This window comes from Homo sapiens, chromosome 17 (assembly GCF_000001405.40).
Source record: "Homo sapiens chromosome 17, GRCh38.p14 Primary Assembly".
Classification (NCBI taxonomy): domain Eukaryota; kingdom Metazoa; phylum Chordata; class Mammalia; order Primates; family Hominidae; genus Homo; species Homo sapiens.
In genome coordinates this window covers 27,432,980-27,712,769 of record NC_000017.11, presented here as the reverse complement: position 1 = coordinate 27,712,769, position 279,790 = coordinate 27,432,980, and the positions used below count along the sequence as shown (strand labels likewise).

General features: G+C 48.9%; 2 protein-coding genes, 1 long non-coding RNA gene and 5 pseudogenes across 33 annotated transcripts, besides 41 other annotated features; 6 read left to right on the top strand and 2 right to left on the bottom strand.

Annotated features, from left to right (window-relative positions):
* Window positions 34,683-34,965, top strand: CPDP1 (carboxypeptidase D pseudogene 1; annotated as a pseudogene).
* Window positions 44,504-45,613, top strand: LOC100420408 (TBC1 domain family member 29, pseudogene pseudogene; annotated as a pseudogene).
* NOS2P1 (nitric oxide synthase 2 pseudogene 1) lies at window positions 48,115-61,327 on the top strand (annotated as a pseudogene).
* LGALS9 (galectin 9) lies at window positions 63,210-81,582 on the bottom strand. Of its 8 annotated transcripts, NM_009587.3 has the most exons (11): window positions 81,466-81,582; window positions 74,416-74,507; window positions 71,997-72,198; window positions 70,422-70,532; window positions 69,150-69,245; window positions 67,421-67,456; window positions 66,859-66,909; window positions 66,182-66,223; window positions 65,652-65,740; window positions 65,338-65,500; window positions 63,210-63,934 (listed from the first exon to the last, which is right to left on the bottom strand). In NM_009587.3, the coding sequence occupies exons 1-11, from the start codon at window positions 81,502-81,504 to the stop codon at window positions 63,788-63,790; spliced, it is 1,068 nt and encodes a 355-aa protein (NP_033665.1). In that variant the 5' UTR covers window positions 81,505-81,582; the 3' UTR covers window positions 63,210-63,787. The 8 variants fall into 8 exon arrangements, 7 of the variants coding, with proteins under 7 accessions (NP_033665.1, XP_006721956.1, NP_002299.2 ...); NR_024043.2 differs by lacking the exon at window positions 69,150-69,245 and having other exon boundaries at window positions 71,997-72,127; XM_006721893.4 differs by lacking the exon at window positions 65,338-65,500.
* Window positions 68,999-69,692: an enhancer, noted in NCBI's record as "H3K4me1 hESC enhancer chr17:25970104-25970797 (GRCh37/hg19 assembly coordinates)". NCBI's record gives its function as "activates a minimal SCP1, AML or CMV promoter by ChIP-STARR-seq in naive H9 embryonic stem cells {active_cell/tissue: H9 hESC(naive)}" and the evidence as "EXISTENCE:reporter gene assay evidence [ECO:0000049][PMID:30033119]".
* Window positions 74,273-74,827: an enhancer, noted in NCBI's record as "H3K27ac-H3K4me1 hESC enhancer chr17:25964969-25965523 (GRCh37/hg19 assembly coordinates)". NCBI's record gives its function as "activates a minimal SCP1, AML or CMV promoter by ChIP-STARR-seq in primed H9 embryonic stem cells {active_cell/tissue: H9 hESC(primed)}" and the evidence as "EXISTENCE:reporter gene assay evidence [ECO:0000049][PMID:30033119]".
* Window positions 81,140-81,957: an enhancer, noted in NCBI's record as "H3K4me1 hESC enhancer chr17:25957839-25958656 (GRCh37/hg19 assembly coordinates)". NCBI's record gives its function as "activates a minimal SCP1, AML or CMV promoter by ChIP-STARR-seq in naive H9 embryonic stem cells {active_cell/tissue: H9 hESC(naive)}" and the evidence as "EXISTENCE:reporter gene assay evidence [ECO:0000049][PMID:30033119]".
* Window positions 81,553-81,672: an enhancer, noted in NCBI's record as "active region_11909". NCBI's record gives its function as "activates an Ori minimal core promoter by ATAC-STARR-seq in GM12878 lymphoblastoid cells {active_cell/tissue: GM12878}" and the evidence as "EXISTENCE:reporter gene assay evidence [ECO:0000049][PMID:35858748]".
* KSR1 (kinase suppressor of ras 1) lies at window positions 86,335-256,322 on the bottom strand. Of its 24 annotated transcripts, XM_047436989.1 has the most exons (23): window positions 255,896-256,322; window positions 228,919-229,112; window positions 162,062-162,202; window positions 135,131-135,278; window positions 129,665-130,124; window positions 127,109-127,113; window positions 124,235-124,295; window positions 121,876-121,959; window positions 120,348-120,409; window positions 120,144-120,250; window positions 115,334-115,502; window positions 111,369-111,410; window positions 110,812-110,877; window positions 108,882-108,936; window positions 108,042-108,090; window positions 106,957-107,336; window positions 104,760-104,856; window positions 103,441-103,574; window positions 102,572-102,703; window positions 101,141-101,276; window positions 95,342-95,475; window positions 91,497-91,577; window positions 86,335-89,456 (listed from the first exon to the last, which is right to left on the bottom strand). In XM_047436989.1, exons 4-23 carry the CDS (start codon window positions 135,237-135,239, stop codon window positions 89,378-89,380), a joined length of 2,442 nt encoding a protein of 813 aa, XP_047292945.1. In that variant the 5' UTR covers window positions 135,240-135,278; window positions 162,062-162,202; window positions 228,919-229,112; window positions 255,896-256,322; the 3' UTR covers window positions 86,335-89,377. The 24 variants fall into 24 exon arrangements, 22 of the variants coding, with proteins under 22 accessions (XP_047292945.1, XP_047292941.1, NP_055053.1 ...); XR_934587.4 differs by lacking the exons at window positions 91,497-91,577; window positions 228,919-229,112 and adding an exon at window positions 90,627-90,841; XM_047436985.1 differs by lacking the exon at window positions 228,919-229,112.
* ITM2BP1 (integral membrane protein 2B pseudogene 1) lies at window positions 99,519-100,197 on the top strand (annotated as a pseudogene).
* Window positions 121,468-121,967: an enhancer, noted in NCBI's record as "H3K4me1 hESC enhancer chr17:25917829-25918328 (GRCh37/hg19 assembly coordinates)". NCBI's record gives its function as "activates a minimal SCP1, AML or CMV promoter by ChIP-STARR-seq in naive H9 embryonic stem cells {active_cell/tissue: H9 hESC(naive)}" and the evidence as "EXISTENCE:reporter gene assay evidence [ECO:0000049][PMID:30033119]".
* Window positions 121,968-122,469: an enhancer, noted in NCBI's record as "H3K4me1 hESC enhancer chr17:25917327-25917828 (GRCh37/hg19 assembly coordinates)". NCBI's record gives its function as "activates a minimal SCP1, AML or CMV promoter by ChIP-STARR-seq in naive H9 embryonic stem cells {active_cell/tissue: H9 hESC(naive)}" and the evidence as "EXISTENCE:reporter gene assay evidence [ECO:0000049][PMID:30033119]".
* Window positions 133,406-133,475: an enhancer, noted in NCBI's record as "active region_11908". NCBI's record gives its function as "activates an Ori minimal core promoter by ATAC-STARR-seq in GM12878 lymphoblastoid cells {active_cell/tissue: GM12878}" and the evidence as "EXISTENCE:reporter gene assay evidence [ECO:0000049][PMID:35858748]".
* Window positions 142,215-142,975: an enhancer, noted in NCBI's record as "H3K27ac-H3K4me1 hESC enhancer chr17:25896821-25897581 (GRCh37/hg19 assembly coordinates)". NCBI's record gives its function as "activates a minimal SCP1, AML or CMV promoter by ChIP-STARR-seq in naive H9 embryonic stem cells {active_cell/tissue: H9 hESC(naive)}" and the evidence as "EXISTENCE:reporter gene assay evidence [ECO:0000049][PMID:30033119]".
* Window positions 144,729-145,681: an enhancer, noted in NCBI's record as "H3K4me1 hESC enhancer chr17:25894115-25895067 (GRCh37/hg19 assembly coordinates)". NCBI's record gives its function as "activates a minimal SCP1, AML or CMV promoter by ChIP-STARR-seq in naive H9 embryonic stem cells {active_cell/tissue: H9 hESC(naive)}" and the evidence as "EXISTENCE:reporter gene assay evidence [ECO:0000049][PMID:30033119]".
* Window positions 160,683-172,971, top strand: LOC124903960 (uncharacterized). Its single transcript, XR_007065680.1, has 2 exons — window positions 160,683-160,883; window positions 168,797-172,971. It is a non-coding gene; the product is annotated as an uncharacterized LOC124903960 (long non-coding RNA).
* Window positions 168,230-168,289: a silencer, noted in NCBI's record as "silent region_8329". NCBI's record gives its function as "represses an Ori minimal core promoter by ATAC-STARR-seq in GM12878 lymphoblastoid cells {active_cell/tissue: GM12878}" and the evidence as "EXISTENCE:reporter gene assay evidence [ECO:0000049][PMID:35858748]".
* Window positions 168,963-169,463: an enhancer, noted in NCBI's record as "H3K4me1 hESC enhancer chr17:25870333-25870833 (GRCh37/hg19 assembly coordinates)". NCBI's record gives its function as "activates a minimal SCP1, AML or CMV promoter by ChIP-STARR-seq in primed H9 embryonic stem cells {active_cell/tissue: H9 hESC(primed)}" and the evidence as "EXISTENCE:reporter gene assay evidence [ECO:0000049][PMID:30033119]".
* Window positions 169,464-169,964: an enhancer, noted in NCBI's record as "H3K4me1 hESC enhancer chr17:25869832-25870332 (GRCh37/hg19 assembly coordinates)". NCBI's record gives its function as "activates a minimal SCP1, AML or CMV promoter by ChIP-STARR-seq in primed H9 embryonic stem cells {active_cell/tissue: H9 hESC(primed)}" and the evidence as "EXISTENCE:reporter gene assay evidence [ECO:0000049][PMID:30033119]".
* Window positions 171,774-172,573: an enhancer, noted in NCBI's record as "H3K4me1 hESC enhancer chr17:25867223-25868022 (GRCh37/hg19 assembly coordinates)". NCBI's record gives its function as "activates a minimal SCP1, AML or CMV promoter by ChIP-STARR-seq in primed H9 embryonic stem cells {active_cell/tissue: H9 hESC(primed)}" and the evidence as "EXISTENCE:reporter gene assay evidence [ECO:0000049][PMID:30033119]".
* Window positions 173,745-174,586: an enhancer, noted in NCBI's record as "H3K4me1 hESC enhancer chr17:25865210-25866051 (GRCh37/hg19 assembly coordinates)". NCBI's record gives its function as "activates a minimal SCP1, AML or CMV promoter by ChIP-STARR-seq in naive H9 embryonic stem cells {active_cell/tissue: H9 hESC(naive)}" and the evidence as "EXISTENCE:reporter gene assay evidence [ECO:0000049][PMID:30033119]".
* Window positions 179,694-179,879: a silencer, noted in NCBI's record as "fragment chr17:25859917-25860102 (GRCh37/hg19 assembly coordinates)". NCBI's record gives its function as "represses an EF-1alpha promoter that drives an FKBP-Casp9 reporter gene in an ReSE screen in phorbol 12-myristate 13-acetate-treated (for megakaryocytic differentiation) K562 erythroleukemia cells {active_cell/tissue: K562(+PMA)}" and the evidence as "EXISTENCE:reporter gene assay evidence [ECO:0000049][PMID:32094911]".
* MSANTD3P1 (MSANTD3 pseudogene 1) lies at window positions 185,503-186,658 on the top strand (annotated as a pseudogene).
* Window positions 192,622-193,258: an enhancer, noted in NCBI's record as "H3K27ac-H3K4me1 hESC enhancer chr17:25846538-25847174 (GRCh37/hg19 assembly coordinates)". NCBI's record gives its function as "activates a minimal SCP1, AML or CMV promoter by ChIP-STARR-seq in naive H9 embryonic stem cells {active_cell/tissue: H9 hESC(naive)}" and the evidence as "EXISTENCE:reporter gene assay evidence [ECO:0000049][PMID:30033119]".
* Window positions 192,622-193,387: a biological region, named in NCBI's record as "H3K27ac-H3K4me1 hESC enhancer GRCh37_chr17:25846538-25847174".
* Window positions 193,238-193,387: an enhancer, noted in NCBI's record as "active region_11907". NCBI's record gives its function as "activates an Ori minimal core promoter by ATAC-STARR-seq in GM12878 lymphoblastoid cells {active_cell/tissue: GM12878}" and the evidence as "EXISTENCE:reporter gene assay evidence [ECO:0000049][PMID:35858748]".
* Window positions 197,697-198,539: an enhancer, noted in NCBI's record as "OCT4-NANOG-H3K27ac-H3K4me1 hESC enhancer chr17:25841257-25842099 (GRCh37/hg19 assembly coordinates)". NCBI's record gives its function as "activates a minimal SCP1, AML or CMV promoter by ChIP-STARR-seq in naive H9 embryonic stem cells {active_cell/tissue: H9 hESC(naive)}" and the evidence as "EXISTENCE:reporter gene assay evidence [ECO:0000049][PMID:30033119]".
* Window positions 198,540-199,384: an enhancer, noted in NCBI's record as "OCT4-NANOG-H3K27ac-H3K4me1 hESC enhancer chr17:25840412-25841256 (GRCh37/hg19 assembly coordinates)". NCBI's record gives its function as "activates a minimal SCP1, AML or CMV promoter by ChIP-STARR-seq in naive H9 embryonic stem cells {active_cell/tissue: H9 hESC(naive)}" and the evidence as "EXISTENCE:reporter gene assay evidence [ECO:0000049][PMID:30033119]".
* Window positions 200,671-201,199: an enhancer, noted in NCBI's record as "H3K27ac-H3K4me1 hESC enhancer chr17:25838597-25839125 (GRCh37/hg19 assembly coordinates)". NCBI's record gives its function as "activates a minimal SCP1, AML or CMV promoter by ChIP-STARR-seq in naive H9 embryonic stem cells {active_cell/tissue: H9 hESC(naive)}" and the evidence as "EXISTENCE:reporter gene assay evidence [ECO:0000049][PMID:30033119]".
* Window positions 205,801-206,398: an enhancer, noted in NCBI's record as "H3K27ac-H3K4me1 hESC enhancer chr17:25833398-25833995 (GRCh37/hg19 assembly coordinates)". NCBI's record gives its function as "activates a minimal SCP1, AML or CMV promoter by ChIP-STARR-seq in naive H9 embryonic stem cells {active_cell/tissue: H9 hESC(naive)}" and the evidence as "EXISTENCE:reporter gene assay evidence [ECO:0000049][PMID:30033119]".
* Window positions 205,888-206,097: an enhancer, noted in NCBI's record as "active region_11906". NCBI's record gives its function as "activates an Ori minimal core promoter by ATAC-STARR-seq in GM12878 lymphoblastoid cells {active_cell/tissue: GM12878}" and the evidence as "EXISTENCE:reporter gene assay evidence [ECO:0000049][PMID:35858748]".
* Window positions 207,784-208,983: an enhancer, noted in NCBI's record as "CDK7 strongly-dependent group 2 enhancer chr17:25830813-25832012 (GRCh37/hg19 assembly coordinates)". NCBI's record gives its function as "activates an origin of replication core promoter dependent on BRD2, BRD4, P300/CBP, MED14 and CDK7 cofactors, with strong dependence on CDK7, by STARR-seq in HCT116 cells {active_cell/tissue: HCT116}" and the evidence as "EXISTENCE:reporter gene assay evidence [ECO:0000049][PMID:35650434]".
* Window positions 208,293-208,587: an enhancer, noted in NCBI's record as "tiled region #10172; HepG2 Activating DNase matched - State 5:Enh". NCBI's record gives its function as "activates a minimal TATA promoter and a strong SV40 promoter by Sharpr-MPRA in HepG2 cells {active_cell/tissue: HepG2}" and the evidence as "EXISTENCE:reporter gene assay evidence [ECO:0000049][PMID:27701403]".
* Window positions 215,957-216,006: an enhancer, noted in NCBI's record as "active region_11905". NCBI's record gives its function as "activates an Ori minimal core promoter by ATAC-STARR-seq in GM12878 lymphoblastoid cells {active_cell/tissue: GM12878}" and the evidence as "EXISTENCE:reporter gene assay evidence [ECO:0000049][PMID:35858748]".
* Window positions 216,747-216,816: an enhancer, noted in NCBI's record as "active region_11904". NCBI's record gives its function as "activates an Ori minimal core promoter by ATAC-STARR-seq in GM12878 lymphoblastoid cells {active_cell/tissue: GM12878}" and the evidence as "EXISTENCE:reporter gene assay evidence [ECO:0000049][PMID:35858748]".
* Window positions 233,128-233,629: an enhancer, noted in NCBI's record as "H3K4me1 hESC enhancer chr17:25806167-25806668 (GRCh37/hg19 assembly coordinates)". NCBI's record gives its function as "activates a minimal SCP1, AML or CMV promoter by ChIP-STARR-seq in naive H9 embryonic stem cells {active_cell/tissue: H9 hESC(naive)}" and the evidence as "EXISTENCE:reporter gene assay evidence [ECO:0000049][PMID:30033119]".
* Window positions 235,413-235,707: an enhancer, noted in NCBI's record as "tiled region #12304; HepG2 Activating non-DNase unmatched - State 23:Low, and K562 Activating DNase matched - State 5:Enh". NCBI's record gives its function as "activates a minimal TATA promoter and a strong SV40 promoter by Sharpr-MPRA in HepG2 and K562 cells {active_cell/tissue: HepG2 | K562}" and the evidence as "EXISTENCE:reporter gene assay evidence [ECO:0000049][PMID:27701403]".
* Window positions 236,856-237,369: an enhancer, noted in NCBI's record as "H3K27ac-H3K4me1 hESC enhancer chr17:25802427-25802940 (GRCh37/hg19 assembly coordinates)". NCBI's record gives its function as "activates a minimal SCP1, AML or CMV promoter by ChIP-STARR-seq in naive H9 embryonic stem cells {active_cell/tissue: H9 hESC(naive)}" and the evidence as "EXISTENCE:reporter gene assay evidence [ECO:0000049][PMID:30033119]".
* Window positions 238,783-239,112: an enhancer, noted in NCBI's record as "active region_11903". NCBI's record gives its function as "activates an Ori minimal core promoter by ATAC-STARR-seq in GM12878 lymphoblastoid cells {active_cell/tissue: GM12878}" and the evidence as "EXISTENCE:reporter gene assay evidence [ECO:0000049][PMID:35858748]".
* Window positions 239,133-239,182: an enhancer, noted in NCBI's record as "active region_11902". NCBI's record gives its function as "activates an Ori minimal core promoter by ATAC-STARR-seq in GM12878 lymphoblastoid cells {active_cell/tissue: GM12878}" and the evidence as "EXISTENCE:reporter gene assay evidence [ECO:0000049][PMID:35858748]".
* Window positions 239,404-240,168: an enhancer, noted in NCBI's record as "H3K27ac-H3K4me1 hESC enhancer chr17:25799628-25800392 (GRCh37/hg19 assembly coordinates)". NCBI's record gives its function as "activates a minimal SCP1, AML or CMV promoter by ChIP-STARR-seq in primed H9 embryonic stem cells {active_cell/tissue: H9 hESC(primed)}" and the evidence as "EXISTENCE:reporter gene assay evidence [ECO:0000049][PMID:30033119]".
* Window positions 240,169-240,933: an enhancer, noted in NCBI's record as "H3K27ac-H3K4me1 hESC enhancer chr17:25798863-25799627 (GRCh37/hg19 assembly coordinates)". NCBI's record gives its function as "activates a minimal SCP1, AML or CMV promoter by ChIP-STARR-seq in primed H9 embryonic stem cells {active_cell/tissue: H9 hESC(primed)}" and the evidence as "EXISTENCE:reporter gene assay evidence [ECO:0000049][PMID:30033119]".
* Window positions 245,758-246,197: an enhancer, noted in NCBI's record as "active region_11901". NCBI's record gives its function as "activates an Ori minimal core promoter by ATAC-STARR-seq in GM12878 lymphoblastoid cells {active_cell/tissue: GM12878}" and the evidence as "EXISTENCE:reporter gene assay evidence [ECO:0000049][PMID:35858748]".
* Window positions 249,033-249,327: a silencer, noted in NCBI's record as "tiled region #12448; HepG2 Repressive non-DNase unmatched - State 7:EnhWF, and K562 Repressive DNase matched - State 5:Enh". NCBI's record gives its function as "represses a minimal TATA promoter and a strong SV40 promoter by Sharpr-MPRA in HepG2 and K562 cells {active_cell/tissue: HepG2 | K562}" and the evidence as "EXISTENCE:reporter gene assay evidence [ECO:0000049][PMID:27701403]".
* Window positions 250,532-251,235: an enhancer, noted in NCBI's record as "H3K27ac-H3K4me1 hESC enhancer chr17:25788561-25789264 (GRCh37/hg19 assembly coordinates)". NCBI's record gives its function as "activates a minimal SCP1, AML or CMV promoter by ChIP-STARR-seq in naive H9 embryonic stem cells {active_cell/tissue: H9 hESC(naive)}" and the evidence as "EXISTENCE:reporter gene assay evidence [ECO:0000049][PMID:30033119]".
* Window positions 251,939-252,642: an enhancer, noted in NCBI's record as "H3K27ac-H3K4me1 hESC enhancer chr17:25787154-25787857 (GRCh37/hg19 assembly coordinates)". NCBI's record gives its function as "activates a minimal SCP1, AML or CMV promoter by ChIP-STARR-seq in primed H9 embryonic stem cells {active_cell/tissue: H9 hESC(primed)}" and the evidence as "EXISTENCE:reporter gene assay evidence [ECO:0000049][PMID:30033119]".
* Window positions 255,463-255,512: a silencer, noted in NCBI's record as "silent region_8328". NCBI's record gives its function as "represses an Ori minimal core promoter by ATAC-STARR-seq in GM12878 lymphoblastoid cells {active_cell/tissue: GM12878}" and the evidence as "EXISTENCE:reporter gene assay evidence [ECO:0000049][PMID:35858748]".
* Window positions 256,033-256,792: a silencer, noted in NCBI's record as "silent region_8327". NCBI's record gives its function as "represses an Ori minimal core promoter by ATAC-STARR-seq in GM12878 lymphoblastoid cells {active_cell/tissue: GM12878}" and the evidence as "EXISTENCE:reporter gene assay evidence [ECO:0000049][PMID:35858748]".
* Window positions 256,156-256,657: an enhancer, noted in NCBI's record as "H3K27ac hESC enhancer chr17:25783139-25783640 (GRCh37/hg19 assembly coordinates)". NCBI's record gives its function as "activates a minimal SCP1, AML or CMV promoter by ChIP-STARR-seq in primed H9 embryonic stem cells {active_cell/tissue: H9 hESC(primed)}" and the evidence as "EXISTENCE:reporter gene assay evidence [ECO:0000049][PMID:30033119]".

Genomic DNA, 279,790 nt, shown 5'->3' with positions numbered 1-279,790 from the left:
TCATGGCTGAAGGGTCAACCAACTTTTTGTCAGGACCTCAGAGCTGAATGGCTTTCCTCTCTGTTGACCCTTGGCTCAGCCTGGAAGTGCAGGAAAAGTGGAAGCTGGTTCCAGGCAAATCAATGCTCCCAACTCTGAAGAGTCAGGTTTGTTAGAGAGCCTTTTCCCAGAAAGCCTGACACCTGTGTCTTTAGCCTGGTGGCTGTGCTGGTTGCTTTTAACTGGCTGACAGGTGCCTGGTGTTTAGCCCCCAAATTCTAAGGAAAAATAGGACAGAATAGCAAGCAAAAGGGGTCTGATGGTACTCACCATGTGGTGATATCCTGGATGAGCCCCCAAGATGTGTCCAGAGTTGGTTCCTGCCAGTGGGTTCATGGTCTCGCTGACTTCAAGAATGGAGCCACAGACCTTCACGGTGAGTGTTACACCTCTTAAAGATGGCATGGACCCAAGGAGTGAGTGGTAGCAGGGTTTATTGTGAAGAGTGAAAGGAAAAGCTTCCACAGCATGGAAGGGGACCCAAGCAGGTTGCTGCTGCTGGCTTGGGCAGCCAGCTTTTATTCCCTTATTGGCCCCTCCCATGTTTCATTTCTGTCCTATCAAAGTGCCCTTTTCTCATCCTCTCCGTGATTGGCTACTTTTAGAATCCTGCTGATTAGTGGGTTTTACAGAGTGCTGATTGGTGCATTTTACAGAGTGCTGATTGGTGTGTTTTACAGAGCACTGATTGGTGCATTTTACAATCTTCTTGTAAGACAGGAAAGTTCCTGATTGGTGCATTTTACAATCCTCTTGTAAGACAGAAAAGTTCCCCAAGTCCCCACTTGACCCAGGAAGTCCAGTTGGCTTCACCTCTCACTCCTATAGGTCAATTTATAGAAAAAAGCAAAAACCTTAAAAATCTCAATGAGGGCCAGGCATGGTGGCTCACGCCTGTAATCCCTGCACTTTGGGAGGCTGAGGCAGGCAGATTACGAGGTCAGGAGATCAAGACAATCCTGGCTAACACGGTGAGACCATGTCTGTACTAAAAATACAAAAAATTAGCCAGGCATGGTGATGGCTGCCTGTAGTCCCAGCTGCTTGGGAGGCTGAGGCAGGAGAGTGGCATGAACCCAGGAGGCAGAGCTTGCAGTGAGCCAAGGTTGTGCCACTGCACTCCAGCCTGGGCAACAGAGCAAGACTCTGTCTAAAAAAAAAATCAATGAGGTAGGAGTTAAGAACCTCTGTATCAGGTGAAGCGACAGGAATGTCAAGAGGGAGAAGGAAAAGATTTGGTAAAATTCTTGAAGAAAATGAGAATTGCTTGCCAACAGTGTTGGGCAAGCAAAAGGCATCAGGCAAGACTAAGTACTCAGATGAGGTTGAAAATATTTAATAGTTACTTTATTTATTTATTTATTTATTTACTTATTTATTTTGAGATGGAATCTCACTCTGTCACCCAGGCTGGAGTGCAGTGGTGTGATCTTGGCTCACTGCAACCTCTGTCTCCCAGGTTCAAGTGGTTTTCCTGCCTCAGCCTCCTGAGTAGCTGGGATTACAGGCATCAGCCACCATACCCAGCTAACTTTTGTATTTTTCGTGGAGACGGGATTTCACCATGTTGGCCAGGCTGGTCTCAAACTCCTGACCTCATGATCTGCCTGCCTTGCCCTCCCAAAGTGCTGGGATTACAGGTCTGAGCCATCACACCCAGCATTAATAGTTACTTTAAAACAGAGTTAATCTGTATGACTGGTTGATTTTTCTTTAGCCCTCACATACAGAAGTAGAACAATAGACTGTGGATTAGGTTGGCATTTTACCAGGGTACAGCAGGAAAACAGGGGCACAGGAATGACCCAATGTTGGGAGTATTTCAGTTAATCTTCTATGAGATCCAGGCTGGCTAGGGTAGGAAGGTAAGTTATAAGAAGAAAAATAGAGACAAACTCATGAGACTGCAGAGCCTTGGAAGGAGAAAATGTGTTGAGTGACAGTGAAACGCAGAAGATTTTTAAGGTGATATACCTGTAGATGAGAAGGTGGAGGTCCCAGCTCTGGTGAAGGGTGGTTAACCTGTACCTGGTGATGACTACTGGCATTAAAGGAATCCAGAAGAGATGAGGCTTTTTCTGTTTGTGTAAGTTATCTCCTTATCCAAGTTTCTCTTCACCACTGAAAACCTCTGAAAGTTGTCAGCTTCATTAAGGTAAATACAGAAGACATAATTTTTTTCATAATGACAAAATGCTTCTACAGAAAAAGCACCATATGCCTGGTCAGATAATGAGTGTATGGCTTGGGACAAATCATAGCATTTCAGTGTTTGAGGTAATCTAGTCTGTCTGTCCTTTTTATTCCTTAATTCTCCATCTGTAAAGACAGCAACAATATAATCAACCATCTATCTTGTATAAAATAAATATGAAGAGAGAAATGATTATAAAGGCAGAAGTTCTTGGGATGAGGTTAAGAACTTTAAAATACAAAATTAACTAGATACTTTTCCAAGAAGAAAAATATAAGGGAGAGCTGAAAGAGAACAGTTGTAGAAAGGAAGAGAAAATAATCTAAACAGCAATGAAAAAATCTCTAAGAATGTATCAACAGTCCAGTGAAAAACAACTAGTTACAAGCTTGACACTAATTCAAAGTCAGTATTTTCTTCTGACTGACAGACTCAGGGAAAGCAAGACAAAAATGAAAGTTACCTTATCCACCCTATAGGAAAAGAAATTTCTGTCTTTTATAACACAAACTGCTAAAACCTAAAAACATTGATTTTTAGATAAAAAGAGTATTAAGGAGAGCTGGTAAAAACAATTCATTACAAAGTTAGTTGCGTGTGTGTGTGTGTGTGTGTGTGGCATTCATTTACAAAAATTGATTTACTCTTCTTCCAGGCAAAAATATGTTCTTTTGGAACAAGTAAAAATTTATATTATCGTGAAAAAACAATATTTGTGAAGAAGCACAAGCTTAGACATAGTTGTAGCCATAAAAAGTCTGACCCTACTGCAAAAAATCAAACTTGGAAATTTGGGAACATTATAGGAAAAACTTTGCAAATGAGTATGTTCTTTAATCCTGCAATTCTAATTTAGGAATTATAAGAAAATAATGATAGATACATGCAAAGAATTTACTATGTATAATAGTAAAAACAGAAAATAATCCAAAAGGTCAACATTAGGGAAATGGTTACATAATTTATGGTTTATCTGTATTATGCAATATATGCACCATATATTTTTAAAAAATCAAACTACATGGGAAAACTACGTGCAATCTACTAAAGAGTAAAAAAGTTACAAAATTTGTATTAATGTGCGATTTAAATTTTCTTTTTATGTTGTTGAACTATCATACTTTTTAAAATGAGCACTATGACAAAAGCACATTAATAGCTTTTGTTATTTCAAAAATATCTTGCTGCTTCTTCCTCAAAGCACTTAGCAAATGAAATACAATAACATTGAAAAACTAAAGTTTTTTACATTATTTTATAAACATATTTTATTAATAATTTTAATGTTATTTTATTATCTAGCCAGCAGTTTTAATTTACAAAACAAAATTGACTAAAAAAAGTATTTGGAAGCTTGTGTTCTCATTTTGAGAACAATGACTAAGCCCTGGTTTTCAGACTCAACAACTTCTCTAATTCCAGAAGCTCTTATTCCATTCAATTTCATCCTGTCTCAGTTTCTCTCTGCATAGAATTGGTACACACAAACTTCTTCACAAGAATGTTGAAATAAATGTACATAAACTATACAATATATATAAAGTATGGTATATGTAAAATTGAGACTTTATACTTTGATCAAACAAAAATGGAAAAATACCTTTTGATCTCCATCTTCTCACCATGATTGTAACCCTAAACAAATTATTAAAGATGTGTATACTTGAATTGCTTCATTTTCCTGTAAAATGAATGGTATTAAACTCCTCAAGGATTTACCTTGAATAATTAAAGCAAATGCAAAACTTTCTGCAAAATTCATAGAAAAGTTTTAATATGTGATGTGTTCTGAAGTCATGAAATAAAGAATATTCATGTATATAATAACTGATAGACTCTTCTCAGCATCAAATCATTCTTGTCAAAGTCAACTACTGCATTTCTGTTTCTTTTGAGGCAGTAAATATAGAGATACTTATGCAATCTAATCTGTATTTTATGCTACTAGAATATGCTATCCCTTAAATTACTGTGTTCCCCCAGAATAGATTAATATAATTTTGGATACAATGCAAAATTCTTTTTATGGTGGTCTTTGTCAAATACCAAAAGAACTACCAAAGCTATGAATACTACAAACTAAACATGCTCTAGAAGAGCCTGCCCCCTTGTGCAAATCAATAACATCCAACAGATTCAGAAAACTAGTTCCAACACTGGGAGCACCCAGGTTTCTAAAAAGGTCTGGATCTTTCTGTGTTTTGATTTCAACAGCTTATATTTAAAGTGGTGACTTTTAAAGAAAACTAAATTGAACAGCATGTTAAGCCCATAAGACGTGACTAATTTATGACATTCAGTAGCAAATGTCAACATAATTCCTAACACTTAACTCTCACCGATACAAGCTGCTCAAGTGCTTATAGGCTAAGTCCATAGAGATAAGTAATTTTCTGATCTGTAAGTTCTACAACAAAACATAAATCCAAGGACAAAGAAACCTGTACATTTCAGAGAAAAGTAGAAAAATAATGAAGCAGACTATGGCAGCTTGTTTTAAGATATATATACAGTTCATCCAAGTATTTAAGTATTTTCTTCTGAAATCCTGGAAAATAAAAACTTTTTAAAAATTTGGTATATGATCCAATGTCTCTTTATAAGGCTTCTTTATATATAAGTGGTAACAGGCCATTCAAACATAAGTCATTATTTGATTATTATTATTATTATTTGTATTTTTTGAGATGGAATCTCAGTCTGTCACCCAGGCTGGAGTACTGTGGTGCAGTCTCAGCTCACTGCCACCTCCACCTCCTGGGTTCAAGCAATTCTCCTGCCTCAGCCTCCTGAGTAGCTGGGATTACAGGTGCCTGCCACCATGCTTAGCTAATTTTTTTGTATTTTTTGTAGAGATGGGGTTTCACCATTTTGGCCAGGATGGTCTTGAACTCCTGACCTTATGATCCACCTGCCTCGGCCTCCCAAAGTGCTGGGTTTACAGGCATGAGCCACCACACCCAGACTTATTTTTACTAATAACCTGTAGTATTGGACAAAAGCTTTAAAGCAAGACTTGCTGAGGAAAAGAACACACTAAGGCAATAAAAAAAACATATTAAGGTAACAATTAAGTGATGTGAAATACTCAAGAGCACAAGGCCTTTCCTCATTATGGTCAGAATAGTTGCAATTTCTTTTCTATTAAAAAGAGTCAGAAGAATAAAATGAATTAGAATGGATAAAGCACTTACTATGATAAACATAATAAAATGTTTGTTACATAAGTAAATAAATTAATAAACATGGAAAACCACATAATGCACATACATTCAATAATACCTACTTTTGAAGGTGGTCGTGTTCTTTCAAAAATAGCTCAGTTCTTCTGTTGTTTACTCCAGACTGACTTTTATATGACCTGGGACAAAAGAGAAACTTTAAAAACATTTTTGGGCTGGGTGCGGTGTCTCATGCCTATAATCCTAGCACTTTGGGAGGCCCAGGTGGGCAGATCACGAGGTCAAGAGATCAAGACCATCCTGGCCAACATGGTGAAACCCCATCTCTACTAAAATTACAAAAATTAGCTGAGCATGGTGGCACGTGCCTGTACTCCCAGCTACTCGGGAGGCTGAGGCAGGAGAATCGCTTGAAACTGGGAGGTGGAGCTTGTAATGAGCCAAGATCATGAAACTGCACTCCAGCCTGGTGACAGAGTGAGACTCCATCAAAAAAAAAAAAAAAATTGGCAGAGAATACAAAATCAGATTAACTGACTGACCCTAGTGATCTTGAAAGTAGATAAATTGAGCCTCTTCATAGCTGTGAATGAAAAATAAAAGTGCATAATCCTTTTCCTTTTGCCCTAAAAAATGATATCTATTGGCTGGGCATGGTGGCTCATGCCTGTAATCCCAGCACTTTGGGAAGCTGAGATGGGCAGCTCACAAGTTCAGGAGATTGAGACCATCCTGGGCAATACGGTGAAACCACATCTCTACTAAAAATACAAAAATTAGCTGGGTGTGGTGGCATGTGCCTGTATTCCCAGCTACTCAGGAGGCTGAGGCAGGAAAATGGCTTGAACCCAGGAGGTGGAGGTTGCAGTGAGCCAAGATCATGCCACTGTACTCCAGCCTAGTGACAGAGTGAGACTCCATCTCAAAAAAAAGATATCTATTATAAACAGATAAATATTATGCCTCTATTTTAGTTCTAACAGTTTACTATGTTTTTCACCAAAATAACTCAACATTCTGAAACAAACAAACAAACAAAAAATCTTACTTTTCCTTTGTCTATTATCTCTGATATCTTCATTTTCTCCAGGTGGAAGTAAAATGTAGCACTGATTTAGTATCTAGCACATGGGGTGGGAAAGCAGTTGGAATGGAATGTTTTCCTTCACAATAGTGCATGCAGCCCACCAAATGAAGCCTAAGAAACACTGAAATCAAGCAAAGAATTTTTTTTGACGGTGTCTCAGTTTGTCACCTAGGCTGGAGTGCAGTGGCACAGTCTCGGCTCACTGCAGCCTTCTCAACCTCCCAGGTTCAAGTGATCCTCCTGTCTCAGGCCCGCAAGTAGCTGGGAGTACAGGAGCATGCCACCATGCCCACCTAATTTTTGTATTTTTGGTAGAGACAGGGTTTCACCACATTCCCCTGGCTGGTCTAGGACTCCTGAGATCAAGCAATCCACCTGCCTTGGCCTCCCAAAGTGCTAGGATTACAGATGTGAGCCACTGTGCCTGGCCTCAAATTTTTAAAATTCAAGTTAACCATGCAAATACTACAATAAGACAAAAGAGAGTCATGCTGCTAAAACAGAAATACTGGCTGAGACGCAGGGCTACTGTGCAAAGCACAGGAGAAAACACCACCGAAGAAAGCAGAATGATATAACCAAGAACACACTGGACTTGGGGGACTGATGACTTGGATTTAAATCTATACTCCAGCATTTCATAGCCGCTTCACTTAGACAAGTGTGCTCAATACTTAGTTTTGTAAAATGAGACTGATAATTTCTATGTTAACCAAAAGATTATTATGAAGCCAAAAAAGATAATACATAAAAAATACTGTGTAAATTTATACACACACACACACACACACACACACAATGTTAGGTACTATTATCATCTCATCTCACTAATCATATTCGGCCTTGGATTATACAAACTTGAGTACCTGCCTTACTTTCCTCTAGCACCTGGATTATAAACTCCTACAGGGCCACATTGGTCTTTTCATTTCTACATTCTACTGTGACTAACTCAGAGTTGGTACTCAGGAGCTAGTTTAAGGAATAGACAAACATATCTTTTATGGCCATTTTTCAAAAAGCAACTTATTACAATGGGTTGCATTCTAGTGATTCCCACACATTGTGTGTGGGGGGTGCTCAATGTCTATACATTAAAGGCCATCCCCTACACAGGTTCTCAATGCATTCCTCAAAATGTATATGTAAATGGACTGTATGGAAATTAAACAAAAGCCTTGAGGCCGGGTGCAGTGGCTCATGCCTGTAATCCCAGCATTTTGGGAGGCTGAGGAGGGCCAATCACTAGGTCAGGAGATCGAGACCATCCTGGCTAACATGGTGAAACCCCGTCTCTACTAAAAATACAAAAAATTAGCTGGACGTGGTGGTGGGCACCTGTAGTCCCCACTACTCAGGAGGCTGAGGCAGGAGAATGGTGTGAACCTGGGAGGTGGAGCTTGCAGTGAGCTAAGATCGTGCCACTGCACTCCAGCCTGGGTGACAGGGTGAGACTCTGTCTCAAAAAAGAAACAAACAAAAACAAAAGGGTTACATGTCCTGAAGGACTAAAAAGTCTTACAACTGTCTTACTGTTGAACCTGTTACAACAGTATAAAGGATCTCTAGGGAAGTGTTTCTGAGAGTATACATAATATATAGTTTATGATCAATGTATATCATAGTTTATGAAACTTATCACATAATATATCACAAGTGAGACGATGACAGGTATCATTAGATAGCTCCAAATTGGAAAGTGTTCAGCTTCAGTGAGATGCCCATGGGACTTAACATTGTCAGTAGTGTTCAGTTGTGAAAAAGTTTCCAAAAATGTGTGTGAAATGCTAGAATAGATTATTAAAGGAGAGAGGAAATGACCTCACCTAAAAAATATTTAAAATTATAGATTGAGATCAGCATAAAAATGTTGACAGTCCTTAAATAATTTAACATTAAGGCTATGAGTTTGTATATGTATTATAGTTTATAATATATAATTGTTGGGACAAGGGAGGGGGCAGAGATAGGTGATAATCAGGAAGAGAAACATGGAAAGCTTCAGTTACTGATAATGTTGTAATTTAAAAAAATGTATTTGACACATCTGCAGAGGATCATAAAGGTAACATTATAATTCTTAGGGTGTGTGGTAAGAGATCAGGGAACCATGATGATACCATCTAAGCTGGACTTGGAATTAAGACAGGAAAGTCAAGGTTGGCAGGAGCCAATGATAAAATAAGGGGAAGCATGAGATAAAAATGGAAAAGTAGATTAGGATGACATTGTAGCAGCAATGCTTAAAAGACAGTGAAATGGGAATTGGAAATCCTGAAATCTCAACCATGGTTCTGCCACTCAATTTGTAATTAACTGTGAACATATCCTAAAGCCAAATCTGAATAAATATTCTACAAAATAATATAAAAGGCAAATTACTCAATATCTTTTTGTACTGATCCCATGAGATTCTCCCTTTCCCATATTGCCATAAAGTTTGCTTTGGTTTTATGGAATTCATGTGTATAATCCTGTAATAAATCAACATCCAGTCCCAACATAAGCTGATTATTGGATTTTCATCTCACTGAACCAGTTATGTATTGTCATCACACTGTAAATTTCTGTCGGGAAAACTGCTGTTTAAGAAATCAAATGAACCAAGGGTAAAAATAACTTTACAATTACTTTTCTGAAGAGTGATCAACTTCTTTCAAATGAAAATAATTCAGTGTTAGGAAAACAGTGCCATTAAATCACTATCCTTTGTACCTCCCAGTACTTTGTCTTATGAGGCAGAATTAGGAAGAAAAAAGTTCCCAAACAAAATAACTTCAAAGAGCCTAGGAGAAAACTTGAGAGGCTCTTTCTACTTAATAGTGCACCTAATAGAGCTTATTTTCAAATTTCATCATTTTGGACCTCTCCCAATAAATTTAATCCCAAAACTAATCAAAAAAGAACAGAACCAAGAGAATTGTAAAGAACAAAATAATCTTTAAACGTTTTCCCTTATTTTCATATCACTGTATTTTTAAAAGATATTAAGAATATTCATTACTTTTTAAAAATTCAGACTGCCAAGGGTGGCAGCATTTTGGGAAGCCAAGGTGGGTGGATCACTTCAGGCCAGGAGTTTGAGACCAGCCTGGCCAATATGGGGAAACCCCACCTCTACTAAAAATACAAAAATTAGCTGGGCTTGTTGGCAGCTCTAATCCTGTGCCTCAGCCTCCCGAGTGGCTGGGATTACAGGCATGCACCACCATGCCCTACTAATTTATTTTGTATTTTTAGTAGAGATGGGGTTTTGCCATGTTGGCCAGGCTGGTCTCGAACTCCTGACCTTAAGTGATCACCCACCTTGGCCTGCCAAAGTGCTGGGATTACAGGCGTAAGCCACTGTACCCAGTTGCAAATATTTTTAGTATTGAGAAAATTTAGCAACTATTTCTTTCTTTTCTTTTCTCTTTCTTTCTTTCTTTCTTTCTTTCTTTCTTCTTTCTTTCTTTCTTTCTTTCTTCTTTCTTTTTTTTTTCAGAAGATGTTTTGCTCTTGTTGCCCAGGCAGGAATGCAATGGCAACACCTTGGCTCACTGCAACCTCTGTTTCCAGAGTTCAAGTGATTCTCCTGCCTCAGCCTCCTAAGTAGCCAGGATTACAGCTTCCACCACGTCTGGCTAATTTTTTGTAATTTTTAGCAGAGATGGGCACTGAAACCAGCTCAGTCATGGAGACCGCAACCCAGCAGCACTAGACGAATAAAAACACAGGCACAGAAATAGAGTGCAAAGTGGGAACAGGGGGCTAACAGCCTTCAGACCTGACAGTCTTGAACAGAATTTGACCCACCTATTTATTGACAGTAAGCCTGTGATAAACATCATTTCTGCAGTTTATAGATTAACTGAAAGTATTCTTCACAGAGAACAAAGGGACAGGCTCTGGCTTGTTATCTGCAGCAGGGACATGTCCTTAAGGCACAGATCACTCATGCAATTGTTTGTGGTTTAGGAATGCCTTGAGTAGTTTTCCACCCTGGGTGGGCCAGATGTTCCTTGCCCTCATTCTGGTAAACCAGCAACCTCCAGCGTGAGCATCATAGCCATCATGAGCATATCACAGTGCTGCAGAAATCTGTTTATGGCCAGTCTTGGGGCCTGTTCCCAGCATGTCCCCCTTTTTGTTTTTTCAGGGCAATAAATACAAAGACGGCTTTATCAAGGTGAGCTACTTCTTGCAGGAGTCGGGATCTGCAACTGCAGACTACACAAAGACAAACAACACAGGTTAATAACACAACCGTCATAGAAATCACAGAGCCTCCAAGTGTTTTTATCCATTTTGAAGGATTTATGGCTGCCAATCCATCTGTAACTCCTTCAAGCACTCCAGTTCCTGGCATTAAGGTCAGGTGTCCCTGGGATGCTTGAAATATTTGTTCTCTTAGTTTTGCAACATCCAAAGACAAGTTTGTAGAGTGTCCTTCTAGATGCTTTTTTATTCTTTCCCATTCATGCTCTGATTCATTATAAGGGTGAGGAGTGATACAAAAGTTAGAAGTATTCCAGTAGCATTTTAGCTGCATTCTATATCCCAAACTAGCTGCTCAATCTCCCAGCCACGTTACAGTTTGTTGGAGATCATTGATTTGATTAACTATCTTTTGGTCTATTTTAGTTTGAGAGTTACACAGCAGAGTAGAATTCTTTTGCCATTTATTTACAAAATCTGCTGTGCATTGATGAATGTAGCACAACTCTAGCTGCTGCAGCAGTAGCTGTGACAGCGATCATTCCCATAATAATCAAGATTAAAGTATCAATGAAATGTCAAGAGTGTCTCAGAATTTTCTGAAGAATTTCAGTAATAATATGTACAGAGGGAAAGGCTTTCCAAGGACAGGAAAGCTTCACCAGTAACCATACTCCTTCTTGAGCACTCTCTACTAGAATAGAATGATTAGTATTAAACAAGGAGAGTTCACACAAGAGAACAATCTACATTCCTGGAAAGTTACATGATAATTAGGGATGCCAAACTTTAGATTGCCCATTACCAACAGAAAAGCAGGATGAACACAACTTTGTATCCAAATAGTATTGTTTTCAACAAGTTCTAAAATGTAATTAGGATTACAATGTGAATGGCATAGTATATTTTTCTTCCCAAATCTTGATCTTATCAGGATCATTTGAAGTTGAGGTGCCACCATACCGCCACGTTTCCAGATAATAGGAAATCTTGCCATACTTCTTATCATTTCTACCAACTGATCATTTTGTTCAGACCAGCTGAACATAGTGTGGCCATCACACGCAGACTGAGAGATGCAATTCATGCTAAACATCCCCTTAGGGGACCAGTCAATAATGATTCCATAGGAATCATTGTGTAGCACCTCTGCCTGTTGTGCAGCACCTCTGCAATGCAACCTTCCCAAACAAGTATGTTCATTATTTCTAACCAGGTCCAATTCTGTTTACAAATAGGTTCTTGAGGGTGGTATGCCTCAATTACAGGAGCAGATTCATTATGGTAAATACTGAGACCAGAAAGCATGTAAAACTGCATCATAGAGTGATTATGTCCAGGCATTATTGCCAGCCAAGATTGATAGCAAGGGGATAGGCAACTAGTGGCCTTTCCTAAACAGATAGGCAGATATTCAAATCCTAAAGAAATATGCATAACAGTTCCTTCCTCATGTGGGTGAGATGGACCTCTATCATCTGTAGGACCAGGCATCCAAGAGCTATCATTAGTGTATACCTCCAATGGGGGGTCCAGCCAAGTTACAGGCCATAGAAGTGGTGGAAAAGGTAAATATGCCTAGTAAGTATAATTGTTCTCTGTGTCAGCCCTTGCTGAAGGAATACTTATGGCAATGGTAATCACAGCTATCAGAGCTATCAGTAAATTACTCATTGTGACTGGTTGTCCCACTTTCCTCAGGTTTTCTTCCACCATCTGCGACAGCTTCTTGATCTGTCCCCAGGTAGGTGGCTGTGTTAGACGGGGATTGCTCGTGACAGTTGGGGTCCTCCTCAGCATCAACTTGGACAACGCTGCCACCAGTTGGTCTTTTGGATCCTCCCAAAACTTTTTCCTTGATATCTGGCTCATAGTAGGGCTTTAGATGTCTTGATGGAACCCAAATTGGCTATTGATTTGGTCCTGGAGAAACACAAGCATAACCTCTGCCTCATGTTATTATTTTACCTGTTTCACAAACTTTTGTTATTGGGCCTTTCTAGCAAACCCATTTTTCCACTTCTGCTTTTGTAGCTGGCTTCTGTAAATGTTGTTCAGCTGCTAATAACAATCAGCCTTTAGGCAGGCTCAAAAAATTTAAAGTTAATAATGCTAGATTTAGTTGCATGTATGGAGTCCTATAGTTTCTGTCTCCTCCTTTCTGTTTTTGCAACTGCTGTTTCAGGGAGAGATTCATTCTTTCCACTATGGCTTGTCCTTGAGAATTATATGGGATATCAGTAATGTGTTTAATATTCCATATAGAGAAAAATGTAGCTAGAGCTTGGCTAGTAGGGCCTGGGGCATTATCTGTTTTAATGGAAGCTAGAATGCCCATCACCGCAAAGCACTGCAAAAGGTGACATTTAATACAGGCAGAAGACTCTCCTGATTGGCATGCAGCCCAGACAAAGTGAGAAAAGGTGTCCACACATACATGTACATAAACTAGTCTCCCAAATGCGGGAACATGCATGACATCCATTTGCCAAAGAGAATTAGGTTCCAATCCTTGATGATTAACTCCTCTTGTAAAAGATGAGGAATGCACCATTTGGCAAGTTGGGCATCGCTGGATAATAGCTTTAGCTTCTTTCCAGGTAATGCTTTATCAGTGTTTGAGACCAGAGACATTAGCATGGATTAAATTGTGAAAGTGTCTAGCATTAGATATTGCAGTAGCAACTAGGCGATTGGCCAATTGATTCCTTGCAGTCAAAGGTCCTGGAAGAGGTGTATGAGCTCTAATGTGAGTGATGTAAAAAAGGGTTCATTCTACTTCTAACTGCTCTTGCAATTGGGTAAATAAAGTCATCCGTTGATCATCTGTGTGGAATCATAGCTGAGCATTTTCAACTAACTCTGTAGAATGAACCACATATGAAGAATAATAAATCACATTAATAGGCATATTAAAAGCAGTCAATACCTCAATTACAGCTACAAGCTCTGCTTTTTGAGCTGAAGTATAGGGCGTCTGAAAAACTTTACCTTTTGATCCAGAATAAGAGGCTTTACCATTACTAGACCCATCTGTGAAGACATTCTCAGCACCTTCAATTGGTTTGAATTTAGTTATTTTAGGGAGAATCCAATTAGTTAATTTCAAAAATTGAAAGAGTTTCATTTTAGGAAAATGGTTATCGAGAATACTCACAAAGTCAGCTAAATGGATTTGCCAAGTAAGACTATTTATAAAAGCTTGCTATATTTGTGCCTTCATGAGGGGGACAATAACTTTTCCAGGATCATATCCATGTAATTAAACAATCTGAGTTCTCCCATTTCCTATCATAGTAGCGATTTGATCCAAATAAGGAGTCAAAGTCCATGAATTAGTATGTGGAAGAAAAAGCCACTCTACAAGATCTTGCTCTTGAACAATAACACCTTTAGCTGAATGCTGAGCTGAAAAAATTAGCAAATCTCGAGTCTTCTCTGGATCTATTCTATTTATTTGGGCCTTATGGACTTGCCTTTTATTAGCTACTGCTCTGCCTCAGCTTCTTTTGTTAATTTCTGAGGGCTTGTGAGACTAGGATCTCCTCTAAGGATAGAAAGCAGATTACTCATGGCATAAGTAGGAATGCCTAGAATGGGCCATATCCAATGAATGTCCCCTAGTAATTTTTGAAAGTCATTCAATGTTTTCAATTGATCCCTACATATGGTTACTTTCTGTGGCACTATTGTAGTGTCATTTACTAAGGTCCCTAAGTAGGAGTAAGGAGTAGTAGTCTGAATTTTGTCAGGAGCTATAATTAAACTGGCATGAGAAATTTTGCAAGTGATCATAACATTGGAGTAATATTTCTCAAGTGGGGGCAGCACAAAGAATATCATCCATATAATGAATAATGTAACACTGTGAAAATCTTTTATGAGTAGGTTCAATTTCTTGCCCTACGTAAGTCTGGAAAATGGATGGAGTGTTTAACATGCCATGTGGAAACACCTTCCAGTGAAAATGCTTAGCAAGCTGCAAGTTGTTTACCACAGGAATCATAAATGCAAACCATTCACAGTCCTGCTCAGCTAAGGTGATAGTAAAGAAACAGTCTTTTAAATCTGTGACTGTTAAAGGCCAATTTTTTGGAATCATAGCAGGAGAAGGCAGTCCTGGCTGTAATGCCCCCATAGGTTGTATAACTGAATTAATGGCCTTTAAGTCAGTTAACATTCTCCATTTACCTGATTTTTTTCTTAATTATGAAAACTGAGGAATTCCAAGGGGAGAGTGTTGGAAATATATGTCCCTTTTGAAGCTGTTCTTTAACTAGTTCATTTAAAGCCTCCAGTTTCTCTTTATTCAGTGGCCATTGTTCTATCCATATTGGCTTGTCTGTCAGCCATTTTAATGAGATAGGCTCTGGAGGCTTAACAATGACTGCCATCAAAAATGGTATCCAAGCCTTGGCAGGAACTTTGTCTTTCTGCTTGAAGTAGTTCCTTCAAACCTTGCAAATATTTTCCTACGCACAAACCAGAGACATACCCCATTTCATGCATCATATGTTGGCTTTGAGGGCTGTATAATTGCTCAGGAATTAAAACTTGTGCTCCCCATTGTTGTAATAAATCTCTCCCCCATAAATTTATAGGTACAGAAGTTATAATTTGTTAAATAGTCCCAGGTTGTCCATTGGGCCCTTCACAATACAAAATGTAACTACTTTGATATACCTCAGGGGCTTTACCAACTCCAAATATGTTAAATTGAGTGGGTTGAATTGGCCACATGGATGGCCAGTGCTATAGATAAATGATTGCAATGTTTGCTCCTGTATCTACCAAACCTTTAAATTTCTTTCCCTGAATAGTTATTTCAGAGGTAGAACACTTATCAGTAATTTGATTTACCCAGGAGGTGGCTTTCCTTTGATTATTTGTACTGCTAAATCCCCCTGTTCTTTTAGTTTCACTTTTTCCTAGTCCCACATATGGTAAAATCAGAAGCTGCACTATATGCTCTCCCAGTTCTGCCTTCCAAGGAATGGAGATAGATATAATGATTCAAATTTCCCCATTACAATCCAAGTCAATTACTCCTGTATGAACCTGCACTCCTTTTAAATTTAAACTAGATCTTCCCAGAAGTAGTCCTACCTTTCCTGCTGGCAGAGGTCTGCAGACTCCTGTTGGTACTTTCTACGGTGGCTCTCCAGGGAGGAGACTCACAGCCCTGGTGCAACACAGATCTACTGTGGCACCACCAGCTGTGGTGGGGAACAAGCATTGTACAGGGGTGAGGGAGTGGCCTGAGCCACGAATGCTCTGGTTTGGAATGGGGCCTGGGGCGGGGCCCTCATGGCATATACCAAAACTGGGTTTCCATCCTTCTCAAATATAGAATGACACTGATTGGCCAATGCTTTCCTTTTTTACACTTCGGGCATAGACCTGGTTCAGCAGTTTTCTTTTTTCCAACACTGGGCATTTGGACCCTCTGATTTTTTCTACATTCTCTTTGTATTCCCATGTTTCCCACAGCTGAAACAAGCTCCAGGAAACAGAGCATTTCCTTTACCCACTCTCAGTCCTGCCATGGCTTGTGCCAGCAGAGTAGCTTTATGCAGATTACCTTTGATACTGTCAAAGGCCTTGATATAATCAACTAAATGTTGTTGTGGGAAGTCAAGGACCCCAAACAGAGGGATTGGCTGAAGCCACCACAGAAGAACATAAATTGTGAAGATTTCATGGACATTTATTAGTTCCCCAAATTAATACTTTTATAATTTCTTACACCTGTCTTTACTGCAATCTCTGAACATAAATTGTGAAGATTTCATGGACATTTATCACTTCCCCAATCAATACTCTTATAATTTCCAATGCCTGTCTTTACTTTAATCTTCTTCTTCTTCTTTTTTTTAAAACAACTAGGAAATCCAATTTATTTGTTTTCCTCTAAGGGCTGCTTAGCTCTACAGAAATACACCAAAGGCCTTCAATCTATCCTGTTTAACCGGAAAGGGGAACAGGAGACAGGTAGAAGAAGTGGTCAGATGAAGATCATCTTCCCATCACTTGCCACCCAGAAGAAGAGGGGGAGGTAGAGACTGTAATGGGGACTGCTGGTAGTGCATCATCTGTCTTTCATGGTTGATCCTATTGGCCAAATCATGTGCACACAAGTATCTACATTGCTGCTTTTCTTCTAATCCTTGCAGAAGAGTCAGATGTCCATCTCAAACTGAGCATCATCCCCAACAGCGTATTTCCTCTCATGATTGTTTACATTGTTCAACACTTTAATCTCTTAATCCCATCATCTTCATAAGCTGAGGATATATGTCACCTCAGGACCCTGTGATGATTGCATTATCTGTACAAATTGTTTGTAAAACATGTGTGTTTGAACAATATGAAATCTGGGCATCCTAAAAGAACAGGATAACAGTGATTTTCAGTGAACAAGAGAGATAACCATAAGGTCTGACTCCCTGTGGGGCCAGGCAGAACAGAGTCATATTTCTCTTCTTGCAAAAGTGAATAGGAGAAATATCACTGAAATCTTTTTCTCAGCAAGGAACAGTCCTGGGAAAACAATGCGTTCCCAGGGGGAGGTCTCTAAAATGGCCACTCTAGGAGTGTCTGTCTTATGCAGTTGTAGATAAGGGATGAAATATGCCCTAGTCTCCTGCAATGCCTGCAGGCTTGCTAGGATTGGGAAATTCCAGCCTGGTGAAATTCTAATCAGACCAGTTGTCTGTTCTCGAACCCTGTTTCTGGTTAAGATGTTTATCAATGACAATGTGTGCACAGTGGGACATGAAACCTCATGAGCAATTCTAATTTCACCTTGGCCTTGTGATCTCGCTCTGCCCCCATTTGCCTTGTGATATTTTATTGCCCTATGAAGCATGTGATCTCTGTGACTCACTCCCTATTAGTACACTCCCTCCCCTTTTGAAATGCCTAATAAAAACTTGCTAGTTTTGTGGCTCAGGTGGGCATCACAGAACCTGCCAACATGTGATGTCACCCCCAGAGGCCCAGCTGTAAAATTTCTCTGTTTTGCACCCTTTTTATTTCTCAGACTGGCTGACACTTAGGGAAAATAGAAAAGAACCTACGTTGAAATACTGGGGGCTGGTTCCCCTGATATCTGGCACCCAGTGTGGTTTTTCTTTTTTCCTAAGTGCATGTGCAAACCCAATTCCCTTTGATAGGTGGGGAGAAATGCCATTGGTTCAGTCCAAGGAAACACTTGTTCGACTCCCTGACAACTGGTGAGTAGTCTGTGTATGGTCCAGGTTAACTATGGGCCACATGGAGTCTAAACTTCATGCTTACCTCTGCTATATTAAACTCCTGTAAAAACAGGGCAGAGTCTGAGTAACCATGGAAAATATGGTCACTCTATTCAGGGCGGTGGAAGAACACTGTCCTTAGTTTCCTGAAAAAGGAACCTTAGTTGTAGAACTATGGGATAGTGTTGGCACAACATTCCAGGAACTGGTCTCAACAGGAAATTATGTTCCCATCACTGTTTGGGGTGATTGGGCCTTGGCATGTGCCATCCTAATGACATACCAATCCCGTGACTCCCTACAGTTACCACAATTTTCTGAATCTGATGACCCTCCACCTCTTCCTCAACCTTCCTCTCCTACACAGCCTTTGTTAACTGATCAGCCTCTCCCTTCGCCTACTCTTCCCCCAATTAATGATGCTGACAATTCAATATCTAACTCCAGTGACTTTGGCTTAATGTCACCCCTTGATGACCTTATTTCTTTTCACAAAGAGCTGGTACTTGTAGCTCCCATGGCCCCAACTCAGACAGCCCGGGACCATATATATGCAAATTCTTCTCTCTTCAAACCTCTGGAGTCAGCTAATGGCTCTGGGACCAAACTACAATTTACCTATAATTATTCAGGCCCTCCCCCATCCACTGCAGCCCATCACCCTCTGGTCATTTCAGTTCCTCAACCAGTCACTTTGCCATCCACTCAGCCTGCTTCTCTGTACCCTTCTTCACACAGGGATGCCAGTAATCACCAGTATACTTCTGCTCCTTCTGCTCCCCCAATGCCCATTTCTCATGCTCTCATTCTGGTCTGACCCCCTCACCCTCAGTTTCCCTAATCTACACATGCTTTTCCTGTCACATCTATGCCAACTCTGTCTCAGATGCCTACTCTTAAAACTTCAGTGCAATGTTTATTATGCCAAAATAAACAAACAAATGGATTAGATGCGTGGGCTTATCCAGTCATGCTAGAACCTCCCAACTTCCAAGGGGTACAAATGTGTCATTATGTACCTCTCAATCTTACCTTTTTAAAAGAATTTAGGGATGCTTGTACTCAGTATGGCCCTACTTCTCCTTATGTTAAAATGGTATTACTAACTTTTTGTACTGAGGTCATTTTTCTTCCTTTAGACTGGGACCTTTTGGAAAAAGCTGTTTTAACCCCATCTCAGCATTTACAATTTCATACCTGGTGGTCAGAGGAGGCCCGTTTGCAGGCCCAGCTAAATTGGACTATTAGCTTTCTAATTACTCAGGCTCAGCTCACAGGCTCTGATAGTTTCTCTGATACTTATGCCCAATTAAACTTTGATGCTCTTACCACAGAACAAGCAACAAAGGTGTGTATGAGAGCTTGGGATAAATTATGTGCCCCAGGCCAAGCTCCTGTTTATTTTACTACGGTTAAACAAGGTCACACTGAATTATACCCTGATTTTTTAGCTAAATTATAAGATGCTGTTGAAAAACCTGTCTCTGATGAGCATGCTGTAGGTATTCTCCTTCCTATGTTAGCTTTTGAAAATGTGAGCCATGAGTGTAAAATGGCCATGTGTTCCATCCAATGACAAAATTTACCTGATCACGAGGTGTTGCCTGCATATATTAAAGCTTGTGAAGGCATTGGATCAGACACCCACAAAGGTATTCTGTGGCCACAGGCCATGAAGGACACCAATCAAACTGGCCCCACTAATTCTTTTCTTGGAGCCTGCTATAATTGCAGTCAACTTGGTCATATTCAGAAAAATTGCACTGTTAAAAACTTAAAAGTGACCAAGCTGGCTCAACAAACATGGCCAAATGCTGCTGCTACTGTTTGCCCACATTGTCGCAAAGGTAAACATTGGGCAAGTACTTGCCACTCTAAGAATGATATAGATGGAAACTCCCTGCCACAAAACCAGGGAAACAGGAAGCAGGGCAAGTCCCAGGCCCCAATATCAAATGGGATGCTTCAGACTCAGACCAATCTTGTGTTTCTGCTTCAGGTGGTCCCAATGCAGCCCCCAGAACAAACAAATTTACCTACAGCCAACCCATATGGGTCCCAGCCTCTCCTTCTGTCTCAGTACAATGCTTGTCCATCTCCACAGTAAGGCATGGGGCAGTCAATCTCTGTAGTACTATTCCTCTAAATTTACTACCTAACTCTTTGCCTTTAATTGTCCCCATGGGGTCACTGGCCATTTACCTCAACGTTCGGTGGGCCTGGTGTTAGGTAGAGCATCTACCTCTGCTAAAGGAATCACCATTCATACTGATCTCATTAACTTTGATTCCATTGATGATATTAAACTAATCATGTCTGCCAAGGTTCCTGTTTTCATTCCATCCGGTGAATCAATTGCTCAATTGCTTTTACTACCTAATATTGTTTTAAGCAAAGGAGATAAGACATGTGGCCATGGGACGGGCTCTGGCAGTGAAAAGACTGCTTATTGGATTAATGTAATTTCTAAACAATGGCCCACGTGCACATTCAAGGAAAAAAGTTTGAGGGCCTAGTAGATACTGGGGCTGATGTTTCTATTATTTCCTCTAATTTATGGCCTTCTTCCTGGCTTAAACATCCCAGTAACATGGGACTAGTAGGTGTTGGAAAAGCTGATGAAGTTTACAAGAGCACATTTATCTTGCCTTGCACTGGCCCTGATGGTGAAAAGGGTACAATTCAGCCTTATATCATGCCAATCCCCATTAATCTTTGGGGTAGAGATTTACTGGCACAATGGGAGACTGAAATTAATATTACACATAACTCTTATAGTGCTCCCAGTCAGCATATGATAGAAAACATGGGGTTTGTTCCTGGACTCAGTCCAAAACATGAAGGGATTACTAAATCCTTCCCAATTACTGTAAAAGAAGACAGGGTTGCTTTAAGTTATCCTTTTTAATGGCAGCCACTGCCATGCCTCCTGATTCTATCCCTTTACAATGGACAGTTTCTGAACAGTTACAACTTGGGAATGTGGAATTTTCTCTTTCCCCCTGGAATTCTCCTGTGTCTCTAGTAAAAAAGAAATCAGGCAAGTGGCAGATGGTGATGAATTTAAGGGCCATTAATGCTGTAATTAAACCTATGGGAGCCTTCCAACCCAGCATGCCTACCCCTGCTTTAATACCTAAAAATTGGTCTCTCATAGTTATTGATCTTAAAGATTTTTTTATATTGCTTTACATAAATTGGATTGTGAAAAATTTGCTTTTACTGTACCATCTATCAATAATCAAGAGCATATGGCTCATTATCAATGGAAAGTACTTCCTCAGGGAATGCTGAATAGCCCTACAATCTTCCAGCTTTATGTTGGACAAGTGCTTTCACCAGTTCAAGCCCAATTTCCCCAGGCCTATATTCTTCATTATATTGATGGTATTTTAATTGCTGCCCTCACTGATAAAGAATTAATTGACTGTTATCAAATTTTGAGCTGCTGTGTTACAGAGGCTGGATTACACATCACTCAGGATAAAATTCAACAGACCACTCCAGTTCAATATTTAGGAATGGTGGTCGATAATCAACACGTTCAACCTCAAAAAGTTCAGATTAGGAGAGATTCTTTGAAAACTTTAATGACTTCCAAAAACTCTTGGGTAACATTAATTATTTAAGACCTACTTTAGGCATTCCAACCTATGCACTGTCTAACTTGTTTTCTATGCTATTGGGAGATTCCAATCTCTGCAGTCCCAGGACTTTGATCCCTGAGGCTTCACTAGAACTGGAATTCATAGAAGAAGGAATCCAGACAGCCCAGTTATCTAGAGTACAGCCATCTCAGCCTTTTCAGCTTCTCTTTTTCACTTCATTGCACTCCCCTACTGGACTAATAGTTCAACATAATGATTTAGTAGAGTGGTGTTTTCCTCCTCATTCTGTGTTGAAAACTTTGTCTGTTTATTTGGACCAAACAGCCACTCTAATTGGACAGGCACAGTGCAGAATACTTAAAATTTCCGGGTTTGATCTGAATTTAATTGTAGTTCCTTTAAATCGGCTCAAAGTTCAAGCCGCCTTTCAACATTCTGTACTGTGGCAAATTCACTTGGCTGATTTTATTGGTGTTATTGACAATCATTATCCAAAAAACAAATTGTTTGATTTCATAAAAATGACGTCTTGGGTGGTCCCTCGATTAACCAAAGATCAGCCCATTCCTGAGGCCGTTACAGTGTTCACTGATGGCTCCAGTAATGGAAATGCTGGTTATGTACGTCCTACAGACAAGCTTATTTCTACCTCTTATACCTCTGCTCAAAAGGCAGAGTTAATTGCTGTCATTACTGCCTTACAGGATTTCCCCAAACCTTTAAATATTGTCTCTGATTCTGCTTAGGTTGTACATGCCACTAAAAATATAGAAACTGCTACCATCAAATATATTGATAATTCTGAACTGGCTTCTTTATTTTCAAGGCTACAACAGGAAGTTTGCCAACATAAACAGTAAACACCCTTTCTATATTACACATATTAGATTTCATACCACTTTACCATGACCCATGTCTGCTGGTAACCATAAAGTTGACTGTTTGGTCTTTTTTGCAACCCAAGAAGCTCAGGAGTTCCATAATCTCTCTTATGTCAATGCTGCTGTATTAAAAGATGAATTTGCTGTCACCTGGAAGGAGGCTAAGCTTATTGTTCACAGCTGCCCTCAGGGTCAGGTCTTTATACTTCCAAATCAGGAACCTGGTGTTAATTCCAGAGGCCTAACTCCTAATGATTTATGGCAAATAGATGTGGCTCATGTTAGCTCCTTTGGGAGACTTTCATGTGTGCATGCTTCTGTAGATACTTTCTCAGATTTTATCTGGGCTACTTGCCAAACAGGGGAAGGCATGGCCCATGTTAAAAAACATTTGTATTCTTGCTTTGCAGTTATGGGGCTTCCATATCAAATAAAGACAGACACCACCCCTGGATATGTTAGTAAGGCTTTTGATTTATTTATGCAACAATGGGGAATTTCCCATACTACCAGAATCCCTTACAATCCTCAGGGACAGGCTGTGGTGCAATGGGTCAATTGCACCTTAAAAACTCAATTGCCCAAACAGTCTGAACAACAAAAACATAATTTAACTACCCCCCATTCCCAATTATATTTGGCATTGTTTACTTTAACTTTTGTAAATGTCCCTAAAGATAATAATCTAACTGCAGCCAAACACCATTATACAGGCAAAAAATTCTCCCTAAACGAAGGCAAGCCAGTGTTATGGAAAAACTCCCAAACCAATACCTGGGAACCTGGCACAATTATAATGTGGGGGAGAGGATATGCTTGTGTTTCACCAGGAGATCATCAATCTCCTGTCTGGGTGCCCACTAGGAGACTCAAGCTTCGTGTGAATACTAACAATGAAAACCACAGGGAAAAGACGTCCATGTCACAGACCACCCTGAGATGTGGTGAGATCTGTGCCAACTCCTCAGAAGCTGGCACACCAAATCAAAATGGGCCTGGTTCAATACTCCCTGATGGCAACGGAGACCCATCTAACTAATCCCACTTCTCCTAAATACCTTTCTTTTTCTCCTTACAAACCTAAAAATCTCACCATTTCTATTACCTGGAAATAACATCCCTCTGTTCTTCTCTTCCTCCTTCAGCACTGAATCTCACTTACAACAGGTTTTATTTAATGATTGTCCTCCTTATACTTTCTGTCTCACCAGTTTCCTCTCACACTGATTTACCTGCTACACAAAATTATTCTTGCTGGGCTTATGTGCCTTTTCCTCCACTCATTTGACCTCTCACCTGGATGGATGCTTCTGCAGAAATCTACACTAATGATAGTTTGTGGATGCCTGGAGCCACAGATAAGCATTGCCCTGCTCAACCAGAAGAAGAAGGCACTGCATTTAATGTTACTATGGGTTATAGATACCCCCTCTTTGTGCCTCAGACATGCATCTGGTTGTATCCATCTAGAAACCCAAGTCTGGGCTGCTTATCTTCCAGAGAGATCAGCTACAGAGAAACCAGGACATTTTGTCTCCAGCCTCTCCCTTTCTCCTTTAAAACAAATGAAAGGGGGAGTAATGGGAGATACCCCATACTTTCAATATAAACCTGCAGGAAAACCATGCCCTAAAAATTTTGAGGGCCCATCTAAAACTTTAATTTGGGAAGATTGTGTTAACCCACATGCAGTAATATTAAAAAATGGCTCATATGGTTTAGTAATAGACTGGGCACCAAAGGTCTATTTAAAAAACAATTGCTCCTCTCCAGAAGGGAATGCCTGGAGGCTACTTATTTTATTTCTTATCGGGAGAATGAGAATCATCATTCTACTTTGCATAGGAGGTTCAGCTCATTCTTTCCCTTAAAATGGGAAGATAAAGGCATTACCCCCCCCCCCCCCGAGGCCTCATATGATATTCCCCATTCTAAGCCAAGAACACCCAGAACTTTGGAAATTGGCTCTTACCATGTCTGGACCGTGAGTATGGGAAGGGGAAACTTTTCTGTCTATTGTCCCCACTACCATCCCTCTCCCTCAGTATCAACATAGATCCAGACATTTTGCTTTGCTTACCTCCAACCTGACTGTTCCCATACAGAGTTGTGTTAAGCCTCCTTACATGCTGTTAGTGGGAAAATCAAAATTTGGACTAACAATCAAACTGTCCAATGCATTGATTGTCATTTATACACTTGTATTAACTCCCATTTTGACTCCAGGAAAAGTGTAATGTTGGTTTGAGCTCAAGAAGGAATCTGGATTCCGTTAACTTTGCCCAGACCTTGGGAATCCTCCCCCTCGATACATTTAATTAATGAAGTGTTACAGTGAATAACAAAAAGATCTAAGATATTTGTTTTCACTTTAATCACTGTGATCATGGGCCTAATTATGGTCACTGCAATGGCCACCACTGCTGGAATGGTGTTATATCAGTCTATTCAAATGGCTCATTTTGTTAATGATTGGCAAGCCAATTCCACCCAAATGTGGAATTCTCAGCAAAGTATTGATCAAAAATTGGCTAATCAAATTAATGATTTAAGACAGTCTGTTATTTGGCTTGGAGATTGGGTAGTGAGTCTCGAACATTGCATGCAAATGCAGTGTGATTGGAGCACTTCTGATTTCTGGATTACACCATATTCCTACAGTGAGACTGATCATTCATGGAAAATGGTCAAAGGACACCTTCTGGGTAGGGAAGACAATTTACCATTGGACATAACTAAATTAAAGAAACAAATTTTTGAAGCCTCTCAAGCTCATTTATCCATTGTGCCTGGAGCTGAGGCATTAGATCAGGTGGCAGAAAACCTTTCTGGACTAAACCCCATGACTTGGATTAAGTCAATTGGGGACTCCAGTGTAGTAAATTTTGGAATTATGATTCTCCATTTAATCAGCTTGTCTTTAGTGTGTCAGACCAGTAAAAGAATCCTGTGTCAAAATTGAGAGAATGAACAAGCCTTCATTGCCATGGCACATTTATATGAAAGGAAAGGGAGAGGTGTTGCAGGAAGTCAGGGACCCCAAATGGAGGGACCGGCTGAAGCCACCACAGAAGAACATAAATTGTGAAGATTTCATGGACATTTATTAGTTCCCCAAATTAATACTTTTATAATTTCTTATGCCTGTCTTTACTGCAATCTCTGAACATAAATTGTGAAGATTTCATGGACATTTATCACTTCCCCAATCAATACTCCTAAAATTTCCAATGCCTGTCTTTACTTTAGTCTCTTAATCCCATCATCTTCATAAGCTGAGGATGTATGTCACCTCAACACCCTGTGATGATTGCATTATCTGTACAAATTGTTTGTAAGACATATGTGTTTGAACAATATGAAATCTGGGCATCCTAAAAGAACGGGATAACAGTGATTTTCAGGGAACAAGAGCGATAACCATAAGGTCTGACTGCCTGTGGAGCTGGGCAGAACAGAGTCATATTTCTTTCTCTGGGCTTCTGTTTCCTTGCCTATAAAATAGGCAAATGAGACTTCTAATAATAAAATAGGACTAATAATTATAATAAAAATAGGACTAATAATTCTAATAATAAAATAGGACTTTCTAATAAAAAAAAAAAGGAAGATGAGAAAAAAAAGTGAATAGGAGAAATATCACCAAATTCTTTTTCTCAGCAAGGAACAGCCCTGGGAAAAGAATGCATTCCCAGGGGGAGGGCTCTAAAATGGCCACTCTGGGAGTGTCTGTCTTATGCAGTTGTAGATAAGGGACTAAATACGCCCTGGTCTCCTGCAGTGCCCTCAGGCTTGCTAGGATTGGGAAATTCTAGGCTGGTGAAATTCTAGTCAGACCAGTTGTCTGCTCTCGAACCCTGTTTCTCGTTAAGATGTTTATCAATGACCATGTATGCACAGTGGGACATGAAACCTCATCAGCAATTCTAATTTCACCCTGGCCTTGTGATCTCTCTCTGCCCCCATTTCCTTGTGACATTTTATTGCCCTATGAAGCATGTGATCTCTGTGACCCATTCCCTATTTATACACTCCCTCCCCTTTTGAAATCCCTAATAAAAACTAACTGGTTTTGTGGCTCAGGTGGGCATCATGGAACCTGCCAACGTTTGATGTCACCCCTGGAGGCCCAGCTGTAAAATTTCTCCTTTTGTATTCTTTCTCTTTATTTCTTAGGGAACTAGAAAAGAACCTACATTGAAATATTGGGGGCTGGTTCCCCTGATAAAATGTGCTTTCCCTCTAATAGGTCACAGAGCAGCCTGGCACTCGGGATTATCATTGTTGAAAGCTAATAACTGCAACACTATATCCTGAGCAGCTGAATCTGCAATCACCTTAAGAGACTCCTGAAACTGAGCTATAAAATCTGCATAAGGTTCTTTCAGCCCCTGCTTAACAGCACTAAAAAAAGGGTATTGTTCTCCACCTGAAGAGATTTTTTTCCCCAAGCTCTAATGCACACTCCTCTAAACTGATCTGTAGCATCGTCCTGCATGACCACTTGTGCATCTAACACAGCCCAGCCACTGACTCCCAAAAGTTGGTCTGCAGTTATATTAATCAGAGGTTGAACTTGTGCATTGCAGGCAGCTTGAGTAGAAGCTTCATCTGCCCACCAGGTCTTAAACTGTAAAAACTGAGCAGGAGTCAGACAGGCTCGAGTAAGAGCATCCCAATCAATGGAGATCATCTGACTGGAGGTAGCAACATTCTTTAACAGACCCATCATGAAAGGAGAACCTGGTCCATCCTGATTGATAGCTTGTTTAAACTCTTTGAGTAATTTAAAGATAAAAGGCTCAAATGTAGCCATAACATTCCCCCGTTGATCTGGGGGTGTATCCTGAGGGAACTGCCAAGCCTCTAAATCACCCTCTCTTCTAGCTTGTTGAATTCCTTCCTGAATAGAACTGAGGGTGGTCCCTTGCGGCACTGCTCAAACAGTCACTGGGGTGACTTCTTTTCACCCAGTGTCCTCCAGAAAAGAAAGATCAGGAGGGTCAGGCCATTCTCTATCTTCAAGATATTGAGGGAGTGCCAAGGGGCAGGGACAAGCTTCCCCTTCTTGGGTCTCTTTAAGCAGTGGACAGATCTGTTCTTTTATCTCTTCCACAACACTATCACATTCCTCCTCTTCTTTGTCTCCTTCCTCATCTTCAACGTGAAAAGGTTCCAAGGTGGAATGAATCAGAGCCCACACTGAGCAGACAGTTATGGGAATATCCTCAGCACCATCCTTATATGCCTTTTTCAGTGCGCTACCTACCATCTCCCAGACCTCTACCTCCATAGTTCCTCGTTTTGGAAACCAGGGGCAATATTTCTCTGCTGCACAAAAAATGGCATAAGTTGGCTAGTGCTAACCTTAACTCCTTTTTCAAGGAGCTGCTGAAGCCAACTCAAATAAGCCTCATGTCTGCTTGACCCTTGTCTCATTGTTACCCTGATGCTTCTGAGCTCCCCTTCTTTCTCACCATGGGGATTGCTTAAGAGCACTTGAGTGTCCTCCAGCATAGTTCCACGTTCTTCAACCATCACTCCAGCAGCCCTTCAACCCAGGTTCGAGCCCCACATTTGGATGCCAGTTGATGAGACTAGCTCAGTCGTGGGGACCCCAACCCAGCAGCACTAGAGGAATAAAAACACAGACACAGAAATAGATGCAAAGTGGGATTGGGGGCTAACAGCCTTCAGAGCTGAGAGCCTTGAACAGAGCTTGATCCACCTATTTATTGACAGTAAGCTATGATAAATGTCATTTCTGCCGTTTATAGATTAACTAAAAGTGTTCTTTACCGAGAACAAAGGGACAGGCTCTGGCTTATTATCTGCAGCAGGGACATGTCCTTAAGGCACAGATCTCTCATGCCATTGTTTGTGGTTTAGGAACACCTTGAGCAGTTTGCCAACCTGGGTGGGCCAGGTGTTCCTTGCCCTCATTCTGGTAAATCACCAACCTCCAGCGTGAGCATCATAGCTATCACGAGCATGTCACAGTGCTGCAGAGATCTTGTTTATGGCCAGTCTTGGGGCCTGCTCCCAGCAGACGGGTTTTCACCATGTTGGCCAGGCTGGTCTTAAACACCTGACCTCAGGTGATCTGCTCACATCAGCCTCCCAAAGTGCTGGGATTACAGGCATGAGCCACAGTGCCCGGCCCACCTGAGGCTTCTTTTTCCTTCCCCAGCCACCTCACCATCCCAGTGGAACTCTCCCATGAGGACAGCCAAGGCCTGAAATACCTGTGTGCAGGGGGAGCACCTCAGGGTTTGCCCAGGAAACCAGCCGGCTCTGGTCCAGAGCATCTTGGAGTGCATGGTGGATGGCACTGCACCCCACCAGACAGTACACCTGGAGGGCCTGGATGAGAGCGGTGAGCCCTGGGCTGGGGAGCCAGTGCTGAATGGCATCCTCCGGCCACCCTACTTGGCTGAGGGGCTGGGCCTGGGCCTGCCGGTGACAGCCATCCCTGTCTTTCCTGCTGAGAGGGCAGGCCACCAAAGCTTACGTGAAAGCAGCTGAGGAAACAGTCCCAGCCCATAAGGCATGGCTCCCTGGCCTTAGTTTCCCCAGTGATAATAATATTGCCAGTATATCCCCTTCAATGCAGTGGTCAAAGTCAGAAAATGGAATCAGCTGGGTATGGTGGCACAAGAGTTAGAGACCAGCCTGGGCAACATAGCAAAACCCTGTGAACACAGGAGTTAGAGACCAGCCTGGGCAACGGGGCAAAGCCCTGTGTCTGCAAAAAACTTTTAAAAAGTTAGCCACTTGTGGTGGCATGTTCTTGTGGTCCCAGCTGCTCAGGACTCTGAGGTAGGAGGATTGCTTGAGCTTGGGAGGTTGAAGCTGCAGTGAGCTGTGATTGCACTACTGCACTCCAGCCTGGGTGACAGAGTGAGACCCTATCACACATACACAAAAATTGCTTTCCTATTTGTACTACTATATGTAGGGACAGAGTCTCGCTTTGTCGGCCAGGCTGGAGTGCAATGGCACAATCTGAGCTCACTGCAAGCTCTGCCTCCCTGGGTAGATGCCATTCTCCTGCCTCAGCCTCCTGAGTAGCTGGGACTACAGGTGCCCACCACCATGCCCGGCTAGTTTTTTTGTATTTTTAGTAGAGACGGGGTTTCACCGTGTTAGCCAGGATGGTCTCGATCTCCTGACCTCGTGACCCGTGTGCCTCAGCCTCCCAAAGTGCTGGGATTTCAGGTGTGAGCCACCCCGCCCAGCCTGTACTACTATATTTTTAACACGCCCTCCATATAAATCTTTAAGAGTTTATTTAGTTTTATTGGTGCATACACATTTAATGTTTTCTCAAACAATATACTAAGTGTAGTAAATCATTCCCCCTCCATATTATCTTCAAAGCTGGATGAAAGTACGCTCTAACCCACCATGTTATTGTCTATACATGACCATTGGCTAGTTCACTGTTACAGCTAGTTAGCTAGGTCTCCCAGAGTGGAAGTATATATACCCAGTGATGAATATTACTCAACTTCACCAGGAAAAGGAATGAGCTATTAGATATTTTCAGAATTTTATAATGCTGACCAAAAATAAAAATAAAAAATAAAAAAGTAAAACAAGTCTCTACAGCATGGCATTTATTTTCTCAGATTTTTCTCTTTGACCTTTTAAATACATGTGCACATATCCTATGCAGGGATTAAAAAACAAAATGAAACAAAAACTCCTGTGATAACGAAAAAGTCTCGAGCCCAATATATTACCTGCAATATGTCTCTACATCTATAATGTATGCATCAGGGCCATATTCAAGGAGGGGACACCTGCACTGTTGATATATTCTGCCATTTTATTATTTACCTCATAAGCTAGAAAGGGAAAAAAACAATGAAAATATTTTACAAAGTGCTATATAAACAGCTAAAAGCAAATTTTCTGCCTATATGCCCTTTTGGTTGACAGCAAAACAAAACAAAACAGAAAACAAACAAGATAGCAAGTAATTGGGAGGCTGAGGTGAGCTGATCACCTGAGGTCAGGAGTGCAAGACCAGCCTGGCCAATATGGTGAAATCCCGTCTCTACTACAAATACAATAATAAGCTGGGCATGGTGGCAGGTGCCTGTAATCTCAGCTGCTTGGGAGGCTGAGGCAGGAAAATCATTTGAACCTGGGAGGCAGAGGTTGCAGTGAGCTGAGATCGTGCCACTGCACTCCAGCTAGGGTGACAGAGAGCAAGACTCCACCTCAAAAAAAAAGAGGGCAAGTAAGAATTCAGCATTTTATCCACATAATCCATAAAGACCAAAATAACACCACATGACCTGAGAATGGCTGTCATCAAAATTCAGGTGGCCTGGGGAGGTACATATCTTGAATGGAATGGCTAATTTAATTAAACATGTCTGTCTTAATATAATCCAGGATCCTATCTAAGAAGTACACAGTTATTTGCAAAATAGCCATTTAGCAGAAAGCACTTACGCTTGCCAAAAGCTGTTCAGTATCAATCACCATTGTCAAAAACATTCTGTCTTGGCAGATCCATTTAAAAGGGGTGTTAGATCAGAACTAAAAAGTTCAGTTAAAGGAAACCCATTACTCAAATAGAGTCCTTTAAAACACCTACCCTTGCCAAAAGTTGTTCAATCTCAAGCACCGTTGTCACAAACATTCTGTCTTGGCTTGATCCATTTAAAAGGGGTGTTAGATCAGAAATAAAAACAAGTTCAGTTAAAGGGAACCCATTAGTCAAATACAGTCCTTTAAAACATACTTAAAATAATGAGGTAATTAATAGGAGCCATAAAAGGAATTATGGATTATGTTATAGGGTCTGCGAGAAACAACCTTTTAAATTTTTACCCCTAAGGAATTACGGTTCCTTCATCTTCAAAATGAAGTTCTCTCTTCTTTCCTTGACTCTTACCAATAGGAAATAAAATTGAGTTTTAAATGATCCACAGATTGGCTGGGCACTCTGGCTCATGCCTGTAATCCCAGCACACTGGGAGGCTGAGGCGGGCGAATCACAAGGTCAGGAGTTCGAGACCAGCATGGCCAAGATGGTGAAACCCCATCTCTACTAAAAATACAAAAATTAGCCAGTCATGGTGGTCTGTGCCTGTAGTCCCAGCTACTCAGGAGGCTGAGGCAGAAGAATCGCTTGAACCCCGGGAGGTGGAGGTTGTAGTGAGCCGAGATCACACCACTGCACTCCAGCCTGGGCAACAGAGTGAGACTCCCTCAAAAAAAAAAATCTATAGATTGGATAACAAGCTATTGAATACTCAGGAACTGGCTTTAAATCCAACATATACAGCCATGTCCTACATGCTTTGGTATGGATCTTCTACATTTCCACTTATAATATGCAATCATCTTTTTGGTTTGTAAAATTGTGTTAAATTGCCTTTTCAAATCTGAATAGTCAGAAATCTCTTTTTACAAGTGAAATTTGTTTGACAGTTTCAAATTCTGAACCTGCCTGTCCAGACCGTTTCTTTTGCCTTTTCTGAAACACCACTAACCTTCATCAGGTAGTATGTATTAGCATATGAGCAGCTCAATACAGACCTGAGTTATACTAGACACAGATAAATGCCTGGGCAATGACTATGATCTCCAATCTTACTGAAGACTTTGTCCTGCCCTGTGACAGTGCCTGGGTGTGGCAAATGAAAAATATTAAACAGATGCTCCGTAGACTACTAATATAAATCTTCCCTTCCCAAATATATGAGAAAGAACAGTAGGCCAATAGAATTGAAGCTCCATGAGGGGAGAAAAAGCTGCCTCTGTCTTATTCACACATATATGCCTAACACCTAGTACAGCACCTGGCACTTAGTAGATGCTCATTAAATGTTTGTCGAATGAATGAATAAAGGCGAGAGAAATCTCTACTGCTGGTTATCCCATACTCATTATATTCATATGTTTATCAGGACAGTATAAGAGTAAACAGAAATGGTGAAAAACTAATTCTTCACAATACTAGCATTTAGTTAAATTTAATTCATTTTATAGGTGGATAATGATTCATAGACCTTGAGGTTCTGCAAATACACAGTTAAAATAAGAGAAAGCTTTCTGGAATAAATAATATTCTAGTTATTGCTTAGTTGACTCATAGTGACATGCTTCCAACCTAGGCGTCAAACAAGACGCTTTAGAATACACATCAAATCCTGATCCTCATGGTCTTAGATTTCTTATTTAAAAAGAGAGTTAGGCTGAAGTAATTCTACAAAGCCAGTTCCAGTTTGTGGTAGTATTTCTTAGGAAATGTTTTCAAGATGTTTTTCCTCTAAAGGAGTAACAGAAGTATTAGTTCATGAAGCACAAAGAGCATAGGAAATGCATAGAAAGAACATTTCTCATTCTCTTTACTTGCTAAAGAAAGGCAAGCCCAAAGCAATGCAATCTATGCAATTTATTTGACATGGTAGTAATTTTTGTTGTTGTTGAGACAGAACCTTTCTCTGTCGCCCAGGCTGGAGTGCATTGGCACAATCTCAGCTCACTGCAACCTCAACCTTCTAGGTTTAAGGGATTCTGGTGACTCAGCCTCTCAGGTAGCTGGGATTACAGGTGTGTGCCAGCATGTGCACCTAATTTTTATATTTTTAGTAGAGACAGAATTTTTCTTGTCATTTTCTTTTTTATCTTTGGTAAGTATAGATGTTACCACAGGATATTCCCCCTACTAGTTAAGTTCTTTCTTTCTTTCTTTTTTTTTTTTTTTTGGAGACAGGATCTTGCTCTGTCACCCAGACTGGAGTGCAGTGGCATGATCTCGATTCACTGAAACCTCTGACTCTCCTGCCTCAGGAGGTCCTGCCTCAGCCTCCTGAGTAGCTGGGACCACAGGCCTGCTCCACCAATACAAATTTTTTGTATTTTTAGTGGAGATGGGGTTTTTGCTATGTTGCCCAGGCTGGTCTCAAACCCCTGAGCTCAGGCAATTCACCAAACTCCGACTCCCAAAGTGCTAGGATTACAGGCATGAGCCTCTGCATCTGGCCATAGCTAACCTATTTCTGAATAGTTAGTCTGAATACCCATTGAAGTAAGGGTAAATAAATGAAAACATTTTATTGTTGCCTTTTTTTTTTTGGTTTTCAGATATCTAGTGGTGCATAAATGGATGGGGTTAGAACCTCACACTAATGAGTAATGAGGACTTTTCTGTGATTATTCCATTTTGGCAGAGTATTGGATAAACTACAGCAGCAGGGGATCTGAGAAACTGGTGAGAAAGATGTGTTTGGCAGAGAATATCCTAATTTAGCACCTCTCCAAATTGTCCACCCGTATACCCAGATGGAGGACAAGTGAATTCAATTTCCAGGAGACATGAGAGTGTGTCCACGATAAGCACTAACTTTCCTTTGAAGTCATATATTTAATCTTCTTTTTTTTTTTTTTTTTTTTGAGATGGAGTCTCGCTCTGTCACTAAGGCTGGAGTGCAGTGGCACGATCTCAGCTAACTGCAATCTCTGCCTCCCAGGTTCAAGCAATTCCCCTGCCTCAGCCTCCTGAGTAGTTTGGACTACAGGTGCGCACCAGCACGCCTGGCTAATTTTTTGGATTTTAGTAGAGACAGGGTTTCACCATGTTGGGCAGGATGGTCTTAATCTCCCAAAGTGTTGGGAGGCCCGCCTCGGCCTCCCAAAGTGTTGGGATTACAGGCGTGAGCCACCACGCCTGGCTGAAGTCATATATTTAATCTTAAAAACCCAAGCTGGGTGTAGTAGCTCATGCCTGTAATCCCAGCACTTTGGGAGGCCGAGGTGGACAGATCATTTGGGTCAGGAGTTTGACACCAGCCTGGCCAGATGGTGAAACCCTGTCTCCTCTAAAAATACAAAAATTATCTGGGCATGGTGGTGGGCACATTTAATCCCACATACTCAGGATGCTGAGGAAGAAGAATAGCTTGAATCTGCCAAGAGGCAGAGGTGGCAGGGAGCTGAGATCAGGTCACTACACTCCAGCCTGGGAAATAAAGACTCCATCTCAAAAAAAAACATTATTATAAAAAACCCATACATATTTTGTAGTATACCTGTGTCTGTTCTTCATTAATTAACATATTAAAAATAATAAATTACTCGAAATTAAAACTCTGTTTCTTTAGGAAGCTGCACCACATTTATCCCAAGGATTCTCACGTTCTCTGCACACCTGCCTTCCCAGGGTTTGGGTACTCCAGCTGCAGGAGTGTGGTTCTGATCTGTCTCCTTTATCATAGGTATAATCCAGTTACCAAGAATGTGACTGTCAAAAGTGAAGGCCTATTCAGGTCATCTTCACACTTGTTCAATCCTCAACAATTTCAAACAATGAATGAGAGAAAAGAAAGGCAGCTAGCACCAGCACCACTGATGCCAGCGATCCATCTACTAAAGAGTTTGAAACTTTCATTAAAGACCTTTCAGCTGAGAATAATTTGGAAAGCCTCATGTTATGTTCCTCCTCAAATCTGGCTCTTTTTCCATACCATTCCTACAAAGAGACATCATGGTTCATTAGAAGACATGACCAAAATCAACTAGGGAAGGGCAGCCATCAAAGACTTTATTCTCTTGAAGAAGGTGTTCTTGGGGGCTGTAAGGAGCAGGCAGAAGACTTTATTGCATGTGTGGTTAGGTGACAGTGACCAACAGTTTTCACTGGCAACTGGGATCAAGAGTGACCCAACCTCCTACTCATGCACCTCTCTCCCTGTCTCTTTACCTTTTACATCACTCTCTCTCTCTCCCTTCTCTTCTTCTCAGCCTCCTCTGTCTCTCTCCCCATCTCTCTTCCTCTCGCTCTCACTCCCTTCTCTCTCTCTCTGTCTTTCATCTCCACTTCTCTCTCCCTCCTCATCTCCCTCCCTGCCACTGTTCAGGCTCCTGGGGCCCCACCTGGACAGGCACACACAGGAGTCTTAGGCCACCTTTCAGGGCACATGCACAGGGCTACAGAAGCTGGTCCCCCACCTCCCAGCACCCTCAAAGACAGGCGTGTGGGACCTTGCACTCTAAGAAGCAGAAGCTGCAGGTCACCCCTGGCTCAAGTGGTGCACCTGCCAGGCTGCCAGCTTCCATCCTGTGATCTGCTGAGACCACAGCAGAGGACACCTGAAAAGGCCCTGGCCTACACCAGGGTGGGAGTAGGGGTGAATTTGGGGGTGGGGGTAGGGATGACAGCAGCCACTGCAAACCAGTCCCTGGGCTGCTTCCTGCCCTGCACCCGGCCAGGCAAATCTTCCTCTCCCACCCCTCTCCCACCACCTCCACCCCTAGGCTGCCCCAGACCCAGGCCCCAGAAGTCTCCCTGGATCCAGGAACTAAGGGCAACCACTGGGTTCTGCTGCCACAGGGATGAGTCAGCTGCCCCCTCTGGGTGCTGACCAACCTTGGCTCTTACTTATGCCCTACCCCAAACCAGCCACACACCACCCCCACCAGCATAACCACCTCCTCCTGAATTTAACCCTGACAGCACTGCTTCCTGGTAACCTTCCCCCTCCCACCATGGTCCAGGCAAGCCCAAAGGCCAGCATCCTCCACCCACCCTTCCTGGGGGCCACTCTACTGTCTGTTTGCTCAGCTGTCTTAACCTGGCTTTAACAAGATGAAACAGACAGCAGGGATGAGCCCCCAGCCTCTCCCAGGAAGATTTGGCAAAATGCTCTTCATTTAGAAGCAGGGGCAGTGATGGGGCCTAAGGATGACCCCAGGCTTGTCACCCAAGGAGTAAGAAGGGCAAGGAGCCAGGTTTCCTGCCCTTACCCTGGGAGGACATGGCCAGAGCTCCACAAGGCCCTGCAGGGGGCTGGCAAGAGAGCAGATCCACTCTCCTCTTGAGGAAGCAGCCACCACCCCCAGGAAGCAGCAGATGGGGGTGCACTGATAGAGCCCCCGAGTGCTATAAAGCAGGGTCAGCAGATCTGCACACATTCTCAGCCCCAGGGGAGCTGCAAGACCAGCTGAGACCCTGATAGGTTTGGCTCTGTGTCCCCACTCAAATCTCATCTTAAATTGTAATCCTCCAGTGTCAAGGGAGGAACCTGGTGGGAGGGGATTGGATTTGGGGACAGTTCTTCCCCCCACGCCGTGCTGTTCCCCTGATAGTGAGTGAGTTCTCAGGAGAGCTGATGGTTTTAAAGTGTGGCACTTCCTTGTTCTCCACTCACTCCCTCCTGTCGCCTTGTGAAGAAGGTGCCTGCTTCCCCTTCGCCTTCTGCCATGATTGTAAGTTTCCTGAACTGCAAATCAATTAAGCCTCTTTCCTTTATAAATTACCCAGTCTCAGGTATTTCTTTATAGGAATGTGAAAGCAAACTAATACAGACCCCTTCCCTGAGATGCCTTCTCCTTAGGCCACCAGCTGCCCCCATGCTCCTCCTCTGCCCCCTGGTCTTTATTTCCCCTCACTAGGCCCAAGTGATCCACAGGGCCAGCCCCAGCACCATCCTACTGCAGGCCTGTGTGGCTGCTGGAGAGGCTGGGCTCCTTTCCTCACCCCGAGGCTGCCTGATATGCTCTCTGGATCCTGGAGGAATCTGACCCCCATCCTCGTACTAGTGCAACTTCTTCCAAAACTCAAAGCTGGACAACGTGAGCTGGTCTTTTTTCTTGTCCCCACTTGCTAGGGTTGTCACTGGGACAGTCCTAGAGTTGCTGGGGGAAGAATGGATGAATGGATGGATGAATGGACAGTAGTCCAGGGAGGATGTCCCTGTGTGTCCTGAACTAGGCCCTTCCTCTGATGAGAAGCCTTCCTGAGTGAGTTTATACAGTCATCCCTTGGTATCCATGGAGGATTATTTCTAGGGTCCCCGGGGATGCCAAAACCCATGGATGCTCAAGTCTCTGATATAACATGGCTTAGTATTTACATATAACCTATGCACATCCTCTTGTATACATTAGACCATCTCTAGATTAGTTATGATACATAATACAATGCAGCTGCTATATAAATGGTTGTGATACTGTATTGTTTAGGGAATGATGACAGGAACAGTCTACACATGTTCAGTATAGACAGCCATCCAATTTCATTTCTGAATATTTTCCATCTGCTGTTGGCTGAATCCACAGATGCAGAACTCCCAGATATGAGGGCCAAGTGTGCTTTGAGAGTAGGGTGGGTGAGGTTGCTAATGAGTACAGGGGAGCAGGTGTCAATCAGGAGGGCACTGCATTGGGGCATCAGGACACCCTGTTTCAGGACTTGAGCCTCCAGGTTTGGATGGCACAAGAAGACTCAGCCCAGGCCAAAGCCCTCCCCTTGAATGTTCTTTTTTATCCCAAGCTCTTTCTGGCTCCTGGAATTTGGCATCACCTAGGCCTTGGGTGGAAGGACGGATAAGCCAGATTTTAGATAACATGTCTAGAAGAGTGAGCCTCTACTGTGTGCCGGGCACTTTCCCCACAGGATCCTCTAGCTGGAATAACCAAGGATCATGGAGAGAAATACCCAATTAAAATATCAGAAATAAAAAAATAGATACCATTAGAGATACTAAAAAGACCATTAGAGATACTAAAAGGATCATTAGGTAATAGTATTAGCATTTTTCTTCTGAGATTCAACAACAGCAGTCACTTCCCTCCATCCCTATGTGTATCCCAGGCCTACCCTGGGCAGGGAGGGCTGAGGTCAGGGAGCACCCATGGATGCTTTGATGCTGGCCTGGGGCTCCGGGGGTGACAGTGACAAGGAACTGGGTGCACACATGAGTGGGGCAGCCAGGCCTGGCCAGAGAAGCAACACATGCATGCACAGATGTGTTTACCCACATACACGTGTGCATGCACATGTGCAAACACATTGCAGGCAGGCATGTTGACGCCTCAGGCAGTGGAGGATGCTGACTCTGGGCCCTGCTGACCCAGGCAAGGCCCCATTGTGATGCCTGCCATGACCTCAGAATGTCACTGGTGCTTATTACCCGTCCGTTGTCCGGCCTGCCTCTGTGTTCTACAGCAGCTACACACACACAGTGGTATCTGTGAGCAGCTCTGTGGACTCAAAGGTTTTCTCCCTGAGAGGCAGAGCCCAGGCCAGCTGATTCATCAGTATCAGGTGAGTGTGACCTGCTCTCTTCCCTCCATGCTGACTTGGGGACTGTGGCTACAGTGTGGGCGGTGCTGGCTTCTAGGCAGCAGCCGAGGAAGGTGACCCCTGAGCACTCACCAGGTACCCACTCTACACTGCCCATGTAGACAATTGTCTCTTTTGTCCTCATGGTGGCTCCTGAATGTACCCATTTGGCAGTTGAGACATCTGGGGTCAGAGAGGCAGTAACCAGCCCAGGAATCCAGGCATGACCCTGGGTTTTGCTCTCAGCCCTGCCCTGTGCTGCACTGGACTTAAGGCTTGAACCCGGTGGCCTCCTTGCCCTAGATCCCAAATTTGTCCAGGGTTTCCGATCCCGATGGGGCAGAGCCTGGCCCTGGCAGAGCCACTGGGATGGATCCACTGTGGGTGGGGTGGAGGGGAGGGCCCTCCGAACACATCTGTGCCCTAAGCTGGGTCTTGATGGTCCCTGTGGGACCCACTGGACACACATGGCCCCTTGTCTGGGAGTAGCATGGGGAGCCTTCTGCCTTTGGGCAGCTGTGGAAAATGAAGGAGCCCTGGAGAGCTGGCTGGAGTGAGACTATCTTCCATCCTGTTCAAAGGGGTCCAGGAACTGGGGTTCTCCCCAAGTATTTCTTTCTCTGTCTGATCCTCTCAAGGCCTTGCCCTCCTTTTGCCCCAAGTGTTCCCAGAAGGGACAGTCCATCTAGGTGTTCTCCAGGACCAAAGACCCACTGTTCTTCCTCAGTGACCCAGGAAAATGAATCCCCTTCCTGTATGGACAGCTCAGAATGGTGGAGTCCACAGTCCCTCCCTGAGAGATGTGGTTTCCATGAGCACAGGGGCTGCTTTGGAGACAGTAGATTATTTTCATCCCCAAAACCAAACACCCTCCTGCTCAACTGGTGTTGTTCCTAAAGTGGCTTCACTGTTCAGACTGAAGGGCCATGATAGTCCAAGTGATGAGTGGAGTAGAACCAAGCGGTCAGGAGAGGTCTTGTTCCCCATAGGAAGCTGAACATCTCTGTGGTCCCTGAGCATCCCAGGAGGCCTATTGTACAGAGACCTCTGGTCCCTCTCCCCAGTCTGCCTCCACATCCCTGGAATAGCCCATCATGGGCCCTTCACCCTTGGCAGATGGACACCATTGAACCTGCTAGGCCAAATGTGTGCGCGTTTCATGGCATCTGGGGACAATGGGATTCTCTGTCCAGGTCCCACTGTTCTCAAGTCCTTGGGAAGATGCCTACCCCTGCTTGAGGCTTTAGACCCCAGAGACCTGTGCAGGTGTGGGCCACTGGGGCTGGCCCTTTTTCACCTGGGTGCAGTGGTGGAAGGGGGGTTATGCAGCCAGGCAGCATCTGGGAACCGGGCAGGAGCAGTTCAGGTGTTCTCCGAAGCTCTCGGGTACAGTGTAACCTTTAGACAATTTTGTCTCACAGGATGGACATGGTAGAGGATGCGGATACTTTGCAGGAGTGAGGGGACATCATTATGAAGCATGAGAAGGTAGAGGGCAGTCTGCTCCCTGGAGGGAGGCCTCCTCCAGTGCACCCTGGTGAAAGGGTCCTGGGCTCCCTAGGAGCACAGAGCGGGGACAGGTGGCCCTTTCACCCTTTACCTTGGACCCCTCACCAAGGCTCCCACTGGGTTGCAGGGACACCAAGCTGGGCTGCCAGCAGACATGGGGCCTGTGCCTGTTGGAATCTACAGCAGTGCTGATTGCTTTGGGATTCTGCAGTGAGTCCTCTGTGCTCCCCTCAGCCCCTAAAGCACCTATCTCAGCTCAGGGCTGGGTTTGCTTTTACAAAGGCCTTTCTGAGGCAGGACTTGTCTCCCTAGGTCGAGCCAACCTCCTTTCCAGGGTCAGAACTCCTTCCTGGCTCCCCTGCCGGTCCAGCCTGAGGTTGCTGTTAGGCCAGTGGTGTGGGGCCCATCTAGGGAGCGGGTGGGAATGGAGAGGGGGCTAGGTCAGGCCCCTGGGCTCTCAGCAGTTCTGTCTCCGAGTTAGCACAAGAGGAGGAAGGCAGCCTGAGGGTCTGGCCCTGTTCACTTGGAGACAACCCCAGTGAGATCCAAGCGTTGTGGCCACAGGGTGAGGGGAGGCCTGATCCAGCCTCGGGGCTGTTGTCCAGCAGGTCTCTGAGGGCCCACCTTCCCCTGTTCACCCCCATTTCCCTAGAGCTACAGCCCTCACTGTCCCCATGGGGAAGGGGGAAAGGCATGGGGACAGTAGGGGCTGTGGCCCTAGGAGAATGGGGGAGAAGACTGGCAGGGCCCTATTCTGGGCATCTCACAGAGAGCCAGGGAGGCAGCAGAGCTTGTGGCTAATGACTCTGGGTCTGGTGCTGGGAAGGGATCTGGGGCCAGGTAAGAGGAGCCCAGCCCGGAGCCCATCCCTCAGGGATCATAGGATGGAGAGATGGAGGATCACCGGGTAAGTAGTGTGGTAGGGAGCTTATGAGCCATGCCACTTCTGAAATGCAGTGTGTGGCTTGGGTGCAGGGAGAGGCAGGTGGACCCTGGGAGGTCAGATGCTGTAAGGGCCTTGGGACTCTCAAGTGGGATGGGCCCCTGGTGCACCCAGGGTGTACCAGGCAGGTCTCAGACCAGGCTCCCTAGACTGGTCACTCCTTGAGGGATTACTGTCAGGGCCTGGTCACCCACACTGGGTGGCCCGCATCCCATCCAAAGGCTGACCTTTCTCAGCTCCAGCAGAAAGCACCACCTCCAGTCCAGGAGGGGCAGACCCATTGTGCAGCCTGACCACCCCCCACACCAGGGGCCCCAGTAACCCCGGCCAGGCTGGCTCTGTACTCCCTCTTCTCCCAGGTCCTGGACCCTCCTGGGAGTCAGCCCCACAGGAAGGCCCTTGTCCTCCCTTCCCTGTGCCTTCTCCCGGGATGAGCCCTGAGCTGGATGGGACAGAGCCAGTCCTTTCTGGGGGTTGACTCCCTGAACCGGACGACTCCAGACCCTGTGCAAGTCCTCAGCTCTGCCTGGGTTCCCTTACAGTGAGACGGAGCTGCCCCCTGTCACTACCTGGAAGGTGAAGGTAAGAGCCTGATCCATCGGGGGCTGGTCCCGGGATGGGGGACTCAGTGGGTGGTTGATGAGGCAGAGGAGGCAGCAGGTCTGTGCAGTGGCAGGTGAGGGCAACACGCTGTCACTGGGAGGGGCAGCTATTCCTGCTGGACCTGACCCCAGGTTGTTGTATCTCTGGCAGTTTGATGAAATTCCAAAGTGAGAACCACAGTCATGGTATGGGGGTGGCTGCCCACTTGTGTTAGGACCCCATCTAGAGGCTGGGACCTGACCTACGACTGGTGTGTCTGTGGCCTGAGGATGGCACGTCCCGGGGTCCCAAGGCCAGCCCACTAGTGCTCATTTGCTCAAAGGCCCTCAGCCCTTAGGGTCTGCCCTTCCCTGGCTCCTTCCACCTGGGTCCCACCAAGGCTTCAGAGCCCAAGACCCAGCATCCACGGGCCACTCCGGGAAGCCTGGCAGCTCCGCTAACTCCAACATTTCTCATTTGACAGCAAATGTGGCAGGAGATGAGATGAAAGAGCAAGTGGATGGAAATGCTGGGAGAATGGGAGACATATCAGAACAGCAAAAAAGTAATGTGTGGAGGGAGAGGCCCCAGGAACCACTCTCTGCAGAGACAGGGGACAGGCACCCATGGCTGTGTCCTCTCAGAGGACGAATGGCACACTGTCCTCACCCAGAGGACCACAGGCCTGGTTGCCAGCTTTGCTGCCCATTCGTGCAAGCATCACCTTGCTTGGAGGGAATCTGAATCCAGAGATGGAGACCCCTGGAGCTCGGAGTAGGGATGCCTCCTGGTGACCCGAAAGGAGGAAAAGGTCCAGATCAGAGTTCAGGACTCTGAGTGCCCACACACTCTTTCAATCCTGGGAAGGGAGACCCTGTGCCAGCTTGACCTCACCTCTACTGAGGAATCATGGGGCCAAAACCAAAGATTTCCAGAATCCTCGGGCTCTGGTCCTCACTGGGGTTGTCCTGTGGCATGTGACACCAGATTGTTTTCTGCCCACAGCTGATTGAGTGAGTGTATAAAGGCATTCCCATTAATGTCCAGGGCCAACTGTGGTCAGGCCCCCTGAACATTCAGGAAAGCAAGGCAAAAAATCCCAGAAAATACCAGGCACGCTCAGCCAGACACAACAAACAGGCCAGGCCGTGTCAGGGAGCCAGGTCTCCAGCTGGAGGGAACATCAAGCCCAGGCTTTGGGGGTTGGGGGGTGGTCAGATGCACATCCTGGGCACAGATGGTGACATAGTCACCACAGACGAACTCGGCTCTCGTGACCCTCCCTGGCTTCAGAAACAAGCCAAAAAGCAGCTTTCTGCAGAAGGAAATCTTTCTTCTTTCCTTCCTTCCAGAAGGGCTGACTGTGGGCTGACTGCCATTTGGGGCAGAGAGTCTTCCATCTATTCTGAGCCTGCTTCCTCCTCTTGGCCCTGCCCTACAGGTCATGAAGGAGAAGGGCAAGAGGTCCTCTGGACACATCCACCAGATCGACCTGGACATGAGCCGGACATTAAGGAACCACCTGTTCTTCAGGGACCGATATGGAGTCAAGTAAGCCTATGGGAGCCACAGGGTCCCAGTGGAGATGGGGTGAACCAGAGGGATGGGGACTTCCCTGGAGCAGAAGCCAGGATCACCCAGGAGGGATGACAGAGCTGCCAAGAGCTCTCCTGTACCAGGGAGCAGCTGGTACCATGGACCGAGCACCTCCCAAGTTCCAAGCCCTGGGCCAGACTGGAACACGTGGGGCCAGAACCCAGGAGGATCCTGAGGAGACAGACGGCGGCAAAGAAAATCATGCACAATGGTGAAAAGTGCTCTCCCTGACCCACAGGGACCCATGGTAGGACCCACGGGAGGGCAGCAGGATGGAGGGCCCATGAGCTTCCCCAGGCAACACTGACAGGACCAAAAGCAGGGGGAGCTTGGGGTCCTGGAAACTCTCATCCAGGTCTGCTGGGAACATCACACGGCACAGCCACTTTGGCAGCCAGTTGTGCAGTGGCTCACAAAGTTCAATGGACTTGAACCACATGTCCCCAAAGTGTCACCGATATTGAACCCACTGATTTGAAAACTGATGTCCACATGAAACCTGCATGCCACATTCACTGCTTGATTCATTGACACTCACACATGGAGGCTACGGGAATGACCTTCAACACGGGAACGCAGAGAGGAAGGGTGGTCCTCCCTTCAAATGGCAGAAGATTCAGAGAGAAAAGGGAACGATCTAGTGATGCCCACATGAACATGGGTGGATCCTAGATGCGTTTTGCTAAGGGAAAGAAGCCAGGCCCAATAAGCTACCACAGTAGGATTCCCATTCCTAGACCATTCTGGAAAAGGCCAAACCATAGGGACCGAGAACTGGTCTGGGTGGCCAGATGCTGACGGATCAGGGAGAGGCTGGCTGCATAGGGGCCACCCTGGAGACTTGGAGGATGAAGGAGTCACTCCAGGAGGGGCTGGAGCAGTGGCCAGGAGATTCTGCACATCGGTTTAGAACCCTCCTTGCCCTGCAGTGCCCTGCATCCCCAGCCCAGGGGTTAGGCTCACCCCTAGCCTACAGGAGGCCCAGGAGGGTCCCTGCAGGCCACACAAGCAAGACCCTCTGCCCAAGAGGGGTCATCCCAGGGCAGAGGCTGGGGTTCAGGCCCAGCCTCATGGGCAGACTGGGCCAGGACCCAACTTGGGAGGGCTCAGGGATGCCTCAAGCCGCGGGCAAGCCCCTATCTCCAGAAGCCACGTCCCCACTGAAATGAGTGCCCCCCCATGAGGAGCGGCAAGACCTGGTCTGACCCAGTGTCCTGGAGGGGTCAGGTGACCCTCATGGGGAAGGTCACTGACTCTGGAGACTGAAGCCCCAATGGGTGCAGCTCGAGCCACCAACCCCAGCCTGGAAGGGCCAGGTCCTCCCATGCCTGCTGTCCCCACAGATCTCTCTTGGGCTCACCCTGCACCTGTGGGACATGTATTTGCTGGAAGGGGAACAGGCATTGATGCCGATAACAAGCATTGCCTTTAAGGTTCAGAGGAGTAAGTCCACGTGTGGCCAGTGGGGCCTGGGGAGCACTGGGGTCAGACCCTGACTGGCCCAAGGGCAGCTTCCTCACACTGTTCTCATGATCCTCTGTTCTGGCCCAGAAGGAGGTCTGTCCAGGTGGGCTGGGCAGGGCACAATGACACCAAGTCCATCCCCCACATGACCCAGATGAAAGTCAGGAGTGTAGTGAGCACTTTTTTTGCCCAGGCTACCCCCCAGCCACAGCCTTCTGTGCATATCTGGACCCCTGGAGTGGCCATGAAAGTATCCAGCACCACCCAGTGGGAGACTGAAGTGGCCATGGGGTGTGGGCTCTGACCTCTCCCAGGGAACTCTCCGGGCCTGATGCCCACCCTGTCCCTACAGCGCCTCATGAAGACGTCCAGGTCTGGCCTGTGGGCACCTTTTCGAGACCAGTTATTTCATACCTGAGCCATGGACAATGATCCTGTTCTGAAACACCTTCGGGCCTCTATGAAGAAACTAACAAGGAAGCATGGGGACCTGCCACCCCCAGGTGGGCTCCAGTACCAGGTCCCCTCCTGAATCACCTTCTGGGGCAGTCAATAGTGGGGGAGTGCTCAGGACCCCCAATCCTACTACCTGGGTCTTCCTCTTCACCTTTTCTTTCTCCTCTTCTTCCTGGACTCTAAGAAAGTACAGGAGGCCCATCGGTCCTCAGGGCAGGCGCTCAATGCGTGTGTACGGGACATGCTGTGCAGGAGGGGGATGTGGGCAAGAGCCTCCCACAAGCCCCCTCCCACTTTCCTTGGTGGCCCGCTCTCCCCCTCACAGGGCCCTCAAGCGCACTGGAGGAGCCAGACCCATTTGTGGGAGCCCCCACCCCTCCCTGAGAGCACCCACAGCCTCAGAGAGCAGCAGAGGCCCCTCACTCCTGCAGACCCCTCTAAGGGTGCCAGGACAACAAGCCTTGAGCCAGGGAGACAAGGGAATTGGGTGTTCCTGACCCCCAGAGCATTCAAGGAGAGGGCACAGGCAGGACCCCGGGCCCAGAGCCAGAGCCAAGAGTTCAGCCAGGTGTGGGAATGGTCAGTCCTGGCATGGACTGAGCAGCCCAGGAGGGCAGAGGGTGACTCATATCTGGGCCCAGTCGCCCACTGCGGAGACAGGTCCCCATGTGAGGTGGCAAGGGGGCTGGGTAACAGCCAAGGCCGCTCCTACCTGAGTTCTGACAGGGGGCCATATCCCAGGCCCAACAGCCCTGGATAAGGTTGTGTGGCAGGAAGCCTTCAGCCTCTCTGAACCCTGGGGGGCAGTCCCAGGAGCCACCTGCCATGCCCCGACATCTTCCCCACCCCAGGCAGCACACACCCCTCTTTCTGGGATCAGCAGACTACAGGTGTGTCCTCAGTGTCAGATCACGGGGACCACACGGAGACTCCGAGGACTCCAGAGACCCAGGCAGGTGAACTCAGGCCTCAATATACATCAGCTGCTCTAGCTGAATTTTGTTCAAACTCAGTGAACGTCTGCTCTACAGGGTGCATGTGAAAGGGGCAAGAATGAGTAAGCTGCAGATAAAGAAGACAGAACACAGGGGGTCTGTCTAAGCTCTATCCCCTGCCTTCAGCACTGATGAAGCAAATCCAATACTTAGGGAATGGTGGCCACGTGCTGGACCAGCCCCGGGCTATGAGGATCTGACAGTGAGTGACGCAGAGGCAGGCCTTGCCCTTGGGGAGCTTTCCAGCATACACCTCCCTCTCCCCTCCCAGCGCCCTGCAAAGCAGGCGTCAATGCCATTGTTAATGCACAGAGGAGGAACCTGACTGTTAGACAGGTTGATGGGTTTTCCAGGGTCAGGGTCACATGGCTTCTGGGAGACGGATGTGACCCTGAGGACAGGGCACAGGCCAGTGTAATGCCACAATGGGATGAGCTGTGATCTGTGCTGTGTAGAGGCCTAGGCTAAGGTGGGACTGACGGATGACCAGGTCAGCCAGGTTGCTGAAAACACTCTTGGGTCCTCACCTGCCAGCTCCCAGGACTCCGGAACTGCCAGGAGAGTGGTGGCAGGTCCCCCATCCTCAGCTGGGTGGGCCTGGATAGAACAGCAAGGCGAGGGCACATTTCCCCAGCCATTCCCTCCAGGCACAGCTGTGACCTGCTCATTCCAATTTCGTGGAAATATTTCCACACACACAAAACTGTAAATAGCAATGGATGTGCTGAGAGGAGCTTGGACATAGGATAGGCAGTATTTTACAGGCAGAGCATCCAGGGCTTCCTGACGGGTTAGCTTCAGGGCTTGAGCAAGGAAGGAGAACCGAGGACAATGTGTTCAAATCTGTTCACTCACCTCCTCCGTGCCACACCTGTGCCGGGCACTGGAAGAGACAGATGAGCACAGAAGCCCTGGCCTGGGGGAGGTGTGGGAGGGAGCCCAGAGCATCTACTGGGAGCTGAGGGCTGATGTCCACCTGGGTACCATCCAGGTTCTCTGCATGGACAAGTACAGGGAGGCACAGCTGTTGCTGGTGGAGACCACCACATTTGGGAATGGAGACTTCCCCAGCAATGGAGAGGTGGGTGGCCTGAGGTCTGGCTGGTCTAGGAGGTTGTAGGGTGTGGGAGGACCCAGGAAAGGGTCCGGGGAATGAAGCAGGTCCTACAGAGGGCATTTGGGAGTCAGTGCTCAGGCCATCTGGGTCACTCAGGTCATTTGCCGGCCTCCATTGTAATTATTGCCATATGGGAGTGCCCCCTTTCCTATGACATATTTAATATATTTCTGTGAATGGCCTACCTGTTTGTATTTACAAATTCATGTTTAAAGGAAACTTGTGTCACTCTCACAAATGGAAAGCAGCAAAACTTAAATTCAATGAAAACAAAATGAAGTTAATGAATTTTAGCTAGATACTATTCCCTGGCCAAGGCCTGCTCCTTCTTTGTTTTTTAAAAGAGTACTAGGCAATGAGAGAGGCATTAAAGGTCTATTAGCACCAACTCAAGACTGTCTCTCCAGGGCTCAAAAGAATGAAAATGTAATTGAAGGGGAATAACTAAAAAATAAATTATGGAAAAGGGAGTAAATACTCACCATGGGATTTGACGCTAGTTCTGCTGGGTCACATACCTCCTGGAATCATCTTGGCTTCCTGGAAAGCCAGCCTTATTTCAGAGACTGTAGGACCAACTGTTGTTGCTTTTACCAGGTTCCAAACAAGAAGACAGAATCACGGCCTATTAGGAGGCCCTCTGGAGATGCCCAGGGCTGGATGGGAGGGGGCCAGGCTATTCTGGGTCTCCCACCAGGGGACAGGGCCCACACAAGTTGCTACAGTTTAGCTGGAGTGAGAGACAAGCTAAAATTCTCACCTGACAACCAGGTCCTTGGCCAGGTGGCCCCATATGTAAACCAACTTCCATTGTGGGCCAGGAGCCATCTCCTGCCATCTGTGGCCAGTTTTCCAGAGGAATGGAAAAAGCGGTGTTTTTTTTCATCTTGGCCTGAGAACTCTGTCATTTCCTCTCTTTCTAGAAACTGAAGAAATCCCTCTTCATGCTGAAAGAGCTCACCAACAAATTCAGGTAAAGCTTTTTCCCTCCTCCTGCAACTTCTAACCTTGCCCTGAGGACCCAAAGTCTGGCTCAGGGGATGGAACTGGGTGCGCATACGGGGTCTTCTCAGAGCTGACCAGGCACAGAGGGACCCTGGGCCAGAGGTTTGCCCTCGGAGTGTGTCACGGGTCAAGCCACAGAAACCAAGTCCCTCTCACGGGTCTGCAGGCCAAGCATGGGGTGGTCATGGGAGTTGGTGACAAGGCTCAGGGGTTGGGAGGACTAGAAGGGGCTGCAGCTCCATGCTCCAGCTGGATGGGGAGAGTCTGTGGCTGGCCCTCCAGGCTGTTGGTGCTGGGTGCTGGGTGCCAGGTGTTGCTTGCATGGGACATGAGTCTCTGTGTGTTTCCTTGGGCAGGTATGCCATGTTTGGCCTCAGCTCCAGCAAGTACCCTCAGTTCTGTGCCTTTGCTCATGACCTCACCCAGTAGCTGTCCCACCTGGGGGCCTCTCAGCTCACCCCGATGGGGGAAGAGGATGAGGTCAGTGGGCAGAGGATGCCTTCCGCAGCTGGGCCATGCAAACCTTCAAGGTCGGTTCCCAGCCAGAGCTGCTCCACAGCAGGGACATGACAGGGTGCATTCAACCTAGGACATCTGTGCTGGGTGTCCCAGGTGCCATGACCTCTGCCCCTGGTCCTGTAGATGTGGTCCCAGGCATGAGCCAGGGCCACAGGCCTGAGGGCTTAGGTCACTGCTGCTCTCCCTCAGGCCCTTAGAAGAGCTCCACCTTGTGCACACAACTCTGGGGGAGAAGGTGGCACAGATACCCCCCTGCCCTTAGGGAGCTTCTAGTTTAAGGTCTCCCCCACTGACTACCTAGGTCACCTTTTAACTACTGTGTCTGTTTCAGTCTCACAGCCATAGAGAGCCTAGGGACAGGCACCACACAGTGGCAGATCCACTTTGGATCCACTCAGTATCTCCATAGCTCTTTACTGCTATGGTTGGCCCCAGTCATTTAGGGAACTCATCACTCATGCAGAGCGTCACTCAGCAGTGGTGCTTAGGAGCATCAGCTTGCATCGGGGCAGGCTTGGTTCCAAAGCCCAGGCCTCCTCCATGTGGTTCCACAACAGGAAAAGGGAACAATCAGACCTCTTCCAGTGTGGTCATGAGGATACAAGAAGATCATGTCAATATTGGCATTCATAATGGCCAGACACTGTGGCGCATGCCTGTAATCCCAGCAATTTGGGAGGCTGAGGTGGGCAGATGGCGTGAGCCCCAGAATTTGAAACCAGCCTGGGCAACATGGCAAAACCAGTCTCTTCTGAAAATACAAAAAATTGGCTAGGCTTAGTGGTGCACATCTGTAGTCTCAGCTACTTGGGAGGCTGAGGTGGGAGGATTGCTTAAACCCAGGGAGGCTGAGGCTTCAGTGAGCTATGATGACACCACTGTACTCCAGCCTGGGTGACAGAGCGATACCCTATCTCAAAACAAAAACAAAGGCAAAACAACATTCAAAATAGTAGCAATAGCTACTATGTGCCAAGCCCAGACACCTCTTTGAGTCCTTGCTGTCACCCTATCAGGTAAGTGTGCTTCGAAGTTACACGAAGCAGATGGCTTAGTATCTGGCCCATGGTAAGGGCCTAAAAAGTGGTAGCCCCAGTGGTGGGGATGCTGCTGCTGCTGCTGACCATTAACCCCCATCTGCTCCACCTTCTTCCAGGCAGCCTGTGAAACGTTTGATGTCCGAAGCCAACAGCACATTCAGATCCCCAAGCTCTACACCTCCAATGTGACCTGGGGCTTGCACCACTTCAGGCTCGTGCAGGACTCACAGCCTTTGGACCTCAGCTAAGGGACCTGCTTCTCTGTAGCACATGGGGCTTGTTTGTGTTGGGGTCTGAGCCCTGAGCTCATGGTCAAGGAGAACCCCAGGTCCTTCTGAACAGAGACAGCTGGCCTCGGGGCCTCCCTCTCACTGCATGCAAGAGCCTGTTAGGGCACAAGACTCAAGGCGCTGAGGGAGGCTGTTTCAGGAGGGAGCCGCAGAAGGATGGTGGAGAGAGAAGGGGACAGCATCCGCCGAGGGCCTACTGTGTGCCAGGCACTGTCCAGGGCTCCTGGCCCACATGGGCTAAGTGAATCTGGACACTCCTCCTGGGAGAAAGGCACAGATGGAGAAATTGCAGTTCAGGGAGGTGAAGCAAGCTGCTAGCCTGTGGCCACTTTGGGATCTGAGCGCCAGCCTTCTAGCCACAAAGGCAGCAAAGGGTCATGAAGAAGGCATCACAGAGGCGATTCCAGGCTGTAGTGGTGAACTCTCCACTCTGCACCCCCAGGTGCTGTGCCCTGTGCCCTGATTAGATAGTCCTGAAGGTTTCTACATGTTTAAGATATCCCCAATGTCAACGATGCTCTCCTGTGGATCCCAAGCTGTGGAGATGTCCTGGGACTTTCCATTTTAGGTTCCTAAATTGAATTTCCCAACACCTAGAAGCAACCCAGCTGCCCTGTATCAGACCAAGGACCTTTATTTGTGATTCAGAAACAGTGGAATAAAAGGAAAGGAAAGAAAACCCCAACAGCCACCTCAGGAGGATGCCCCAAGGGTAGTGCTCTGGTGTCACTGACTCAGACATGTGGGGGCTTCTGCCACCCACGCTCAAGAGCCACTTTGCCGTTTCACCGTCTCTGTGTCCTCCACAGCCCTCAGCAGCATGCACGCCAATAACATGTTCACCACGAGGCTCAAATCTCAGCAGAAGCTACAGAGTCCAACATCCAGGTAAGGGAAAGTGCAGGGCTTCTCGGGTGATGCTCTACTGATTTTATTTTAATGAATGAAAGACCAGAAGAAGTCAGTCTTTGAAGGGAGAGGAGAGGAGCATCTGCTGGCATTAGCAGCCATGCCATCGGTAGGACTGGCTCACCTGGTAACCTGTGGCCACCTGTGCTTTTACATCTACTCTTGGTTAACCACGGGCCACTTTTCCAGCTTGGACTCTAAGCGTCTGTTCCACTTCCTCTCCTTCCTCATTGAACTCTTTCACTAAAAGGAGAGTGCAAGAGAGACTTAAACTGTTTGACTCATTCTTAAGAACTTTCAGGAAAAGTGTTGGCAGGGAAGGAAATTTCCCAGCTCTGGGAAATAAGCCTTGTGGATTATCTGCAGGTTTCATTGATCTGTGCTGTCCTCCCCACATGCATTAAGAAAATTGGCCTTGGTTCTAATAAGAACAGCATTTGTCCTGGTGACAAGGAAAGGTTTCTTCTGATGTCCATTATCTCCAAGAGGGATGCTTTCTCCAGGCAGAGGCTGTGGCCAAGTGCTCGGGGGGCTCAGAGGGCTGCTGGGAAGGGGTGAGCCCCTCTCCTCCCCAGAGGGAAGCTCCCAGGGCCCTCTCAAGCACCCCTGGCTGTGGGGATGCTTCCCAAGCTCAGGGTGGCAGCCCAGGCTTGTGGAACCAGCCAGGTAAGTGAAAGGAGAGTGCATTTCCTGGGGAATCTCTCTTGCCCATCAGGGATCCTTGGAGGAAATCCTGCAACATCACCTGAGGCTTCTTTTTTTATTTTTATTTTTTGAGATGGAGTCTCACTCAGTTGCCTAGGCTGGAGTGCAGTGGCGTGATCTCGGCTTACTGCAACCTCTGCCTCCCGGGCTTAAGCCATTCTCCTGCCTCAGCCTCCCGAGTAGCTGGGATTAGAGGTGCCTGCCACCACGCCCAGCTAATTTTTGTATTTTTAGTAGAGAAGGGCTTTCACCATGTTGGCCAGTCTGGTTTTGAACTCCTGACCTCAGGTGATCCACCCACCTTGGCCTCCCAAAGTGCTAGGATTACAGGCATGAGCCATGGCGCCCGGCCCACCTGAGGCTTCTATTTCCTTACCCAGCCACACCACCATCCTGGTGGAATTCTCTTGTGAGGAGGGCCAAGGCCTGAACTACCTGCCAAGGGAGCACCTTGGGGTTTGCCCAGGCAACCAGCTGGCCCTGGTCCAAGGCATGCTGGAGCGAGTGGTGGATGGCCCCACACCCCACCAGACAGGGCACCTGGAGGCTCTGGATGAGAGCAGTGAGCCCTGGGCCAGGGAGCCAGTGCTGCCTGGCATCCTCTGGCCACCCCATCTGGCTGAGGGGCTGAGCCTGGGCCTGCCAGTGACAGTCATCCCTGTCCTTCCTGCTGAGAGGGTGGGCTGCCAAAATCTTATGTGAAAGCAGCTGTGGAAACAGTCCCAGCCACAGGCATGGCTCCCTGGCCTTAGTTTCCCCAGTGATAATGACACCACCAGTGTATCCCCCTCAATGCAGTGGCCAAAGTCAGAAAGTGGGATCAGCTGAGCGTGGTGGTTCACGCCTGTATTCCCAGTATTTTGGGAAGCCAAAACGGGTGGATCATTTGAGGTCAAGAATTCAAGACCAGCCTGGCCAACATGGTGAAACCCCATCTTTACTAAAAATACAAAATAAATTAGTTGGGCATGGTGGTGCACACCTGTAATCCCAGCCCCTCGGGAGGCTGAGGCACGAGAATCGCTTGAAGCCGGGGAGAGGAGGTTGCAATGAGCTGAGATTGCTCCACTGCACTCCAGCCTGGGTGACAAAGACTCCATCTCAAAAAAAAAAAAAAAAAAGTGGGATCAGAGAGGCAGAGCCTGGCAGTGTCCGCCACCATCTAGGAGAAAGTGAGGACGAGGAGACACATGTCCTTGTGACTGCAGGGTGATGGATGTGGTTCATCAGGACCCTGGTCAGAGGAAATAACGTCATACTCATATTTTTACCTAATATTTAGGGAACATGTTTACCAGGCACAGCACCAACTTTTTTTTTTTGACACAGTCTTACACTGTCGCCCAGGCTGCAGTGCAGTGACATGATCTCGGCTCACTGCAACCTCTGCCTCCCAGATTCAAGTGATTCTCCTGCCTCAGCCTCCCAAGTAGCTGGGATTACAGGTGCCCACTACCACGCCCAGCTAATTTTTGTATTATTAGTAGAGACAGGGTTTCCTATGTTAGCCAGGCTGGTCTTGAATGCCTGACCTCGTGATCCACCCGCCTCAGCCTCCCAAAGTGCTAGGATTACAGGTGTGAGCCACCACACCTGGCCACAGCACCAACTATATGTGCGCAATTTCATTCAGCGCTCATGCCAACCCAGCAAGATAGGTTGTGCTATCAGATCTGTTTCACAGGGAGGGAACCCAAGGCCCAGAGGCTTTAGTCACCTCGGAAGTGGAGAGCCAGGGTTTGAACCCATGTCTTCCAGCCCCAGGGTCTGTGCTGTGACTGCCCTGCATGCTGCCCCCTGGGAGTTCCCTTTGAGCTCATCTTCTGCTCACCCAGCACCTCTTGGTACAGCACCCAAGGGACTGCAGTCATGGGCTTTTCTCCAAGTGAACAACTGGCCTGTGAGGTATCCATTAGTCTTTGGTGGATTTAGTCATTGTGAGTCTGTAGATCACCGGTGAGTGTCTTGCTAAAGTTCAGGTCTGGGCCAGAAAAGGACGTGGTTAGTTTATCAGGACCACGCCAACTTACTGCCCCTTTGGGGGCTGGTGATCAGCCTTCCCTGGCAGTCCTTTCTCCATGCGCCACCTTCTTCCTGCCTTTTGCTCTTAGAGCCAGGTCTTTAGAGCCTCCTTTCCCCTGCAGCTGGAGAATAGAGGGTGTCTGCCTGGGGGCCTCGCTACCTACTGAGAATCCTGAATGGGGCCTCTTTTCCATCCTGACACCTTCCTTCCCCATCCAGGCAGCTACTGGGTCAGTGACAAGAGGCTGCCCCCCTGCTCACTCAGCCAGGCCCTCACCTACTTCCTGGACATCACCACACCCCCACCCAGCTGCTGCTCCAAAAGCTGGCCCAGGTGGCCACAGAAAAGCCTGAGAGACGAGGCTGGAGGCCCTGTGCCAGGTGAAGATCAGGGCTGGTGGGCAGTGGGGGTATGTGGGGGGTCCCAGCATGTGGGGAGCCAGAGTCCAGAGCTGGTTTTAACTTTCAAGAGGGATCCACACCAGGTTCCCAAAGTGAGACTTGTCAAAGGCTGGTGGGAAGCCAGGCATCGTCCGCTGGCCCATGTCTAGGACACAGTTGTGTTGAGTGAACTGAATTTTTCCAAGTGTCTGCAGGATGCAACCAGAGTGCACTGCCTTGAACATTAGCTAGAAAGGGGAGCCGCCCTTATCCGTCTTTGCTTTCCCCAAAACTGGAATAAACTTGTCACTTAAGATGTATTGGGGGATGGATGGTGTGGATGAATGGATAAATGGGCATAATGGGCAGAGTGACAGATGGAGAGCTGAATTAATAAGTTAATGAGAGAATGCATTAGCTCACCTGCAACTGTCTGGTTCCAAGTCTGCAAAAGGCACTGGTTGTCATTATTATTGTCATCATTATAGCTAATTATCTCGATTCCAACTACCTCCACCACCATTATTTTGTGGCTGCAATGTACTAACTTGGCACATGCTTTCTCATTTAATTCCCATAACATCCCCACAAGGCAGGCAATACTATCCTTGTTTCACAAAGGTTAAGTAATTGGGATGAGATTCCACAGCTAGTGAGGACACCCAGCCAAGATTTAAACCCAGGTCTGATTGGTTCCAAAGCCTTGCCCCAAATTAAATTGCAACAAAAATTTGACCCCTGCCCACGAGTTGCCGACAGTGGAGGAGGTCACATAAGTTAGATAAATGTACTGGACTGAGTTCCTCCAGGACAGGAACTATTTCTTCTCAAGCTCGGTAGTCTCAGCACCCTGGACAGTGCCTGGCACATGGACTTGTTTGTTGAGTGAGTGAGTGAATGAATGAATGACTACTAGGTTGTGAAAGCCTTTTCCCCCAAAGTGGGGCAGGTGCCCTGAGTCGCTCACATCACCCTCCACTTACTCTCAGAGTACAGCAAGTGGAAGTTCACCAACAGCCTCACGTTCCTGGAGGTGCTGGAGGAGTTTCTGTCCCTGTGGGTGTCTGCTAGCTTCCTGCTCTCCCAGCTCCCCATTCTGAATCCCAGGTTCTACTCCATCAGCTCCTCCTGGGATCACATGCCCATGGAGATCCACCTGACTGTGACCGTGCTCATGTACCACACCCGAGGTGAGCCCAGGGAGGAGGATCTGGAACAGCCGCAGTCTGCCCCTTATTGGGCATCTGTTCATCAACTCAGCCTCAGCTCCCTCATCAGTTCAAGGAGGGAGGGAACACCCACCACCCAGAGTTGTTAACCGTAATAGGAGGCGTGTGGGAGAGATCTGTAGGAACCAGGCACTAAACCAAGCCTTCTGTATGTATATGATCAGTTACATTGTGGGGTAGGCCCTGTGTGCATTTTACAGGTGGCACAGAAAGTCACACTGTTAGTAAGTGGAGAGCAGAGATTCAGACCTGATTAGTCTAACTGCTAAGTCCAAGTCCTCCACCACCCCACTGTTCCACTACTCTTGGGACAATTTAATGAGATCAGACGTGGAGAGCACCCAATGCTTGGTGGGAGGCCAGTGGTTCTTAGTCTTCCTGGTCGTGCAGCCTGAACACAAGGGAGATTCTGCATTGATTGTTCATTCACTTACTCAGCTCATTCAGTGATGGTTTATCTCACACCTCCTCATGCCTGGCACTGGGGTGGGTGTGGAAATACAGCAGACATCAGCCCTGCCCTCAGGGAGCATCTAGAGGCGGCAGTGGAGAGATAGGCATAGAAATAATTAGATTATTCTCATTGTGCTGAAGCCAAGAAGGAAAGGTCAGGGTCACTGAGGGAAGCAAAGTGGGCCGGGGTGGCAGGGGGCGGGGTGATGCTGCCATAGAGCGGGAGGCCAACATCTCGTCCAGGTGGTCTCGGCTCCACCACTGGCCGCTGCCCCCTGCCCTGCCCTCTGTAACTGAGCGTTGCCTGGGTGGGCAAAGCTGGGAGCTGCCCACACTTCTGAGTCCTCTGTCCTCTAGGAAGCACAAACACAGTTTCTAAAAACTGGCCAGAGACTCTGTTTGCCCTGCTAGAGAACAGCCACCCAGACCAGGAGAGGAGAGGCCTACATGTCTTGTGAGAGCAAAATTTAATCCCGAGGAAAACCAGGGGGACCTCTGCAGTTGGTTGGAGGCCTCCTTCAAGTGCTGGGCCATTGTAAGGGGAACAGAACCCAGAGAAACCTCCTGGGTTTCTACAAGCCCGGGAGGGCCCACTGAGGAGGAAAGCAAGGTGCCAGAGCAGGCTGAAATGCGCGGAACTCATCCACCACCCAGGGTTGCTACCAGCAAGGGCCACGCTCATGAGCACGCACAGCAGTAGCCACCCTGAGGGGCCACTTCATGCTGCTGTCAGTGGAGCTCAGTGGTGAGCTGGGAGTGTTCCCGGAGAAAGTCTTTGGAAGGAGCACTGGAGTAGGAGTCAGGGAAGCTGAGCTGTCCACCTGATTCCACCGCGACCTGAGTGACCTTCTCCAAGTCACTTTTCCACTCCGGAACTCAGTTTCTGCTTGGGCAGACGGGACAACCTGCAACCTCTCTAAGTCCCTTTCAACGTTCCTCAGCTCCGCGCTTACAGAGGGTGGATCTCAGAACCAGAACAAACAGCTGCTCATTGAGTCCTGAGAGTGCCTGAGTGGGGGCGTCCAAGGAGGCCGTGGTGTGGGCGGAGCAGCTGGTACAGTTTGCACATGGGCAGTAGGGGACATTGGTCACTTTGTGGTATCGTAGCAGATGGCCAGGGTCCCCTGCACCACGGCGTCTGCAGCACATGGCTCAACAACTGAAGCCTCAAAACCCAGTGCCCTGCTTTGTGCGGAAGTAAGCACCCCTTCCACTCTGTCCCCTGTGGGACCGCCGACCCCTGGGGGTTCCGGGAGGAAAGGGAGGGATCTGGGGTTTAGGTGCCACTCGGGGGCCCCGTGGCCCATAAAGAAGACACTGGGGTCACACTGGTGTGCCTGTCTCTAGCAGGGACAACGATGACAACAGTGCTGGAGGGGCCCAGAGTCCAGTGAGCATGGCCCTTTTTCAGAAGGACCTGGGGGAGGTGCTGGTGCCTGGACAGAAGTGAAGCAGCCTGCAGGACATGGGAAATCAAATAGGAGCTTCTTGTCCTCTCCATCTCCTCACGACCACCCCCCACAGGCCCAGCTCCCCAGCCATCCTGTGTGTGCGTGGGCCTGGGGTGTCTGAGGACTGGCCCCCTCTTCTCCTGTCCTCTTCCGTGTCAGCGGCTTCCACCTCCCCGAGGATCCCTCCCATCCTCGCATCCTTGTCAGGCCTGGCACAGGTATCGCTCCCTTCCACAGTTTCTGGCAGCAGCGGCTCCATGACTCCCAGCGGAAGGGTAAGGCTGGAGGCTTCCCAGGTGGCAGGGGCACCAGGGGCAGCGCCTGCCTAGAATCAGAACCGCAGCCCCACGAACGGTTCCTGGACCTCTCTGGAGGGAAGATCTCCCAAGTTTGCCTCCCTGTGCGGGCCTTTGTGGGTTAGAATGGCCGCCTTCACGTCTCCGGCACCGGAGCCGGGGCTCCCTCTCCTGGTAGTGGGGATAATGGGAAAGTCCTTGCTTTTGAGCTCCGATGGGCTGAGGGAATCCCGCATCTGCATTTTCAGTTGTGTGACTATGGATGAGTGATCTGAATGCCCTGGGCCTCAGTTTCCTCATCTGTAAAGTGGGGATAATGCTATTAACTAGCTAGGATACTTGTGGGAGTTAAGTGAGAATTCCAGTTGGGCTTGGAGCCGTTGCGCCCTCTGGTGGCCAACATGATAACAACAGCCCGGGACTCCCGGCAGTAGTGCTGGAAGGCCGCAGGACCCTGGTCTTCTGGTGCCGCCGCCCAGATGAGGACCGCCACCTACCGGGAGGAGATGCTAGAGATGACCCGGAAGCGGGTGCTGCATGCGGTGCACACGCCTATTCCCTCCTGCCTGGCAAGCTAAGGTAAATGCAGCCTAAAAGCTGGTGAAGCCATTACACACACAGGCTTCAGTATGAGCCCTGGGTCCCCACGGGCCCCTCGCCTCCCTGAGACTTCAGCTCTTGAGCTCTAAAATGCAGGTAGTTCACAACCATCAGAGTGATGCTATGAAGAGCGTTACACCCTCTCATACAGCATAAGCGACAGGCCCGGAGAGGTTCAGGACTAACCTAGGTCACACGCGGGTTAAGCCCAGAGCTTAGCCTGCTGAAGGTCCCCAGCAGGACCCCTGGGACATGCGACTGCCCAGGGAGAGGTGATCCAGGCTGGCTGTGTCAAGCCCAGCAAGACTGGAGGGCGGCCAACGCTTCCACCACGGCCCTCAGACAGGCTCTGCTGCCCCCAGGGCCGCGTTGTCTCCTGAGCCGGAGGTGTCAGAACAGACTCTCGGTCCTCACACATTTGTCCCATCAGGGCACCTCTCGGGTCCAGTGCTCTGTGCCCAGTGCTGGGGCCACTGGGCATCCTGTGTGGAGCAGGAGCAGAGAGTCCCCGACTGACTCCTGGACCTTCTAACTGCGAAGCCCGGGATCCGTACCCTGCAGGGACCTGATGGACAGTCTGCATTGAGAGGCTACCTTTTCCAGAGTATAGACAGAGCCCTGGGCAGGGGGACTGGCTTCACTGATGCTTCTTTGAGGCATGGCAAATTCAGAGACAGTCTGGGATCCCCACTGGATGGTCAGCCCCTCGAGGGCAGGACTGTGTCCAGCATTTATCTCTCTAATCCCAGCCCAGCCCCAGGGGCATCTGTGCGCCTCATCCTAAGCCTGGCCCCATGCAAGGTCCTGGCTGGGAGGGGACTCACTCCTCACCCCTTAGTGCCCTCTCCCCACTTCCCTGAGGACAGCAGGCCTGCCTGCAAGCCTTGTCCCCAGCAGCTGGGGACTGAACCCACCACTTCCTCTGGTTTCAGGTCGATGTTCAGGACATCCTGCAGCAGCAGCTGGCCAGCAAGGTGCTCCGTGTACTCCACGAGGAGCCAGGCCACCTCTATGTTTGCTGGGATATGCGCATGGCCTGGGATGTGGCCCACACCCTGAAGCAGCTGGTGGCTGCCAAGCTGAAATTGAATGAGGAGCAGGTCGAGGACTATTTCTTTCAGCTCAAGGTATAGTAGTGGGTGTGTGGGCTGAAGGTGCCGGCCAAGGGCACAGGCCGTTGGAGCCAGGACCAGGGGTGGCAGGTAGACCCAGGGGAGTCAGGCCCAGAAAAGTTCTGGGCCCCAAGAGAATCTTAGCAGTGGCTGAGATCTGAGCTGGGTGGGCTGTCAGAAGGCCCTACTGCACATCCTGGACCAGTTGGCAGCTTTGAGAAGTCGGGGGAATGTGTTCCATTTTTCCATCTGTAGAATGGGGGCAGGAGAGTCTCCCTGGCCTCTCCCCAAACCCCCCTTTCAGAAAGTATCTGTGTGGCCAAAGCAAGGCTGTGAACACAGGGGAGAGCAAGGCTGCCCCTTGTCAGCCTCGTGTGAACCTCACACTTCTTATTTACACCCAGGCTGGCGTCTGCTCACCCTCATCCCCCCAGCAGGAAGGGCTTGCATTTTATTGATGAAGATAATAGTGATATTTATCAAGGGCTTACACTGGGCATACTACTTGCCAAAGATTCTGCTGTGACATTTTGTTCAGTGCTGCCGAGGATTTTGTGAGGGAGGCACCCCATTTTGCAGAGGGAAGGGGGCCTACGGGGACCACAGCAGTGAATATGAAAGCCTAGAGCTCAGTCTGCCTCTCTGTGGTACCAAAGCCTGTGATTGTCACTTCCATACTCTCCCTAAGACACATTCGTACGTTCAACCAAACATTTTTTGAGCACCTACTATGTGCTAGGGATAGAGCAGTAAATGAATCAGGCAAAAATTCTTTACATTCTACTGGGGCTGACAAACCCAAACAAGGAAGAGCTGTAGTGCTTCAGAGAAAAACAGCAGGAAACAGCCCAGAGAACGCTGGGGAGTGTAATTTTAAATAGGGTGGCCAGGGAAGGCGGAGCTGGAAGGCGGCATCTGAGAATAAACCTGAGATGGTGAGGAGGAGCCCTGTGGATACTGAAGGAAACACTCTGGGCTGTTCTGGAGGGGCAGCAGGTACAAAGGCCCCGGGGGTGGGAGTTAAGCTGGTGTGTTTGAAGAACAGTGAGGAGATAACAGGCATTTCCCCAAATGCGTTGAATGGGTCGGTAGACAGTTGGCATCAAAAAGGTTCCAAGGTCGAATAGCCTGGGACATGCTTAGTTAAGGCAAGGCAAACACGTTGCTTTACTACAAGACTTCTGGAAGCCTTCAGCATGCTGCTGCTCATCAGGACCCTTCAAGGCTGGAAGGAAAGAAAGGATGTGGCATTTCCCAAACATATTTATCTCAGAGCTCACACCTCCTGGAGTATCTTGGGTGGGGGATGAGTGCTGGGCAGGAAATGGGTATGCTAAGTAAAGCTTTGGAGATGGTTAGAGGGCCCGCACCAGAGCAGGTGCTGAGGGCCGTTAGAGTCTAAACCAGATTCAAGCACAATCTTAGTATGACAGTTGGGAAGACAGATGGCTCATGGAGGTCCATGTGATAGGGAAGCTGGGCAACCCCGGGGGCTCATCCCAGCCTGGACTTGACACTTTGGTCTCTGTTTCCACCTAAAAGAGCCAGAAGTGCTATCACGAAGATATCTTTGGTGCTGTATTTCCCTACAAGCAGACAAGGCGGCAGTGCAGCCCAGGAGCCTGGAGATGTCAGCGCTCTGACGGCCCGTAGGAGGGGTTAAAGCTGCCGGCACAGAACTTAACCACGGAGCCAGCTCTGCATTATCCGAGGTCACAGGGCCTGGGGAGATGGAGGAAAGTGATATCCCCCAGCCTCACATCTTATTTTTTCACTTCATTCCCCATCAAGCCCTTTACTTGACCTCCTACCAAGTAGCACCCTGGATTGATCAGAGCCTCCTCTCTCAAGCTGGGGCCTTCCTGGTCCCTTGGAGACGAAATCTTCAACGCCAGGCCTGGCAAGTGGGTGAAAGATGGAACCCGCTGCTGAGTGCACCACTTCAAGTGACCACCAGGAGGTGCTGTCACACCACTGTGTATTTAACTGCCTTGTGTACAGTTATTTATGCCTCTGTATTTAAAAAACTAACACCCAGTCTGTTCCCAACGGCCACTTGGGTCTTCCCTGTATGATTCCTTGATGGAGATATTTACATGAATTGCATTTTACTTTAATCACACTGTATGTGTGTGTGGCGGGGGAGGGGGGTTGGGGGCTGTTTTGTAGGGAATGTGGCCCTCAGTTATACAGAGTGGGGAGCTGGTGGGTGTCGCAGCCTGGACAGATCCCCCACAGAGGGACAACCCAGGCAGGCCATGGCTCCTCTGAAATGGCTGCCAGGTGTGACAGCAGAAGATGGAGCTTCGTTGCTTGTCCAAAGACCTGTGGTAGGGCAGGGGGCACAGGCCTGCCTCCCTCACAAAGGATCTGAAACGGGGTCTGGCGTGGGTGGGATTCTCACATGAGGCCAGCGCTTCTGGGAAGGCCTTGAGCTTCTTCTTAGACACTGTCTTAGCGTTTTGCTCTGGGGCCACCTGTCCCATGTGAGTTTGTCTCATACGGATGTGGTCCCTGGGAAGGCAACATGTCGAGGCAAGTGTGGGCCACAGCATCCTCGTCTGAGGGATTGGGGACCCTCCCGGGTTTGGAGCTGGCCAAGGAAGGCTTCTTAAGAGACTGAGCCCCATTTCCTTCTCCTGGTCAGAACCAAGGAAGGAGCTCAGCAGGGGACGCTGGGGTCCTAGCAACACACGGCTCCCAGCTCGGGTTTGGTGTCTGCCTCCTGGCCGCCCTAGCCGACTTCGCCCCTCTCTCTCCCCTCCCTCTTCTAGCAGCAGAGTCTCAGGTGGCAGGAGAAGGTGTAGTGTCAACCTCAGGCTCCAGAAAAGCTCTGTGCCCTGCGCGACAGCCGTGCATCTCAGCAACACAGCCAGGAGTCCGCTCCCGGACCGGGGCTTCTCAGGTTTGTGTTTTTGTTGTTGTTGTTGTTTTGTTTTGTTTTTAATTTTGAGACGGAATTTCACTCTTGTCACCCAGGCTGGAGTGCAATGGCGCATTATTGGCTCAATGCAACATCTGCCTCCTGGGTTCAAGCGATTCTCCCCCCTCAGCCTCCCGAGTAGCTGGGATTACAGGTGCCCGCCACCACACCCGGCTACTTTTTTTAAATTATTATTATTTTTAGTAGAGACGGGGTTTTGTCATGTTAGCCAGACTGGTCACAAACTCCAGACCTCAGATGATCTGCCTGTCTCGGCCTCCCAAAGTGCTGGGATTACAGGCGTGAGCCACCATGCCCAGCCGGCTTCTCAGCTTTAATGTGTGTGTCTCACCTGGGGTGTTGTGAAAACGAAGGCTCTGATCTCTCAGGTAGGTATGTGTGTGTGTCACGGGGCAGGGGGGCGGTGCGCGGGATGCCGCGTTTCCAACAAGCTCCCAGTTGCTGCTGGTGCTGCCAGCTCCGAGGACTACACTGGGGCCTGAGGAACTGGATTCTTGCTGAGCCAAGCAGGATGTGTTGGCATCACGTGGACGCGGAGCTGGGCTGTTGGGCAGTGGCCCAGTGGCTGGCAGAACCCCACACATGAACACTGAGCCACTTTTCCCACGCAAGCCCTAACCCCTAATGCCGGGGAGACCCACAATGGAACACACACCCAGACGGTGCTTCGGATCAGCTTCTCCTGACCCCCCTCCCCAAGCCACCTCCTCCCACTGGGACGCCAGGTCTGAGGAGGCAGCTCTGACCCTGCTGTGGCCCTCACAGGCTCTGCCCCAGCCCCTCTCCCATCTCGGAGGCATGGGGCTGTTTCCTGGTGTCCCCCATTACCACCCTTCCTGTGTCCGAGACTCCTGCCCAAAAGGCTAGAGCCCCAGCCTGCTTTCTCCAACACCCTCGTGGGATTTGCAAGAGACCCTCTGGGAGGAGGTGTGAGGTCAGGACCCCCTGCCCAAAGGGAGTCCATGCTTTCCCATCCCACTCCTCTCAGCAGCACCCCCGCCCGATTCCACAGACTCCAAAATGTCTCCAAATGAATTAAAGAAGCCATGGTCAACCCACATGAATGTGCCAACAAGCATTTTCATTTCTTTATTTTAAGGACACTGGGAAAGGAGCCAGTCCTCTGAAGAGAACACTCTGGTCAGGTGGTGGAGGCCAGTGGGAAGCCATCAGGCCTGCTTTCCAGGAGGGGTGAAGGGTTGGTGCACGGTGCAAGGTGAGAGTGAGGTTAAAGGTCAGAGAGGAGGGGCTGAGGAGGCCACCTCCCACCAGGAGCAGACAGCTGGTGGCTTGGGACTGGGGTGGAGCTGCGTGGGGGATGGGAGGGGACTGAGCATGGGGCTTCATCTTCACTGCCCACTCCTCCCCTCTCCCTGGCTGTGCCTGCCTCCTGGGATGGTAGGATTCCAGCAGCTGGAGCCCCAGGTGCTGCTGCGGCTGAGGAAGGCAATCCCCGTCAGCTGCCTTCTCCGTTCCAGGGTGGCTGTAGCCAGAAGCAGGACCAGACAAGGACATGGCCTCTGCATTAAAGCCCAGATCCCAGGCAGGGTTGGAAAGGCTGGGCCTGGGAAGTGGGGATGATGAGAGGACCCAGACTGCCCCACACCCCAGCCCCCGGCCCCAGGGCCAGGAAGCCGCCTATGTCTGCACATGGGTCAGCTGGATGTCGCCCCCCACTTCCAGTCTGTTGATGGTGGGCAGGTTCCTCAGGCGATGGTAGTATTCAAACAGGTGCTGACCATCCACGGCCACCTTGAGGCAGTGAGCTTCACACAAGATCCACACCTGTGCAGAGATCATGCCGTTTGCACTACACTTGGGAAGTCCTCCACCCTCACTGCAGCCTCCTCTCTCCCTCCCTCCCACCCTCCCTCCCTCCTCAGTTGTTAATAAGCCCCTCACCTGCACTCTATCCCCACTGAACGACGGCTCTTCACTAAACAGGCTGTGCGTGCTCTTTCCCCTGTACTGTTCCCTGGTCTAGAATACTGTTCCCACCCCATCAGGGACAGGAGCACTGGCCTGTGCCGTCTGTATCCCTCAGGCCCAGCACACAGGAGTGCTCTGGGCCTGGGCTCCTGCAGCATCAGTCTCCTAACTTGTCTTTTCCACCCCAATGCCTTCTCCACGAAGCAGTCAGGGTACAAATGTTAAAACCTCCTTCCCTTTGCAATAGCTAACACTCCTATCACACATGCCACCTGCCAGGCACTGTCCTAAGCATACTACAGATACTGTCTCATTCCATTCTTACAACTCTAGGAAATTCATGATTATTAGCTCCATTTTGTAGATGAGGAAACTGAAGCACAGAATAATTAAGTCACTTGTCCGAGGTCACACAGCTGTCTACAAATCAAAGTATGTTGCTCCCTGGCTTGAAACACTCCTGAGGCTTTTCACTGTGTTAAAATCCAAGCTCCTTTCCATGGCTGCAAAGCCCTACATCAGTCATTTTCAACTCTGACTGCAGAGTATAATCACTTAAGGCATATTTTTAAAATACGAATGCCCAGCTGACTGCCTCATTGGCCTGGGCTGGGGTCCCAGCACTGATATTTCCTTTGTAAGCTCTCTGGGTGATTTGAATATGTAGTCAGGGTGGAGCACGCCTGCCTGCTGTTCCTGGACAGGCCACACCCGTGCCTCTGCACGTTGGCCCTAGCTGCCCCTCCCAGGCTCGCTCTATCTCATCGCTCTGTTTTGCTTTGTGCGTGGCACTGTCGTTATCTGTGACAATCTGTCCATGCTTTACTTTCCTTGTTCTTTCCCCACCTAAATTATAAACTCCCTGGAGGCAGGACCCTGTCTGTGTGCTTCATGACTGTGCCCCCAGCATGTGGGGTGCTTCCTGCGCAAAGCAGGCGACAAGAAAATGGTTGTTGAGTAAATGAAGAAATGAATAACACCTCCTTCTTGGGTCTGATTTGACACTTACTGACTGTGTGACCACAAGCAAGTAACCTGCACTTGTGAGTTTGTTTCCTCATCTGAAAAAGCAGATCCCAGCACTTCCTTCATGCGGGACAGTAATAATAATAATAATTTGTTGGCCACCTTCTCTTCTTTTGGGCCTTCATCCCAGAGGAATCAGCCCCCATACTGTTCAAGGTACCTCAAACCTCCTTTACCCCCTCCCCCTGTGCACCCATGGGAGCCTCTCCAAGCTCCAGACTGCGGTGCCTTACTGAGAAGCTCTGGCCACGGACGAAGGGCATTTTTCGGGGCAGACTTCGCTCCTCAGACCCCCAGGAGTTGTCGATCTGGGTGTTGCGGACCACAGCATTCTCATCAAAACGGGGGTTCAGGTGGAAGGCGATGTGGTTCCCAGAGCACAGGTTGATGTGGAACCTGGGGTGGGCAGCCCACCTGAACCTTTATCCACCGAATTCTGAGTCCCATTTCCTCCCCATCATCAGTAGCCTTCCTGAAGCCAGGGGAATGGCTGGACTGACCTTGAAGGGCTCTCTCTTCCCAGAGGTCACTGGAGCCCTTGGCTTACCTCTGAGCACTGGGCAGGACAGTGCCTGACAGGAGGATGGACTTGGATGGGTACAGCCCTCCCAGAATGGTGGTGATGAAAGGCATCGGCTGTCGGAAGAAGGGGGACAGGTCAGCCACCACGCGGAAGGGGAAGATTGTACCAGTTCCCATGAATTTGGGCTGTCAGCTGAGAAGAAGCCCATGATATCTTTACTTGGTTCCATAAAAGCCAAAGGAAAACTTTCCAGTGCTCCTCAAATTAATGGGCTTAGATTAGTGTCATGAAAGGAACTTTGGCCAAACACAAAAAGACTCGTTTCGTGGGGTGAAAAGGGAGGGACATGCAATGTGCTCATATTGACACGACAGTTTTAAGGTTGAAAGCTCCTCTCCACAGCCTTCTAATTCGCTGGGATGCTTTGAAGCCCTTCAGCTTAACAAATGACTGCTTTTAATTTTTCAAGGCCAGTGGATCCCCCCACAGCGGCCCTTCACCCCCAGCCTGCCCACCACAAACAGAACCTCTGCCCTCCCTGAGAAACCACTTACATAGGCGGGGTGGGGGTACATCATAGGTGGGATGGCGGGAGTCTGTTGAAAAGAAACCAGGAAATTCAATGGGAGAGCACATGGGTGCGCGAGCACTCACCCAGGCGCACCCACGCGTTCTAGAGAGGACTCCACTGTGAGGCTGACCTCGTGAGCCTTTGGCCCTTGGACTCGCCCGTCTACCTCCCTTTTCATGTTAGCCTTCCTGGAACTTCCTGCCGTGTTCCCAGACCACACCACGGTCACCTGCCCCTCAACCCCTCCGCAGGCAGCCCCACTAATTCTAAGCCCCCCTGCCTCATTTGCACCATCAGGAGAAGAGCTTAAGCCTGTGATCAATAGTGACATCCTGGGGACCCAGGATGCAGGGCCAGGAACCTCACATCCGGGTGCTGGGGCCACTGTACTCCCCACTTGGTGACAGATGGACCAGTTTCCCTCCCGGTCTCTAGGGGACTTGTCTCTTCCACCACTGGATAAACCCTGCTTCTTCCAGAATCTCTGCTGTCCCAAGGACAGCTTTAGCCACATGTCACCTGAGCCAAGCACTCAGCCCCTAGTGTCCCCATCCTCCTTGCTAAACCGCTTTCTTCCCGACTCTAGGGCTCTAGGGAGTTTAGTTTTTGGTGAAGGAGGACACTGTGCAGCTGTGAACTGACCAGAACTTGTAGACTTACAGAGAACATCTGTCCAGGGGCGCTCTGCACTGTGTGGATGACTGTCTGGGTCTGGAAGAAAGAAACCAGGTCTCACCCAGGCTCTCACGTGTGAAAACCACCAGCTCCCACCAGAGGGCGCCACACGGCAGGCACCCTCCAGGGGGCGTAACAAGCCCAATGGCCCCACAGACCCCACAGAGGGTGGGCCCAGGTGTCTCTTCTCTCAAGGGGATGAGCGAGGGGCAAAGGTTAGAACCCTGGAGAAGACAGATGGGGACGCTGGTGGCTCTGGCCCATCTTTCCTCTCGGGGAAACGTCTCTCAGCCTAGCCTCCCTTTGCAGGTGACAGAAGTGAATGTGGGGCATGGTCTTCCGTGGCTGCCCACGGGGTGGCAACTCAGGTTGTTTCATCCAACCCCCACATCCAACCCCCAACCTCACCAGGCCGGGCAGATGGTCAAGGGTCTGGTCTGTGCCCTCCCCACTCCCAATGGGAGAGGCCCAATGCCTGGCCCTGCCTCCTCCATGAGCCCAGAAAAGCCAAAATGAGGACGATCCAAAAAGAAAGCAAGAGACTTACAATGGGAGCCGGGTTGGCAGGCCACACGCCGGGAGGCTGGAGGGGTGAGGAGAGTCAGAATGGTGGTTATCGCGGGCACCACAGAATGGGAGGAGATGGTGGCAAAACTCCAGGGAGGCTCTTGTGCTCAGAAATGCCTCCCCGGACACACCCACCTCCCTCTTGCTCCCAAGCAAGCCTTCCTGAGCCCGTGGCACCCAGATTTTTACCCCCAGGTGTACAGGGCTTTGGGGTTGGGGGGTAGGGTATCCCCACTGGTTCCTCTCGAGAGAGAGGAGACTGGGTTTGATAGAGACCTCATTGCTTTCTGTAGCTCCCACAGCGAAGAGCATTACTTCCAGTGCCATATTTCACCCATAAGGTGAGAAGTGGTATTTGTTGAAGGCCTATTGTGGGTCGATTCCTGGGCTTCAGTGCTTTCCAACAAGGGAAGCAGCCTCAGCTCCTGTGTCCCTAGTGAGGCAACGAGGCTCAGAAAGATTAAGCAACTTGCCCAAGCTTGCCAAGGTGGAAGGGATCAAATCCAAAGTGGCAGCCAGTTCTGTCTGACTGTATCCAGCACACTTTCTATCCTCCCCAGAGCCAGGGCCAGCGCCAGGGCCAGGGCCAAAGTTGGGCTGCCCTGCAAATGTTCCCTGGGGCTCGACCAGTCCTGAAGTCAGCGTGGCAGGAGGCAGGTGCCCTGTCTGTACGGTGATGAGCCATAAGAAGACTGCGTAGACAAAGCGCCCCTCCTCCCAGTCCCCACTACTTGAGTGGCCGGAGGAAGGGCTGCTCACCTCCTTGTCCTGGATCCTGCCCCACCCAGTAGACTGTTCTTGCCCTGGCTGGTATCCCATTCTCCCTGGCTGTGTGAACCACATTCCACATTCATTCACTGAGTCCCTACTGAGTGCCAGGCACAGTGCAAATGAACAAGCCACAGTCCTGGCCCTCTGGGGCCTCATGGGCATAGGGACATGGGGGTGGAGTAACGGGGACAGACACGCAAATACAGTTACAATGGGGTGCTGTGAACTGGCATGGCACAGATACATACAGACTCTGTGGGGACACCAGGGGAGCGTCCAACAATATTCCAGGCGGGGAGGACTCCCAGAGGAGCGGCACTTAGGCAGAGCATGGAAGGGCAATTAGGCATGTGCTCGAGGCAGGCTGGCAGAGGGTGCTTCCGGGACCAGGGACAGCATATGCAAAAGCATGGTGGCCCAAGAGGGCCTTGAGTGAGCTGCAGAGGCTGCGTGAGCTTCGTGGGTTGGGGGTGAGGCAGGGACGTGGATTGGGGCAGACTGGGGAGGAATTCATATACCCTGCTGGAGAATTTGGGCTTTATTTGAAGGGCTGGGGGCTGTGAAGATTTTTAAGCAGGGAGAGGGTGTGATCACATTTGCTTATAAGAAGGTCACTGTGGCAGTGGTTGGGTGTAGGGGGTGGGGAACTGGACCCCTGTCGTCATGGTGAGGAATCCCAGAGGCCTGGACCACATCGGTGGCTTCAGGAGGGAGACACGTTCGTGCCTTGGAGAGACGTAAAGAAGAGGGAGTGAAGAATCCAGGGTGACCCCCAGGTCCCCAGCTCTGGGTGCCCAGCGGACAGAGACAGGGAACTCTTGGGTGGGCAAGATGCGGCCTGTAGGCCCTGAGTGGCCTGCTGGCTGGGGCCAGCCTCTCAGACCCTCGGTCCTTCCTACTGTCTGCTCGGCCACCCAGGGCCTCTGTGTTGAACTCACTTTTTGTCTGCGCCCCCTGGGCCTGGGTGGGAAACAGACAGGCTGGGAGAACGGCACCGTGGAGAAGGCAGGCTGAACAGGGACTGTGCGGGGGTTCTGTTAAAACAAAAGGCACCGGGCAGTGAGGAGAAGCATTAATAGAGCCAAGGAGAAGCCGAAAGGCAGAGGCAGGGGCAAGAGGGAGAGACCAGGCAGGCAGGGCGATGAGGCAAGGGGGTTAGGGCCCTGCCAAGATGGGATGGGAAAGAGCCAGGCTCTGGTGAGCAGTGCAGGGGTGCGGTCTCCCTCCAGCTCTTCCCTCCCCTACCACCCGCAGGGGAGAGAGTCAGGGAAGGAGGGAATGAGAGATGAGGACCAAAGGGCGAGAAGCCCAGATTTGCTGAGGGCCTACTGTGTGCTTCGCTGATCTCAGGGAGCAGCCTCGAATGCCAAAAGGGTAACAGCAGCTCCCACCCAGCTGCTGGTGCCCTGTGGGAATGTGGGCCCAGCATACCCTAATCTTCCCATTTTTCACATGGTATTGGTATCTCCTGACCTTATTTAGTTTTATTTATTTTATTTTATTATTTAAACAAAGTTTTTTGGAGACAGGGTCTTGCTGTTTTGCCCAGACAGAACTCTAATTCCTGGGCTCAAGCAATTCTCCCACCTCAGCCTCTTGAGTAGCCAGGACTGCAGACCTCCACCACCATACCTGACTCTCCTGACCTTTTAGATGTTGGCAACACATTCAAAGTTGTTAAAACACAGAGGTCAAACAGACCCTGGTGTGGGCCCAGGGGGGCCACTGTGTGACCTCTGATATCTGTCTCCTCACTGAACCACACAACCACCCATGGGGGGCAGGCAATGACCATTCTACAGATGAAGAAACCAAGGCTGAGAGAGGTGAAGTTGCTTGTCTAAGATCCCACAGATGATGAATGGCAGAGCTGGGAATTTGAACTGGATTCAGTTTGGTTCTTGAGCCTGGGCTCTTTCTAGAACAATATGCCCTCCTTACCAGGATGGAAACTGAGGGATGAAGAGAAAGGGGCAGCTGAGGAGTCTGGGAGACCAAGGCAGGTGTTCCGGACAGAGACAGTAACACAGAAGGAGGGGCAGAGTGACAGAGGAGAAGGGGCGGGCAGGTACTGGGACAGGGAAGCAGAGGTTGTCCCCAGAGTGACCTGGGTAGGAGATTGGCTTGGGCCCACCCAGCAGGGCTTAGACACAGCTACGCTGGGCCCTGCATCCCAGCCCCTGGGACCGGTGCCAGGTGGACAGTCTGACCTGGAAGCTGATGTAGGACAGCTGCACAGAGCCATTGACGGAGATGGTGTCCACACGGTGGAAGGGCACGCGGTGGAAGTACTGCACGAAGAGGATCCCGTTCACCATCACCTGCCAGAGGAGAGCACATGTTCTGGGGGAGGCATCCCAGGCTGGGATGGGGACCACCCCTGAGCTCCTGGACCCTCTTTCTAGAAAATGAAGACCTGAGTCTGGTCTTCAGTGTGGGGCCAGTTACAGGAACGTGTGTGTGACCCAAAGTGCATCAACCCGAGTCTCTACCAGGCTCCAGTTGGACTTTTCGTTCTTCTGGTTGTTTCCTGCAGTAGGTTTGTCTTTCTAGTCTTAGCTCACCTGGGGTTTCATTTATTAATTATTTATTTTTCCTTCAACTGTTTTTTTTTGTTTTTTGAGATGGAATGTCAGTCTGTCGCCCAGGCTGGAGTGCAGTGGGTCAAGTGATTCTCGTGCCTCAGCCTCCCGAGTAGCTGGGATTACAGGAGCCCACCACCATACCCAGCTAATTTTTGTATTTTTAGTAGAGATGGGGTTTCACCATGTTGGCCAGGCTGGTCTTGGACTCCTGACCTGAAGCGATCCGCCCTCCTCAGCCTCCCAAAGTGCTGAGATTATAGGCGTGATCTGCCATTTCCATCCCCTTCAACTTTGATTTTAAGTTCCAGGGTGCAAGTACAGGATGTGCAGATTTGTTAACTAGGTAAACGGGTGCCATGGTGGTTTGCTGCAGAGATCAACCCATCACCTTGGTATCAAGCCCAGCATCCATTAGCTAATCTTCCTGATGCTCTCCCTCTCCGACCAGGCCCAAGGGTGTGTTGTTTCCCCCCATTTTGTCCATGTGTTCTCATCGTTCAGCTCCTACTTATAAGTAAGAACATGTGGTGTTTGGTTTTCTGCTCCTGCGTTAGTTTAAGGATAAAGGCTTCCAGCTCCATCCATGTTCCTGCAAAGGACATGATCTCATTCCTTTTTATGGCTGCAGCGGTATTATTTATATATGCATAAAATGCTCATGGGGAGCAGAGGAGAGGTGACCTCAGGTTGCATACTGAACGAATGGGGACATCCTTATCTCAGATAAGCATACTTGGACTGACTTACCCACAGGCTTCTCAAGCCCAGAGACCTACTCTGCTTGCAAGGGTAATTTGCAATGTGCTTACAAAACTATACCCTTAATAGACCCTGGATAAAGGCTGGAACGATGTCGCTGAAAAATAAATGTTACCAGTGACCTGGAGAGGAGGAATGGCTATAGCAGAGGAATGGAATGAGCTTGGAATTCAAAGACACACAACACCAAATAGCAACGTGATGACTCCTCTAGTTCTTATTTTCAGAGTAAAAGAAGCAGCAGGTGCACCTGTAGATTCAGATGAAGGTGCATAAGGAGACTAGGCAGCCATGGGTAACACCTCACAAGGAAATGAGCGTGTTATCTGTATAGTGGTGTCACTCTGGCTGAATGTCAATTTAGGTGATTACTTAAAGGCCATTCACCTGATAGGGCTGGGGGTCCCAGGGGTGAGAGGTGGGGAGGGGATTCTTGCTCACCTTGAAATCTGAGCTCTGCACCAGGAAGCAGAGGTCAAAGGGCATCCCCTTCTGGAAAGGCATGTGTGTCTTCCTCTCCTCGGGCCCCCAGCTTCCGTTCTGCCTCGTGTTGCACACCACGTACCCTCCATCTTCAAACCGAGGGTTGAAGTGGAAGGCAATGTCATTTCCACTGAAGCCAGTCTGAAAGTTCACAGCAAACCTAGGCCCAGGGAAAGCAAATAGTCTTCTGTGGCATGGATTATTGCCAGTGACAGGCACAGGAGGGCCTCGGCGCCTGTGCTTTGCATTTGTCTGGATCTTGCACACAACCTGTATGGCAGAGACTGCTTTGTTGGCATCGTTTTTGTTTTTCTAATTGGGATCTAATGTGTTTTTGTTTTAATTATTGGATTTTGCCTTTACAGCATGATTTGCTAAAAGCAAATAGAAAACGGTTAAGGAAAAGTGCTGGTATTAGCAAACAAGAAACATAGGTCTTGGAAAGTGATTACCAATTGATACCGAAGATGGAAGTTGTTAAGCACACCTAGAAGAGAGAGCCTTCTGTGCCAGTGGACACTTGTTGGAGGCCAGCACATGCCTGATTAAATGGGAAAGAAGAGAACAAATGTAAAGAGCATGTGAAATTGGGGCTGGGCGCAGAGGCCAAGGCGGGTGGACCACTTGAGCCCAGGAGTTTGAGACCAGCCTGGGCAACATAGTGAGAGCTCATCTCTAGTTAAAAAAAAAAAAATTGGCTGGGCATGATGGCTCACGCCTGTAATCCCAGCACTTTGGGAGGCTGAGGCATGTGGATCACGAGGTCTGGAGTTCGAGACCATCCTGGCCAACATGGTAAAACCCCGTCTCGACTAAAAATACAAAAAATGAGCCAGGCATGGTGGCATGAGCCTGTAGTCCCAGCTACTCAGGAGGCTGAGGCAGGAGAATCACTTGAACCCAGGAGGCGGAGGTTGTAGTGAGCCCAGATAGCGCCACAGCACTCCAGCCTGGTGGCAGAGCGAGACTCCATCTCAAAATAATAATAATAATAATTAGCTGGGCATCATAGTGCACTCCTGTAGTCCCAGCTGCTCCGGAGGCTGAGATGGGAGGATCACTCAAGCCCAGGAATTTGAGGCTGCAGTGAGCTATGATCATACCACTGAACTCCAGGCTGGGTGAAAGAAAGTCCCTGTCTCAAAAGAAAAAAATTAATTAATTAAATGAATAAATGGAGAAGATTGCATTTGAAATATATCTGCATGTATTTTTTCCTTTGGAGTCCTTCAGCTTCATCCCTGTAGTCCTTTCGAAATTCCTGCCCCAAGGAAGGGAGAGACAGAAAGCTCCCAAGAGGAGAGGGCCCTCTGAGGTAGGATCTGTCTCTATATGACAGGATGGGAGTGGGAAGCCCTCCTGGTGCTGGGGGGTGGGGGAGGTGGAGGGAGAGGGAGAGAGGAAGGGGCGGAAGATCAGGGTCATGGTCCTGATTCCCCTGGTTGGAGGGTTCAGGGAGATCGGGGCCTCCCTGCCCTTGGCATCTCCTGAGGGCACCGCAGTCTCTCAGAGAAGTCCCACAGCAGGATGGCAATGGCGGAGGAGGTCACCAAGAATCTAGGTGTCCAAGCTGAGGTTTAGCTGGGATCTGTGAGGCCCAGAAGGTCTTAAGGAGAGGTCCCCTGGGACTGAGGCAGAGAGGCTTCCGAGAGAGAGTCATGAGTCCAGAGGCTCTTCTGTGGGCCCCGCAGAGTTCAGCAGGCAGCCACCCATGGTCCCCCACTAAACCAGGAGAGAGCTGCACACCTCTGTGCCACCCGGTCGGGGTGCCTCGGCAGGGGTCAGCCAGGCCTGAGTGAGGGTCTAGAGCCCTCCCAGCCACTGAGAAGCCATGTGAGCTCTTCTCTGTTCCCAGACAGCCCACCTTGGGAGGGAGGAGGGGGTGGGAAACAGCCCTGATACAATGTTAGTATGTTGAATTGACTTAGTAGTTTCTAGAAAAGGCCTTGAAACCAAAAGAGACCAAATTACTTTTGATGGCAATTTTCAATATTTTCACATCAGCAGAAGGAGAGCTTCAGAGTGGATGAGAGCAGTTACGGGAAATGGAGGAAGTTTGATTTTTGCAACTCTTAGTCACAGTGTGCAAGGTTCAACCCAGAACATAATCATCCAACTCTGACCATCCCACGCCCTCCTTAGACCGTCAGCTCCCAGGGCCCCATTCATCCTGGAGTCCAGGTTAATGGCACCCCTGGGTGCAGGTTGTGCCTGTGGAGTGCTGCCCTGTGGCATGGGTTAGGGACGCATTGGGCCTCCCCTGAGCCAGGCACGTGAGCTTGGATGTTGCTGTTTGAACTAACCCAGGCTCACAGGCACAGTGGTTTACTAAGGGACGAGGCTGGAGTGAAACGTTTCCATCCATATACACACACACCTGGTTCCACTGGAGCTGAGAACGGTCCCATTGACAGTGATCTGAAGTCCGTCCTGGAGACCTCCTTGAATAGTCCCAGAAAAGGGGACAGCCTGCAGGGAGAAGGTGTGGGAACATCAGTCAGGTGGCCGGCCTCCCGTTTGCTCCCCTCCAGCGCTAGTCAGTGGCCAGCCTGGGTTTGACAGCCCCATGCAAGGGGATAGGGTGCGGCTGTGACCAGTACAGAGGGAGTCGCAGCCCCACGGGTCTTAGGGTCCTGTGTGGAGGCAAACACAAATCCAATTAGTTACTCAGACAGTCTAAGCTTGTGATAAGGAGAAGCCTGGCCCTGAGAGGACGCGACAGGGAGCTGAGCTTGTGTGAGAGTCTAAGAGGCAGTGGAGGCTGCAGCAGGAATGCACCAGGCAGAAGGCCTTCCTTCCAGGCAGGGAAGTAGCAGGCAGACACCCTGGGCTGCTAAGGAATTAGGTAGCAATGGGGGCTGCTGGACCCCATGCTAAGCTCCCAGCAAAGGTCCCAGGCCCTGGCTGGAGACTCAGGAAGCCCAAGGGACCAAAGGGACCCATCAAGGGTCTGGAGGGTAAACCTTCGACTCACCCGAGGAGGTTAAGAAGAAGCCATCCCCCTCTCCCCACCACCACCATATAACAATGGCCACTGTGACCTTTGCCCTCCTGGCCACCTTCAGCAGAGCGTCTTCCCAGATGCCTTCTGTAGCCGTGGGGCAGCCCCCTCCTCTATTTCTGTGCCCGGGCTCCCCATTCCTTCCCTCAGGCCCTCAGCAGCCCCGAGGCCTAGCGTGGTTTCCCCACCCATCCCAGGCCCCACGGGCAACCACTTTGTCAAATTCTCTCTTCTGGTGCTCTTTAAAGGAGTGATGGGCCATGGTGAGGCATGCATCGTTTTAGAGTCAGGCCAACTCCAGGTCTGAATCCTAGCTCTGCTGCTCATGACCTGAGTGACCTTGGGAAGCCTATTTCACCTCTCTGTGCCTCAGTTTCCTCATCTGTAAAATAGGAAGGTGTTTCACCTGCTGCATATGATTGATGATTTTGTGAGAAACAGCCTGTGGTAAAAGAGACTGGCACATAGGAGATGCTTCACCACTGTCACCCACCCCCCACCTTCATCTCTCTCAGCAAAATTCACAAACTGGTACTTCCAATTTTCAAAGTTTATTCCCAAAATGCTTCATATCCAATGTCGTTCTATAACCCGCATTAAAGCACAGTTCTATCTCCTGGCTGATTTTCACATTCTTCAAGTTTTTAATGTCTTCTCTAATATCTCCTTTAGGTCAATTTCCTACACAAATTAAATGCCTAAAGGAGCCAGGCAGGTGATGTGTATGGGTGAGATGGCCAGGTGGGGGAGTGGTGGGGACTGTGGCAAAGTAGATGTCACACCCCTCATCTGAAAAGTCAACATCTACTCCGTGCTAAGCAGTGATTGCCATCTGGGCCCAGTATTGGCAGAGCTTCCAAATTTTTAAGAGAAGACAGAAGTCCGGATTTTTTTTTTCTATAAAACTTTCTAATTTCTTGGGGGAAAATTTGTCAAAAAGGATTATGTAAAAGCTCCTGGCTGGGCACAGTGGCTCACATCTATAATCCCAGCACTTTGGGAGGCTGAGGCAGAAGGATCACTTGAGCCCAGGAGTTTGAGGCCAGCCTGAACAACGTAATGGGACCCCCATCTCTACAAAAAATAAAAAAAAAATAGCTAGGTGTGGTGGTGCACACCTTTAACTCTAGTTACTTGGGAGGCTGAGGTGGGAGGATCCCTTGAGCCTGGGAGGTGGAGGCTGCAGTGAGCCATGATCACACCACTGTACTCCAGCCTGGGCAACAAAGTGAAATCCTGTCTTGAAACCCCCCAAATTCCCATATTATAGAGATACAAAATGAAATATTTGAAATGGAATGGTATCTTTGGATTTGCTTCCACATATCTGAGGGTGGGAAGGAAGCAAGCGAGGGAGGGTATAGGATGAAGCAAGATAGGCCTGAGTTGATCATTGTTGGAGCAGAGTGATGGGTGTGTGTTGTTGATGGTACAATTCCTTCTGCATGTTTGAATTTCCTATAATAAAACGTTAAAAGAAACACTGTGCAGGCCAAACAGAAAACACCCACCAGCCAAATTCAGCCTACTTGCCACTGCTTTCTGGTCTGTATTGTTGAGTTGTGTGACCACACAGAACCCTGGGAAACCCATCCTAGCTCAGTGTACACACCTGGCACCGTGAGAGCCCCAGGAAATCTGGGATCTGATTCAGTTAGACTCTGCTCCCCATGGATTTGAGGGGGGTGTCTTTTGTTGCCCCTCAGGTCAGGTCTGAACTCTGCCATTAAGTACTTTAGTGACCTCAAGCAAATCACAGCTTCTCTGTGTCTCTGACTTCTCATTCTTGTCCCTGTCTACACCAGCAGTGTAGGGGAAGGAGAGTCAGCCTGATCCAATTATGGACCAGCACGGCCTAGGATTGGGAAGCCTGTTTTCCCTGAAACATGTCTGTGGAACATTTTTCTCCTTGCCTGTTTGTGGAAGCCTGTGATTCTCTCCAGAGCCTTTCATACTATCATGAGACACAACACTGAAAATACACACCCTCCTGGGAAGCATGCGGCCTCCACTTAAGTGTATTCACAGCACAGCATCTAGAATTGAAGGCAGAGCGTGATGGACATGGGCTGGCAAGTACACACAAGGCTTAATTAAGGAAGCCAGGAGGGAGAAAGAGGAAGTACAGATCATGGGGGCGGGACAGGACAGGCTAATCTCCAAGGCAACAAGTTCCCCAAAAAAGCTCTGTGAGGTTTCAAAATATCTTAAATAGTGCCCCCAAAATTCGGAAAAACAAGATTATTTATTTATTTATTTATTTATTTATTTATTTATTTATTTATTTAGAGATGGGTTCTCACTCTGTTGCCCAGGCTGGAGTTCAGTGAGGGCTGTGATCATGGTTCACTGCAGCCTCCACCCCCTGGCTCAAGTAATCCTCCCGCCTCAACCTCCCGAATAGCTGGGACAAAATAGGTGCAGGCCACCATGTCCCACTAATCTTACAATATTTTTTGTAAAGATGGGGTCTCTATGTGTTGCCTGGGCTAGCTCAAGTGATCCTTCCGGCTCGGCCTCCCAAAGGGCCAAGATTTCAGGCATGAACCATCATGCCTGGCCTGAAAAATGAGTTTTTAAATTGAATATCATCCTACAAACAAGGTTATTCATTGCAGCATTATAACACAAAGGATTATAAAGCAAAGCATTGGAAAGAGCTTAAAAGTCCTCTGACAGGAAAAAGGTGAAATAAATTAGGGTATTTCCATTTAATAGGTTCTGTGTAGCCTTAAAAAGAAAAGAAAAAGAGGAAGACAGAACTCTGAGCACTGATATGGAATGATGCCATTTGTATAAAAAGTGGGTGGGGGAAGTCTATGGACTTGCATTTATTTATTTATAGATAAAATATATCTGGAAGGATTTATAAGAAACTTATAACACTGGTTACCAGTGGGCCACCCCCCAGAAACATCCACATTCGAATCCCCGGAAACTGTGAATATGTTGTAGAAGGGACTTTGTAGATGTGATTAAATTAGTAATTTTGGCATGGGGAGATTGTCCTGATTTTAAAGGTGGTCCCAATGTGATCACAAGGATCCTATAAAAGGAAGGCAGGAGGATCAGTGTCAGAGGTAGGAGATGTGACAACAGAAGCACAGAAGCAAGAAGAAGCTGGTTTGCGTTTTTGGGGGGTTTTTGTTTGTTTTCGTTTTTTGTTTTTTGTTTTTTTTGAGACAGGATCTCATTCTGTCAGCCAGGCTGGAGTGTGTTGACGCGATCTCAGCTCACTGTAGCCTCCACTTCCTCAGGCTCACGTGACCCTCCCACCTCCGCCTCCCAGGTAGCTAGGACTACAGGCATGCACCACCACACCTGGCTAATGTTTGTCTATTTTTTGTAGAGACGTGGTCTCACTTTGTGGCCCAGGCTGGTCTCAAACTCCTGGATTAAGGAGATCCTCCTGCCTCGGCTTCTCAAAGTGCTGGGATTATAGGCATGAGCCACTGGGCCCAGCCAAAGCTGCTGGTTTTAAAGATGGCAGGAGGGGTCATAAGCCAAGGCCTGCAGGCAGCCTCTAGAAGATGGAAAAGGAAAAGAAACAGATTTTCCCCTGGGGCCTCCAGAAGGAAACAACTTTGCTGACACATTGATTTTAACATCTGACCTTCAAAATCATTAAGAGAGCAAATTTGTTGTTTTAAGATTGGCCAGCCAAGGCTGCTGTGGAATTTGGATAAGTGTGTCCAGAAAACCCAGGAAAACAACCGGACCTGCTTTTGTTCCATGTGGTGCAGGAGGATGGATTTTCACACTGGATTTATGGTCCCACGGGACTGGGCTTGCCTCCCAGCTCTGTACACTAGCAATTCTGACACTGGCCAAGTCACTTGACCTGCCTGTGCCCCAGTTCCCTCCTCTGAATGGCAGGACAGTAACACCACCCGACAGTGTTCTGGAGAGGACTGGGTGCAACGCTGTGTGCTGAGCCCCTGGCTGGCAGCGTTCTGAGAGGACTGGGTGCGATTCCGTGTGCTGAGCCCCTGGCTCATGTCAGACATGACAGTGCAGCTCTTTGCATTGAACAAATCGATCCCTCTGCTGAGTCATGACTTGCTCTCTGTTCCTGATAGTGCCCAGAGACCGGGGACTTTTCCTCCTCTTCTTATCTGGAAGTCTAGAAAGCAGAGCTGAGCCCTGTGAACCAAAATGTGGGCAGCCTTGTTTTGGACTCAGCATCACCAGAGGACACCCAGGCCCGACCCCGAAGTGGGGAGCTCAGCCTGGCTGGCCAAGACTGCGTGCCAGCAGGAGGCCAGTACGTGGCTCTTAGCCAAGGTGCCCCGCTGCCTCAGAGGCTCCATGGTCCTGCTGGCCACCTTCCATGACACTTTGATTTTAGACTTCTGACCTCCAACACTGTAAGAACAAATGTGTTGTTTTGAGGTTGACCAGCTAAGGCTGCTGTGGCATTTGGATCCATGTGTGTCCATGAGGGCTCTGGGCATGACTAGGAACATTTATCCTCACAGCAACCCCGGCCACTTTTACAGATGAGGAAACTGAGGCACAGAAAAGTTCAGTCACTTGCTCAAAGTTACACAACTGGTCAGCAACAGAGCTGGGATTTGAACCCCAGCACCCACGCTTCTAACCACCACACAGGCTTCCTCTCATGAGTAAGCTGAGAACATCCTTATTCCTGGCTCTCCCAGTGCTTCCTGGACCACACAGCACGTGGTTCCAGCTTCCCCCAGGCCCTCCAAAGAGGCTGGGCTAGATGAGGCCAGACAAGAAGTGGGAGTGAGGTTTCCAAGCCAGGCCCTCATGGCACTCAGCCCTCCTCAGCAGGACAGCGAACCGCGTGACCTTCCCCCACTGTCGGCATGTGGAGGAAGCGTGGCTCCGACTGCCAGATGGGTCACCAAGTGAGGCTTAATTGTCCCAACCCAGGGGAGCCCCCGTGGGGTAGAGGGGTACTCTGGACACCCATAGGGGCTGCACTGATCATCTTTCTTGTCTGGACTCCAAGGCCCTGTTTTAACTCTCTGATGTCCGTAGGATAATTTTCCTTCTGAATCCAAGGATTAGAAAGTAAAAACCAGTCACCAGAATAATAATATGTCAGAACCTGGAAGAAGCTCTGGGATCCCCTCTTTGACAGAAAACCAGAGACAGGGTGACATGCCCAAGGCAGCACCTGCTGACCCTAAGGCCCCCACCAGCGGCCTGTTCCAGCTTCCCCCAGCCCCCTCTGTGCAGGTCCTACCTCAGGGGCCTCCACAGGGTGGCTGAGGTGTCATTGGTGACAGCCAGGAGGAAACAGGCCTCCTTTCCCCATTCTTTCTCTCTGGAGTTTAGAAAGCAGAGCCGAGCTCTGCAGACCAGAACGTAGGCAGCCTCATTCTGGACTCAGTGTCACCAGGGGGCACTCAAGCCCGACCCTGGCCTCTGCTGAGGTGGGCCATGGCAGCTTCCCTCCCTCAGTACCCTGCCTCTGCCCACCCTCCCCACCCTGCCTCCCCACCCAGGAAGGACCCATCAGCCCACCCTCTCCAGCCCCTCGGGAAGCTCTTTGCCAAGGCGGGGTGAGATCCTATGACAGGAGCCGGCCCAGGACACAGTGACCCCTGAAGTCTCCTGGGCTCCTGGGGCTGCCACTCCCATCTGGAGGCATTTGGCAACTGGCCTCTGCCTCCCTGAGCCTCAGATTTTCCGTGTATGAAGGGGACTCATAAACCTCACAGGGTTTCAGCAAGGCACCTGCCGCCCTCTGACCCCACGCTGCAGGGACAGTCCTCACCCCCCTCTCACCTCTGAGACTGCCCCTCCACAGATGCCCTGAACATGCCCATGCCCAACCTTCAGAGCACAGACACCTCCTCGGGAGGTCTTCCCTGCTGCCCTCAGACACCCAATAACATGAAACACTCCCAAAGCACCTACAGTGTGTCAGGCACTGTTCAAACACACTAGATACACTACTTCCTTAATCCATATCCCAACCCTGGGAGTGGGGGGCTCAAGTATTATTCCCACTTCACAGATATGGAAACTGAGGCCCAGAGACCACCAGCCAGTAAATAGCTGGACCCAGGGAGGCCACCTTCACAGTAAGCACCCTTAACTACCATGCCGGGTAGCGTCCTTACTGTCCCAGAAGCGTGCTTGCTTCCTCTTTACATGAACCACCCCGCTCTACATGTCTTCCCCTGAGCACACAGGACAGGACAGGACAGGACAGCTCAGTCAACACTGTCAAAGCCATGACTCGTGGGAAGGAGCATCCCTCCAGGCATGAGTGAGCTCAGCACGGCACAGGTGTGCCAGGATGACCTCCTCTGATATTTCTGCCCTGCTTGTGTTCTCTTTGGGATGCCCCCACCCCCATCCCCTGCCACCCAGGAGTTGCTTCCTCAGAGCCCCAGAGCTGTGTCCCTCTGGCTGAGGCAGCCCTGTGCCCATAGCCCTGGAACTCACTGGACTCAGGTAGGGAGCCTGGGAACCGCTGAAGGCCATCTCTCCGCCGCCTCTGTGGCCACCGCTGCCTTTCACACCCACTAGGAAGTCCTTTGTAGAGGGAACGACTTAACAAAGAAATAGAAACCAAAGCAACTTGGCTGTTATTCAATGGGGAGGAGCCGGCAGCAAAAGGAAGTGGGTCCAGAGAGAGAAAGGTATGGTACTGGGTGGACTGGGGTGACACTCACAGAGGGAAGTAGGCACTCCCAGCCCCAGTGACCTTTCCCTCCTCCCTCTCCTGTGCTCAACCCAAGCCTGAAGCATATTTGGTTCATAGAGGTCTACAATGCTTGACCACACTGACATGACAGCAAGTTGCCAGATGACACTGCCCAGAAGTATGTGGCTGTGTGTCCTAAGCATGCTTGGCCACGGAGTCCAGAAAATAATGGGGCTGGGCATTGCCTGTGCACAGGGTGCTTGTGGGGAAGGGCGGCTTCAACCCATTTTACATACAGAGAAGCTGAGGCTCAGAGTCTAAGGGGCATGCCCCAGGTCACACAGCTAATTCGTGGCCGCCTGAACTTTATGAAGATTCTCAGACTCTTCAAAAAGTATTTCTCCTGTTTAAATTTATATTATTCATGTAAAAACATAATTATGTAGAGGGGAATATTTTGCAAGAAAAACACCATAATGAATATTTTTATTCTACAGTATGGGGTGCCCAGGAGCTTCTGATCCTCCCTCTCAATGAATCTCTCTTGATTCTCTTCTCCTTCTCTTCTCCATCCTTATTTTCTGCACTTTAGGATGAGGAGAGAAGTCTTGGACATGATAGAACATTTCAAGTGACATGGGGCTGGGAAGGAACATATGGCATGTGCAGGTCGTGGGGGAGGGAGCCATGAAATAAACTTACCTGAAGTCGACCAGGTCCCAGCGATGTGCTGGTGAGAAGGCCCAGAACTCAAGCTGGGTAGGGTAAGTGCTGGCAGGTAAGGGCTGTACGGGTGCGAGAGGATGGCAGGTGCCCCAGGGCCATACGTGAGTCTGCACCTCTCTTCCTTCCTGTGCTCCACCTAGATGCACTAGAATTTGCAGACTAATTCCTTTGAGATGCTCCAATAGACTGAGGCCATGTGTGCCATCTGCACTGTCCATCCCCATTATGTTCCTGGATCAAGTACCAGTTTAAGGAGTAGACAGTACAAGGGGAGCAGAAAGGAGAGAAAGGAAGGGAAATTCTTTGCGATCCTCTCGGACACCAGGGACAATTTCATCACGGCACATCATTTGTAGGCAATCACAAATTGATTGCGATACGCAACAACTGGAACTCTCATTCACAGCAGACTGGAGTGTAAAATAATCCAACTTAGAAAAATGGGCAGGGCGTGGTGGCTTATGCCTATAATACCAGCACTTTGAGAGGCTGAGGCAGGAGGATCACTTCAGCCCAGGAGCTTGAGACCAGCTCGGGAAAGGTTGGAAGACCCTGTCCCTACATATAATTTAACAAACAAATTAGCCAGGTGTGGTGGTGCACACCTGTGGTCTCAGCTACATGGGAGGCTGAGGTGGGAGGCTCACTTGACCCCAGGAGGTCAAGGCTGTAGTGAACCCTCATCACGCCACTGCACTCCAGCCTGGGTAATAGAGCAAGACTCTGTCTCAAAAAATTGAAAAATAAAAAATAAAAAGAAAAACTGCTTGGTGAGTTGTAATACAGTCAAATATCTACTTCTATGTTCTGGCTTTTCTACTTCTAAAAAATTACCCAAGAGAAAGGAAAACATATGTGCCTGTTTTTAACAGCTTTACTCATCATTGCCCCAGGCTGGAAACAGTGCAAATGTTCACCAAAGGAGAAGGGAGAAATGAATTGTGGTTTTCATACAACAGAGTAGCCCTCGGCAATAAAAAGGAGCTAGGCCACAGGAAACATCAATGGGCCTCGCAACTGAGCAGAAGAAGCCAGATCCAAACTTGACTTGAAGTGTTGTTCAAGTCAAGTTGAACAACAGGCCAGAATGGCGTCACCCTTGGGGGTCTCTGACTGGGAGGGGCAGGAAGGAGTCTTTGAGAGGCTGGAAATGTTCTGGATCTGGTTCTGGGTGGCGATCACACAGGTATTTACATCCATTAACAACAGGCTGAGGCTGGGTGCAGTGGCTGACACCTGTAATTCAGCACATTGGGAGGCTGAGGCGGGAGGATTGCTTGAGCCCAGGAGTTCGAGACCAGCCTGGGCAGCATGGCGAGACCTTGTCTCTACTAAAAATCAAAAAAATTAGTGGGGCATTGTGGTGCACACCTGTAGTCCTGGCTACAGGAAGGCTGAGGCAGGAGGATTGCTTGAGCCTGGGTGGTTGAGGCCACAGTGAGCTATGACCATGCCGCTGCACTCCAGCTTGGGTGACAGAGCAGGACCCTGTCTCAAAACAAAACTCAAAACAGAAAACCAGGATCTGTACATTTTACTCTACCTAGACAATATTTCCATAAAATACTGCTAAAAGAAAAAATCTCCCAGAGCCCAAGGAGACACAGGCACAGCTCAGAGTTCTAGCAAATCAGCACCTTAGCATCACCTTGAGCCTTGGAGGTGAGTCACAGGTAAGCAGCCTCACTATTGAGTCCAGCCTATAAAGGAGGGTCCTCTGCTCCACACCCTGCCTGGAGGGGCCCCAGTAAGGTCATACCCAAAGGCTGATGTGTTTTTAGACCAATCAACACAGTAGGGAGACACTTTGAGGCACAGTGCCGGCACCCTTCAGTCACCACAATCCATTCGCAGTGGTTAACCCTGGTCTTCAGGAGATGAGAAGCAGCCCTCGTGAATGTTTCTTCTCAGAGCTCTAGTATTCAAAGTCGCAGACCTGTCTCGGAGGCTCTGTTCTCTGCCCTGTAGACTGAGGGATCTTTTCAAAATGTGAGTCTGCCACCTCACACTCATTAGGATGGCTGTGATTAAAAAAAAAAAAAAAATCCAGGAAATAACAACTGTTGGCTAGATTGTGGGTAAACTGGAACTCTGTGAAAACAGCATGGCTGTTACTCAAAAATCTCAACATAGAATTACTATATGATCCAGCAATTCCACTTCTGGGTATATCCCCCAAATAACCAAAAACAGGAACTCAAAGAGACATGTGAACACCCATGTTTGTAGGAGCATCATTCACAAAAGCCAAGAGGTGAAAGCAACGCATGTCCATCAATGGATGAGTGGTCAACAAAATGTGGGCCAGACATACAATTCTATAGATAGTACAAATAGCCCACGTTTGAATCTTGGCCCTGTCATTTAATTCTTGTGTGATCTTCAATAAGTTCCTTAATTTCTCCAAGCTTCCTTTCCTCACCCATAAAATGAGGCAAATGAATGTGAACCTTAGAGAGATGCTGTGGGGATTAAATGGGCTAATGCATGAAAAGGACTTGGGGCTGAGCTCCGCACGTAGTGCCCACACACCAGCACCTTTAGAGTCACTCCTGGACTGCACTGATCCTGCGCCCAGACCCATTCACCTTCGCCAGTAGTAGACTTCCTCAAGAAGGAATCCTTCCATCTGCAGTGACACCTCCAGCACAGAGGGCCTCGGCAGGGCAGTCAGTGATGCCCGCAGACACCTGAGTCCTGTCGTACAATGCAGGGGGCCCTGGGTCGTCTTGTCCAGTTCCCTTTGGAAACCTCATTGTATTGGTACAGCCGTACTGAACCACATTAATCACTAAAACATGCATGCACATCCCCCCCACTGAGAACATTCTCTTTGAGCGTATTCTACCTCCATAAAGTCAGATATATGGTTCTAACTGCTTCCTAATGGCAAATTAACAGTGCAACTCTCTCCTGTAAACAGACTATGACAAAACAGTACTTGGTTTGCCTCACTCAGTAAATCCAGTAGTAGTTTAAGGCAGCAGTCACCAAACTTTTTGGCACCAGGGACCAGTTTCATGGAGGGCAATTTTTCACGGATGGAAAGGGATATACAATGATTTCAGGATGAAACTTTTCCACCTTAGATCATCAGGCATTAGACTCAGATTCTCCTAAGGAGCGCACAACCTAGATCCTTCACATGTGTAGTTCACAATAGGGTTTGTGCCCCTATGAGAATCTAGTGCCGCTGCCTAACTTCATCCTATTGTGGTTGGAGAAGATGCTTTGTATGTTATGTTTAAATCTATTGAGACTTAATGTGTGGCCTACCACGCGGCCTATCCTGGAAAATGCTCCACAACCTAGCACTGTCTTATGAACATAGTAGGTGCTCAGTAAATGTCTGACCAGCAAATTCCTAGACTTCTGGAGAGATTCTGGAGTGAAAGCTGTGGCCTGAGTCCTGGATTGGCCACCCTGCAGCTGTGTGATCTTGGGTGAATACCTTAACCTCTCCGTTTCTCATTTTCCTCAGCTGAAACATCACAATTCTTACCTCATGGCCTTGTGAGGATTAAAGTGAGATGGTGTTTAGAAAGTACCTCTTCTCCACCTATCTGTATATATAACTGGCAATGAGGGGCTCCTAGATATTGGATTCAGATGAACACCACCTCATCCCTCCAAGGCTTCCATAAGGCTAAGGCATCTCCAGCTCAGGAGATGCTGGGCCTGCTCATGGCTTTGTTGCTGCTGGGGCCTGGATGATCTTCCTCTGCGCATTGTGGGCCATTGACGCTGTGCCTTCTCCATTCCTCCATCTGTTTAGAAACACCTGCCACTGAGGTCCTGGCATAACTTCTTCCTTTGGAAGGAGCTCCTTAATCTATAGACCAGGGGTTCAGTCACCCCAGACCTATCCATTCCCATGCCACCCATCCAAATGGTCCCCAGGACTCAGCTGGAACTGACCAAAGCAAAGACAAGCCCCAGAACACCTTGGTATAACTTTATTCACAAACTCCAGACACCCAGGCCTGGCTTAGCACAGAGGGCATGTTCTTGCCAGTGGCAAAAAAACCCGATACAGCATGTTTGTTAATACTAACCATTTTAATTTAAATTAATAGCATGTCTGGAAGACAAATGTAGTTGATAGAAAATATAAAAACTTTACTGTACAAATTTTACATCACATTCAAAAAAAGCAAGTGTGTGGCTTGTGGCCACAGAAGATGCTAGGTTTGCACGCTGATGAGATCCTGGCTAACACTGCTGCATAGCACAAACTCCAACTGGCTTCACATTTACGTCTCCACCCTCCCCCCACACCAAATCAACACAGAATAACACAGGTTTCCAGGGCTTGCCATTCCTCTCTGTGACCTCAAGAGGAAATGCCGTAGGATGACAGAGGGTGTTTTGATTTGGTGACATGGAGAGATCAACTTTGCTACACACTGCTCACAACCCCAAACTAGCTAGGATTCAAGACTTCGAGTTAGACAGAAACCCAGGGGGCTGCGGCTCTGGTGGTTAAAGGCAGCAGGGCTTCAGAGGTGAGGCTGGAAACTGGGGATGCCTGGAGGGCCAAAGCTTGGGCTCCACTCTCAGACCCCCGTGGGGACTTCCGCAGCCCCTAAGAGCTCTCCCCGAGCCCTCCCAGCCTTCTCCATCCCCTTCACAGTTGGCCGTGAGGGCTGAATTCACAGTATCTGTCATCCTTCGTGTGGAGAGAGCACACAGAAGGGCAGGTGTGCCTTCCTAACCTCAATTCACAGTCACTGAAATACAAGGGGAACAGAGGGGGCCATCATGGGGTGGGGTGGGGTTCTTTAAAGGCAGGCAGTGCAGAGGTGGCAGGCTGAGAGCCAGCTGCCCCCAGTCCTTCAGTTCCACCTTTGGGGCCCAGTGGCTTCTGGGTTCCTTGAAGACAACAGGGCCCCACCAGGTCATCAGTTCCTTAAGAGCAGGGACCATGACTGTTCCTATCTCTAGGTGCCCAGCACTTGCAGAAGACCAAGTGCACTGTAGTTGCTCAATGAGCGCTTCTTTAACTGTGATGCTCACGAGAAAAGCAAAACCCAGACTGACTTTCTGTGGGCCTGTGCATGCCCACTGCGGCCTGGTGTCAGGGGTCAGGGAGGAACTGAGCCTACTGTTCCTCCCAGTTGGACGGCTGAGCTGACATCCAACTGTGGGGCTCACCAGTACATCCATCAGGCCTGCTCTTGCCTGGACAAAGGCCACCATTGCAATAGAAAGGTGAAAGGCTGGAGACACACGTGATCCCTGGGAAGGGGCAGGTGTGTGGGAGGCCAAAGGGATGATGGGGCAAAATGAGCAGTCCCACCATAGCACAGAAACTCCACACGGAGCTGAATCCACGGGGTTTACAGCCTCCCCACACAGACTGGGAAGGGTGAAGATGCTGATGGCCAGGCACACTGGCACTGTAATACGGCTGTGCCCTCCCAGGAGGGGCTGACCAAGGGATGCCAGGCCTGGAGAGGAGGCAGCTCCACAGCTTGCTGGCAGAGCAGCTCATTTTCTGTGGCATTTTGACCAGACTCTGGTGCTAGGGAAGGGGCTGGAGACTGGGGCTCTGCTAGGCAGGTCTTAACTGGAAGGGGTGGGAGCCACACCCCTCCCTCCCCAAGTCTGAGCTCAGAGCATGGTCACAGGTTCTGGGCCTGAATCCAATCACGTCTCCACTCCCATCACCCTTTTTCCTTTCTGGTTTTGGAGTCTAATGCAACCTAATCTCCACTTAAGGGCTCCCTTGCCATCTGGAACTTTTTTCTGCAGTTAAGAGTTTCTAACGAAGACAAGCGTGGTGCTCTCACTTCAAAGACTTTTCCAAATCCAGCCCCTCCTGCTTCAAATGGACACAAGTAGAAGGCCTAATGGTGCTAAGGAAGGCTCTGCAGATGGGGGCCAGCTAGGTAGGTCTAAATGAAAGGGGTGATAGCCCACACACTGCCCAGCTGAACTCAGAGCATGGACAGAGGAGTCGGAAATAGGCTAAGGGGTTTCAGCAGGACTGAAATGGAAGAGGTGGGCAGTTCTAGAACCTTCTGGCATGACTGACAAAGGGTTTTTACAGTGCCAGGGTCACCCTGTGGCTGGGAAGTGGGCTCAGGTACTTTTGCCATCTACTCCTCCTTGTTCCCACCCATCCAGCCCTCATGGTCAGATGTCAGTCAGGGACTGGGATGTATCTAAAAGCCAAGGCCCTGAGTCCCATCACCTTGGTGCCTGCCTGGGGGCTTCATCAAAGACTCACATCTGTACAAGCCATGGATGTTTCCTCACCTTGCAGCAGAAACCCTGGCTGGGAACCACCGGGTGAGTCCAGACCTTTTTTGGATTCTGTTTCTACTTTTCCAGCAGGAGCAGCCTGGATTACAGGGGTGAGAAGGTGAACCCAAGCTCTCCAGGAATTCCAGACTCCATAAACTAGCTCAGTTCCTAGCCAGGGTTTCCTCTGCAAGACGAGGAAGGGGCAGTATCCCTTTGAAAGGACAAGGGGAGAGCCCTAGATAGATTTCCCTGATGGAGTCTTGGGCCAAAAAGCAGAGGCCAGATCAGACCTTCTGGGCTCCCCGCCCTACCCCAAGAACAGCTGCAATTACCATGTTTGTCTTCCTTCTGGCCCAGCATGGGTCCCTCACCGCCTACAAGGTCCTCAGAGGGGATGGCCATTTCCGCCATCCTGGCCGTCAGTGCCAGTGCATCTGCACAGACTGTTTTTATTATTACCTATTGTAAAACATCAGGTTCACTCAGGAGAAATATACGTGTAAACATTTGCTGTCTGTCATGACAGGTTTGGTTGTTGGTGGTGTCATTTTAAGAAATAGCAGGTGCAGCTCCATCTCCCGAGTGGGGTTTATGGCCAACAGTCTGAATCTAGGACGTGTGCTCCTGGTTTGCAGCGCTGGGCAGGCAGTGTTTTTTTGTCGTGGTGGTTGTTGGGATGTTTCAGAAACACATTTTAAAAAGAAAGAGATCAGCAGCGAAAAACCATATGGCTGGCTACATCTTTGGATTACTGGACTCCAGGACGCCCAAGCCAAACCTTTCAAACCGGGGTACAACTTTGCTGCTGTTAATGCTGCAAAGAGGAACAAAAACAAGAATTATAGCCCCATTGATCTTCATCAGAATTAGGGTAACACTAGCTAGGAAATGAGTTCAGCAGAGGACCTGGCCTCCAACAAGAAATGAAAATGACTGATTGGCCAACAGCCCTGGCAGAGCTGCCCCTGGTCATACTGCGTCCAAGGCCTCAGCTACACTCCAAGTAGTCCTACTTGGAGCAGCAACGGTGGCTCATTCATCTCCAAGTCCCAAGCTCCCAGCATGCTCAGTACTGCTGTGGGTTCCTAGGAATTGTTTTCTCATTTGCAGCCCAGGAAAGCTCTTGCTCCAAGTAGAACTGAGAGAGAAGAGAAACATGACTCCCAGGATACCAGGAGTGACAGGGCATGTTCCTTTTAGCAATAAACTCTAATACTGGGGTGCATCAGGGCCACCTGGGAAGCAGGTTGAAATGCAAATTCCTAGGGCCCCATTCCAGAGATCTGGGTTCAGCAGGTCTTGCTGGGGAGGGAGAACAGAAACCTGCATTTGGTAAACAGTGCATTGACTGCCACAGGGGACTCAGCAGCCATGCTCTTGACAAATGCTGACCTGGGGTCTGGTCTATGGTACACTGGGCAGCTGTAAAGGAAGTAACTTTGCCAGGGTGGCAGGGTGGGGACGGGGCAGAGACTTTGTTTTCATCAGAAAAATTGTCTGGAGCCAGGTACCTCTTTGCTTTAAGACAATTTTTCTGAGGGTGCCACTGAAGACACAACCCTTCCAAGCTGGTATCTTTCATGGCCACAGAACTTTCTGTGTCTTCTGATCTAACTCTACAGAGGGGACTGAGACAGGAGCCAGCGCAGAGGGTTCCTGTGACCAGGGTGCCAGCCTCAGGGCAGCTCTGAAATCATTCCACTCCTTGTTGGACAAAATCCCCACAGGTTAAAAGCCAAGCCAACACCCTCCCAACCTCCGCCCGCCCCGCACTAGGCACACACCCAGTGGGAGGCTGGTGTGCTCAGGAGGGTGGAAGGCATCTCACTAAGGTGTTAGCAGTGAGACAGAGCCACCCAAACAAAAACAAGACCAGCCCTCAGAAGAACACGGGAGCAATCAGTCATGTCCAGGAAGGTAGTTAGAAGCTGCCCAGACTGCCTTGGAGGGAGCTCAGTTAGTGGGATCCTCTGAGAGCAGTTACTTGGGCATATGCAGGCCACGTGGAGAGGGCAGAGGGCCAGTTTTTAAAACAAAGCAAAAGAAGTAGCCTCGAGAGAGACGACTGGAGCAGCAGAGGTGGCATCCCCTGGGTTAGTGCCCGCATCTCATTTTGCATTTTAGCAGAAGTCACGGTGCTGAGTTGTTGATTAGGAGGAAGAAAGCCCCTGGTGCATGCAAGGCAGCCAGGCCTACAACCTACAGAGGGAAAGAGAAGAAAGCAAAGAACAGCATCAGAATCATAGCCCCAATGCAGAGCCTGTCGGGAGCTAGAGGTCTGGCCAGAGCAGCTGGGCAGGGGACTCCCTTTCTCTTCCAGAGAGAAAGGGCCATCCTGGACTCCATCCCCCAGGCTTGGCTGCACTGCATGCTCAGAAGGGATCCTGGGCACAAAGAACCCTCTCTAAGCTCCCGCAGGGCACAGTTGCAGCACGTTTATAAAGAGGATGGAACATGCCCACAGCTCCTTAGCCCTTGACGAGTAAAATCTACTTCCAAGAGTATTTCTGCTTAACTGGATTCTCTTCTCTTGAGCTCTGGCCAGGGGGACTGGGATCCTGGGGGCTCAAATCAATGACCAGAATTTTCTCCGACCCAGGGACAAGCCACCCATTCACTCATGGTGTGGACAAAGGCCCCGCCACATGCTGTGGCTCTTCTCTCACCCAGCGAAAAATGCAAGCCTGTGTGACCCTTGCTGGAAGCCATTTCAGCTGCAGAAACCTCACTTTGGTTTGCGAGAATAAATGACACAAAGATGGGAGAAGCTGGGAAGCGGCGACAGAAAGGAAGCAGGGCTTGTGTCAGGAAAACCAGAGACAGGCAGCCAGCGAAGGAAGTAACAGGAACACACTATTCCTCCAGAATCGGACAGGAGCTCTTAAAGTCAGGGTGGCCGTAGCGTCCTTTTCCATAGTAGCGGCTCCTCCAGCGACTGGGAGTGCCCAGCGACCATTCCACCAGGCGTGGGAAGAGCGCAGTCCGGCCCCGGCATGTGATGGAGTCAGGCACGTGTGGACAGGTGGAGGAATCAGGTGATGGGAAAGTGGGAGATGACAGAACAGCACATCCGCCACCCCCCGAAAATAAAAAAGTGACAAGATCAATGGAAAGAAAAGAGAAAGTGAGAATTAGGGGGCAAGCGTGTAGAAAGTAAACACTGTGAACAGGAAGCTTTGACACAGACTCATTCAGGAAAGGAAAGCCCGCATGCTTTCCTCGAAGGGGCTGGGCAGGGAACAGCCCCATCTGTGACTCAGTTTCCTGCCTGTGAAATGAGAAGGTGGGACTATATGGTTTTTGGGGAATCTGGAATGATGTTCTGAATGCCAGTGTCCACCTAGTGGAGCCTTTTCTTTCGTCACGGAGAAAACCAGGGCCCAGCTTGTTAAGCAAGTTGCCCACGGTCTGATTAGAGCTTGGCCTCGCTGCCTCACATCACCCTCCTTGAACTGCTAAGAGCCCCATGCTCCTGGTCTCTGCTGGGATAGTTCTGGCTCAAAACCCAGCCCTGACGACCTTCTTCCAGAGACTCTTCCTCCTGTCCCCCAGGTGGATGCAGAGGCCCCCATCTGGGCTTTATCACAGCACTTGGCATGGTATCACCCTTTGCTCACATTCATTCATGCACATTAAATATTTAGTGCCCAACTATAATGTTCCTGGGACTGTACTAGGAGCCAGGAATACAAAGGTGACAAGAAAGAGTCCTGATGTGTGCAGGTTTCATTACAGTGTGTCTGTTTGTCTTTAGGACACTGCAATCTCCTTGCTGGTGGAACCCTGGCCTCGGCCATCTGTGTAGCAATGCGGCAGGTGTGCAGGCATGCGGCAGGTGTGCAGCAATGGCTGCCTAAAATGTATACCTCTATGGCTACGATCCATTACCCCACAGTTGTACTGGACTCCGACCCATCCTAAGAGCAAAATACTGAACCCAGTATTGCATGAGACATGGTATTCCCTAACCCCACACAGTCGTTCCTCCAGACCATCCCTCTACCTGGCCTGAATCAGTGAAGAACCAAGCATTTCTTTAGTGACTTCTGCAGGAGAGAAAACTCATGCTGAGTTTCTCCTCAACTGCAGCTTGGGGCCCACTTTGGTTCTTTATCAAGACAGGGCCCGAAGGCCGGGCGCGGTGGCTCATGCCTGTAATCCCAGCACTGTGGGAGGCCAAGGCGTTTGGAGTTTGAGACCACCCTGGCCAACATGATGAAACCCCATCTCTACCAAAAAACACAAAAATTAGCCAGGTGTGGTGGCAGGCACCTATAATCCCTGCAACTTGGGAGGCTGAGGCATGAGAATCGCTTGAACCCGGGAGGCGGAGGTTGCAGTGAGTCGAGATTGCACCACTGTACTCCAGCCTGGGTGACAGAGCAAGACTCTGTCTCAGAAAAAACAAAAAAATAAAAGACAAGGCCTGGAGGCTGGGTGCAGTGGCTCACGACTGTAATCCCAGCACTTTGGGAGGCTGAGGTGGGTGATCACCTGAGGTCAGGAGTTCGAGACCAGCCTGACCAATATGGTGAAACCCCATCTCTACTAAAAATACAAAAATTAGCCGGGTGTGGTAGCGTGCGCCTATAGTCCCAGCTACTCAGAAGGCTGAGGCAGGAGAATCGCTTGAACCCGGGAGGTGGAGGTTACAGTGAGCTGAGATCGTGCCACTGCACTCCAGCCTGAGTGACAGAACAAGACTCTGCCTTTAAAAAAAAAAAAAAAAAAAGATACAGCCCAGAAAACAATGTGCAAGCCAAATCTGGCCACACACTAAGAAAGGTTCTGACTACTTTAAAGGGTTAAAAAACAGTAACAAAGAACATGTAACAGAGACTGTGCCACCTGCAAGCCCAAAATATTTATTACCTGACCCTTCCTAGGATAAGGAATGCTGCCATCACCACACCTGGCGCCAGGTATGGGAGTTGGGGATGCAGCTTCTCCAGGCACTCAGTGACACACATACACAGGGACGGGGGCCTCAGGGGCTTTCTTGGCAGCGGGTGGCAGAAAGGCTCTTCCCCTCACTCTCATCAAGAGCAGCTCCACTTTATGGGTTTTATAGAGCGGGACTCTGTGGGAGATTTCACTTTTAGAAAGTGTCCTTTTCCTTAAAGTTTATAACTGGCCGGGCGCAGTGGCTCACGCCTGTAATCCTAGCACTTTGGGAGGCCGAGGCAAGAGCATCACTTGAGCTCAGGAGTTTGCAACCAGCCTGGGCAACATAGTGAGACCTCATCTCTATGTATACAAAAATTTTTTTTGGAAAGTTTTTCAGAAAGTTAAAACTATTCTTAGTTTGCAGATTGTACAGACACAGGTGGCAGGCCATACTTGACCTACAGGCTGGACTCCTGGGTGAGATGAAGCGATTCACTTTCTACATGGTTGGGGGGCAAAAATACCAAAAGAAGACTATTTCATGACATGTGAAATCCCAGTTTCCAGCATTAAGTCTTACTGGCACACAGCCAGCTCCCTGGTTTATGCTGTCCGTGGCTGCTCCCGTGTTGCGACGGCAGAGCTGAGATGCTGTGACAGAGATGGTGCTCGGCCCACTGCCGAAGTCAGCCCCAGAGTGAGGACTTGAGTTGCCCTCTTGGCCTGCAATGCCTCCAATATTCACCTGGCCCCTTACAGCCAGTTTACCTGCCCTAGACCTGGCCCAACCCCTAGCCCAGAGACTTTTTAATGCCGTGGAAACTGAGGCCCAGAACAAACTTCCCAGGTTCTCACAGAGCATTCGTGACAGAGCAGAGGTCTCTTCTGAGTGTTCTAGCAGAGGCAGCCAGAAGACAAAGGAAAAAGGGAATGAGATAGAATGCAGGAGAGACGACAGTGGCCTGTGACCTGGTGGACATCACCCCTGCACCAAGGGGTGCAAAGGGCTGTGTGTTAAACCAGGAGGGAGAGAGCTTCTAAACCCAAGTGACTGTGGTCCCCATAAGAGGTGGCTGGCTTCTTGTGTTTCGGTGGGTGCCATTGTAAGCAATATTGACTCTGCTTATTTCAGTGAAGCTTATAATACCACATCACTCTAATTTCTATCTAACTGGCCCCATCTTGCCCCTCCCTCAGCAGAGCCTTCTAGTCCTGGCCTGGCCTGGTATCAGTGCTGGTCTGCTAATAGTGATGATGTAGTATTTCATAGCGGCAAACTGGAGGTGCTCACCTGTCAAAGGGAGTCTCCAAAATAAATGTGGTAAACGAAATCCTCGTATCACTTGGGCAAGGGGACTAGTCACCTCTGGGTGACCTACTGTGTGTATTCCTCAGATCAAACTCCTGGGCAGAGGCCAGGCATGGTGACTCATGCCCGTAATCCCAGCACTTTGGGAGGCTGAGGCAGGAGGATCACTTGAGGTCAGGAGTTCAAGACCAGCCTGGCGAATATGATGAAACCCCGTCTCTACTAAAAATACAATAATTAGCCAAGTGTGGTGGCAGGTGCCTACAGTCCCAGCTACTCGGGAGGCTGAGGCAGGAGAATTGCTTGAACCCAGGAGGCGGAGGCTGCAGTGAGCTGAGATCGTGCCACTGCACTCCAGCCCTGATGACAAGAGCGAGACTCTGTCTCAAAAAAAACCCCAAAAAACAAAGTCTTGGGCAGAAAGATCAGAAGGTGCCCTCTAAGACCCCAGGTGAGGCTGCGAGGGCCTGGCTGGCAGTCTGGCTCATGGAAGAGGCACTTACTCAGCTGACTTCCAGAAGTGTCCAGGGTGGGAGAGCCGCCGGTTCAGCTTGGGAAGTTTCTCCAGCATGTCCATCAGCAGGCTGAAGCTGGGTCTCTCCTGCAGGTCGAAAGCCCAGCAGGCCGACAGGATCTCCTGCAAATGGAGCTGCCATTAGTGGTGTGTGAGCTGGCTGGGAGGGAGGGGGCACACAGTAGGGGTGCTCCACAAAGGGTCCCTTTGATGTTCTCAAGTGCCCTCTAACTGGCGGCCCCCTGAACACCCTGCCGACATGAAGGGGTGAGAAGTAACTGGGTTTCAGAGAACCACTCATGCTTCTGGTTCAACATGGAATGCATGAGATTACCTCACCTCCTTCCTTCTTAGATCCATGCTCACCCCAAAATAAGAGTAACCATGATGAACACACCAGCAATGGGAAAGAGATCAGAAATGGGGCTGTTGGTTTTTTGAAGATGCAAAGTGCAAGGTACAACGTTCACAGGTGAAATGCAAGATGCTCGGAATATGCGCAAGGCGGGGCTGCAGTGGACGAGGGAGCCTCAGCATTACTAGAATGGCGGCTGGAGTGACAAGAAGACTCGATATACGGGCAGCAGCTAAGAGTCAGCAGAACAGCTGTCCCGACTGCCCCCAGAGCAAAGCCCTTCTTGCTGTGGCATTTTGCTGCCTACTCTCAGGATCCACATGTGTACCAGCACGGCCCTGCAGCCTTCTGATTCAGAGCTGCCTGTGAGGAAAGGCCTATTTCTTGCACATACGACCAGGCAGGACACATACACCCACACAGACTCAGCAACTCAGGCTTTTGCTCTTAAATACAACTGGACCCCATGGGGTTGCCTGCCGTATCAGGAAAACCAGAGAGAGATCAAAGATAAGCAGATCAAGATACTGTCTCTGGAGGATATGGGGTGTACATGTGTGTGTGTGTACATTTGTGTGAAGCAGCTGCTCTATCCATAAAACAAGACCAGGCTGCAATAAAAAAGAAATCAACAAATAAGAAAGTGCTTGAAATGAAAATATAATTTCTGAACTGAAACATTAAAAGTGCTGGAAGATAAAAATCAAGGAAATCCCCCAGACTGTAGGCTCAATTCTAGAAAGGGATGGAAAATACAAAAGAAGGTAAGAGAAATGTAGGCTCACTAAGAAGAACCAAATTCTGTCTAATGGGGATTTCCACAAAAGTAAACAGACTATTGGGCAGGAAATTATCAAAGAAATAATAAAAGAAAATTTACCAGAAGCTTTCAAAGGTAGCAGCTGTCTTCAGCTGAAAAGGTCCAATAAAGGGACCTCACTAAAAACAGTTAAAAAACAAACAAACACACAAAAAAACTCTACCCTCAGATATATGTTTATGAAATTTCACTATAGCAGGCATAAACAGAAAATCCTAGATGCTTCCAGAAAGAGTAAGATAGGCATCCACAAATGGTTGAGAATCAGACCAACACCAGACTTCTCAACAAGGCACTGGACACTTAGTAGACAGCAGGGCAAAATCCCTGTGTTCTCAGGGAAAATTATTATGAATCTGGAATTCTACTCCTGATATGAGGATGAAATAATAACTATTTTAGGCATGCAAGGATTCAAAGATTATCTCCCATTCTTCCACTGGGAGGCAGTTTTTTCAGGTTTCACTCGCAGTTTATTTGCTGGAGTGCAAATAAAGAGAGGGCACGATATGAGACATAAAGAATAGTGCAACTGACCCAGGAGTGAATGAAAAGAAAACAGAAGGGTAACAGCTGTGCAGCAGGCCTAATATCCCATTGATTCCAACGACAAGAAACCAGTGGACTCTGAAAAGAATGTAACAGATTCCATTTAGGAAGCAGAATGCAGAAGCTGAAAGACCTCAGGAATATGAGAAAGGTGTTTGTTTCTTCTCTCAGCAATAAGAAAAGGCAAGAAGGAAAAAAGAAGGCAATTAGAAACTACAGGAAAAACCTAAACTGCACAAGAAAGCCATGGTCCAAATGTGAAGCCAACAAAATTGTGAGCCTTTGAGTAATTGATGAAGTGGAAGAGATGGACCCACAAAGAAAATGTAATCCCAGTGAATCATCTGACCAGTGGCTAATACCACTTACAGTCTACTATAGTAGTGTATACACTGTTCATCATCTTTTCACTTTCAGCCTCCATCAACAGGCACAGCATGGAAGATTTAATCATGGCAACCTTAACAATAAGTAATGGGAGAGCTGACCAAAGTGGTGCAGCAGAAATAACGGAGTGCCAGAGTGAAAAGCTGATAGACCCAGGTGATGCCTTTGGAGAATGATCTAGGGTGAGGGACTGCTGGTTTTCATTAAGAACCCTCTGGTCTTTTGATGTCTTCCCATATGCATGGACCCTTAAATACAATGATTAATAACTCACTGGCTGCCTCAGCACATAAAGCAGTGCCTGGTGGTGAACTATACAGCAGTGTGGCTGGAGAGACAGAGAAAGGCATCACTCAGAGGGCACTCCCAGCTTTTGTCTATGACAGAAAATAATTTTATTGCGTTGACCAATGTTCCCCTACCCCTAATAGCAATGTGTTAAAAAGGGAAGGCAAGACTGGACAAAAGAAAGGGAACTCCTGTGAGCCACAAGCTGCTGCCGGAGCATCTGCTCTCTCCCCACTCCCCACGCCCTGATCCCACACTGGTCTCAAAACAACCATCACCCCGCACTAAAAGAAATCCTTCCAATTAGTTCAGAACTCTGGCTGTGCTCTAGAATGATCTGAGGAGCTTTATTTAAAAATAAAAAATAAAAAAACTATGATCTTATTCCCATCCCAGGCCAATTTAATTGGTACCTCTGTGGGGGAGGCCTTAACCCTGGCATTTTTATAAAGCTCCCAGATGATTCCAACTTGCAGCCAGTGCCGAGCCTTGACTCCCTTGCAGCCCTTTGCTCAGCTCTGCTCCAGCCTTTGCCTCCCTGAAGATGGCACTTACCATTCTCTGCTCCAAGATGCTAAGTATGCAGAAAGGAAACAAACTGTTGCCAGGAGGGCAGAACGAAGAATATCTTTTCTCTCAGATGCAACAAATATACATAATACTCTGGTTTATACAAAGATGTCCTTGCTAACTCTTGTAAAGAGAGGTTAAAACTGGAAAGAATCCCCATGTCCAGTGACAGAAGTAGTTACATTATGGTGCGGCCACAGGACATAAGGGCAGACAGTCTTAACAATAAGGATTTGTTAATGATTTGAGGTAATGAGCATAATAAAATGTCATGTGGAAAAAGTCACAATAAAAAAATCAGCTAGGTTTTATGATATGTATGTCTTAAATATTTTTTTAAAAGACTATGCCAGGCATGGGGGCTCATGCCTGTAATCCCAGCACTTTGGGAGGCTGAGGCAGATGGATCCCTTGAGGCCAGGAGTTTGAGACCAGCTTGGCCAACATGGTGAAACCCCATCTCTACTAAAAATACAAAAATTAGCTGGATATTTTGGTGCATGCTTGTAATCCCAGCTACTTGGAGGCTGAGGCGGGAGATCACTTGAACCTGGGAAGCAGAGGTTGCAGTGAGCCAAGATCGTGCCACTGCACTTCAGCCTGGGCGACAGAGCAAAACTGCTTCAAAAAAAATTTAAAAAGACTGGAAAGCAGTGGTTACTTCAGCTGCCATCTGAGCTGCCCCAGAGCTCAGCCAAGGAGGCTGCAGCCACAGCCAGGAGCCCAAAACCTGTATCTTGAGCCCACTGACAGTTGCAGGAGGCAGATAAAGAAGGGTCCCTGGAGAACCTCCATCCTGCCCCACAAGTGTTTACAACAGATGTTTTTGTGCAGATGAGGGAACCTGCACAGGGTCTTGCCTGGGTACACCCACAATGGACTGGAGACCCACATGCACTGGGGGAATAGGGTGGAGCCACCAGGAATTCGCGCCTTATGCAGGGGAGGAGCCTGGCCTCTTCAGCTCGTGTGTGGTGGCCTGATATTCAATCTGTGAGATGGGAGCCTGTTGGGAGGACCCCCTCTTTTTTGCTGAGAGGTTTCTTTTAATGAATTCCACTCTCCTCACCTTTCAATGTGTCCGCATGCCTAATTTTTCCTGGTCATGAGACAAGAACCTGGATTTTAGCTGAGCTAAGGAGCAAAAAATTCTGCATCACCACCACACGCTCCTAAGGCACCCGAGGATGCACCAAGGTGAAGGTGGTGTTTAACTGGCCCTGGCCCAGAAGGAGGCCAAGAAGGACGGGCCTCAGAGTGTCAGAGAAGTGCTCATCACCCATGGCCCTTGCCCAGCACCCCAGATGAAATGGTATCAACTGGCCAAAGAGGAGCCTGCTGTTCGTGTTGTTAAATAGCATTTTGGTGTCATCTTTGGAGGGGCATCCCCGTACAAATATTTTGCACTTCAACAAGATGACATATACTACTGTGGAATAAAGTAGATCAGATATAATGTCATCTTGAGTGAGCCTTCTGAAGACGCCCTAGCTGCTTGCCACCAGTCAATTGAGAAAAATATTACCATCTATTAAGAACTTGGAGGACGATGAGGTTGAATTCATCACTGCAAATTTGCAGACAGAGTCTGCAGACAGACAGTGATCCTGCCAGCAATGTTCATGACCTTAACAAGAAGCTCACAGCCTGTTTGTATCTTAGCCTGGACAAGTGCTGGGTGGTCCCTCTGAAGACTTCAATTGTTATGCTGCCCAAATACTGACTGGAGTTGCTTATTAACATCAAGGCTGTTCTGTCCCAATCCTATCTGATTCATGGACACATGGCTATCACTGATGGCACTGAAAACACCAAGCCCTGGAGTTTCTTTATATATCACTGTGCTGTGATAAAGGAAACTGAAAGCTGTCAGAATCAAAAGAGAGTCACAAATGTGAAGAAAACTCTGACAAATCGGGCCTGGGAAAGCCATGAAGAGAGGCTTCTTGGGCTTGTATGTCTGATAACAAAAACTACCACTAAAGACTGCAAAAACTGCAACCTTGTACGAAGGCCATGGCAACCTTATACAAAAATACTCCTACAAGGACATCTGCCTCAAACAACCTGTCTAACCTTGGACTGACATCACTCTTGTTACTCATCTCTGTAGCCAGGGAAAACTACTAAATATGTCAAAATAATTGTGTAATCCTCTTCATTTTTTCCTTTACCTCCCTGAATAAGCAAGCCATTCACCATGGCATGCATATTCCCAGTGCAACGCTCTATTTCCAAATAAACATCTTTTGAGAGCCTCTCTCTCTTATTTAGCCTGACAAAACTTACAAACACAGAGAATCCATTAAGGAGAAACCATGTAGAAATGAGAAGTCGGCCACTATAATTAAGACTTGGTTTTTTGAAAACAAGTTTGCTGTGGAAACTTTGATTTGTTCTTAATAGTCAAGAAAAACATTATGAGGAAAGATTTAATACCACAGCATAGCACAACTATTTGTATTTTCAGCAGTGATTTTTTTAAAAAAAATTATCTTCTTTCATGTAAATAACATGGGGCTTTACTTTCTTTTCATCTCATAAATCAATGAAAACCATTATCTTTAAGAAAAAAAAAAGACTGAAAGGAATGAAAAGGGTGAGCAGTGGGGTGAGGATAGATATTTTCTTATTTATGCCTCCCTGTTCCTTCCCCATTCCCGGGCAATGCATATCATTTTCATCTCTAGCTAGACACGTGCAGGTGGCAGAGCTCCTCACCGACCCCATTTCTCAGGTGGGTGAGTGAAGGGCAGCCATGCCACATGCCCCACCCCACCTCCAGCCCTACTGCTCCACCCAGGGCAGGTACTACTTACACTGACTTCCTTCCCCAAGCTGACAGAAGTCAGGACACGCTTCATTCCTTCCCCGCTTCCAATCTGCCAGATGGATGCCTCTGCAGCCTGGTTCTTCAAGGGCCAGTCTCTTGCTTGCAGCTCATACCAAACAGTCCTGCAGAGACCCAGCCATGTCTGTGAGCTCCTGGGCCGCTGTGCCCAGCTCAAGCCCAGGGGCCCTTGAGCCATAGCCCAGCCAGAGGATCAGGACCCTTCTCCAGCCTTCCTCACCCACTTGGCTTCAGGGGATGCTACAGTGGGCTCCTGGAGGCTCCTCCCAGCCCTAGAGGACCTGGGCCCTGTGCTCTCGTTGGGTGGGAAGTCTGAGACAGCGCAGGTTTGACCGGAGCCTTGGTGGTCATTCTGACCTCAGCACAAATCCAGCTCTGCCACCTTCTAGCTGCAAGATCCCAGTAAAACTGCTTCACCTCAGTGGGGCTAATGTCTCTTGTCACAGGGTTGTTTGAGGAGTACTAAATTGCCAAGCCCAGCACCTGGCACACATGGGTGCTCAGGAAAGGATACAGTTAAAGGTCAGGGAGGAAGGATGGCGCCAAGGCCACCCCACTGGGAAGGATACCCAGATACAGCACAGGTGACCGGGGTGGTGAGCCTTCCTTGGCCTCTCTACGTCCCCTTGGCTTTCTTCACTTGGGATGGGACTTTCTCCATCAGACCCACACTGTCCAATGTGGGAGCCTCTTGCCACAGGGGGGCTACTGAGTGACTGAAATGTGCACAGTTGAATGGAGGGGTGCTCTAGGCAGAAAACACACCAGATTTTAAAGACTTAGTAGGAAAAAAGAATATAAAATATCTTATTAATTTGTATATTGATTACATGTTGAAATAATATTTTGGATATATTGAGTTAAATAAAATATATCGTTTTATAATATATAAAACATAAACAGGGGAAACTAATTTCATCCATTTCTTTTTTAATGTGGCTATTAGAAAACTTTAACTTCTATATCGGGCTCACATTATATTGCTACTGGTCAGCACCCAGGTCTTTGTGGGGTAGCAGAGCCGGCAGGATATCCAGCTCCCCCAGACTGGGAGGAGCAGTTCTTGGTCAGCTCTGGTGAGCATCCTCCCAGATCAGCTGGGTGGGGCTGACAGCCAGTGTTAAGCACTGCACACAATTACCTGATTTAGTCCTCATGAAATGACCTTGTTGGGAGGAGCTATTCCAGGTCAAGGATATAGTCATGCACTCAACAAGCGGCAGAGCCAGGACTCAAGACCATGCACTCAACAAGCGGCAGAGCCAGGACTCAAGGTTGATTTTTTACTCCAGAGCCTGGGTTTTCAACACCTAAAAGCATGCCTCCCTCTGCCCCCAATGGCCACCAGGGCCCTCTGTTTTGGCCACACTTGGCCTCAGGGCACCAGGGGCCTACTCACCCAAATGCATAGACATCAGCAGCTTTGGAGAATGGCAGCTGATCCTCGTCCTTCCCGGGGGTCATCTCGCGTACAATCTCAGGGGCCAGATAGCACAGCCAGTCGTGGGACAGCTTTAGCTGGTTCTCACGCCTGGAGACCAGGAAGCCGGGACAAGGACACAGGCCTTTCAGCAGGCAGCAAAGAGGCCTGCCTGGCACAGGTCTGCCCCAGGGCCGGCAGAACACCCACACACAGCTTAGAAAACACACCCAGACCCAGAACACTGACCCTGCACTTGGGAAAGGCACCGGTGCTTTTGAGGAATTCTACAAAGGAGTCATGACCGGTTGTTTCTAGAAAAGCAGGGCAAGAATGGATAAATATTGACAGGGAGCTGCTGGTGAAGGTGCCCAGCTCCCTCTGCTGGAGAATGAGGCGCCTCTCTAACCAGGAACCCTGATCTGCCTGTGGATCTCAAACTTGGCTGGGGCTGGCCTTGCAGCCTTGCTGCCATGCTCCCTTTTGGGTTCCCCTAGATGTGAGGGGAGGGGCCTTTCTCCCTATGCCAATCCCTTCAAGATTTGGGGAAATAAAATTTGACACTCTTCCTCATCGTGGGGAAATGACCTGGTTCCTTGGCCAAGCGGGTGAACAGCCAGGGCAAATGTGAGTGTGGGGACCTGGTTTCCGTGGAAGTCGGCCTGAGAATCCAAACGCGACCCAAATCTGATTCTGAACCAGAACTACGAGGGCAGGACCAAAGCGACCTGGGCTTCCCTGCAGGGAGGGCTGCAGCTCAGCAACAAACAGTGAAAGTGCCCAGACCTCAGCCCTGCTCTTCCCCATCCAGCACCCACAACCCACCCAGACACTCAAGACCAACTCACCGTCCCTCTCGGACCACGCCTGAGATCCCAAACAGCCCGAAGTCTGTGATGACCACCTTGCCGTTGTCATAGAAGACGTTCTTAGATTTGAGATCTTTGTGTACGATGCCCTTGGCATGAAGATATCCCATGCCCTGGAGGACACATCAGGAGGAGTGAAGATGTGCAACGATGACGGAGGTGCCACCCTGGGCTGGATGATTTACCTAAATCCCCATATTTGATCTTCACAATTCCATGCAGTATATTGTCCCCATTTTACAGAAGAAGAAATCGAGGTTCAGAGAGGGAAAGTCACTTGCTCCAAGCCACACAGCAGTGAAGAAGCAGAGCTGAGATCTGATCCCAGACCGGTCTATGCTCTTTTAATGTTACCATGCTTCTAAACAACCATGTTAACCTTGGCTAAGGTAGGAGGTGTGAACAGGGTGATGGGCAGGGAGCCGGGGGGTCAGGGACAGTGAGATTTATCAGTGTACAGTCATAAAGGGCCTAAATGAGCTGGGGTTTTCTGTCAGGATATGCACAGCTGGTCTGTGCTCTCAGGCAGGACAAGGGCTCAAGGTGGGGGAACAGAGAGGCATTCCCACAGCGGGGTCCCCAACTTTGAGTGCTCCTAATGTCTGAGCTGTAGTAGAAGGAGCCCTGGACTAAGAAATCTGGGGTTTGAACTCCATCTCAGCTCAGATTCTCACTCACTCTGTGGCCTTGGACACAGTGCTCAACTTCTCTGAAGACTGGTTTCCTCACCTATCAAGCGAAGAGGTGGCAGTGGGTGATTTCTAACCAATGCTCTATTTGAACTAACACTGATGAGTCAGGTGCATGGAGCGTGGGTGACCTGACATAGGCATGATCTCATCCAAGGTCAAGCTGTCTTCAAACACCAGACCCAGGGCTCCTGTGTACCCCACAGCATGGATTATCGCGTTTTTAACCTCACACCAATCCAGAGAGGGAGGATATATGAAGATCCCCATTTTACAGGGGAGAAAACTGAGGCTTAGAGAGGCTAAACCTACCCAAGGTCACACAAAGGGTGTGACCAGGATTGAAACTGGCCTCTAAAGCCTGCCAAGTTCCTTCCCAACCAAGTCAATTCCATCAAGCCTAATCATGTGGACAATCAGCTCCCAGCTCTGAATGAATGAGACAGAGACAGGGAGGAAGAGATGGGGTCCCACCCTTGAGGAGCCTGAGCTAGAAGGAGAGGCAAAGCTGCCCAAACCACCCTAACAGGGAGTAACAGGGCGAGAGGAACAGCCGAGAGCCCTGGAACCGGCCAGAAACCCACCCCCAGCAGCTGGGCACCCCCTCACCTTGATGATCTCCTGAGCGATTTGCCTCGTCTTGTTGATGTCCAGAGACGTCTTGGGGTCCCTCACAAACGAGTGCAACGTCCGCCCCTTGCAGAAGCTGTCGAGGGTGGTGGGGGTCAAGCACAAGTCTGGGGCTGGTGCGGCCTGACCCCAACCCTGGTGGAGCCCATGGGGAGAACTGTGCCCGTCTGCCTGCAAGGACTCTCTCCAGCCCCTCGACTGTGAGCCAAATCTTCTTTAACCCAGCCCAGTCCTGCTGGGGCCTGGCCTGAACGTGCAGAAACACATGACACCACACACGTACACGCACACAAACCCCCATTCCCTGAGAGCCAGTGCCTGCCCATCCTACAACAGGAAACAGTGCATCAAAGCTCTCAGGAACTCAGAGTAGCCATGCTTGGTGGGTTCAAGGCAGGACCACTCTGATGGGGAAGAACTTGGCTAATTTAAGGGCATCAACAGGCAACATCAAGGCTCTGGGGCTCACTGTCAAGAATCTCATTATAGTTTTCATTTTTTCTTGATCACAGGGTTTTTATTACAATAAAGGAGTGTGCAAGGAGGGAAAGGGGGTGGGGTAGATGTTAGGGGCGTCAAGGTGACTACTGGAAAAGGAGCTTCAGTTCTGGGGTCGCCACCTGCATCAACTCCTAAAACCCCGGGTGAGGAGGGACCCAGAGAGAATGTGGGTCCAAGGGAGCTATCTTAGGAAGGGACTATGTTTTTAGGAAAATATTCTTGGAGTCTCAGAGCCTTTGAAAACCAGGCAAGGGGTAGAGAATATTGGTTGGTGATTTCCTTATCTGTGTCCCACTTTTCTTCAGCGTATTCTAAACAAAGTAAGATTTTTTTGTTAATGAATATTTTCCTGTTTCAGGCAGGCCACAGTGGCTCACGCCTGTAATCTCAGCACTTTGGGAGGCTGAGGTGGGCGGATCACCTCAGGTCAAGAGTTTGAGACCAGCCTGGCCAACACGGTGAAACCTCATCTTTACTGAAAATATAAAAATTAGCGAGGCGTGGTGGCACACGGCTGTAATCCCAGCTACTTGGGAGGCTGAGGCACGAAAATTGCTTGAGCCTGGGAGGCAGAGGTTGCAGTGAGCCAAGAACACGCCACTGCACTCCAGCCTGGGTGACAGAGCGAGACCCTGTCTAGTTTATCATTAATTAATTACCTGTTTTGTTTTTCATTAACTACTTTTTTTTTTTTTTTGAGATGGAGTCTTGTTCTGTAAATAAATTACGGGACCACCAGTGATCAGCTCTTGATTATACAACTCTTCCCAACTCTACTCCACTCCAGGAGATAACATTGGTAGTCTGAAATTGACCATGGTGAGAGTATTTACACCACAGGAAGTGATGGATGTTATAAATTAGGGCTTCCCTCCATACTGCCCCAAAACTGGTTGTTACACATTTACCAGCACACCACTGGGTTCAGCCTACGTGATGGGGATACTGTGCAGGTGTTAGAAGAGAGTAGACCTCAGACCCACAATCGGGTGCAGGAGGCAAGGTGTGAGCCAGCATGATCTCTCCTTTGTATTTTTACAAAAAGGAATAAACAGTTTAAAAACGTGAGTATATGCAAATGTCTTCCTTTTAACAGAAGGAATGTTAACTGTTTATAGTGTCTCTGACTTTGGGGAGAAGCGCTCAGTTGCAGTGGGAGAAGACTGGCTTTCACTCTGTACCTTTTATGGACATTTGATCTTCTGTAAACTTAGAAAGGTCTCACTCTGTCACCCAGGCTGGAGTGCAGTGGCATGATCTTGGCTCGCTGCAGCCTTGACCTCCTGGGCTCAAGCGATCCTCCTGCCTCAGCCTCCCAAGTAGCTGAGACCACAGGCACAGGCACCTGCCACCAGGCCCAGCTAATTTTTTTGTAGAGACAGCGTCTCAGTATGTTGCCCAGGCTGGTCTCAAGCTCCTGGGCTCAAGCAATCCTTCCACCTTGGCCTCCCAAAGTGTTGGGATTACAGACATGGGCCACTGCACCAGCCCATATTTATTTATTTTTTAGTGTCAATGCGGTTATGTGATTAGGAAGTTATACCCCATTTTTGGTTTTCTTCTTTATGCCTCTATTAGAACTTCCACACCCTCTAGGGCATCCACACAAACAGGGCTCCCTGGGAAGGGGGAGGCTGAGCTGGCCATCCAGCATGAGGTCCTAGGGCTTGGTTACCTGGTGATAATGGCCAGGTGGGGCGGGTTCATGCAGGCCCCCATGAAGAGCACCACGTTCTCATGCCGCGTCTGCCGGTAGTTCATCACCTCTTTCTTGAAGAGCTTCAGGTGGTCCTGGTTGTGGCCGTCCATCTCCAGCAGGCGAATGGCCACCTCGCCATGCCAGCGGCCGCGGTGCACCCGGCCCCAGCGGCCCTGCCCGATGGGCTCGCCCAGCTCTACCTGCTCGAAGGGGATGTCCCACTCCTGCAGGTACACGCTGGTCTGGCTGGCCTTGCGAGAGATGGGGCCCCGCCAGGGCCGGCGAGAGCTCGGCAAGTCGTCCACCTCGTCCTCATCGTCTTCTGCCTCTGACTTGCCAGCCTCTGGCTCCTCAGCCTGAAAGGAGAGCAGGAAGAACAGGGATGGGCAGCAGATCTGGGCTCTGCGACGTCTCTTCCTTCTCCTGGAGCCCTAGCCAGGTAACAGGGGAGAGAGGCATCCTGCCAGGGGACCCAGGTTGTAGTTGCAGCTCTGCACTGGCCTGCTGTGCAGCTCACTTAGCATCAGTGGACCTCAATGTCCTCATCCACAATATGTGGCGGCTGGCCCCGGTGACCTGAGGCCCTTCATCATGCTAATACTCCAATACCTACCTGTGAGCAACATCTAATTGTCCAGGAAAGAGCAAGAGCATCCCTGGCATAGAAGAATTTCACTGCATCCATCCTTCTGGAACTCTTGTTTAAACACAGAGTTTCTGACTCTCCCCTGGGCAGGAGTAAATCAGTCTGTTAACATTCTCCAAGCCATAATGCAATGGAGGGATCCAGCCTTGGCTGACACTTTTGTTCAAGGGTCAAGGCAGTGGTTCTTGACCCTGGCTACAATCACCTGGGGAGTGTGGGGAAGACAGAGCTTGGACAAGCTTGCTCCATTGCATTCCTCATCGTTCTTCCCTGACATGCACCTCTGCAATGGGTGCCTGGGACAGCCCTTGCCAAAGTCCAGAACCCACTCACCCTCAAGCCCCCTGCGCATTCTGAGATGGGGAAGGGAAAAAAGAGGGGGGGCCATCTGTGGACACGTGTGTGTCACCCTCACCTCCGCTTCGTGAGCTTCCAACACATCTGCTTTCGGCTGGTCATCGAGCCTAAGAGTAAACAAGGTTTGTCAAGGAGACCTTGAGGAACACCGCTCTGCTCTCAGCTAGCGGGGACTCCCGGGAGAGATCTGAGACAAAGGTACTTACTCTGACTCACACCTGGCTAGGGGAAAGGCCGCGTGGATAGCATGGCAATAGGCAGGAGGCTGAGGGCCAGACCTGCCCCTTGTGCAGCCTCAGCCTTCCCTAGGCTAACTTGAGGGTGGTGGGGGCTGAGAGGTGGGCAGTGATCCCCAAAGCCCCTTTTCAGATGTGACACTGCTACACAGGGTCTCAGAGCACACCCACAGGACTCGGAATCTGACGGCCTCAACTTGGAAAACCAGCTCTATCGCTTCCTAGCTGTGTGACCTTATGTAATTTCTTAACCTCTCTGGGCTGGCTGTATGTTAAGAATGACACCTACTTTGATACCTACCACCGCGCTGAGGGTGAGATGCGGGAATGTGAGTCAAGTGCTCAGCATGGCCTGGTAGAGAAAGGGCTCTGCACAGGAGCTATTCTTAGGCTTCTCTAACTCCAAATGCCCTCTATCCAACCCGCCTGGGTCCCAAGACTGCTCCAGTTTCACATGCGGCCCCACCCAATGTTGACCGCACTGATAGGAGGCAAATAAAACCCTCTGTGGAGTTCACTTGCCCAGAGGGTGAATGAGCCCAGGGAGTTCTGCATCTGGCTGGCTGGAGATGGAAAGGTGGAGTGGGAGGTGGCCAGGGATATGGATCCAGCCTTAATAATTCCCCAAAGAAGCGAAGGGGACACCACCTAGGGATGCCTACCGGGTACCGTCGGCAGCTTCAGGGAGCGGGGCTGCGTGTGCAAAGGCTGAAATGTCTGGAGGAAACAAAAACCAAACACAAAGCATGAGATTGCTTTCCTCTCCCCAAAGAGACACCGTGCTTGAAACCCAGCACCCCCAGAGAGGCTGATTTTCCCCTGAGTGGACTGCCACATGTTCCCCAGACACTCCCACAAGGACCAGCCTGGGCCCTTCCATAAATTTTGCAAGGACGCAGCCTCCACAGCACCTGCTTCTGCATACACAGCTGTGTCTCAGGAAGGGGCTCTGGGCAGGGGCTCTGGGCAGGGGATCTGGGCAGGTGGGGAGGGTGAGACTTCTCATTACCACCACGCCCCTGTGGCCAAACTGCCCCCCACCAAGCAAGTGGTAAAAGCAAACTGGGCTCTCATTTACTGGACAGGCTGGCTAAAGCTGCTGTTTGGAAGCAGGGGCTGCTTGCAACAACCCTTGAAACTAATGAGATTCCCTCACTTTGGCCAGCAAGGCCGGTGGCAGGACATGCAGGTGGCTCATTAGCGACACCTGGTGGCTGATACAGTTGCTGGGAATTTCCAGCACAGAGGCCCCGAGCCCTCGGCTTCAGGTATGGGTCACTGGTGGAGCAGCTCTCAGGGGAGAGGAAGAAACGCCACATATCAGGGGCCCAAGAGTGGGCAGCTGGGGCTGATCCCTGAGCCTGGGGTGTTCCCAGTTTTGGCGCTAAAAGTCCCACGTCCAGGAAGACCAGAACCAAAGGTTACTCCAGCATGGAACCAAAGTGCTACAGGGAGATTGGTGGCCCCAGGGCCGCCATGGACGGCTCACTCCCCGCTCTTTTCTGCAAAAAGAGAGACAGGAAGTGGCAGTGGCTGAAGCTATCAAAGGCCTCTCTCCTGCCTGTGTGGACAAAGACTCTCCCCGCTCAGCCAAAAGACCTCCCTCGACCTTCTTCTAGGGCTTTCTTCTGCCTTTGAAGGTCATCTGAACCACAGGCTGTCAACATCTCTGGGACCTCACAGACTTGGAGAATCTGATAGAGGCCGTGGGCCTTCTTATCAGGGAAATGCACACATGTGCCCAACATCCTGTGCACAATTTCTGGGGGATCAGAACCTTAGAAGCCTCTACCGGTAAGGCCTCCCCCGGACACAGTGTGTCTGCAGACTACCAGCAGGGGCCTGGCATTTCCACCCATCCCACACTGCTCAAATGTTCCAAAGGAGGCAAACACACACCTAAAGCATGAGGGAAGTAGTAAGAGTTGGGGTGTGGTTTCTCCCCAAACCCCAGATGGGAAGGCAAAATGCCTCTCTGAATCCTCATGCTTTTGCTTAAAAGTTAAGAGTGTATCATGCATTCTGCTCCAAAATGTGTCCACGTTTGCTTTAATAAAAATGTATTTCCTTGCCCTCCCTGTGACATATCTTCGGGGGAAAATGGACCCTTCTGGGAGAAGAGCCATATCTTCCCAATGTTTTGGGGTAATTCCCTGCGTGCATCCTAGAGCTAGTAACCAGGGGAACCACAACAAAAAACCGGTGTGAAACTGCAGAGGCTGCTCAGCTGTTCAGAGGGAGCCTCCGGGAGGCGGGTTCTCAGGGCCCTGACTGCTGCCCTGCACACACCTGAGCAACGCCATATGGATGGTCCTCTAAGGACTCACAGATGCTCCAAGTCAACCCCCTAATGGAGCTGGCTTAGGGAATAGAAAAGCCTGGAGTAACCAAAATACTGTGACTTCAAGACAGTCCTGTTCAATCCAAAAAAAAAACAGCTACAGTCTTTGTTTTAAACACCATTATGCTCATCACCTTCAGTTACAGTAAAAAGCACTGATCTCAAGCACTTTAGGGGCAGGAATGAAAAGGTTGGTACATAGTAAGTGTAGAAAACAACTTTTGCAGAAGGGACTCAATGTATTGACTTACTGAAAGCGTTTTCCTTTAAACTTTCTGCAATAAGGAGGCATTTCCAGCAATGGCCAGCAGATGGCACTGTGTGGTAAGGCACAGAAGGGTGAAGCCCACTAAGAGAAGCCCGCAGACCTTCCCAAATGGGTTTCTACTTCTCTAAGACATTGTGCATAAGATATCCTCCCATCATTGTGCAAGGGAGGATACGGTGACATATGCTCATAAGGCATTAGCAAAAAGTCCTCTCCCCATTCTATAAACCCAGATTCTAGTCCTTCTGCCATCTCCTAGCAGTGTGACCTTGAAAAGGTTGCCTGCAGTCTCTGTGCCAAGAGGCTGGATGGGATGGATTCCAGGGTCCCTCCCAGCAAGAACTTCTCACGTAAGAGGCCTACCACCAGGGCACTTGCCCTGCCCTCTTCCCATCCTCTATGGGCAGTCAGCTCTCAGAACAGGTGGAGGGAGACTCAAGTATCTCCAAAGGTACCCAGAGAGAGGGCGCCCTGCCCAGGTGGGCAGGACAGAAGGGGTCACAGCAAAGGGCAGTTAATGGAACCATGCAAAGGACTCACCTGGAAAGATAAACTGCTGTCTATGATGAATGAAGTAGGCAGCTTTAAACAGAAGAGGAGGTGAGTCACACACACAGAACGGCCAACGCAGGAGGGAGGAGCGGAATTGCAGGTACCGGCTTGGGAGGCAGGGACTTGTTACTGGGCTGGGACAGCCCTACCCCAGATGGACCTGGCAAGGACAGGCCAAACCATGCAGGAAGGAGGAAAAGAGCTGGGAGAAAATGGGCCCTGGCAGGAGTCTGCAGGACTAAAGGGGCTTGCACTGGAGGATTGGGCATTCCAAGACCCCGTCTCCGGTCACCAGCACTCTGTGAAATGCATGTGAGCCCAGAAGGGCAAAATACAATGGGAGAGAAACAGTGATTCTGAAAAGTTTAACAGTGTTATGTACGGAAGAATGGCCTCCTCCCCCTGAGCCCCACCTGTACCTCCAGAGTGTCTCAACCTTACCACTCCCTACCCACATTTTTTTCTCTCTCTCTCATAGGTGACTGAAAAGGATACACTGGGGTTCTGGAAGCTGACAGCATGTTCCAACCTCAATTCTGCCACATAACTAGGCTCTGGGACCTTAGGGAGTTGGCTAACCTCTCCAGCTGTCTCACTGTCAAATGGGGGTGTAAATACAGTCATGTGCCACAGAATGTTGTTTTGGTCAACAAGGGACCACATACATGACGGTGGCCCTAATTATAATGGAGTGGGAAAATTCCTCTTGCCTAGTGATGTGGTAGCTGTGGTAACAGGGCAGCACCATGCATTCCTCACGTGTCTGTGGTGACGCTGGCGGGAAATAATCCACGGAACTACAAGCTGTATAAAAGGATGGCACGCACGATTATGCACGGTAGCATCTTACTTGATAATGAGAATAAACAACTGTATTACTGGTTTATGTATTTACTATATTGTACTTTTAATCATTTTTAAAATTTTTTTTATTTATATATTTATTTTTTGAGACAGAGTCCTGCTCTGTTGTCCAGGCTGGAATGCAATGGCACAATCTCAGCTCACTGCAACCTCTGCTTCCTGGGTTCAAGCGATTCTCCTGCCTCAGCCTCCCAAATAGCTGGGATTACAGGCACCCAGCCCACCACCATGCCTGGCTAATTTTTGTATTTTTAGTAGAGACGGGGTTTCACTATGTTGGCCAGGCTGGTCTTGAACTCCTGATCTCAGGTGATCCGCCCACCTTGGCCTCCCAAAGTGCTGGGATTACAGGCGTGAGCCACCACATCCAGTCTTTTAATCATGATTTTAGAGTATACTTGTTCTACTTACCAAAAAAAAAAAAAAAAAAAAAAAGTTATCTGTAAACTAGCCTCAGGCAGGTCCTTCAGGAGGTATCCAGAAGGTGGCACTGTTATCACAGGAGATGCCAGCTCCATGTATGTCACTGCCCCGAAGACCTTCCGGTGGGACAAGATGTGGAGGTGGAAGACAGTGATATTGATGATCCTGAGGCTGCACAGGCCTAGGCTAGCGTGTGTGTCTTAGTTAACAAAAAAGTTTAAAAAGTAAAAGAAAAAATAAGGATTTTAAAAATAGAAAAAAGCTTATAAAAATTCAAAAAAAAAGTTTTTGTACAGCTATACAATATGTTTGTTTTGGGCTAAGTGTTATTACAAAAGAGTCCAAGTTAAAAAAAATGTTTAAAGATTATAATGTAAAAAAGTTGTAAGCTAAGGTTAATTTATTATTGAGGAGAATATTTTAAAATAAATTTAGTATAGCCTAAGTGTTTAGTGTTTATAAAGTCTACAATAGTGTACAGGAATTCTTCCAGAGCAGCTTCCAGTCCCCTACAAATAAAGAACAATTGACTGATTGACTGATTTAGAGACAGAGTCTTGCTCTGTCACCCAGGCTGGAGTGCAGTGGTGCAATCTCAGCTCACTGCAACCTCCACATCCTGGGTTCAAGCGATTCTCATGCCTCAGCCTCCTGAGTAGCTGGGACTACAGGTATGTGCCACCACACTTGGCTAATTTTGTATTTTTAGTAGAGATGGGGTTTCACCATGTTGGCCAGGCTGGTCTTGAACTCTTGGCCTCAAGTGATCCGCCTACCTCGGCCTCCCAAAATGCTGGAATTACAGGCATAAGCCACTGTGCCCAGCCCTATTTTTAATATTTTATGCTGTATATTTACTGTAGCTTTTCTGTGTTCAGATGTTTAGATACACAAATATTTAGCATTGTGCTACAATTGCCTACAATATTCAGTACAGTCACATGCTGCATAGGTTTGCAGTCTAGAAACAACAGGCTACACCACACAGCCGAGGCGTGTGGAGGACTATACCATCTGGGTTTACGTAAGTGCGCTCTATGATGCTCACGTAACAATGAAATCACGGAATCTCTCTCTCAGAACATTTCCCCGTTGTGAAGCAGCACGTGACTATAATCTTTTCCCAGGTTTACCCCTGAAGTTCAAGTGCAATGCCCCTGCACAGCACAGAGCAGGGGACGATAGGAGGCGTGCCTTCTCCAGCTGAACCACCGGGCCAGCCGGGCGGGCAGTGGGGGTTGGGGGGAGGGTTGACCCATTGGTGCTGCCACGACCAAAGAGACAGGATCTTGGAGAGAGTGAGGCCTCTGTGCAGGGGACGATGAAGGCCCAATCTGGGGACATCAGGGAAAGCAGCAAGGGTCTGGCTGATTGTGCAAAAAGAACTTTTTCTGTGACTGCCGTGTTCCAAACACACCCTTTGCTTTTACAAAAACCCAAACTGGGAGGTTTAGCAAAAGGCACAGTTTCAGAGCATAATAAAGACAGAGCAGAATGGGAGAGGAGGTTAATCAAATGGGCCATCACTCAATGCAGGGAGGGGAGGGGTGTGCTCAGGACAACGCGTGAATGTCAGGAGATATCCAGCCACGTGCGTGCTGAGGTGAAGGCAAAGAGAGAGATTCCTACAAGATCTCCGTCTCCACCGTCCCCAAAAGAAGTCCCAGGAGAAGCTCCCTGGCCTCCTGCTGGCTGGGTATGGCTCCAGCTGGGGATCTCCTGGCACAGGGAGAGCTGTGCCTGTCCTCATGGACCTGGAGCTCCAGAGGCCAGAGACAGGGGCCTGACCTGGACTCTATGGGCTGGAGACGGCCTGTGGCTGGGTCCAGAGCAAACAGGAGTGTCACAGTCACCTTCCTTCCTCTGGGACTGCGAACTGTAATAAACTGAAGGCTGAGACTGACTCTGAGGAGCTGCCAGGGAGGCCGAGGCAGCAGCTCAGTCCCAAAATGGGCAGGTGGGCTTCACTCTGCTGCTTGGAGAGGCAGACACCCCCAGGCCAGCAGCTGAGGGCAGGAGAGGCTGGAATCCTGACCTCTCCCCACAGACACCAGGCAGTGGGCTGGGGTGGAGCTGGAGGTCAGCTCTGGCTCAGGTCTACTCTGCTTTAAACTCCTGTGGGACTCAGTGTCTTCATCCACACAATGGGAACAACCTAATTCCAACTTTACATGGTCACCTATCTTATAAAGGGAACGAGAGGTCTCCTTGAAGGAGCTTACCCAGATCACGAGTGGGAAGCAGCAGGACCCCAGATTCCCTCCCTGAGGCCTTCTAGCTCCCTGTGTTGCTGGCCATGCCTCCTGGGAGCTCAGAAGCCAGTCCCGAGAAAGTGAGCACTGCCCAGGAGAGGCCACCCCATGAAGAGGAGGGCAGTGCGAGGATTATGTTATGTCAGACAGACTTGGGTTTGATCTCCATTCTGCCACTTACAGGCTGTACAACTCATGGCAAGCCCCTCCCTCTCTCTGAACCTCAGTATTCCCATCTGTAAAACAACAGCATCAACCTCAGAGCTATTGTGCTTGGGGCGCCGGACAAGTACTTCATAAACATCAGCTCTTAGCTGTGGCCATGTCTGACCTTGAATCTGCCGAACTTGGGTCTGCTGAGAAGGGGATCTGACTGTATCCCTTAGAACCCAGAAAAGCCTGGAGATGTGGTACCTGGGAAGTTGAACCTGCTGTCCCGCTGGCCAGGTGAGGGGTTGGGGGGCGTGGTGGCGCTGGATGGGTTGGATGATGTCGGGAAGGGCGCCGGTGAGGAGGGTGTGGAGGAGGTGGTGGAGGAAGGGTTGCTGCTGGAGTCCAGGTGATTCATGGCCGGAGGGTGCTCCTGCAGGACCAGAGATGTTGGGAATGGCAGGGCTGTCCTGGCCCCACCTGCCTCCCACCAGCCACACCCTCCCTTCCCCATCTGGAAAGGAAGCAGTCAGCCCAGGGAATCCTCAGGGTCTGACATTTTACACATCTAACATTTGAGGAAGGGCAGCGCACAGAGGCCCTCGCCTCAGTGCTCACTCCCCGGGGGGCTCCTGCTCAGCTTTCTGATTTCAGCTCAAGCACACTCTTCCCAGAAGCCTTTCCTGCACCCTGGCTGGGACCACGCTCCTCCTCTCCATCCTGGCACAGTTCCCAGCAGTTTTTCATCAGGGCACCGTGTCTACTGCAGATGTCCACGGGCACTTTCCTGATGAAAGTCTCTCCCACTACCTTGTGTGTTCCATGAGGCCAGGGTGACCGTCACATACTCAGTGACTGGCTCTGAGCTGGGCACACATTAGCATTTTATAATGAATTAAGTTCAGGCTCTGATAAATGTTATATCATGTCTGCTAGGCACCAGGCACTCTGCCAGAAGTAGGGAGACCAATGATAAGCGAGAGGTGTACAGTCCTTTTCTTTGGAAACCTGGCTGAATCAAAGGCACTGTGAAGTCTTAGAGTCAAACTACAAAACCCTGAAAGAGGTGATGGCTTGGGCTAGTGCGGTCTGCCATTTTGGAGGGGTAAGAATTCTGGAGCTAGAAAGAACTTTCTAGAAGATGACCACAGGAGTTGGTTTGTCAGGACAGGCCTGGTTCACTCATGTTGTCCCAACTTAAATGTTAATGTCATCCCTTCCACACTCAAAGCAAGCATGCTCCCCCTGCTAATGGATCACATCAACCAGTGCTTGCCATGGGAAACACGTTTGGTGCCTAGTGAGACATCTTTAGGAAGCCCTTGGACACAACACAGAGGATGCTGCGCCAGGGAGGAGGGGCACTCTGTTTCCTATCTTGCTCTGCCTGAGAGAAGGCCTCGGCCTGAGCTGCTATGTCTTTAATGCCTCTCCAACACTGGCTCATTGCCCATTCAACAGAGTGAGGGCTTCAAGCTCCAAGCCTTAAGCAAGTGTGATAACCAGATGAAGCTTAGTAACTTTTTGGTTTTAACTGTGCTTGTTTTAATGATTACTTTCTATCTGTAGGGATCATGGTTTTTCCAATTACGATAGTGATGATTACATAAAAATGAAGTGTTATAAGTAAGTATTAGCCCAGGTGGTACCTGGTTCAGACAGAAACCATAAAGATGGTTTTCAGCTTTGATGAAGTTTGGGCGGCACTGATTATCAACTCAATCCACGCTACGTGCCACCATGGCCCCACTGCAGAGCTCAGGGGAGAAGGGCCCAGGGAAGCCAAGGGCTTTGCCCACGGTCATGGGAGATGGGCCTGGCATGATCCCGGCTTCAGGATGCCTGTGGCCATGGCTCCCCAGCCACAGCACAGAGGAGACCCCTGAGAACGGCACCAGCATCTCACAGCTCCGAGCAAGAGCCTGTGGGAGCAAAGCACCACCAGACAGGCCTGGGAAGGGAGGGCTGCTGCACTAGAAATGGAAAAGGGGGGCAAAGGGAGAATGTGGGGGGCAGGGAGCCCTGGGAAGGGAGGGCTGCTGCACTAGAAATGAGAAAAGGGGGGTGAAGGGAGAAAGTGGGGGGCAGGGAGAGAGGCCTAAGCTCCAGCTTCTCCCTGTGGCCAAAAAGAGCACTGGGTTTGGAGGCAGACAGACTGGAATTCTCAGCCAGCTTCCACCACCACTTAGCTGGGTGACTCTAGGCAACTTCCTCCACCTCTCTGAGCTTCCATTTCCTCAACCACAAAAATAAAACATCAACACCTATGTCAGAGCGTTACTGCGCTGATCAGTAGCATCACAAAGGTGGGAGTGTGTGGTACATAGCAGGTGACTAATACATGTTTGTTCCACATTCTTTTGCAGACCTGCTAGCTAGGAGCACCCAGAAGTTTGGGTCCCAGCAAGGCCAAAAGACCAACAGAGAGAGGGCTCCAGGGGGATTCTACATTAGGCAGGACCCTGGATCTGACCAGTGCTTCCTGAATGCAAACATCAATTCCCCTGGGGGTGGGAGAGGAATTATTGGTTAAAGAAGTTGAGGCCAAGTTGGGTTAAATGCTAAGTTCAACAGGTTTATTTGCTGCAGGCTGTGAAGGCTCTGGGGTACACAGTGACCTCTGGAATCTACTGGCCAGGGATAGTTGACATCATGTGGTGCCAAGCTAGAAGTGGGAGCTGGATCCACTGAGCCCTCCCTCTTCTCACTCATGCTCCAAGGCTCAGGACCCTCCATCAGTCCCTCTGTGATCCTGGACAAATGATCCAACCTTTCAGAGCCACTGTATAGTATGGGGGTAACAGCTGCCAGGTCATAGCGTTGTTCAATCATTCAACAATCAATATGCTGGTTTCCTGACTGCCTATTTTGTGCTTGGTGCCAACGAGAGCAAGACAGCATCACTGGGCCCTCAGGGAGCATCTGTGCTGAAGGGGAATGTGGGGTGGGCAGGGGTGGAGGGGCAGGTAGCGGGAAAAGAGGTCAAAGGGGAACAGGATAAACACCTCTCAGCACCATGTGTGGCCCCTAGTGAGAACTCAGTAATGGTTAGCTTATGTTATCATAGCAACCTTCAGTGGGATCCTGGAGGGCCACTGCTCTCAGAGATGAGAGGCCTCTGGCACCACCACTGTATGGACTTAGAGGTCGAGCAGGTGCACGCAGGAGGGGCTCATGGGGAAGTTGGGACAGAGAGAGAGTGCTGTGAGGAGGGCTGAGGGGTGGTGTCCAGGTGGGTGGAGATGCAGGACTGAACATGATGGGCAGGTGGTCGTGCAGGACCCACAGGCATGGGGGGTGTGCTTGGTGTAGCTGGAGAGGAGAGGCAGGGGCAATTATGACATTGTTGGCAATGGGGGCAGGGGGCACTGCATTCCTGCTGAGGAATTGATCCTATCTGTGACGGGCTGGGAAAATAATTACTAGTTGATGATATGGTACTGCTCCCTACAAGTTCATGAACATTCTCTCTTTACCCTTCAAATACCCTGTGAATGAAGCATTAGTAACCCCAATTTACAAAGCAGAAAGTGAGGCTCAGAGAGGTCAAGTGGCTCACTCAAGGTCATGGAAGCAAGAGAGGAGTTGGAACTCAAAGCCAGGGCTGGGCAGCTGCTGTGGTCTGAATGACTGTGAACTCCCACAACTCACATGCTGAAACCCTAGCACCCAAGGAGGTGGTACTGGGAGCTGGAGCCTCTGAGAGGTAACTGGGTCATCAGGGCAGAGCCCTCAGGAACAGGACTGGAGCCCTCATGGAAGGCCTCGAGGGAGCTTGCTGGGCCCCTCCACCATGGGAGGATGCGGCACGAGTGACATCTGTGAGAAGGTGGACCTTCCCAAGACATCGAGCCTACTGGCACCTTGATCTTCCCAGCCTCCAGAACCATGAGAAACTAATTTCTGTTGTTTTTAAGCTACCCAGTCTATGATATTTTGTTACGGTAGCCTGAACACACTAAGACAGGACCCTATCATCTTTCCCGCTGCCTCCCCATTCTGGGTGAGAAGCTACCACCAGAGGGAAACGAGAGGCAGGAGAGAGGACAGGTGCAGGCCCATGGCAGACTGTCAGGCCTGGGGCAGCCGGCCTTCTTGTCTGACAGTAAGAGGTGGCCCTGGCTCTCTCAGAGCAGCCACTGAAGCTGTATCTTCAGGGTCCCCAGTATGAATTGGCCACATTGCCTGTCTTTCTCTTCCGGCCTGAGCCACATGGCCAGCCACAGCCACGGGGCAACTGGGCACATGCTCATCGGGGGGGCACACGCTAAGCCCCTGGTCTGGGGCTGCAGGTAGAACACACTTAAAAATACACAGCCAAAACCACAGCAGCCAGAAGCCTGCACCCAGCAGCCAGCCAGGATGGGAGCTGCTGTCAGAAGCCATCAGCACTGGCACCTCCCAGATGCCAGGCATACCTGTGCAAAGAGGCCCATGACAGGTGTGCCAACCCTCCTGGGGGACACAGGCTTTGCAGACTCTGTCTAGCTGCAGAGGACACCCGTCTGCCTCAGCAGAGAAGCCTGACCTGGCTATGGATGGAAATGCACTCTTTGTATTACTTTTGGGTGCATTCTTGTGAGGGCAGCAAAGCCTTGCTCGGTGGCTGCCATGGCAATTGCTTTAATGAACAACTGAAGGTGTATCTGCTGCACTGTGACTAAGGGCCCAGGTTTTGGGGCTGGGCAGCTGCCGAGGCTACCACTCTGGGATTGTCTCTTGCTCTCGGGATGCTGTGCTGTTTTCTCACCTGTGAAATGGATCCATATGTACCCTTCAGAACTATTGTGGGGCTCAAATGAAACAGCAATGGAAGAAGTTTCCAGTACACACTAAGCACACAGGAAGTGTTAGCTCAAAGGAGAAGGGACTGGGAATCACGGCTGTACCACCACAACTTAAATGTAAAGCCTCCTAGTGGCTCAAGATATGATCCCCAAGGCCACCCTCTGGCCACAAATCTGAGACGGTGGTGTCATGCCAAACTTCCCCACTGAGCCTCTGAGGCAGGGGTGCTTTATAGGAAGGAAGGCCAGTGGCAGAAGGGCGTCCTCCCCAGCATTACCCAGCGTACCTTCTTTGTCAGTGCTTTGGGGAGGGTTCCAAAATGGGGTTCGGCTGCTCTGTCCACCGGGTTGTTGATGTCCGAGGGGACAGATTCTGTCCTCCGAAGCCGAGTTACTGTTTGAAAAGAGGGAAAACCCATCACCAGGGAACAGGTCAAGCTAAAGATTCACCCAAATCCAGAAGGCAGAGGAGAGGAAGGCAGAAAACTCACGTGGCAGGAAGGATATTCTACAGGCAGGGGCTTCTTTGGTACATTTGTTGTGACACTTCAACCTGGTAAAGAAGGGGAGGTTGGTGTGCAAAGCACCACATGGGGGGGCTCAGGCACACAGGGGTAGCTCTGTGTAGCATTCACTCAGGACTGTCTCCATTTTCACACACTTCTCAACAAATGTTAGCTCGAAAGTAGAGAACATCATGATATTAATAGTAATAGCAGCTGCTACACTGAGCCACTATGCTGAGCATTTACCACGTTCTGCTGTCATCTATCCATCCTCACAGCAAAGCAGGTCTCATGATGCCCACTTCGACTTGCCCCAGGTTGCCCACCTATTTTTCCTTTGTAAAGAAAAGGAGACCCTCTACCCATATTGAAAAAGCTCAAGACAAATCTGAACTTACAAAAAAAGAATTAGACAGATAATGTTTGCTTTACCAAAGAATCCCAGGGACCCAAAGGGCAGCCCCTCCGGCTACATTTGTGCAATGGACCGTGAGGTCTGAGGGTCAGCCCCGGGCCAGGATTGGAAAGAACTGGATTCTCACTGTGGTCCTGCCTTCTGCACTGAGTCTTAGATTTCTCACTAATGGGCTGAGGGTGTCCTATCAACCTCATACTGCACCGCAGGACAGCCCTGGGCTCAGAGGTCATCCTGTGCTCCCCACATGATGGGAGCTAGAGGTCCCTAATGTAAACCAAGTGGCCAGGAGCCACAGGAGACCCAGACTAGAGAGAAAACTCAGCAACTCCCTAGAGGTCAGGAGAGTCGCTGGGAAAGTAATGGGTCCAGCTGATATGCACAAGACCCACCATCTACGGTCTGACTGGAGCCCAGATGCAATCACACATACTAGCTCAGGTTCTCAGAGCCATCCCCATGGTTGATGTATACATTAAAAATCAGGCCCAGAAAGGCAAGTGCCTTGCCCCAGATCACACAGCAATGCAGGGGCAGAGTGGGCTGGGCACCGAGCCTCCGAGGCCTCCCTGCATTAGGTGAGGACAGCCGGACAGCAGGGGACACACTCTGCCTAGCCCACACTGTTCCCTATCCTTGACCTTCCTTCCCACCAGAAACCACAAGGCATGAGAAAATAAAGTTGGACTTGTACAGAATCTGTACCCTCTGCTCACTCTCCCCTTCCGCAAGCCAACTCCCTGTTTTTACCATCGCCTGTCTGCCACCTCTCGAGGGCTACAAAATGCAAGGCTAAACTTCAGAACTCCTTACAGGTCCCAGAACAGTCCTCATATTCCTCCAGGCCTTAGTACAAGATGCACCCATGGCCTGGAATTCTCTTTTCCCCTTGGTCTACCTTGTAAACTTCTATTCATCCTTCAAAGCCCACCTCAAGTATTCCCTTCTTCCAGGAGTAACTTGCTTAGTCTCCCTGAAGAGACCTGATCACTCCCTGGTGTGCTGAATAGGACTATGAATAGCAAGCATAGGGAAGCGCATTTGATTTACTGAACTAAAAGTGTCTGCTCCCCCCACCCCCACTCCTCTTCCCATCACCTGCAATGCTTGCACTTCACTCCAAATATCATGCTCTTCTGGCACACGTGGCAGACCTGCGACAGCCAGGACTTGGTGGAGAACCTGCAGAGGGCGGACACAGGCACATGTTTGCACCAGCTGGGAGGCCAAGGCCCAGCCACAGAAGGTTTCCCATGGAGCTCCAGGGCAACTGGGAGTCTTGGCTCCATCCCAGAGCCCCTTGGCCCCCTCCCAGAGAGGACAGAGATACCCACGGGCCACTGCTTCTCCCCTCACATTTAAATTTCCCAGATGCAAAGTCATCATTGTCAATATGCTGAAGTTGGTGTGGTCATCTGGCAGTACCAATTTGGCAGCAGCAATCAAGAGTACAAGTGCGCATACCCTTTGACCCCACAGTTCTTAGGAATTCTTAGGAATTTATCCAACACATAGGCCCACATGTGTTGCAAGATATATGGACAAGGTATGCCTGCAGCATGTTAGCAGCATAAAGACGGAAAATAACCTATGTGTCCATCAATAGGAGCTGACTAAAATATGGTCTTTCCATACGATGGAATACTATGCAGCAAGAAACTAAAACAAGGACGCTCTTTCTGTGCAAATACGGAATGATCTCCAAATCACATTGTCAAGTTAAAAAAGTAAGGTACAATAAGATATGATCCCATTCACACGAAGTTCAAGTACAGGAAAAAAACTAAGCTATGACAATAGAAGTGAATAGTAACCACTGGATGGTAGCACTGTCAACTAGGGAGAACTAAAGGTAACTTTCTGGGTGCTGGAATGTTCTTCATCTTCATCTGGATGGTATACACAGGTGTGTGTGTATGAATACATAAATTCACATACACACACACACTTGTGCATTTTGCTCTACATAAATTGTATCTCCATTTTTGAAAAAACAGAGTATAGGATTGTGTATAACATATGCAGTATTTGAGTAAAAAATAAAGGAGGAAACATATATACATATTTGTTTGTATAAAATATCTCTAGAAGACAACACACAGCTAAGACCTCTTTAAAGAGGGGGTTGAGGAGTTGGGGACAGGAACAAGAGGGCAATTTTCTGTTGACGTTTCAACGTATCAGTGTATTTTCAATCCAAAATGTAGAACATTAAAGAAAACACGAAAGATAGATTTGAAGGAAGGATGGGGGCTGAGTGGGTGGTGTCCTCCAGAAAAAAAGTGCAAGGCTGGTCCACAGGGTGGGGAGGCCTAAGAGCAGAAATAACTCATATTTTTGGAAACACAGATTTTTTTTAACGTATATCACAGTAACAACAGAATGAATGCCAACAGTATTTAGGAAGTAGTTTGTAATGCATCCACCAACACTAGCTCATTTGATTCTTATGCCCATGCCAGGGAGTGAGGCAGGTCCAGGATTCTTAGTGTGCAGCCAAGGAAACTAACTCAGAGAGGTCAGGTGATGTTCCCAAGGTGCCACAGTTGGGATGCTGTGTAACAGGGTCTGGATCCCAGCTCTCTGAACTTAAGAGTTACAGAGCTTCTCGGTAAGAGATTCCACTGGTCCAGCAGAGGCCAAAAAAGGCCCCGAGCACAAGGGAAAGAGAACAGACTCTGGGGGCAAACAGCTAGGTTTGAATTCTGCCTTCTGCCTACTACCAGCTGTAAGATGCCTCAGACACCTCTGCAAATAGGGTTAATGCTAAGCCTCACAGGATTTGGGAAGGATCACAGATACGCCGTGTAAATGGAAGGTAGCAGAGATCCATAAATGTTACTCTCTCCACCCAACAAAGATGGGAGCTTCCGGTGGCAGGGGACGCCAAACTGCATGGCGTGCCTTTTAAGGAGTTGCGATCCGGCCTCCCCAAGATGCAACCAGGTCTGTGGAGGCTCACACATGCACACGTGCTGTCTCCCTCACTGGGTTTTAATTACTTCTCACATCAACACTGGGGGTGAGGGGAGCAAGAACCTTAGGGGTGGAGCCCGGGAATCTGGATTTTCAACAAGCTCTACAGCGGACTCTGATATGCGGCCAGTTTCAGGACTCATGTGACATCGCACTGGATGTAGGGAAGCTCCTGTGACTCCTTCCCATGACCCTGACCTTATTTCTCCCGGGACCTGTGTCCTGGGAAAGAAGGAAAGTGTTTTCCCTAAGCAGAGTGAGGAAGAGACCCGAGGAGGTGCAGATGAGGGAGCTGCAAGTCCATGTGGCCACCCTGGCAAGGTGAGGGCTCCAGGTAAGTGCAGGGCCATGTCCCACAGGTGAAATGGACAGGCCCGTCAGAGGCAAAGAGCTCGCTGAGAAACAGTGACCAGAACTCCTGGCCCCATCTGGGTACCAGCCCGGCTGTGCCCTGCTCCCCCTCCAGGCCCGCTGTGCCTACCTGTGCGTCACCGACAGCCCGATATCCCTCCGTACCATCTGTGGGGATCCATGCGAGAGATCTGCAGGGAAAGAGGCCGGATGGGCAGGCTGAGGAACTCCGCAGGCGACAGCTCGTGCCCATGACTTCCTAATTCAGAGACCACAGGCTAGAGGGGGGCGCAATGGTTTATTATATAAGCATCTCCCTGATCTATGTCCATCAACACAGGAGCAGGCCAGGCTAGCCCAGTGGCATGGTGTGGTTCCCCTCGCCTCGCTTGGTCCTCTAGCTTGCTCCTGGCCTCTGAGGATGGCTCAGTCAGCTGCCCCTGTGATGTTTCCAGATGAGGAAGAAGGCAGGCTGGAGAGGCAGAAGGCAAAGCCAGAGTGAGGGCAGAAGCTTCTACACAGCCCAACCTCTTGCAACCTCTCACCGACACACCACAGGCCCCCAGTGTGCAGGGGCTCAATTCTGGGTATTTCCTGGTAAATGGCTGAAGCTGTTTACCTCAGGTGGAGGGCCGAGGCTAGCCAGCCCATCCAGTGCCTTTCCAGGCAGAAGCCCCTGGAGGATATTCCTCTGGGAGAGGCCACTGCCAGATATGGGCAGATAGAACGAGGACAAGGTGAAGCTTTACCACATTCTCGAGTGGGCCAGCCCCACCCAGGTACAAGCCTGAGCCTCTGGGGACTTCTTGGGCACCCTCCTTCTCTGCTGAGATAAGGGCCATACGCTTTGGGATGCCCCTGCTGCTGGCCTTCCGGAGGACGTTCCCTCTCCCAGCCTGGGATTCCCCGTAAGAACAGGCATCCCTAGTGCAGTAGACAAGCTGCTGGAAGCACTCTCTCCACCCACCGGCAGCCCGCACATTCAACTCACGCCCCCATACTCAGCGCCATTGCCTCCCAGAGCCAGCCCATGGGTGGGCTTCGGGGGTCCGGGAACCCTCTGGACTGGTTCAGTAGAATGTTGTAGACTTTTCTCTGGAAAGAAGATCTAAGACTTTCATCCAATCATCAAGGTGACCTGTGACCCAGAAAGGTCAGGAACACAGTGCTCGAGTGTGGCCATCTCATGTCCTCTGAGTCAGAAGGTCCCCCGAGGGTGGCCACTGCCCCCCTCAATCCCAAGTGCTGGTCTAGCACAAAGCTGGACTCATGAAGTGCTGGTTCACTTGAGGCCAAGTACCACATAACCAACCTCCATGAGAAGGGTGTGCTGGAGGTACTGAGTCCTCCCACATCAAGGAGAGGGGGATAGGAACAATCTATCTCACCCGCAGCTCTCCCTGGCACATCTGCCATGAGGTTGACTTGTCCCAACTTCCTCCTGGGGCTCACCCCACCCATCAGCAGCCAAGACCACCAAAACACATGGGCATGACTGGGCGCAGTGGCTCACACCTGTAATCCCAGCACTTTGGGAGGCTGAGGCAGGAAGATCACCTGAGGTCAGGAGTTTGAGACCAGCCTGGCTAACATGGTGAAACCCCGTCTCTATTAAAAATACAAAAATTAGCCATGTGTGGTGGCAGGCACCTTTAATCCTGGCTACTCGGGAGGCTGAGGCAGGAGAATTGCTTGAACCCGGGAGGCAGAGGCTGCAGTGAGCTGAGATTGCACTACTGCACTTCAGCCTGGGTGATAGAGCGAGATTTCGTCTCAAAAGAAAAAATAATTAAAAAACACATGGGGCCAAAGGTGCCAGCTACCAGCCTAGGAGAAACAGACTATGTTGGAACTTCAATCAATTAGCCCCAAAAGCCACCTTATGATCTGCACCAACTTCTGGGGGCATGGGCAGTGAGGTGGTGTATGTGCCAAGCACCGCCTCCATCTGATCTGCATGGAGACACTGGCCCTGAAGGCCTAATAATCTCACTGCTCCAGTCCCCGTGTTACCACAGCAATTGGAGGATGACAAGGCTGGGGCTGTCCTAGAGATGGGGGTGTTGAATGTTCCTCCAAGGTTCTGTGAAGGGCCCTGGGAGTTTCTGCCCGGGCACTAAGGGAGGGAAGTGTAGCTCCTCTTCATGCTCCCCCTGTGCCTCCCTGGGGTTCCTACAGCCAGCTCCACTTCAGCATAGTCCCTGCCTGCTGTACCCCTCCTCATCCCCAAGACCCCGCCCACAGCTACGTGACTCTCCTTAGCCAGCTCGGGATAGTACAAAAATAAACTCCTATTTTGCTCAGGCAAAAACCAGACATCTCTGCATTTCCAGACAATTAAAAGCAGACTCCAGAGGCACAGCTGTCTCCCTCCGCTCTGACTCATGAGAGAGGCCCCACAGCATAGCCACGTGCAGGAACGTGCTCCCAACCTGGAGGTGGGGGTGGGAAAGGGGGTCAAGGGTTGCCCAGGTGTCCTCTCCTCCCAAAGGGGCTTCTGCATCTCCCATCTTTTGGGGCCTCATTCAGAGCTGCGCTACATTTCTGCCTCCAGGAATGTCCCTTTCCTGAAGAGTGGGATCCCAGGACATCAGGTGGGGTTCTGGAGATGGCTAAAGTCTAGCGAAATCAGGCAGATGGCACCGCCTTCCCAGGGGTGCTGCTTTACCGTGGCAGCCCAGCAGGCCAGAGTCCCTGCTGGAGAGTCTCGGTGGGGAAGGGCAAGGTGGAGACAGGGCTCTTCATGGGGCTGCCTGTGGGCTGAGATGTGCTCAAGGTCTCTGATTCTCAGAGAGCAGCCACCAGCTGGGCTGAAGCCAGCCAGTCACTTTAAGGCCACCTGTCTTAGGGCTATTTCCTGAGGTGGTCACCAGCACCTCTGCTTCTGGACTATGGAGAGGCTGAACGGGCTAAGAGGTGGGTCAAAGAGGTCCACCCCCGATGGGGACAGCAACGCACACACGACTCCCAGGTGGTAGAGGGGATGGAAATGAATCTCTCTTACCAAACCTGGAGGAGACAAAAAGCAGAGAGGGGGATTACGTCACCACGCTGGCTCGGCGTGTTCCTAGAACACTACCCTTGGGCGGGAGCAGGCAAGGGGCTGGGACGTAGGACTCTGAGGCCTGGCTTGAGGCCAGACTGGCTGATTGACTCTGGGAACCCCTGCAATCTCTGTGGGGACATTTCCTCAATGGAAAGGACTAGAAGGGCATTCCCCAGGCCTCCCCAGGGGACATCTAAACTCAGTGCTGTGCACTTTAATACATTAGCTTACGTAAGCCTCGCCAGCAACCAAGCATGGTAATTAGAGTTCAGCCCATTTCACAGTCAAGAAAACTGAGCCTCAGGAGGCTCAGTAGGTCACATGGCTCACAGTGGGAGAGCCTGGCCCAGAGCCAGGCAAGAAAAGGGGTCAGTCAGCTGGAGAGACCAGGCCTGGTGGCTCATGCCTGTAATCCCAGAACTTTGAGAGGCTGACACGAGTGGATCACCTAGGTCAGGAATTCAAGACCAGCCTGGCCAAGGTGATGAAACCTTGTGTCTATTAAAAATACAAAAATTAGCCAGGTGTGGTGGCACATGCCTGTAATCCCAGCTACTCGGGAGGCTGAGGCAGGAGAATCGCTTGAATCCGGGAGGTGGAGGTTGCAGTGAGCCGAGATTGCGCCACTGCACTCCAGCCTGGGCAGCAGAGCAAGACTCCTTCTCAGAAAAAGAAAAAATAACTATCAGTTGGCAAGGGTGTGGCTGGACAGGAGGGCAGAGATAACAGCTGTGCAGAGCAGAGGTAGCCCCTGAAAGGAGAGTCAGGCAGGGACACACCCTGAGCCTCCCCAGGGGGCAGCCACTGCCCCTGAGAACACATGGAGCTGGAGGAAGCAGAGCACTCAGGGGTCACCAGAACAGCGAGGTGGCCTGAGCGTCACGTCAGTGCTGGTTCTGGTAGCTCTGCAGGGACTGGACTCAGAATCCCAGGGTCTGAGGCTCAGTCACTGGCTGGAGTTTGAGGCTAGTTGTGTCATCTGCCTGAAGCTGTGTCCCTGCCACCTTCTAGCATGGGAATGAGACCACAGCTTTCCTAATGCTCTTCTTGGGAGAAGACAGAAACACAGGGACTGGGTTGAGCCCACTGTGAGGCCTCCTCTGACTGACCCATGTTCGTGTGGCCATCATCACTGCATTCTACAGCCCCTTCTGGGTGGGACCCAGGCCCCAGCAGGACAGCCCGAGTGGGAGCAGCAGGGTCGGTGACACCTGGATCTCTCCTCCTTGGGCAGCATACTCAAACCCATCGGAGCTGTCCAGGCTCCATCCCATAAAGGACCCTAACAGCATGCACTGGGAGAGGGGATCAGGCCCGTTCCAAAGATGACTCCAAGGCCCAAGATACACCAGGGCCCAAGGAACCCCCTAGAAAAAGGGTGCCCTTATTGCTTCTCGGCCTTTTGGCTAAGATCAAGCGTAGGAAAGGGGTGCCCATGCCGAGGAGAGAAACCAGGTGCCCCAATCCTCAGGGGTACAAGAAGGTAAGAGGCACCCAAGGAAAACACTCCCTTTCTTTCTGTGCTGCCAAGGGTATACTGACAAGGGCAATCTTTGTAACAAAAAAGACAATGATCTAACGCCCATCAAGAAGGGACAAGATAAACTATACAACGAAATAATATGAACAAGTCAAACAAATGGGGTTTAATTAATTATAGACATACACAAAACTGCTAGCCTGGTTGGCTCCTGAAAGGGGAACCCTGTGACTGAATAAAAATGGTGGGGTAGAGTTTTCACCACGTACCCTGAGAAGCCACAGAGCTGCTGCGCTTTGGACCATGTGACTGTCTCACTTGTTCAAAATATATAGATAGAAAAATTTGTAAGTCAAAAACTAAACAAAAGAGTAAAACATTCCAAGATGTACTGACATGATGTTCTCAGAGATACCAAGGGAAGTTGAAAAAACAAGTCATGGGACAGAGTAGATGGTATGGTATCTGACAGTCACTAGTGGTTTCTGCCAAATATTCCAGTTCTCCCCTCCTGGGCGTGTGGGCAAAGAGCACTGTTTCATTCTCCTGTTCAGGTTGGGCCAGGAATGGTGGGTGGAACTTCCAAGAAGGAGTACGCAGCTGCCAGGGCATGACATCTGGAACTCACTTCTCCCTCTGCCACCGTGGCCAGCAATGTTCAGACAGTCTGGGCCCGGAAGGAGGCTGACCCATGATGGACAAGATGGACAAGGCGGCATGAGCAAGAAACAAATCTTTGTTCCTTTAAGACCTGGTGATTTGGGCATATCTGTTATTTCTGTGTAACCTGGCCTACCCTGACCCATACGTGGCATCACGTCATGTGCATGTACGTGTACATACAAAACCAAATCTAGAAGGATTCAGCCCACACCACTAAAGTAGTCTGAGGAATGGACTGAAAGATGGGGGCACCTTTTACTTTTGACTTTACACACGTCTATAGGGGTTGATTTTATTGGTCCTTCCATATATCTTTATGATTAGAAAACCACAGAGGGCACTTTTGGTAGCTGCCCAGAAGGAGCACTCACCTCATCGAGGAGACGTCATCAATGCGGTTCCCCAGCTGAGACTCATGGGACTTGCTCCGGGTGAGTGTGGGGAAGCTGGGCAGCAGCTGGAAGACCTTGCGGCTGGGTGGGGGGGGCGTCCGTGGTGGCTTCAGCTTGGTGTGCCGTCGCAGCTGGGGTGTGGTGGGCGGGGTGATGAAGCTGTGCAGGGCACGGGGGGTCAGCCGGCCGCTGGCGTGCAGGGGAATACAGGTGTCTGAGAGGCCCTCACTGAAGCTGGGGGTGGGGGAGTCTGAGGCGGGCAGAGCTGACACGGAGATGGAGCGTGGGCCCTGGGCGCTGTTGCCTGCTCTGCCCAGCTGGGAGCTCCCTGGGGGCCAGGGCAGGCTGGCTGCTGAGAGGGTGTCCGTGGAAGGCCCTGAGCCACTTTCCCGCCGCGCATCCAATGAACTCCAACTGGAGTCCTCCTTGTGCTCCCCTCCTGTGGACCAAGACGTGGAGTCACAGATGGTCAGGGCTGGAAGGAATTCACAGGGGAGATGGCTAGGGGCCAGAGATGTTCAACACCTGGTGTGAGGCTGCACTGTTTCTTAAGGGAAGGCTTCAACTACCAACCTTTACCTGGTTTATAAAGGCCGCTCACTCATGCGCACACATTATCTAGCCAACCATGAGGCCCTCGGCGCAGATACTACCACAGGTTGAGCATCCCTAATCTGAAAATCCAAAATCCAAAACGCTCCAAAACTTGGGAATTTCTGAGCACCGACATGACACTCACAGGAAATGCTCATGGGAGCACTCTGGATTTGGGGATGGGGAATGCTGAACAGGTAGGCATACTGCAAATGCTCCAAAATCTAAAAAAACCCAGACTCTAAAACACTTCTTGTTCTAAGCATTTCAAATAGGGGATACTCAACCTGGATCTCTGTTTTACAGAGGAGGAAGCACAGCCCAGAGAGGAACTGGCTCGTGCAGGGCTCTTATGGGCAGGTCTTGGGGGAGCAATCCAGGAAACCCACCCCAAAAGTGGGGTGACCTCAGAAACCGAAGGGGTGACCAATCTTTAAGAGTTAGGAAAGGGAAGCTGGGTGTGTGAAGGAAGGAAAAACTCCACTTTAAGAAAATTCAAACATTGGGACGAGGGGCTATTCTGAGCATCCAACAGCAAAGTGCTCTGGGGCTTGTGAAAAAAGATCCAGGAAGAAAGGGATCAACAGCCACTTCCTTCTACACCAGCCTTCGAGTGACTGTGGGCTGCCCCTACCATGATCCTGTGCCTGAGGCCCCCGAGGCTTGTGTGGCTCTGTAGTGTTTGAGCTACAGCCATTCAAGCACATGCTGGATGCTGGGTGGAAAGGCCTAAAAAGACCCATCCTTGTGCTTGTAGAGTCGAATGGGCATGACAGGCACATAACACACTATGTATGCTCTGTGCCAGGACAGGGGGCTCTGCAGAAGAGCAGACCTTAAATCAGCTGTGGGGGTGGAGAGAGGGAGTGTGCCAGGGAAGGTTTCCCAGAGGAGGTGGCACCTGGGAGCCACCTATGAAGCTAGCTCCACATGAGCCAGCTATGGAAGAAGGTGGAGAAGGAGCACCAGGCAGAGGGAACAGCATAATGGGAAGGTAAGGGCATACGGCACCTTCTGGTCACTACGAAGAGTTCTGTGTGCTGTCAGAGGTAAGGACAAGCTGGGGAGAGGCAAGGGATGAAGCTGGGGGGGTCAGCCTAGTGGGGCCAGATCAGGAAGGGCCTTGAATGTCTTGCTAAGAACTTTAAATCTCATATTGAATTGTAATCCCAATGTTGGAGGTGGGGGCTGGTGGGAGGTGACTGGATCATGGGCGTGGTTTCTCATGACTGTTTTGGCACCATCCTCTTGGTGCTGTTCTCGAGAGAGTGAGTTTAAAAGTGTGTGGCACCTCCCTGCCCCCTCTCGCTCTTGCTTTTGCTCCTGCTCCTACACTGTGGGACGCCTCACTCCCCCTTGCCTTCCGCTATGCCTGGAGCCTTCCCGATGCCTCTCCAGAACCAGAAGCTGCTATGCTTCCTGGAGAGCCTGCAGAACCATAAGCCAAGTAAACCTCTTTTTTATATAAATTATCCAGTCCTGCAGATCACCAGGTCAGGAGTTCGAGACCAACCTGGCCAACATGGCAAAACCCTGTGTCTACTAAAAATACAAAAATTAACCAGGTGTGGTGGTGCATACTGGTAGTCCCAGCTACTTGGGAGGCTGAGGCACAAGAATCGCTTGAACCCGGGAGGCAGAGGTTGCAGTGAGCCAAGATCGCGCCACTGCACTCCAGGCCGTCTCATAAATAAATAAATAACCAATCCAGTTTCAGGTATTTCTTTACAGCCTGTGAGAAGGGACTGACGCACCTGTATTGCACAAGCCCTGCCTCCCTCCTCCCTCCCGCAATATCTGTTCTTCTCCCCAGTGTACAGTGGAGGTCACTGTGACTCAGGGAGGCCACAGACACTGCCCAAGGCCAGAGAGCTAAGAAAGTGGTGGGATGGGAATTGAAAACATCGATCTCAGCACCGTGCTCCCCACCTTGCCCCCGACAATGCTACTGATTCTGAATAACCTAGAGCGGAACAGCTGTGGGAGGTAACAAGCTCCATCAGAGGTGGTCAAGCCACTTCTCAAGAATAGGGGGGATGAATTAGCCTTCCCAATTCATAAGTTTCTTTGCACATCCCATCCCCTCTTCAAACACCCTTCCTCCCACCTGACTGCAGTGACTTTCTATTCAGGAACCGACTAGACAGGAGTTGCTCAGTCCCTGTGCTCCCATACCGCTTGCTCCTTACGAGCTACAGCCATGACTGACACTGTAGCTCATAGACTGGCCTACTGGAGGCACCAAACAGGTTTCTTATTGAGCAGATGAAAGGATGAATTTCATGAATCTATGAGTAAGCCTGCTACCAAAGGGAGCAAGCTTGCCACCAAAGGAAACAAGCCCCAAAGTTGCAAGTTGCCTATTTAATCACCACTGCTCTAGGCCCACTTGAGGATGGCCAGTGGGTCTTGATGTGTGCACCGACACCAGCTGATTGGCAGTGGCTGCTTGAGAATGACACTACAGTCACACAGAAACATCTGTGGGTTAGTGATATCTGCCTCGGGTGAAGGATTGGGAGGATCAGCAGGAATGTTCATCTCCTATTCACCAGCACAGACAACCATCCTTCACTCACTTTTTTTTTTTTTTTTTTTTTTTTTTTTTTTTTGGTGAGACAGCATCTGGCTCTGTTACCAAGGCTGGAGTGCAGTGGTATGATCTTGGCTCACTGCAACCCCTATCTCCCAGGTTCAAGCCATGCTCCCACCTCAGCTTCCTGAGTAGCTGGGATTACAGGCACACACAACCACTCTTGGCTAATTTTTGTATTTTTTGTAGAAACAGGGTTTTGCCATGTTGCCCAGGGGGGGCTTGAACTCCTGAACTCAAGCAATCAGCCTGCCTCAGCCTCCCAAATGCTGGGATTACAGGCCTGGGCCACCATGCCCAGCTGTTCACTCACCTTTCTTTAGACCAGAGATTGCAAAGGAAATGACTTCAACACTTTCTATCACCTCATAGGCCTCACACTGAAAAGAACATCTAATACATGCCAGGCTCTGATCTAAGGACTTTACGTTAACTCATTTCCTTTTCACAACAACCCTGAGAGAGGTGTCGTTATCACTGCCATTTTACAGATGAGGAAACTGAGGCAGAGTGAGGTGAAGTAACTCACCAAGGTCCCACAGGTTCTAAGTGGCCGAGCAGAGTGCTGGGCCCAGGCAGGGCCCAGGTGGTTTCATTCCATAGCCCACCTGTACTCTGACTAGACTGCTCTCACCAAGCCCCATGGGGATGCAATGAAGATGCTGTGATGCACAATCTAATGGGATCACTGGTACCCAGCGGATCCCAGCAGGTGCCCGTGAAGTGCAGCCAGCACTGGGCAGACGAAAGGCCGGTGTCCTGGACTGTGATGGGGCTAGGACTCTGCTGGGGATGCAGAGGCACCACAAGCTGAGACTAAATGAGAGAGAAGAAACCCAGAAAATGCTTCTTCTTCAGGGGCCTCCTCTAAGGCCTGCTGGAAAAAGCACCCTCTGAACAAGAAACCTGAGTTCAAAGCCCAGCTCTGCTCCATGCCAGGTGTGGGGCCCCAGATGACTCATCCAACGCCTCCAGTGGTCAGAGAGGCCTCAGCTACAAAGCGAGCTCAACACTACCTCTTACAACGATGTGGCCACAATATGTGTGTCACACGCCTGGCACACAGTAGGTGCATAAATTAGTGATCTCCCTCTCTTGGCATCTAGGACAGGTAGACAGCAGCCTGCATGACACAAATAGGTCACTACCACTTAAAAGCTGACTCTTCCACAATTCTTTAAAATCCAGGCATAAGGAGGAAGCAAAGAAGGGCTGACAAATTACCCCAAAGATCTCAGCTTGGGTGGCAAGCATGGGGACAAACCAATCGCCATCAGGGCCCAAGGTTCAAATTCTGGCTCAGCCACCAACTGCTGTGTGCCCTTACCCAAGCCCTTTCCCTCTCTGAGCTCAGTCTCCTGTAATATGTGAGAACAAGAACACCAGCCACACTTCTGTTGTGTTTATTTTCAGCATCTGCCGGGAGACCTGGCAGGTCAAGATTTTCTGAATTGAGTGCAACTTTCTACACTGTGCCGTGTTCAGAGGACTTGATACAATGAGGGCAGAGAGGAAATTAAGCCCGATCCTCTCTGGGAAGAAAAAACCAGGCAGAATATAAACCTTGGTGCCTTCCTTAAGCCTCAGGCAGACGGAGATAAGACAGGGGCCTCAGATAATTAAAAACCAGGCCTGATTCCATTCATGAGGCTTATTTTAATGCCTTATCTATGTGGTAGTGGGACCATTAAGTCAGGCATTTGAAGCTGTTTCCGACGCAAGATTTAGAAAGCCTGTGAATAATTCCCAAGGACCTCGTGGCAAGGCCAGGATTACACACTTTGCCTGGGACAGCCACGTACACACTCCCAGCTAAAGAGCCATAGAGTTTCCCTAATCACCCTTGGCTCAGGCCCACATCAGCATGTGCCTTCTGAGCACAGAACCCAGCCAGCAATGGGGACAGGAGAAGACGGGGAGAGGGCTGGGGGCTGGAATGTGGGAAGCTGGCAGAGGGTACACAGAGCCCTCAACAGAGAGGAAACCATGCCAGGCCAGCCCAGCCCAGCAGACAGGCCTGGGATTTCTAACCATGGCTGAAACCCCTCAGATTCGGCCTGGCCAGACCCACCAGGATCCAGAGCCCTGAGGACCCTGGGAGAGCTTCTCAGGAGGCTGTGAACATCCAACCCTGGCCTTTCCAGGCTGCCCCAGAAACCCTGGGCCACGCTTGCCCCGCTCCATCACCCACCATAGTGAAGGCCACAGCCCCAAGGGCACCAGGCCAGGCAAGGGAGAGGGTGGCAGGCCCCACGTACCCAGGCCTGTCACCTTCCGCAGGCAGGTGAGGGCATACTGCAGACGGCCACACTCATCCCCGCTGGCCCCACAGCGCCGCAGCGTCTCCTTCACCTTGGCCTCATTCATCTCCAGCAGGGCATCCAGCGTGAGGTCTCGGGGGATCTCCTAAGGGGACAGAGGGACAGGCAGAGAGGCGGTGAGCAGTCGGCTGGGCCGGGAGCCCCTCAGCCTCAGGCTGGCCTCCTGCTGAGTGGCAGGGGCCAGCTGCTGGCTGGGCCGGCCTCTGACCAGAGCCACCACGTGCTTGGGGACACAAGCAGAGCTCCCTGGCCCCCACCCTCCAGGCTCCCAGAGACAGCAGCTGAAGCAGACTCGGTGGGGGGTGAGGGGAGGAAGTAAAGACCAGAAAGGTTTGGACGAGGGCATGTTGCCCAGCTTGTTTCTTCTTACTCCTCTGCACAGAAAAAAAACAGCGAGTCATAACAACTTTTTAGAATGACGAGTACTTCAGACAAAGATGGCCCTTCACAATTTTGTTGTATCTGAATCAGATAAGAGAGATTTCAAATCAAACTGGCTCAAGAAAGGAAGGATTTAAAAAAAAAAAACAAAAAAACCTCACCAAACACTGCAGAGGCACTTACTGCCTCACCTGATTTCTATCAAAACTTTTCACTGGCCCCACCTGACAGATGAAGAAAGAGGCTCAGAGAGATTATGTCACCTGCACGAGGTCACTAGGCCATACGGTGAAGAAAGTGGCAGGCAGAATTTTAAGGTGGTCTTGTGACCTTTGTCCCCTGGTGTTGCTCCTGATCTTGTTACATTACAGAAGTCTCCCTCTTATCTGCAGTTTCAGTTACCAGCAGCCAACCATAGCCTAAAACTATTAAATGGAAAATGCCAGAAACATTCCAGAAATAAACAATTTATAGTTTTAAACTATGCACCATTCTGAGTAATGTGATGAAATCTTGCGCCATCCAGCTCCATCCCACCGGAGACGTGAATTGTCCCTTTGTCCAGCGTCTCCACACTGTCTCCACTCCCGGCCTGTTTGTCACTTAGTAGCTATCTTGGTTATCAGATCAACTGCCACGACCTCTCCCCACATAGGCACTTTATCATCTCACAGCATCACAAGATGAGGGGTGAGAACAGTACAGTAAGATATTTTGAGAGAGAGAAGAGAGACCACATTCCTGTAACTTTCATTATAGTGTATTGTTATAATTGCTCTATTTTGTTATTGTTGATTATTAATCTCTTACTGTGCCCAACTTACTAACTTTATCAGAGGTATGTATGTATAGGAAAAAACACAGTATACATCATATATATATATATTCAGTACTATCCATGGTTTCAGGCATCCACTGAGGGTCCTGGAACATATCCCCTACAGAAAAGGGGGTATTACTATATACAGCAAAAGGGAAATTATCCAAGTAGGCTTCATCCAATCACAAGAGCCCTTTAAAAGCAAAGGGTTCTCTTGAGCTGGTAACAGAGAAGTCAAGAGACCTGAAGCGTGAAAAGCAGACTTTGAAGGAGGAGGGGAATGGGGGTGGCCTCTGGGAAAAAAAGTAGCCCCTGGCTGACAGCCATTGAGGGAATGAGGACCTCAGACCTCCAGCCACAAGGAAATGGATTCTGCCAATAACCTGAATGAACGTGAAGTGGATTCTTCTCCAGAACTTCCAGGTAAGAGGAAGGCCTGGCCTACACCTTGACCTCAGCCTTGTGAGATCCCAAGTAGGGATATAAGCAGAGCCTGAGTGGATTCCTCCACCTAGAGAACCATGAGATGATAAGCGGGTGGTGTGTTAAGCTGCTAAATTTGTTATGAAGCAATGGAAAATACAAAGAATGAATGGTAGAATCAAGGCTCAGTGGACTTCAAAACTTGTGCCCTTTCCTCTCATCAGGGAGGGAGGAAACCTCTCCAGCTCTGACTACTTTGAGCCACATGACACTGTCAGAGGCACTGGAACCAGAGCCATTCCATCTTGAATAGGGGCTGGGTAAAATGAGGGTGAGACCTGCTGTGCTGCATCCCCAGGAAGTCAGGCATTCTTAATCATAGGGTGAGAGAGAAGGTCACAAGATACAGGTCACAAAGACCCCATGATAAAACAGGATGAGCTAAAGAAGCCAGCCAAAACCCACCAAAACCAAGATGGTATCCCAAGTGACCTCTGGTCTTCCTCACTGCTCATTATATGCTCATTATAATGCATTAGCATGCTAAAAGACACTCCCACCGGCACCATGACAGTCTACAAATGCCATGGCAATGCCCAGAAGTTACCCTATATGGTCTAAAGAGGGGGAGGGGCCCTCAGTTCCAGGAATTGCCTGCCCCTTTCCCAGAAAATTCACAAATAATCTACCCCAGTTTAGCATATGGTCAAGAAATAACCATGAAAATAGCTAACTAGCAGCCCTCAGGGCTGCTCTGCCTACGGGGTTGCTATTCTTTTGTTTCTCCACTTCTCTAATAAACTTGCCTTCATTTTATTCTGTGGACTCACCCAGGATTCTTTTTTGTGCAAGACTCAAGAACCCTCTTTTGGGATCCAGAATGGGACCCCTATATCCAGCAACAATACCAAACCTGGGACAAATATAAAAAACCAATGGGACATGCCTCTGGTCTCAAGTGGCCTACAGCCCAGTGGGAGGAGTGACAGACATTTAAACAGGTAACTACAATGCAGTAAGATGCGCACTAGAGCAGAGAGAGTTCAAAGAGCTATGGGACCAGATCAGACCTTTTTTTGTCTTTAACCCTTTCTATATTTTCCAGATTTTCTGTAACAGAGAAGGCCAGACATTCCACATCAAATGACTGCTATAAAGCTCACAGTTCTTGAGAATCTAAGCCAATCCTGATTTTTAGCAAGTTGTGTCTAATTTTACTTTTAAGGACTAATTTCATTGTCATTCCATTTACATGCTGTAATTCCTTGTCTCAAGCGTCAAAACTAACCCTAATGAAGATACTGGCTGAGTCCTGAAGGTATGAGGCCCAACCCATACCCCTCTCTCCCATAGCAAGGCTGGAGCTAGATGCCTGCCTTTCTGTATTTGTTTGTTTTTTACTGTACCCGCTGACGGCAGATGCTTTTGTAGCTTTTCAGTATATTCTTCAATCTTCAGGGCTGTAGGCAAGAATCACATCACCACTTAGCATGATCACACCAAAATAAAGCCAGACACATAACTGTACCAAGAAGCTCATCACTGGTTGGCCAAAACCCTGGTTGCCTTCCAGAAGATAAAACTAAAGTGTCACAGGAACCACTGATGAGAACGGCACCAGCAGGGGAGGCAGATTAGACAAATGGTGCCATGCAGAAGCTTCTATACAATCAACATGTCTTGCTTTCTTTCCCTTAGCCTGTCTTCCACTGAAATGAGGTTTGGATATCTTTGCCCTCATTTGACTGTTAAGAGCACCTTGGCGATACCGTCAGGGTAAGCACAAGAGCAACCTTCACCTTATCTGAACAAAGCAATCCTCTACTTGTCCGGAAGGGTGTCCTCAGTTTGTCTCTCCACCACATACTCCAAGGCTGTGATGACTCAGCAGTTTGCCCAGATGATGATAGAGATGTTTAATGGGGCTGGGGAGGGAGCCAGGCTGAGGAAACCCAATCTTCAACCTAACTATAATGCAAATAGGGATTCTTTTTCTTTCTTTTTATTCATCTCCTCCTCACCCATACCAAGTTTCAAGTTCTCAAAGTAACTACATTTATTATTACAAACTATTTGCCAGAACAATATGCCTAGGGCTTTGTATACATTATTTTATCTTTAATCAACTCCGCAAGTAGATGGAGTTAAGTCCATCTTACTGAGGCTCAGAGACTTCACAGCTTAACAAGTGGCTGAGCAGAATTGAAACCCACGTGCGCACGATTCCAAACCTCCTCCAAATATTCCATGCTGTCCACTTGTTAACCTGGCAAAGCCTTGGGATACAGCAGCTACCTTTCAGGGGAAATTATTTTTTTCGAAGTAAATTAATTTCTACCTACTTTCAGAAAATAGAAGTGAGGTACAGAAACAGCTGGATTGGTTACAGCTCCTTTGCCTTATTTGAACAAGATTCGAACAGTTGGCTACATTTGATTGGCACAAGTGCAGTCTACAGTGTTTTTATACCTCCACTTGTTATAGTTCATGATATACAGAAAAACCTTTAGGCTGAACTTAAAATATCTAAGGAGGTAGCTCTAGGCTAAACTTGATTTAACACACTTCTCTGCCTTTTTACTGAACAAGAAACCCAACGGCAGCAATGGCAATGCTAAACAGAAAACCCCCGCTTTCCTCCCTTGGTGTTGGGGAAAGGGGCAGGCAATGGAGGGGCACCAGAACTTCTGGTTTTAAAGAAATCTGAATTTTTATTTTTAAATGGCTGGCTTTTACATGGTGATAACTAATTCAAATCTGTGCAAACAAAACAAATTATGTCCATGAGGAACATGGGGCTTCCAGGCCTAAGCGCGGAGACCCCATGGGAAGAATCTGATGCCTTCCAAGGTTAATCTGATCAGTGAGTGACATCTAAAACTTTATTTCTGTAGGCAAACGGGGGAGGATGCAGGCCCAGTAGCAAGTACTCCAGGGGACCAGGCTTTCTCAGTGAGGGGCCCACCCTGGAAACAAAGTGCCCCACCTCCCAACTCTACAACTGACTCTGAGACCCAATGTTAACTTAATCAAGAAAGGAAAGCTACCAGGACGGTCGCGTGGCTGTGAAGGCCCCTGCGAGGGGCCCTGATATCTCCCAGTATCATGACTCAACAGTGCCCCAAAGCAACTCAGCACCCCCGAAACCTCACACATGGATGTGACTCGCCCACCCACAGTGACAGGCACAGCCAAGTCTGATTTAGGAAGATGTTTTCAAAGCAGAGTAACTCACAACTTTCCTGGATCATCTCTAAACCAAAAACAAATTAGGGAATCAGTTTTGCCACCTGCTGAAGGTGAACTCGCAGGTGAAGCCACTCTGAAACCTTCTCAGGTCTGAGAGGCTCCAGTGCCCCAGGAGGGCATCCCATCTGCCAGGAGGTGCCCAGAAGATGCTAAGTTGTCTCAAAGCCAAGGGCAAAAGGCCCCTCTCTCTGCCCATACCCCAAAGTTCTGGAGAACCCGGCTGGGAGTCCGTACTGCCTCCAAGGAATTACTGCCCACCCCAGCTTCTGTCTAAAGAACAAAATATGGAACTACAAACCAAAAACGGAAGACATGGATGCCCAGACCATCATAGGAGATGCCCAATCCATCTTGAGAGATGCCCAGTCCCAGCTCCGACAAGTCTCAGGGTTAGCATGGGTGCACACAGGTGGGGATGCAGGAATGAGGAGCAGAGTGACAGCATCAGAGATCATTGGCTCCCTGCCTCTGCCTGTCTCTCTCAAACCAGGAGATATGTTCTCCAGTAGGTGGGATTAAGTTATTCTTTCTGATAATAATTGGAGAGCAGGGCCAGTTGAGTGCTGAGGTCACTCCCAGTCTGTGACAATCCAGTCATGTCATTAGCAGGAGACTGCTGGTCTCCATTCTCTCCAGTGGAGGGTGAGGATGGGTTTGGGCAACGTGCTACCCCCTCCCCCAGCAGCTGGCAGAGGCTGGCGTCACAGGCCATGCTGGGTAAGCCGGCAGCTCAGGGCCAGTTAGGTATCAAATGGTATCCAGGGATTTACTAGCAGCCACGGGGCTGCCTGGGGTCTATACTTAGAAACCTGGGCCTGCTGACACTGAGAGGCGCCACACTCCCTGTGGCCAGTCAGGTGGACCAGGAAAATGCCAGGGGCGGCACCGCTGCTGTACCGGCCACGTATACAAACACACTGCACTTCACGCAAGAACACGGGTGAAAGCTGGGTTGAAGGAAGATCAAGAAGCAAACCCAGGCTCTGTGTTTCTGTTCAGTTTTGCATCCCTAGAACATGCCTCAGGCAGTGCTGCTGGAACACAGGTCCATCTGTGGAACCTGGATCACTGGTGTGCATGGGTGATGAAAGGGATCCTTAACCCCAGACCTTTCCCCAGGAACTGGTCAGACCAGAGAGGCCAAAGGTGGGCTCCTAGAGCCCTGTGGGTGGTGACATAGGACCCTGCACATCCCTCTGAGGCCAGAGCCCAGCGGGGCTGGAAGGAGAGAGAGAGAGAGGAGCAAGTGGAGAAGGTTTCTATGGCAGCCCAGGCTGGGAGCCACATGTCTCAAATTGGCAAGGGAGCACCTGACAGATGTTTCTCCTACCTGCACCCACCATTGGGGCTCATGGAGAGGGAGGAGTGAGACTTGGATAGTAACAGTCAGATATTCTGGGAGGCACAGGAAGGGCTGAGGCAAGAGCCCAGGTCAGGCAGCCTCCAGGGGCTTCCACAGAAATCAGCAGAAAGCCTGGGGATGTTGGCTTTGCTTGTGGCCAGTTCCGGGCCCAGCCTCCTCACTACCCCACCCCTGGGAAGCAAGGCAAACAAAACCCCCTCCCAGGAGAGTCAGTTGGTTCCTTGAGGGCAAACTCCCCTCTTAACACCATTCCCTAGAGGCCAACACAGTGAAGCAAAGAGCCAGACTGGGTCCCCGCAATGCCCCTGACCTCGGACAAGTCCCCGCCCCTCTTTGGGCTTCGGATTTCCCATTTATAAAATGAGTGGTTCTGCCTAGAACAAATCAACGGCTCTCAATCCGGGTTGTGCCCTGGAATTTTCCAGGGACTTTAAAAATGAATCGCAATGCTTGGGCCCCACTTCAGACCGGCCAAATCAGAATTTCTGGAGGTGCGGACCATGAGGGCAGACAGGCGTTGGGGCCCAAAGTCTGGCTAAGGCAGCCCAGGACAGAACAGGTCTGGGGATGTCCAGACCAGAAGGCAGATGTGGCCACAGCACGGCTGTGTTCAGGAGGCCACATTCCTTCCACTGAACTCGAGCCCAGCCCAAACTCACAGCTGTCCCAGGAGACGTCCTCTCCTGTGCCCAGGTCCCTGCCTCCCTCTCCACAAAGCAAATAGGGGCTCACAGTAGGGAGCTGGGCTTGAACTGGAACCTTCAGGATTGGCTTCTTCTCACGTATGCATTGGTAAGCCTGGGATTGAAAGCTTGTTTAGAAAGAAGGTACAGTGGTGGGTGTGGAGGAATAGAGGTCAAAGGGGAGAAAGAGATGAGAGGGGTTCAAGAAAGGGCAATAAGCATTTATTACACATGTCCTGCGTGCCAGGCACTGTCAGATGAACCACAGAGGTCAGCACATGCAATCCTCCTAACAGCCTGAGATGGGAGATAAGGCTGAGAGAGGGCGGGTAACTTGCTCAAGGCCACACAGAACAAGGCCATCTCAACCCACCACCAGCCAGCCCTTGTGTCCACTGCCTTGCATTATGAAGTGAGCCCTTTTTCCCAGGGCAGCGTTTATTTGCCACCACTGGCATCACAGGTCACATATGACTTTCCAGACCCCACACCGCTCTATCCCTGGGCCCAGCTAGGGTGAGCTCTGGCAGTGGGGTTTAAAGCAGCTGCAGGAGGCTCCTCCAAGGAGGTCTCTCCATGTTCCCTTTTAATCCCACTTAGCCTCCACTCCAGTCCTTTGGAGGAGGCTGGCACTTTTCAACTCTGCCTGGGACCAGATATCTAGCTTCCAGCTGCACCCGCTGTCACCACAGCCACCACTTTCTCTCCAGGCCAGCCCACCCTCCTGGAAAGCTTGTCCTGTGGCTGCCTCCTTGCTCTCCCTATCAGCGTGGAAAGGCCCCATTCCTCCTTCTATAAATCCAGAGGTATAATACATAGTGTGAGAATAGGCAAACTTTTTCTGAAAGCCACACAGAGTCTCTTCAGCTTTGTGGGCCACATGGTCTCTGTCGAAACTGCTCCACTCTGCTGCTGTGGCACCACCAGAGCCACAGACAACACGTACACAAATGGGTGTGGCTGTGCTCCCATAAAATTTAACTATGGATACTGAAACAAATTTCATGTAACTTTTACGGGTCACGAAATATTCTGTTGTTTTTAATTCCTCCCGCCAGTTCAAAATGTAAAAACCATTCTTAGTTCACAAGGCTCTACAAAAAATAGTGCTGGGCTAGATTTGGCCCAAGGGCCAGAGTTTGGCAACCCCCAAACACATAGCAATGCTGTTGGGCTCCACCTGCTGGTGGCCCTGGGCCTGGCTCCTCCTCCTTTCCCACCTCCCCACCTAACCCCCAGCACACAGTCAGCAGGACAGGCTTGCGGGCACACCCACATCTTGTCACCTTTCTCTGCATCATCAACACACATTTCTAAAACCAGGCTCCTGTGTGAAAATGGCCGGATGTGTCCTGCATTAGAGAAACACACACAGCTACTCCAGCTTTGGGCACTGGTGTGTCCCCCAATTACTCCCAAAATGTAGAGAGGAGATGGGAAGGCTTCTACAGAGTGGGTTTCCCTACTCCCAGGATGTTTTGTAACATTTTACAAAATGCGTGATTGTAAAATTTTAATTCTTTTTAAAAAAAGAAACAGTATTATCCACAAGATCCCACACTAGAACTTGAGTCAAAATGAATACATTAAATTTTTTAAATGTTTAAAGAACATTCAAAAGGAAAAGTGGGTCAGGATGGAACGTGGGAGGGTGAGCCACAGCCAAAAAGCTGCGTTAACCTTGGGTGACACTTGACTTCTAGGGGACTGGCAAATGAGAAAGTCCCGCCCTGCACAAAATAGGGCTATGTGCAGGGGCTAAAGCTGAGGGCCTGGGATCAGAGGCCCTTTCAGGGATGGCAGCTGGCTGAGGATGGGGCTACAGAGGAGGGTAGGGACAGGACGTGCCCCTCAACAGGGACACTATTCCTCTACGGAAGGCAGAGCCCTGACAGCAGGCCTCAGCTGGGACTGTTGCCGGCAAACTGGGATGCGGTAATCCTATGAGGAGGGTGCAGGGTGCTAGGTGTGGCTAGAGATGTAACTCCCCATGGGGGACCCCAGCTCTCCTGGGGGTCAAGGCACTGACAGAACTAAACAGGGGTTCCTGGGTGTGGCCATGTCCCCGGCATCTTTACTGCTCCCCCTCCCCATTCTCCCCTGCTCGGACACACCATTGAAAAAGAGAATGGTCAGACGAGTCCCCTCCTCCTCCACATGCACAGGGCAAGAGCTCGGAATTCAGCCAGTGAGGGCCCTGGTGCCAGAGGGCGTCCAGACTATCAAATAGGCCTCGGGCACCAGCCTTGGAGTCTGGTGGGTCCCTTGTGGGGCCAGAAGCCAAATCACAGATGCCGTCCACCAGAGGGACATGTCCCAGTGTTTAGCACGTGAGGTCTGTCCTTTGGGGTGGTCTGTCCATTCAGATGGGAGATGAGCCAGGCCACAGCAAGTGAGCCCAGAGCTGGAGACAGAAGAACCAGGCTCCTCCGCCTAGGAACAAGAGCTGTCGGGTTTTGGAGCTGCCCCATGGGGGTCCAACTAGGAGACAGGTGTCTCAGGAGCTCCTGCTCCCCTCAGGCAGCCCCTCTGTGGTTTTCCAGAAACCTTGAAAACAACTTCTGCCCCACAGCAGTAACAGGCATCAAAGCTATGGGACCTCAACAGAGACCCTGAGCAGATGGCCGAGGAGAAGCTGGGGAGACCAATGCCACAGCTACCAGGCTCTAGGGGCACGAAAGGGGCCAATGGATCTTCAAGGGGATGGGAAGAAACCCCTTCTCTGCCGAGATCAAAGGCAGGCTCCAAAGGGAACTTAGGGACAATCTAGTCAGCACTCATTTCACAGAGGAGAAAACCTGCCTGGGTCACCCCAAACAATGGTGCCAGGACCAGGATCCAGGTGTCCAGACACACTTGCCAGTAACCAACGCCAGGATATACCATGCCCCCGGGAGGGCGAGCCAGTTTCCAGCACGCATTCCCTGCCCAAGTGCAAAGGTTTCATTCCTTCCAGGTTTTCTGCACTAGTCCAAGAAGGGAGCCAAGGTCAAGATGTCCCTGAGGTCTGCCCTGAGAATCACCTCCCTCTGCCTAAGGGACGCCAAGTCACATGAGTGCCTTGTGGGCCCAGAGCCCTGTGCAATCCAGAAGCAATGCGGCTCTGGGCTCGTGGCCTCACCTGAAGCCTAGCCAGGTCCTAGGCCTCAGTGGCTTAGAAGGTGGCAGATGGGCGGAACTCCTCAAGTCCATGTTCTTGCCCACTCCTACCCACTACAACTTTTTTTAAAAAAGAGACGAGGTTTCACTATGTCAGTCTGGCTGGTCTCAAACTCCTGGCTTCAAGCAATCCTCCTGCCTCGGCCTCCCAAATTGCTGGGATTACAGATGTGAGCCCCACCCCCATTTTGGTGACAATGCACTTTTCTTCTTTTTGAAAAGAAGAAACAGATCCCACGTCACCAGCGACACCCTAACGCCCAGGTCCTGAGACCCACTCAGGGCCATGGCACATGGATTCTTACACAGCTTCTTGAAGTATTTTCCCTTTTCACAATCAGTCTAATCATAAAAATAACAACTATTGGTATTATCACCACCGTGTAAGTAGCCTAGGCACAACTGCTTGGTAGCTAAGGAACTGAGCTTCATAGAGATTAAGTTACACACCTTAAGACACTGCAAGCCCTGAGTAACAGGGCCTGGATTTGGACCTTGGTCTGTGTGACCCCAAAGTCAGCACTCACAGTCTCTATAACCATCGGCCTCCCTGGCCTGGTCAACCAGAAGCATGGAGAGGTAGAGCTGGATCAGCCTATACAGCTCCACGTTCTTAAGCTCCCTGTAAAAAAGCAGCATGCTCAGAACAAGTGTGTGTCCTACTCAAAAGCAGGAAATGACCAAACACTATTCACTAGAAGGATGGGGAGGATCTATTTCAGGAAGATTCTAACTGATCCCCAGTGACTTTATCACACAGAAGACAGCGAATGAAGTCATGAAACAAGCACCTTCTGCCCCAACATGCGATTTCTCCACACGTGTTCTACAGCCAGGTAGCAAAGCAGGGACTCAGAGTCTAGCAAACAGACTCAACTCCAGGGAGCTGTGGAATGGCCTCCTGCGCCCAGACCCCCGTGCCTACCTCATAATCCTCCAGCCCAGGTGGGCTCACGCCTCGGGCTTCTCTTGGCATCCCCAGAGGTGGGGGCCCTGTGCCCCTGGACACCTTGGCTGTCACCCAGCTCCACAGGCGATTCATGACAAGGGGGCCTGAGCCCAGGGTCCCCGGCAGCCCTGGCCCCCAGTGCAGTGTCCCAGGGAAGAAGGAGGCAGGGAGAGGGGTTTCTGTTTTCATGACTGTAGTGAACAGTCACTGCAGCCAAAAATAGTTTGTGCCTGGGAGCTGGGGAGTCAGCACATACTTCCCGGGGCAGGTGCTGGGTGGGAGATGTGCAGGCTCCAGCAGGCCCTGCAGCAGGGGCTGGGGACCAGGCACCCAGGATGTCCAGGATGCAAGGCCACCAAGAGGTTTTCCCTGCCTTGCCACCTCCCTCCAAAAGGTAGGACCTGAGTCAATAAGAACACGGTCATCTCCCTCCTTCCAGTGAATCATCTGGGGAACCCCCACCCCCACATGAACTCCAACTGCCCCCAAGCCCCTGCAGCTTCTCGCATGCTTCGGGTGAGTGGTATGGAGACCAACAGGAAGAACCCTATGAACTGCAGCAGATGCCTGGGATGGCTCATGGGACAACCTTCAAAAGGATGCTCAGCTGTCAAAACTCCTAGAGGTCTACACCAGAAACCGTGAACTGGAGTCCATGCAAATGAAAAAAAAAATGTAGAAAACAGTTAAGTGCTGGCTATCAGTGGCTGGCAGGGTTATGTGGGGGTTTTATTTTATTTTTAAACTTTTCTGTATTTTAAAATTTTTCTACAATGGATGTTCATAATTAGATTCACAGAATGCTGTTTTAAAATAATAATTAGTGGCCAGCTGTGGTGGCTCACACCTGTAATTCCAACACTTTGGGAGGCTGAGGCAGGTGGACTGCTTGAGTTCAGGAGTTTGAGACCAGCCTGGGCAACATGGCAAAAGCCTGTCTCTACCAAAAATACAAAAAAATTAGCCTGCTGTGGTGGTGTGCTTGTAGTCCCAGCTACTTGGGAGACTAAGGTAGGGGGATTGCTTGAGGCCAAAAGATGGAGGATGCAGTGAGCCAAGATTGTGCCAATGCACTCCAGCCTGGGTGACAGGGTGAGATGCCATCTCAAAACTAAATAAACATAATTTCACGTAGTTTTTCCATCTCTATTTTATACTGAGGATAAAAGCACTGCCTCCTCATACAGTTACTGAGAGGAGTGAATGAGATTCCACATAAAGCTCACAGCTCAGTCCCAGGCACAATGGGAGTGCCTGCTAAAGAATTACAGCATAAATTCATAAATAAACTACAAAGAAAAAGAAAAAGAGAAGCCTAGCAAAGTTGGTTGACTGGAAGGAAATGCATCAAATGGTTTACAGTGTTTCCTTTGAGTAGTAAGATTACAGTGCAAACCATAATAAATGGGAGCTGTTACTGTTTTCTATAATTTCTATACTTTACACACTTTGAAAATAAACATATATGTAAATTACTGGATATTAAGAAAACACCTAAAAAGCTAACAGCCAATGGTTGTCTCTGAGTAGGGTTTTCTTTGCCTTTCTATTATTTTCTAAAATAAACATTGATTTCATAGTGAGAGAAATAACAAATGTTATTAAAAACAAAAACTGGAGGGTGGGCTCACCTACTGTAGTCTAGAAACATGATCTCTGCAGACCCTTCCTGTGGAGCTGCAAAGCCTCTGACAAATCATCTCTGAGGGAGGAAAAGTTTCTACACGTCTCTGCCTTCTGTTATCAGGGCTGTCTTTCCTCCAAGAACCCATTTCCTGAGCCTACTGTGGGTGGGGGAGGTGGGGGGGGGGGGTCTTCCATCTTCTTAGCCCAGTGATTGGTTACAGTATGAACATGTGGTCAAAGCCAAGCCAATCAGAGCCTTCTCTGGGATTTTTCAGCTATTTTTCAGCCAAGGGAAACAGCCCTTCATGGACAAGCATGACTACAGTAGAAGGTAGTGAGGCTCAGCTGCCTGTGCTCTTCATACCTGCCATGCGGAGCAAGCCTGTCCCACAGGCACATCCTAATGGCATCACCTGAGCCCCTGCATCCAGACTTCCTTGGATTTGTATTGCCTAAACTGGTAAGTCTCTGTTTTAAGCCAACAGGTATCTGAACTTGCTTTGAAAAAAGTTCTAACTAGGAATAGAAGAATATAACTTCGATTAAGTAAGTACTTACTATGAGCCCTGGTGCCATGTCATTCTTCCATTTGTCCATCTATCCATCCCATCCAGTCAACAAATAGCTACTGAAGGCCAGGTGCGGGGGCTCACGCCTATAATCCCAACACTTTGGGAGGCCGAGGCAGGCAGATCATCTGAGGCCAGGGGTTCGAGACCAGCCTGGCCAACATGGTGAAACCCTGTCTTTACTAAAAATACAAAAAAATTAGCTGGGTGTGGTGACGGGTATCTGTAATCTCAGCTACTTGGGAGGCTGAGACAGGAGAATAGCTTGAACCTGGGAGGTGGAGGTAGCAGTGAGCCGAGATCGTGCCATTGCACTCCAGCCTCGGCAACAAGGTGAAATTCCATCTCAAAAAAAAAAAAAAAAAAAAAAAAAGCTACCGAATACCAACTGTACAAATAAAAAAATAGCTAAAATACATAATTGAAGCTTGTGAATAAGTGCTAAAAGGAAAGAGCATGCTGAGATAAAGCGGCAGGTATAGCAGGCCTCTAAGCTTAGACAAGGTGGCCTCTCTGAAGAGCTGACCTCTAAGTCCCGGTCAGAGGATGAGATGGCACTAGCCACAAGGGTACAGCAACTTCCAGGCAGAGGAAACAGAACATACAAAGGCCCTGGGCTAAGACAGGAAACCATCTGATGCGTTCTCCTGCCAGTGGCAGAGTGCAGAAAGGCAGGAGATGACGTGGAAGAAGGTGGCAGATACTGAATACTTAAGGGGCCTCAAAGGTAGGTGAAGGGTTTGGATTTTGTGCTAAGCGTAACAAGACACTGACAGAATATTTAACTCAGAACTATCTAGCCAGGCTCGGTGGCTCGTGCCTGTAATCCCCACACTTTGGGAGGCCAAGTGGGAGGATCACTTGAAGCCAGGAGTTTGAGACCAGCTTGGGGCAACAGAGTGAGACCCAATCTCAACTAAAAAATAAAAACATAGCTGGGCACAGTGGTGCATACCTGTAGTCCTAGCTACTGGGGAGGAGGAGAATAACTTGAGTCCGGGAGTTGAACGCTGCAGTGGGCCATGATTGCACCACTACACTCCAGCCTGGGCAGCAAAAAAACAGAAAAGGAAAATGGAAAGGAAAGGAAACAGGAAAGGAGAAAGGAAAAAGAGAAAGTAAGAAAGTAACATAACCGGATTTGCTAAAACCACTGTTAGCTCACGAAGAATGAAATCAAGAGGGTAAAGAGTGGATATAGGGAGCGAATGGGGAAACTGCAACAGTCCGAGGACTAGTCAGGACCAGGGAGGTGGCAGTGATGGAAAAGAGATGCAAAAGGACTTGAGACCCATACTTGGACATAGAGCCAGTAGGATTTGCTAGCTGATTCCACGTGGGCATTGAGGAAGCACAATGAGTCAGAAACGACTCCCAGGTTTCCAGCAAGAGCAGCTAAGACAGTAAGCAGGCTCAGAGAAGTCAAGGGACCTGTCCAAGGTCACAATGCTGGCAAGTGGCAAAGGAAGAATTTTGTCAAAATTTTGTCTGCCTCCAAGGCCATTTACTTCCAGAGGTGACACTCAAACAATTTTGTTTCCCAATCCTGTGGCCTCCCCCAAAGGTACATAGCTAGGAGCAGGGGCCACTGAAATTTATGTGCTATTTTTTTAAAAGAAGGGTAATAAGAGATTGCTGCTTTATAATATTTAAAACAGTGCAGTGTTGACATAAATGTTTCCCAATGATATCTGGCCATAGTCAGATCTGTTCTAGAGCAATCTTGCCTTTGAGGTGGTCCTAGGAGGAGGAGGGAACACACACAAGCTGACCACTCAGGAGCCAGGTAGTCCCCAGAGGGGGCTCAGGCACACACTACACCAAAGCCATCTCATGGCAGGGCTATAGGCACACAGTCCTGCTCAAGTTCTGTGGCCGACAGAAGCCTGAGGCAGTTTCGGAGCCCTGGGATTCAGCAGGCCACCGGCAGCCACCTCGTCTTCACCCTCCCCAGAGATCCTTGTAACGCAACCTTCACTGGCCCAGGTGAGAGCTCCTGAGACGCCTTGGGCCAAGAGACCAAAATTCTTTGGATAATGTTATTTGAATCCAATCATTCAACAAGAAAACCCACCACATGCCAGGCACTGGGGATAGAGCTGTGAATGAAATAGCCAGGTCCCTGCCAACATGGTGCTTCTAGTCTAGTCAGTTTTCACTGGACTGGGCAGCCCAGAAATCCAAAGGATTGATCAAAAACACCAAGCAAGGCCGGGCCTGGTGGCTCATGCCTGTAATCCCAGCACTTTGGGAGGCCATGGCGGGCAGATCACTTGAGGACTAGAGTTCAAGACTAGCCTGGCCAACATGGAAAAAACCCGTCTCTACTAAAAATACAAAAATTAGCCGGGTGTGGTGGCATGTTCCTGTGGTCTCAGCTACTCAGGAGGCTGAGGCACAAGAATCACTTGAACCCGGGAGGTGGAGGTTGCAGTGAGCCAAGATTGCGTCACTCTACTCCAGCCTGGGCGACAGAGCGAGACTCTGCCACAAACAAACAACAGACAAACAAACAAACACCAAGCAGTACAGGACTAAGCAGGACATTCATGCTCATGATTTTTCAGATTTCATGAAACCAGGGGAACCCCCACCCTGAAAAGTGGGTACCTTTGGCTCAAGATAAGAAAAATTAATGACTTCATCTATTGGAGAAAGTGATGTCTGCCAGTTCCAGAAGGACAGGAACTCATGTTCAGTGGCTAGAACAGTGCCGAGCACACAACAGGTGCTAAATACACACTGAGTGAGTGAATAAATAACTGAATGGAAGTAGGACCTCAGCTCTGTACCTGACCATGCTTCATCCCTTCCCCGCTCCTTGGGGCCAGCAGTCAGCTACGCACCCTAGTTATTTGCAGACGTGTGCATCACACTAGCTGTAAGCATCCAGGACAGACTATTTTGCTCATCAATTAATCCTCTGTGATAATTAATCAAGGTACCAGGTAAAAGGTAAGTGATCAATGGGTGCATATGAGTAACGAGTGAATGTAAAGGAAAGAAGAAATGAGGGGGGAAGAGAGAGACACACGTGCACACACACAAAGGCAGGCAGTCAATTCATTTACACAACTACATATCATACAGTAGCCCCAAAACTGTGCTATTCTGGGTAAGATATTAGATGACAAAATTGTGTATGAGAAGGAAGTACAAGGACCTGGGTTTGAATCTTCATCCTGCCATCAGCTTGCAGGGGATCATCAGATCTCCCTGTCTCCTGTCCCAGGGATAAGGATGAAACAGGATGACATCTATACAATGCTGGCCTTGTAGCTTGCCCCTTCCTTCCATGCTCCAACTTCAGCTCCTCTCCTGACTGGCCAGGTGATACAGGCATGCCAGTCCACCACTTGCCACCATTTCCCCATCCTAAGTGGAGAGCTGTGTGGCCCAGCCCCCACTGGGCTGGTACCAAGGCAGCCCTGTGCTGCTGGGCTGACACATTGGCACAGATCCCTCCAGGAGGCTGGGTGAGGGTGTGTGCTGCTTCCTGGGGAGGCTCCCAGTTGCCAAAGAGCAAGGTTGTAAGAACAGCTGGGCCTCTGGCTCTCAAAGAGAGAGTATGGGGCCGACAGGAGGAGGGGTGGGAAGGAGAGGCTAGGAATGAGGGCCATAGTCATGCCGACTCAAGCTGCACCCCAGGAGCCAAATGCGGGTTCGCTTTCCTGGTTAGGTCTCACACATCCTACTGCCTCATACAGCCTACATTCCTGGTGTCCACACAGAGCTCTGGCCACCCCCAGCCACTGGGAAACCAAAATGGTGGCAGGAGTAAGGCAGCTTTGTCCCCCATCTCTGGGAGAAGGCCTCATCTTAAACACAGGAACGCAAGGGTAGAGGAGAGCGGAAAGAGAAACATGTCCAGTCAGGATCACAACAAAAATCCCCTTACCAGATCCGCCTGCATCTTCAGTTCAGGAACCACCAGCAGTAAGAGCTTATTCAGGGGAACCTGTGGCTTTCACCCTGGAATCCCAGACTCTGCAGCACCCACCTCTCCCAGCTAGAACTGCTCAGGCAGCGCTTGCCACTTCCTTTCAACAACTTCCAACCGGGAAATTGCTAAAGAAAAAAAAAATGGCTCCATGCCAGCAGGCTCTGAAATCATTTCCCCAGCTGCTGCCAGAATATGAAGCTGAGACTTTTAGACGTAACTTGTGGGACAGGGGGCCGCTTGAAACAGCCATAGTGTGCAAATCCAAATGACTGGGAGCGGGGCAGGGCCCCGCCTCTGAGCTCCCTCCCATCTCATTTCCTATCCCCGACCCTTCCACCCTCCAGCCACGTGGGAGGCAGCGCTCCTCACCCCGTCACTCTCAGCCCATCCCCATGTGAATGCAGCCTTCTTGCTAGTTTTATTTTCCTTTAAACAATTCTAATGTTCATTTGGAATTCCTGCCCCTCTCTCACACACACTTCCAATATCCCCTAAGAGGAGCCCCAACCCCTACACTGCACACAGGGAGAGCTGCAGGAATCCACCCCGGCTCCCCGCCAGCCTCCTCACAGACTCCTCCTCACGCGCTTCACAAGCGCTCTGATTTCCTCATCCTCAGGGTCTCTGCAGATATTCTTCCCTCCGCCTGGTGTGCTCTTGCCTTCCCGGACATCCGTCTTTCCCTGACTACCCAGGATGAGTTGGCCCACTGGCTCCAACAGATCCCATCCCGGAGCCATCAGGGCATCTGGGGCTCTCACTTCCTGTTTCACCCCAGTCTGTGTGCTCCTGGGGCAGAGGAAGGTGTCTTCAGCATCCCAGCTCTCACCACAGGGCCCTGGTCAATGCAGTCATAGCCAGATGTCTATTCAAATTAAAATTCATTACGATAAAACAAAACACGAATTTCAGTTTCTCAGCTGCACTATACACATTTCAAGTGTCCCCAAGCCACATATGGCTAAGGGCTGCCACACTGAATGGACAATACAGAAGGTTTTGAACAGCGCTGCTCTAGATGAAGATCTAGTGGTTGGGCAAACACATGCAGGCATTGCCCAAGTTCTGTCTCCAACATCTACAGACAGGGAAGGGACGAGGAACCAAAGGTCAGGCATGCAGCGCCGCAGCAGGCTCGGAGCCGCAGAGGGCTGGCATCTGACTCAGGTGGGAACAGAAAGAAACCCACGCAGGGCCACCTCAGCCACACCAGGAACCTGGAAATGCAGCTGCCGTACTGTGTGACCACATCCATGTCTATCCCCTCTCTTCCTCTAGTAGAAAAGGCATTATTTCCTGGAAACTTTAAGACCGCAAACACTATCCAACCAAAAGACAAAATCTGAAATGGTATTTAGATAACCCTGCAGGGATGGCCCTTAGGAAAACAATATGGAAAAGGAAGGAGGAGATTACACACACAGACGGCTGCACACACAAACGATCCACGTATGTTTTCCTAAGGGAAAAATCAAAGTCCTAGTCATGAAGCCATGAAGAGTCAAGGTCAGCAGAGAACTCAAAGTGACTGAAGGGACAAATCCCACCACACAAAGTTCCCCCAGGAAGCCTCAGGGGGCAGCCCTGGGCAGATCATCTTCAGGCACTGACTGCAAAGATGCGGGGGTCCTTCAGCACTATCAGGTTAGCAAAAGGAAACAGAGAGACTTCACGGATTTTGTTCCCTTCCAAAGAAAAAAAAAAAAAACAAAAAACAGAAAGACAGACAGACAAATATTGAAAGAGTCCTGTTTTCAAGTCTGGCATCCCTGACCTCTATCCTGCAGTGACTTTGGTACATTCCTTCACCCAGTAAGTATTTGCCAGGGCCTCCATGTGCCAGGCGTTACAGCTGGGCACCTGGCCTCTTCTGGGCACGGGCTCTCATCTTCGTTCAGGTGCTGAGTCACCTGAACCACCAAGTTGCCTGATGTCACTGTGTGCGCATGTATGTGAGCAGGTGGGTATCCCTCAGACACAGGCATTCATATCATACCTTGATGAAACTGTATCTCTTACTACTCTACTGTTAAAGAAGGATAACATGAATTTTTATGGATAACACAGATGACGTTAAGACTGCAAACCTGCAAAATGATATCTATCATATGATCCCATTTCAGCAAACAAAAAAAAAAAAAAAGAGAGAGAAGGGAGTAAATTTGCACGTCATTTTAAGTGACTGTAAAATGCGTGAAGAGGTCTGGCAGGTGCACCCACTGACCTGTTAACAAGGTGTTATCCCCGCGAAGTGGAAGAGGAGGGCCTTTGCTTGCTTTCTAACACTTCTGTACTTGCTTGGTGTTGAAAAATTTAAAACTCCCATCTCTCAGTAACAATGGATAGCTGATCACATCTTGTGTGGGCTAAAGGAAAAAAAATGGGTGAAGACACACAAGGAAGCTTTGCCCAAAATCCATGGAAGAAAAGCCTGACTCGGGGGCACAGAATACAGGAGTAAAAACATCACCCCATGATCCGTGCGGCAGAGCTCCAACTGCTGCACACAAACATTACATAGGAGCCAGTGGGAAAAGCACATGATGAAATACCTCGAAGAGAGCATGGTATACAACTTACAGGAGGGCAGACACATCTGAGAGGCAAGGCAAAGCCACCATCTGGAGGGTTCAGGGGAAGGTACCACTCCACATGGTCTCTCCGAACCACCTCACCTGACAGAACTCCTTCTACTCTAGGCTTCTTTACTGTCCAGAAGCAGCAGCCATCTGAGGAAAGGACTTAAAAGGTCACTTAATCTGTCATTTCTCATATGGATAAACTGAGGCCCAGAGAGATGAAGTCACTTGCCCATGATCTCACATTGTGTAAAAGGCAGATAGGCCCATTCTAGATACCCATAGGATCTCAGGTCCTGCCTGGGTCAACCATGGCCACAGCCATGCAGGTCCATCCTGCTTCCACTGGACAGTGGTTCTGGGAGGCAGGGTTACCTCCCTGCAGTGCCCACCACAGTGGGCACCAGCAGCCAAGTGAGCGTGCTATGTCTAATTCTTGCCTGGAAAGAGGGGACAGATGCCATGACTTTCTGGCCTCCGCTATCCCCCCAGGACTCCTCCTGATGCTGGTGGTGTCTTTTGGTCCAACCTCTCTCACACGTACAGGGAACCATTCCTTCAGGGTGCCAATCTCTGCAGTCTGAGCTACCTTGGAGGAGACTTCTCTCCAGGCCAAACTTCAGGGTCAGGCAGAGAGGGGTCTAGCTCTAATATCCTCCAAACCAGACCAGCTGCCCCACAGAAATCCCCAAGGACCTATCCCCACCCCCTGGGCCAGGTTTCTGGAGATCTTGTTGGGTTTTAGGTCCCTCCCGAAGCTTGACAAAGGGAAGTCCCTTTCCCCACAGACCTGGATCAGGCTGTCCCATGGGGCCACTGGCAGGACCTTGGCACTCCTCCCCCTCCATGTGAGCCAAGCTGTCCTGTTGGCCCTTTAGGGGCTCTCTAGTTTCCTAAACAACAGGAGGGCTAAGGCACTAAGTCAGGACAGCCAGGGAGAAAATACAACTTTGCTTCTAGCCTCCAAGGCACCAGGCCAGTCTGGACATAGCAGAGGCCACACCAACCCATGAAGGCCTGGGCACCCTAGAGGGATTCCTGAGGCAGGACTAGGGCAGGCTGGAATCTGGGCCCTGCACCACACTGACCATTCAACACACCCAGGGACCCTGTTCCCTCCTCTGACTCTGAGTCTTCTTCTGTGGGCATGGCCCTACGCAATTTCTTAGGAAACATACAGGGACAGGAACAGGGATGAGCTGGGGGTCTTAACTACTGCCCAGCCAAGTACAAGTTTAGAAAAGGTATATGTGCAGTTTACTGTCTGGTCCAGGTACACCTGGAATGAGAGTCTCATTAAAAAGTTGAGCAGGCCAGGCACGGTGGCTCATGTCTGTAATTCCAGGACTTTGGGAGGCTGAGGCAGGAGGATCACTTGAGCCCAGGAGTTCAAGATCAGCCTGGGCAACATAGAGAGATCCTGTGTCTACAAAAAAATTAAAATATATATATAGCCAGGTGCAGTGGTGCGCACATCTGCAGTCCCAGCTACTTGGGAAGTGAGGCGGGAGGATCGCTTGAGCCCAGGACATTGAAGCTGCAATGAGCCAGGATCGCATCACTGCACTCCAGCCTGGGCAACAGAGCGAGACCCTGTCTCAAAATATATAAATAAATAAATAACCGTTGAAGAAAAAGACTGCTTTTATTGTATTTTAAAAGACACTTTGGAAACATTCACTAAAATCCAGCCTAGCAAGTTCACTTCTAGGTTTTTTTCCCTGTAGAAATACACAGGTGCACAAAGATGTTCTTGGTAGCAGTGTTTGTAACCATGGAAATACAGGTCTTTAAGGGGAAAGAGCAGGTTCCTGAACCAAACGTCTGGCCTGATCTCATGTGTACAAAAGAGACAACACGCAGAGGAATGTGAGGGCCAGAAAATGTTCAGAAAGATGAGCAGGCTTCAGGGAAATGGGATGCAGCAATTTTCTTTCACTTTATCTCCTTTGTTTCATTTTACCCCCTACAATAAACACATCTCTTCTAATAAAACCAATGGTTCATTTGAGAAGATGAAAACGTTCCAGTGGTGACAGTCACAAAACAGTGTGAAAGTATTTAATGTCATTGAACTGTAAACTTAGAAATGATTAAAATGGTAAATTACGTTATACGTATTTCACCACAGTTTTAAAAAATAAAAATAATAAAATCAAAACAAAGCAGAGCGAATAACTCACCAGGCTCCCTGGGGAAATAACTGATTCTAGAAGTGGGGTTAGTAAAAAACAGAGGGGGCTGAAGCATACTGTAGTGTCAGAAAGCAAAGGAAGTGCTACACACGGAAGTGCTACACACACACACACACACACACACACGCCAAACAAAACTGAAGGATGGGCAATGTCACAGAGTGCAGGAACAAACCTGCAAGAACTCCCAATGGCCAAAGCTGGAAGAACTTGAGAAACAAAATAAATCATGTAGTATTGGATTAGAACCCAATGTGTAAAAGAAAAAGACATGAGCCTATACTGATATAAATGACTGAATGAATAAATAAACGGAGGAGAAAAGACAACTCTTTCCTACAGAAAAGTTCCAAATAATCTGTGTAGATACACCCCCAGAGGAGATGGAGCTTAACCCACCTACCCCTCATACCCCCCAATCCTAAGGGAGGGCTCACTTCCAAAAAACAAAGTAGTGTCAACGTCATGAAATTAAGGGAAGACTGAGAAACTGTCACAGAGCAGAGGAAACTGGGGAGACATGATAAATCAAAATAATGTAAACCATGCGGTGCCCTGGATTGATCCCAGAAAAGAGAGAGGACAGTAAAGGAAAAACTGGTCAAACCTACATAGTCTGGAGTTGCGTTCATTGTAATATACCAGTGTCATTTCCTCAGTTTTGACAAAGGCACTGTGGTCACGACAACGTTAATGATGGGGAAACTGGGTGAGGGGTACATACGAGAACTCTCTGTACATCCCTGCAACTTTTCTGTAAATCTAAAATTATTCCGAAATAAAAAGTTTATTTAAGAAAATAAACAATGGTTTAGAACAGTGGTCCCCAACCTTTTTGGCACCAGGAACTGGTTTCATGGAAGATAATTTTTCCAGGGACAGGGAGCGGGGGATGGTTTCCAGAGGATTAAAGTGCATTACATTTATCATGCACTTTATTCTATTACATTGTAATATATAATGAAATAATTATACAACTCACCATAATGTAGAATCAGTGAGAGCCCTGAGCTTGTTTTCCTGCAACTAGACAGTCCAATCTGGGGGTGATGGGAGACAGTGACAGATCATCAGGCATTAGATTCTCACAAGGAGCACATAACCTAGATCCCTCGCGTGTGCAGTTCACAACAGGGTTTGTGCTCCTGTGAGAATCTAATGCTGCTGCTGATCTGACAGCTGGCGGAACTCAGGCGGTAATGCGAGCAATGGGGAGCAACTGTAAACACGTTCCTCCTGCTGTGTGGCCCAGTTCCTAAGAGGCCAAGTGGACCGGTACCTGTCAGTGGCCTGGGGGATGGGTCCCCTGTTTTAGATGACAACCCACGTATGCCTAGCGTTCCATTGTTGGAATGCTAAGCACATGGGAGTTATTTATATCCTACTGCTCAAGGTCATTGCCAAGGTCTGACCGCAAAAATTCAAAAAACTGCAACCTCTGGCATAAATGGGTTAAGAAGTCAAAAGATTCTCTGACAGACGTGGGTTTTTAATGCATGACAGACATGGGTTTGGAACTCTGGCTTCTGAATACTGCACCTATTTTTGATGGGCAGAACTTACAGAGCCAATTCCCACTGAAAGCACACAGAATCCATCAGGGCCAGGGTAGGGGTCAGGGGCAGCAGTGGGTATCGAGTCAGAGTCCGAAGAACTGTCTGGGTTAAGAAACAGAATAAAATAGACCCACACCCCTGGGGCCAGCCCTTGCAGCTGAAGCCCTGGAGAGCTGCTCTAACTCAGGGTTCCCCCATCACTAGGCTTCCACACATGTACAAGGAGAAACTCTCAGAGGTAGAACTGAACCAAGGTAGCCCTCTCCCCAGTCTGTAGGAGCTGAAGCTGGGTTTACTAAAGGAAATAGCCTTTTCTTTCTGGGCTTTAGAATACTCTGGCTATAGCCCAGGAACTGACATGAGATTTGGGAGGAAGAAAAAGAGAAATCTTGAGAAGGGGTTTCTGGAGAGTCTGGGGAAGATGGAATGACAGCAGCTAATGGTTCCTTGTGGTTCTTAAAGCCCAGGAAGAAAGCTGCCAGGCCCAGGTACCTCCAGCAGGCTCCTGCAGCCCAGTCTGCCCTCCTGCTCCCCATCCACTCCAGCCTCACTTCCTCCTGGCCCTGCTGGTGAGGACACCCTTGGTACCAACTGGGGGGACGGAAGGAGGACACTTGGCCCAGCTCTGTCAGGCTGGTGTGCCGCCCTCTCTGTCCTAAGCTCTGGGCTGACTCCCGCTATCTCTCTTGATTCAGAAAACTGCCTCTAGTCAGCCATTCCCAGCCTTCCTTCACTCCCCAGGAGGCTGTTGAGAGCTGCCGTATGTGCAGGCCTCTCTAGCTGCCTCTGCTGGGTCTGGCTCTCACCTGGGATTAACAGCAGCTGAGGGTAAGAGAGAGGTGGGAAATTGTTAATTTTTCCTCCTCCACCCCCGCACTTGACTTTCACAACTGCCTGTGCCAGCAAGCAGCACATGGGTTATTCCCATTTCACAAGAGGAGGAGACTGAAGCTTTGGAAGGTGAAAGGGCTTGGCCAGGTGCCTGAATCCAGGCATTCCAAGAAGAAGGAGAGAGAAGTGGTTGAGACGGAGGACTCACAGTCAGGTGTGGAGGGGCACCCGGCTCTACTCCTCTGTGGCTCTAGGACCCTGGTGAGTTTCTATACCCACTGAGTGCTAGCTTCCTCAACTGTGAGGTGGGGAAAATGGTCTCTATTAAGTAGGGTGTTGGGATAATTAAACAACACATCAGTGTACCCATCATGACACGCCAGATGTGCTATGTGTCAACTTTGAGGCAAAAGAACCCAGAGGCTCTCAGGGGCCCCAGGACCCCACTGTGGCCACCAGTGCAGCTCAATAACCAGATAGCAGAGGCCTCCCAGGAAAGGGCTGCTCAGGCTCCTGGCAGCACAAACCCTTCATGAATGAAAAGGACGTTGGCATGGGAAGAGGGGAGTGCTACTGCATCTAAGAAATCTTTGGGTCACTTGCCCTAGCCTTCCTGGAGAGGGCCATCTCCCCTGGGGGCACCAACTCTCCCAGGGCTCATGGCAGGTGACTCATGGAGGTGACTCATGGCAGCAGGCATAGCTGGGAAGGGGGTTCTTTGGGGCTATGATCCCTACACTGGCCTCTCTTGCAGGACTTAACTGAAAGCCAGAGCTAAGAGTAACCTGTGTCACCACCCACTTGGGGCCAAACCCTGGGCTATTGGAGACATCCACCATGTCATGATGAAATCTACTTATTCAGTAAATAAATAGGTATTTATTTTTATATCTGTCGCAACCAAGCAACTGCCATATTGGGCCCGACACTCAATGGGGATTTTGTGGCAAACAAACCCAAACAGCAAGGCCGTGTCTCATGGTGCTCGCATCCCAGGGGGAGCAGACAGACCACAGACAACAAATCGGTTAGGTCACTCCAGAAAGTGGTCAGTGTCATTGAGAAAATAAACTCAGGTGCGCAGGCGAGAATGATGGGCAGGGGATGATCTTTAGATCACATCACCAGGGACGACTGCCTGGAGGCGGTGACAACACTCAACACCAGAAAAATATTCAAGGGATGAGTCATGGGCAGAGCACTCCAGGGAAGTGGGGAGCAAGTGCAAAGGTTAGAGTCTACCGAGCAAAGGAGAAGGTGAGCAAACAGAGGCGAGAGAGGCCAGATCAAGGAAGGCATCTGGCGTTTATCCTGAAGGAAACAGGAAGCACTGAAAAAGGATGGGATCCAAGTCACCTTTCTAGGTGAGCACCCTGGCTGCTGGGTGGAAAATGGAATGCAAGGGGCGAGGTGCCACTGCAGAGATTCTGCAGGAGGTGACAGCGGCCTGGACCGTGGTGCTGGAGGCAGGGAGGGAGAGAGGCAGGCGGGTCTGCAGTGTGCCTTGGGGGAGAGCCACAGGGCCTTGCCCACACAGGTAAGAGCAAGGGAAGAAGTTATAGCACATTTTAATTTGGACTAGCCATGTTCTAAATGCTTGATAATCATGAGGCTTGTGACTACCTTACAGGACAGTCCAGATAGAAATTTTTAAAAGATTTCCATATTGGGGAGAGGAAGGAAAAAAAAAAAGACCTTAATGATCATAGATTTTCTGAGTGTTAGGAGTATGTATGTGATTTCTTTCCTTCTCTGTTTCCAAAGTATCTATATATAATGAATTCATGCTACTTTTTACACAGCAGCAAAAGCCAATATTTTCAATTTTAGGATAGAAGTAGGGGATTTATGAGATCTGACTGGGTGAACCATGCCTGCCAAGTAGGACTAATCCGCACTCCATGAGAGCTGACCTGCACCCCTGGCACCTGGCACAGTACACACTCCGAGTATGCTGGTTGGTTAGTTGGCTGGCTGGCAGGTGGGTAGGCTGCACAGACAGGAAGAGAGAACAATGGAAGGAAGACAGCATATTGTAGCAGTCAGAAGATTAAACTAAATTCTGACTCTTATTTCCAAATTCCAAGCTATCATTTACTAGCTGTGTGATTTTAAACAACTTACTTAACCATTCTGTGCTTTAATTTCCTCGAGTATAAAATGGCAACAATGATAGTAATTTCCTTATAGGAGTTCATGAGAAGTGAGATTATCTATCTTACAAAACACAGAAACATTTAACACAGTGTCTGCCACACAGCCAATGCTTCCAGATACGTTGGCTGTTGTAAGTATGATGAACAAATCAATGCCCAGCGTGGGGCTGCCCTAGTTCATCAGGCAATAGCATCCAGGGCACTTGTTGGAGCCACATGTACCCTGGATCCCTCCTGGCGCTGCTGTCCCTCCCCATCCTCCTTCTCAAGACTAGAGAGCATCAACCCTTAGTCTTAGCCACGGGGAAGCTAGCCCTCGGGTTTGTGTGTGTTCCCTCTGCTTGGCCCCTCATGCCTATCCCTATGCTGAGAACCAGCTTGCATACCTGCACCACCTCCGGCCTCACGTTGAAAGTGTACAGCCAGTCGCTGAAGCGGGGGTAGCTGTTGAGCTCTGGGGTCCTCTCACCGGGAGCCACGCTCAGCTTGCACTGCCTCTGCTTACAAATGTAACGGACCAGCTTCGCCTGCAGAAAGTCCAAAAAAGAAAAGCCTGTGTTCATCTGCAGCCCAACCATATGGCAGGCCCAAGCACACTACAGAGGAGCTCAGGCAGACACAAGCAATGTGATGAGGGAAGGGGCTGGCTCTCCTCTCTGCTGTTTGCAGGGGAGGGGAAAGGGTGGAGAAGGGTCTGGGAGAACAGGCAGAGGCTGGTGGCCACCCATGAGCCCCCTGCCCTACCCAGGGCGGCTGACACTGCCCACCTCAGGACATGAGCGTCATGGGCAACACTGGTCAGAACAGAGAGCTGGGTTAAATAAAAGGCAGCCTTCCTACCAGCCTGGCCAACATGGCAAAACCCTGTCTCTACCAGAAATACAATAATTAGCCAAGCATGGTGGCGCATGCCTGTAGTCCTAGCTACTTGGGAGGCTAAGGTGGGAGGATCGCTTGAGCCCAGGAGGTCAAGGCTGCAGTGAGCCATCATCACACCACCGTACTCCAGCCCGGGTGACAGAACAAGACCCTGTCTCGGGTAAAAAAGAAGGCTTTCCTGCCAGGGTGGGGTCAGGGAGTTGGTAATTGCTAATATGGAAGACCTGCTGGTTTGGGGAGAATGGGTAACCTCCCACCTAGGATGCTTCCAGCGAAGAATCCAACTGCCTGGGTTGGGATCCAAGGGCTCAGTCACACCCTAGCTCTGTGACCTTGGACAAGTTACTTAACCCCCTATAAAAGTCTCCATCTTGTCAAAGGTCTCCATCTTGTCCTCCAGAAAAATGGGGATAATAGAAGCTGACTCTCAGAGAGACGGAAGAAATGACGCATTTGGCACATGGTGAGCACCACAAGTGTAGCCATGACCACTGAGCAGCAGCAGTATTGGCCAGGGTCCTGGACTCGGATTCCCAGTAGGCTTTCAGGGATCCACACCCTGAAATGTATGCAAATTTCAGATATGCAAGTCTGTGTATTTTCTAGAGTTATTGTCCAAAGCTTTCAAAAGACTCGCAAATGGCTAAAACTTCAAATAAGAAAAGCTTACACAAGGACAGCCTGACTTGGGTAAACCCGACAAACACTGGGCTCTGGCTGGGTGCCCAGCATTGGACTGGGGAACACGGGATACAGAGAAGCACAAGGAGGGCATGGCCCAGTTCTGATGAAAAATAAGGGACTCGCATTCCCAACAGAGGCCAGTTAGGCTCGACAGATGGAAACGAGCTCACTGCCAGAAGACCAGGGAGTTGCCTGGCTTGGCTACGGCCAAGTGACCCAGGGACCCAGGGAGAGCTCCTGAAATGTTGCTAAGACTCTGGTGGCCTCCTAATGGTGACTTCCAAGTGTCCCCCCAAAATAAGTACCACCTTCACAGTCTCTTACAGGAACCTGTCTTCTGGAGACACTTCTCAACCCTGCTGTCCCTCATGGTTGTGGTGTTAATTCATTCCTTTTCCTTTCATCTGTAAATATAGGTTGTGCATTTCGAATCCAAAAACCCAAAATCCGAAACGCTTCCAAAGACCCAGAAGCTGAACCTCTCCAAAATCTAAAACATTTTGAGCACTGACATGATGCTCCAAAGAAATGCTCACTGGAGCATTTTGGATTTTGAACTTTTGGGTTTGGGATGCTTAGCCATTAAGTATAATACAAATATTCCAGAATTCTAAAAAATCCAAAATCCAAAACACTTTGGACCTCAAGCATTTCAAACAAGGGATACTCAGCCTGTATCTCACTATATTTTTCTTTTTTTTTTTTTGAGATGGTCACCAAGGCTGGCAGGCTGGGGTGCAGTGGCACGATCTTGGCTCACTGCAACCTCCGCCTCCTGGGTTTAAGTGATTCTTGTGCCTCAGCTTCCCAAGTAGTTGGAAGTATAGGCGCATGCCACCATAAAGGGCTAATTTTTGTATTTTTAGTAGAGACGGGTTTTCGCCATGTTGGACAGGCTGGTCTCCAACTTCTGACCTCAGATGATCTGCCCACTTCTGCCTCCCAAAGTGTTGGGATTACAGGCATGAGCCAGCACTTTCGGAGGCTAAGGTGGGCAGATCACTTGATCTGAGTATAAAACAAAACACTTAGGACCACTGCACCGGGACCTTAGCACATTTTTCTAAAGAGCAAGGACTCTTGTTAACAGAGTCACAATATTTTACGAAGAAAAAAATGATGAATTAATAATTTTTAATTTCAAATATCTAGAAAGGCTCCAAATTTTCAATTAGAATAAAAGCTTATAACCAGTTTGGGGCCATAGACCCTTTTAGAAATCTAGGGAGGCCCATGATCTCTTTCAAAGAACAATACTTTCATTTATTTCTTTTTTTATCTTTATCTTTTTTTTTTTTTTTTGAGATGGGGTCTCACTATGTTGCCTAGGCTGGTCTTGAACTCCTGGGCTCAAGCAATCCTCCCACCTCAGCCTCTCAAAGTCCTGGGATTACAGGCGTGAGCCATCGCACCTGGACAGAACAATACTTTGAAATGTATAAAACGACACACTTCGAATTATAAAGGAAATCAATTCTATTTAAACACATTTATCAAATTACTGAAAACTGTGATAGACAGCCAGTCATGGTGGCTCACGCCTGTAATCCCAGCACTTTGGGACGCCAAGGCAGGTGGATCACTTAAAATCAGAGGTTCGAGACCAGCCTGGTCAATATGGTGAAATGCTGCCTCTACTAAAAATACAAAAATTAGCCAGGCATGGTGGCACACGCCGGTAATCCCAGCTACTCGGGAGGCTGAGGCAGGAGAATCACTTGAACCCAGGAGGCAGAGGTTGCAGGAAGCCAAGATCATGCCACTGCACCCCAGCCTGCCAGCCTTAGTGATCGTCTCAAATAAAAAGAAAAAAAAGAAAAATATATTGAGATACAGGCTGAGTATCCCTTGTCTGACTGCACTTCAGCCTGGGTGACAGAGCAAGACTCTGTCTCAAAAACAAAACAAAACAAAACAAAAAAAACCTGTGATAGAGTCATAAAAGCTTCTTTATTAAAGTATTAAACATCCAACAGTGCATCTAATAACTGCCATAACTTTAAAGTTGTGACAAGTGGAAACTGCTTTTTCAGATAGCTCCACAACTGTGATTCCTACTGGTGACCGAGTCACAGGTGTTTGTTAAGATAACTGTGCCTCATTGCCTACAATCAAGTGGAATGACATGCTAAATTCCAGTTAAGGTTAATGAAAATAAAAGTGCAATTTTCTTCCCCATCTACGTTCATCGATGGACCCCCTGAATTCTATCCACAGACGCCAGGTCAAGAACTCCTGTGGCTAGAGAGATGTGAGCATGAAATGAGACCCATAATAATGAAACCACTGCTACCACATCAGCGTTTTTGAAATTTCCCCCAGAAAACTAGTTTGGCCCCAGGCTCACCAACAATCTGACAGAGCCAGATTCAACCCCCTTGGGGTTACTTACCCCTCTCCCATGGCCCCTGCTCCCTTCAGGGTACTAGGGGCTCAGTGGCAAGTGCAGACAGCTGCTGGAGAGGGAGCGCTGAGTCAGAATCAAAATAATTCCACACTCTCAACTGTACAGTTTTTATGTCTGATGAAACCACAGACCCAGAGGCTGATCCCCTGACATTCCTGCACCCCATGCCCCTCAGGTGCCCAGAGCAGACCCTGCTAATCAAACACACTGCTGAGGTTCAGGACTCTGAGTCTACTTGCTGTCCTATTATGGAACCTAAGCCCTGGGGAGCACCTACAGAGCATGAAGCTCACAACCGTAGACACACGAGTGAGCTTTTATCCTACAGGTCTAAGAGGATGCACTCATGTGCCCTATCCTGGCTTACCCCACTCTGATCCATCCCGCCCAGTGAGACCAGAGGCAAATTCCAAAACCAGGGCTCCAACTTCCCCCAGCCCCCCAGCTCCGTTCCATAGCCCCTGGCCCTGCCCACCAGGCACGCACTCACCCAGCAGCTATTCCTCCAATACCTGCTGGAGTTTCCTACCCAGGCCAAGTCAGAGTCCGCCTCTCCCCTTCCTGGTGTGTTGTGTGTGACTCTTTCAGAGCCCTGATCATGGAGTTACTATCATACTACAGTTAACAGCTTCTGCCTCAGTCTCCCCCAATAGACACGAGCTCCCAGGCTTCTGAGTTGAACACATCTGGGTTCAAATCCACCATATACTAGGCTGCACTGCCCCAAGGAAGATAATTAATTTTTCTGAGTCTCAGTTCACCCACCTGTAAACAGGAACGATGACACCTAGCTCATATTCAACTACAGCATGGAGACCTCCAAAAGACTAGGTTAGATCTCCCTATAATTACACATCAGTGCAGGGACCGTATTTCCCTCATATCCCCAGTTCCTACTACAGCACCTGGCATAAAACATATGCTCAGGAGTGCCAGAGGAAGAAAATGTGTGGTTCTTATCCCCATGTTTCTCACAGCCAGCCCTTCCCTCCATTCCACGCGGCTCTGAAACCACCACTTCAAAGGGCTGACCAGAGACAGGACTATAAATCAAACAGCTGTGCAAACTCAAAACCACTCTTTTCCACATTAACTGGAGAGGTCAGGCTGCTGGCACTAAAAGCAGCAGCACTAGAGCCCTTCTGTCACTGGCACATGGCCTTCAAGGGTCCTGCCTCTGGGAGTGATTCCTAACATATGCCATTTGCACAAGACTTTCGCCACCACAGGCCAACATTGAGATTAGCCCACCTGGCCTTAGCCTGAGCCAGCGTTTGGGCCTTCCCCAGTCCAGCCTCCCCACAACCTGCCTGCCCTTTTCAGCTTTGAGGCACTCGGTCCCCTGCTAAGCAAGCTCTTCCCAGTGACTCTCCGCCTACAAGGATCAGCTCAGACACCACTTCCTCCAGGAAGCCTTCCTCAAGCCCTCCAGCCCCCTGCCCAGATCACATATCGCAGTTCTGATTTTTCACGCTTGTCTGCTTCCCTCTTCAGGCTGGAAACTCTGGGAGGTGGGGGTCCAGCTGGTGTTCTTGGTCACCAGCAGACCTCAGGAGCCAGCACAGCACCCAGCACATGGGCTGCTTTTTCTCTTTTTTCATAATAGAGATGGGGTCTTGCCATGCTGCCCAGGCTGGTCTCTAACTCCTAGGCTCAAGTGATCCTCTTGTGTTAGCTTCCCAAAGTGCTGGGATTAAAGGCATGAGCCACCACACCTGGCCTGGTTTGCTATTTTAAAACCTTTGTTGAAAGGATGAACACACAAACACAATACATTGTGCCAGACAGGCACACAAAGTTTATCAAATGGCAGCGAAAAACAAACACCAACTGGGCAAGTGATGAGACAGGGGTCTGAACATCTCAAAAGCCAGGACAGCTTCCCTAGAAGAGGAGCAAGCGGTTTCTTTTTTTAAAGGCCGGTAGAGATCCCCGCTAGACAGCCCAAAGCAGGCCCATGGGTAGAACTGTGCAGAACTTGAAGTGATTCTTCTTTGCACCCAGATAACCCATAAACCTGGCTAGCTGTGCCTGAGACAAGGAAAAGGGAAGACATGCAGTGCAGCACGACCCAGCTACTGGCAGGTCTGGTGTCCTGGCAGCTGCTATCTCCCAGAACTTGTTAAGAAACAACCTCTACAGATTTGGGTTCTGCTGATGGAGCAAAACTTCTCTGGTTGACAAAGGATGGAGGTGGCCTACAGGCAGCCACTCCCGTCAGAGTGAAATGAAGCTGCTCTCACTTCTTGGAAAGTTGGTTGCAGTCACAGAAGCGCCAAGGGGCTACTTTCCCAGACAAACCACAGTGGGGCCTGCTAGCCCAGCCCTGGGGGCCTAAAAGGGGACCTTTCATTGGTAGCGTCATTTTCTCTTAACCACAAAACCGCAAGATATAAATTTTCCGGAATAGACAAGCACCTGGGGTTTCAGGGATGGGACCAGCAGCAAGAAGGAAAGAGTCATTACGTCTCTGGCCACAGGGGAGGCCCTGGGCTGGAACCAACATCTCTCACACCCCAATATTCTTTTGCTTCAAGAATGTACTGTGGGCCCACCCCAGCCCTGACCAGAGTCTGACTTACAGAAAGAGAATAGTATCAGGTCAGCCACAAACAGTTGGTGGGTGCTACCGATACTACAGCAGGCGCTCACTAAGTATCTGGGGCCGAAGGAGCTCAGCTCTAGTCCCAGCTCTAACATCTAAAATCAAAGATCTTGGGGAAATCCCCCTTGGCTCAGCTTCAGTCTTACCACCTATAAAAAGAGTATCATTTTATGGAGGTTGAGGCCAAGTGAGTTGCCGTATACAAAGTGCTTGGAACAAGCAAAAAACAAACCACGGGTCCTATCCAGCCATACCTAGGAGTCAGTGTGGCTCCATGAAGGACATCTCTAGCCCTAAAGTCCCTTGACACCACTCCCTTGGGTGAACATAGCCATGGGATCTAACCAGTGAGCCTCACTTTTCCTACCTGTAAAATGGGGTTGATCTACCTCAAAAGGCTGTTGTGAAGGCTTACATGAGAAAAATATGAATGCAAAGTGCTCAGCAAAACGTGTGGAACACAGAAAACACTCTTGCGGCGGCAGCGGACGTGGGTGGTGTTCTTCTCAGGCGAAGCCGACAGGTTCTCTCTTATTACCTCCCTAGGCAATACAGAAGATATGGGTGGGAATCTGCCCGTGTCAGAGATGGGACTAAGGAAGACCCTGAAATCTGGTCTTGACTTCAGGACAATGCTGGAGGAACCCACGCATCAGATATATTTCTTCTAAAGGCGAGACGGCCAAGACCTGTACCCACCCAGCTGACTCCAGGGAACCCAATCCTATCCTCCTTTGAGTGCTCACCTCCAACCTCAGCACCAGAGGATGTGACGGGAATGAAATGACATCGGCTCCACTTGCCCAAAGGAACATCTGCACCCGTAACCTGGCATCCTGATCAGCCTCAGTGTCATCTGCCACCCCAGCTGCTCGGGTATGACTCTGGCACAGGCCTCCCAAATGGAGGCTCCACGAGTATCACTTGGATGGTGGTGAGGCTTGTCAGACATCCCTGGAGAGCACGGGCCTGGTTGAGCAGATACTGTGCCAAGGAGAAGCACGTGCCACTGAGGAAAGAGACTTCTTCAGGTAAAGGACACAGCCCCCAGAACTGCAGGGATCCCCAGGAACATGGAGGCCTCACACCCCTACCCTGCAGGTCCCTTCCTTGTCATCCTTCCTTTACACTGCGCCCCAACCTGCCTCTCCATAGCTGGTGCCCCATAGCATGGGTCCTGGGCCCATCCTCCATGGTGTGTCATGGCTGTCCCAGGCAACCTACCCATGGGCCAGTCTGATTTGGGAGGCTGGGTTCCTCTGTGGCCACAGAACCAACCATCCCTTGGAGGCTGCCACAGTGGAGCTGGAGCAATAGCTGCCTTGCCTCTAAAAGCAAGACCATTTAGCACCAGCTAAAATGGCAGTCTAGACAGAGAGCTCCCACGGGCGGCTTCCACAGGGTGTGTGGACAGGGACAGGCCAGCCATTGTGCTGGACTGGCTGGAAGTGCAGCAGTGACAGGCAGATGAGCCACGCCTCCTGTTTACCACCAGCACCTGTTCTGACTGGTCAGAGGTCATGCCTACCATTAGTTAGTGGTCCCATCTCCTCTGCGAGAAGCTTGGGTTTGGCAGCCAGGAGGCTCTACCCCTCGCACCATCACACATCAGCTGTGTGGCAGGATCTAGATCATATCATCTTAGTCTCCTTCTCTGTAAAGCAGAGAAAATATAATACATGCCCCATAGCACTGCTGAGAATTTGCTGCAGACTCATGTATGCAAAGTGTTTAGTCCAATGTCCAGAACATATAAAGTGCTCACTAAATAGAACTCTGTTAGTGTTACTCCTGCTCAGCCTGCAGAATGACCTCGAAAAGGAGGAGCATGAAGACTTTTGGCAGGTGCCGTTTGGATTATACCCCACCCAGGCTTTTTTGCACCTTTGCAAAAAACACCTCTTTCCAGACGACTGACTTTGCAAACAAAGTCAGCTCCACCCTAAAATTGCAGGGCCTGAGATGGGGAGATCTCTTCTGTGGGCAACTCTCAAACCCATGATCTTGGCTATGTTAGCAGCCAGATGCCAAGGCCTATTATAGGTTGTCACCCTAACCCTGACTTTGGTCGTTGGCTGCCACAGGACCCTCTCAGTGGCCCAGATCTTCATGTCTCAGAAGCAGGGCAGGGGGTTAAATCTGTTGTGACAGATGTCACAGATGTTAACATATAAATGAGTAAATGAATCCAAGGCACAGGCTAACATGGACACCAGTTTCCCATGTATAGTAGCAGGCTCCCTCAGTTACAGAATCATGTCAATACTCATTTGTCAACCTAGTAGTGTTAACAATCTTTTCCTTATGTATGGTACCATATCACTTCCTCTACCTGGATTGTCAGTGAAAATTTCAGAGGCTAGGAATTAGAGTAGATCCCTGATAGCACAAGGGTGACTGATGTCCCAATCTTCACACACAAACCCAAAGCTGGCAATGTCCCTAAAGCACATCATTCCCTCCACAAAATACAATCATGTGTAACTGAAAATACTACAGACCCTTCCAGACTTCTGATGGGATGTACTGTGTATTCAACATTGAGTAAAGAAAAACAAAGCTACATCGGGATGTGGGTGCTGGACAGCACACTGGGCTCACTCACTGGCTCAGGGATGCTCACCTGCATGCCTGCCATCGAGTCCAGCCTCAGCCAAATGACAAGTCACTGCTCATCCTTTGCCGTCACTCACAAATCATGAAACCTCTCATGTGAAACCCACAAGACTTAAAGGTGTACTTCATCATTCCCATCTTACAATGAAGAAACCAAGGCACCAGCCTTTGTAACTTTCTTGAATCCTGTGGTTAAAGAAGGGATTCCAACCTCAATCTAATGCTCTCTATGCACCTCTCAAAATAATGACTCCTGCAACCCACACCCTAAGCTGTCTTGACTGGTACAAGCAGGATGGCAGTGGGCAGGGTCTACCTCTTTTGCGATCCAAAGCCCAAAATCCAGCCACGCCTAGACTGTTCCAGGCAGTGAATCCTGTGAATAAGAGCCACAGGCTTGCCCACACCCTCTAAATGTATCCAGCCACCCAACTGGGCCACCACCTCTGGTCCTGACTTGCAATAACCTACCCTCTGGGCTGTACCCCACCCCTGGCTCTAAGCCAGCATTAAATTCATTAAAACTAGCCATCATGCTGCCTATAACCTGAGGCCATCCCTTTTAAGAAGATCCTAGTATGCTTTACAGAGTGACACGAAGTAACTGGACAGCCACTCCATTCGTCCATCACTTGCCTCTTGTTTTATTTAGTCCTCCTGTGGCAGGTGCAGTTGTGGACCAGCTTCCAGCTCACCAGCACCCACAAGACCCTGACTCCTTTCTCCTCAGTAGGCAGCACCAGACTCTTACGTGGTGCCCACAGCAGTCTTTGCTCCTGCCAAGTCCCTGACTATACCATCCCGAACTTCAGGATGCCACCAAAGCCCTGGCAACTTACTCCAGCCTTCATTCCAGTGGTCCCTGAAGCTGCTGCTCCTCCTCCACTATTGACCCATTCTGTCCATGCCTCGGGGAAGCTCCCCTTACATCTTCCACTTCCTTCCCAAAGCTGGAGTGCATTTCTGGGGACTTCCCACCAACCCAGCCAGCTAAGCAGTCTAGCCTGGCTGCCATGGCCAACTTGTTGCAAAATGATTTCTGAGAATGTAAGGAGGCCTCTGGAGGTTGTGATGCAGCTGACAGTTCCACGCACAGGCACGCAGCGACCATAGCACCCAGCTCCGAGGGGACCAGAGGCAGCCCCTTGGCTCCCAGCACTGCCCAGCCCTCAAGGGCGCCCACGGGGGCTGACATTCATGGGCATGGGACAGAGCAGGAGAGGCACACAGGGAAAGTGGGGCAAGGAGAGGAGAAAGTACAAGTGACCTCAATCCTTGAGCTGGGCATTTCGCAACAGCCAGCCCTCTCCCGGCCCGGCCCATACCCGCACTCTCCTGGGGAAGCTGCCAGGCTTTTACATTTGTGTAGAGACAACCTCCCCGCCAAGCCTCCCACTAGCAATCCTGCCTTGACGTCAAACTCAGAGTCGGGGAACTTCAAACACAAACAAACAAGTCTAACCCAGACCACAAGTGGAGATATTCCCAAGGAGGCCAGGGGTGAGAACGGCCACAGCTGGGAGCTCAGGGCCTCCTACCCTTCCCTATGCTCCACTGGGAATGCAAAGTCTGAGGACCTGACAACAGACTGTAGATGGGAGATTCAACCCCAGGCTGAGACAAAACGAGCTCACTTGTCTAAGAGTATGACTGACTGCCTTTGGCTGGTGCAGCAGTGGGTGCAGGAGACCCTGTATGGAAGCACTGATGAGTTAGCTCCTCTGTGCAACTAAGCACCCACCTTAGATAAATCACATAAATCACCTGTTCCCACTGCTCCAGTACTAAGCATGAGCAGTCAGGGAAAGAAGACTATGAGGTCAACTATGGTTTAAAAGCACCCATGATGCTTCCTGGGAAATGCAAAGCTTGAGCTGGGCCAGAGTGAATGGCCAAGGGCCCGAGTTTTCTCAGCAACAACTGCTAGGCCATTTTATGTGCCACGGAGGTTGTGAGATGCAGCAGAACCAAAGAGGAAGGCATTTCCCTGACCTAACAGCCTAATACAGCTCCCACCTGCAAAGCCAAGGTGAGTCAAAACACTGCTCTTCAGAAAGCAATTATTTGAAAAGTCAGTAAATGATCTGTCTTGATCTGCCTTTCAAGTTTTCCTTCCTGCCTCAATTGATGTAACCCCCCAATATCTCATGTGTTGTTAGTACCAGCAGTCCTTAGGGGCTGTGGGGACCAACAGGACTAAATCATGAGAAAGAAAGACACCCACTTTACCCCCTAACTCCCCTGTGCCTGAAGCAATTGAATAACGGCAACAAAGGACTTCTGACCATCATCCAGTCATTCAACAACCAAACCTCTTCCCAATGCCCGGCACCGTTGGACTCCAAGGACAACGGTCGTAAGCGGCAGGGGTCCATAATTTTCAGGAACCCACACAAGTTGGGGGAACAGATGTGTCCGCACAGACACCTGACCGAGGGCTAGGAAAGGCAAAGCAACAGACAGCAGGTCTAAGCGTCCATGACACAGCAGCCCTGCTGCTCGGTGCTTCTGCTGGGAGGCTGAGGGAAGTGCTGGCCCAGGTGTCAGGAGCCACAGGTGTGGTGTTGCTCACAGACCAGATACTTCATCAACACGGCCTGTGTCCCAGTTCAAACACACACTCCATGTGTTTGTCTGAAGGTCACCAGGCCCACAGGGCACAGCCACGAACTAGTTTACCCCCTCAGCTCAACCCCTCAATCACAACAGGTAATCCTGGAGTATTCCTGACATTGCCAACTGAAAGGCACCTGGGTGTGAATTACCAAGCAGGGGCCTAGTGAAAAAGGCAGAGGCTGCACCTAATGGCAAAAGTAGATTTCTGCCAATGGGCCAAACCCCTTACCTATCCTTAAGGCCTGTTCCCTAGGGAGACTCTGGAAGGGAGGGATGGGGAAGGCAAGGCACCTTAAACTCTGACCTATATGCACCAACTATGAGAAGGAGACTGTGCCCAATGCTGGAAAGATAGAGGGCTTTCTTTCCAGGGATGTGACTGTTGGCTTAGCAACTCAGGCCATCACAGAAAAGGACAAAGGGCTGGACAGGGGCAAGGGGCAATGACAGATGAGTGCCCCAGACACCAGGGATCAATGAATGCATTGTGAACTCCCCCAGAAGGATGAGGGGCGCCCGAACCGCCACACCCTGTGGAGCACCATGCTCAGACTGCTCATCTCCACCTAATATCAGCTCCCAGCTTCTCCCTTGCCCACAGGACCCAGTTTTGTTCAGGGTAGCACTGTGCCCAGTGATGAACTGGTCTCAGTCAGTGGCTCGCAGCCCAGTCTTCACATCACAACCCACGAGCCTTGGCTTCAGCGAGTGTGACATAATTGATCCGGAATGGGGTCCCTGCACAGCCATCATGATGATTCAGTCCCCACTTTCAGCTTCCCTTGAAGCTGGTTACCTGTGACAGTTTTGGCTAATGAGGCATGAGGACTTGCTTGCTAGGGGACCTGCTGGGAAAGCATGGGACAGATCTTGGGGCTGCCCAACACCTCCTGCCCATTTTGAAAACAGACAAGCTGCAGTGGCCATCTCGCAACCACAAGGATGGCAAGAGCTGCCTGGAAAACCAGAGACAGTATCCCTGTTCAGCTGCAAAACCAGCACACGTGTGCCACCTAACTCCAGACTCATTGTAGGAGAAACATAATGGCCTATTCCAGTCACATTTTCTGTTACTTGCAACCAAAAGTAGTTCTATTAAGTCCGCAGTATTCCAAACCTCCTTCTACCGCTAATGTTTCTAAGGCTGAGGCTTCCTGCTGGCTTCCAGAAAACCTACAACAGCAAAAAGAAGGTATCCCTCATTCTTCTTTGAGCCACATGCCATCCAAAAGCATTCTTCCAAAAGTCCTTAAATCTCGAAGAGCAGCTAATTTTTATGAAGTCCAACTTAACAATCTTTTTGTCTGTTTGTTTGTGCTTTTTATTTCCTATCTAGGAGATATTTGTCAAGCCCATATTCACAAACATATTCTCCTGGGTTCTAGAAGTTTTATTGTTGTATCTTTTTTATTTAGGTTTTTGATGCACGTTGAGTTATTTTTTGTATTCCAGGACTGTTTTAACCACAACTGGATATATTCTTTTTAACTGGGCATTCCTAGGTACTAGGCATCATGCTATACATTCTATATTATCTCACCTAATACCTACATGAATCCCGATAGGTATTTTTATTTTATTGTTTGTTTATTTATTTGAGATGGAGTTTCGTTCTTGTTGCCCAGGCTGGGGTGCAGTGGCCTGATCTCGGCTCATTGCAACCTCCGCCTCCCGGGTTCAAGCGATCTCCCACCTCAGCCTCCCAAGTAGCTGCGATTACAGGTGCCCGCCACCACGCTCAGCTAAATTTTATATTTTTAGTAGAGATGGGGTTTCACCATGTTGGCCAGGCTGGTCTCAAACTCCTGACCTCAGGCGATCTGCCGCCTCGGCCTCCCAAAGTGCTGGGATTACAGGTGTGAGCCACTGCGTCCAGCCAGGTACTATTATTAATCTCATTTTACAGCTGAGGAAACTGAGGCTGAGAGAGTTACATATCCTTGAAAAAGGACCCTAGCATACTGTAAACCACATGCAGTACCTTAGAGTACCTTCGAGTCTATTATATAAGACCTGGAATACAGACAAACATTTGCCACGAGCTGGAGATATGGAATCCTTGTTCTACCCTGATTCAGTTGATGCTGAGTGTTTGGGAATACAACCCCCAGCTGCACCACTGCACTTAGGAAGATACATGATGACTCAGTTTCCCAGAGTGCACAAGGTAAGGGTGGGGGTAAAGCAGGCTATGTAGGATCTTGCATTTGCTAGAGAAAAAGAATAGGTGGGGGAGCCCCCGCTCCTGGCAGTGGGTGGTGAGGGTTCTTCTTCCCCATTGGGTAGTCACAGGATCATCTGAGTCTACCATACGAGTGTAGACAACCACAGCAGATTGAAGACGGCCACAAAGTATATGACACTCCTCCAATCTAGAGGTCTATTTCCTCTCCCCTTGAACCTGGGTTGGTCTGTGGCTACTTTGTCCAACAGAGTATAGAGTCTCCTAGAGTCCTGACTACTGTGATGAAGAGACCATAATGAGTGGCCCTGGGCCTGCCCCTGATGGAATGGTCCCCACCCAGGGTCAGGTGCATGAGCAGGGCCTTCTTAGACCCTCCAGATCAATGGCCGGTGCCACTTTTTTTTTGTTTCAGTCAGGGACCAGGACCAGTTCATGCAGGTCCTACAAAGTTCCAGAAGGTCCTGGAATGCCACACTCAGGCATCTGCACTCAATCTTGCAGGCATGGGGCGGGAAGCGAAGGGAAAAACGTGATCAGATTTGCATTTCTGAACGATCCTCATTCTGGAAACCATAAGGAGGACAGACTGAAGTGCGTGTGGATAAACCAAAGACAGGAAAATCATTTAAGAAGCACTGCAATTCAGCAAACGATGAGAACAAAAGGTAATTTAGTTAGTGGCAGTGTGGGTGTAAAGGAAGGAGAAGATTCTAGAGCTGTTTTATTAGTGTTTTTACTATAAAGACATGACTTCCCTTCTTGCTTGTCCAGGGAATTTCTGGCATACCGGCATACTTTAGCAGGAAGGTGAAGCACTGAGTTTCTCCAGCAAATGAGCCACCCAAGCAGAGCCCTGTTTGTTGTTCAATTTACTAGGACTTGGTGCTTCTCGGGGAGGGGCCCTTCGGCTGGAGATTCCACCCTCAAAGGGCACTCAGCCCACAGGCAGCCCCAGCCCAGCCGTCTCTCACTTCAGCGCTGTGCCTGCCCTGTCTCCCAGACAGAGGGGAACCCTATGCTTGCCAACAGCACAAGCCGCTGCTCCAACAGTACCATCTCCAACTCTTCCCCACACCCGTGGAGGTGGGTCAGACAGAAAGCAATGGGAGAGAGGCAGTGTCTGCCATCATGGCCAGACCCCACAGGGCCCTCTCACATTGCTGTGCGCCACAGAAAGAATGGACAGTCATGTCACTAGGGGTAATTCTGGTCTCATTTGAAACTCAGCCCTGACTCCTACCAGCTAAGGGCCCATGGGCAATTAAATGTCTGAGCCTTCACTTCCTCTGCCATAAATGAGGGGCAAAGATCAGCCTCAAAAGATCACTGTGAAGACAAAACAATATGACACAGCTGCTGGCTGACTGCGAGCTCCCAGCAAAGATTCCTTCCCATCTTCCTTCGCTGCAATCTTAATCTTAACATCAAAGCTGTGCCTTTGGCAGCTGATAGGAAAACCAGGACGGGTGACTGGGGAAGAGTGCAGAAGGAAAGCGTCCAGATGAAGGATCACGATTGTTGATCTGTTAATGTGTCTGCAAGCTTCCCGTGGAACAAGGAGAGCAACCGGCTGTGAAATGAAGCTCTATGCATTAGGGCAGATCAGCATCCACACCCTTTTAACAATTCACTTGTACCAGAGGCCCAAGGAACACCTCTGGCACCAAACCACCATGCTGAGTTTCAAATGAGACCAGAATTACTCCTAGTGACATGACTGTGCATTCTTTCTGTGGCGCACACCAATGTGATGATTGTGTATCTTATGGATACTTGGTCGCAGCACCTCACACTCAGTCACAGCACTACAGAGTTTACGGAGCGCTCTGGCAAGACAGCACCTCATCTGATCCTCACTGCAAACCAAGGCTCAGGGGTAAAGGCACATGGCCAAGGCTACACACCATCCTATGTTGTGGCGCCAGCTTCACAACCACTGCCCACCCCAACTCCCACCCAGGAAAGCATGATTTTAAATTCATAGATTAAAACCAAGCACCCCTGAAACACTGAGTCCCACCCAGGGTCACTCCCAGCTGTGACCCCAGGGACTTCTCAGATGCCTCTCAGGGAAGAAAGCCCTGACAAGGACATCCACACGCTTTTCCTAAGCGATCTGAGAAGGTCACTGATTAGCCACAGCCATCTCCACTAAATAATCTTCAAAGCTCTTTTCCTGAGGGACCATTTTGTCTGGTCAGAGGAAGGAGATATGGGATGTAGGGGACATAAAAATCAGACCTGAAACCCAGGAATAATATTGCAGCAGGGTTTAGGTGACATCAGCTCTGGGAGGGAGAAAGAAGGCAAGACCACCTTCTCTAACAAGCAATGGCTAAAGACAACGCAGTTATCCCCCTAGGCCCTGTGCACCTCAGGCAACACAGCTGTAACTGGACTCACATTACTAGCACTATCATTAGCGGGGGATGAGAAAGGGCTCAGGCAACAGGATGCCGCTGCTGTATAATCCCAGGAATGCCAGCCAGGGGCAGTATAGTGATGGATAGTCAGGTGCTGGGGCCTAGAGGCCAACAGACCCGGGTTCAAATCCCAGCTCGGCCACTGACTAGCTGCTTTAACTCAGATTACTTAACCACCCTCTGCCTCAGTTTCCTTATCTGCAAAATGGGGGAAGAGGGGGATGTCTATTGCTGAAGACATCAGGCCTGCTATAATAGATTAACACTCATTGTCAGCCATCTCTATCATGAAAATTCCAGTCTCTTGTACTCTTTGAAAGCAGTTAGTCTGACTTGTTTATTGCTTTAAGATTCTTAAACACATTCCTGGATGACTCCATCTACATGGCATGTCCCAAGCTACCCTGGTGTATTCCTTGAAAATGGGCAAACGTAGACAAGGCCAGGCGTGGCTGGAACACACTCACACTGAAAGGATGGCTTTCCTGGCCCTTACTTTATTCTCAGGTCAAGAGCTGGGCACACCCGAGCCAAACTGTGCAACACGAACCTCTGAGCACAGTCTGTGCAGAAGAGGGAGGCAAACCAGGATGGGTAACAAGATGCACACAGCCTGAAGAAGCAAGCCGAGGAGAGGCCTGGCCCCCAGGCTGCAAGGGGAGCTACTCTCCAGACCTGGATAGTGGTGACATGGCTGAAAAAGACACACACACACGTGCGCACACGCACCTGTCACCTTGGACAAGCTCTAGCTGAACAGGGTGGGGATGCATCTCAAAATAAAGAGAGGCGGTATGCTGCCAAGCTCTCAAGAAATCAACTGACCACCCTTATTGAAGAAATTAGACAATGACAGCTAACTCCAACAAGGGTGACTATTATGCGCTAGACACTGCTTTAAGTGCTTTATGCGTACAGACAGCCCTTAGGATCTGTGGGTTCTGCATCCATAGATTCAACGGCAGATCAGAAATCTTTTTAAAAAAATGAATGGTTGCGGCTGGGTGCGGGGGCTCACACCTGTAATCCCAACACTTTGGGAGGCCGAGGCGGGCAGACCACAAGGTCAAGAGATCGAGACCATTCTGGCCAACATGGTGAAACCCTGTCTCTACTAAAAATACAACAATTAGCTGGGCATGGTGGTGTGCATCTGTAGTCCCAGCTACTCGGGAGGCTGAGGCAGGAGAATTGCATGAACCCGGGAGGCAGAGGTTGCAGTGAGCCAAGATTATGCCACTGCACTCCAGCCTGGTGACAGAGTGATACTCCATCTTAAAAAAAAAAAAAAGAATGGTTGCATCTGCATCTGTACTAAGGGGGCTTGAGAATCTGTGGATTTTGGTATCCTCAGGGGTTCCTGGGACCACTCCCCCATGGATACCAAGGGACAACTGAATTAACTCACTTAATCCTTGCAACAAACCTGTGAGAGACGCCCTATCACAACTATCCCCATTGTACAGAGGCGTAAACTGAGGATGAGGAACAGTCCCATGTCATGCGGCTAGTAAGTGGCAGAGCAAGAAACTGAACCCAGGAAGTTCAGCTGCTCAGCCCATGCTCTTAACCATGGGCTACATTACTTCCTTAAATGACTGAGACTTTTGGGGTGCCTACTGTCCATCAGGCCAATGCTGGGCATCTTGGTACAAATGTTCTCATTTATAAAAAAGGACTCAGAGGGTCAGGAAGCCAACCCAACGTCACCCAGCTGGTATGTGTCAGAGCCAACTTAAACTCATAAGAGGCTGATGCCCCACGCTGCCCCTCCAGGCTTGAGGCGCTGGGTCTGACCTTCCACAGTTTGAAGGCTGACCTTTCCCACTGTGCTCCACCAGCAGTGATGCAGATGGAGACATCACTGACCCAGAGCACACGAATACTGGTGAGGAGCCCCAGGGATGCTCTGCCACCTGATCAGAAGGAGGCCAGAACCTTCCAGAAAGCCTGTTGGAAAAGCAGCGCCTGGGAGAGAGTCCACCAGCTCCAACCTCTTTCCTAGCACAGTCCTCTCCTCCACAGCTGCCTGTAAGCCACATCCTACCCCGTCCCACCCGCTGACAAAGAACCAGAGCGAGGGCCTCCTGCTAGTTCTCCAGTTGCAAGGGCTCTCTGTGTTTAGCTTTCTGATGTAACAGCTCGAAGCGGAGATGCACGCACTCACTGTTGCATAAGACCCGATTTCGCTCACACAAACCTCAGGGCAAGTCAGTCTCAAGTGCTGCGGGCTGGAGCACAGGGTGGCCTCACAGAGCAGCCCGTACCTGAAAGTGCTCTGCCGCGCAGGACAACACATTCCCAAGGAGGCCAGTTCTCCCACGGCCTGTTCCCAGGTGACCCAGCTACCATAACCCTCCAGGTGGAGGATAGCTCACCCGCACTGAGAAAAACCGGGCAAACCCCACAGGGCTCTGCATCTCCTGCCCTCTGACCTTTGCAATTGGCCCCATCTAAGGACCACGTCAACCAGTGAGGATTATTAGCAGGACCAGACCCATCTTCAGATGTCTGAAATGCCTTTAAATTACAAAATCCTTGGATGTTCTAAGACAAGAAGGGCCTAAGGTCATCTCACAGAAATAGATGAAAAACTGATGAGGAAACTGAGGCCCAGAGAGGGACAACGACTTAGTCAAACTCACACAAAGTAGAAGGCAGTGCCAGGACGGTCTCCTGGTTCTGTCCAGCACTCTTTCCCCCATACTGGATGGCAGAAGTCCTGGGTTCAACCTGCTGTGAGCGAGTGGTCTAGCTGGTAACGCTGGTTCCCTATTTTTATTTAACAAACAGGGACTGTTTTGAGAAGTGTATAAAATGCTAACTCATTTCATCTGGGGAGGTGGGTGTTATTACTATCCCCAAGTGGAGATGAAAGAGAGATAAAGTAACTGTCCAGGGTGGGAGGTGAACCTAGGCAATGTTACTCCACCATCCAAACCTGAGCCTTGAGTGCCACAGTGGCCTTTGTCACTGCAGCTCCTCAGGGCGCTGCTGGCTATATGCTGAAGTGCTCTCTGGAGCTCAACAGCATGCCCCAAGCAGCTGCTCAGAGGAGCAGGGCTGAAGCCACCTCCAGCACAGCACACATCTCAGCAGCCCCACAGGAGGGGTTCTCCCCCAAGCACTCGCCCACAGAACACAGGGGCCAGATCTTCCATGACGGATCCGAGTGTGGGACCAGGCAGAAAATGGACTCAGGTATTCACTACACCCCCTCCAGAGACCTGCAACATGTGACCAGGGCCACCCCCTCAGCTTACTGTCAGGGGAAAAGGTTTGCCAGGCAGCCCCTTCAAAGGCGTGGCCTCCCCGTCACCTGCACCTTCTGTAACCCTGGGCCTGTGAGGCAGAAGGGGGCCGCCCTGCAGTGCCAAGGCCATGACCCAGCAGGCAGGACTCTGCACCTTTGTGCACAGCCTCCTCGAGGTTCAACATCTTGAGCTTTCTTCCTGAAAAAGGAAGCTGTTTCTCAACATATTGCTACACATGGAGACTGAGAAACACAAACCGAGAGGCGAATAGGGCACTGGCCCCAAGGGAGGAGAATGAAGCGGGGAAGGGCTGGTATGGGCCAGTCTGCCTGAGGTAACCAGCCAAAGGGACAAGGAAACGCCCAGCACAAACTTGTCCATCCCGACATTGTTTACAAGAGGGACACAGTGCAAACAACCCAAAGCCCCAACAATGGAAGCACAGCTAAGGAGGTGATGGTAAAACCACTTACTAAACTATGACAGAGCCACTGAGCAGGTTTACAAAAACATAGGAAGTTTTTTGTGTTATTTTACTAAGCGACAGGCAGGACAAAAAAATCTACATGATGGATGGCAAGAACTACGTAAGCAAAACCTCGCACACAAAGTCTTTGCCTGGAAAACACAACTGAAAGAAAACACAGCAGAAATGTCATCTGTGAATGGGCTGATCTGAGTGGGAAGGCTATAGGTAATTATTTTCTTCCTTCTACTTTTCTGTGTTTTCCAAATGTTCTCTAATTACTGCGTACTGATTTTATAAGGCTATGAATGGGAATAATACATTTTAAAATGTCACAAGAGGAAAAGGGAGGGTGCTGGTGCTTCTCTTCTAGCAAAGGGAGAAAGGTCCAGGAGCCCACGGTAGACGTACTATTTGGAGCCGATCCCTGCTCAGGCCGCCATGCCCAGCCTCACCACTAAGGTCGGCTTTGCTGGTTACTCCATCTGCCCTGCTGGGTCTTTTTTTTTTCTTTTGAGACAGGGTCTCACTCTGTTGCTTAGGCTGGAGTGCGGTGGTGTAATCACGGCTCAGTGTAGCCTCGACCTCCCAGGCTCAAACGATCCTCCCACCGCAGCCTCCTGAGTACCCGGGACCACTGCCACACACAACTACACCCAACTAATTTTTGTATTTTTTGTACAGACAGGGTTTCACCATGTTGCCCAGGCTGGTCTCAAACTCCTGGGCTCCAGCGATCCACCCACATCAGCCACCCAAAGTGCTGGGACTGCGCCCAGCCCCTGCTGGGTCTTTAGATGGAGCAAAACCTCACTGATTCCAAAGGCAAAGATGCGGAAAGGAAGAGAGCAATTTCATAAGGTGGCATTAAACTCATTTTGCTGACGGGTGTGGGATGGGTTGGTTGGTTTGTTAAGAACAGTGTGTGTCCATCTATCCATCCATTCAAGAGTATCGAGTACCCACTAGTTACCCAGTATGGTGCCAAGGCCCTGCAAACAACACAGAAATGAATGACCCATCTCCTACCCTAAAGACCTCAGATTCAAGTGGGGGCCAAAGATATCAAGTTGCAATGCAAAAGTGTCTTTGACAAGGGTTTTCAGATACACACAGGCTGTGAGAATTCAGATATGAAAATTAAAGCTTCCAGCTTCAGAGAAAAGACGGGTGTCGGGAAAGAGTTCATGGAAAAGATGAGCTTTGAATTGGGTCTTGAAGAATGACTGGGGTTGCACAAACAAGTCAGTTAAACAGGCCAAGGAAATATACATGTTTATCTCAAAGGAAAGTTACCTCTGCCGGCAACCATAACAAACCTCCCACCTTAATAATAAGCAAGGAAATACAAAATGGAAACATATGGGCAGATGTTTGGCAACATTGGCAGAGGGACTCCCCAGTGTGGCTGTGGCAGGAGCATGGCAGGAGCGTGGAGCGGCATCGCCCCCCTGGAGGGCAGCAGAGAAACAGGATGATGCAACAGAAGCCTCACCAGGTGGCCCTCACCCCTTGAGCCAGACTCCACTTCTAGGAATTTATCCTAAAGAAACAATTAAGTGTAAGCATAAGCCTATTCACGGAAGTGTAACTTAAAATAGCCAAACATGGGGAAGTAGGTAACTACATTCTGGTGTGTCAATCACAGAACACTATGAGGCAACTTTTTTTTTTTAAGTCCCTTTTAACAGTGTACTTAATCATATGAGGCAATGCCCATAATCTTCTAGAAAGTTAACAACTCAAGGTAAGAAAACTACATTTGCAGTATGATCTTCACATATCTTTTTTATTTTAATTTAAGGCATTAATTTTCTTTTTTCAACTTTGAGGTCAATTTCTATTTTTATAGCAAAATTAACATCTCAAAATGTAAACACTGGAAAGTTTTATTATTTACTTTTTTGTATTTTTAAAGAACGGGTGTCATTTTTATAATCATAAAATGTTATCCAAACTGAAAGAATAATAAATGGAGTTTTTTTATCCAATAGGTTTTTGGGGAACAGGTGGTGTAAGTTTTGTTTTGGGATTTTTGTGGTTTTTTTTTCCAGTAGAGACAGGGTCTCTCTTGTCACCCAGGGTGAAGTGCAGTGGCATGACCGTAGCTCACTGCAACCTCACACTCCCAGGCTCAAGCAATCCTCCCACCTCAGCCTCCTGAGTAGCTGGGGTTACAGGTGAACACCACTATACCCAGCTAACTTTTTTTATTTTAATTTTTGTAGAGGCAGAGTCTCACCATCTTGCCCAGGCTGGTCTCAAGCTCCTGGGCTCAAGAGATCCTCCTTTCTCAGCCTCCCAAAGCACTGGGATTACAGACGTGAGCCACTATGCCTGGCCCAGAAATGGAGTTTCAATAGGAAGAGAAGAGGACATCCTCAGCTTAAAAAAACAGCAGGAGCCAGAAGTGAAGAAGTACAGGTCTCTCCTGGGAAGGAGAAAGAACTGAACATCATGATTAGACAGAGCTGGGCTCACATACTGGATCCACTCTTTTCTAGCGGTGTGACCTTTAACAAATTACTGATCCATTCCTGAGCTTCAGTTTCTTCCAAAGACCAAATGTGTTAAAGACTAAACGTGTTAACTTGGCCAGGCACAGTGGTTCACACCCGTAATCCCAGCACTTTGGGAGGTTGAGGTGGGCAGATCACCTGAGGTCAGGAGTTTGAGACCAGCCTGGCCAACATGGTGACACCCTCTCTCTACTAAAAATACAAAAATTAGCCAGGCATGGTGGCACGCACCTGTAATCCCAGCTACTCAGGAGGCTAAGGAACAAGAATTGCTTGAACCCCAGTAGGCAGAGGTCGCAGTGAGCCGTGATGGCACCACTGCACTCCAGCCTCGGCAACAGAGTGAGACTTCATCTCAAAAATAATAAAAAACAAAATAAATGCATTAACTTACACAGAATACCTACTCGATACACTAATTAGGTCATAGCCTTTTCTACTGACCAATAAAACAAATTCCATCCTGGATGACCCACAAGAGGTAGGGATGTTCATTTATGAGACACATAATCAATGTAATAACAGCATTTGGGGAGAGCAAAGAATTACTACATTAAAGACATCGTACAAAGCCTCCCAATTTCAGAAATATTAAACTATGAAATATATCCTAAAATCAAGAAACTATGAAAATTTGTGTCTTCTAAAGATACTGCTGACCAGGATAAAACATTTGGTGAAAGCCCAAGATATTATTGTTTTTCTCATGATTCTTATACAGTCTGATTTGTGCCCCAAACAAGAAGTCAGGCCGGGCATGGCTCACGCCTGTAATCCCAGCACTTTGCGAGGCCAAGGTGGGTGGATCACTTGAGGTCAGGAGTTCAAGGCCAGCCTGGCCAACATGGTAAAACCCCATCTCTACTAAAATACAAAAATTAGCCAGGCTTGGTGGCTGGTGCCTGTAGTCCCAGCTACTCGGGAGGCTGAGGCAGGAGAATCGCCAGGAGGCGGAGGTTGCAGTGAGCCAAGATCACGCCATTGCACTCTAGCCTAGGTGACAGAGCAAGACTTTGTCTCAAAAAAGAAAAAAAAGGGGGGGGGGGGGGCGGGTGTGCCACTGCAGTGTCTCCTTTTGTTATCCAGGCTGGAGTGCAGTGGTGCAAACATGGCTCACTGTAGCCTTGACCTCTTGGGCTTAAGCAGTCCTCCTACCTCAACTTCCCAAGTAGCTGGGATTACAGGATAGCTGGCGGCCAGGGGAAATATAGTGGAAAATGCAAAACAATGAAATTATAAAACCTGCCAAATACTTCTCAGAACTAGAAAAGAGTACCCTGCTGATTTTAGTAGAAAAGTACAAATATGTGCTGGAATGTAAGAAAAGTGATGTGTGAACTATTGCCCTTAAGCAATCAATGTACCTGCAGGCGCTGACCCACGAATGCAACTCTCAGCCGAGCTGTCCCTGCCGGATTTCAAACAGCTGAAGAAGGGCTGGGAGAACATCAAGGCTTGGACTAAAACAATTATGGCCCATGAAAGGAGAGAGAAGGTGAAAGGGAGCGTCAGCCCCCTCCTGAGTAACCAAGTCCTAGGGAAGGAGATCACCAGCATGCTGCTGGAGCAGCTCTACTTCCTGCAGAGCACTCCTTCCACCCCTCCCCCCGGAGGAGGAGCCCAAATACCACGCCACGGCCCAAGAATCATTTGCTGTTTCAAATAGAGAACTGTGCGATGATGAGAAAGAGTTCATACGTTTTCCAACACGTGAGAGGACCTCTCAACCTGAACCCTCGTGTTCAGCTGTCAGAATAACAGCCAATAAAAACTACATGAGCAAAATCTCTCAGGAAGGTGCTTTAAAAAAGATGCACGAGGACTGAACATGATCAACAAATGTCCATCTTACAATTGCAACTGATACAAATGAATGAGGTGCATTGTGGCCAAAATCCAGCAGACAGAGCGAGAGTGTGAGATGGCAGAGGAGGAACACAGGATAAAAATGAAGTTCTCAATAAAGAGAAGATGTATTGGGAAAAAAAACTACAAACTTTTACCAAGGAATGGCCTGCTTCCTCATTTAACCGGCCCTTTCCCAATTCACCCTAAGACTTTGGGGGTGGCTCTCTTGTAATTAATTGTGTTGGCAAAGAATGTCTGGAACATGGACTTGCGGTCAGTAACCTGTAACAGAGCGACAACTAGGAAAATTTGAGTGGTAGTAGTCACTAACTTAAGAATTCCTTCAGGGAAACAGCTGCACCCTTTGTACCCCTTAAGTGGCAAAGAAGCTGTTACAGTCTTCTGAAAATTATCACCATGAGTGCTATAATTCTGAATGTAATGTCTCTTAATTAGAATTCATACAAGAACCATGAGAGAGAGAGAGAGAGAGAGAGAAAGAAAGAAAGAAAGAAAGAAAGAGAAAGAAAGAGAGAGAGAGAGAGAGAAAGAAAAGAAAAGAAAAGAAAAGAAAAGAAAAGAAAAGAAAAGAAAAGAAAAGTTAGTTGCAGTTACCGAACAGATCTGGATGCCATAGGGGCAAGGCCCCACCTTCCACGCAAACTGTTCCAAATTGGAAAGGGCTCTTTTCATTCTCCCTATAGCACACCTGTATTTCTCCAGTTTGATGTTTAGGGAGAAGATTTACACAAATGTCTGAAGGGCAAATCTTGCTAGACTACCCGGGGTGTCCTTGGCCCCAACTACCTCATCCTCTTTCAGATGAAGAAGGCACCAGGAACACCAAGGTCAGCTGCCTGAAGATTAAGCAGCTGCAACCTGGAAAAGCTTAAGGTTTAGAGAGAACCTCTGGAAACCTTTGGAACCTTTGGGAAAAAATGCAAACTCAGTGACCAAACTGTAAGGGGTGGAGAGCTGTATCCTCTCCTAAATGCCAGGCTTTGGGAAACTCAAGATAAGCCTTCAGAGGAGACCCAGAAGGCTCAGCTCATTCCAGTACTACATATAATCAGCATTTAATCCTTACCATGGTTCTTAGCCATGTGTCAGGCCCTGTTCCAAGCACATTACATGCGGTAACTCATTTATTCTCTCCAACGAAACTGATGCACAGAGGCAACTTGCCCAAAGCCAGAGCCAGAACCAACCCATGCAGTGCCTTTGTGCAAGGTGAAAGAGTGCATCCCATCCTCTGCACAGACACAGCACAGACCCACAAAAGGCATATTCCTGGCAATAGGGGCAGTCTGGATTTAAGGAACCCTTCACCCCCTTGTGCAGTGCACAACCTGCTTGACTGTACACAGCCCTGTCCAAGTTCACACAGTAAGTAAGAGGCGGAGCTGGAATCTGAACCCAGGCCACCTGGCTCCCAGGTCTGCTACCAAGTAACAAGCAGGCACAGTTTCATATTAAATAAGTGGCCTGCAAATTAATGCAACTCAAAATATACAGAAGGACTGATGCGGGTGACTGAGAGCACAATTCTGTGTGTCTAGAATGATCACATTTTCAGTAATGATGAGACAATGCTCTGACATTTACAACTTCATGGGCATAAGATTTTTTCTTTCTTACCATTTCTAATGGGAATATTTCTAAAATGTGCCCCACCGTTTTCCACCTTACAGCATAATGTAATATAACCCTGCTTGAACTCCACACCACCACTGCCACTCCAGGAACCCAGAGCCCCCTCCCTGCCTTTTCCTGCCGCTCTGCCTGCAGCCTTCTAATCCTGGGTAATCTCTTTTTCTCTGCTCCTATAATTGCTACTGGAGAAAACTCAATGTGCAGGTGGGTTGGGGACATCCAAAGTTTTAGGTTTTGACCTACTTCCTCTGGCTTAGCAGCTCTTTGATTTGATTCTATCTAATTCCTTGCTCTTCCCCAATTCCTGGGGCAGCATCTTACCAGTTTCATGCTCTACAAGCCCCTTTGCAGAGATACTGGAGGCCACCGGCCTGTACTTGCTGGATTTGCCTATCCTCACCTCCCATCAATACCTCCCTCCTTGGGAAGGGGATGGGGAGGGGAGATCTAGCTGTCCTTCAGCCTCCAAACCTGCATTCAAATCTTTCTGGCCTTAATAAATACTTTCTCTTCAGCTCCCCCTTCTCTCTCTCATTCCCTTCAAGTTCAAAGATCTTGACACATTTCCTCAGCTGTTCAATATTACTCCTCCATTGATCTTAGTCTCTCTACTCCACCAAAACTGCTCTTGCAGAAGCCCCCAGAGTCCATGTTCTCACTCCCACCCTCATCCTGCTTGACCTCACTGGGGCATCTGGCCAAGTGGTCTCTCCTCCCAGACATGCCCACCCCTAGCTTCCCAGTTCTCCTACCTTTCTGACAACTCAGCAGCCTCCTTCCCAGGACTCCCACAATCACCTACACGCTTATGCCTCCCAATTTAGAAAACTCTGAACCCCACTCCACTCATAAGCTCCAGCCCCAATCTAACCCCCAAATGGATGGCCAGCCTGCATGGGCCAGAGGTACCCAAACTCACTATCTCATCTTTCATCATCTAGTGGTGGCCTCCCACTTTCCACTCTCCTTTCTTCCTAACAGAATGCTGAGGTTTTAGCTGGCCCGTTTCCATCCTTCCTTGCAGGCAGGTGTAGCTGTGTGACTAATACCTGGCCAATGACACATAAATGGAAGTGCCACATGGTAATTTCAAAAGGAATATATACATGACACATCCTTCTCCAGTTCATTCATCCTGCTCCCTGGAAAGCTGATGTGAAAGCTGGACCTCCAGCAGCCATCTAGGAACATAAGGATAAGGAATGGCAGAAGGGTGAGCTGGAAGGTTCCTGAGTTCCTAATGACTTTGTGGACCCACCACACCGACATTGGGTTACCTACATCCAGACTTCTTTTATGTGTGAGAAAAATTAACTTGCTTGAGTTACTGTTATTTGAACTCTATTTTATCTAATATCCCCTCCAAACTGGTCATGTCTTGCAAGACAAGGAACTTGGTCAATAACATCAACATTCACTATCTGGAAGCCTCCAGCTGTTTATTTGCCAACTTTCCCCATTAGACTGCGAGCAACTTGATGGCAGCAACATGTCTCTCATTTTCTAAATAATTCAAACACACAAAAATGGTATCTTTCCTTTTTTTTTTTTTTTAACCTTACAGAAATGGTATCATTACTACAGATATTCTGCAACCTTTCTACCAACGTTTTTCTTAAATGTAGTCGGGCTGATTCATGTAAGTCAGATGGAACTGGTGAAAAGTACTACACTGTGTAAACCGTCATTTATTGATATATTTCCTGGCTAATAGGCTTTTAGTTTCCTTCTAGTTTTTCATCATCACCAAAAATGTTACAATGTACATCTATTTCTCCTTGAGCACTTGCATGCTAGTTTTTCCAGTACAGACAATAGAAGTAAAATTTTTGGCTATAGGGTATGTGTATCCCTAACTTCACCACATCTAGTCAAGTTCTCTTGAGAGTAGTTGTACCAATTTACACTCCCCAGGGCCCTGTGTGAGAGAGGAGGCCCCTCCCCATGCTGTATTTCTAAACTGCCAATTTCTACCTAACATGATGGTAGCAGGATCCTTTTTTTCTTTCTTAGTACCCTGAACTAGCTACAGCAGAAACACAGGAATCCCCTGAGCTACTCTCCCCAAAATGTTGTCTGGCTGCTGCCTGAGGACAGACCACCCTGCAAAAAGCAACCTAGCTGGGCAGCCAGCATTCAGAGTGGTGCACCCATTGCTTTCTATCTATGGTGTCTCCTCTTGCAAGACAGAGACTTTCCCTCATTGCAAACTTGCTGGGGGGTTGGTGGATTAGTCCTTTGCATTCACCACCCCTCAAATTATTTCATATCCAGCCTACTCACTCAAGCCCTCTCCAATACCAACCAGAAAAGGACAATGTGAAGGTGTTTGTCCCACCACAAAGCCCTCCCACTTTTCCCTGGAGCTCTCAGGCAGGCTGCTGAAAAGAACATCTCATCTCTGCTGGAAAGAAACACCTCATCTCTGGTGGTGGCTCATGAGCATCTCCTGATAAAGGAAAATCCCAGGCAGAGAGAGGGGCCAAGTTGTTTATTTCCAAACACAAGCCAGATTCCAGCTGTGACATGTATACTGGATCTGCTCACTGCAAAGGCGAGCTGGGCGGGAGGGCCACGGGGAGCGGGGGCCAAAGCTGTGTGGAGGATTGCGTGGTTGTTTAGTTTCAAGTAAGCCAGTATTCCTAGGATCAAGTTCATAGCCCCTTCTCAGTCCTGTTTTTCCTGACTCTGCCTGTCTATGGATTTTTCATGTCAACTTGCCCCAAGTGCAAAGGGTAGTTGCCTTGACCCACTTAACCCAGGGGCTCAGAGAGACACTCCACCGGGCTCAAGGCTGGGGTCTGGTATCCACCTTTCCACTCCACAACATTTATTGAAAGCTTGCTCTGGCCAGGTACCAGTGTATAAGAATGGCTGTAACAAAAACCCAGCCATTATCCAGAACTTGACCTCTGAGAACTCATGGCCTAGAAAATAAATACTTGTGATGTCATGTGAAAAGATGCAATGGTAAATATGTGCAAGAGAAAGGAAAGAACAGAGAAAGTAAACCTAACTAAGCCTGGTCTCCCTAGCAGCATGGGTGATAAGCAGACATTTTTATCATCAACATCATAATTCCAACTGCCTGCCTTTCCCATAGCCATGAGAGTGTGGATTAACAGGGCAACAGGTGGTGCTTTGGGAGCTCAGACGTCAGGAGACCTGGTTCTAACCCACCTGCCTCCATCAGAGTAGCCTTTGCAGGCCAGGCGTGGTGGCTCACACCTGCAATCCCCACGCTTTGAGAGCCTAAGGCAGGTGGATCACTTGAGCCTAGGGAGTTTGAGACCAGCCTGGGCAACACAGTGAGACCCTATCTCTACAAAAAAATTCAAAAACTAGCCAGGCGTGGTGGCTCATGTCTGTGATCCTAGCTACTCAAGAGGCTGAGGCAAGAGGCTTGCCTGAGCCCGGGAAGTCAGGGCTCCAGTGAGCTACTGCACTCCAACGTGGGCAATGGAGCTAGACCCTGTGATCCTAGCTACTCAAGAGGCTGAGGCAAGAGGCTTGCCTGAGCCCAGGAAGTCGGGGCTCCAGTGAGCTACTGCACTCCAACCTGGGCAATGGAGCTAGACCCTGTTTCAAAAAAAAAAAAAAAAAAAGGAATGGCCTTTGTCAACTCACTGTCCTCATGGGTAAACTGAAGGGTGGAACAAGCAACTCCTGAGCAGTCCTTTCAGCTTGGGTATCCTAACCAGGGGCTTTCCACCCTCCCTGTGTATCAGAATCACTTGGAGCGGGTATACATATAGAGATGCCTGGGCCAGTTCCCACCCCAGAGGTACTAAGTCAGCTGGCCCAGGGCTGTGCTCCTGATATGGATGTGTTTTAAAAGCACCCATGATTCAAACATGAGGACAGGGTTCAGAACCACGGTGCTGAACAAACTTCCTGCTGGTGACAGCCACAAGTGCTTGAGGACCGGGCCCCATTCCACAGACTGCCCAAGGCAGGAAGCGAACCCAAGGCCAAACAGCCCATAGTGCCTGCTGTCTGCTCACAGGGATACAATGATTTCAGGAAGATTCCAGTTAGGCCAACTGGCAAACAGGGAATCACACGTCTCCCGCATCCTCCAGCTACCTGCTTTCAGCCCCTTTTGGCCACTGGGACAAATGGGTAAGGGGGAAGGCAGCACCCCTCCAATCCACTGGCAGGGGGCCGCCCCACCCTCGGGAAAAGGAGGCCAGTGAGAGTTGGAGGCAGCGGGGCCTGGGAAACCTGGGCGGGCACAGCCTGGCCTCCCTGCCTGTGAGCCAGCCCCTGAGAGGCCTCGTCCGGACAAAGGGGCAGAAGAACAAAGCTCCACTGTGCCCGTTCTGCACGGAAAAGCCAGCAGAGACAAGGAGACTTCAGGGCTGGTGGCACGATTAGCATTTTATTTATTTATTTAATTTTCGTTTTATCTAACAAATGCCTTGGGGACACAACACTTATTATGCGCACCAAGCAGAGTTTCTGAGCCCTTTCTAAAGATTAAGCTTTAGAAGATTAAGCTTTCCAGAGTTAAAGTCCAGGGAGGGGAAAAAATTAATTCTCCCCCTCCACAGGCACATAAATTTACCTTTGCATTTGCTACTGTCTGGCCTATAACATACAGAAACCACTTGGATCTAGGAATGTGTCCCAAGGTGTGACTTAAATCCCTTCGGTGCCCTTTATAGAAGGCCATCTTCTGCAGGAATGGAAATTTTCTCATGGCAAGGTGGAAAGAATTTGGAAGTTAAACTCCATTTGCTACATGAACTTGGACAAGTTTCAGAAACTCTCCGAAACTCATTTTGGTGTCTGTCAAATGGGAACAGTGTAGCCTATTTCAGAGGTGTTATGGAGTGAAATGAAATAATTCATTCGGTATAAAGGGTGCAACAAAGGGCCTGACATCAGCTACAGGTTTATTCCCTTCTCCCATCTGCAAAGCACCACCTCTGCCATTTACAGAGACTCTGCTGCACTGAGTACCCATGGTCTAACAGCAGCCCTGCCAGGTTCAGTATTACTATCCCCACTCCCGGCTGGGGAAACAGTTTTACTATCCCCACTCCCAGCTGGGCTGGATGAAGAGCTCCTCCCAAAGCTCACAGCTCTCAGGTGGTGGGGCCCACATTCAAAGCCTGTGCCATGGACCAGGGACTTTCCTTTGGTCTTAGACTCTAGGTCCCTCACCACAACCCGTCCCAATTTAGAGCCTAAATAATCATACAGCTCAGTAGAGCTCCTTGCTTTTTGTTTGGTTTTAACAGTGTCAGAAATCCCCCACAAATCTGGCAGCTCTAAACACTCACATTGCAGGCCCCACAAGCAAGCACCCAAGGCTGGGCTGTGCAGAGAACGGGGACAGCTGGGGTCCCGGGACTGACAGAGTGGCACTGACTGACCATCACCACTCAGGCTGCCCATTCTTGGCATCAAACGCACCATGGCCAGGTCAGAGAAGAAACTATGCCGACATGATAGAATCACTAAATGCCGGGGGTTGAAGGGGACTCCTTTCCTCAGCTGTAACACGGGTGTGGGGAGGAGTATTGCTGAACTAAACAATCCTGGAGGGATTTCCTGTCCTCCCACCCCTGGGAGCCCTAAGGGAGCAGTTGATTCAACCTCCATGTGGCCCCACACTTGAGCCACAGGGCAGGCCCTGACCTGCAACTGGAGAGTGGGTGCCCAAGACAATTTTAACAAAACAAAACCTCATTTCTGAGGCCTCAGAATTCCTTTCTGCAGGGAACCACACCCAGGGCTTCCAGGCGCTGACCACCACAAGCCATTATTTAGGGCAGCCTCTGTTCAGGTATTACTCCTCCCACTGTCACCATTACCCACCAGCGGCCTTACAAGGCCCAGAAGTGAGTTCTGCAGCCCAGGGCATGGTGAGAGGAACCAGGGCTTCAGGATCAAGCAAGCCTGCAGCAAGCGCAGCCCTGCCACTCTTCTAGGCAATGTGACCCTAGACACATCACCCAACACCTGAGCGGTCACTTCCTCACAGCTACTGTGCTATGCAGGGCTAATGATGCACACATCCTACTCCAGGAACCAGCCAGTGCAGGCCACAACAAATGCCAGTTCCCTGGAGGGCTCTTTCCCTGTCTTTTTCCCACCACGGCACAATGGAGGGATATGGAACATTTCCAGCACTATGAAGGCTATGCCTTTGGTGGAGAGGGAGGAGGGTCTAGGGAGTGTCCACCATTTATCCTCTCCTTTGAGCATCGCAGCCTTAAGCTTTCCCGACTCCTGCCAACACAGTGCTTGCTCCTACGTCCACTTTCCCACAGAACTTGTCAGCACAGAACATCAATTATCAACATAGATGTCCACCGACCCAGATTGCAAGAGCCTGGCAAGGTCAGGCTCTGAGCTCCCCGACACAGTGCCTTGTAGAGAGGGGGCACTCAGATGATGAATGGGCACTGGGTGGGCAGGCAGACAGCAAACACCAGAGTTAACAGAAACCAATTCTATGCTTTTCAGGGGGTGAGCTACACTTTCCAAAAGAAAGGACGGAAAGAAAACTATAGGATGCTTTCGAAATACATACCTTCTGCCTTTTTCTTTAAGAATATTAAGGTTCGCCAAATTTCACAAGTGCAGCTACTCCACCCAGTATTAAGTGGATTGAGAAATGAAAAGGTGTAGCTATTGCTTCTTTACTGCTAAGCTAATCCATCCAAGCTGTTTCACACCTCTGGGGCCTTGTTTACAGGCTCTCTCCACCTAGAATGCCCTGCTCCCTACAAAGCCTTTGCCAGCTCCCCCCTTGCCAACTCCCTCCTTCAGACTCCTTTTGGGGACAGGATAGATTTCAATGAGAGCATCTCTAACAGCCTACTGCATGAATTGGTTTTTTAAGTCTTCACTCACTGAGACAGATGCTGTCTGAAACTAGAAGGTCCTCTTATTTATTTCTGTATCAAGAGCATCTGGCCTCATGTGGTGGCATACAGCAGGTCCTCAATAATGACCAAATGAATAAATAGCTTGAATCGTGTTACTGCTTTAGCTTACAATCATTCTTCCTCCATTCTTGCCTATATCTGAAATCATCCCAAGTCCCCAAATCTTCCACTTACAATCCAAGCTTACAACCCCCACAATTACATAACATAGGGACCCAACTGCAATGCACTCCATCCCTCAGTTAGAAAAAAGCAAGTCTTACAATACAGAAGTGGGCCAAGGGTGGATTCTCTGAGCTCACCCAGGAAAACCAATCTACCTTCAATCCTCAGTGGTCTCTTCCAACTCCAGGTTGAAATCCATTTGATGAAATGCTACACAGGAGCGGTACTCAATAACACTCATAGTTTATCGTCCAATGAAAATGAAAGAATTATTATCAGCTAGGTGCAGTGGCCGAAGCCTGTAATCCCATCATTTTGGGAGGCCAAGGTGGGCGGATTGCTTGAGCTCAGAATCAGGAGTTCGAGACCAGCCTGGGCAACATGGCAAAACCCCATCTCTACTAAAAGTATAAAATTAGCCAGGCATGGTGGTGTGCACTTGAGCCCAGGGGGTGGATGTTGCAGTGAGCCGAGATCACGCCACTGCACTCCAGCCTGGGCCATAGAGTGAGTGAGACTCTGGCTCAAAAAAAAATAAAAATAAAATAAAAAGAAAAAGAGTTATTAAAGACCTGGAATCAATAGAAACAAGTGTCTGGGTTAAGATAAGGGGTTGTGGAGCACAAGGTTCTTATTATGTAGATGAAGTCTCATAGGTAGCCACCCTTAAAGGCAATAGACGACAAATGTTTCCCATTCAGACCTTTAAAAGGTGCTAGGATCTCAGTTAATCTTTTCAGGATCAGAAAATTACCTAGAAAGGGAAGGGGATTCTCTACAGAATGTAAATTTCTCCCACAAGAGACAGCTTTGCAGGGCCATTTCAAAATATATCAAAGAAATCTATTTTAGGATAAAATACTTTTGTTTTTGTTTCTTTCTTTCAGGGCCTGCTATCTGTCATGTGATGTTAAGATGTTATACTAGAGTCAGGTTGGAATTTGGTATCTCATTGCCACAAAGGGTCTCTTTTGTATTAAGATCTCTGTTTTAATGTTTAGACTAGTCATTATGTCTCACGAAAATGTATAAAACCAAGCTGTAACCCAACCACCTTGGGCACATGTTCTCAGGACCTCCTGAAGCTGTCATGGGTCATGGTCTTCACATTTGGCTCAGAATGTATCTCTTTAAATATTAAAAAAGAAAGAAAATAAAAAATGAAAGCAGGCTATAGAGCAAAAAGTACAGGATGATCTCAGCTTCGAAAAGTTCTCTCTATATATACATTTTTAAGAGTGTTTCAATTTTCTTTCATGCTTTTCAAAGTTTCTACAAGGAACATATATTACTCTTGTAATCAGATATGAAAATGATGGAAGGAAGAAAGGATGAAAGGGGGAGGAGGAGGAGGGGGAGGGAGACTCTACTCTGCACTATCACAGAAAGGGAGCGAGGACAAAGGCACATGAAGACGTCTGTTCCAACAATGGATTGATCTCTCTCATCAGGTAAATATGGCTCACATTGGCCTCTGTCCAAACACCCTCCCAGGGTGGCCCAATCCCACATCAGTGTTAATCTGTGATTAACACACCCCATCTGTGATAATGATGATAATATTAATGATAATAGCTTTTTTGAGCATTTACTACATGCTAGGCACTATTCCATTTAACTCATCCTCATTTCTTACAATGACCATAAGGCAATCATTACGATTGCTCTTTCACAGATGAGAAAACAGACAGAGATCAGGTAACTAGCCCAACGTCACACAACTACCTTTTCTCGATTTTCTCCTTTGGCAACTTCCTGGATGTGATAGGTCTCTTAGTTAGATAAAACCAGGTTTTCTAGAGGTTGTGCTTATAAAATGGGGGCTGCATTCACAAAGACAGATGAGGTAAGGAGGAAGCTATGTTGAATGGTGATGAGAAAATTAGCATTAAGTCAGCCATGGAGAGCCAATTGTTAAATAGTGCCTTGACTGGAGAAGATTTCAAACTCCTTCCCTTAACAAAAAAAAAGGCAAATTCTTTTATCTGATAGGCCAGAAGAGATCAGAGCTGATAAAACAGACTAAGCCTGCTCATGAAAGCCCTACCTAACCTAGAGGAGAGTCTATGGTTTCCCCCAGAGCCTCCTTCCTCAATCCACATTTCTACCATGTTGGGTTCTCTGGTTTCTCCCATCCATAGATTATAGTAAAGCAGAACATTTTTAAGGTGAAAAGAACCAGGTTTCTAGAGGTAAATGCACAGAGGCCACAAGACCTGGCAGCAATAATGGAATAAATGAAAAAAAAAAAAAAAAAAAAACTACGAAGCAGACCCAAGATTTAAAAAGCATAATTTTCTGGGACCATTATATGAGAGGCAAAGTGGCCGTTCAAACCACACCTCAGTAGAGCCTACTGAGACTCCCAGCCACACCGAAAAAGTCATTAAGTTGTTTAGAAGAAAATGTGTCTTCTCAAACTACAGTCATGCGGCGTGTAACGACAGAAATACGTTCTGAGAAACATGTCCTTAGGTGATTTTGGCTTTGTGTGAACATCAGAGTAATGAGTATGGTAGGCAACTGTAATACATTTGTAAGACAAATCTAAACATATCAGAACACAGAAAAGGTACAGCAAAAATACAGTACTATAATCTTATGGGATTACTGTCATACACGTGGTCTGTTGTTGACAATGCGGCACATGACTGCAATTAAAATGATTAAAATACATTTTAGTGCTTACAAGAATGTTTCAGTTACTGAATATAAATTCGCTTTCTATGAAACAGCTTGTTTCCTATCTATTTTATCCAGTGAATCATGGCACCTGCTGTTAGCTGCCTCCCCATGTCCATCCTCCTTTTCCTTCCTTAACCTCGGGAATCCCTGATTTTGTTCAAATAACAATGTGCTTAGCTCCCAGCCACCCTGACAACCAGTGGTTGCCATGTGATCCAGTTCTAACCAGTGAAATGTAAGGGAAAGCCTATTGCTTGGTACTTCCAGAAAGTTAGTTTTCCTCATTAAAATGGATAAGAGGCAGTTGACAAAAGCCACCTTCCTACCTGAAATGCAAATGTGAAACCTGGAGATATAGCAGCCATCTTGGGAGTATGAGGCTTTGTGCTGAAGATGATAAAGCAAAAAGACAGGAGGCAGCAACGTGGAGCCGTAAGACTGTCAGCCTCTGGGCTTTTTGTTTCATAAGAAAAATAATCCCTTACTTCCAGTGTTACTTTTCTTTTCTTTTCTTTTTTTTTTTTTTTGAGATGGAGTTTTGCTCCTGTCGCCCAGGTTGGAGTGCAATGGCACAATCTCACCTCACTGCAACCTCTGCCTCCTGAGTTCAAGGGATTCTCCTGCCTCAGCTTCCTGAGTAGCTGGGATTACAGGCGTACGCCACCACACCCAGCTAGTTTTTTGTATTTTTAATAGAGACGGGGTTTCACCATGTTGGCCAGGCTGGTCTTGAACTCCTGACTTCAGGTGATCCACCTATCTCAGCCCCTCAAAGTGCTGGGATTACAGGCGTGAGCTACTGTCCCCAGCCTTACTTAATTTTCTGAAATATATAGCCAAGCAAACCCTAACTGGCACCTTAATATCAGGTTATAATTCCCCGGTGATAAATATGACTCCTAATATCTTACTGTTTTCCTCCAAGTAGCCTGCAAAGTATTTTCATGTCTTTGGGGTGCCCCAATAAAACACAGGCTGACCGAGTGTTATTTACTGGGAGCTTGCCTAGCTGTTGCAAGTGGCAAATGGCCATTCATTGGTATTGTGTTTTTGCTAAGCTGACTTGCTTTTGAGACTTGGAATTTTGTTAGGAAACAAAAAGTGCTTTATGGCAAAGGCGTTAGCGCCACAATGGGACCTTTCTGCTTTGATTATGAAAACACATTAAGAGCTTAGCTGCACCGCAAGCAGTGGCCTGGAGACTCGGCTGAAGCCTCAGCCTTTCCGACGATTCTCCACTCAATATGCTGGAAGGGCACCAAACCCACTTGGGAGGAAACACTGCAGGCAGACACCAAAGATTAAAGGGGTTGAGCGTTCAGGTCCACTCTGGAGGACCTGTGTGATGAGCAGGCTGTGCCCCAACACAGCCCTACACCCTTCTTCACCAGCCCCCGACACTGGCTACATGCAACTCCCGTATTCTGCCTTGCAGGGGTTAAACATAAGCATCAAGCAAGCTTTACTGCTGTAATTCCTCACAACACCTGGAAAACGATGCGTCCCCAAGAGAAGCTCAGAGACAACCCAAGGGGTATAGACATAGGACAGTAAGCAAAGCTTCCCTGGGGTCCCAGCAGACACACCCTTGCTAAGGTGAGCCACTCTCCCCATCGGCTTACAAGGTTAATATGAAGATGGGATGAGATGCAGTGATGCTACCTCCAGGTACACCCAACACAAGTGTGTGCATGCACATACACAATACAGGCTAACCAAGAGTCATGTCCAACAATGCTCACAGCAGCATTTTTTTTTTTATAGAGAAGGAGTCTTGCTATGTTGCCCAGGCTGGTCTTGAACTCCTGGGCTCAGGTGATCCTCCTGCCTCAGACTCCCAAAGTGTCAGAATTACAGACATGAGCCACCGCATCTAGCCCGCAGCATTTTTTAGGAATATCCTCAAAATGTAAACAAACAAAATGTTCAACAGGAGAATGGATAGAAAAATTGTGCTAATCAGTCAATCGAATAACACACAGCAATGAAAATGAACAAATGACAGCTACATGCAACGAAAATGCACAGATTTCACAACAATGTTGCATGAAAGAAACCAGACACTAAAGAATATATACAGCATGATTATCCTTGTAGGAAGTTCAAAAAACAGGCACAACTAAATTTACAGTGTTTGGGGATTCATATTTTGGGTAAATAATTATTTTAAGAAGCAGGGAGGCAACTACTACTAAAGTCAAGCTAATGTTGTGCGTGGCAGTAAGAGAAGAGGTCATGATCAGGGAGCCTCCGGGGGCGCTGGCAGGGTTCCTTCTCTTGGACGGTGGTTACAAGGGTACTCACTTTGTGATAATTCACCAAGCTGTACATTTATGTTTTGTGTACTTTTCTGAGTCTGTATAATATTTTACAATATAAACAAAGTAAAAATGAAAAGGAATGATGTCTAGATCCAAACAAACCCAGCCTACCGTAGGTTCTCAATACATCTTTTTGTTTGTTTGGAGACGGAGTCTTGGTCTGTTGCCCAAGCTGGAGTGCAGTGGCGTGATCTCAGCTCACTGCAACCTCCGCCTCCCAGGTTCAAGCAATTCTCTTGCTTCAGCCTCCCGAGTAGCTGGCATTACAAGCATACGCCACCACATCCAGCTAATTTTTGTTTTTAGTAGAGACGGGGTTTCACTATGTTGGCCAGGCTGGTCTCAAACTCCTGTGACCTCAGGTAATCCACCTGCCTCGGCCTCCCAAAGTGCTGGGATTACAGGCGTAAGCCACTGCACCTGGCCATTCTCAATACATCTTGATTGAACCTGAATCCTATGCCACTTTATCACCCCTCCAGGATGCCTGGAATCCTCCTCTTCAGAGAAGAAATGCTCACATTTATGTTCCACTGGAAACTGGCAAGGGTACAGCAATTCATCCTTCCCTGGATGCTTCGAGTATATTCATCTCTATTTTCCAAGCCAAAATCATAAGCTCCTCTGAAGGAGGAAATGGCTTGGGATATACACATTTTCTCCACAGATTAGTGATGGAAACCTAACCTAGCTCAGAAAGCAACAAAGAAGTCACTACAGGGAGAAAGAGCAGGGAATTTTGCTGGGGTCATCAAAACAAAGGCTAGAGACACACCAGGACCTTGATGAGGGGATAAGGGGTTCAGGATCTGGTCTACTCCAGCCCTGAAGAGTCGGCTCAAGCTAACTTAACATACACATGACTACTATCAATTGCACAAAGCCACTTGGGCTCTGCTATCCTAGAAAGTCCACATCAATCAGAGTATTCTCCCTGATGAGCAAGCTTACACTTCAGCAGATGTTTGTCGGGTGTGCTTATCCTAACACCAAAAACTAGTTTTAAGAATTGCCACGTGTGGCAGGAAGCAAACAAACCTGGATGCTTGCAGCTCATCACACCAACGGTCTCGCCGGTGAGACGGGATGCAGAGGAGTCTGACCCTGAGAGCCCCCTCACCTAGGCAACCCTGCTTGGGCACTGAAAAGGTTTGCCTCAGGAACCTCCATTTCCTAAGCTGACCAAGCTGCCTCTAAATCACACATTCTCCCTATGCAGATACCTCAGCCATGGAGCCACAGCCCAGCCCTGCCAGCCCAGAAGCATCCCACTCCCACCTCGCCCCAGGTCCTGCAGGAAACTTGGCCCAACGCTCCACAGGCCCCTCCTGAGTGGGGTCTAACTGCTCCAGAGAGCAGGCTGTTTTCTTGTCTTTCTCAGTTCCAGATTCCAAGTGACCAACAATGCTCCCCCTCCCTACCTTCTGGCACTGTTCAGTTTCTTCCCAGCCAAGTACAGACAGCCCTCAATGCGCAGCAGCACCCACCCTCCACACTCTCCCAGCCTTCTACCTCTCCACACTGGTGAGCAAGTGCACCTCCAGAGCACTCAGACTGGAAGAAAGGTAAGAGGCTTCTGGCTCTGAGATGTCATGACAGTCCAGTCAGCTGCCTGCCAGTGTTCCAGCCCCAGCCAGGCGTCCCCACGTTTCTTGGCCTACCTCTTCACAGCCAAACATTCTGCAGGAGCAAGATGCACTAGAATCTCTAGCCAGGAAACTCCTCACCCTTCTCACTTTTTTCCTAAGAAAGAAGTAAACAGCAGAGGAAGTGGACAGAAAAGGTGTTTTTAGAGCTTCTAGACTGTTTTTCCAAGAGCTGTGTGCAGTGTGCACAGGCAGGCTCATCCCCACCTTCTGAGACTCTGTCTTCTCAGATGGGGATAATAGCTTTCTCCCTGCTCTCAAGACAGTTGTGAGAATCAAGGAATGGGGAACATGCTACATGGCTCCTGGGTGGTACGGCGCTCCATACCAAGATAACTCTGGCTCAGAAGGGTGCCTGGCAGGCAATGCGGGATGCTCAGAGGAGGATCAAAGTGCATTTGCTGCAGAGAATTGAGCCAGGAAATGGTTATCTGTACACTTTTAAAAGACATTAGATAAGCATTCTTGGTAGGCTTCTGCCAAGCACATCATACCCCCAACCCATGCATTTGGAAAAATGAACCAGCAAGAGAGCATCTGCTCTGAACGGACGGCAGTGCAGCCTCACTCAAATCCTCTCAAATGCCCTATTTCACAGACGATGGCACTGAGGCTTGGGGAGGTTAAGTTACCTAAATTACCTTAAGCTAAGGCCACTCAGCTCTTCGGTGTTAGGACTTAGATTTCTCTCTAGCTCCCACACTCTTTCCAATTTCATCGTGTCTAAAAACCATCCATTAAACTACACAAAATGACCACTCATGCTGGTACCTCATGCTTTATTGGCAACCAAGCCTTTTTACGTCTACTCACTCGGTCCTTATAACTCTTCAGTGAATAAGTTTTATCACCACCAACACTCCCTTTTAGAGATGAGGGAAACTGAGGCTCATTGAGGTGAAGTGACGTGCCAGAGGTCACTGGGATAACCACGGTCAGGAAGAGCCCTGGTGGGGCAGCACCGCCACCTTCCCAGTCTAATCAGGGATGGTTTTTCCAGAGTCTTGGTTCTGCCACAACTCACGGCCCTCAGAAGAAAGGATCAGAAGTCCATGGAAAAAGGGAAAACCAGAAAGGTTCTCTCCGGACAAGGTGCAGCAAGCTTTGAGGCAGGGCCCAGGTGAACTTGTGTGAAGAGAGAGATTCCCCAGTTCCCAAGTGCCAAGAGGAGGGACAAGGTGAAGTGCTGGCACTTAGGGTACTACCCTCCTCAGGCCCCCAAAACTAGGATTATATGATGAACTCCACTACCTCTGAGCCAAGTCTGCCCACCTCTAGGTAAGGAGATTAAAGCCAAGGCTGGGTATTGCCCCTGCTCGCCCAACGTGGCCTCTCACACACAATGAAGGGCTCTGGCTTTTATTTTATTTATTTATTTTTTGAGACAGGGTCTTGTTCTGTTGCCCAGGCTGGAGTGCAATGGCACAAACACAACTCACTGCAGCCTCAAGTTCCTGGGCTCAGGCAATCCTCCAACCTCAGCCTCCTAAGTAGCTGGGACTATAAGCATGCACAACCACATCCAGCTATTTTGTTTTTTGTTGTTGTTTGTTTGTTTTAAACTAGAGACAAACTCTCCCTGTGTAGCCCAGGCTGGCCTCAAACTCCTGGGTTCAAAAGATCCTCCTGAGTCGCCAGGCGTGGTGGCTCACGCCTGTAATCCTAGCACTTTGGGAGGCCGAGGTGGGCAGATCACGAGGTCAGGAGATCAAGACCATCCTGACTAACATGGTGAAACCCCGTCTCTCCTAAAAATACAAAAAATAGCCGGGCGTGGTGGCAGGTGCCTGTAGTCCCAGCTACCCGGGAGGCTGAGGCAGGAGAATGGCGTGAACCCGGGAGGCAGAGCTTGCAGTGAGCCAAGATCGCACCACTGCACCCCAGCCTGGGCAACAAAGCGAAACTCTGTCTCAAAAAAACAAAAAAAAAAGATCCTCCTGACTCAGCCTCCCAAAGTGCTAGGATTACAGGCATGAGCCACTGCACCCAGACTGCTCTGGCTTCTTTAATATTTATTTGGTATTTAAAAGCCACTTGGCCTAGGAAGCAGGGTTGCAGAAAAATGCCTGGAATGTAGGAAACTGTTCTTTCCTTGCTCACTCTGCAGAGGATCCACTGGAGCATCAGGCCTGGCTGCCCAAACCCTCTGCACCTGGCTTCTCTGCTGGGTCTGTTCAAACTTCAGGCCCAGGCTGGGAACGGTGGCTCATGCCTGTAATCCCAGCACTTTGGGAGGTCAAGGTGGGTGGATCACCTGAGGTCAAGAGTTTGAAACCAGCCTGGCCAACATGGTGAAACCCTATCTCTACTAAAAATACAAAAAGTTAGCCAGGCATGGTGGCAGGCATCTGTAATCCCAGCTACTTGGGTGGCTGAGGCAGGAGAATCACTTGAACCCGGGAGGTGGAGGTTACAATGAGCCGAGATCACGCCATTGCACTCCAGCCTGGGCAACAGAGCAAGACTCTACCTCAATAAATAAATAAATAAATAAATAAATAAATAAATAAAAAAAATTCAGGCCCAAACCTAGGAAAGAGGGCCCAGTGAAGACAGGCTGAATCTCAAGCCTGTGTTTGTCCCTGCCCTTCCTGCACCTCCTGTGAGCAAGTGTCCAGTCCCCTTTGTTTTCATCAGGAAACTGAGGGTTGGAGAGAAGAGGCAATAAGCCCAGAGAGGAGTGATGTGGGGCAAAGAGCATGATCTTGAGTCAGAGAGGGGCTTCACTACAAGCTCCTGCCACTTACAAATAGCAGGACTCCAGGCTAGTATGTTACAACTTAGGCCCTTGATGATCCTCATCTGCAAAATGGACATCACAGCACCTTCCAGGTCAGTGGGAGGATTCAGAGGGATGATAAAAGTTCCCAGCATAGGGCTTGGCAGGCCATAGGCACCCAGTCAATGATAACCATTATTCTAACTGCTCAGAGCCAGGATTCCACACAGGGCTCATGGCTTCCTCTGTCCAGTTAGACACATTCAAACCCATGTCCACGCCTCCAAAGTCCACCCTAACAAGCCACTCCACCCCAACAGAAGCTCCCTCAGTAACCTAACTTGCTGACCCAAGACCCCAGAGTAATGTATTAGCAGGGTGGCTGCCACAGTGAACACTGCCCAGGGCACTTGCTCCTTTGTAATCAAGGTGGCAGGTTGGGGAGCAGGAGACTGGGGGCACGTGGGAGATTAGGGAGGTACCCAGATGGGTTTCATTTCTCCCCTCTGAAGCCAAGATAGCCCCTTCTAGGGCAGGACAGCAGCTGCCAGGCTACACGCTCTAGAATAAGACTATCCAAGAGATGTACTTGGTATGTTCTAGTAGCCATATTAAAAGCCAAACAAAGGCCAGGCACAGTAGCTCACACCTGTAATCCCAGCACTTTGGGACGCTGACGCAGGTGGATCACCTGAGGTTGGGAGTTCGAGATCAGCCTGACCAACATGGAGAAACCCTTTCTCTACTAAAAATACAAATTAGCCAGGCGTGGTGGCTCATGCCTGTAATCCCAGCTACTGGGGAGGCTAAGGCAGAAGAATCACTTGAACCCGGGAGGTGGAGGTTACGGTGAGCCAAGATCGCACCATTGCACTCTAGCCTGGGCAACAGGAGTGAAATTCTGTCTCAAAAAAAAAAAAAAAAAAAAAAAAAAAAAAGCCAAACAATAAAGATTTTAATGATCTATTTTATTTAATCAAACATACCCAAAATATCACTTCAACACATAATCACACAAAACATACAAAAATAAATATAAAACATTAAAAATATATATATTTTTTCCTTCGAGACAAAGTCTTGCTCTGACACCCAGGCTAGAGTGCAGTGGCATGATCTTGGCTCACTGCAACCTCCACCTCCCGGGTTCAAGCAATTCTTCTGCCTCAGCCTCCCCAGTAGCTGGGATTACAGGCCCCTGCCACCAGGCCTGGCTAATTTTTGTATTTTTAGTAGAGACGGGGTTTCACCATGTTGGCCAGGCTGGTCTTGAATTCCTGACCTCGTAATCTGCCTGCCTCGGCCTCCCAAAGTGCTGGAATTATAGGCATGAGCCACCTTGCCCAGCCTAAAGAGATCTTTTACATTCTTTTGTTCATATTGTCTTCTGAATCCACCAAGCATTTTTACACTGCACACCCCGACTAGGACTAGCCACAGCCTCAGTGCTGAGAAGCCACATGTGGCTGATGGCTACCGCATTGGAAAAAGCAGAATGAACATTTCAATTATTGCAGAAAGTTCTAGACAGTGCAGCTGACCTTTTTCATCAGATCCCGAGATTTGAGGGGTGGGAGGCTGGCATGTGTGCGGCTCTTCTCTCTGAATTACCAGAGGGACCAACTTCTCTGACAGCTGGGGGCTGACAGGAAATACCTGTTTGTCAGGCTATGAAAAAGCTTTCCCCTCGGTCTTCCTCAGGCTTGGGCAGGGCTGGGGGTTTCCATGACTCATGACACCTGCGGAGCCCAAAGCATCCCCTAGGGAGCTGAACCAACACTCGCACCACAGAAAAATGCAGCTTGGGGGTGGGAGGAGGGGGTGGGAGGGGGAGATGGGAGATAAAGGCTGGACAAATCCCCAAGAACACCAAGTTACCAACTGCAAAGGGAAGACTCCAGGGGACTCCCAGCTGCCGGCCCGCAAGTCTGCTCTCTCCAGAGATGACCAAGAAGGGGAGGTGGAAATCACCGAAATGTGCAACCCCAGACACAGGTTGGACAAATCCAACTACATCCACATAATCGAGTATCAGGCAGTGCTTAAAAACTCTACAGTGAACATCTACAACTAATAATAAAAACTACGCTTTGTTAAACAACCACATCGAGCTAGAATGTTTACCTAAACTACCTCTTGTAATTATTGCAGTGGAGTCATGAGTTAGGGTAGTATTATTCCCATGCTACGAGAGAAAGTGAGGGTGAGGTTCCTCAAACTAAAATTCACTTAAGCAAGATGGTCCAGCCAGCAAGGGGCCAAGGCCACACTGAGCCAAAGCCCCTCAGACTCCAAAACCCAAAACCGACCTTATTACTACACTATTGCCTTCCCGTGGTGTTTTTGGGGCAGAGGAGGTGAATCAGATACATATCCACCTGCAGACAAGGACAAAGAGGGAGCATAGAAATATGAAAAGTTTGGTTAGGTGGGGGCCCTGAACCAGTTGTTTTTACATTCTTATGGTGTGTAGGCAATGCATCGTTTTTTAAAGGCTATCTTCTAGGAAAAGAAAAAAATGAGAAAAGTACCAAGAACATCAACTATGCACAAGCCATCCTGGTCACCCCTGAGGTCTGATGCCCCATGCTCCCCCATAGTGGGTGGGCTGAGACTAGAACCACGGTGCTTCAAGTAAGATTGAAAACACATACACTGTTTCTATCAAAGAACCAACTGGAAGCATGGTTGATGGCAACCCCTTGGTGACACCAATACCTGGTACAAAATGGAAGAAACATCAACAAAAAATATTAACAGCAAACATGTGTATGATATGCCAGCACTGGTATAAGCATTCTGCCTATGGTAATTACACTAACTTATTTAAGACGCACAATAACTCTCCTGAGGGAGATACTGCTACCATCCCCATTTTACTGATAAAGCAACTGAATCACAGGGAGATCGCAGCTTGCTCAAGACCACACAGCCAGGGAGTGGCAAAGCTGGGATTCAAACCCAAGCAGTCTGGCTCCAGAGCAGGGCTGTTTGCCGTATTGCCTCTCTTAGAGCACTAATAACAAACCTCTGCTGCCTGCATCCGAGCAAATCACCCAGCTCAGGTGGAGACTGCAGGCAGGCACCTTCTTGGATGAAGAACTAATCCCTCCTGGGTTAATGAGGACAGAGAAGGGGCAGAGTCACAGGAAGCATGCATGCGCAGGCCTGTGGACCCTGGGGGATGGCCATCTCAGGGGCAAACGGGTTGCACTGTAGAGCCCACAACGAGTTCAGGTCAACCCCTCGGTCTGGGAGCACCCAGAACCAGGAGGTGAGAGAACAGCTCCCTCTCACTGGCCAGCTCCCAGAGGATTCAAACGGACTATCCTCCTGAAGTGTCATAGCCCGTGGCCATAGTCAGCAGGTACTGATTCCACAGGTGCTATCAGAGCTGTCCCAGGGCTCCCGTCCCAATCCCTCTCAAGGTAAGAGTTCCCTGAAGATCTGAACCATCCCTTTCTGACCCATAAGGGCATCTTTCCCTGGCTTTATGGGACAGAGCCCTCCCACATGCTTACCTTAGTGGAAGACAGGCAGAGCTTTCCAGATTATGCCCGTTTTATAGACAGGAACACTGAGGCACCTGGGAGTGTAAGTCAAGCTGACTTTGCTCTGTGCTGCTGGGAACAGCTCTGGCTCTGGGCCAGGATAAGCCGGCTCCTGGCACTAAATCATTATTCTCCAAGCCGCTGAAGGAGATGAGCATAATTCATGAGCCTTCAGTGCACTTCCTGCAAAGGAGCAGCCCTCCCAAGGGCACGTGCTACTCAGGTAAGGCAGCATCTGCTCAGGCAGATGGCGGCAGGGATGTCCTCTCAGGGAAGGCATCCCCCCGCCACAGTGCTCCTCCCTCATGGAGTCCCTCAGGACTGCGGTGCTTCCTGCCCATGTGAAACTCAGAGAGAAGTGAGAAATGTCCAGCCCTTCTCCCTGCCCAGGCCCCATCCCCGTCTGTACCCACCCTTCAAGCAGGCTCCAGGGTCTCTGCCGGCCTCCTCAGGTCATCTCTTTCCCCGGAACCCTCAAACCCCACAGCTGCACCCCATCATGGCACTGCTCACTGTCTGCCTTCTCCCCCCCATATCCCAACTCACTCAACAAACGTGACTGTGCCACAGCCTGCGAGAGGCCCTGGGAAGGTAAAGACAGACTTTGCCCTGGAAATATTCACAGACCTGCAACTGAGTTGAAACCACTGACTGAGGTGGGTAAGAATGGCCGGCTGACTGCGGACCAGCCTCACAGAGCCAGGCTGGGCACAGCTGCTGGATCCCGGCAGGTGCCTTCACAGATGTTTGGGTAAGTCATTAAACCTCTCCAGACCTCAGAGACTCATCTTTTAAACTCCCTTCCATTTCTTCTATGAAGCAACCTGCCAGGGTCTCTATACTTCCCACGGGGCCAAGCACAACATCTTCACTATAGGAAACAACCCATAAAATACTGGATGCTTGGGCTTTTATCCACAGTATCCAGATACCCACCTGCCTAATCCAAATGCCAACTTCTTGTTTTGTTCTTCTTAGAGTACATCTGTCAGGATTGCATAGGCTATGCCATGGTAACAAACAACTCCCAAATCCCAGTAGTATAAACAACAGAGGTTACCTCTCATTCATACTACGTGTTCATCGTGAGTTGACTAGGAGCTCCGACCCGCACCTCCTTACACCAGGACTAGGCTGACGGCGCCTCCACCATCTAGGAGCACGAGAGGGTAGGAGGAAGGAATGTGGCAAATCACATGAGCACTAAAAGTTTCCCCACTTTAATGTCATGTTTCTTTCTGCTCATAGTTCACTGGTCAAAACAAGTCACACATCCACACCTAACTGAAGAAGGTAGGAGAGTGCAATGCTTCCACGTGCTCAGTAGAAAGACAACCAGAAATAGATGGGAACTGCACCAACGACCACAAGCAGGATTTGAGCAGGAGTTAACGATACCAAACTGGACAAAAGGCTGAATATGATTTTGTCTTCTCTTTAGATCAGAGAATCTCGAACTTCTGACCTCAAGTGATTTGCCCACCTCGGCCTCCCAAAGTGCTGGGATTAGAGGCAGGAGCCACCCGGCCTAGATCAGAGAATCTCAACCTTGCACTATTAACATTTGGGGACAGATAATTCTTTGTTGCAGGAGGTCCTGTGCATCACAAGGTGTTGAACAGCACAGCATCCCTGGCCTCTACCCACGAGATGCTGGTGGCAAACTCCCTCTCCAAATTGTGACAACCAAAAATGTCTCCAGACATTGCCAAATGTCCCTGGAGGACAAAAATTACCTCTAGTTGAGAACCTCTGCTTTAGACTTACAAGAAGTATACTCTTTATTAAAGAGCAAAGAAAATAATGACATCACCCTCCTCCCTCAAAATATCTTACTCAGAACTCTCTTAAGAGACAGTTTTCTCATCTGCAATATAAGAATGCTGGTACCCACCTCAAAGGGTCGTTGTGAGGATTCAACAGGCAAATGCCTTTAGAGCACTCAGCCCAGGCACATGGTAAATGGTAAGGGTGAGGCAGCAGTGGCATTGCCTGTCAGTAACTGGGGCTCACTGTGTTACTGTTACCATCAGCACAGCTGCTAGCATTACTGTCCGTGAGAAGTGATGGGAACAGCCAGGCAGAGATTTCTTTTTCAGAGAGCCAAGGGAGCCACTCGCTTGGCCCAAGGTCATCCTGGCCCCAGACAGGAATCCAACGCTGGAAGGCTGCTGCAGAATTCTTGCCATTTGCACCCCAGCCCCCAACAACTGAAGTCAAACGACATCTGTGCCGTGATTACGGTTGAGGTAGGTTCTGGAATGTGCTGACGCTCAAGTGTGAGCAAGCACAGAAAGATGAAAAACCAGTGCCTGCCCCCGAGGAGGGCTCCTGACATGGGACTAGGTCACCCACAAGCCTACAATGACCACTTGTGAGGCTGCACGTGGCTTGAGGCCGGCCTCTGCCTTTTCACCAAGGGCTAGAGAATGGAAGGAGAGGATGGAGTCGATTTTAAATTAGCAAAAGGAAAAGATTGTACAGGGAAAATGTCATATTTTAAGACATTAAGTTTTGACAGATGGCCTCACATGTAAGACAGGGTCTCGGAATCAGGGAGGGGATACTTCAGGGTCATCAAGCCCACTCTCCCTCCACCCACTGGGGGATTCCTCTTGCGGTGTTGATGGACAGCCACCTTGTCTTCGCAGGACCACTTCCAAAGACAAGCCTCAGGATGGTCGAGGCTACACCGGATGCTTCTGACAGGCATACAGCTTTCTCCCCTCCACAGTGGTTTATGACAACTGGCTCCAGAATCAGCAGACCTGGCTTGGAATTCCAGCTCTGCCATTTCCTAGCTGAAAGGCTCTGCCAAGTTCTCAGCCCCTTGCTCACTCTTCAGAGCCATCAGCTGTCATGCAGTCTGAGCCCTTGGCTAAGGTACCAATCAAGGAGGCAGGCATGGAGGCACAATCCAGCCTACATAATCTCCACCAAGCCCAGTACCTGGCACAGTCCACCTGAGGGACAACTTTCAGTAATTTGTGCAAAGTCTGCATGCTCTGCTACAGCAGCCCACCTGACCCTCAATTCCTTTACCTCGAAATGTTTCCTAAATCTCCATCAAGTTATTATGAGAACTAACGACAATGTATGGAAAGTATTTAGCAGTGTCTGGAACAGCAATCATTGTGATGAAAATTATAACAAGCTGGGTGCAGCGGCTCACGCCTGTAATCCCAGCACTTTGGGAGGCCGAGGCAGGCGGATCTTTTGAGGTCAGGAGCTCAAGACCAACCTGGCCAACATGGTGAAACCCCATCTCTACTAAAAATGCAAAAATTAGCCAGGCGTGGTGGCGCATGCCTGTAATCCCAGCTACTGTTTAGTCATTGCTGGAGCTGGAGCAGCTGGGATGTAGGGCATCATGCTCTGAGGCTACACACAGCAGCAGGGTCCTGGGCTTGCCCTCCAAAAAGCATTTTTTCCTCCTAGGCCTCCAGGCCTGTGATGGGAGAGGCTGCCACGAAGGTCTCTGCAATGCCCTGGAGACATTTTCTCCATTGTCTCAGCTATTAAAATTCAACTCTTACTTAATTATGCAAATTTCTGCAGCCTGAGGCTGAGGCAGGAGAATCACTTGAACCAGAGATTCAGTGAGCCAAGATCACAGCCACTGCACTTCAGCTCAAAAAAAAAAAAAAAAAAAAAAAAAGAAGAAAAGAAATTAAAAAAAAAAAAAAGAAAAAGAAAATTAGGACAACTCCTGATGACCTAATATATAGCCTTGGTCAAGGTCCTGACTCTAAAGCAACCACAAGCCTAAATACTGCATCACAGGGCTGCAATAAGGATTAAATGAAACAATGTATGAAAGGAGTTTAGCACAAAGTGAAGGGCTCAGGCCTTGACAGACATCAGCAATTACTGTTACAGACTCCCACAGCCTTTGGTCTGAATTCTGTATCCTGGAGCTCATGCAACCTAGCACAATGCCTGGTACATAGGAAGGGCTTGAAAAACATCCGCCATTGTCATTATCACATAACTTGCATACCCTTTGTTATGAATCCTGCATCCTGGAGCTTCACATAAGCTTGATCTCCTGATAAAGCCAAGGATTTGGAGTCAACCCATGTAAAGGGGCTGGTGCAAGGCCTGGCAGAGTCAGGGTCCGGACCCAGCAGCACCCTTTGCCCCCGCTACTCGCAGAGGGCCCCAATCCCTGAAGGTGGTGAGTGCCATCCTTCCTCCACAAACCTCCTATTTCTCATAACTCTGCACCCCAATGACCCACAAGTTTGTCAACATCTCTTCCAATGTGTACTCCTCAATTTCTCCCAAATTTTCAGTTGTCGTAACGCTACTTTTAGAACTTTAAAATATTCTTCCAAAACAACTTTAGTTTCTAATTTAACCAAATAAGCTAAAAATAAAATGTGGTACCCAGAACAGAACATGAACATCTCAATGAGGCCTGGTTGGTCCAGGTGCATGGCTAAGCATCAAACCTGTATTGCTATGGCCCAAGGTGTCCTTGTCCTTGCTGGCTACCACACCTCCATAGAGCCTTCTGGAGCATGACAGCAGCTGAAACCTGTCTTTTCATACCATCAAACCTACACTATCCCGTCAGTACTTGCACAGCTACCCCTTAGCAGCTGGGTGGCCTTGGGAACATCACTTCTAACATCAGCTTTCATCATCTTAAAGATCACTAGGGCCACTCTGGACCCTAATGCTCAAGGGAAGGCTTCAAGGGTTTCATTTCTAGGAGGCTTCTGACCAGGTACAAAGCTTTACACCCACTGCATTGCACGGAACCTCCCTTGTCCCACTGACCCCTGCACTCTTTATAAGCTTGCTGGTCATCCATCCTGGCTCAGCTCCCCCAGACCTGGGTCTCCAGTAATGTGCCTTTATCCAAGGTGATGCCATAACGCAGAACGGCAGACGCCGAAGGTGCCTTCTCCCATCTGACACGAGTCCACTCTCAAGATGACAGCAGCACTGGTGCAGATGTGGCAGGTGACTCCACCCTACAATCGCTGCCAGTCCTCCCAGACCAGCCTCAGATAACAGGCACTCAAATGAACCATGTGCTTGCCACAGTCAGTACTTTGCAACAAACTCCCTTTGACACCCTTCCAAACAGAAGGCCTCGTACACCCCCTCTGCTTTGGTGGTGGCTGATGAATTTTAAACTCTGACACACAATAGTTCATTCAGTCCCCGTCTCTCCACAGGATTTTCACTAACACATTATTGAAGGCTTACCTGAGAGCCAGACCCATCTTCACTGTGGGGAGCACATGAAGATGACATCATGAGTGCCTTGCCAATAGCTCTGCCAAGGGCCGGCTGTCTGCCACCTACCAGAACAGGCCTGGCTAGCCTGGCACACCTTGTTCTGAAAATAGGAAGGGGCCATCACTTTGACCCAGACTGGGCTCAACATGTGCTCACAAAGCAACTGCTTTAATAATGCTTTCTGGAAATTTCTTAGAAATGAAGCCCAGCCTTAGCAGACTATAGTTTCTGGAATTCACGTTTTCCTAATTTCCCAAAAGCTGGGATAATTTTTGCCCCCTCTGGTTGTCCGGTGCCTTGATCTCCCTTCTTAGCTACTTCAATTGACTGATAAAACCACCCTGTGATGGTAATAACCAGGTTCCCAAGTGCCCAGGAAAATAAGTCCTAGGGGTGGACTTCATTTAAAGCAGACTGTGGTTTCTGCCTCAGTTCCCTCTTGCTCCTGGTTGGATTACACTTGCTGCCCAGGGGCCCAACAGAAAACAGAGAGGCGCTGCTTCCCTCCACCTCCCTGAGTTAATGGTGTATTGCTTGGCTTCTGCCTCAGGCTGATCGCACCCTTGTTCCTCTTGCTCTGAACAAATCTTCAAGAACCCTTCTGATGCCCTTGGCATATCCTGAAGCTGTTAACCCTCCTGGCCCTGCTCTAAAACCAACAGGCTGGTGCTGCTCTCCCACTCACCCTGGCTTACTTGACTTCTAATTCCATTTTTTCATAGAAGTCCTCAAAACCTAACTCAGATCTGAGGGTTCCTCTGCAGCTGCACTCATTTCTTTCAGTGCCTCATGCCGCCCTTTGCTTCTTCCTCAAAGCATTCCCACATGTTCGTTAAAGTTTCCCTAAGAGTCTCCATCAAAGCCAGTGAGTCTCCACCTGCCCACACAACCGCATCACCTGAGGCGCATTTTAAAAATTCCAATGCCCAGGCCCCACCCCAAGATTCCAGTGGGGCTTTGCTAGGGTGGGATCCAGGCCTCAATAGCTTTAACAGTCTCCAGGAAATTCTAATGGCAGCCAGGGCTGGGACTCACAACCTGGGCCACGATCTCAAACACTAGTGTTATCGGGATCACCCTGGGAGAAACAGCGCACAGAGGCCTAGCTGGGTGCAGCAGGGTGGGTCCTCCATCTTCTATAAGCTTCCCCAAGCAATGCTGACAATGACAAAAGTTTGAGAACCACTGGACTGTCCGGAAAGTGGGAGAATTTGAAAAGGAGATTTTCCCCATTGGGCTTTTTACTTGGAAACTCCTGAGCTGTTTCCCTGTGGTTGAAATTATCTAAATAGAATTGTCACATCAAGTTGTGTGTAAGTAGAGTTGGTTGGTCAAGAGCCTTTTTTTTTTTTTTTTTTTTGAGACTGAGTCTCACTCTATTGCCCAGGCTGGAGTGCAGTGGTGCAATCTCGGCTCACTGCACCCTCCGCCCCTCTGCCTCCCGAGTTCATGCCATTCTCCTGCCTCAGCCTCCCGAGTAGCTGGGACCACAGGCGCCCGCCACCACACTCGGCTAAATTTTGTATTTTCAGTAGAGACGGGGTTTCACCATGTTGGCCAGGCTGGTCTCGAACTCCTGACCTCAAGTGATCCATCTGCCTCAGCCTCCCAAAGTGCTGGAATTACAGGCATAAGCCACCGCTCCCAGCCTCAAGAGGCATTTTTAAGGGTAAAATATTACTGCTACTGAAGGAAAAAACAGTATGCACATGCACACACACTCCTCATTTTTGCAGCAAAACCTGTACAAACCTGCCTGCCCATCCCGGAAAGAAACTGCCACCGTGACGGTCTTGCTGTGCACGCACTGACTCTGCCAGACTTTCCAGTAAGATCTCTTTCTCAGTCACTCCTGGAGCTTCCTCACCAATACTGCTGGCCCTCCTTGCTGCACATGTGTTGCTGCAGCCAAACAGGGTTTCTCAAACATGGGCTGTTCATCAAGTCTGGCATATGCCACCAGTACTATTATTTAATATTTTCTCTTAAATCTACTCACTTTTTAAAAAAGAAACTATCTCATTGCCATAAAGGAGACACTAGTATCTGTGCCATACAGAAGATTTCCATAAAAACAAGCATAACTGAAACAAAACAACATTATTATATATTTGGGGCCCCACTGCCTGCAGAAGGCCGGGATCCTGCGGCCTGTTTCCTCCTGGTCCCACTCCTTGCTTTTTAGAAAGGGAGGTCACATTCAGACTTTCTCCTAGAGGCCATTCAAGGACTGAAAGGGGGCTGTAAGGAGACATCTTCTTCATTATGGGGTTTACAGTAATTAATGCAGCCACATCTGGGCACCATCCTTGTCCCAGGACATTTTCCAGAAAGGACTGCAGTACCGACAAGTGAAAGTCACTGGGACAGCTGGTCCCACGATAAGAGGATGAAGCCCACCCTGGCACTGGTTATTCAATCTTCCCCAGCTTCAGCCTCTGTTTCTCTGTATGGAGTTTAAGGTCCTTCACTCACCATCTGGAAGAATGAAATGGGTTACCGATAACATAAACCGCAAGCCCTTTTTGGGAACGTCTGCTGTCTCATATCGCAAAGAGGTGGAAATGAAAGAGCTGAAGACCAAATATCTGCTCATCTGCTGACTTTAATGAGCAGCTCCGCATTCTCCTGCCCAACAGGGAAGGAGGAAAAGCCCACTTACTGCTGCCCCTAGAAAACACCAGAGCAGGAAGGGTCGGATGCTTTCTGCTTACGCAAAAAGAAAGACAAATGTGAGCTTTTAAAACTGAGTGCAATTGATGAAAGCTGAACCTCAGAGTTCTAACCTGCTGGCCCACACTCTCATCTCAGAGGAGGACACGGCAGGGCTGTGGCTGCTAGCAAATTCACTAGCACACGGCCAGCCCCTCGGTATCCCTCCAAGACAGTTTCCATCTTCACTCGGCCTGAAAAGCTAACAGAAGTAAGAGGCCCTGCGTTTGGCAGGTGGCTGCAAATCCTGAGGGCCACTGCCACTGCCTGGCTTGAATGAAGGCTCAGGGCTTAATCATTAACCTGAGATCCCCCAGGATCCCCTTGCTGGTTACCATGGCACATGCAAATTTCCCACAGTCCCAACCCAATTCCTGCGTTCTCAGATTCTCGCTCTGGGGCACAGGAGGCCCAGCTAGGCAAGAAGACCACATGGGGGCCTCCCTTCTGTTGGAAGGGAGGGGAGAGGTGAGGAAAGAGGACCAGAAAATCTGGCTGAGACATATTTCAAATACTTAAAATCAGGCAGAATCAGCCAGCAAGGTGAACAAAATAGAGAAAGGGGGCGGCAAATTATCTAGGTTTTTCTATTCAACTCATGAGTTTCAGGGTTTCTAATTTTAGGGGAAATTGGAGTTTCTATGGCACTCTTATGCCTTCCTCCCTTGCCCCCATCTTATTAAGTGTAATTAGAGACAAACAAAAGCAGCATCATGGCTCTCTCCAGTCACATCTGGGTGGCTGGAGATGAGGCATCTCCCTTAGGCAAACACAAAAACGCCACCCGGGGCCTCACTCTCTTACTCAAAATAAGACTTGTTTCACACTGCAGTTATTAAAGAAGAAACAGGCCTATCCCAGGAACTTGGCCAAAAGAGATTCATAATGCTGGGCCTGACCACTGGCCCATGAGGTCCCAACAAGCCAGATCTTGCGGCGGCTCATGGAGTAGGGGGCAGAACTCAAAACGTTCCAGAAGCACTTACTATCTGCCTGCATAAAGACCCAACCCTAAAGGAGGCTTATGCGCAGTACCATCTCGTCTCTTCTTGGAAGGAAGCACTTTCCAAACTGTTCCCTCTGAGAGCCTAGGGGCAACACTCAAATTTTACCAATTATAATAAGCAAATATGATCCAACTTAAAAAAAATGATTCCAGGCTTTGAAAAGCATGTTTGCACCTGATCAATGACAGCTACAAGTAAACTGAACTGACTGTAGACCCGCCATCAACTCAGGTTCCACAGGGACTGCATGATCGATGAAGCAATGAATGCTCTGTGAGAGCTCGCCCTGTTATTCTGAAATCACAGTGATTAAAATACCCACTTGGCAGTCATGTGTTACCTGGTAGAGACAGCCTTACTGGACAACATTGCTCACAGATTTCAGAGCTGGAAGGGACACGAGAAATGATCTCCAAGCCTCCCTCCTGTCGCCCAACTCCACCTTTGGGGCAGATCAGGGGGCTATATCCCAAGGATACTAAGGGACTGGGCCTAAGTCATCATCGGGGCAGACATGTCCTCCAAGTCCTGGCCCAGGTTGTCCAATGCACCTCACCTCCTCTGTGTGAGGGGTCCCTTGGACTTTTCTTGAGTTAAATAAACACCCACAGTCACACTCACACACAGAGCCTTGTATAAAGACAAGCACACATATAAACTATGCTTTTCTGCCTCCCAAGATGTTGGACAAGGCCAGGAAAGTGCGAGATCAGTATTAGAGGGCTCAGGGGAGGAGGAGAGGAGCAGCCGCTGCATATACCCCCAGAACCCTGTACCACTGAGGCGTGCATTCTTTCAGAAGCCCACAAGCTCCTGTCCTGCTAAAATCAAGTCTGATTTCTCAAGCTTCCTTCCCTGCCCAATGGGTAAGGGCAGAAACCACCTCCTGTGCTGTGCAGAACTCACACCCACTCTGCACACCTGAAGCAGAGCCCTGCCCAGCCGCCCGGCTTACCAGCTGTGCCCACCTGGAACCCGCACTGCCCGGGAGCCCCTTCCCTCTGCCTCTCCAGTCACTGAATGGGAGCAGGATCACCTGGGGCACTTGCTTATGGGCTGAGCCCAGGGACACTGACAGGGCCGCCTCCCAGGCACAGGGAGCCACCCAGCAGGCCACACTGAGTCAGCGGCCAGGGTCCAAAATTTGCTTCCTGGAGAACTTGGAAGGGACACCGCCCAATGGCACTCTCAGAGAAGCTTTCATTCTCACGACGTCAATGCTGAGAGGACTGCCAGGCTGATTGGGAAACAGCTCCATCAAGATTTTTTGTCTAGTTGGTTTTTAAACTGCACAAATGCCAGAAATCTCCTTCCTGCTCTCTACTGCTTTTAAATGTAAATCGAAAGACCTGTTCGTACTTGTCCCCGGAATCCCTAATATCGGTCCCTCTATTAGTCTCTGGGGAAACATTAACTCTGTTGAAGTCGAGGCAGAGGGGGCTGACACCCTGGGTCCATTTAAGGCACTGACCAGGCACGTGACCCTGGGTAAATCTGCCCCTTTCACTGGCTCTTTAAATGCAGCGGAAAAATACATTCTAGTTAATCTCACTCAGAGGCAAGCTTCCCAGTTACTGCCACCTGCTGTTCCCTTCCTTCCTTCCCACAGGCCTGAATGCTCACCTGCTTGGACTGCAAGACAAAACTGCACTTTACACATCTCTAATCTGGGTGCTTGCCCGCCTCTCCAGGAATAATTCCAGATACTCCACATATAGAATTACGCAACCACACGGCATTTCTCCTGCAAATTTCAAGTCTTTAAGGGCCATAAAAAAAATCATCTCCACTTTTTGTTCCTGGAAGCTCTTTGTAATTTTTTTTTTTAACCTGCTGTCAGACAGCGGAGTGGGAGAAGGAGACTTCTTCTGAATTCACAGAGACTCCCCAAGCATTTCTGGGCCTCTGCTCCAAACCACTGTGGACATGAAAGGCGGACATTGATGACAGCTGCTACAAACCACCTCAGCGTCCCCAAGTTTCTCTCTGGCCAGAGAGAGGAAGAAGTGGTGGAAAGTCCAGCCAATCACACCACAAAATGGGAGCCTCAGGTGCCTCAAATTAAAGGGAGTAAATTCAACAGCTAAACCTCCAAGGCTGAGGCAGAGGTTGTTTTGCTTTTTAAATTTTTCCCAGCAGCAGGCAAAAATCTCCAGCTCTGCTACTGAATATAACCAGTGCAATTTCCAATGGTCTCACGACCCCATTATTTCCTTTTCAGTGCCCCTCCCTCTCCACCATACCCCATAATTACAGAGAGTTTAGGGCTGGGCTTTTTCATGATGCTGCTTCTTTACACTCACGACAACACAGAAGGAAAGGTTATTTAAATCTGAGTTGGAAGGGTAAAATCAGCATTGTTAAAAGGGCAGATTAAGAACACATTTCCCTGGGTTTTAGGTAATTCAAGGTCACTTGCAATAAGCAAGACAGAAATGGAATCATCAGGCACACATGGGCAGTGGGGTCTACCGAGCACCACGGGGCAGGGTCACACAGGCCATAAACATTATACGGAGCTGATCGTTAATGTCTCTGACTTAAAAAATCTGCCCTGTTAAAGAATTCAAGGGCATGATTTCCTGCCTGACCCCGGTGTTTCACAGCCTTTGCCTCAGAATTGGAGCCCTTCCTGGTCCTCCAAAGCCCTCTCTGTCCTGAAAAGCAAGCTTACATTAATAACTAAGACTGAGGACTCCAGCTTCAGCATTTACTAACTGGGTGACCTTGGGAACATCATTCAACTTCACAAAGCCTCACTTTCTTCATTTATATGTATAAAGTGTGGATAATAATAGTCCCTTATTGCTTCATAGGGTTTCACGAGGATTAAAGGAGACTGGGGTTATCATGTACCTCACATAGTAAATTGCTCCATAAATGATCATCATCAGCAGAATGATGAAGGAACACACACTGCTTTGGGAAAGGCTGGCAATCCCAGTGCCAATGCTTTCTATGAAGTGGCATCTATAAAGTAAGATCATTCCCATTTCCCTCCCCGCATGGAATATATTTCCAGCAAAGACAAAAAGTAAGGCTGGGAATGCCAAGTACTAAGTGTATAACACCATTTAATGAGCACCTACCATGTGCCAGGAATTCAACCATGTTTTCACAAATCCTCATTACCCTGCAAGACAAATCCTGTTAGCCCCATTTTGTACATGGGGAACTCGGGCTCAAAATAAGTCCCACCTCCTCCCTATTCCAAGCCAACATCTATGGGCAGACAAGAGACAAGTCAACATCCACAGGTCTGCTTGGTGGCCAGCATGAAGGGATGGATGCCTCGAATTCCGGGGCTTTATCTAACTCATGGCTGCCTCCCTGCAAACAGCAAGTAGGGGCATATTACTCACAGAACATTCTAGAGCTGTGGAAGTCCACAGGACTCACCTCTTTTGATCCCCTGAGTTGGGAATGTTAGAAACTCAGCCCAAGCAAGGGAAGGGAAGCAGCTTGTCCAAGGTCACATGGCAGCTCAGACACAGAGCTGACATTTGGGCTCAGGTCTATTGACTCTCGAGGAAGATCTTGCCTATGGATGCCTGATCATTCCTAGAAAGGAATTCACGGGCACAAGAAACGAGCAGGTGTAACTTTGAACAGACCCAGTTTCAGAGCTCTGCAAAGGTGAGTTGAGGAGACTCCTGCCTTCCTCCCTCCCAAGTCTGACGGGAAAGCAAGGTCAACATGTGCTGGGTGGGCTGCCTCCAGCTTTGCTCACCCCTGAACCACAGCCTCTAAATGAACAGTGTTTAAAATTACTTTCCTAGAGCCTTCATGAATTTCTATTTTGAAGCCACCCACTCGTATCTGCTACACACACTCTCCTCGTCTCCTCCCTCCTCCCACCTCCCAACGTGCAACTAATCTGCTTGTCAGTACCGTCTGTCTCCAGCAAAGGCGTCCCATCAGGTGACTGACCCCTGTAAGTAATTAAAGAATGATCCCACAGCCTTGGTGGAGGCCGACGGAGAGAAGGGTGACTGGTTAAATTAGACATGGGAGGGAGGCAGGCGCTGCTCACAGCCTACCAACTGCTCCCTTAACAGATGGTGAGCAGAGTATAGCAGGAGTGTAGCCCTGGAGCCAGCCTGTGAGGGCAAAAACAAGGCAGGAGCAAGGGGCCTCCCAGCAGACTAACTTCAGTCGGAGCCCCTGAGCTCTCCTGCTGCACACACTAAACAGCCGGCCACTTCCCCACACAGACCTGGGCGACCCTGGGCAAATCCACCGCCCCCTTGTGAGTCATTTTCTCACCTCTATGATGACCAGCATACTTTTATTTCCCTTCCTTTTTAATTTGAAAGAAAACACCAACTAGGAAATAAATTACACAAAGTACCACCCTTTGTGGACAGGGGAAAACTATAAAGTAAAAAACACCAGTTTCCCCTCTATCCCCCCAAGTAAGTACTATTAGGAGTTTGGTCTGTAGCCTTCCCAGCTGGTTCCTAAAGTAATGAGCATTAGAGTGTTTTGTGGCCAGGCACAGTGGCTCGTGCCTGTAATCCCAGCACTTTGGGAGGCCAAGACACAAGGATCACTTGAGGTCAGGAGTTCAAGACCAGCCTGGGCAAGAAAGCGAGACATTCCACCCCCGCCCCTACCCCACCCCCAACACACACACACACACACACACACACACACACACACACACACACACACCACTAACAAAAAATTAGCCAGGATTGGTGGCATGAGCCTATAGTCCCACCTACTCAGGAGACCAAGGCCAGAGGATCACTTGAGCCCAGGAGTTTGAGGCTACCGTGAGCTAGTATCATGCCACTATACTTGCTCCAGCCTGGGCGACAGAATGAGACTCCACCTCTAAAAAAATAAACATAAAAATTAGAGTGCTTTGTGTATCTGTGTGTATATGTGTGTATGTGTGTGTATAGATACACACACAGTTATAGATACATATACATATGGTTTTTTAAAAGAAGGATCATACTATATATATTGTTCTGCATCTTGAATATATCACGAAAATCTGTCCAAGACAGTCCATAGATCTACTTTGTCCCTTTTATGGTTACCTAAGCAAGTTCAAAATTGACTCAGCCTTTCCCCTGTTACTGGACATTTAGGTGTCTCTAACCCTTTACACAATGAACAACCTTGTACTTATGCTTGTATGTGTACAGCCTATCGTTTCTATAGGTGTCAGAGTCCCACAAGTGAGATTGCTGAATCCTAAGGAACATACATTTTCAATTTCAATAATGATGGTAATTTACAGGGGTCAGCTGCCTAAGGGTAATACTATCAATTACCGTCCAAAAAGGCAGTACCTATTTGTACAACTCAATTATGTATTAGAGTTGCAAACTGCTCCCTGGACCACAAGAATGAGGCTCAGGAAGCCAGCAGGAAGACCCCCCAGGTCTTTGCTGCCTACATTCTGTAACCCCCACCCCTGATCCTCCTACCAGTACAGCTTCCATTTCACCTTATTTATACATTGGCTTTCCATGTAAGATTTCACTCGGGAAAAAAAGGGGGATTGCTCTGGCGAAGGTTTTTGAAAACCACAGGATGAACTCTAAGGTTCCGTTCATCTTCATTCTTTAACAATGGGGAAGATAAAATGGTTTTATGTAAAAATAACTTTCTCATAATTTTACAACAAAACCTTATTTTCCATGATAAATGAGATAGTCTGCTGTGGTCTTTTACAGTAAGTATCAACAAAACCACCTCATATAATAGCTAGCATTTACATAACATTTACTATATGCTTAACTTTTTAAGGATAATCCCATTTGATCCTCTCAACAGCCCCCTTGTACAAATGCAGAAACGGAGACTTAGAAGTTATTTCTGTAAGGTCCCACCAGGATGCTGATAACAGGTAGAGAGGAATGGACCTGGGCAATCCATCCCAGAGTCCACACACTTGCCCGACACCTTACCATCTTCCAGTGAAGGGTCTGAGCACACACACAGGTATACACACATGCACACACACAATGCTTCCAGATCTTGGCCTGTTGGCCTCTTTGAACCAATTGTATGCAACAAGCTTCTGGGTCAGCCCTTTCTGCCCAGATTGGTGAAGCAAGGAAACACTGTCATTTTTGAGAACGCAGCTGCCCCTCCTTTTCTCCCTGCGGACCTCCCAGCCACCTCCCAACCCCTGGGCCCCCATCTTCCCTACTGTGGATTCTTCATGACCTCCTCCTGGGCAGATCTGGTCTCATTTCACAGCCACACACCTGAATGAGGAGGCAGTGAGGATACCAAGAAGAGCAGCCCCACAGGGGAGAGAAGAAGCAAAAGCAGGCTAGGGCCCCAACCTCCAATTCACTGTCTCTGACTTTCACTCTACTGCCCCCAAATCTCATTCAGATGGGGGAGAAAGAGAAGAGCCAGAACTTTTGTACACACGGATGGAAGAATGAGCCAGGGTTACCAGGAATTGTAGTCTAAAGAGGGGATGAAGAAAGAGAAAAGGAGAAAGAACAAAAGAGAAGAGAAAAGGGAAAGTGGCAGATGGAGCAAGCAAAGAAAAACAAGGAGCCTCGTCTCAAAAGCTCAAGTGGCCTGGGCTTGAACCCCCAAACCAGGCCCCCTGCCTCATTCCCCACTGCAGGAAGATGAAGAAAAGCAGAAGGGCAGACCCAGATCCCTCGCAGGGATGTTGCACAATCAAAAGAAAAGGAACTCTGCTTGGAGCCAAGCCTGCAGCTGAGTTCCCATCAGCATACTTCTCCACACCCTGCATGTGGGCACGCCCATGGCAGACACCCAGCTGAGGATCCAATGAGGATCCTACACTCTCCCACGGGCCCGGCCCCCAGGGGCTTCCAGAGAGGCATGGCATCAGACAGGAATGCTGGCACCACCCAGGTACAGGGAGAGTGGCACAGGACATCAACATGTTAGGAGACTAGAGCCATGCAGGGCTTTCGTGCTGCAAATGTTTCTGTATTGCTCTGGAAAGGACTGACAGGTCAGAGATGCTGAGACAACACGACATTTTTTAAAAAAAAATTTTTTTTGAGATGGAGTCTTGCTCTGTCGCCAGGCTGGAGTGCAGTGGCACATTCTCGGCTTACTGCAACCTCCGCCTCCCGGGTTCAAGCAATTCTCTTGCCTCAGCCTCCCGAGTAGCTGGGACTGCAGGCATGCGCCACCACGCCCAGCTAATTTTTATGTTTTTAGTAGAGACAGGGTTTCACCATGTTGGCCAGAATGGTCTCGATCTCTTGACCTCATGATCCACCTGCCTCGGCCTCCCAAAGTGCTGGGATTACAGGCGTGAGCCACTGCGCCTGGCCTAATATTATTTTTTAATAGAGACAGGGACTCACCATGTTGCCCAGGCTGGTCTCTAACTCCTAGACTCAAGCAATCCTCCTGTCTTGGCCTCCCAAAGTGCTCCCAAAGTGAGCCACCATGCTCAGCTAATAGGACTTCTCATAGCACATTCTAATTAATGTCAGTTCTTGGAAGCCAGAAAAATTATTGCAGCATTGTTGGTAACAGCAAAAGATTGGAAACACCCTAAGTAACTATCAAGAGGAAATTGCTTAAAAAAAACTACTACTAATAATGGTACATCCAGATAGAGGAAATGTTATCAGCTATTAAAAAAAAAACAAGACATGTGAGCCAGACAGAAGTAAAAAAAGTAAAAAGAGCATAAATAGCATATTCTCACTTCAGTAAAAGGATTGTGGAACACAGAAGGGGTCTAGAGACTGGGAATATTTCACTTCTTAACCTGAGTTGTGGGTACATGGGTGTTCAGTTTATCATTCTTTAAACTTTATATATGTTTTGAATGTATGATATTTCACAATTCAAAAATTTTAAAGGCTGGAACACATGTGCACATTTATGGGTGCACATGCACAAAAAATCTCTAAAAGCTGTTATGAATGCCTCTGACCAGGGACACTGGGAGGCAGTGGGACTGGGTATGTGATATAGTTTGAATATTTGTCCCCTCCAAGTCTCATGGTGAAATGTGGTCCCCGATGTTGGAGGTGTTGTCTGGTGGAAGGTGGCTGGGTCATGGGGGTGGATCCCTCATGAATGGCTTGGTGCTGTCCCCACCGTCATGGGTGAGTTCTCACACTATTAGTTCAAGCAAGAGGTGAGAGCTGGTTGTTGAAAGGAGCCTGGTACCTCCTCCTCTCTCGGTCTCTGTCTAGACACATGACACACCTGCTCCCCCTTCACCTTCGGCTAGGAGTAAAAGCTTCCTGAGGTCTCACCAGAAGTGAAGCAGATGCTCCACTATACTTGCTCCAGCCTGGGCGACAGGGTGAGACGCCGCCTCTAAAAAAAAACCATAAAATTTATGTTTGTACAGCCATGCTTGTACAGCCTGCAGAACTGTGAGCCAAATAAACCTTTTTTTTTTTTTTTTAAAAGAGATGGGGTTTCACCACGTTGCCCAGGCTGGTCTCGAACTCCTGGCCTCAAGTGATCCACCGACCTCGGCCTCCCAAAGTGCTGGGATTACAGGAGTGAGTCACCACACCCAGCCCAAATAAACCCCTTTTATTCTTATTTTTTTGGAGATGGAGTCTCGCTCCTGTCACGCAGGCTGGTGTGCAGAGGCGCGATCTCGGCTCATGGCAACCTCCACCTCCCAGGTTCGAGCGATTCTCCTTCCTCAGCCTCCCGAGTAGCTGGGATTACAGACGTGCGCTATCACACCTGGCTAATTTTTGTATTTTTAGTAGAGACGGGGTTTCACCATGTTGGCCAGGCGGGTATCCAACTCCTGACCTCAGGTGATCCACCCGCCTAGGCCTCCCAAAGTGCTAAGATTACAGGCGTGAGCCATCGCGCCCGGCCACAAACCTCTTTCTTAAATAAACTACCCAGTCTTAGGTAGTCCTGTATAGCAACATAAAATGGACTAACACAGTATAAGGGAGGTTTACTCTTTCATTCTATATTCTTTTACAGCTTTCTAGTGTCTTTTACCACATTCCTATCTAAAAAAATAAGGTCACTGGCAATTCTCCAGTGTGTTTCAGCATCATAGATCAGGAAAGTACCCAAGGCGACAGTTTCCCCATTTTACAGCTAAAGACACTGCAGCGCAGAGGGTCTGAATGTCCTGTCAAAGGCTGCCCAGCAAGTGAGTGGTAGACTCGGGAAGAGAGGCCAAGTGTCCCACCTGCAGTCCCGTGTTATCTAGCCTGCTCTCTCAACCAGGGATTCCCAGGCCACTCCAACCCCAAACCACCCGCCTTGCTTGTGCCTCCTACAGCTCCCTCCCCCACTGCAGTCTCAGGTGGGCAGGGAGAATTCAGGGAGGGGACCACAAATCCCAAGGTAGGAGTCACAGGGCACAGTCAAGGTTGGCACTCCGAGCTTTGAAGCCTCCCTACCCCATCCCCGGGGCTGCTGCCTCCAGCCTGTGTACACCCAGATGGGTGGACGGGCTCCAGGGCCCCCACTTCCCATCCTTATTCTCCAGGCATTGTCAGCCTGCATGGCCACTCCTGTGTCCTCAGCAGAGATCCTCCCAGCAAACTGATGCCAAGCAAGCCCACTAGGGAGTTCCACATACTGGCCACTTTGCAGTCACAACCACATTTGGCGGGGTGGATGGGGTTGGGGAGCACTTACCCTGATGCCTTCATGCCAACCAGGCACCAGACTCACCAGCTCAGCAGCCTTGGATGCCAGACCCAAGACAACGGTGGGTACCCGGAGCCAAACCAGACTCCAGTTGTTAAATACCACCCTTGTCAGTGTGTTTACATTAAAGAAAATCCTCGAAGGGCTGTGCAGAAGAATCACAAATGCTCAGAGCCAGGGGAAGTTAAGAAAGCAGGATGGTTTTGCTTGCAGCAAAAATCCACCATGCCTGCTTCATGTATTGGAGGCCAGAAACAACTTAATCCAAATTCTAATACTTCCTTATTTAACAAACACTCATAAACCTGAGTTCATACGTTCTTTTCAAATCCTACCCCACTGTGAGCCAGGCACACTAAGAAGCACGAAGACTAATTAGAAGAACTAACGTTTGGAGAACACTCACTATGAATTAAGATATAGCAGCTCTGTAGCTAAGCTCTTTGCACACAGAGCCTCTTTCAATCCTCGGGGGAGCAGCCCTGGGTGGGAGAGATGCATTTTACAAAAAAGGAAATCAAGGTTTTGGGGTTAAGTCACTCATCCAAGGTTACAGAGCCAGCAAATGGCAAAGTGAGGTCTGGCTGGCTCCAAGGCCCATTCCCCACCCACTACACAAGACACAGCCCTGTGCACAAGCCCTATTGATGACACGATTTTGCCCCCAACACGTGAGACAGGTAGGTTCACTGAAACATTGGGAAAGGAAAAAAAAGTACCAAGAGGAAAATAAGTTAACTATTAGGCACTGATGGTGGACAAACCACCCACCTTTAACAACTGTATGCATTTCCTTCACTTTCCCTCCACTTATTTCATTTATAATAAACCCACTGTGAAAGACATAGCCCTGTGTCCCCTCCATGAGGTTCTGGGCTTCCTCTAAATCTACTCTGTCTGCAGAGGGCCAGTCAGGCCTGTTACTTCCTGCTCCCAGACTCCCAACCCCACCCATCTGAACTCCAGGAATGGGAGCGTGCAAGCCAGATTGACAGTGGGGGAGAGGGAGTGTCTCCCCAGCAGTTCCAAACACAGCAAGAGCCTAGCATCCACCCATCACCCTGCCCTCTCTGCCTCAGCTCAGACCAAGGGTCCTGGTGACCCATCAGCCCACATGTGGACACCATGCCAGGCTGACAACCCAGGAGATGACTCATGTGAGAGAAGAGAACAGTCCAGGGTGGGCATACTTGCCCCCATGACAGACAGCCATGGCCCGAGAGCTGGTGGACTCTCTTGTATTAGGCAGGGGCAGTGTTGCCAGGCTGGGGAAGTGGGCCAGGTATAGGAAGCCAGGTTCAATCCAGGCTTGACCAATAACCCTCTTGGGGAAACTGTCTTAACCTCTCTGGGATGTCTCCTCACCTGTAAAAGTGGGGATAATCTTCCATCCCCAACTCCGTGGGGAGGACAGTGTTGGTAAAGGAGCCTATTCACATACACTTCCTAATAAAGCTCTGAGACACATTTTACAGATTTGATGTACCACTCCCTGCACACTGCAGCCACTACGAACACTGCGCAGCTCCCCGGTTAATCCCCTGCCTGGAGCATCCTCCGTGCTCTTCTGATCAAGAAGGTTCAAGCTTCGGCTCCTCTGAGAGGCAGATCCTGACCCCTAGCCCCAAGGCAGGCAGGCTGTTTCCCTCTCTGTGCACCTGCCCGCCCTCCCTCCCTCGCAGGACCTCAAGCTCCCCAGGGACCTCCCCATCACACTGGATAGGAATTGTGTGTATGCTGGGGATCAGGGCTCCTCCTTCTGTACCCATGACATGTGTCAGAATGCCTGGCATACACTAGGTACTCAATAAATGTTCACTAAATAAATAACAACGGGGTCAGGTATGGTGGCTCACGCCTGTAATGCCCAGCACGAGGCAGGCAGATCACTTGAGGCCAGGAGTTCAAGACCAGCTTGGGCAACATGGTGAAACTCCGTCTCTACCAAAAATATAGAAATTAGCCGGGCATGGTGGTGCACACCTGTAATCCCAGCAACTCCAGAGGCTAAGGCAGGAGAATTGCTTGAACCTGGGAGGCAGAGGTTGCAATGAGCCGAAATTGTGCCACTGCACTCCAGCCTGGGCGACAGAGCGAGAACCTGTCTCTAAATAAATAAATAACAAGTATTATTATCACTCTCTGAAATCTGTGAAAAGGACAGAACCCTCCTCGAAGGAAGGGCGGCTCCCCACTGGAGCCTCCAACACTGGGACTGACCAAGGTCACTGGCACCTCACTGCTCTCTGTCTGCTTCCAGCAAATATTTCTCACACCCCAAGTCAGCCTCCTCTAAACCTGGCACTGCAGATACAAGAGAGACACATCCCCAGCTCCCCACCCTCCACCACTGCAACACAGGGAGTTCTCCATCTAGGAATTCCCATCCAGAGGCCCTCAAAGAGAGCTGCAGGAAGAAAATAGAGCTTTCCTTATCTCTTCCTTCAAAAGGTCTATTTTTGTAGACGCATTATTACAATGGACACTAAACGTTGGAGGGGGTCACCTTGGGAGAGGATGTACCCTTCAGCAGAAGGTGACTTCACGGGAGGGACTCAGCTATGAGCTGTCAGCAGCCAAGGCTCACGGCAGCTGGGGGTGGAGAAGTCAGCTCTGAAGGGGGCTTTGGGCAGCACATCAAGCCTTTTCAAATGGTCCCCTCAAGGAGTTTCATCTAGAACAGAACATCAGTCCAGTCACCTAAGAAAGAAATGACACATAAAGTCACAGAGGAAAAGCATGGGTCTGTGATTTCTTTTTTTTTTTTTTTTTTTGAGAATTTCGCTCTTGTTGCCCAGGCTGGAGTGCAATGGCGCAATCTCAGCTCACTGCAACCTCCGCCTCCCACGTTCAAGCGATTCTCCTGCCTCAGCCTCCTGAGTAGCTGGGATTACAGGCATGCGCCACCATGCCCAGCAAATTGTGTATTTTTAATAGAGACAGGGTTTCTCCACGTTGATCAGGCTGGTCTCGAACTCCCGACCTCAGGTGATCCACCCGTCTTGGCCTCCCAAAGTGCTGGGATTACAGGCGTGAGCCACTGTGCCCAGCTGGGTCTGTGATTTCTACCTCACAACTGAGCTGATAGGCTCTAACGTGCTCTTTCCTGGTTTTAGATTATTTTTAAGAGCACATAATTTCACTTCAAAAAACCTGTTGATGAGTTGCTATGTGAATTTTCCATTTTCTCCCTCATCATTCTCAAGTTCCTAGTTCACACACTTGAAAAAAAAAATCTATTTTTTTACCTGTAGACTCAAACCACATCACATGAGCAGATAACCACATTAAGCCAGGGACAAGGCCTGCGCAATGAAATGGTTAAAACTTGGCAGTGGGCACAAAAATAACATGGGAGAAATGTCTGTCACATTTTGAAGTACTGAAAATCCAGCCAAAATATTTTTTTGTGGATGACATGATTTTCCCCCCAACACGAGACATGTAGGTTTATTGAAAAATTGGGAAAGAAAAAAGGAAAATAAGTTAAGTATTAGGCCACTATCCACTGATGGTGGACAAACCACTCACCTTTAACAACTGTATGCATTTCCTTCACTTTCCCTCCACTTATTTCATTTATAATAATTAACTGGGGTCATACTGTTTGGTAACCTGTTTTGTTGCCTGTTAGTGGTTCATCATTAATATCTTCTCAAGTAGTAATTCTTTATAGCAAATGTTTGCTGTTTTTAAGTGCCATAGGTCTAAATGTGCTCCAGTTTTACTTTTACTTACACACTATCCCAAGGTTGTAGGTATAGGATACTGGATATTTAGGTGATTTGTAATTCGTCATCAGTATAAAATAATGCTGCAATTAACATCCTGGGGCCAAATTATTTTTAAATCATAGTTGGTCCTTAACACAAATCTCCAGTGCCGAGACTCATGTAACTTTATTGAGCTAGCATCTTATAAACGTAAACAATGGGTTGTTCCCACCTGCAGCACAGTTACCAGAGGTCGTACACATTCAGGCTCACTATCTGCCTCAGCAACTCCAAAAGATGGGGGCTTCTCCTTGCTGGTGTTCTGCAGACAGTGAATCCCTGCTCCTGCAACCCCAGGGCCATGGATATAATTTTTATATACATATAATTTTTTTTTTTGCTATGTTGTCCAGACTGGTCTTGAACTCCTGGTCTCAAGAGATCCTGCTGCCTTGGCCTCCCAAAGTACTGGGATTATAGGCATGAGCCACCACGCCTGGCCTGGAGATGTTCTTTACCCCCACATCATAATAGTTCTTCTTTCTCAGCACCACCAACAACATTTATGCTTTTTACTAAGCAGCTGGCATGCGCTATAACATTTAACCCTCAAAAACATTCAGAGAGAAGCTGTTGCCCTCATTTGATGGATGACAGAAATTAAGGTTCAACATACAGAGTCCAATCAATGAACACAACTAGCATCATAGCACTCAGGATTTAAACCAAATCGTCTCCAAAGCCCAAGGGCACCAGCTTCAAACTCTGGCAATAAAATCTACAGTTCTGGTATAATGGACAGTGGAGACTCAGGAGAAGGGACAGTGGGAGGGAGGTGAGGAATGAAAAACTACATATTGGAGTACAATGTTCACTACTTGGGAAATGGGTACACTAAAATCCCAGACTTCACCACTCTACAATTCATCCATGTAACCTAAAACCACTGCACCCCCTGAAGCTGAACCCCCAAAAGGATGAGTTTCCATGGCATGGAGATAGCTATATAAGTGCAGGTGGCCCCACTCATCATGCTGGCAGTCACCAGAGAGTCAAGCAGGAAGGCTGGTGGCTCCACAGTCCACAACCACACGACAGGAAGCCATGAGGCTGACTCGTGATTGAAGGGCCACAGTACCTACGTGTATCTTATGTACAAGGTGCAGCATGCCTTATCAGCTAAAATATGGCACGTATGTGCTATGAACTTAAATTACTATCTCTGTGAGTTTGGCCCATGAGAGACAGAATTAAAGAATTGAAAGAGACTTCAGAAGAAATCAGCCAGTCCAATTCCCTCACCTTGTTTCCACAAACAAGAAAACTGGGGCTCAGGACGCTGGGTCACAAAAGCAGTTCACGGCAGACCCAGGTCTACAGCCTCCCAACCTAGCAGTCCAAGCAGTAACTCACAGCAGTATGTGAATCACGAAACTCACAAAAATTCCCAAAAATAAAATTTCTATTTTAAGAAAAAAAAACTACCTGAAGTGTAAACAAAGCTGAGTATCTAACTTACAGGACTTTGTTGAGGTATATGGTTTCATGTCTCTGGCATATTTGACCAAAAAACAAAGTCAAGAGATGTAAATAATAAAAACAACAAAAGCTAAAGACACAATAAGCTGTTTCCATCAAAGGTAGTTTTGTTTTGTAAAATGACATCAGAGTGTTACTGAAACCTTAATCACAGAGGCCTGGAACACACCCTGCATTATCCTGGCTGATACAAAAGAAGAAAACACACACGCATGCGACTAAGGAGGATCGAGCCCAGATCCACTGGTGTTATTTCCAACATCGGAAAACTACTCAATGGGTCCTACTGGGCTCTGAGTGTCAAACTGCACTAGGCCTTGGCAGTTTTCTTAGTAACTTGCTTTGTTCCTTCTTTCATTCATTTGAATATTATTTAAGCATCTACTCTGTTTAGGAGTTGAGGATAAAACATCAGTGAATAGGCCAGGTGCTGTGGCTCACAACTGTGGGAGGCCGAAGCGGGTGGATCGCCTGAGGTCAGGAGTTTGAGAACCAGTCTGGCCAACATGAAGAAACACTGTTTCTACTAAAAATACAAAAATCAGATGGGCATGGTGGAGCATGCCTGTAATCCCAGCTGCTCAGGAGGCTAAGGCAGGAGAATCACTTGAACCTGGGAGGTGGAGGTTGCAGTGAGCCAAGATCGCACCACTGCACTCCAGCCTGGGCAACAGAGCAAGACTCTGTCTTAAAAATTTAAAAAAAGAAAAGAAAAGAAAAGAAAATCAGTGAATGAAAGAGAAAAATCCTTACCCTGTGGAGCTTTCATTCTAGGGAGGTGAGGCACGCAATGAACAAGTCAGTAATACCACAGTATGTGTTAGGTGGGGGAGGCAGGAGGGTTCACAATTACATGGGCTGCTTAGAGAAGACCTCACTCTGGGAGTGGAGGCAAGGGGAGGAGGCCTGGGGGCATCTAGGGGATGTGAGAACAGGAAGGTGGCCCAAGGGGCTGGAGCAGGATGAGCAATGGGGTGAAGGACAGAAGCTAGGGACTTGACTTTGGCTTTTGCCCCAAGTGGAATGAGAGTCAATGGTCTCTGCAGATGATGCAAAAGAGCTGACTTGCATTTTAAAAGACCCCTTTATCATTAAACTTTTCCCTGAATGTCACCAAGAATTCCTATTTACATTCAGACAAACCCACACACAGGCAGACACCTACATACATTCACACACACCCGAGAGAATATGGTCCAACCCAGGTGCCCCCGCAGCACAGGTCACCCTCTAATGTCTGTGTGGTGCCGCCACCCCTCTGTTAGTCAGTCATTCTCATGCCACAGCACCTGTTCTGCAGATGGCTCAGGAATGGCCCCTTTCAACCATCTGGACCCAGGGATGTAATTCTCTCCCGTGCTTGAGGCTCACATCCCATTGAAGCCCTTCCTCCTTCCAACCAGAACCTACCCACTCCCTGGAGGCCGCAACAGAGGTCTGGGATGCCCAGCTCTCAAGGGAAGTCCAAGCGTCTGTCTCATGTCCTGCAGCACTTGAAGGAGATGAAGGGGTCTCAACTGAGCAAAGAAAGCAGGTGGAGGGCCAGTGTGGGTCAGAGCAGCCCATCCCTGTCACCTGCACTAGGAGCGGCACCTTCCTCCCTTCCCTACACCCGCCTCAGAAGGAACAAAAGGAAGAGCAAAGAGAGGTGAGGGGTGCAACCTGGGATGCTGCAGCGAGAACGGGAACCCAGCCACCCATCTGCTCTCGCCTTATTGATGTGGGTTATGTGAACTCACATAAGATTGGCAGTGGGTCTGGCACTCCAGGATGAGGGAGGAGCACGGATGAAGGGAGGAGCATGGATGGGGGAGGAGGGGCAGAGCACAGATGCACAAGCATGGAGGGAGAGAGGAGCACAGACGGAGGGAAGAGCATGGATGCAGGGAGGAGCATGGATGGAGGGAGGAGCATAGAGGGAGGGAAGTGCATGGATGGAGGGAGGAGCATGGATGGAGGGAGGAGCACACAGGGAGACAGGAGCACAGAGGGAGAGAGGAGCATGGATGGAGGGAAGAGCATGGAGGGAGGGAGGAGCATAGATGGAGGGAGGAGCATGGATGGAGGGAGGAGCACGGAGGGAGGGAAGAGCACAGAGGGAGAGAGGAGCATGGACGTAGGGAGGAGCATGGAAGGAGGGAGGAGCATGAATGGAGGGAGGAGCATGGATGAAGGGAGGAGCATGGATGGAAGTCCACCCGCCACATGCTTTATGGCACTGACCATGTTCTCGTGACACCAGCAACAGTCGTGCTTATTTCACAGATTAGGAAATGGATTCCCAGGAGGGGACCTGCCCAGGGTCACAGCATGACAAAGCTGGGACTCAGGGGTCTTGAGTCTGCCCAAGACTTCCCCACTTCCCAATTTATCTAATCTTCCTGGGGTGATAAGCCCCCAACCCCACTCCTCCAATGGTGATCCATGGTAGGGGTGCAGGAAGGGCAAGGAGGTCGGTGGCATTAGGTCTGGACTCTGAAGCCACAGACAGGATGGGAACCCACACCTGGGGGCACAGGATTCTCCCCAGAGAACAATAATGGACAGCTCATGTTTATCAAGCGCTTACTGGGCACAAAGCCCTACTCCACCTACCATATTCATTTAATCCTCACAACATCTCATGACCAATGTGGTGACGTCATGCAAAAAACAATAAATAATCCGCATAACAGCCCCAAACAGTAGGTATGACATTGTCCCCATTCGTATGTCCCCATTCCTCAGATGAGGAAACTGGAACCCAGAAAAGCAAAATAACTTGACCAAGGTAAGAAGGGTCCACAGCACAGGCGCAGTCACACTCAGGCTGTCTGACCCCAGAGGCCACACTCCTAACCCTGACACCATCCCCTTTTATACCGGTTTGTGTTATTTTCCTAGGAATGCTGTGAGGTTAGTTTAGCCCTGATTAAAGCACATACTCCAGAACCCTCGTTCAATTCCTCAGCACTTACTGTGTGCCAAGTACTGGGCTAAGCCCTGGAATTTCTGGGTAAAAAGGTCATGACATAGTCTGTCCTTAAAGAAAGAAGAACTCCTTCCTTTGAAGCTAGAGGGCTTTAGTCTCCCTCAAAGACAACAGGAAGGCCAGGTGTGGTGCCTCACGCCTTGTAATCCCAGCACTTTGGGAGGCCAAGGCCTGCCTTGGCCTCACTTGAGACCAGGAGTTCAAGACCAGCCTGGGCAACATAGTGAGACCTCATCTTTACAAAAAATAAAAGAATTAGCTATGTGTAGTGGCGCATATCTATAGTCCCAGCTACTCAAAAGGCTGAGGCAGGAGGATTGCTTGAGCCTAGGAAATCGAGGCAGCAGTGAGCTGTTATTGCACTACTGCACTCCAGCCTGGGTGACAGAGTGAGACCCTGTCTCAAAAAAAAAAAAAAGAAGAGAACAGGGAACTTCCCCTGAAGCATCTGGCGTAGAAGTGGAGGGGCTATGATGGCATTCTGGGAGGGATGGGCCGGAAGTGGAGCAGGAGGCAGACAGGGGTCTATACATCACCGTTTTCCCTATGTAGACAGATTTTTAACTTGTACCACCCCACAGTCCAGTGAGCTGTGACAAAGAAACTGCAAAGGTATGGGCTTGGTCATCAGCCAGACTACAATTCTAATCTCAGCCTGTCACCACTGGTGTGCCCTCAAGAGTCTAACTCACCTCTCTGGGCTTCAGTTCCCTGTATAATAGGAGGTAAGAACGAAACTCTGGTGTTTCCAGGGCAGCTAGAGGTGTCAGAGGCATGTGAACCAGAGCAACTCCGTCTTAAACAGGAGCTGGGTTAAATAAGGCTGAGAGCTAACAGGCTGCATTCCCAGATGGTTAGGCACTTTAAGTCACAGGATGAGACAGGAGGTCAGCACAAAACACAGGTCATAACGACCTTGCTGATAAAACAGGTTGCAGCAAAGAAGCCAGCTAAAACCCACCAAAACCAAAATGGCCACAAGAGTGACCTCTGGTTGTTCTCACTGCTACACTCCCACCAGCGCCATGACACTTTACATATACCATGGCAATGTCAAGAAGTTACCCTGTATGGTCTGAAAAGGTGAGGCATGAATAATCTACCCTTTATTTAGCATATCACCAAGAAATAACCATAAAAATGGGCAACCAGCAGCCCTCAGGGCTGCTCTGTCTGTGGAGCATCCAGTCTTTTATTCCTTTACATTCCTAATAAACTTGCTTTCACTTTACTCTATGGACTTGCCCTGAATTCTTTCTTGCATGAGATCCAAGAACCCTGTCCTGGGGTCTGGATCGGGACCCCTTTCCTGTCATGGAGGGGACTGGTGGGGTACAGTATTCCCAGTGCTATCTGAGAGCCCAGAACATAGACAGCAGGCCTTACATGTGTGCTGCAGTTACAAATGTCCTCATCGCCACCACCCTCATCCAAACAGCCAGAGGGCTTTTCTCAGAGTGGGGGCAGTGGGACCATCTGTGGCTGTCTAACATTTCAGTCCTTCTGAGTCAACCATGGGCTTCCCAGGGCACATCACGGGCAATGTGGACCCTGTGAGTGTTGGGCACCCAGGAGATGAGCCCACAGCTGCGGTCTCCTTCCTGGGGCAACCTCTCATACCAACGGCACCACAGTCAAACAGGCAGGGGCGCTCCCTGAGAAGATGGGATCACAGCTCACCGGCAGCGCCCCAGCACTGCTCAAGTCCCAGCAGCCAAGACTCAGGGAGCCCTTTTGGTGCCAAGCCAGCTCTACCCCTGAGTTCTCTACCCTCAGGAGGGGGTGGCAACTCTGGAAACTTCCCTGTTTCTCAGCAGAATCTGGGACTGGCTCAACAAGCGCCCTGCAGAGAACCTGGAGGACCAACTCTCCGTTTTATTCCAGAAAGTTTGAATTTTGCACCACTTCATTAGCCTTCAATCCTTGAGCGCTGAGAAGGGGTGGGGGCTCAAGAATCGCTCACTGAGCATGGTCCCCCCGGGGCAGGAGCCGTGCAGTCCAGTCCACTGCTCTACCCAAGCACCTTCTCAGAGCCTGATAGCTAGGAGGTGCTCAAATATTCATTACTTTAATAAATGAAGGAATGCAATTATAGCAATAATAAAGGAATTTTTGCAAAAGAAAAACAGTCCCACCACAAATAACTCATTTCAATTTCACCTCTAGTTTTCCCCATATGCATACATATCATCACATATTTACAGGACTACAAATGCCACATACATGCAATCTTAAATACTGTGTATTTTTCCTCGATGTAACAGTATGAATATGCTCATGTTCTTACCCAGCCTCTGTCACTGACATCTGTGTGTGTGATGACCCACCCATCGCATGCTGTGCCATGGTCTGCCAAACCTCCCCTTACCACTGGACAGCTACCTTATTTTCATTTTTTTCTGTATTATGGATAATGCAAATAGCCTCATACATTCTGTTTTGCTTTTCTATTGCATTCTTGCCTCAGGAGGAACACCCCTGTAAGGATGGGGTGGACGGAAGGGCATCGCTGTCCCCGTGTCATAGATGAAGAGAGTAATACCGGGCAGGTGCCAGCATGATCTCCTGCCGTGGGAGCTCTGTAAAAGCTGCTGGATGAATAAACATGGCTCACCCACCTGACGCCCTCAGTGAGTGGCAGAGCCTCAGCCTGCCCCGGGCCAGCGCTCTGTCACCTGCCCACGCAGTCAGAAAGTGACTTTCTGTAAGTCAGTAGGTTAGTGTGCCAGCCCCAAAACTCCATTTTTTAGTAAGACATAAGTTTCAAAATCACCTGTGGATCCTACAGGATGGAGGCAGAGCCCACATAAACACAGCACCTCTCACCACCTTCTCTTCTCATTACTCTTCCCTCCTTCACACCTGTGCTCAGAGACCCGTGAGTGCAGTGGGTACTGGAAAGCAAGCACCTCCCTAAATGTCATGCCCAGGGCCCCTTGTGGCCTCACCCCTGGCCCCAGGGTTTTCCAACAACCCTGGTTCACTCCCCTTTGGCTTCCACATGAGCTCAGCTTCCAAAGCTCTTTTCCAGCTGTATCCCCATGGAGCCCTTCTCTACCCTTTTGAGGTCTTTACTCAAATATCACCTCCTCTGCAAACCCATCCTGACCCCTCACTTTAAATTATACCACCATCTAGGCACCCCTCCCTGCTTTCATTTTCTCCACAGCACTTTTACCACTTAACAGATAACACATTTTCCTTAGTGTGTGTGTGGTATTTTTAGGGATGGGAATCTTGCTATGTTGCCCAGGCTGGTCTTGAACTCTGGCTCAGGTGATCCTTCTGCCCCAGCCTCCCAAGTAACTGGGATTCCAGGTGATATTTACTTGTCATCTGAATGTCTCCTCCCAACACTGAAGCGTAAGTTCCACAAGGTCTACATTTGTGTCCATTTTGTTCACTGCTATTTTCCCCAGAGCTAAGAATAGTGCCCAGTCCCTAATGGGTGCTAATTAAACACTTGTCGATAAAATAAATAGTAATATTATAATATAAAAATATTCTCATTCTGCACAAGGCATTGTGCTTTTCCATGGCTCATCTTACTTACTATGAAAAACGACCCCATTATAATCCCCATTTCACAGATGAGGAAACTATTGCTCAGAAAGGGTAAGCAACTTGCCCAAAGACACACAGCTAGCCAGAAAGGCAGTGCAGCCTGAATCCAGGCTGTCAACCACCAGAACCTGTGCTCTTACACAGCATGAGGTGCTGCTCATCCTCCCATCCTTACATCCAAAGATAGAAGCCACCCATGGTCCAGCAGAGCTTTATAGTAAGAACAGCAGGTCTGACTTTTGGAACATAAGCATTGCCTGGCTTGCAGCCACAGGGTGACAGGGGCCTGTTTGCTATAACAAGTAGCACTACGGCTTTGACAAGCTGGGTGCTAAGATAACAAATCCTGCCAGACCAGGAAACTGCTTAAACCAAACAGGGCCAGAGAGGAAGTTTGGCCTAAGCTGTTAGATGCTTGAGACAAGGTCTGGTCATTTGAGGCCGCCTAAGTCTTCTTCTAAGAATAGTCAAAAGCCCCCTCTGGTTTAGGGGTCTAGGAGGGAGGGATGCAAGTGAAGGAGTTTCCTCTAGACACATGGCCGATCGCAGCCCACATGGCTGGCTGTACACAGGTATTGTGAGTAAACGAGGTCTTTGGCTTTTGGTTTCTCTTTTTCTTTTTTTAACTACTTCCTAAAACTCTCAAAATTGTCAAAGATGCAGCTGGAAGAGTGGCCTGGGGTTTTGTCTCAAATGTTCACCTCTCCTCATAAGCCACCAGGCCAACCACACAAAAAAAGCTTCCTGTCCCCTAAAAAGACAAGTTTCCATTCGTTGATGGATTCTTCCTTGTTCTGTTCTGTCCCCTGTGCCACGGTGAGTCATGGCCACCACAGGGACTCTCCCCAGGGACTCGTCACCTTCTTTCTCCTAAAATGTACCACCAGTATTTAAAATACCGCTGTGCCTATCACCATCACACCCAAGCACTACCTGCTATGTTGCCTTTGTAGCTAGAACCCTTCCAAGCAGAGGCAAAATTATTTGAGGTGATCAGATAAAGTCCTCTGCCTGCCTGCTGCCCAAACCCCAGCCCTACAGGCTGCTCCTCACAAGGATGCCCCTCTCCCACCTTCCTGCTCAGCCAGAAGCCCCCACCTCTTGCTTTGCAGCCTCCTTTCTGCGAATGGCCACCTGTTAATCCAGATCCCCACGCTCTGTTACTTCATCCTGTCTCCAACTGTGAGGGACTCCCATTCCAATGATGCGAAAAACGAGACTGCCAAATCCATTTCCACCCAGCATTACTTCTTCTAAAATGCTAAGCATCACCAAAGCCTTGTATTATCTCTTTCTGCCCTGAACAAGACCCAAGATCAAGCAAATTTCTAAAGAGGGCAATGAAATGAACACAAATGGAAATTCAGACAATTCAGCTCCACCAGTTACTGTGTGACTTTGGGCCTTATTTCATCACCTACATGGGCTCATAAAGTTATCATTACTGAGAAATTAACTGAGAGAACTGCTGTCAGAATCTTGCTGCCTTAAACCTGGGTACTAGCTGGGCATGGTGGCATACACCTGTGGTCCCAGCTATCTGGGAGGCTGAAGGTGAGCCAGAGAGGTAGACAGAGGCTGCAGTGAGCCATGATGGTGCCATGGAACTCCAGCCTAGGAAACACTGCGAGACCCTGTCTCAAAAAACCTGGGCAGGTCCACTTCACATTAGCCATAACTGTGGGAGGAAGGGATAGGGCCCTGAGTTATTACTGATACATTCCCAGGATTCTGGCCTTCCATTCCATTTTTTTTTTATTTTCATTTTGAGATGGAGTCTCGCTCTGTTGCCTAGGCTAGAGTGCAGTGACATGATCTCAGCTCACTGCAACCTCCGTCTCCCAGGTTCAAGCAATTCTCCTGCCTCAGCCTCCTGAGTAGCTGGGATTACAGGCACCCACCGCCATGCCCGGCTAATTTTTGTACTTTTAGTAGAGACGGGGTTTGACCATGTTGGCCAGGCTGGTCACCTGACCTCAGGTAATCGGCCCACCTCGGCCTCCCAAAGTGCTGGGATTACAGGCATGAGCCACGGGGCCCAGCCCACTTCCCATTTATTTAATAGCAACAAGCTTACATGCAAGGAACCCAAGGTGCTGGTTAACCCTGGTCAAAGGAGGCCCCTAATTCAATGACATCAGAGCCCCCCGGGGCTTATGAGTCATTCAGCCTCCTCCAAACGAAATGGTGCCAACATCTTCCACCAGGCTATTTCCAGGCACTCTCATGAGGTCCACACCTCGCTATGTGAGTACACTCTAGACTCCCAGAAGCATCTGCTCAATCTCATAACCCCTTCTTTGCCCCATCCTACGGGAAGAAACCCATGAGGAGCACAATGTCCCCAAATCTACATTCCCAACCAGAGCCACAAATCAGAGTCCGCAGTCAGGGGAGAAAGGGTCAGGGCAGGCAGCTCAGTAAGAAGGGGGTTTCCCATGGCTGTCTCTTGGTCTTGTTTCCCATAACTGGGAGCCTAGACACTCATACCTAGTATCAGCAGCCCCACATCTGAGCTGGCAACCTCAAGTCTGAGGACCCCTTCCCTGGCAGGGGTCCAGGTGCCCCCAAGCAGGCCGGGACTGCCAGGCTTTACATCAGAGAACTGAGTTTCAGTTACCACGGTGAAGGCTGACAGCACAGAGCACAGTTCCGTGCAAATCAAGACACATTTCCCAAGTCCCTACACACCTCAGTACAGAGATGAGTCAGCTGCGCGGCCTGATGAGCCTTCATTCACACCTCACCAGCACCTTCTATGAGTTTACTCATCCACAAACTCCCCCACTAAGCTGGCTTTCTGGAGCACAATACATCTCTCATTCACTCTTATATTCCAGAACAGTGCCTGGCACGAAACCCGGCCAGGAGGGCGGAGGGGGAAGTAGGAGGACACCTGTTTGCTGAGTTGGTGCATTAATTCTCTCCTGCGGCCCAGCACTGAAAAAACAGCCCCATGCCCCTGCTTACCTCCTTGACCCCAAGGCCAACCATCCTCCCCTGACACTGTGTTCCAGGCACACCAGCCTCCTCCTGGCCCTTGACCACACCAAGCTCGATTCTGCCTCAGGGCTCTTGCACAAGCCAGTCCCTCTGCCGGGAACACTCCTCCAGGCTACAGTGGCCTTCTCATCTTTCAAGACTCAGCTCAAAAGTCACCCTCTCTGGGAAGGCCTTTCCCGATCACCCCATCTAAAGAAGTCACCTCTTCCATACCCCCACCTCTCTCTAACCCACTTCCAGTTTTCTTCTGAGAGCACGTCTGTCTGTTTGGCATGTGTATTATCTTTCTCTTTCCACTGAAGGAAGCCCTCTATTTTCTTCCTTGCTCCTTCCTCAGTGCCTAAAACAGTGCCTAAAACAAACCTGATATTGAGCAGATGCTCAATAAATCGTCACTGGAGTGGGCCCGGCACGGTGGCTCACGCCTTTACAGCACTTTGGGAGGCCAAGGTAGGGAGATCACTTGAGGCCAGGAGTTTGAGACCAGCCTGGCCAACATGGCAAAACCTGTCTTTACTAAAAGTACAATAATTAGCTGGGTGTAGTGTGCGTGCCTGTGCTCCCAGCTACTCAGGAGGCTGAGGCACAAGAATCGCTTGAACCCGGGAGGCAGAGGTTGCAGTGACCCAAGATTGTGCCACTGCACTCCAGCCTGGGGGACAGGGTGAGTCTCTGTCTGAAATTTAAAAAAAAAAAAGTCACTGAATGAATGCACAGAAGAGAGAAATAGCAAATTCAAGATAAGGAATATCTAACAAGGTCAAAAAATGGGGAGAATAAAGGAGAGAAGAAGAAAGGTACAAAGGTCAGAAAGAATTGTAAAAAATATGAGATACTTACCCAGGAGTACAATTTTTAAAACAGCTATCATTCAACAGGAGTTAAATGGAGGGGCTAGGTGTGGTGGCTCACGCCTGTACTCCCAGTACTTTGGGAGGCTGTGGTGGGCAGATCACCTGAGGTCAGGAATTTGAGATCAGCCTGGCCAATATGGTGAAACCCTGTCTCTACTAAAAATACAAAACTTAGGCCTGGCGCAGTGGCTCACACCTGTAATCCCAGCACTTTGGGAGGCCGAGGTGGGTGGATCACGAGGTCAGGGGTTTGAGATCAGCCTGACCAACATGGTGAAACCCTGTCTCTACTAAAAATATAAAAATTAGCTGGGCGTGGTGGCGGGCACGTGTAATCCCAGCTACTCAGGAGGCTGAGGCAGGAGAATTGCTTGAACCCGGGAAGCAGAGGTTGCAGTGAGCCGAGATCGCACCACTGCACTCCAGCCTGGGCCACAGAGCGAGAGTCTGTCTCAAAAAAAAAAAAAAAAAAACACAAACAAAAACAAAACTTAGCTGGGCATGGTGGTGTGCACCTGTAATCCCAGCTACTCAGGAGGGTGAGACAGAAGGATCACTTGAATCTGGAAGGTGCAGGCTGCAGTGAACTGAGATCACACCACTGCACTCTAGTCTGGGCAACAGAGCGATACTCCGCCTCAAAAAAAAAAAAATGGGAGAACAGTTTGGCAAGTCTTAACACACACACACACACACACACACACACACACACACACACACTCCATCTCCATGCTCTTTGATCCAGTAATTCCATTCCTGGGAATTATCCCAAGAAAACAAATTCAGAATAGGAACAAAAATAAAGCGCCTATATAAAGACGATTCCATTCACATTGTTTATAATTGCAGAAATCTAGAAACTACTGAAATGTCCAATAACACGGAAAATGCTTTGCCAAATTACAGCAGATCCACTAGACACACTCTCATGTGGCAACTAAAATGACCAAAAGGAAGATAATAGGGAAACATGGAAAAGTGTTTTGGAGTAATGCTACGTGAAAGGCGGGGGACAGTGGGGGAAACACTGAACTCCTTCTAAGTACCAGGCACTGTCCAGCACTCCTTCTGTATCTTGGTTCTCAAAAGAATCCAAAATTAACCTACTCTTATCCCCTTTTAACTAACAAGAAAACTGAGGTCCAGAGAGCTAAAGAACTTGCCCAAGGTCACAGAGCTGGCAAGGAATGGAGTCAGAATACGAATATGTCATCCTCACCCCAGAGTCCCCGCACATCCTGGCGCCCTCAATGCACGCCTCAATGTCCTACCAAGTGCTTGAGGGGCTCTTTCCCATAGTGACATCACGATTGTGTTGTGGAGGCCAAACTCAGAGACTGAAACAGCCAGCAAAAAGTGACTCGGCACCTGAGAAATGCTTGCAAGAGAATACAGCAAAAGCCAAAATAAAGCACAAACAACCAAAAGAAAACTACCTGTTGGGATCAAAAGACCACGGAGAAAAGAAATGAGAAAGTGGTCAACAAAGCTAGGCTTCAGGAAGGACTGTGCAGAGCCTCGAGAGAAGAGCCGGGAAGGGCAAGGAAGACTTTTACAGGTGCTGGATCCGGGTTCCAGGCTGGAACCGCAGAAATGAGGGTTTGCCCGGGGCTCCCAGAGAATAGCACCTTCCTGTACTCAGCAGCTCTTCTCTCCAGGGCCCACACACAGTGAAGCTTAATCAATGTTAGCTGAAATACACTTATCTCATAATGGGAACAAGCAACAAGGAAAAGGAAGGGAAGAGACACTAGAGGCATGGGCAAGAATGGACTGGAAATCAGGATGTGCACAGTGGGATTCCGCTGGGTCTGGGGGCCCTGCTTCGTTAAAAACTCTCATCTCAGTCTCTGGCAGGACTGCTGTGGGACAGGGAAAGCACCCAGCCGTCTGAGAACAGGTTTCAGGTGCGGCGGGGGACTCAGGTTAGATAGTGAGATGGACACTCTGCAATGTACCTGCTGCCAGAAGCCAGAGCAAGCTTAGGAGAAAATAATCAAAACTGCCTTTTCATAGGAAAACACAGAGATTCCTCCCAGCCTGCTGAGATAGGTACAGCTCAGCCTGGAAGCGGATGGCTGGAGAAGACCGCCCTGGGTCACTCTGCTTCCTAGAGACGAACTGCCCAGGGCCACCATCGCCAAAACAGAGCATAAATACCCTAGATCACTCAAGATTGGCCACAGGCCAGGCACGGTGGCTCACGCCTGTAATCCCAGCACTTTGGGAGGCCAAAGTGGGTAAATTGCTTGAGCTCACAAGCTGGCCTGGCCAACATGGTGAAACCCTGTCTCTACTAAAAATAAGAAAATTAGCCAGGCATGGTGGTGTGTGCCTGTAATCCCAGCTACTTGGGAGGCAGAGGCAGGAGAATTGTTTGAGCCCGGGAGGCAGAGGTTGCAGTGAGCTGAGATCTCATCACTGCACTCCAGCCTGGGCAACACAGCCAGGCTCCATCTCAGAAAAAAAAAAAAATAATTGGCCACAGCTGGTTATTGCTGAAGCTGGGTAATCACTACACAGAGGTGGTCACAACATTCTCTCTACTTTTGTACAAGTTTAAACCTTTCCATGATAAAGTTAAAAAAAAAAAATATGGCCGGGCGCAGTGGCTCACGCCTGTAATCCCAGCACTTTGGGAGGCCGAGGCGGGCGGATCACGAGGTCAGGAGATCGAGACCATCCTGGCTAACACGGTGAAACCCCGTCTCTACTAAAAATACGAAAACGAAAAATTAGCCGGGCATAATGGCAGGCACCTGTAGTCCCAGCTACTCGGGAGGCTGTGGCAGGAGAATGGAATGGAACCCAGGAGGCAGAGCTTGCAGTGAGCCACGATTGCGCCACGGAACTACAGCCTGGGGGACAGAGCGAGACTCCGTCTCAAAAAAAAAAAAAAACAAAACATAAACTCAGACCTAGGCATTTCACCTGATGGAGCACAGGGAACTTGACCTCAAAACATAGCTCTCTGATATAATGAGCATTTTAAACTAAAGGCCCTTAGAGATTAACAGACACTGAAAGAGACATTTCCCCTGTCTATAAAATGACCAGATGGACCCACCACGGACCAAGGATTGTTTTTTCTTCCCCTCACTGTTATCTCATTATCTATTGCAGGAAAAAAGACCAAAAACGCAACCACACCCTAAGAGACCCATTCACAAGATAATGTCTATCTCTTAGGAACATTCAAAGAAATATTTGGGTCCCACTGGGATATTAAGTAATCGCTCTGTGATTCTGTGATACACCAGGGAGAATCAATTTATATGCCATTTCTCTTAGTCATCTATATGTTGTGAGTTAATTTTTCAGTAAACCTTCAGAGGGCAAAAAGTAAGTTTCTCCCTTGCCCGCTACACACCAAGGAATCACTATGGCCTGGCCCAGGGTTTGGGGCTACCCCCCAGAGCCTAGACAAAGGCAACCAGAGTCTTCAAAATTATCCTATGCTAACAGATTTTCCAGCTGGACGGAGAGAGGAGTTTGCAAATCCAAGCTGGGTCATAAAGGCAAGGAATTAAGACTGCCTGGGTTCAAGTCACAGCTCAGTCTCTCCTTAGCTATGTGACTCTGGGAAAGTCACTTAACCCCTCTGTGCCTCAGTTTCTTCATCTGTAAAATGGGGACAGCGAGAAGACCTTCCTCACAAGGGTGTTGTGAAAAGTAAATGCTACATAAAGCTTAACAAGGGGGCCAGGCACAAAGCAAGCTTGCCGTAAAAGTAAATGTCACCCATTATGACACATCCATTTTGTAACAGGTACAGATATTCGTTTTGGAAACCACATGCATCCATTTGACTCAGCGACCGGGGAAAATGAAACGGGGTGGAACCAGCGCTCTTTCTGAAACCTCAGGCAGCAGTGTGGGAGCCTCGACTCCAGCGCACCTAGAGTGGCCCCAGCCGGCCCAGGCCTCCGTTGGCCAAGAGGCCAGAAAGAGCTCCTCCTTTCAAAAAGCCACCACGAGAAACAGGAAGCTGCTTCCTTTCCTTTCCATTCAGAGCCAGCATTTCCTTTTTTATTTTGAAAAGCATTCTTCATCTGTAGCCCAGCCCTCTCCCCCAAACCCCCTGCAGCCCAAGCTCAAATGCACCCACAGCCATCTGCATTTCTCTTGGATTGTTTTCTGCCCATCAGGGGGATCATGAGGTTCCTGGTAGACACTGAGCAGACCATGCCCTTAACACCAACTAAATGCACCCAGGGCCAGGAGGAGGCAGGAAGTGCAAACTCCAGGCAGGCAGGCAGGCAGGCGGGCACACCTCTCTCGGCAAGTTTCCTCTTCTTGTTAGAAGGATTCAGTGATACATGTATTTAAGTGCTAATGTGATGCCCAGGAGACACCCTATTTCCCTTTGTAAAAAAGGCAATTTCTCATGGCTGGATAAGTCTACAGGGATACCAGCCTCTCTTCAACCACCCAATTTTATTTGGAAACTCAAACAGCACCTCAGTTTCATAAAAACCTAAAACTTAAACACAACACTTGGTTGTAAGTGAGCCAACAGTTTCTTGTCTCTTTCTCTGCTCAAGGCTTAAGGCCATGTCTCCCCAACTACGTTCAGTGGAAGAAAAGATCCCCTGGACAAATAAGTTTGAGAACTGTTGTTGCAGTACTTCTCAGAACCTTTAAAACACAAATCCTCATCCGCAGGGATCTTCAGGAGGGAGATGGCTGATGCAGCACAACTTTCTTCACAGGAGCATCTTGCAGAATACAGTGAGATACAGAAAGGCTGCACTGAGCCTTTTTAAGGGCCCAGGCCTTGGTGGGAGTGGGGTAGGAGCTCTCCAGATAGCTCCTAATGAGTAGGAACATTCAGGTGGCTTTTTTTTTTCCTTATTGGCAAAACTGTGTGTGCACCATGAATGAAGCTGGTCTCCCTTATCCATATCAAAACTAAACCCAAATTAATTGGATAAATTGGGACTCAACCCCTCAAGGAGCCATGCGGAAGAAAGCCCCACCACACTTTAAAGTAGCTTACCACATCATATTTGCGGAAAGCAAAACGCTTATGACCAGTATGCTGCTAATACAAATCTATAGATAATGCTGTATGAAAAATTATTTTTCCCAATCATAGCTGGCATAGTCCACATTTTGCATTACACTTTCCCCCCTTTTTTAAAAATTTTAAACACGGGTCTTTATCTCTTCTTTTTTTAAATTTTAATTTAATTATACAAGACAGAGTCTCAGTATGTCGCCCAGGCTGGTCTGGAACTCCTGAGCTCAAGCGATACGTCCGTCTCTGCCTCCCAAAGTGCTGGGATTATAGGCCTAAGACACTGTGCCCGGCCTTAAACACAAATCTTAATTCATTCTTACAATTATCCGGAGATTAGAAAAATGGAAGGGGAAGAAAAATGGCAAGCAGGTAGGCTGACTTCAGCTTCATTATTTGGAAAGACAGTTTGCTCAGTTAAAACACACTACTGCCCACCAAGGCCAAGACAACAGAAAAATACAGACTTACATAAATAGATTTTATATGTGACAGCAGTTTGAATGGAGACTTTTTCAATGCAAATGACAAACAGCTGTGCCTGGGAATAAATGACAACAAATTTTTTTATCTCAACAGCTGTCCTGAGAGCACGTCTCTACATCTCTACCTGCATTCTGGAATCAGGGAGAAAGCCAAAACGGACAAGACACTAGATCAGCCGTGTCCAACCCTTTGACTACAAGGACTTTTCCGCCTATCTGTGGTGGTGGGTATCATGAAAATTATGCACAAACCTTTTTTTTTTTTTTTAAGCTCATCAGCTATTGTTAGCATTAGTGTATTTTATCTGTGGCCCAGGAGCATTCTTCTTCCAATGTGGCCCTGAGAAGCCAAAAGACTGGACACCTGTGCACTAGATTAAAAGGCTACTCCTTCTGGAAGCAATTGTAAAGAATTTTTACATTATCTTGACATGAAAACCAATGGATAGTGGCACAGAATGCAAAATCTGCAAGGATTTTTCTTGCTGGTTTTTTTTTTTTTTGAGTCAAGTTCTTGCTCTGTGGCCCAGGCTGGAGTACACTGGTGAGATCACAGCTCAGTGCAGGCTCAAGTGCTCCTCCAGCCTCAGCCACTGTAGTAGCTGGGACAACAGGTGTGCACAACCACCCCTGGCTAATATTTTATTTTTTGTAGAGACAGGGTCTCACTATGTTGTTCACATTGGTCTCAAACTCCTTGACTCAAGGGATCCAGGATAGGATTACAGGTGTGAGCCACCACACCTGGCCATGCGCATGAACTTTTAAGACAAACACAAGGCCCCATAAAAGTTAAGGATTTCCCACCTAATTTCCAGGGGATCTTTTGGTGCAAGGATGAGAAGCCCTTAAAAGTAAACAGACAACTCCAAAGATTCAAGACAGTTCATTCGGGCTGAGCCAGCCCACTGAGCAGACTGACCTTCAAAAAAGGTCCACCCGTGACATACCCCAGATGGCGCTCCAAGAATCTCTCCAGTCCTCAGGGCCCCTAAGGCACTGGGACAGAGCTAGGAAAGCAAACCCATTTGCTTCTTCCTGCAGGAAACCCCTTGAGGTCAACACCCCACAATCAGAGGAGGATGGAGTGGCTCACCCTCAGTCAACAGGCCAGACTCAAGGTGGTATAATGTCTTAATCAAGGGTGTGGGCCTCCAGGTCTGACTCCCAACTCAGTGCTCCTTTAATAACCACCCTTTGTTAATTCTGCTTAACAGGGGTTCCTGGCAAGTCAGTTCTCCCTCAGGCCTTCAGTTTCCTCACCTGCAAGATGAGAGGGCTGGACCACATGGAAATTCCAAGACCCTTTGTAGCCCTAGGAACCCACAACTCTACTAAATCATCCCCAAAGCCAGGCACCCCAAATAGCACTGTGATCAGTATTTGTAGTTAGGGATGCAACCAAGAATGCAGTTAAAGTGACTTTCATGAGCCTCAAGTGATCAAGACCTCACCATATGATTATGTACTACCAAAGCTGATCAGTCTCTGGACAGGGAGACCTGAAATCCAGCCCCTCCCTCCGCTATCTTGGAGCAAGGAAAAGGCCTTCTTCTAATTGGTCAGCCCAGGGGGCCCCCCTTTGCTGCAGGTAACCACAAAAACTAGAAGCCACAATGCCTGACACATAGCCCAGAACCTCAGACACAAGCAACCACAAAACTAGAAGCCATAGTTCCTGACACTTATCCCAGAATCTCAGCCAGAGGACCATGTCCAGCCTCTTTTTTTTTTTTTTTTTCTCTGTCATCCAGGCTGGAGTGCAATGATGCAATCTCAGGTCACTGCAACCTCCACCTCAGCCTCCTGAGTAGCTAGAACTACAGGAGCGTGCCACCATGCATGGCTAATTTTCTATTTCTTGTAGAGACGGGGTTTACCATGTTGCCCAGGCTGGTTTCGAACTCCTAGACTCAAGCTATCCACCAGCCTCAGCCTCTCAAGGTGCTGGGATTACAGGCATGAGCCACCGCACCCAGGCCCAGCCTCCTTTTAAACTCTTGGCCGTCAGTGTGATTACAGATGCAGTGGCAAATGGATAAATGTATGAAGGCTGCCATTCCTGCTTAGGAGAGGGGGAGTTATGATGCCATAAAGATATTAAAGACGAGGACAGATATTAAATGTATTCATATACTTTGACCCAGCAAATCTCACTTGTAGGAAGATACTCGTTGCAGCACCATTTATAAAAGCAAGACTTGGAAACAGCCTGAATGGCCCACACAGGGAAACCGGTTAGATGAATTTGTGGTATGACCACACAATGCAGCCACTAATAGTGCTGATGCATATGTATATGTGCTGATACAGACAGAAGACATTTACAAGGCAATGCACATGGTATGTGCCACAAATATACACATGTACATTTATATGCAAATGCAGGAAGAATATACAACAAAATGTGCACTGGAATTAACTCTGAGAGGTGGCATTATGGGTGATTTTCACTGTTGTACATCTAGTACTTTCTTTTTTATAGTGAACATATATCATTATGTATTTTGTAAATATTTTAATTAAAAGTAGAAAGTTAAAGAATACACTGTTTATCAGAGGAACTGTTCAGAAAGAATAAGACAGGTAGCCATTTAAAAAATTATGAGTAAACTGATCTCTAGGCAGCTTCTCCTTTCTCAGAATGAGACAAGCGTAGAGCGGGCTGCATCATGGTGCTGAGAGTCCTGTCTTTGAGGATGTGCTAGCCTGGACATTAGGGAAGCAGACCCATGCCCGAACCCTGAGGCTGCACAGCCTGGGTGGCCACCAGGAAGCCCAAACATCTAGAGTTGAGCCACGGAATGCCCTCGGCCCAGCCCTTTTTATTATTGGCCATTTCCTTGGTCTCAGCAACCATGGCCCTGCACAGAATCTCCCCGCCACAGCAACAGCTGTGGAGTTCTGAACATAAGTTCTCAAGACCAGTCAACCTGGGTTCAACCACCTGCTAAGACAGTCTCTCCATCCCTCTGAGCTGCAATTCCCTCATCTGCAACATCAGGATAAGGCCTCATAGCATCATTGTGAATGTTAAGGTGCAACATATGCCGAGAGCCTAGTGGAGTGCTCAACATAGAACAGGTGATCAAGCACGTTCTTCATCTGTGTCTGCCCTCTCTACTCCAAGATCATTCCCCTAACCCCAAAGGCACCTATGCAGCTTTCCCTTTGAATTAAACATAAAAAAGAGATCTCAACCAGCCTCTTCTGAAAGGATGGCCTTTTAAAAAGGCATAGCTTAGAGAGACTTGGCCACAGGCTTTGCTGCTTCTCCCCGGCATTGCAGACACTGCCACCGTGGGCCAGCGTCTCCGCATGGTCCATCTCCAGACACACCCAGCGGGCAGGAGTAGAATACCTGCGGCGCACTTTCCTGGATTTTGAGGCAGCCCAGACCACTCCAAGAAGAGGAAACAACCCTGACGTGGAAGAAGGCATTCCCATAGCTGCAGGCAGCAAACCACACCTCCAGATCTGATAAGACCTCTCTCCAGCACCACCCAGCCCTCCCCAGGCTCACAGCCACTGCGGGTCTCCCTCCAGGCTGCCTCTAAGAAACATTTGGGAGGTAGGTTTCACCAGGGAAAAAGTTACCCGGGTGAAAGTGGACACAAAAAAGGGCCAGAGCCCCAGCTCTGTATCTCTTCAGAGACGGCTGGAGCCACTTGGCCAGAGGGTTACAACTGTGGCCACAGAGCAGAAGCAGAGAAACGCCACACTTTGAGACAGTGGCTGGGTGGGAAAGCAAAACCAGGTTTCAGTCTCAGTTCTGCCAGGGACCTGTGACTTGGGAGAAGTCCCCAAGACTCTGGGAATATTTCCCAGAAAACCAGGAGGTGGCTCACACTTGTAATCCCAGCACTTTGGGAGGCCAAGGTGGGTAGATCACTTGAGGCCAGGAGTTCGAGACCAGCCTGGCCAACACGGCAAAACCCTATCTCTACTAAAAACACGAAAATTAGCTGGACATAGTGGGGCATGCCTGTAATCCCAGCTACTCAGAAGCTAAGGCAGGAGAATTGCTTGAACCTGGGAGGCTGAGATTGCAGTGATCCGAGATCATGCCACTGTACTCCAGCCTGGGCGACAGAGTGGGACTCTGACTAAAAGAAAAACAAAAACAAAAACAAAAAACAAAACAAAACAAAAAAACCAGGAGGTTGGATGGGCCAAGGGTTCAGTGGGGTTCCCAATGCAGGGTCCTGCAAGCTGTGCTACTAAAGTCATTACTGTGCCCTGCCTGGCTCCTTCACTAGACTAGAACTGTCCCTAGACCCCAAAGACTGGGAGAACAGCCCACCTACTTCAGAGCCCTTGCTAGGTGGCTGCCAGCCAGGTAAGCACATCAACAGTAACTAAAGGTCTGTCCAGGGAACGTGCCTCAACACACCCTAAGGACCCAATCTGCAGGAATGCCACCCCTCCCCTCTCCCAGCAGTTCCATCATCAGATGCTCCTGGGAGGCATAGGGAGAGCTCAGGTCCCCCACACGGTGGGACTCTGACCTCTGCCACGGCAGAGCTGTGTGAGGGCCAGGCCTCTCTGACCTTCCAGATGGCAGGAGGGCCTCCCCTCTGACCCCCTGCGGCTCCAGGGCAACTGCTCAGGAAAGCAGCCCAAGGGCAGAGACTGTACCTACCACAGTTCCCAACATCGCCTCCCAGCACAGCCTGACTCTGCACCTACCACAGTTGCCAACATCACCTCCCCCAGCAAAGCCTGATGGTCAAAGTCCTTCAGCCCCTTTCTCCACGCCAGCTTGCTTAGGAGGGATTTTTCTCCACAAGAACACAAGGTGGGGAGACTCAGCATGGCAGAGCCTGTCTCTGGAAAGTACTAGTAGGCTGGCAGGAAAGGGCAAGTCACAATGTCCCTGGAACATAAATCTCCATGAGGCAACATGTGTCTGCTTCTACACACCCTTGTCTCCCCAGCGCTGGGCAGATTCAAAGGAATGAAGGTAATTATTACTGGCATAGGTTGCAGGCCCAGCTATTAGGCAGGCCAAGTGTCCCTCTGTGAGTACACTGGGGCATAAGAACATTCCCGTTTGCCTCGGTGGAGTTTTCAGACCCCTAGGAGGGTCTAGCGGAGACAGAACACCAGCTCCTGCCAGGATGAAGTAGCCTCACAACTTCTGTTTACAGATTAATACCCTGGTTTCAAATTGTGCCTCCCTCCCTTTATATTTAGAGAGGGAAAATGTGTATGATGAAAACTGCTGATCTCCAGGAACGTGTGTGAGTTTGAGAAGAGTCAGGCACGCTGCTAGGCACACAGGCAGCAAACGTTAAGTCTCAGCTCCTTCTACCCTTTTCCATCCAAACTGGACCACCACACAGAGAAAAGCTATCCCCGGACAACCAGACACGCTGACCCACTACACCCCATCACAACCCAATTTCAGGCAGCAGCAGCCCATCCCTGGTCAGGGACCTCCACGGACATTTCACGTGCTGCTTCTCCCACTGAGTGTTTATTTAATGAAGGCCAGAGTGAGCTGGGGCTCCTCAGATTCTAGATAAGTCCGATGCAGTTGCACAGGCCAAGCCCTCCAGGTCAGATCCTTCTTCAAAAGCCAGGAATCCAGTGTTGCAAGCACAGTCTCTGGGGCCACGGCCTGGTGTGTGGGGAGCCCACAGAACAGGAAAGAACGCTGGAGTGGACACTGCCACTTGCCTGCCTGGCCCCAACACATGCTGCTGGCGGTGGACGGTCCCACCCAGCTTGCTGAGATTGTTTCCTGGCTTGTGTCACCCACCTGTATGAAATGAGAGGCAGCTGCAGAAGTACCTTTCCCTAAAATCCAGATTTACTGAACCCATAAAGTAGGGGGTTAAGTTTCCCTAGCAAGGGTCCAGTAGGGGTTAAGTTTCCCTAGTGGTGGCCTGTGCCATAAATGCTACTGGACCCTCACTAGGGGCAGCTGCCAGGCAGACTCTTTTCGTAGTATCAGCACGGACTGACAGACAAAATGCTGCAGGTGTGAGCAGTCTCGTTCCTATTTTACAGACAGGAGAGCTTGAGATTCAGAAGTCATGGGACTTGCCTAAGGTCACACAGACAGAACCCAGGCCCAGTATGAAAGCCATGGGGCTTCCTATTCACCACGCTGCTCCTATGGCAAAGATTCTTCTAATAAACTTAACCCCTATGTTATGGGTTCAGTAAATCTGGATTTTAGAACCATTCTTAAAGAGGGTTATTCTTAAACCAGGGTAGTATAAAAACAATCACAAACATTTGATTTCACCCAACCAAGTCTCCTTCTCTAACCTAGAGAATTTCGAGCTTCCAGAGCCCTCAGAGATCCACTCCAGCCTCCTTGTTTTGCAGGTGAGGAGGCTGAGGCCTCCGGGATGAAGTGACTCATCTAAACTAGCTGGTGGCAGCCCCATGGAACTCACTCCAGGGGTCTAAATTCCCATCCCCCAAAACAACCCAGGCCCTGCCTTTTCAGGAAGTGGAGTGAACCCGAATCCACATCACGGTGGGAAGAACAGGGAGCTGCAGATCCCCTGTGGGCCTTTGGATGGGTTCTCTGCTGCCAGGGATGATCGTCTAAACAAACACTCAGGAGGGAAGCCACTGAATAAACCAGCTCCAACACTTAAATAGCTGGATGCTCTGGGGTGTCATGAACGCCACACTGCCATCAAAATGAGGGACTCCGGAAGTTAGGGTAGGACAAAAGGCCATTCCAGAGAATGCACAGCAAGTGGTTCTCCTATATACACACTCTGGAAGCCAGGAGCACTTCAGAGCAACGTGGGGACAATCCCACAGAGGCCAACACAGAGAGCATTCTCCAAGCCCAGCAACACCGAAGTCCAACCACGCACACTCTGCCAGACAGCGACCCCTCCTCCCGGAACTGAGCCTCACAGGCCCCCTATTGTTGTCAGCTTAAAAACTGAACTTTGCTGAGCAAACACACTCAGCTGTGTTCAAAAAATCAGTTTCTCTCAATACTTGGAAAACTGCAGCATGCATGCAGAAAGGCCAGTTGTAGGGGGTTTTGTTTGTTTTTTAAGCAAAGCCTTGGTCAGTACAGCTTTAGCCAACTGTAATAAAAAATAATAATACCCAGCACTGACTGTATTCTTCCAATGTCCTGTGGTTTTATAGCTTTTAAGAAAATAAAACTGAGGGAGAGTCACCCCCGAGCATTTGGAATCAAACAAGGATTCGGCTTTGTGGCATGCCTGGAGGAAGGATTGGTCTTGTAATAATTACCGCGATCACAGAGGGCCTTATGACAGCTGGCAGAGGCAATTAGCAATAAGGGGCGGGGGGAGGGTTTGGGGGAGGAGAAATTGAGGATCTAATAAAACAAAACATCCCCAGACCTGCAGGAGGCCAGATGTGGCAGGGCAAGATGGTGAGAGGTTCCTTCTTCAAGACGGGGCAGCTATTAACTGGTCTGACGTTTCACCGCCCCGTCCCTGGCCAAAATCACATTCAGAATCCACTAGTTGCCCTCATTTGTGTATGGACAGGGTGCCCCAACAACCCTCGGGCTGGTTTTTCCAAATCCTTCAGATACTTCCCCAGCTATAATTTGAGAGAGGAAGGCCCGCATATCTTATTTCTTCTTTACACTCCAGACTGTCTCCATCAGAACCCTTTAAACAGTTTCATCTTCCCACCAAAGGCTTGCTTCCCAGCATAATCCTTCCTAAGCCTAAATCCAATCTTTGGGGGGAAGCAGGGGGAGTCAGCGGGTAATTATTAATACATTTTAAGCAGCGAGCCTCCGTGGCAACGTGAAAGGAAAGCACCAAACGCCTGAATAACAAAAATGCAGTTTCAGCAACACTTTTTGAAAAGGCGGCAGACAAGACCTGAGAGGAGAGGAAAGGAAGGGACAGGACGGCGTCTGGGGCGTGAGGGGAACAGGGGACGGCAGGCCTGCGATCACGCTTCAGGGGAACCTCCTCCGTCACCCTGGCCCACGGGTGCTCGGCTCAGTCACACGGGGAAAAGTCCAGCTTGTGACTCGGTGGGACAACGAGTCCTGCGGCCCCGCAAACTGGAAATGGGGTGGGGGCGGAGAAGGGGGGAAAGGGGATGTCCGCGCGCAGCCCACCCCGCACGGGCCCCTCGAGCCTCCATCCCAGTTCCCACGACGCACCCGCCCCACAAATCCTGCCCAAGATGAGGGCTGGTCCCGGGTCCTCCGGCTGCCGCATCAGCGAGTGCAGGAGGGAGGGGAAGCCTCCAAGGGGGGCGACGCGGGCTCAAGGATGCAACTCGGCCAGGAGTACTGGGGCCCGGAGGGAGGTGTCCGGGCCCGCTCCTCGAGCCCAGCCTGGTCCCCGACCCACTTACCTCCAGGGTCCGTATCTCCTGCTGGGTGAGGTCGTTGGACACAGCGCACTTGGTGCGCAGCCCGCGCAGGCTGCCGATGGAGATGTCGATGAGCTTCTGGAGCTGCCCGCACTGCTGCAGCGCCCGGCTGGCCGCGGCCCCTGCGCCTCCCTCCGCGGCCGCCGCATCCCCCCCGCCACCGCCCTCCTTCTTCTCTCCCATCGCCGCCGCGCGCAGCGCTGCTCTATCCATGCCTCGGCATCGGGGCCGCGGCGGCCGAGGCTGGGAGCCCGGGGCGCGGGCGCCTCGGCAAGGAACCCCCGAGCCAGGAGAGCTGGACCAGGAGCGCCCCTCGGCGCTGCCCGAGCCGGGACGCCGGTAGAGCCGGCCGCTGAGTCTGCCGCTTCCACCCTCCCAGCCGCGGCAGCAAAGCGAAAGCCGCGGCGACCCGACGGCTGCGGCTCCCGGAGCCTTTAAGCGGCGGCGGGGGCTGGGTCAGGGCGGCCGGGCATGCTGGGACTTGTAGTCCACGCCGCGCACCTGCCGCCGGCCTCCGCCCTCGGGGCCCCGGACCGCGCCCGCGCCGCCCTCCCTGCCCTCCTCTCCCCTCCCCTCCCGGCGGCCGCGGCGAGGCAGGCGGTGAGGGCCGGCCCCAACCGGGAGCCCCGGGTGGAGCTGCTCCGCGCCAGCTCCTCCCCCAGGCGCCGAGAGTCGGGGGAGCAGCGTCTCCCCGTCCGCCTCCGTCCCCCACCCGGCCTAGGAGCTTCCCGCGACCCCCGGATGGGGCGGCGCCCCCTGGACGCCCGGCGGGTGTGCGTCCCGCAGTTCCTCAGCTGCAGCCCAGCCCTGGAAGATGGGGACCAGGGAGGTTCCAGGATTTGTATGTGGGTTTAGGGGCTGCCATCTAGTGGGAAGGGGCTTACAGCACTTCTGTAGCTGGCTCACAAAGCGCTCTACTCTGGACTGCCTGCGCCAAAACGATTGCTCAGGCTTGGAGAAAGACGAAGAGCTTTCTTCTGAACCACATTTACCTGCCAAAATAAGTGTCCCATTCCCCCGCCATTCCCAGCCCACCAAGCCAGCCCAGACACGGGGGACAGCACACTGAATTGTCGGTGGCTTCGGAGCAAGTGGCCAGGATTCAAATTCTGACTCCACCACGGTCTAGGGTGAGACTTTGGGCACGTTCGATTTCCAGTGAATGCCCGACTCTCCTCATCAAATAACTCTTTAATAGGGTTCCTATGAAGAATCAGTTAATACATGTACAGCACCTAGATTGATTACTGGCACATGTGGTCGCTGGATAAATGTTAGCAATTCTTACTATCTAACCTCAGATCTGAATGTGGCCCTGGACCCAGGTAGTGGCCATGGAGCAGTACAGTACTGCCAAGGACTGGTAGTCCTTTGTCCTCTGTGCATTTCTGTGCCTCCTAACCCAGCAATCAAGCCTTGCCCATCTGTTCACCCTCCTCTCCCATTAGTTCACCCCATGCGTTCTATTATCTGGCAAAACTGAAAAACCAAGTCTCTGATCAAAGCTCCCACACCTTCATGCTTTCGACATCTGTCAACCAGAAAAAATGTCTCCCCTCTCAATTTTCTCTTGTAAGCTGCTTGATTGCAGAAGCCACTAGCTATTGTACCCTCTTTATAGTGCCAGATACAGTGCATGGCACACAAGAAAGGCTCCAGCGTGCCTCAGGAGCTCTTTCAGCAGGTCCTATGGGATGTTTCTTTTACCTCTCAGGCCAGCCGAGGGTGTGTGTGTGTGTGTAGATAGACAGTTGTTTTTTTGGTTTTGTTTTTGTGTTTGAGGATGAGAATTGGACAGGAGGTGGGATCCAAACCTTGTAGACACTAAAACAATCAATAATGGATGGCAGTTTGTATTACACCTTCCTTTAATGTTTATATTACACCAGCCTTCGAAATAAATTAAGGGCTGGGCACCGTGGCTCATGCCTGTAATGCCAGCACTTTTGAGAGGCCAAGGGGGAAGGATCACTTAAAGCCAGGAGTTCGAGACCAGCCTGGGCAATGTGACAAGACCCTGTCTCTAAAAAAAATAATAAATTTTTAAAAATCAGGTCTAGGAAGCAAAACTATAACTTTAAAACTTGTTTTTGCAAATTAACCCCTCCTCGAGATTTTCCAAATGCAAGGAGGTTCCTCCCTAACCCCTGGCCTTTCCCATTGAGAGTCATTGATCCAGTCCTCACTCAACTTATAAAAAGACCGCCTGCACGATATTATGAATTTCTCAACCTGTTACCTTAACCCCATCCGACTCCTTGCAAAGTAGTAACTATTATGAAAGGGAAACTAGTTGTGGTTCTCAAACTTGAACATGCATCAGAATCACTTGGAGGGCTTGTTAATTCCCAGAACCATGGAGCTCACCTCTATAGTTTCTAATTTTGTAGATCAGAGGACAGGGCAGGAGAATCTGCATTTCTATCAGGTTCTCAGGTGGTACTGATGTGGTTAGTCTGAGCCCAGTCGCAAGTCTATACTTTGAGAAGCCTAGGCACAGAGGAAGGTCAGTGGGCAGAGAACTATCTCAAGGGACTATCCACAACCCAACCTGGCTGGTTCAGAGCCTCTGTCCAGCAGCCAGAGCTGCCAGGCTTGAACGACTCACTCATTCTAACACAATTCACAAAAGATTTTTTTTTTTTTGAAACAGGGTCTTGCTCTGTCACTCAGGCTGGAGTACAGTAGCATGATCATGGCTCAGTGCAGCCTCGACCTCCCAGACTCAGGCGATCCTCCCACCCCAGCTTCCCAAGTAGCTGGGACTATAGGAGTGTGCCACCATGCCCGGCTAACGTTAACTTTTTTTTTTTTTTCCTTTTTTTTAGAAATGGAGTCTCTCTACGTTGCCCAGGCTGCTGGTCTCAAACTCTCGGGCTCAAGCAATCCTTCCCCTTCAGCCTCCTGAAGTGCTGGGATTATAGGCGTGAACTACCATGCCTGGCTCACAAGAAATGTTCTGGTAAGTGCCTATTTATGCACTTACATCAAACTTGTTATTGCCACAGGGACCTGGTCATCACATTCTCCCTCTAGGGCCACTTTATGTGGGAAGCCACATCCTGAGAAGAGCCACTGCCAGCTTGTGGCATTCATGCCCACCCATGTCACCACAGGGGTGATGTCAGAGCCTGAGACTGGACAAATGCCAGCTCCCTGGTTACTCTCCCGCCAGGTTCCATGCAGCGAGTCTGTCCTCTGTGGATACAGTCTTCCCTCTGATTATCCAGAGCATTCAGCAGGCCACAGTTTTCCTTCCTCACAGATGGCCTCCAGCCTTCTTGCCTGGATTTGAGTCATCTGTCAGCCACAAGTTTACAGAACTGCCCCTCAGAGGTGGAGAAACTTTTTTGTTTTTGTTTTTTGTTTTTAAGAGACAGGGATTTGCTCTGTTGCCCAGGTTGGAGTGCAGTGGTGCGAGAAAGCTCACTGCAGCCTCAAAAGTCCTGGGCTCAAGCCATCCTCCTGCCTCAGCCTCCTGAGTAGCTGGGACTACAGGTGCCTGCCACCGCATCTGACTAATTTTTAAATTTTTTGTAGGGACAGGGTCTTGCTGTGTCATGTAGACTGGTCTCAAACTCCTGTTCTTGGCCTCACTCTCCCAAAAGTGCTAGGATTACAGGCATGAGCCATGGCACCTGGCCGAAATAAGGATTTTTAAATAATCCCTTCATTCATCCTTTTAACATTCAGTAAGCATTCATGAAGTGCCACTTACATGGCAGGCCCTGTTCTGGGCTCTGGAAAAGGGTAGTGAACAAAATGAAGATTCTTACCCTTAGGGAATTTATGCTGTGGTGAGAGGAAACAGACAAGCAGATAAATGCACAGTGTGTCAGTGGTAACAGGTGGTATGGCACTGCAGGGAAGGGGACAGGGAATATGGCCTTTACAACTTCGAATAGAGCTGTTTTAGAGAGTAGGGTAGTCAGCTCTGTCTCTGAATCGCTGTATGACCTTTGACGAGTCTTATATGACCTCGGGCAAATCTCCTAATCTGGTAGCACAGCTTCTTATTTGCAAGATGGTGATAATGTTTTATGAGGATGAACAGATTATATAACACAAAGTAATGGTCATAAAATAAGGGTTCGGCATATTTATTTATTTGATAAATATTTACTGTATGTCTACTGAAACTGTTCCAAATGCTTAACTCATTGAACTATGCATTACTTTCTTCCTCACCTTCCAGAATGAATCTCTTCTAGTTAGATGAATTGATCTATTATGTGTTGATTCAGGGTTTCAGCATCATCTCCAGGTTCTTGAGGCTTTTTCTGAGGCACCTCAGTAGAGAAAGTTTGCTTACTCTCTCCTTCCTCTCCTCTGTCTCGGGTCCCTTCATTGCTTTTCCGAGCTTGTCTGCATCCAAACACCAACAGCAGCGGTGGGAGCATTTTCATGCACAGGCCCAAGAAACATGAAGAGGACACTTAGCATGCGCCAGGCTCTGGGGTAGGCTCAAAGCGAAGGAAGCCGAGTCCTTATCCCTGTGGAACATACATGAAGGGAAGGACAGGAAATGAATGTCAACAAATATATTACCAAAATAAACTGAGAATCATAAGTGCTACGCAGAAGAAGAAGAAAGCAAATAGCCGAGAGTCTCTGGTGGCTAAGGTACTTCACTAGGTGAAGTGGACAGAGAATTATTATCTGACCATTGAACTAAGATGTAAATAAGGAAAAGCAAGCCATGTGGAATGTTCCAGGAAAGGAGCACTCCAGGCAGTGGGAACATCATGTGCAAAGGCCCTGAGGTAGGAGCAGCTTGGCATACTCCAGGAACAAAGTGAAGGCCAGAGAAGCCATAGCAAGATGAGGGAGAGGAGCAAGGGCTGGAGATGATGTGGGAGAGCTATGCAGGGGCCAGATAAAGTGGGACATGGGAAGGAAGTTTGGGTTTTTCTCCAAGCCTTTGTTACTCCTAATGCGGTCCAGGAGCAGCAGCAACTGTATGGCCTGGGAGCTTATTAGAAACGCAGTCTTGAGCCCAACCCCAGATAACTGAATCACAAACTGCATCTTAGCAAAATTCCCACATGACCCAAAAATAGATTAAATTTTTAGAAACACGGTACTCTAAGAAAGTCACGTTCTTTTCAGGTGGAGAGTTTTAAAGATCCCTCAGGCTGCCACATGGAGAGCCAATGGTAGGGAGGCAAGGGCACAGCCATGGCTCTGGTTTTGAGACAGCTGCGGTGGCCCAGGCCAGGTGGGGAGCAGGAACCGGGTGAGAGTGGAGGAGAGGGAGGAAATAGAGGGGATAGAGGACATGTTTTGGAGACAGAGTCAACAGGACAAGCAGATGGATTTAATGTCGAAGGAGGAAAAGAAGAATTCCGGCCATCCTGACCGTGTAGCCTCCACTCCTCCAAAGACGCCAAAGGGCACTTTGGGAAGAGCCCTATCCTGCAGCCAGGTGTAACCACACCCTCAGGTGCCAAACCCACTCTCCCCTACCCACCCCTGCCCCGCCACTCCTAGCATCATCTCAGGACTCAGTAGGTTTCTGTTAGAGCCTGAAGCTCTAGAGTTTATGGTTCGTGGATTTCACCTTCAGTTAAATCAGTCAAGAAATGCACGGAGCCACCCTGGAGATATACATTCTTTTTATTGTTATGATGTACACCTGTGCACATTCATTCATTCATTCAACAAATATCTACTGAACCCCCAATATGTGCTCAGCACTGTGCCCAACTCTAGGGATACGGCAGTAAACAGTAGATTGTGTTCTAGTTTATAGAAGAACTTTCCATCTATTTCAGCTCACAGTAAACTGTGTTGTCTTCCTAAGGCTAGAAAGGGTGCTTAAGGTGGGTGCTTTCTCCCAGCTAGAAAACACCATGGGTTCCTTGTTGGCCTCAGAGTGAAGTATGAATTCTTGAACCAGGGCTACAAGGTCCTGTGTTCCCGGGCCCTGCTGATGTCTCCAAGCTTATCTGCTACCCAAGGCTGTTTTGAGTGAATGTCCCGGTTTGAAGAATCGATGAAAATAAAAAGCCTCTCTCTAGAAAAAAAAAAAAAGACACCCACAACTGAGATCAAATGTCTGGGGGTTTGTGGACCATCTCCTTGAGGCTGTTCATGAACCCCAGGCCTATAGACAATCTTGTCTCTGCCTTTAACTCAACAATCTTGGTCACACCATGGAGTTTCATGTCATGATGTCTTTGCTCAGGCTATCACTTCTGCCTGCAGTCCTTCCTCTCCAGCTCCATATGTAAATTTCTACTAATCCTGGAAGTCTAACTCACATGCACCCCACCTCTTCTCCCATAACAGGAGTAATCTCTCTAACTTCCATGTTCCCTTAAAACTTTGCACAACGACTTATGTTTTATTATTTCCCTACCTGATTCTTTCCCTATCTGGATAGTGAGTCTCCTTGGACTCAGATAGACCCAATATGACCTTGGCAAATTTTTCAGCTCTCTGAGTTTTATTTCCTCATTTGTAAAAATGAGCGTAATAATCCTCCCCCCATTACTTGAGCCCAGGAGTTCGAGACAACGCTGGACAACATGGTGAGACCCTGTCTCTACAAAATAAAAATGAAAATAAATAAAAAATAATCCCTCCCCTCAGGGTGGCTGAGAGAGGTAAAGAAAATAAAGCAAATAGGACTGGCATGCAGTAGTGCTTAACACATGTTTGAATAAACAAATGAGGGAGGGAATGCAGTTTACAGGAGAAGAAACCAGGCCTTCTGTCTAGAGATCTGACTCCCGTGTGCCCGTCCTAGAAGACACATTACTACCACCTGTGCAGTGCAGTCAGAACCAGGCTGTGGATCAGGCTGTAAGGAGAAACAAAGTTGAAAAATGGCCTGATTTGGCCTAAAACTGAAGCCACCCAAGTTGTTGTGGGCTTTTTCAGGCAACCTGGCAAGAGACAGAACTGCTCTGGGAGACGTAGGGAGAAACGTCCTGGGAAGGCCAGGAGGGGATGTGGGTGCCCTCTTTTCATTCAGTTACTTTCTGAGCCATTTCTCCTCCTCTGCTTTCAAAACCCTTGCCCAGCTGATACCATCAGGGTACACCCTGTGCTCCCTCACTTGCTGTTTCTTGCAGTCTTCTCCCAATCACTTCAACTCAGTTATCACAGGCTCTAGCTCCCCCTCCATGCCATGCTTCATCAGAGCCTCCAATCCTCTTTCAGTATCACCTTTTTCACTGTCACCCACTCATGTGCTTGCTTCCCTTCTAACCCCGAGTAGATCCCACGCTCCACCATGACTGTCACTCCCCGGCTGAAACCCTCAATAAACCTGCCCCTCTCTGTCCATCACGTAAACCTGGCTAAGTCCCAACTCTTCCAAAACCTAACCCTCACCTTCTTCAGGCCGGTGCCAGAGCAGCTGCAGGTGCTGGAGAAAAGCGCACAGCACTGTTGACGGGTTGCTCTTTAAATTCATGATCCAGCCAGGTGCACGGCTCACGCCTGTAATTCCAGCACTTTGGGAGGCCAAGGAGGGCGGATCACCTGAGGTCAGGAGTTCAAGACCAGCCTGACCAACATGGAGAAACCCCGTTTCTACTAAAAATACAAAAATTAGCTGGGCATGGTAGCAGACGTCTGTAATCCCAGCTACTGAGGAGGCTGAGACAGGGGAATCTCTTAAACCCGGGAGGCAGAGGCTGCAGTGAGCTGAGATTGTGCCACTGCTCTCCAGCCTGGGCAACAAGAGCGAGACTCTGTCTCAAAAAATAATAATAACAAAATAAAAATAAATAAGTAAATTTGTGACCACAAACCTCAAATTGGCATTCCTCATACCTGGCAATCCCACCAACCTTTCCTAGAAAGTTTTCCAGTTCCCTGAGATGGCTGTTTCATACTGTCTTCTATCTGCACAAACTCCCCTGCACTCCTCAGCTGATGGGCATGGCTCGCCCTCCTTTGAGAAACTCAAAGCCCTCAGGCCAGATCTATCAACCCTCCTGCCCCTGCGCCCAGGCTTCCTGCCTTTCCTCCTGCAACCGCCGAAGAGGCATCCTGCTGGAGTCTAAGGCAATGTCTATCTGCTGGGACTGTGGATCCCAGGCCCTCGAGCAGGCTCAAGGCCTTTGATCCAGTGAGTATCCTGCTTTTCTCTGCATCATCATTTTCTCCCTTTCTGCTCTGTTATTCTTTTTTTTTTTTTTTGAGACAGAGTCTTGCTGTGTCACCCAGGCTGGAGTGCAGTGGTGCTATCTTGGCTCACTGCAACCTCCGCCTCCCAGACTCAAGCAATTCTCCTGCCTCAGCCTCTCGAGTAGCTAGGATTACAAGCATGTTGCCATCATGCCTGGCTAATTGTATTTTTAGTAGAGATGGGGTTTCACCATGTTGGCCAGGCTGGTCTCAAACTTCCGGCCTCAAGCGACCTGCCCACCTCAGCCTCCCAAAATGCTGGGATTACAGGCATAAACCACTGCACCCAGCCATCTGCCCTGTTATTCTGATTTGCACACAAACATATTCTAGTATCTCCCTTAAGGGAGGGAGGGAAGGAAGGAAGGGAGGGAGGGAGGGAGGGACCACTCTATCAGTTAGGGTCCTGGCAGAAATCAGGATTCTCTCAGTTGGTTCAACTGATTCAAAGAGGCTACTAACAAAGTTAAGGGAACAAACAAGGATGTTGCAGCACCCAGAGACAAATGAAGGTTTGTAGGGTGACAACTCCTGGCCCAGAAAGGACCAAGGGAAGAAATAGCATTCCAGGAGCCATTGAGAAAAGGGCAGCCTGGAAGGAACTGCAGGCATGGAGGGGGACACAGCTCCTGCCCGAGACAGGGCACTGAAGCAGAGAGGGATGGGCAGAACACCTGCTCTCTCTTTCCTCCAGCCTTCAGTTCTCCTGCCTTTGCTTCCCCTTGGCTGAACCCATATGGAAGTGTTCTAACCAGAAGAGCCCCAGTAATGCAGTGCAAAAGGGTCTCTCTCCCCCGGGGCCCAGAGTGGGACCCAAATGGACAGTGAATGGACCTTGGATGGGATAATGGCCAGCACACCTTCCCTCATCCCCAAATCCCCTTCCAGCTTCTGCCCTTTCTCTGCTTACGTTTATAGCAAGACGTCTTGGAAGAGTTGTCTGTGCTTGGCCGGGCACAGTGGCTCACATCTGTAATCCCAACACTTTGGGAGACCAAGGCAGGAGGATCTCTTGAGCCCAGGAGTTCAAGATCAGCCTGGGCAACATGGCAAAACCCCATCTCTACAAAAAAATACAAAAATTAGCCAGGCATGGTGGCATGTGCCTGTGGTCCCAGCTACTTGGGAGACTGAGGCAGGAGACCACTTGAGCCTGGTAAGTTGAGGCTGCAATGAGCCACGTTCATGCCACTGCACTCCAGCCCAGGTGACAGAGTGAGACCCTGTCTCAAAACAAACAAAAAAAACCAACACAAAAAAAGAAGTTCCACTGTTTTACTTTTGCAAGACTGAATTTCCTCATAGGCACCTAAATATTCTACTGGGTCTTTTAAAGGAAACTTCCTTTCCTATTAAATTTATAGTCACATATATTACACATATATGTGAAATATGAACAGAGGATCTGGCAACCTGGATTTGGGAGTTGATGAGGTCTCGTATTATTGACATATAATTCCATAAAGTGAAGACTCAGAATGAGGTCATCTCTTTGCCCCCTCTGGTTCCAGCCTCCATGAGGCAGCAGCATGAAGAATGGTTTAAAGGCCAGGGCTGCAGAAGCGGAAATTGTTTAAATTTCATTTCTAACCCTCCTTTGCAATGTGACCTTAACCAAGTCACTTTATCTCTCTGAGCCTCAGGGTTCTTATCTGAAAATTGCCTGAGTAGGGTTGTCACAGAGATTAAGTGAGCAATACACAGAAAGCCCCCAGCCTCTGAGCCCTGCATGAGTAAGCACACTGGAACAGTGCCAATCATTTCCATAGCTAGGATATTATTTTCCAGAAGCTTCCCAATGATCACAGGCTACAGAAAGAGGTGATGCACACAGATTGGGGCAGTGAGTTGAGGGCTGGCAGCTGTTTCTGGCAGGTTGTTTGGAAGGGGATGAGGAGTGACTAGAAATGAAGGATGACGTAATGTCCTTTCCAGGGTCAAAGCATTGAAGGGATTATGGCATCTATTCCCACAAATATGAGTCAAAATAAAAATAACACTAAAAACCACAAAACACGAAATCTAAATGTATGGTGAAATGAAAACAGTCTCTTTCTAGATGTTCCGATTGCACCATTCCAGATAAATTCATTGAAGCCGAATTCATGTTTTCAATGCCCTTGCTCTGTTGCCTGCCTGCAGGAAATGCAGCAAGTGTTTGAGTCCAGGAACAAAAATTCCTGGGATCTGAATGCCATGAGATACTTTCACATCTGTGATATAAGTCATGATGATGATCATTCATTGATTGAGTTGATTTTCTGTTGTACCATTGTTTTTTAAACTCTTTGAAGTCCTTTCACCTATATCAGCTTGCTTGAATGCCACAGTGGTAGTCAAAAGGTAATCAGTATTAGCTCAGTGGGTTTTATTCATAGAATAACCAGAAACATAGCCTAGACCTCTTTGACATCAGTTGAGCCATCTGAGCCGATTATGATTCCTGCCAGGACCCTAACTGATAGAGAGGTCCGCTCCCTCCCTCCTCCCTCCCTCTCTCTCCCCGCCTCTTTCTTTCTTTCCTTCCTTCCTTCCTTCCCTCCTTCCTTCCTTCCTCCCATCCTTCCTCCCTTCCTCTGTCTTGCCTTCCTTCTTTCTTTCTTGAAGGGAGATACTAGAACATGTTTGTGTGCAAATGAGAATAAAAGGGATAAAATGGTAGTGCAGAGAAAAGCAGGATACTCGCTGAAATGGAGGCCTCGAATCTGCTCGAGTCGTGGGATCCAGAGTCCGAGCAGAAGGTGCTCCAATCACAAGCCAATTGACCTTGAAATCGCTCTTTGCCTGGAGACCACCACCACTTTCACTCCTACATAGCGATATACCACTCAGGACTCAGAAGTCACCTCTTCTTGGAAACCCTCCCTCACCTCCAGGCTGGCCCAGCTCATTTCTTCCAAGCCACCAAAGTCTCCCATGCTTGTCCTCAGTGTCAGGGGACACTCCTGCCTCAAAACTCTCTGCTTTCTTACTCTTGCACTGGCCTGTGAGCTCTTTGCAGAAAGGGCCCCACTCACATATCACAGTGCTCCAAAAAGCTTGCGGTTCATCATTGAATTGAGTGGGTCAATTTAACACAGAGATCTTTCACAAGCTGGATTTAATATCCTGGGAGGACCCATTTTATGGTAAGTAGAGGCAACACTAATCTCGTCCCCGGTAGGAGACAAAGATCCCTCTGCCGCCATCACGCACCCATGAACACAACACATATTATGATAACCATGGTGCCTGAAATTCCACCATTCAAGAATCGTTTCTTGTCTTCTGACATTCTTGTTCCCCTGGACAGGTGGGACTGGAGTGATGTGGGTGGGTGGTTAAGTGCCTAGGCGGGGAGGGGTAAACTAAAGACACTAGGGCTTATGATGATTGCCCTTCCTGCAGCTATGCTCCCCATTTCATGGAGATTGAAATGCCTCATCTGTTCCCTGTGCCCTGGGCATCTGAGAGGAATGCTTAGTTGCTCAGTATCTAGGTTCCTTATGCCAAAGTTTTGGTGACACCGTTCTTATTATTTTTTTCTTTAAAATTGTTGCCCAGGCACAGTGGCTCATGCCTGTAATCCCAGCACTTTGGGATGCCTAGGTGGGAGGATCACTTGAGCCCAGGAGTTCGAGACCCTTGGGCAACATGGTGAAACCCCATCTCTACTAAAAATACAAAAAATTAGCCGGGCGTGGTGGTGCATGCTTATGGTCCCCATTACTCAGGAGGCTGAGGTGGCAGGATGCCTTGAGCTGGGAGGTGGAGGTTGCAGTGAGCCAAGATCATGCCACTGCACTCTAGCCTGGGCAACAAGAGTGAAACTCCGTCTCAAAAAAGAAAAAAAAAGTTGTATTGGCCAGCCTCAGTGTTGCAAACCTGTAATGCCAGCACTTTGGGAGGCCAAGGCGGCAAATCACTTGAGCTCGGGAGTTGAAGACCAGCCTGAGTACCATGATGAAACCCCATCTCTACCAAAAATATAAAAAATTAGCCAGGCGTGGTGGTGCCCGCCTGTGGTCCCAGCTACTCAGGAGGCTGAGGCAGGAGGTGGAGGTTGCAGTGAGCAGAGATCGCACCACTGTGCTACAGCCTGAGCAACACAGTGAGACCCAATCTGAAAAATAAAAAATAATTAATAAATAAGACAGAGGTTGTCTAAAACTTTTGTTAAGTTCTATTGTTCAATCCTTGCTTCATGAACATTAAATTAAATTAAGAAATAAAGTCATATTGTACTTTTTCTGCCTTTGAATGTCATAGACAGTCAATGCCAGTGAGAGGCTGGGTGTGATGTGACTCAACAGGACATCCCAAGCCGCAGTTCCTGAAGGGATAGCAATGGTGCCATGAGGGAGGGGTTGTGGTGTCTACGTTTCTGTCAGTGGGGGAAATCTGCTCTCAGCCCCCACACCAGTGGGGAAGCTTCCCTCTCTACCAAAGGGAGTGGAATAAAAGAACATGCTGGGCCTGGTGGCTCATGCCTACACTTTGGAAGGCCGAGGAGGGTGGATCAATTGAGATCAGGAGTTCGAGACCAGCCTGAACAACATGGTGAAACTCCATCTCTACTAAAAATACAAAATTAGCTGAGCGTGGGGGTGCACAACTGTAATCCTAGCTACTCCAGAGGGTGAGGCAGGAGAATCGCCTGAACGCAGGAGGCAGAGGTTGCAGTGAGCCGAGATCATGCCATTGCACTCCACCCTGGGCGACAAGAGTGAAACTGTCTCAAAAAAAACAAAAACAAAAAAACAAAAACAAACAAACAAACAAACAAACAAAAATGCATATCCCAGAATGGCAGTCCCAGGAGAATTCCCAAGGAGAAGGCAAAAAAACTGAGCAGGAAACAGGGAGGGCCAGAAAGCTGCAGGGCAACCTCCCCAGAGAGAGGGTCCCGCTCCTCTCCCATTCCTTCCCCACCCATCTGGGCAGACCTTATCCCATCTCAGCATGGAGCTCCAACAGCCCCGAGCACCCCTGCTCACCGTGACCCACTCTTCACACTGCACCCAGAGCGCTCTCTCTACCCACGAGTGTCTAGTGCCTCCCTCTTCAACCTTCCAGACTCTGTCCTCCCCCATCGTTGTGGATGGAAACAAGACAGGGCCAGACAGGGCCAGCTGCATGGGCCTATGACCTGTGCAGTCACAGAGGGCCCTGGTGCTAAGGGCCCCACACTTGGTTTAATGCTCTGCTATAACTGCCTTTACATTCCTCATGACACATGACCAAGAGATCCACATTTGCTTTTTCAGTGGGGTCTGCAAATTATGTAGCTAGACCTGGTACACAGCCTCACCCACTGGGGATTAATATTTAAGTCCAGGCTTCGAGGCTCAGGAGTATGAAGTCACATTTCTGTTTAATAGAAGAATTACCAGACTCGAAATTCTCACCTCCTTAACCACAGTCTTCAGCCAGGCCCTATCCCTGAGGGTCTCTGGGCCTTCAGGGCCTCCCTTTTGGAAGCCAAGTCTGTTGCACAAACCTGCTGGCTTGGTGATGTGTCTTGGCCAGCCTGATGGTGCCAGGCTGTGGGCAGTAGTCTTCCCCCTGAGCAGCTGGCATCCTACAGTGCCCAGGCCACCTGGCTGAGGTGGGCTCCAAGTTTCTCTGTAGATGCTCTCACCTGATAACTAAGGCCAGCAGGCAAGGTCTGACAATTCTTTAGAAGGTTTAGAGAAGATTCTCATTTTTAGCTAACACGCACTGAGCAGCTCCTACGTGCAAGGCACTGCTCTAAGCACTTTTAGTGCACATTCCAGGAACCTCACCATCATGCTATGAGGGAAGTACTATTAATGACTACTGCCTAGTTATTACAAGGAAACTAACGTTCAGGAAGATTAACTACACCTCACTGGCCACTCCTCGTCTTCCTGCTGGGTTTACCTCATTGTCTAACCTCTAAGTGCAGATGCCCCGGGCAGGCCTCAATTCTCTCCTCCTTTCAGTCCACCCTCTCACCCCTGTTGGCCTTCTGCCACCTCACCCATCCACCTAATCTATCAAATGACTCTGAACTCCAGATTCCACCTGCCTTTCAGCATCTCCACAGGGATTTCTAACAGACAAGCTCAAACTCCGTGCATCCACAACAGAGCTCCTGATCCCCCATCCCCAACTTCCTGGCTTCTGTAGCCTTCCCCCATCTTAGACACTTGCTTGACCAAAACCACTGGAATCATTCTTAATTCTTCACTACCCGAAATCTAATTCATTAGCAAATCCTGTCAGCAAGACTTTAAAAATATGTGCACACACAAAAAAATTATATGCAGATGCTCCTCTACTTATGATGGGGTTACATCCCAACAAACCCATCGTACGCTGAAAATAATCAGGTTAAAAATACATTTAGTGCACAACCTATGAAACATCATAGCTTAGCCTAGCCTACTTTAAATGTGCTCAGAACACATACATTAGCCTACAGTTGGGCCACATCATCTAACACATACTTGTCTTATAATAAAGTGGTGAATATCTCACGTAATTTATAGAATATTGTACTGAAAGTGAAAAACAGAATGTTTTATTCTTTTTTTGTTTTTGTTTTTGTTTTTGTTTTGAGACGAAGTCTCGCTCTGTTGCCCATGCTGGAGTGCAGCGGCATAATCTCAGCTCACAGCAACCTCCCAACCTCTGCCTCCCGGGTTCAAGCGATTCTCCTGCCTCAGCCTCCTGAGTAGCTGGGACTGCAGGTGCCACTATGCCCAGCTAATTTTTTATATTTTTAGTAGAGACAGTGTTTCACTGTGCTAGCCAGGATTTGTTGTTGTTGTTGTTGTTGTTGTTGTTGTTGTGTGTGTGGTGTTTTTTTTTTTTAAGACAGAGTTTCGCTCTTGTTGCCCAGGCTGGAGTGCAATGGCATGATCTCGGCTCACCACAACCTCCGTCTCCCAGGTTCAAGTGATTATCCCGTCTCAGCCTCCTGAGTAGCTAGGATTACAGGAATGCACTACCATGCCCAGCTTATTTTGTATTTTTAGTAGAGATGGGGTTCCTCCATGTTGGTCAGGCTGGTCTTGAACTCCTGACCTCAGGTGATCTGCCTGCTTCCGGCCTCCCAAAGTGCTGGGATTACAGGTTTGAGCCACCTCACCTGGGCAACAGAATGGTTTTATGGTTACTTGGTATGATTTCTACTGCATGTATATGTCTTTCATACCATGGTAAAGTCAAAAAATTGTTAGGCTGAACCACTGCAAATCAGGAAGTGTCTGTATGTATAGATCTATAGATAGATAGAACACAATAAAATTGATAAATTAGACTTCTTCAAAGTTCAAAATGTTTGCACTTCCAAAGACACTATTAAGAAAGTGAAAATAGGCCAACTGTGGTGGCTCACGCCTGTAATCCCAACACTCTGGGAGGCTGAGGCGGTTGGATCACCTGAGGTCAGGAGTTCAGAACTGACATGGCCAACATGGTGAAACCCAGTCTCTACTAAAAATACAAAAATTAGCCGGGCGTGGTGGCAGGTGCCTGTGATCCCAGCTACTTGGGAGGCTGAGGCAGGAGAATTGCTTGAACCCAGGAGGCAGAGGCTGCAGTGAGCTGAGATCATGCCACTGCACCCCACCCTGGGCAACCGAGTGAGACACTGTCTCAAAAAAAAAAAAAAAAGGAAAGAAAAGAAAGAAAGTGAAAATAGGGCTGGGCGTGGTAGCTCACGCCTGTAATCCCAGCACTTTGGGAGGCCAAGGTGGGCAGATCACCTGAGGTTGGGAGTTCAAGACCAGCCTGAACAACATAGAGAAACCCCATCTCTACTAAAAATACAAAATTAGCCAGGAGTGGTGGCGCATGCCCATAATCCCAGCTACTCAGGAGGCTGAGGCTGGAGAATCTCATGAACCCGGGAGGCAGAGGTTGCGTTGAGCCGAGATCGCGCCATTGCACTCCAGCCCGGGTGACAAAAGTGAAACTCCCTAAAGAAGGAAAGAAGGAAAGAAAAAGAAAGAAAGAAAGAGAGAGAAAGAGAGGAGGGAGGGAGGGAAGGAAGGAAGGAAGGAAGGAAGGAAGGAAGGAAGGAAGGGGGGGAGGGAAAGAAAAAAAAATAGGCTGGGCATGGTGGTTCACACCTGTAATCTCAACACTATGGGAGGCCGAAGAGGGTGGATTGCTTGAACCCAGGAGTTCAAGACCAGCCTGAGCAACATGGTGAAACCTCATCTCTACAAAAAAATAAACAAAATTAGCTGAGCATGGTGGTGTATGCCTGTAGTCCTAGCTACTCGGGAGGCTAAGGTGGGAGAATGGCTTGAGCCTGGGAGGCAGGCAGAGGTTGCAGTGAGCTCTGTTTGTGCCACTGCACTCCATCCTGAGCAACAGAGCCAGGCCTTGTCAAAAAAAAAAGAAAAGAAAAGAAAGAAGGAAGAAGGAGAGAGAGAGAGGGAGAGAGAGAGAGACAGAAAGAAAGAGAAAGAGAGAGAAAGAAAGAAAGAGAAAGAAAGAAAAAAAGAAAGAAAGAGCTTTCCCTCACTTTGCCCTACCCTTGAGGCTCTGCCAAATGCAGGTGATGGTTGCTGACCTCCTTCTGTGGCAAACTCTGAGTAAGTAACTTTGCTTGTTCTCATTTGAGTGCTCTTTGTTTATTCCTGCACTTTGGACTAGGAGTAACAAGAGTCATGGGAACAAGGGGACAAGTTGAGGTCTATTTTGGAGATAAAACAGGCAAAACTCGATAATGGATTGTAAGGAGGAGCAGGAGGCAGGGAAGAAAAGAGGGACATCAAGAGGACTCCTAGAGAGGCTGGGCATAGTGGCTCATGCCTGTAATCCCAACACGTTGGTAGGCTGAGGTGGGTGGATCTCTTGAGGCCAGGAATTTGAGACCAGTCACAGCCGACATGGCAAACCTTGTCTCTACTAAAAATTCAAAAATTAGTCAGGCGTGGCAGCACACTCCTGTAATCCCAGCCACTCATGAGGCTGAGGCACGAGAATTGCTTGAACCCAGGAAGTGGAGGTTGCAGTGAGCCAAGATCGTGCCATGGCACTCCAGCCTGGGTAACAGAGTGAGACTTTGTCCCAAAAAAAAAACAAAAATTAAAATCAAATTAAAAAAAGAAGACTCCTAGGTGTCTGGCCTTGGCAAGTGGGTGGACGGTGGCACTGTTTACTGAGACGAAGATTAGAACAAAAGCAGGTTGGCAGGGTGACTAAAAGCCAGAGTTGAGTTTTTGATGTGAGATGTCTATCAGATGAAGGTGCCAAGGAGGCAGTTACATCCCCAAGTCTGTGCTCAGAGGGAGACCAAGCAGGAGAGAGGACATAGGAGGGGCACACAAAGATGCTTTATACAACCAGGAACACGGATGATGTCACAGGAGACAGTGTAGACAGAGAAGGGATGAGGAAGCAGGACTGACCCTCATCAGGACTGAGCCTGTGGGAATCCAGTTTCTCTCTGTAAGTATTTATTTATTTATTTATTTATTTATTTATTTGAGACAAGGTCTTGTTGTGTTGCCCAGGCTGGAGTGCAGTGGCAAGATCTCAGCTCACTGCAGCCTTGACCTTGCAGGCTCAAGTGATCCTCCCACTTCAGCCTCCCAAGTAGCTGGGACCACAGGTGCATGCCACCAGGCCTGACTAATTTTTTATTTTTTGCAGAGATGGGGTCTTGCTATGTTGCCCAGACTACTCTCAACTCCTAGATGAAAGTGATCTGCCTGCCTCGGCCTCCCAAAGTGTTAGGATTACAGGCATGAGCCACCTCACTGGGCTTGTAAATACTTATTGAGTGAATGAGACATTCTTCAGCACTAAGTAAAGTTGACAGCCTCCTAAGGGATTAGATTAGAAACTTCCACAGTCGGATGTGGGCAGAAGATGAGGAGGCAGCCTCAGAGACTGAGAGGAGCTGCCAGCGAGGACAAAGAAAACCTGCTGCACCGGGATGAACCCCACGCTCCTCGGCAGAGCGTGGGCTAACCTGGGCCAACTGCCTGCCGCCTTCCTCTCCAGACTCATCTCTTCCTGCCATCCTTTTGGGGCCAATTTTAGTATTTTCCCAAATGCATCCTATAGCTTCAGACCTTCACACATGCTGTCCCCTCTCTAGGATTACAAAAGTCACATGAGCTCATTATCAGTAAGTTGAACACAATGGAAATACATGACAGAGTAGAAGCTGGCCAGCACCCCTGCTCTCCATTAGTAAGCATTTGTACTATGCGTTCGCAGATGTGTTTTCTGTGCATATTCTAATGCACTTGCTCTCACACACATGCACACACCAGATTTTCCTCCCTGCCTCCAAAATGGGAAATACCTCCTTTAGCGCATGATTTTTCCTCTTAATGTATTATGGACCCTTTCCACATACATAGAGAGTACATACTTGCTTATGCTTATATTTCAATACAAATGTACATGCAGTGAGTGCATTTCGGTACACAGAGAGGTGCCTTGTTCTTTAAGATAGATCTTTAGAGTTTGAGTGTATAGATTAATCACAATGTATTTAAACAATCTGCATTAATAAACCTTCCATCTCTTTTTTATTTCTTTCTTTTCTTCTCTTCTCTTTTCTTTTCTTTTGAGATGGGAGTCTTGCTCTGTTGCCCAGGCTGGAGTGCCATGGCACAATCTCAGCTCACTGTAACCTCCACCTCCCAAGTTCAAGTGACCCTCTCACCTAAGCTTCCCGAGTAGCTGGGATTACAGGTGCCCTCCACCACACCTAGCTATTTTTCTCTGTGTGTATTTTTTTTTTTTTAAATAGAGATGGGTTGCACCATGTTGGTCAGGCTGGTCTCAAACTCTTAACCTCAACTGATCCACCTTGGCTGCCTTGGCCTCCCCAAGTGCTGGGATTATAGGCATGAGCCATTGCACCTGGCCACCCTTTCTTTTTTCTTCTTCTTCTTTCTTTTTTTTTTTTTTTTTTTTTTTTTGAGACAGAATCTCACTCTGTTGCCCAGGCTAGAGTGCAGTGGTATGATGACAGTTCATTGCCGCCTCAACCTCCTGGGCCCAAGTGATCCTTCTTCCTGTCTCCTGAATAGCTGGGATCACAGGTGAGCACCACCATGCCTGGCTATTTTTTTTTTTTTTTTTTTTTTTTTTTGTAGAGACAGAGTCTCACTATGTTGCCCAGGCATCTTTTTTGCAATTATAAAAGTGGCAATGCTCTATGTTGTACAGACTGTACAAAAACATGACCTTAGACAAATAAATTCCTAGAAGTAGGGTTGTGAGGTCAAAAATAGTGAATGCTTTAATAGACATTGCCAAACTGCTCTCCAGAGTTCAGGACAACTTTTGCCAACAAGTGTGAATTAAATTTCTTGTTTATCTACACTCATGCCAAGACTGGGTATTGTTAATCATTCAACTCAGTCAATTTTATAGAAAAAGTGATACTGTATTATTATTTTAATTTGCATTTCATAGAATAGAAATAAGGTTTCCAATAGTTTTTCACATTCTTTGCCCATTTTTCTGTAGGCTTTTTAACCTTTTGATTTGCAAGTGTTCTTGGTATATTAGATGTCATATATAGGCATTGCAAACACTCTTCATTTAAATTTTTTATTTTACTTTCTTTTTCTAGAGACAGGGTCTTGCTCTGTCACCTAGGCTGGAGTTCAGTGGCATGACCACAGCTCACTGCAGCCTGGACCTCCAGGCTGAAGCGATTCTCCCTCCTCTGCCTCCTGAGTAGCTGGGACTACAAGCACACACTGCCACACCTGGCTAATTTTTGCATTTTTTGTAGAGCTGGGGTCTCACTACATTGCCTAAGCTGTTCTCAAACTCCTAGGCTGAAGCTATGCTCTCACCTCGGCCTCCTAACGTGCTGAGATTACAGGCATGAGCTACTGTGCCTAGCTGGAAATATTCCTTATTGGCTGCTTTTTCTTTACTTGTCTTATTTTTTCAAATATAAATATAGACGGGCTCTATGTTGCCCAGGCTGAAGTGCAGTGGTTATTTACAAGTGTAACCATGATTCACTGCAGTCTTGAACTCCTGGCTTCAAGTTATCCCCCTGTCTTAGCCTCCCGAGTAGCTAGGACTACAGGTATGCACCACTATGACCTGCTGATTTTTGTTTGTGTGTGTGTTTTGTAGAGACAGGGTCTCACTTTGTTGCCCTGTCTGGTCCCTCAAGCAATCCTTCTGCCTCAATCTCCCAAAGTTCTAGCATTACAGGCATGAGCCACCATACCTGGCCAGTTTATTAATCTTTTTTGTTTGTTTGTTTTGAGATGGAGTTTCGCTCTTGTTGCTCAGGCTGGAGTACAATGGCATGATCTTGGCTCACCGCAACCTCCGCCTCCCTGATTCAAGCAATTCTCCTGCCTCAGCCTCCCAAGTAGCTGGAATTACAGGCATGTGCCATCATGCCCGGCTAATTTTGTGTTTTTAGTAGAGACAAGGTTTTTCCATGTTGGTCAGGGTGGTCTTGAACTCCCGACCTCCGGTGATCCACCCGCCTCAGCCTCCCAAAGTGCTGGGATTATAAGCATGAGCCACTGGGCCTGGCCCAGCTTATTAATCTTTATTTTCGCTTTATAAAGGTTTAGAATTTTATGTGGTCATGCTTATGAAGGCCCTTAATATTCCAAATTTTTTCTTTTTTTTTCTTTTTCAAGATTAAGTCTTGCTCTGTTGCCCAGGCTGGAGTGCAGTGGCAGAATCTCAGCTCACTGCAACCTCCGCCTCCCAGGTTCAAGAGATTCTCCTGCCTCAGCCTCCTGAGTAGCTGGGATTATAGGCACACACCACCATACTTGGCTAATTTTTGTATTCTTAGTAGAGACTGGGTTTCACCATGTTGGCCAGGCTGGTCTTGGACTCTTGACCTCATGAGCTGTCCGTCTCGGCCTCCCAAAGTGCTGGGACTACAGGCGTGAGCCACCCCACCCGGCCCACCAATTTTTTTTCTAAAACTTACTCATCTTTATTCTAGAAAGTTATTGGTTTCATTTTCTTACATATAACCATCTTTGAACCATCTGGAATTGTTTTGGTGTTGAGAGGTAGGAATCCAGCTTCTCCTTGTAAATATTTATTGAATGAATGAATGAGACATTCTGCAGCCCTAAGTAAAGCTGATGGCCTCCTAAGGGATTAGATTAGATGGGTAATAAAATTGTTTGTTCACTCTACAAATATTTTTAAACTGCATGCCAGCATGGCAGAATGCAATGGTGAATAAAATCAGATAGAGCTCCCACTCTGTGGCTATTACAGTTGATGGGACAGGCAGACATTAGCCAGATACCACAAATGGATGTAAAACTTACAAAGGCGATATGTGCCCTGAAAAAGCATATAGTTAAGGAATCTACCCTAGTTGTCACTGGTTAAGGAAGTTCCTTGGGAAGTACCCTCAGGACCAGCACCTGTGAGAGGGTGAAGCTGGCAGGCCTGGCCAGACAGAGTGACTGCACTCCAGTTGCAACAGAGGTCTCAGCCACTCCCACAGGGAGCTCTAGAGGGCAGATGACCCTTCAAAGTTGCAGTGAATGGAGGCGAGGGGTCTGGGCTTTTATTGCCCACCCCATCTCCCTGCTCCAATGAACTAGGCAATGGATGTAGACTGTCCCCAGGCAGCTCCGTTCAGCCAGGGCATTTCCCAGAGTAAGACTCATCTGCCAGCATCCACCTCCAAGTCTCCTAGCAGCCAGGGAATGAGGGCCCTGATCCTGAAGTGGACGTCTGGGTGGCAGGTCACAGTATCCACTACAGAAGTCTTCCATAAAGTAGTTGGGGAGACCTTGAGTACAGTACTGATGGGTAAGCGGAAGTTAACTAGGCATAGAGAACGGAGACTTTTTCTAGGAGCAACCTGCTTTCTCTAGCACAATGCCAGGGGAGCCTTTGCACGGCAGGCACGGGCAGGAATGGGGGCAGAGAGACTAATGAGGAGGCTGCTAAGGGAATTTAATAGAATACATTCAAATCTGGAGATGAGCATATACAAAATTAGACAGAAAAGCAAAGTTTCCTGATATCCCCAGCCCTCAGAGATGACAATTATTAAGGTTTTTTTTGTTTTTGTCTTTTGAGACGGAGTCTCGCTCTGTTGCCTAGGCTAGAGTTCAGTGGTGCAATCTTGGGTCACTGCAACCTCCACCTCCCAGGTTCAAGCAATTCTCCTGCCTCAGCCTCCCGAGTAGCTGGGATTACAGGTGCCCACCAACATGCCCTGCTAATTTTTTTTTTTCATTAGAGATGGGGTTTCACCACGTTGACCATGTTGGTCTCAAATTCCTGACCCCAAGCGATCCTCCCGCCGTGGCCTCCCAAAGTGCTGGGATCACAGGCGTGAGCCACCATGCCCGGCTCACTGCGTTTCTTTTCCATCTTTCTTCTCTGCACATTTTATTTAAAAGCAAGGATTTTATTATAGATGTGATTTGTTTTTCTGCTTTTTTCTACACATTTTTTTCTATACCTTTACTGTTTCTGATCACAAAGGCAACACCTGCTAATTACATAAACTCAGAAAGTACAAATTTTAATAAAGAAATAAACAATACTTCCGTCCAGGCGCGGCCTGTAACCTGGCACCCCACGGGCTCCAGAGCTCCCGTGTCCATGGTCCAGCCCACCGCCTGGCATGCTGAGAATACCTGGAAAATGCCAGCTACGCACTGTCACCTCGGGAGGGTCTCTTCTTATTTCCAAAGCTGTCTTCTGCTCAATGAAATGCACGCAGACACTGAGCAAGTATGTATTGAGCTTCTCATCTCCCAGACACCAGAGACACATCCATAGACTGACTGAGTTCACTGCCCTTGTGCTGCACTCCGCTTGAGGAGACAGATGATGGTGTCATGTAAGGAGCTAAAATGTAAGGAGCTAAAATGTCCTGAGCTGTGAAAGTGGCAAGCGGGGGCTGAGGGATGGAGGGGGCAGGGTTGGGGCAGGTGGGGGTGACTTGGATGTCTAGAGCCCAGGGCTGGGGCCGGACCCTGCACTGCTCTGCTTGGTGACCTCGCTGTGCTCTGAGTCATGAGGGCAGACAGTGGCCAGGGTGAGGATGGCACAGTGCAGCCCTTTCCCCACTGCTGAAGATGCGCCTTCGTGGGGTGGGAGAACAGGCTGTGGGGACTTGAGAGTCATCCTGACCCCAGGGGTGGTTGTTTCTGGAAACAAAAACCCAGGGCTTATGCTCCTGGGACAGAGGAGCCCTGGGGCCTCGCGTCCTCCCCATGGCCTTCGCATTGGGCAGTGAAGGCATCTTCCTGTTCAGTCTGAGGGAGAGAGAAGTGGTGCCACTCAGGGAGTCAGCTTTCATCTCACTTAGTCCTCACAGTGGCCCTGTGAGGTAAGGACCACCAGCAGCCCAATTTACAGATGAGGACCCTGAGACTCAGAGAAGTTACATGGTTTGCCCAAAGGGACACAGCTACTAAGTGGCTGAATGGGATTGAACCCGGGTCTTTCTGAGACAGCCCAAGCTGTGGATGGAATGCTCCAGCTCACAGATGAACAGGTGAAGTGGAACAGACACTTTAGAATGATTTGGCAATATTCACCAAAGCTAAACATTTGCCTCCCATGAGCTAGCAATTTCCTCCCTTCGTGTGTACCTTACACAGATGTGTCTATATCTTCACTAAAATACAAGTAAAACAACCCACATAGCAGCACAATTTGTAATAGCCTCATAGTAGAAACTTCCAAAATACCCATCACAGAAGAATAAATAAAAAACCATGGGACATTCAAGACTAGAATACTATACAGCAAAGAAAATGAGTAAATTGTGGC

Coding starts and splice junctions, on each gene's coding strand:
- LGALS9 (NM_009587.3), bottom strand. CDS start 81,504: ATGGCCTTCAGCGGTTCCCAGGCTCCCTACCTGAGTCCA. Junction 66,910..67,420: donor CTGCCAACCCGGCTCCCATT/GTAAGTCTCTTG, acceptor TCTTTCTTCCAG/ACCCAGACAGTCATCCACAC. Junction 63,935..65,337: donor TCCGTGGCCAGAGCTTCTCA/GTAAGGCACCGC, acceptor ATCTCTGCACAG/GTGTGGATCTTGTGTGAAGC.
- KSR1 (XM_047436985.1), bottom strand. CDS start 256,126: ATGGATAGAGCAGCGCTGCGCGCGGCGGCGATGGGAGAGAAGAAGGAG. Junction 162,203..255,895: donor AGGAGATACGGACCCTGGAG/GTAAGTGGGTCG, acceptor GACTTTCTGCAG/GCGAAGCTGGTCCGTTACAT. Junction 101,277..102,571: donor GCTGATGTCTATGCATTTGG/GTGAGTAGGCCC, acceptor GGGTCTCTGCAG/GACTGTTTGGTATGAGCTGC.